Raw genomic sequence first — 288,271 nt, 5'->3', positions numbered from 1 at the left:
AGAATATCCTGATTCTCATTTGGGAAAGGTAGGAACTTAACTTATTTCACACTCCGGCAGTATCCCTCAGTGTAGCTGTTCTAATTCAAAACTCCAAACTTTTCTTTGTTAACAAAAATAATAAGATATTTAAGCTTAGGAGACTGGAGGTTCATTATTGTTACATTATTATTTTCCTCATGGCTTTGCTTGTTTTTCTGTTGTCCAGCTGTGTTTCTGACAGTCTCCCGAGTCCTCCCTTACCAATTTCTTCTTTGCAAGGACAGAGGTAGATGCGCATTACTTTCTATCTCTGTCTCTATCTCTCCCCTCACTCTTTCCGTCTCTCCCTCCCTCTCTCTCCCGCTTGTCTCTCAGGACGGGAGGAGGATATGTCTCTTTTTCTCCATATTGACTTTCCCAGGTCAGGCTCCTCTTCTCCTATTAGGCCAAGCTAACTGATCAATACGCGGGCCTGGTGGGCTGCTGCGTGGACATGCAGACAGGCACACACAGCGGCCCGTGCCCCGGCCAAGTGCCACGCTCATTAACACACACACACACACACATAGAGCAGGACATGTGCAGCACGGACATGTACACACGCTCATAAATATATATATATAAAATTCACAATTATAAAACTGACTGTGGAAACACTTTCTAACATCCCTGCAATCTGCAATAAAAATCTTAACACAACTAATCTAAAGACTTAATCAAGCGATCATGTATGAATCTATAAATCTTCACCCAGCTGGTTGCTTCTCCGTCAAATATGGAGATGCAACAAACTCCTCCTCGCCTCTCAAAATTGTCTCCTCTCTTCTCCTCCCCTGCCGTTTTCCCAGCTGGTGAGTTGTGACATCTGCAGCGCTGCGACATGGATAAGCAGCTGCCAGAGATGGAGGCAGGGCGGGAGGGAAGAGGGGAAGGATGGAGAGCCATAGAGAGACAATGCAGGGGAGAAGTGAAGAGGGAGGGGTGAGGGGCGCTGACAACCAGCAACAGTTAGGTGTACAGCAGGGGGAGACGGGGTTTTGTGTATGTGTGCATGTGCATGTCTGTGTGTGTGCGCGTGTGTGTGTGCATGGCAGCATGCCAGGCGGTGCCATCTGGCTGCTTGACAGCTCTTCTCATTAACAGGGAGGTTAATTGCTGTGGCAGCACCCAGGCTGTATCAAACATCACCCTGGGGACACGCAGGCAACAGACGATCTACATGTTTGTGTACGCACACGCACAGATGTGTGTGTGTGTGTTTAAGCATAAAATGTGGCACTGGAAACCCTACAAGGCTTTCCTCAGCATAAAAATGGTTCACAACCACCTGCAGTATATAAGCCCTGGCATGTGAAGAGGACAGTGTGAGGGACCTGTGTCCTGTGTGTGTGTGTGTGTGTGTGTTTGTGTGTGTGTGTGTGTGTTTGTGTGTGTGTGTTTATGCATGCCAGCCTACATGCATGTTTATATTTGTCTTATGAATTATGTCTCGTTGCTGTAATGATGTAGAAAGAATTGGGTTTACAGAGCCAATGTCTATAGCCCTGAGGGCAAACACACATGCATGCTCACACACACACACACACACACACACACAAAGCAGGGGGAAGGGGTGGCAATTTGCATGTTATTACTGCATATTCATGACTAATTTTGTTAGCCTTGCCTAATAGGCCTGAGTGACAGCTTGAGATATTGAGAGCCTGCTTTAATATCACACACATTTATAGCGATGCACACACACACACACACACACACACACACACACACACACACACACACAAACTCAGTCATATTCACTCTCCCTGCTCTCTCTGTCCACGCAGTAATCATAACAACACTTATGGCTCTAAATAGGGATTCCCTGTTCATCTGTTGGTTCAACATAGTGCCATTAGTTTGGCACAACTACGACATCGTACGTAACAATATAGTAAATCATATAGGCTCATTTGTTCCGTGCATAATCACGACCTAATATGCACACACATGCATGCACAAACCTTGAATGGCATGAATATATTTGCATTCTGACTTGTTGCTCTGAATGTATTTGTATTTATTTTCCCAAAAGAAGCAAAAAGCTATAAAATTCTCTATGTACTGAATTCAGTTTCATCCATTAATGTGGCAGATAATACAACCTTATGTGCCATTAAGTAATAAAAACTATACTTTTTCTTCTTCTATTGTCTAATCTTTGTTGACTGCATATTAACTTGGTGTGTGTGCATTTGTGCGTTTTTAAAAAAGAATGCTTGGCCAAGACAAAATGATGTCCCTTATCTCGCCGAGTGTGCTTTTCTGTAGTCCACATGTGCATGCACATTCACACACACACACACACACACAGCACACTAAGCCCACCACCCCACTGCGCAGGTGAAAATAGGGATGAAATTGGCTGCAGTTACTTTTCATTCAAAACCCTCTTTCGATTTTCAACTTGTTCCCATTTCAGACCATTCGTCGCCAAAGAATCTTTCTGAAATTTGGGGTGATTTAAGTACATTTTTTTTCCCCCACCAAACTGACAGGGAAATAAGTTTTGAAAATGCTTATAATACCAAGCTTTTCCCCCTCCATCTAAAAGGCCCTAAATAATAAGAGAAATTACATTATAATGCAGCTTTGAGGTTGAGGGAAGGATTGTCAACAAGTTTCTATACATATCAAGGCTTGTGTTGATGCTTAGGAGTACTCACTGTTTGTGTACATTCTTTTTTAAAAACATTTTCTGAGTGAAATGTTCTGCAAAGTGATAATTCATAGCAAGGGAACGCTGTAGTTAGAGTGGAATAGGAAGTGAATTAGTAGCACAGCAGCGCACACACACTTTCCCATTCTCTTCTAGAGACACAAACCAACTATAATATATAAGTCAGTTTTTTTTCACACTCTCCTCTGTGGCTTTTACTCCATTTGACTGAGAAGTTGTTTTTTTTTTTTCCTGAAGTGAAAGATTTAACTCTCAGCGCTCTCTATCCACTCACATGTCACTTTTGTCAAATCTTGCCTTTCCTTCCCTGCTTGGTGCGAACGTGTAGACACGCTTGATCAAATGTGAGTTTAACATTTTTAATCTGCGCAAAGTTTCATCAGAATAACTCATCTCATGAGGCTGCTGGTAAATATGAAATTGTGTGTGTGTGTGTGTTTGTGCATGCCTGTGTGTTTGTGAAGAGTACCGCACAGTACTGTGTGATCTGTTTTTTTCTCTTTTTCTCCTTCCATCTCGGGTGTGTGACAGCTGTCACTGGTGACTCAGAAAGGTGTCTGGGCAGAGTTAACGTATTTTCACCGCTGGGAAACGCGCGCACACACACACACACACACACACACACACACAGGCATGCATATCAGCTCCAGTTGCTGTCACCTAGCACAAATTTCACCAGGCTCAGCATCTCTTTGCTGCTTTGAATTAGATTTTTTTGTGAATCACATATTAAATAGTATGCACACAGCATCCTGTTCACATAGTGGAAGCCTCATTTATTTCTTTATTTCTTATTTTATGTTAGAAATCATTGCATTCATTAATTAAACATCTTAATTAAGGTTCATTCAGGATTCAGTTTGTGACAGGTTCCTCATGTGTACCATTTTTAATACAGTCAACATTACCATATGCTGTGTTTATCTTTCATGTTATTTGCACATAAACATTTTATTGCATTTAGATCAGATGGTGATAATTAGGCTTTCATCTCTGTAATTAAGATCAGATTTGGAACACATTCAATACACATGCTGGAAACTGTACCAGTGAATATATCAACATCTTACATAGAATATTACAGGACATGAAACAGCAATAACCTGTTAGTTTAGCTTTTCCTGTAGCTCTTTGTCATCTGTCATCCTCTCCCTCCTTTTCTGCCATAGTGCTGGATCCCAGGTCCACATTGCATCTGAGTTAGAAGACCTGAAAATCCAGTTGCAAACCAGGAACATGGTCATCTCTGATCTGGAGAAGGAGCTCAGAGAGAATTTCCAGCAAAAACAAAAGGTAATCAGCAGTTTAACTTGTTACAAAGGATAAGGATCACACCTCAAAATCATCATCTATATGTTATGTCCAGTCTTTTTTTCTTTTATGCACACATCTGCCTGCTAGTTAAGATAATTAAATGTTTTGATCCAATTGATATGACTACAGTATGTTACACACAGCCACCTACATGTATTTGCACTGACTTCCCTTATTTCAAGGTGTTCAAGGTTTTAAGGTATTCCCAAAAATAAGTAAGCCTGATATACAAGCAAAGACACTGAATCTTATCATTTTAACAGATTTTTTTTCACCACAGCAGACTGCCTACACAATTAAATGACTTGTTAAGGTGATTTTTTTAGAGAGTGCTTACTATTGTTTGGATGTCTGTCTGTCTGTCTTTTTTTTTTTTTTACAATATTGGTTTGGCAGCTGTGCTAGAAGCGCTCCATGTGCAGCCAGGTTTAACAGGAAGCTGAGGCGTGTGTGATGAATTACCAGCATATCTCAGAGCCCTGGGTAACAAACATGGCGTCGCCGGCCCGGATTAAAAGGGAGAGTTTTTTATGGCCTTCCCACACCTCCTTACAGGGTGTCACTAAATTATACCCACTGCTGTTTTACTGTCTTCTGTGGCTTACGGTTAAGACACACGTAAACACACACAGGCTTGCAAAAATGCACACACATTGCACACACACACACACATAGATTTGTGCTTGTGGTAAACCCGGGCTTGTTGGTTGTTTATGTGTGTGTTGGCTGGTTACTGTTTGTTTATGCTGCCTGTGAGTTGACTCATTTGCACTGCTGCTAATTAGTGGTTTGTGTGATTACAGAGCCTTAGAGAAACAAGTGGAGTAACTGGAGCTTGTTTTGTTAATCATATTTTCAACAAATGTTGATATATTTTCTCGTTCTGCTCGTGTTTCTGTTTAACTGGTACGTCTGCAATGCAGATGCACGGAGAGATCTGCTGGCACAGACCCACACACACACACACACACACAGACTTGATAAAGATGATTGCCACAGAATTTCATCTGTGTTTGTTAGCAATAAGCGAGTTGTACGAATTGAATAAGTTCCCTGAATCTGACGCCTATGAGGCTTAATTAAAACAACTGTATATCCTTAACAATGAAAACAATGCGGCATATATTACATTCCTTTGTATTTGTTAGCGCAGAGGGGTTTAATCTGTAATGGAATGTGAATTGCTAACATGGTTGTGGTGTTTCCTTTATGTAAACCATACCATTATCATTCTTTTACAGTGGTTTTTGTTTTGCATCACTCAGTGTCTCGTCTGTACAGCCTGACATCGCCATAAAAAAAAAAAAATTAAGACATAAACTGCTGTTTTACTTGAAGAGGACTAAATATAAACATTTTAATAAATCATACTTATGGCAGATGACAGTCTTCCATAATTAAAAAGAGTTCTATTTTAAAATGGGATATTAACAATTAATATAAACATGTACATGTAATCTACTGATGTTTTGTTAGATAGCTTAAGATTATTGTATGACATTTGTGAAGAAGTAATCAAGGAGATCACACTCACTGAGAATTGATTCCTTTGAAAGAATCTTTCACATTTGAACTCTGTCATCGCCCAGGCCGCGACACAGGTGCCGGAAAGCAGTGAGAGGCTGGCGCACCTGCAGAGCGGGCTCTCTTGTCTGCGGCGGATCCAGAGAGACAACATGAAGGAGATCGCTGAGAAAGACATCTGCATCACCAGACTGCAAGCTAACGCTCAGCTGCTGCAGCAAGAGGGGGCCGAGACACGCGCTCAGGTGGGCAGAGGCTCACGTGTAAACAGATAAACATATGTATACAATGTAAACACGATCCATCAAAAGTAAAACACTTACTTAAAGCGCCAATTAGCCTCAAAGTACCGTAGTGCTGTTTGTCCATCTAGATTGTTTTGGTGCGAGTTGCTGAGTTCTGGAGGCCTTCTCTCAAATATAATAGAACTAGATGTCAATCAGATTGTGTTGCACCATTTCTTTTGCGAAATATTGGATAATTTGAAGGTATTGAATTGAAATGATGTTAGATGTTCCTGAAACCATCGACATCTGGAGCCCCAGAGTCAAAAAGTTTGGAAACTACTGGTTTAATATTTAAAAACGTATGTAAAATCTCGACCTGAAGAGCAATTAGTGACTACACCTGTCAAATAAATGCAGTGCAGTAAAAAGTTCATATTTTACTCTGAAATGTGGTGGAGAAGTGTAAAGTAAGTACTTAAAAGTAAAAGCACTTTCCACCACTGATGAGGGATCCCTGTGTGTACACATATACTTTCACATGCGCAGTAGATACTGTACATGAAAAAATAGCTGATAATGTGCTCAAAAGCTGCCAATCAGGCACTTCAGACGTCTTTTTTTAACCTCCTCTCCCCTCAGCTGTCTTCCAGGATGCTGCCTTGCAACGGGCCTCTTGATGTTTCGGATTAGTTTTTAGATTAAGTGACTGGTGCCTCATTTGTTTTACAGAGTGCAGAGATGTGACTCCCTGCACATTTCTCCCTTTTCTTTTTTTTTTTTCCTCCTGTCTGACAGCTCTCCAAGCTGAGCGCGAGAGCGAGGGAGCTTCAGGAGGAGCTGAAGAGAAAAGAGGAGGTGTGGAGGCAAAGGGAAGACGAGCGGGGACTGAACTACGAAAGGGAGCATCAAAGAGCAGAGGAGAGGAGGAGGAATGAGCAACAGAAGAGAGGGGAGGAGGAGAGGAGGAGGGAGGAGGAGTGGAAGAGGGGGATAGAGGAGGAGAGAAAGGCCCATGCTGAAGCTGTTAAAAAGTGGGCTGAGAAGGCAGCTATTTTGAATACTGAGGTGAGTATATTAATGTACTAAGTGGATCTATTGTATCTAACCAGACTACTCAACAATGGGTGATAATGTGTAAACTCTGCTGCAAAGAAAAGAGTTGCGAAACCAAGGAAAGCTTCAAAATAACGCACCCAGGAACACACCTTCATCCACAATTAATCCAAGACCAGAACCCTTCAATCCGCAGTATGATTTACATGTTCGATGTGACTTTCGGACATATTTGGCATGTCAGATTTACACGCATGCGTGTGCAAAAAAAAACAACAACAACAAAACACTTCACCTTAATTCAGACCTCAGACACTCTCTCCTCTCCTCCACCCCCACACCCCTCCACCCCCACCTCCTTCCATCCTGCCATCTCGCCACAACCGCTCCAAATTAATCTGCAAAATATTGATTTGAGGAGCAAGGGGGTGGGGGGTGTTGGGGAGGGGGGCGCACGATTGCGGCCGCATATTAATACGAACGGGCCGCTCTTCGTCTCTCCTCTATACTTTAAGATCCTCATATCTTCATAATTGATTAATGTTCCTTTGTGAAGTGGGGATGAATAATACATTAGTGGGCCTGCTGCACCCTCAGGCTGATGAGAAAATGTTTAATTTCAGTAAATGTAGCTCTCCCGCTCTCTTTCTCTCTCTTTCATTTTCCCTCTCTGCTTATTTGTGAGTGTTGGAGTGTGTTTGTGAGTTTTCACTTGTGAGCTGAAGACTAGAGGAGTGTTGTTGATTTGCTTTTTTCGTGTTTACTGTCGGCTTGAAGCGCATGTTAAGCATCGCAAACAAAAGGCACCATCTGCATTTGCAAACATGAATGAATAAATTGGCGAAATGAGCTCAGTATTGTTCCATTAACTGATATAGCTGCAAGAGCTGTGTCACTTTACAAGCTGTTTGCCTTCATAAAAAAAAAAGAAATCACCCTTTTGGACTTTTTCTTTTTTTTGCACTCGTTGCGTCAGCGAGCATCAGCTGCCACATTATCCATCAGCAATCAGTGAAAACATGCAAATGTGCCATAAACCCACCTGATGGAGACAAGTATCCTCTTCAGCAGCCTGGAAAGGTGCTGGAAAGGTGACATATGTCAGTTGCTGTGACTGGCACGGCCTGGCTCGGCTCAGCTCATCTGCTTAACAATGCTAATTATGCTAAACAGAAGCCTAATGATGATGATTAGGGATTTAAGAGCTGCAGCATGGCAAGCTTGGCACGCTTGTGTGTGTGTGTGTGGCGGGGGCTGTCTGGCACCTGATGGTGAGCATCTGTGTGTGCTGAATAGATAAATGATGAAGTGAACACACACACCCACAGGTCTCACTTCATGCCTACTTAGCTTTGCTTTGGTTTCATTTGAACTTGTGCCAGTGATGAAGGGGATCTATACACATGCACAGCTTCATGCATACACCCAGAGCGCTAATTGAATAAATAATACTTATCTGTTAACAAGCATCCTAATTAGTTATGCTAATCAGCCTCGATAACCCAATTAACCTCATAGAGTGTGGCAGGGAGGGCTCCTCTTTGTGTTTATATGTGGGTGTGGATTTATATGCCTGAGAGCATATCAGAGACACTTAAGAAAACACATTTGCCTAATTAGTTTTCAATGACATAGACAAGCATTTATGTGTTTTTCACATCCTTATTGTTCTGCTTTTGAATGCGAGGTAATAGGCTTTTCACACCAAGGAAATAAGTGGCATTGAATTCATGTAAGCAGTGTTTGTGTTTTTTCTCCCTGCCTATGTGAGGATATATGCATTTATACTGCCTTCTGCCAGCCTGTCTCTCAGTTAGATCCACATGGACATGTATATTTTTACAACTATTATGGTAGTTTAAACAGAGTGTGTATTTGTTCAGAGAATGTCTGCCTGTTCCATTAGTTTATGTCCTTGGAAATACAATTTGGCCTCAAGTTCTCTCCGTTTATTTAAAACCTTCAGTCAGCGTTCCCATCCTAATAGTGAGCCGTGTTTCCTCTCGTTTAGCTTCACCACTCATTATCCGGGCCATGTGGAAGACAGGGTGTTTAGAGAGGAGTGGGGGAGAGCCTGGGAGAGAGGGCGGCCGGAGATAGAGAGAGGGAGAAAATGGGTCTGAGCGAGAGCAAACCAGAAAGCGAACGACGGAGGGAATGAATGAGCGAGTGAAAGGGAGAGAATGTAGATTTTCTTTGAACCTGACCACGGCTTCTTGTGCTGCTAATGAATGGTGAGGAGAGAGAAGGGAGGGAGACACCCAGACAAGACTGTCTTTGTTGTGCCTCGGCAAGAGGAAGAGAGAGAGAACACAACAGATTTATGTCTTACAGGAAGTCTCTCAGATTTGTGGTGTCGCAACCCCCACCCCTCCTCAACTGCATGCTCTGGCTTTTAATTAATAGTCAGTTTAAGTTTCAGTGTGCACACTTGTGTATGTTTGTGTGCATCAAGTATTCATGCATCTGTTTGCCTCTGTGGCATGTGCGCCCGTGTTTGCGACACTTCGGCCTGAAGTTTCTCATGAGGAGTTCGTAGATGAGAATTAGTCTTGACAGGGCAGCACTCGTCTGCTCCTCTGGCAGAGCTTCAATTAAAACACAGCATCAGAATTATGTGGTGTGATGATAGGAGTTGCATTGTGCGTTGGAGCCCAATGTCTTTAAAGAGTGTCAACTGAGGTTCTTTCTCATCTCAACCACCTGTGAGCTGTCTGTCTACCTGTCTGTCTGTCTTCGTGTTTTTCTGTCTTTTTTCATTCATGTGGCTCGCCCGTGCTTCTCTTTTTCAGAGCAGTTTAAGGGCTACCCTCAAAATTGGCTCAAGGTGTTTTTGAAAAAAAAAAAAGAAAAGAAAAAAGAATCCGGAATGAAATGCTGCACCCGACATTAGCATTGGGTCGTGGCACCTTTGCTAATGCGCTAATGTAATTCACTGAGGTGAGCTAAACTGCAGTGCTTAACGTCCAAAGCCTGCACTTCCGTAATGGGAAGACCAAACACTGGATGCTACTCCGTGCGGTGCAGGTCTTGAATGGGGGTGCTAATATTAGCTCATGCTCACATCAGCTGAGTCATCTCCTTCGTGTCCTTGGCTTATTAACTGATTTAAGACTGATTAGATCAGTCTTGCACGAACATGCACTGTCACGCATACGCACCGAATTTGAATATCAAAATGGGATTGCTTGACCAGTGGAAACTAGATTAATTCAAACAGTTTGCATCAAGGTGTAGGCAAAACAGATGACTGTGCATATTCTTAATGCACCTTGCAGCATTTAAAGCCATTTATGACATTATCTAAAGCTCATGTTATGCAAACACATATTGCAAGTCAAAGCCACTTATGCTGAGAATACCTGATGCTCCTTTTTTCCCCTTTGCCTTGATTTGACTTCATGAGATCATCAGCTTAGGTATTGATTTTGCACTCTATTTGATTTTTAGTGGGCTAAAATGTGTATACATCTTACATAATGTCACGCCACAGTAAGAAAATAATGAGGCTCTGTTACTACACTACTGTAACATGCACGCCATGTGCTTTTCATCCGAAGCTACAGATGATATGTTGACAGGACTTAGGTAGGAGATTAAAAGGATATATGAACATTTTTTCACAAGGGCACACTGTTCACCTATTTTACCACAGCACTGTTATTTCAACCCCCGACCTGTTAAAGTGTCTCTTCATCTAGCTTCGTCAAGGTTATGTAAAGAGATTGGCCATTGCTCCGCTCCCAACGAATGCCACAAATAGCTTTTTCTCTAGTCTCCAGGAACTGTCAAGCGATTGCACTGTTGCTACCAGGTCAAATCTCCTGACAACCTAACAGCGTGGTGGGTGATGTAAGTTTGGCCTAGAAACCTCCCACATCCCTATTCTTCCTTTGAAAAATCATTTCTATTGTGTCGTTGTTGTGGCTGATGTGAGAACCCATTGCACTCTTCCTATCTGAATGTGTTGCTCAGTTCTACTGTCAGCTATTTGATCAGCTCAGAACACGATGTTACACTTTCAGATAGTTGTTCTGGTAAACAAGAGAAAGTTGTTTTGCTGTCTGATAGAGTTTGAAAGTAGAGTGTCAATTTCACTTAGCACTTTTCATGTCAGATGTGAGGTAGTGAGGAGCACTCAGCCGACGTGAGACGTGCATGTTTGCGTGTGCTCATGGACAGGATCGAGTGTTTCTACCTCTGTGTGTGTGTGCGTCTGTGACAGTTTCCTCTCAAGATGTTAATTCCTCTCCTCCCTGTTGTTGTCATGCTTGCACCAGCAGCGTCTGCACCGGGGAGACGAAGACATATTGGTGTTAATGAAAAGCCCTCCTAAACTCTCCTCCCCGCATGAATGTTTAAACATGCTTGTCATAACATTCATTCGCTCACACATGACAGCTAGCATCTGCAGCTGCCTTGCTCGCCCTCAATATTTTATCATACCATCTCCCTTAACCCCACTCTAGCACAATGGCTGTGTGTTAGCAAACTGAATTATAATGACTCAAAACAGGCTGTGTTCAGACTCACTGCCAGCACAGGCCATACATAATGGATTCAGCAACACCACAGGTCTCATAATGGTACAATTAGGCTATCTTAAATATGAAAGAAAGAGAAAAAAGGCCAAATGAAGGAAATGCAGTTATACATAGGGGGAAAGATGATTAGAGACAGAAAGAAAAATAATGTAGAAAAGCTTAACAGAGAGCAAGAAGGGCATGTGGAAAGAAAGAAAGAAAGAAAGAACAAAGAAGCAAAGAAAGAAAGAAAGGAGGGAAGAAAGAGTGAAATCCTCATGACCATATACAGTATGCTATTCAGAAGTCCCATAACACTGCAGGTCAGCAGTTGTGACCTTGTGGTTTTGACAGAAGTGGTTCACCATGGTAACGGTTGGTCTGCAACCCTCAGAACACCCCCGCACCCCTCATCACTCCCCAGCCTTGCTCACTGCCTCTCCGCCAATTTGATTGGACGCACAATTGAAATGTCATGCCTCAGCAACACACATGCACACGCACCAGATCAACCAGGCTGAAACAGGGGAATGAAAGAACGCGGCGCGTTGTGCAAGTCAGAATGAGATAAACCAGAGACAAAAGTAACACACTTAGAGGCGAGAAAGGTTTTCGTTGAGATTTCTATGGCTGCGGTGGCTCAGACAGCAGGAGAAAGTGGGGTTGGTTAACATTGTGAGGTGGGCGAGGAGACCTAGGCACAGAGCATCAAAGCAGAGAAGCTTGTCATAGCTGCTGAATGCAGAATCAAATGAATATTAATGCGGAACCAATTACCTCAGGGAAATGTTGTCTGTAGGTTAGCTTTGCTAACGCATGTGTCTCACCTTTAGCAAAGTGGAAGCAGTGGGGGGGCGCCTGGAGGGTGGACAGCACTGATGTATTCGTTTTCCTCCTAACAAGCTTGTCTAACCCTGCTAAAATAGAATTGTCCACCACGCAGCTCCTCCCCTCCCCTCTTCTTATTTCACCTAGATGCAAACTGTCATTTTTTTTTTATGAATTATGGAGAGAATATATGATACAATTCTTCAGCGACGCCTCTGGCTAAGAGGGAGTTAATATTGGCGCCATTCCTGATGCTGTTTGTTTGCAAAGATTTGATAAGCAACAAAACTATCATTTATTAATGTTGTGCTACAATATTGGCCAAAATTCTTTTTTTCTAAATGAAGCTCAGTTAAATAATAGAACTTTTGAACATAACAAATAAACAAAAATGGGCTTTTAAAGTCCTTTAGAAGCACATTTTCATTTCACTTGTCCTCAGCACTGCCAACAATTACAAAAGTCCCCCATCTTTCCCTGTATGCAGCAGTTTTGAGGCTCTGTGCTGGTGACATGTAGCCTATCTTGTTGTGTGAGCAGCTTAGCACTGTGCACCACTGATCTGTGCAGGTCTCTAGCTGCTGTTGATCTGCATAAGTGACTGTGCCACACTTAAAGCCGCTGGCTCCTTAAAGCCCCTTCTAAATCAGTGTTAAAGCCTTGATAATAGACCTCACTGACCAATTGATTGGCCTTCATATGTTTACAGCTCACTTTAATTGCCTCAAAAATACCATTTGTCAGCCATGTGTGTCCATGTATGCATGCATGTGTGTGTGCAAGCATGCCTGTCCATCGACAAAAAGGCCTATTGATTTATCAGCATCGGGATTTGTCCCGTTCACCGTACATAAAACCCCCGCGTATGTGCTGTTCAAAATGGGAAATGGCCCCATCGATTCCCTTAAGTTGGAGCCCAAATGCTAAAGATTTTTGGATAAGCTTTCTCATTATTTAAGCTGAAATCAATAGGGGAGAGCATGGGTCTAATGAATGAACGGGCCACAGATCAGATGGGGTGTGCTCATCCCTGGCCTGTCCTGGTCGATCTGTGTGTGTATGTGTGTGTGTGTGTGCGTGTGTAGATGTGTGAGAGTGAGAGAGAAAGAACCTGACTATTCCTACATCACAGACCTCTTTCCTTGGCTCAAATTACGCCGTACGTCCATCTGCGTCTCTATTTATTTCTGTTTCGTTAACTGCAAATGTTCTTGTTCCGCATTGTCCCTTTTTGAACTTCAAGTGCCGTCAACTTGAGAGAAACATACAGCGTAACTCACCCTGCATCTAATCAAGCTTCAAAGTAGGCTCTCTAGGGATTATTGCATTATCATTACAATTAATATAATCATTTGGCTGTTTCCTGTCACTCTTTGTCTCTCTGTAGCTGAAGGTCAGCAGGAAGCAGGTGGAGCGACAGAACCGGGAGCTGTCAGAGTGTCACCAGAAGGAGGAGTTGCTTCGCTCTGAGGTACGGAAAAGAAAGAAAAAAACATTGACTTGATTCATTTGTGTCACTGCTGTCCTTACGTTCATTTAGCCGTGGCTCTCCTCTCACCCTTAGCTTCAAAATCGACTCTACAGCCAAAATTATGAATGCGATGAAAATTCATCATGTGGTCTCATCTGGCCTCATAAGGACCAGTTTCCCCATGGGGGTGCAGTGTAGTTTGATCGCATCTCCTTGCATAAACCACATCCAAGGGGGAAATAAATGACAAAATAAAACATATACAGCGGCAATACCTGCTGAAAGTGATCATGGGAGTGGCCCACGGGTGAAGATTTCAAAAACGAAATTACTCCTAATACTCAGCACCTACGAATAAAATCTGGATCAAGCATAAATCTGCCTGGGAATATAATATGCAGTGCATGCGGCCATGTGTCAGCCGGTGAAAGCAAAAATTCAGCCGGAGACAAATACACACACACTCACACACAGACCCAACTACCCCTCCCAACCGCAACCCCTTTGGCTGACTTTTTGGTTTTTCCACTTTCCATTCTTTCCACACTTCTGAAGTATGAAAATGATACAGAGTGGTGTATCTCTAGGAAATTGTCTTTGGCCGAGCGTGCAGACACTGCCTTTCAGAGTACATTTACCAGACAACTGTTAAGAGTTTCACTCTGTGGTTTGGCCAACTCATGGAATTAACTACGTTAATTAGCTACAGCTGATATTTCAGGCAGTTGTCATTTCAGCTGCTGAGACCGACACAGCTGACAATGAGAAGCCTGCAGACGTTTAAAGATGATAACAAATTGATAATGTCATAATCATTAAATACCACATACATGTGAAGCGGGCTACTTAGCAACTGTTTAGTGGATTTCTGCCATGTCGCTTCGAATAAGAAGAACAACGAGCAATTTGTGCATCAACAATATCAACAAAGAAGGAGACTCCGGAGTACAAATATCACTAACCAGCCCAATTTTCAAATAGTAAACTCCCTGTCCCTTCCCCTCACTCCCCTCTAAGGTGTCCCGCCTTTTCAACTCATAAATATGGAAGGCGAAAGATGATGAGATTCACGGACAGGAAAGGAATCAAAATCTATTGTTGCGTGTCCTTTTCCCCGTGTAAAGTTTGGATTAAATGTCACACATTAGCATGTGAACTTTTAAATGAGCTTGTTTGCTCTCCGCGGTGTGGGCCATGTAAATACCCATCTTGAGTATGGAATGGGGATTGCTTAGTGGTGGGTGGGGGTTCACAAGAATTGGGGAGTGTGGGACATATTTGAGTGTGGCACCGGCAATTAGGCCGCAGCGAGGGACTGGAGTACCAAACACCTCTATTGACTGGTTGCGTCTGGCTGGTGTTCCACACCTGAAGTGGCAGATGGTGGCAGATGGGAAAGCTCCCTGATGGCTATGGCTTCTGGTGATTTGAGGGAAGGAGATGACTGACAGGCAATCCCAAAATGAGATGATTGACATGCACTGTCAAAATGAATCTACTCGTGGGCAAATTCAGGTGTGAGCGGAAAGAAGTGTGTGTGCACAAATAGGCATGGATATGGGCACACTGTAACCTTGGTGGAGTGTAGCTCTGAGATACTGTCCATCAAAGATTTCACATATGAGCTTCCTGATGTATTATGTACTAACCGTTTTTGTACTAATATTTAAAATATAAGTATATAGTTCTGTTTAAAATGCTTGACAAAACCTTATGGTTTTAAGCCCTGATTCTTTGCACGTGTGTGTGCACGCGTGGCTGCCTATGATATTTGATAGTAACCAAACACCATTCTACATTTGCACGTTTTTGTTCATCGACTGTGGTTCCCTTTGTTTTAAAACGTAGGCCTGCTTATTTATTGACATCATTTCCTCTCAGTGAAGGGCCCCTGTCTGTAAAACACATTAAAATCATAATGCAATCTTTGCTAACCCAGGAGCAACGTTATTGTTCTATTATACTCACCGAACAACAGCATCCCAGCCTGTTTATCAATCCAATATCTCATAATGTGCTCTCTGCCTGGTCATTTTGAATATAAAAAGATCTCACACTGTTATTGTACCATATTTCCTATATTTAGTATTAATCTCTTGTTCTGACATGAATCTGACACATCCAATATGATATTTGATTAGTTGTTTTTTTTGTTGTTGTTGTTTGTTTTTTTCATAGTCTCCAGGTGATATTGGATACATGTGCAGAGCTGGTATTATGTGGGCTATTTCATCTGGGTATAAAAATGATTTAGTGTGTACTCAGCACGCAGTGTCATTGACTAGCTTTAATTTCACTGCAAGGGTGGGCTTTATTACTCTGCTACTCTCCAAATGTGTGTGTGTGTGTGTGTGTGTGTTTGAGAGAGAGAGAGAGAGAAAGGGGGGAGAGAGAATAAATGTTTCTGTGCATATATATGTCTGTGTTTTCCTGCATCGCTGGGGTAGCAACATGCCACACCTGTGCACACACGTGCACTTGTGCATATCCCGCCGTGCCCGCTGTACGTCCTGCATCTTCAGCACATAATTTCCATTCAGTGGAAGAATCAGGTGAACCAACATGTGGAACAGCTCTCACATCACACTCGGGCCGAACCGGTGGTCCCAGCGAAAGAAACAGAGGGGCTCCACTTTGCCGTGACAAACCTTACTTCTGATCAAATGCTACAGAGCCATAATCATGTTTGTGCCACTGAATTCTTTAACCTTTCCATGACCCCGCTGAATGCCAGCGGCCCAATCATAGAACCTAATTGAATCTGCTCGGCGGCGCCCCCCCCGACTGATGAAAAAATAAAATTGGAGGTGAAAAATGAATACAGCGGCAGGGTGAGAGAGGGAGAGAATGAGGGAGGTGATGCTGGGGGTGGGTGTGGCGGGGTCACGCTGCAGCTTTATAAATACACAGATGTGCTCACAAACACACACCCAGACACGTACACACAGTCACACCTTTTTAAATCCAGCAGGAGAGTGGGGAGAGGGAGAGAGAGAGGGAGGGAGAGGGAGAGAGAGAGGCCCAGGTTTCTCATTACCCCCTCGGCCCATTCGGAGGATATTCCTATAAGATAATCTGATTTATTTGCAATTTTCCTTTAAGCGGCTTAGTGTTTACCTCCAAGATTAATATTTTTCTCTGTTATTAATATCAGACTGTAATTAGGAGTGATGTGTTTCGCCCTGTGTAGCTCTGTCGCCGCCAGGCAGCTGTGATCCTGTTTCACAAGACAGAAAAAAAAAGAGAGAAAGAGAAAAGAGAAGGAAGTTTTAAAAGGAGGAAAGAGGCTGCAGGGTAGGGATGTAGAATTACAATTGCGGCATACCTGTCTTTGTGTCTGCGGGTGCGGGTGCAGGACCGCACCAATATGTGAGTGTGTATTTCTTTTTCGTTTATGTGCGGGCGTGTGACAGTGTGATGGTGCCCTCTGATTGATAAGGTGTCTGTGGCGGCTGCAGATTGCTCTTGCTGATTGCTTCTGAGAGCTCCAGCTGATTTATAATCAGAGCAGGATGAAGGATTGAGCTGTGGATTGCTTATCTGTTTAGCCCCCTCACAACATAAACTGACAAATTATCATGTTGAACACACACACACACAGGCACACACAAGCACATGTGGAAAAAAAATGTAATAATGTGGACCTCTTTATTAAAAACACACAGACACACTATCATATAAATGTTATTTTGCAGACACACACACACACTCCAGCCACACAGATCATAAACGGGTTTATTTATCAGCAGCATCAGTCACATTTTCATGATTGCCCAAAAGAGTGCAATCAGTCTCATTTGTTTACATGCCAGCATCAGATATATGTAAGTCAAGTTTAGTTGCAGTTAACTTGTTTTATGCACAGAGTTTTGATTTGCTCCTTCCTGAAGAATCACCTGAAGATTCTGTACTAATGATCAAGGATGTGGATTTTTTTTTTTTTTTTTTTTTTGCTTTTTCAACACACACCTGCTCATTTTAGCTGATTTTTTAACTGCGTTTCTGTATCCGCACAATCGCATCCCCAATGCATGTGCCGTGGGACGAGTGGCTAAAACGCCTTAGACAAAATAACAAGTACACGTATTTTTAGTGTACCAGGTGAAGAGATTATGATTGTGTTTAAAGTAATATATTTATATAGGATGACTGGAGTAGCTGTTTGTTGTTTTCGATAAAGAGGCTGGCATATTATGTGAGACTAATTCCACTTGGCAAGCCGGAGTACAAGCCAGCAGGTTTAAATGCTGACAGGTTTAGTATGCCCTATGGCACTGTGACAGTTCTGTGAGTGAGTGTGTGTGTGTGTGTGTGTGTGTGTGTGTGTGTTTCTCTACATCTTCCTGTCTTTCTCTCCCTACCCATTCCTACCTGTCTGTCTGATTATCTGTTACTTTCTCTCTTTTCACCACAGTTGTTTGTAAATGCGCAGTGACAGAATCACGAAAGAAGCACAAAAACACAAAGTACAGGAGCACTTGTTATACACACACACACACACACACACTGACGAATGGCAGCAATTAGATGGGGAAACCAAGCATGTGAGGACAGAGGAGCGCTGAGGGGCTGCAACCGCTGTATGGAACGTGTGTGTGCGCGCTCTGGATGTGTTTGTGTGTATTTGGAAGGTTTTTATCCTTCTAATGCACCATCCATCTGTCCAAATATCAACACTGTCTCATATGTCACCGGACAGTGGCTCTGGTGGGGCGGCGTTTGTTGTGGGGCGTTAACATCTGCAATCAAGGACCAAATAAGACAAGGACTGGACTACAACATTATCACTTTGCAAAAAGTAATTGCTCATGGGACTAAAGCTGGAACAGAAAAAAGCTTTTCTATTTGGCAGCAGCCACACTAGGACATGCTACAGACATGAAGAGAGCAGAAATGCTTAGAATTTCTGTTTCCTCCTGCTCTGGTTGCATCTCAGCCTACTGAGTTGTTTAAAACATTGACACTGAGACCTTGAGTTTTCTCAGCCCTTCTACTCACTTCCCATTGGAGGAATAACCTTCTTTCTCCGGTCAGAGCGGCAGTCGCTTCTCATCTTCCCTTTTAATGTGAGAATTTATCTTTTCAAGAAAGTCCTCACAGCAGCCTCTCCTCTCTAAATCAATGATATCTCTATCTACTCCTAATTGCTATGCAGTAAACAAATCTCTAGCCTTTCCTAGTTGTGTGTCTTCGCCTTGATTTCCCTGCTTTTATTGAACAGGCATAATGCACAGATGATATGGTCTTGACATATTTTCAGGAACAGGAAGCCTTTTTTTTTTTTATCTCAGCAATGCCGGATCGCATATTTGAAAGCCACTATTCATAATATACAGTAGTCAGGTAATAAAACAAAGTCTATCCAGATTTATTTATATCAAAAAGATTTAAGAAATATTGTAAAAACTGTGTGAATAACAAACATTTTTAAAGACTTATACTGACAACACCAGTGACTTCTTTCCCAGGCTTTACAGATGCAGAAGAGGGCTACACAAAATCCAACTTTCCTGAAACATATCATGTCTGTCAGGTTTTTTTTTTCATTCCAGGTATTTGTGGAGGGAGTGATATGTGTGAGAGCACATTTGTGTGGGTTTGTGTTATTAACGGTTTTGCCTCCATGCCAACTTTTTGCTCGCCTGATTTATTCTCTCCTCTGTGGGATTGTGCAGATTTTACAAGCAGGTGTACGCGTGTGCGTGTGTGTAGATTTGTATTTATGACCGGCGGAGATGTGTGTTAGACACAGCTACTGATGAATTACCTCACTTCTGATTGCTTACATCACAAATCATCCCCGTATTATAACCCTTCTCATGCAAATAAGTGGCACCGTGTGTGTGTGTATGTGTGTGTTTGCTTGTGCGTGCTAGAAAGAGTGAACGAGAGGGCATGAATGCATGTGTCTACCAAATAATGCAAGCTGTTATTTACATATAAACTAAATGTACACTGTGAGTTCATATATGTAGCCCATGTAGCAGTAGTATCTATGTGTGTGTGTTATGAATGAGTGCGTAAGTGTGTGTGTGCATGTGTGTGGTAACCCTGTATCGCTGGCGAGCTCATTTCTCTCAGAAATCAAAGTTAAATGGGTCATCTATCATGAGAATATGTGACTGGGACACTTGTCTCTGCCACGTGTGTGTGTGCATGTGTGCAAATATGCACACAAATGCAAGGTGTGTGGTGCAAGTGCAGCGTATGTGTGCTTCTGCAGCTGTGTGCACCCTTCTGCGTGTGTGCGTGTGTGTATGTGGCGGCCACTTGTCTTTGCCTGCGCTATGATTAATGGTTTACATTGGGCTGTTCAGCCATGCATGTTTCTTGGTTTATCGTTTTATGCTGTCTCCAATTAAAGCTCCATAACGTGAGTGATGGCTTCACGCCAGTGTCCATCAATAGAGGCCATCAGCGACCTTATGCATTCAGGATATGGAAGCCACACACTAACTAATATCCTCTTGTGTCAGAGCCAGTGGGCAGTCTGTGTGTGTGTATGCAGATGCCTGTGTGGTTTTGTGCATGCACGTAAAGTGAGAAATATCGATTTTAGCTGATCTAACCAATAACCCTCTCAAGTAAATCTAGTTTTACTTCTTAAAATCTTATTTTAAAACAAATGAAATGAATTGTCAGAGGGATAGAATAATGCCACTTTTTTTTTCATCTAATCAATATCAATCATACAGTCAATTAATCGTCCTGAACAAGTGGAATCTTATCATCTTAATGGAAGTTTCTTTCTTTGTTTCTTTTGCATCATAAGAAAAGCAAAACTGAAAGTCTTTGTACAGCATTTTTTTTTTTTTGCATTGTGTGCATGCATGCAGATATTTGCATCTCTCTGTCACCCTGTTTGCCAGGAAGGTGGTTGGTGATACATACATACATCTGGACGCGTGAGCTCGCTCATGTGTGCTCCACTCAGGCACGCACGCGCCGCGCAATATCATTTCACGCAATATTATTTCTCATATAGCCGTAATGACATTAGGCCGATATGTTGATTACACTGTCGGCAAACAGCAGCCTGCTGATTGGGTTAGCACATTACCTTATATCACATCTCCCCATTCATCCCTGTGCTTTTTTTTATTGCCCTCATTTTTCCAAATCACTTCCCACTTCCTCAGTTTCCTGGGCGAGGTTCCAGGCTACGCAAGCAGGTGATGTGGAGTAATATGATGCTGGGAAGGCACAACAATGCAAGAGAGGAAACGCGAAAACCTGAGAGCAGCTGTTGTCGTCTGGATGCGAGGCGAAGCCTACAGGACAGCAAAGTGTTAACTTGCATGCAAATGCAAGGGTTAATGAATATTTAACCACGCTGACAAAAACACAAATGAGCGCACGCAGGGTGCGTGTGTGGCGATTTCTGGTCAGCATGTGTTTTGAATGAAAGGGAAAGTAAAGGGTGTGGGGACTGGTGGGGAAAAACAGGGTGTGATTTAGTGAAGACCCAGAATAAGTAGGGGGGTGGGGAGGCAGGAGGCAGAGAGATATTTCAGCGCGGGATGCTAAAATTGTTGGAGAGAATTTCATTTGCAGCTGGGACACTGAGTGATGACGCATGTGGCGTGTGTCTGTCTTTGTGTGTGTTTGTGTCCACATGTGTTCACTCGGGAGTGTGTGAGTGCACATAGGATACACACAATGTTATATATATGTCTATATATATTTATAGGTATATATGTTTTGTACAAACAGCAGGATTGCTTGCACATTTCTTCTCTGTGTGTCAGCTGCCTCTTTAGCATCAGCCTCTAAGTGGTAGAGCTCAGTGGCAAAAATCAAAATCACCATAAAACACACTGCAGCCGTATAGATTCACCACTCTTCTCTTTCTCCCTGGCCAACTTGCACACACACACACACACTCGGACATCATTATTAACGAGCAGGAAACAAACACTACACAAAACTCCTCAGGCAATATTTATGGTGCGGTCAAATAGAGACTTTTGGTGCTGTTTGGCTCTTAACACAGCAACATGAGCATGTCTAACTGTCAAGATAGGAAATTTCACTGTAAATTACTAATGGTGTTATTCGATATTTGCACCACATGCGCAGGTAATGATTTAGCCATGCATAGTACAGTAGGACACACAGGCAGTAAATGGAAAAAAGATAACAATAACAATAACTCACATCAGCCATCGCTAATATATAGGCTGCTACACCATGTCATGGCTATATGACACTTGGAGAAAAATGAACTGTGGTTATCTGGAAATTAAAAAAGGGGCTGATTTAATATTCAGCAGTGGCTGAAGGGGTTGGGGGAAGGGAAAGAAGGCGGACCTGTGGATGGGGGAGGGTGTGGAGGCGATGAAGATGGAGGAAATTAATCAGTGGTATCATCTCCATGGGAGTTTAGCTAACCACCGACCTCAGCGCTTTATCAGCCTGTGAGGGAGCTTCTGCTGCCACAACAAAACAAACCCACCGAATCACATCACACAGACACACACAGGCATCGCACATCTGACTTACAAGCCCGTCACCTTCAGACGAGCCCTGTGTCATCAAAAGTCCCACTCTGCTGTGTTTGTGTGTGTAGAATCAAGCATAATTTGTGCTATGTACAGTAGGTGTAATCTCACTGCGTGCTGTCCATCTGTATTTATAGGAGCAACAGCTGTATTTCTTTTGTGTGTGCAAAGTGACATAATCAAATCATGGTAACAATCTCAGTGTGATGCCATTTCATTGAGTATTCATATGAGGTAAATTCCAGGTAATAGCGCTCATAACTGACTCTGACTGAGTTTTTCAATCGAGGATCTTTGCATGAAGACAAGCTCGTCCACAGCTTGTGACAGCAACTGAATTTTAACCTCTGGCTGCGTTCCAGGCCGAGGCCAGGACGGCGTCTCTGAGCGCCGAGCTCAGTGCCTTGTTCAATCGAAGGATGGAGGAGAAGGAGGTGAGGATTAACCAACTAACTGAAGAGCTGAATGGAGTGAGACAAAAGGTGAGCATGCAAGTGGACACAAACAGTGCTTCTGTGTTACATGTTAGAAATGAACAGTGGTCCAAACATGCATGTATAGTATTGAAGATCCTTGGAGAAAATAAAAAATGCATTGCACTGCGAAGATTTTGCTTTTTGGTTGACCTCTTGTGTTCTGCTAATTTAACTCTACTATTATAGCGCTTCAATCAGTTTTCCACCCACTCATTTTGTACCCTTTCAATTATGTAGATTACAAATGCTACTAGAGCTTATTGAGCTGTACTTTTGATTCAAAAGCACACCGGCCCATTGAGGCACGAGCACTGACAGAAACGCACACACACACACACACACACAAACACACAGCACTTGATCTGCATATCATTATGCTTTTGATCGAATGCCAAGGTTTCGCTGAGAAAGACATCAGAGTCAAATGGAGCGAACATGTACACAACACCTGTAGGATTTGTGTGTGTGTGTGTGTGTGCGCGCTTGTGTGTGTGCCCATGAGAGAGGCAGCTGTGAAATCTGCACCTGTTTAATTGAATTAGCCCCGTTAATGTATTCACACTGGCTGCCAAAAAAGCGTGGCTTTAACGAGCTCGTTAGACCAATTAGTTAATTAATTGTCTGTATAGCAGCGGCTTCCCAAAGAGCTGCGTCTTCATTATCTGATGTCTGCCGCCTGTTGGATCGTTGAATGAGAGCTGATAATGCATTGCTGTCACACGCACCCATGACTGCTTGTGTGTGCGTGTCTGTGTGTGCTTGGTTGTCTCCTCAAATGTCACATATTTCCGCATATATGCATATATGTATAAAGTATATATACTGTGTGTGTGGCTCGTTTGGGTGCAAGAGACACGGCTACGCGAACGAATGCTCGCGCATATGCATTTGTCTGTCTGTATGTGTTGTATACTCAGAATATGGCGGCCAATATCAGTGTGCATATTGCAGTGAAAGGTTATGTGGGGGCCGTCACTCCCACAGGTAAAGACAGAGCAGTCCTTCTAGCCACTTTCTAATCTCTCTTTTATTAGAAGTTAATATCTCGCCTGCTCTTTCTCACTCCACACTCCCACCTGCTTAGAAATGGCCCCGCTCCATCTTTTTAATTCAATTATATTAGCCACCCTCTCTCTCTCTCTTCCTCTCTCTCTCTGTGCCCATAACTCTGCAACTCACACTCAATTTCTCTCTCTTTTTTTCTTTCTGTCTCTTCCCATCTCACCCCTCCTTCCTTTGTCCTCAAATGTTCCATTTCTATTCGTAATCCTAGATGGTGGATAGACTTTGGTCAATCAAGGATTTGCGCGAGCCGCCCTCCCTTTCTCCTCTCCTCCACCTTGGTGGCAAAAACATATAATGGCTAGGAGGAGAGAGGAAAAAAGGAGAGGAGACAGGAGGAGGAGAAGGAGGCGGGGGGCAAGGAGTTAAGGGGAAGACCCCAGGGGTGAAACTTTAATTGCTAAAGTAATGAGACTTGATCAGATTGAGGTTTCTCTCTCAATAGGGACTCTACTAATATGAAAGTCCAAGGCTTAAGCTCTAATTTGAAATAAAATCACAAATCTGATATTCTTTCTTCAGGACTTCCAGCCAAAGTCCTATACTCCTCCACTGGAGAATTAAGACTTTACACAGACCACATGGGACTCTTTAATCACCTCTGATGGTGGCAGATTTGGAGATGAGAAAACTCACCGTGATGTATTAATTATGTAACAACATTATGGAGTTCTGAAAGTCAGCGCCGCGAAGACCTTGGGCTATAGGAGGGATTTTGACAGACACTGTGATCTTTAAGTAGCTGCCTCATGAATAGATAGCTGTGGCCATACCATGGGTGGGATTCTGCAAAATTCAATGTGCTGTTTGATTTCTTCAGTAGAACACAAAGTTCATAATAAATTTGAATCAATGCTATAAACACACAAAATATGATTTTTTTTTTTGGTTTAGTTCCATAAGTAACAGAACTGCTTATGTTTTTCTATGTTTTTTATGATTGCGATTGCGTAAACGTCTGCATATTACTGATTATTTTGCTGTCTGTTTGTTGTTCTGCAGGTGCTCTGCCATGGACAATACTGCATCGGCCATTAAATCATTAACTTTCTCATGCACTTGCATGAGAGACTTACCAACCTCATTAATTTACCGATCCTGAATTGACACCTTAATTTAGATGCAGCTACATCAATTTTTTTTTTGTAGCTGAGCTATCAAAGCTCTGATGCTCTCAGTTCTAAAAATACTTTACTTGGACCCTGCTCTCTACAAGTTGGTTTTCAGTTTGGCCAAATTACTGTAAACAATTCTGTCACACTGGCACCTTTACAGAAACAACTTCTGGGCAAAGGCGATGGCTGGGGAGCGCTGTGCATATTGACACATAGACCTCAAAATGACTTCTCATGTTCAGCGTTACAGGCCAATTGGCAAGAAGATGCCCAAAGTAGTTTTGTCATCCAAAGTGAAAGAAATGCATGCTGTGTTGCAGTGGACGTTAATATCTGAACAGGGAAATGATGGGTGGGCTTTTAATGACTGAAAAAGTTGCCCTGCTTTCTTATTAAGTGTCCTCACTGAGCTCAGAACTGGCAGTTCCACAGAATATTTAACTTTATTATTTATTTTGTAGTGCACATCCTCAACTTTTGCATGCATGTTCAAAACACAATGATATGGATTAATGATGGCAATTGGATGATCTGGAAAAAAGTAATTTGGATATACTGTATAAAATATCTATTGCATATGAGATATCCTTAGTGTCTAATAGCATGAATTGACCTCATAAGTAAGTACAGTAAAACAGATACAGTAGCTGAATTTTAGGAGACATCATTGCTCTAACTTTGATGGTAATAATATTTAAAATGCGTGGAAAATGTGCTCCTTTGCTTCATAATCATTTCTCATCTGAAATCCCTCTTGTGCTCCAGATGGGTTAACACAAAAAGACGAACTTTTGCCCACTTATGCAATACGTTGAACTTGGCTGAAGTGCCTGAAATTCACACATTATTGTCTCAGTTTTGTAAAACTTATTTTATTTCCCAATAGTAACACTAAACTTGGTGGAATATCCAGATAAAAGAGTCATTTTAATTCAGTGTCGCAATACTGGCTGCCCCATTGCTTATAATTGTTACCATCCATTAGCCATGCTGGAGACGAGTTAACTGCACAAAAGACCACCTTTAGCTCACTGTTTCAGTAGGTGGGATGGTATACAATGCAGACTGGGTAGTCTGGAGAACTCACTGAGGGAGGCTAAGGGTTGGTGCCGAGACCACGTCCATAACCGCAGTCTGCTGTTAGAGGAGGTCATGAGAGAGCTGGAGAGAGATCAGGATGCTGCACTGTCGGTACCCACTATGTGGGTGCGAGCCTATATTGTGTGTAGCTACATCTGCATGTGCTCTTCCTCTCTCACAAATCCTTAAATCATCCAGTCTGATAGGCAGCACTGTGTACATATGGTGAGCGTATGTAAAAGTGTGTGTTTTGTATGTGCGCTGACTGTCTGCCGAGCCTCCTTCCTAATCTAACTCAGGCTCATTTAACACAGTGCTAATGAATAGGGGCTTTGATTTGGCAAGGGGTTCTGAACCGCAGGGCCACACACACTCACATTCATGCACGGGGTGAGGAGTTCAACCACTGTCTGCTTCCTTAGGAATAATCTCCTTCGCCCAATGATTACTCAAGCGCTAATTTATGTACAGTAATGCACAGCAACAGTTAATTGGCTTTAATTTGCTTCTTTTTTTCAATTACATTTATGTGTTTTGTTCTGCATTACTGAAAATAACAGTGCTGTATGTTTTAGAGGTTGATGGTAAGAATGATGGCGCGTCAGTTTTGCTGTAAATTTCAAACAGCAGTAGCTTGACAAGAGGTAGAACGTGTGTCAGACAAAATATCATACGCCACTGGACCTCACAAGGAACACGACAAAGCTGATGTTTTCCTGTTAAATTATCTCCAGTACATCTGGCAACAACATTGGTGGCCGGGCTTCCCGCAGTGACCAGTTAGAGCTGCTGCTCGAGAGATCTGGTGCACACAAGAGAGACTCTCACAAGGAAATGTGTGGGGTTCTGTAGGGGGCTACCACAATGCTATCAGCTTAAATTTGTATATGTAAGCTCTTACCTTTGGCTTGAAACAATCATTTAACTGGCATATCTTGACATTTTTTTAGACTTGGAGAAAGTTGCAGCTCTACTTTGTGCAATCTGAGATAGAAAGCTAACAGTGAGGTGAAAGGGTGCCTCCAAATGCTACTTTTGTTTGACCTTTTTGGTGTTTGCATAAATACAAGGCAAGTAAATCCTCAAGCCTCCAGTCGTACTATATCTGTGCATGTGTTCATATGGCACAGACTGTTCTTTTGCTTTTGCGTGTGTGCGTGTGTGTGTGTTAGATGAACGAGAGGGAGGAGCACGTGAGCCACCTGGACCGGGATGTTGTCGGCTTGCGAGCCACGCAGGACTCTCTGCAGAGAACCTTGGCTACGAAGGAGAAACACGCACAACAGCTGGTCAAAGACAACGCGCAGCTCAAAGACAGCCTGGCCTCACTGCAGAGCAACGTAGGTAACACACACTAACCCTAACCCACACACATACACACACACACACACACACACACACACACACACACACACACGGAAGGGGCGCTCTCCTTAAATAAGGCACAGAATTGGGCAACCTTCCTTAAATCAAATCCAGTCAGGTTCATCTGGGAATTCTCCTCATTTTTTACTTCCTTCACAGTTAATCATCCGTCCTTCTTCCCCTCCTCCTCTGCCTTCCCTCTCTCGCCCTCTCTCCATATTTAATAACTCATCGCCACCATCTTAGCTCCGCAGAGGGTTCTCTCGTTGTACAATAAAGAACCATGTTCGTATGAATATCACTTAGCCAGGAGAGGGACCAGGAGTGGGGGAGGGGTTAAATGTTATTTTGTTTCCTTCTTTTGTCCATTCATTACTTTTCCTCAGATTATTCTTTCTTTCTTGTCTTTCTTTTTCTCTCTCATCGCCCCTGTCCAGTCTCACCCTCACCCCAATGAGAACTAGTGGTAATGTATGGGAACATTAAAGAGTCATGTGCATGATGAATGGAATGGCCTTTAGGTTCCTCTCGTTGTCCTTTCCCTCCCTTTCTTGTAATTCTCTCCCTCTCTCTGTCTCCCTCTCACTGTATTTCTTTCTCTCTCCTTCTTTTTCCTCCCTCCTCTCACCCCCTCTAGGTGTACCAGAGTGTCTGTGATGTGTTCTAGGCTTAAATTAACCCATTTACTGCGTCCTTGATCAAACCAAGTCATTCATTACTACTGTTTTAGCAGTGCGGCTGCCAACTAAAGCAAGTGTATTCAACATAAAAGCATCTTAGTCACTTGACTTCAGGAACGCTCGAAACACTCTCTTAAATGGCGACTTTATGCCCTCACTTTTCCAACACAAACTTCCTTTCGCTGTTACCTTATTGACATAATTGGTGTATTCTGGAGGTGGCAGCATTTTAAATGTGATAATTTTACCAGTTTCATCTTCAAGTGCTAGGGTTCACTTTGCATATCTTTAGTGTCACGGGTCTGATTCAAAGTAGTCTGTTCTTTCTTTTCTTTGGCTGATCTAAAGGCTGTCTATGCAGAATCAAAACTGTTTAGCCAGCACAAGGAGTTACGCAGTACAGTTAATACAACCAAACAGGAGCTTGCATGTGAGACTAAATTCAAGGAATGATAATAGACGTGATGCTTCTTTTCATACTTTTAAGCATCCTTAGTAACTGAATAGCTTATACCAGTCCCCGTTCCAAACAGCCATTGCAGGTGTGTGCACCATTGTTTGTGTGTGTGTGTGTGTGTGTGTATACCTGTTGAATAGTGTAGTGGCCCAGCTAAACCTCCACAGTGAGGAAGCTGCAATGAAGGGGGGAAAAAAAGAGAAGAGGGATAATAATTTGGTGGAAAAGGGGTGTCTGTGAGTCCTGTCCCAAAGTTCAAGATGCTCTGTTCTACAGTTAGTGTCACCTACGACTTTATGATGGGTAGTCAAGCAGTTTTAATGGTCCTGAGACAAAGCAATAACTGTAGGGTTCCCCAGTTTGGCACAAAGAATTTATGATGTTCCCTTTCACTGCTATGGAGACAGAGCGGAGGCAAACACCCCTAAATTACACTTTCATCTCCTTCCTCTCCTGCTTGTATCTTGATGGTGAAGCATTTCCTCCTCAGCTCTCGCTGCAGCTGCCCGCGACCGTCCCTCTATCAGCCTTTGGAGGAGCTTCAAACGACAAATCCTCTACTTACTCTTCGTCTCTCTCGCCATTCTTTCTGTCTCTGCTCACCCCCTCAGTTACAAACAAGCGAGCGCATGTTGAGTGACATCAGCGAATCCCTGGATCAGACCAAAACCGGCCTGAACACGGAAATACGGCAGAGGCAGCAGATCCAGGACCAGCTGCACCATGCCAACGAAGAGATGGAGCGTCTGCAGCAGGAACTGAGGCACGTGCGGCGCACCACTGAAAAGAAGGTGATTGGGCTCCTCTTCAAGGTCTTTATTCAGATAATTCAAACCTCGCTTGTCCAACTTTGCCATGTTGCTGTAAACACTTAAACTGTTGACACCTTATCAGCGTGTTCGCTTGGTCACAAGGTCAAGAAACATTTTCTGTCTAAAGTGGAGAATGTGAGAAAAAAAGGTTCATCTTAAAATATGCAATTTCTACAGGATGGAGATGAAATATAATATTCACTTTAATGTAATGCATTGTCTTTTCCCACAATGGGGCTGATAAGAAGGGTCGCACAGGTGAGGGATTCATTTAAATATTCAATTTTCAAATGTAATATTCGCTGTGACAGGCATTGTCTATTTCCACAATGGGGCTGATAATAAGGTTTTAGATAATGGGTAATGGGATGTTCTGATATTTAGAGCCTTATTAAAAACACACACTATTGACGATGACAGACTCGGCAAAAATTTGGATTATTCTGCTCAAATGTGATTTTTTTTATTTCACCCAGCTAAGACTACAGCAAAACTCAAGAATCGCGTGTGCTCAAAGTTCATATACTGTATCGCATTTTAGACCTTTTTATCCTCTGCCCTCTCTGTGATTTACCAGAAGCATGTGTTAGCGCTTAGTGGTTTGTATTCATCCTTCAATTAACCAGGCTGGAAAGATACTTTTCACTAAGGCATTCCTGAATTTCAAGAGCTCGGATTTGTTAAAAAAAAAAAAAAAAAAAAAAAAAAAAAAAGGTAGCAGCACACGAGTTTCAGTCCTTTTCACTGGCAAGGCTCTTCACTGACAATTCTCATTTCAGAATGTTTTTAAGGTTAGGGTTAAGGTCACGATTTTGTTGGCTAGTCAGTGAGGCTATTGTTGAAACAGTCTCCCAGTTTATAGTCCACATTTTAAAGGACTACAAGCTCTATAGCTCATATAATATGACAGCAAATGGGCTTTGGTAAAATAACGCATTTTGATTAAAACCTTTTAGAGCATATTTTTGACCTCTTGTAATTCACTCTGGTGGGGTGAGCATTAATTCAGTCGTCATGCTGCACAACGGGAGCGAACTGTTGCGTCTGGATTTCACAAGTCTCGCAGGATAAGTCATCAAACGCTGCGCAACCCGTGCGGGATCGGTCGAATGTTTGTTTGCACAATTAGCTGGACTTTTATGTGCACATGTGTATATGTGTGTGTGAGGTTGCGTCTTTCATGTTTGGATTGGTTAAGTCAACTGATGGACCATTACGTTCTGTCCAGGGATCTGGTTTCTGCTCCACATCTGGCCCTGCTTTATGCACCGAAACTGTTCCTCCTCTGATCTATTACAGGCTCTCTCTCTCTCTCTCTCACACACACACACACACACAGAACAGCTTTGCATTCACTCATGCACACTTCAGTCCATCATTGTATGGACAGTGGTAGTAGTAGGTGTGTGTAAAAGAGAGCGAGTGTGCCTTCTCCCACTTGAATGTAAGTGAAACTGAGAGAACTCTGTGTTAAGTATTTTCCTCTGCAGCTCTAAATGTCCTAACATTAGCACAGCTGAACAAATACTGTCAACACTTCATCTGAAATGTACTCTGCTGATTCACACTCCCTCTTACTCTCTCCCCCTCTCACTCAGACTTTGTTGCTTAGAAGAATAGGAAAGCAGTTAGCCTTTTCTGCAAAAGAGGGGGTAGTCCACTCACTTTTTTTTCAATCTACCTGGGAAGTAGGAAGCACTGGTCTGACTTGAATCCTGAGGGTTACAGAACCCAAACGCTTTGAAAAAAAGGTGTCTTTGTATATTTTTTCCTTACATTGACGGTTGAAATAATACTTGACCAAACCCTGCTTTTGATATTCACAAGGCCTGCTCAGCTGTTGGTTGTTTTAGTAGAACACAAAAAACACAGGAAATTCACTAAATAAAAGCAGATGTTTGTGTTTTTTTTTAGCATATAGCATTTTTAAGCACAAAATCCTCCATAATGTCTTTTTAATCCCTTATCCTTTATTTATCCGTATCCCCTTTTTACTTATTCTCTACTAGTAGTTCTCTCCATCTCGCCAACACACACATCATCATCACGCAAATGGCCAGATGTTGCTATAGCTTCAACATGTGGTTAAAGTGTTATACTGCCCCAAGTGTAACCCCATTGAGGAACTTGAAAGTAGTGAAGCCGTTAACATGAGCTTTGTCTCAGAGCTTCATCCTCTCAGAACCAAAAGTCACAGCACGGCTGTCTGGAGGCTCCTCTTTTAATGTTCAGATGTAGATGTGCACAGGACGGAGGAAAGGAGGCAATGAGTTAGACAGATGGATGGATTTAGTGTGAGAAGCAGGGGAAAGGAGGGAGAGGTTGTAGGATGTCGGAGAATTTGAGATAAGGAGAGGTACCTTGTGATGGGTAAAGGTTTCACAACAGACTGGGCGGCGGCCATGAGTTTTGGGACCGTTACCGCCACGTAATTGAGCGTAATTGGGAGCTTCTTCACACCAAAAACGGCATCGCCTTGTGAAGGTTGAAGGCCGTTATATCTCCTGGGTCTCTGAATGCACCGGTGGCAGCTGATCAAGCAAATGAAAAAAAATACTTGAAATGATGCGTTTTTTTCCCTCCATTTTGTCAGAGCCAGAAAGCTCATTGTTCCACTCATTTTCAATTCCGCTTGCTTAAGATGCAGCATGGAAATAAAAGCCAGCAAATGGCTGTTTAATATGAGATGTCCAATCGTTTTCCTCCACCGTTAACACTCCTCCGCCGGGACTTCAGTTTAAAAAGTATGCATTCAGAGTTCTTCTATAAAGCACAGTGGATAAAAGAATCCTAGGTGCATGTTATTAGAAATGGACAAGGGAGGCTGAAGGGAGCGCGGAAACAAACAAGGCTGAAAGGATGACAGAAAGAGCGCCACAGTGGAAGGGAAACAGTATTGTGGAAGGTTGTTGAAGCCTTCAAGGTTGGACTTGGACAAACACTGGTCCTGCTCACAATGCTTTACAACCATGTGAAAAGCTTACTGATATTTCTCTCTCCCTGCTTTCTCTCTTGATCTCGCTTATTGCTCATTTCTTTTCTTGCCTTGCCACTTCTCCCTTTCATCCCCACACCAGCCGCTCGTCGCCACCCTCCACCCCCAACTGTTCAAATATTATTTCTCCCCCTCCTGTCGTCCTCTCCCCCTTTTTTTTCCTCCCTCTCTTTATCTTGTCATTGCCTGTCAGTAGGGATTCTGTATCTGCGCTGAGTGTTGTGTGCGCGCGTATCTGTGAACACATTGAGACTGAGATACACTTAAGAGCTCATTGATTTAAAAATACCTTCGATATTGGAGGTCCCCTCCTGCAGATTCGTTCAGAAGCTTATCACACGCACGTAGACATCCACGTGGAGATATGCATAAACCAAAGCTCCACTCCAAAGTTTCTCCTTAAACTTTGTGATTGACCTAGTTAGTGTGTCGTTTTGACAAGTTGTCTGTTTTGACACGACATCCTCCGGTGTTTATCAACATCCATTCTGCCTATCACACTCGCACATTGGGAATTGACGCACACACACACACACACACACATGCAAGCACACTCAAAGATAAATCAAGCTAAGATTTAGAAATTGGCAGGAAGTAAGTGTTTGCTATAGGTAAGTGGAGTGACTTGCGTTTGTAGCAATGGTAAACGGCGTGGTCACTTTTTGTGTGTGTGTGTGTGTGTTTCTGTGTGTGTCTGTGTTTGCGCATGCAGGTGTGTTCTTTCTGTTTTATCTGATGTCCATGGGATGCACAGCACCACCTGTATTATTCCTGTCCCGGGCGGCGCCTCTTTGTATGTGACTGTGTGTGTGTGTGTGTGTGTGTGTGTGTGTGTGTGTATGTGTGTGTGTGTGTTGTTTTTTTTTTCCCCCTCCCCTTGCCGTAGCTCAGGTTTAGTGTGTTTAGCGAGCCTGGCCACTGACAGCCAGAGGTGAGAGGTCAAAGAGCCAAGTTAACTCCATCAATCCCCCCGGACAGTTACAAACGAGCCCTCAACTCCGGTCAAAACAATCCCTGGATCATGCAGGTTGGGCTGGAGGTGGGGAGAAAGCAAGGGATTGACTCAGTTTGGCATGAAGGACTGTCATGTGTTGGTGTAAATCGAAAGATCATTATCTTTTTTTTTACATTGTGGAGTGAGACAAGGCTCTGGTCTTATCCCTGAGTTAATATGCAGAAAATTAACTCACCTACATACAGTAACAGTCAGTGCCTGTGGAGGTTCTCCTTCCATCTCCTTAAAGCTTAAAGGAAAGCTTGAGCCTTTGTTGGACAAAAATAAAAAAAATAAACCAAAATATCCCAAAATGCACCAAAAACCTGTTCAGCTCAAACAGCACATAACAGCAGATACGGTATGGCTAACCTCAAAAAGAGAAAAACCAAGTTATAGAGTTTGAGATATTAAAGTCCAAAAACATTTCCCAAACAAACTTGTGAGCAGTCACACCCACATAAAGGCATTAGACACACACACAAACACACACACACACACACTTGGCATAGAACTGAAGGGGGTAATTAGGGAAGGTCACCAAGGAAACAGACAAACACAAGCAATTGTCAGACTGACTGTATACTCACGAGAGGCATAAACAACCGTTTCTCTGTATGTACCGTCATCCGCCCACCACCACCACCACCACCACCACCGTTACCTTAAACACAAATATGAAAACAGGACCAGAATATTTTATCTCAAGTTTTGTAAACAGTGCCCCTGCTTCCTGAGATGCAGTTTGATGATTCAAGGAGAAACGCTCCTCAACGTAATGTTACTGCCAAAATATCATCAAAACGAGCATCCGTGTTTTGCAATTAAAAAAAAGAAAAAAAAAAAAGCCACCGTCCAGCATCCTAAGACACGTTGGGGGGGGGGGTATGTTTTTGTTTTCCAGATTCAGAAGAGGGAGATTAAGATGTGCGCGCTGGCGAGGGAGCTCACAGAGAGTCAGAAGCAGCACTCTGAATGTCAGAACGAGGTGAAAACAACAGCTTCATTATTCACTAAACTGATTTTTTTCTAATCCACATGATTCCTATTAATGTTAACTGCATTAAAAGATTGATTGCGGATTCAAATAAATGTAGCTGCTGTTATATTTATGAAAATGGAAATCGAATCAGAATCAATTTAATTGTACTTTCGTGTGCCGTGTGCTAAATAATGCTGAGTGGTTTATGTGTTGTGAGAATTAATATCCCCTTATTACTTTAGTGTTATTTAAAGTTCATTTAATTATTTTTTTCCCCCTCTTTGTCCTAATGTGACTGTTGCACTGATTGCGTGGCTTCAATTTACTGCATATTTCCCAGTTGCTCCGAAGAGAGAAGGCTTTGGAGAAACTGCGCGAGGAGAGGGATGAGCTGAGAGCCAAGATGGAGGACCGGGGCAGAGAGTGTGTCCACCTCAACCAGACCAAAGAGAGACTGGAGGCTGATTTGGCTCTGAGCCACGAGGAAGTCCACACCTCGCACCTGGAGGTCCGTCTCTCTGCGTCTCTGTGTGCATGTGCTCGTGTGTGCGTAGGTCAGAGCCAGGCAGCAAAATCCTGTGTTACTAACCAAGTATTTAACTGTAGAAACATGCAGCTTATTGGACTTTGAAGCGCATTCTCTGTGCTCAGGTTCGAAGCAGAGGCGAGCTGATTCTGCAGCTAAGAGCTGAAATGAAGACAGCAGAAGAAAAGCATCAAAAGACGCAGGAACAGGTGTGGTGGCTTGTTTGTGTCGGCACTTTCCTGTCTGCATTTCTGATTATGTTTTTTATGATCCTCATCATATTTTCAGGCTATAGCGCTGCAATTTTAACAGATTTTGCTGAACAAAGTACAATAAAATGAAATCATAAAAATAACATAAGTAAAGCTAGAAAAAAAAAAGAATATAAAAGATGATACTTGTTCCTTTTAATGTTGCAAATTCGGCATCTCCCAGCTGTGTTCTATAAGAAATAGTTTGTTTTTCAGATTCGTTTCTGCGTTTTGGGTTAAAAATTTGTCTCAGGGCTTAGATTCAATTCTAGGTAGCACTACAAGGGTTTCAAACCTGTCTTGCTATTTTTTGTTTTTTCCTTTCATATGCCGAGGCTAGGTTGAGTGAGCACCCTCGTGTCTTTTTTTTTTCCAACAATGACCTGTTTCACACCCACAGAGTTGCACACATCCACTCGAGGGAAGTGCCCAATCCAGCAACAGTCTTCTACTGTTGGCTACTGAGCAGCTCCATTAGAGCAGTGGGAGGCGTTGCACCTTGCTCAAAGGCTCCTCGAAAGTTGGAGCTAAGGAAAGGGGAATCGTTACTCATTCATGTCTGCTGTGCCCACATTTCCCCAGCTGGTCCTGAGACTAAACTGGGAAACTCTCTGACTCAAGCCTGATTCCCTCACTTTTAGGCTGCTGCCGCCCCCTCGCTGTCTTTTCTTTGTATTTCTTATGCTTTGTATTCCCACATAAAGTTATTACGTTTCCGTCCCTTTCAGTTTTCCTCTCTTTTTCTTTCTTCTTGCTCAGGTGGCAGCACTGGAGGGTGAGGTAAGACACTTGAAAAATGAGGTCAGAGGACACCAGGAAGAGGCCTGTCAGTTAAGCGAAAAGGTCAGAGATATCGAGCGCCTTAAAGACCAGAAGGAGAAAGAACAACAGCGGCTACACAGTCAGCTCTGCATTAGTCAGCAACAGGTAAGGAGGAATTTTCACCTCTCCTCTTCACCTGTGCTCATCTCCAGCTCCCCTACAGGTTGAATCTCTGGTGAGATCTATAGATCAGTTGATCTCTGACCCGGAAGCTGTGAAGCAGGCTCACAAGATTGATGCGGAACGCCGGAGCGTCCTGCTTCACAGCCGATTGAAGCAGAGCAATTCTGAGCTCGGCCAAATACAGAGCAGGCTGAAGGATCCAGAGCCAGAGGTCACGGAGCTCAAGGACAGTTTAAGTCTGCAGCACAAAGTCTTTCGCTTGTTCAGTTGTCAATCAGTCGAGCCTCGCTCCTGCAGCGAGACAACCTACGGTGCTAATCCAGTGAAACGGCAGAGAAAGAAAAATCAGATACATTTATCCGTCTGAGTGCGAGCGATCTAAGCAGACAATCAAGCAGTCAGTCCTCAACCAACTGACCCGTTTGCGGCAGACAAGCTTTATTTTGCAGCCAACTTACGTACGTTCCCCTCTAGATCATCCGAATTAACAAACAAGACAAGATGACCCTTCTGTTTGTCAACCTCTCACATCCAATCGGACCCAAACATGAATACAGAGAGGGAAAGATGGAGCGAAAAAAAAACAGCAAAAAGAAAGGAGAATAAAGTTATTTTCAACTGCGGGTCAGCTTGGGTAGTCATGTGACAGCCTTGAATACGCAAATGGCAGGCCAAATGAGGGTCAAAGCGATGTGTTTTCCATCATATTTAATGAGGGTTGTTTGTTTCCCCCGGAGCACAAGCTCCTGATTATGGTCACAAGAAAGCCATGGTGTTCGCATTAAGCCTTGTTATAAAGCCTTTCATCCAGCGACAGAAAGAAATGCTAAATCCACCATTAGCGTTTGGACTGTAGGGTAGTGAATACATTAAAGGGAAATACTGTGACAGAGAGCAAGTAACACACACGGCCATAATAGGTAAAGTTGGCATATGACACCTTCCTGTATGTCGTGTGTGTGTTTTTCATAGTGTGACTTTAAAACTGTTACCTCGGGTAACCTCGGGTAAAACATTCGCCATCACACTTGAGTAAAATTGAGTGTACATGGGCTGAGTCAGTAGTTTTAAACAGTCCACACATACACCTACACAGGTTGTTCAGTTTCTGACTCTAAAGTAGAGAATGAAAGTTGCTGGTGCTCCTCCATCCTCTCCACTCCTCTGGTTTGTGTCTCTTTCTTTGCATGAGCAAGTTTTCGACTCAGTCATGCTGCCTCCTACCCAGCGTTAGTCCTAGATGGGCCCGGCTAATCCCTGGTTAAACCGAGCTGCGGTGAACCACTGAAATCTAACTAGTTGGCTGTCATTAGTTGTAAACCCTCGTGTTCTGATCCAGATTACAGCGGGATTAACGTGGATGAACTCAAGATGAGTGTTAGAGCGGGTTTAACTTTCTCAACCTCTCTGCTTGAAAGGTGAGCTACGGTAGGATTCCTTGTGTAACACCGGGATTAAGCTTGGTTTCACTTCCTGGGTTCCCCTTTCATTATGAGCAAGGTTACTGTAGAGCAGCACAATATATTGCACCATTAAACCAAACTACCAAATGTCTATTTTTCTGTTTTTTCAGGCACATTTATGTAGCATTATGATAATGACAATGCTGTAAGAGTTACAGCAGTTTATTTATTCTTCTTTATGCGTGCATGCATTAAGTTACATCAGTTACCTGAAACATATTCAGTCAGTAACACTCTACACTTTCATACTCTGCAGCTGTTCAGCAAATTTTCTCTACCTAAACATGAGGGGCATCCAAATGCTACTCTCCTTTAACAGGTCACTCTACCAAACCTTCAAGCTACAGCCGTTCCACTTAAATAAAAAGCAATGGTTTATTTTCATCAGCATGTGCGCTCCATTTGACTCCGTTTGCTTTCAGGTCGAGACATTCGAAGGGGAGCTAAAGAAGCAGGAGGTTGAGATGGAACTTCTTCATCAGAGGCTTAAAGGAGCCAAGGAGGAGCTGAAAGATGCCAGTTTGGAAGCCCAGGGGCAGAAAGAAACTGCAGCCATTTTTAAACAAAAGTACACAGCAGCAATGGAGAAGGTGCATAAGGTGCAAGGGCAGGTGGAACTTTTGGAAGAGGAACTACAGTATTCACAGCAACAGGTCGAGTACAATATATTGCCATTATTGCAGGTTGCTTGCTTAGAGATTTCATCAGCTCTATACTTATTCTACATACATATTCTGTCAAATTGCCTTATTCAGCTAAGCGAGTCCAAATTAGCAACTCATTCTGTGAAGGACGAGCTAGCGCAGATGGTGCGGCGGTACCAGGAAAAGGTCGGCCAATGGGAGCAATCGCAGGAGGCTCTCGACCAGCTAGCGGATGAACTCCAGGCCAATCAGAGCCTACTGAGCGAGAGTCAGCGAGAAGTGGACCATCTGAAAGGCCTGGCGGGATCCCTGCAGGAGCAGGTGGACACACTCAAACAGCAGGTCGGGACGAGCATGTGCACAGTAGCATATGTAGACCCGACAATAACGCAGGCTCACATCCAGACGCAAACACACACACAGCACTCAGGCGGTCCTTTATCCCTCTGTGATTTTGGGATATTGCTTTAACAAGATCAATTATAACACCTGAAAACTGCGTGTTTCATTTTTCCTTGAAATATTTCTATTCAACAATGCGAGATAATCATGGGGACGGTCTTTCAAAATAAGAAACAAATATTGTTTCAATCTCTATAGTGGTTGGATGCGTTTTTTAAGGATTTCATATGGCCTCACCTGAGCTCTCATTGATTTTGAGTACATGCATCAGTGTTTAGGTGAAGCCAGATGGGGTGTCTGTCTCCGTTCATGTTGTGTGAGCACACGTGCGGTGTGTGTGCCCGAGTGCGCGTCTGTGCATGTGTGCACTGGCGTGTGTCACTTAATCTTTTCTCCTTTTTCTTTCTGTTTTATATTTACTACGTCAGGCAACAAATGAATCATCTTTATTACGGAGAAATTTAATTTGGATGAACTTAACTGCTGCCGCCAAGGTCAGACGGGCAGAATGTCATTTTAATCCAATCAACTTTAATCTGTTGGTTATAAAAGAGTTAGGCTGTTGAAGAATGGCTGTATCTCAGGCCCTTTATTACACTGGCTAATGACTTTGATTGTGAGGCGCCTATCAAGAGGTTAGGAGTTCTTATGGAGCTTCACGTCCTGCTAATTCTCTACCTCATGCCACTGTTGGGCTCAGCTAACCCGCAAATCATGTCTTCGTTCCATGTTTACAAGACGATCTAAATTGAAAAAAAAAAAAGTGAAATACCTTTCGAATCTTTAAGGATGAATGTCAAATGAATGTACAAGTTAGCGTAAGCAAACAAGCAGAATCTTACACATTGCTTGAGTATAGTATCTTAATGTCATCTCTATTCCAGCCCATTTGTATTCTAACTAGGGAATATTTCACTACAACGTAAAGTAGAGGAAGAAGTCAAATTTCTCACTTTTCCTACAAAGATGTCTACTTTTGAATTAGTTATACCATTTGCCTACATGAAGGACATCAGCTAATAGACTGAGATTGAGGGTAGTGATACATTCAGCAATACATTCAGGAAACACAATGAGCTACATGGTCTTCTAATTAAGAGAGCAATGCTAAGATCTTTAGGCGCTATTACCTATTGCAGTTTCCGACTCAAGATTCACTTGTTAATGTCAAGCCAGCTGTGTTGGAGTTTGTCAACTGTGCTCGGAACATCAAGGCCAAGTGTCTTTGTGCTCTGCGAGGCAACAAATCAAATCACAAATGAGTGCGATACATAATGAGTGTTTCCTTAATGGCACCTCAGCGTCATTGTCATTTATAAGTAAAGTAAAGCGTTGATAATCTGTTGAATACAATTCATTTAAAGTGCTCCCTTTTGCGGCTCTGCCAAGTTAAAGATCACTCGTTTTCAGTTTGCTGGTTACATTTTCAGCACGTAATTGAATGAAATCAGCCCACCAAAAAACTAGAAATATGATCTGTTTTTCTTCTTTCCCTCTGCCTGTTTCGCCTGGTCTCGCCGCTCATAGAAAGCGGTGTTGGAGTGTGACCTCCGGCTGTACGGACAGAGTCATTCTCATTCTGACGAGGAGTACCTCAGCCTGTTGAGACACAGGCAGCAGCTGCAGGAGGTGAGGTGTTTACGTTCTAGTTGTATGTGAAGAGAACATAGAGCTGTTTGCTGGTTTCAGATTTACACTGACAAACTGACTGTGTGTGTGTGTGTGTGTGTGTGTGCATGTATCTGCATATGTGTGTGTTTCAGCGCTGCACTGAGCAGGTTGAGCGCCTTGCGGAGTGTGAAAAGGCTATTCTTCAGATGAAGTCAGAGCTGGAGAGACAGTAATAACTGAGTCTATAAAACTCTCATTCTCCTCTGCTGATCCTGGTTCCTGTCCTTGTCTCTCCACTCATGCCCTTCCCATCTGCCCCCCCCCCCCCCCCCCCCCCCCCCTTTACTTTGCTCTCATTCTTTTAGCAGTCTACTTGCCAAATGGCACACAGTAGCACACTACATGTGACATGGAAAATTTAACACAACCTTTTTTTTTTTTTTTTTTTAGCTGATCTGCCAAATAAAAAGCTTTTTTTTTCTTTCTTTGGTCTCATGCATTCCTGACATAGCAGTCTGGACGGGCCAGTCACTCTTTGCTCTCCTCTCCACAGAACTCAGGAAAAAGTGGGTCTGAAGCAAAGTCTCGTCGCGTCCCAGCGCACGCACATGAGCGATCGCGGCCAGCTGGAACAGGAAGTGCTACGTCTGAAAAAGGAAGTAACACGCTTTCAGCTTGAGCTGGCGGACACCCAAAAGGTATTAAAGTAATGCGTATCTGCTGACCTGTCCTCTAATTTAGAGACAGCCATATTATTTCGACCTTTTTTTCCCCTCTGCTTCTGAATTCAGAGCCCTCACCCGTTGTCCTAAAATGTTGCCTATGTGTGCAGGCTAAGAACGCGAGTTTCACAAGATTCAGTTCCCAAAGAGGAGTGCTCGCCGCACACCCACCACTCATGTGATTGTCCCGTGATTGCCTGGCAGAAACAAATTGCCTCGCCATTAATTAAAGCACCAAACGTGCCAAGGCTGGTGAAATTGACTCCAATTAAGAGCTCAATGGGACACTAAATATTCAAATTACTCAAAGTGGTGACTGTAGCCTGGCAGAGTGCCAACATTGCTGGCAGTCACAGACACATCGTTTGTGTGTGTGTGTGTGTGTGTGTGTGCGTGTGTGCGTGCGTGCTTGTGTGTGTGTGTAGTCTTGTATGCGTCGATTGAACTGGGAACGTTTGATTTTACACATTAATTTGTGCGTCCTCTGGCACATACAAGTGATAGACATGCCATGCTTACAAAGATCATATGCGAGCACACACATCATTTTATTCCGACAAACACACACACACACACACACACACACATACAGGAAAACTATGCTCATCTTGATGTCAGGTCTCGCCCATTAATCCAGTTTCCTGTGGAATATCTCATAATGAGGCTGTGTCATGTAAGGACACTTGTATTGAAGGTTACATCTATCTATCTATCTATCTATCTATCTATCTATCTATCTATATTAGAGAGACTAATAATAATAAAGGTATCTGGGTTTTTTTTGCAAATGAGCTCTTTAGATGTTTTTACACACACAGACTTGGGCACTGTCCAGAATTCGCACTGAAAAGCATCTTAATATATCAGTAAACTCACCCAGAATGTACAGTATGTGGTACACAAATCCATCCATGACTGCTGTGAAGGACGTTCTAATAATCTGCAGTATGCAGAGTTGACTACTGTATGCCTTCCAAATCCCCTAACACAATTGATTTATACCGAGCAGCTCGGACAAGATTTGAAGTTTGAGTCCACCACCTTTATTTCTCGCGCTGTATGACAAAGACAAGTATGTTTTTTTTATTTCTATTTTGAAAGTTTCAGTCAAGGTTTTTTCATGGATAAAAGCAAACTTAAGCAGGGAGGTAAAATCAAGTAGTAAGTGGTCACTCAATACACATTTTAGGCTCCTTTTGATAACAAGTGTGAAGTGCCTTCCAGACACAATCTAGCAAGATACTTGATCTGAATGGCGCCACAAACACCACCTGTGTGCTCGCATGAAAACGCAGTCACTTATTCACAGTTCCTCTCGGCCCCTCACTTATGCCGCAGGTACACGCGGCACTTCTCAGACAGTCAGAGGGGGAGCTGAAGGAGGCCAGACAAGAGGCGACGAGAAGGAGCAGCGAGGCGGTTGCGCAGAGAGGAGAGTTGCAGAGACTTCGAGAGGAGCTGCAGAAGGAGGAGGAGGAGACGAGGAGTGCCATCAGACAGAAACAGAGTCTGAGCAGCCACATCAGACAGTTGAGCCAAGAGCTGGAGGAGCTATGCAGCGAGCACCAAGTGACAGGTAGCAGTCAGTCCATCAGTAATCCATCCATCAATCTGTCCATTCATTGAGTAACTTTTAAGTCAACCACATACACATACAGTGTGTGAATGTGCAGTTTCTTGTTTACCAGTCAAATAAATCAATTTTAAATTAACCTGCATTTGACTGATGGCCGCAGCAACTCTCACACCTGCAGAGCTGAGCAAAAGGTGCACAAGCAAATAGTTGACATGAGCATTTTTTCCATAAAGACAGGAGATTTTGTCTGACTTTGCTTTTTGATTCACCAGTTGCCCTGCATTTCCTGTTTGAACTTTGGGGCAACGTTGTCCATCAGAAGCATATAGCATGCAGGAGGAGTTATACAGCGCGCCCTGTCTTTCGTTGCAGAACTCGCCACACTGCTGTTAGCTCAATCAGTTAGCTCAAATTAGCCAGCAGTGGTACAGAAACATGGTGATTCTGTTGCTCGCTGTCTGCACGCAATGTTAACTCAGCTCAGCCACACACACACACACATTGCAGATAGAGGTTTGATTTAATGGCGCACTGCTTTAGCTGTATGGTAATGATCTGGTTTATGTGTGAGTGCGCGTGTGTGTGTGCGTGCGCATGCACGACGGTGGCCTTTGTAGTAGTGTGTCAGTGCAGGAATGGTGATGGCTGGGTCTCTCTGGGCACAGAAATGTCTCATTAAGAATTAACGTACACATCTACGGTCACGCCAGGCAAACACCTCGCAGACACACACGCACACAGCCATTTCTCCCAACTCCCACTGCTTTAATTAGCACATACACACTTGCTCTCCGAGGTACAAATACACACACAGTCACCTATTGTCCGCAGAGAGATGAATCTGAGGTCTCTCTCTGTGGCAGACAGTGGTTGGCTTGCTCGGTGAACACTGCTCATTAACAAGATAGAGACAGAAGGACAACACTGTGTAGCTTGGCCTTTGTCTGTGATCAAAACGCATTCCCTCAACTGTACGCCGCGCACAAAACCACATATTATTCAGCTTTTACCTTCAGCGAGCACAATCCAGCGACGTAGAGCCTATTGTAATGACTTAAGAAGAATAAAGATGCATTATTATAACAAAGGGGGCATTGTTTACCTGGATATAGCAGTGGCCTGAATAGAGTGGGTGAGGAGTTAGCTTGAGAAATTACTGTCATGAACAAAAGGCCTTTTTATAAACATGAAGCCCTTGCCGGGGTCCTTTCTGCATTATGAAAACATCGCCTTGAGTGGTGATGATTCTTTTTGTTGCTTGATAACAGGAGATCTGGACTAGGATGGAGTGGCTGGTGAAAATAAACAGGTTATAATGCAGATTTCTGCAACAATATGGACCCACACAAGAAGGTATAGAGAAAAATAATGAGGAAGAGAAACAGGAGTAGACCAAAGTACATTTCCATCAAAACAACATATATTGAGACTATTATTTTATTTTATAACTTTATGCACTGTTTGTGAGAATGGACCTCCAGTAATTTGTCCCTCTTTTGGCACTTATGTAAGAGTATAGAATATATTTTTCACTGCTGATGTTTTGATTGTAACAGAATTTGCATTATTCTGGTCTTTATCAGAGCAAATTTACTTACTAAAGTTGCTAGGCGATGTGAGATAGGTATAATGCTACCTTAGGCCAACAGTTAGCTGGTCGTGTACACAACTGTAGTCAGGATGTGATGCTATTATATTAAAAGGTCTCTGCGGCCAGATAGAGGGAGTGTCAAAGGAGGAAAGAAACAGAGAACAGGAGGATGAGTTGGGAACCAGAGAGATGTCGTACGGATGAGAATGCGGCATCTGGAGGCAGCTGGATTCAATCAGATTGTGGCAGGAGAGGATGAAGAGACGGGAAAGACGGAGGTGATTAAAAAGGGGAGAAAAAAAAGTGCTTATACTTGGCTTATAACTGTATGTGTCAGATTAACTGTCACACTTTGACAGCATGCATTTTCACTGTGATTCTCAGTTGAGTGGATATTCTGTTTCTGGTAAAATAGTGAGCCCAGAAAGTAAATCACACCACACTTAATAAGCTACATGTGGTGCTAAGAGAATGCCAGTGTGTGTACACTACATATATTGATGTAGACGATGCAGTACATACAGTATATATGGGTAATTTGAGCTGAATTGAGAACATGATTTTTGAAACTCTAAGGCACTTACTTTCATAGAGTTGTGTGTGTTAGAGAGAGAGTTTCTATAATAAATACATGAATGTAACAGAATAATGTCAAATAGAAAGGTGTGGATGAAAAATGATTGTGCTGCTAATCAGTTTCATAGCAAACTGTATGTGGTATACTCTAAATGGCTGGCTAATTGATTTGTTAAAAAAAATGTTTTTATGGCACCCACCTGTAAAATTCAAGCGGGGATTTAGTCTTTGTTTAATCAGGCAGTCTCGTTAAGACTAAGATCTGTTTTCCACGAGAGACCTGAGAGGGGGAAACATTCACCAGAACACAATCAGCAAACAGAAACTACACAATAAACAAGGAATTAATAAAAAACAGTTACCAGAATCATAAAAAACATCAGATAATAAGGCTTTAAAAACTCCAAGGGGACTCTACTTTTAGGGCAGTTTGCAGTTCATTCCATTTAAAACGGGGCGTAGCACCCTGAAGCCAGCTCTGCCAACACTATGCGTGCACGAGGGATGTCTGAGGTTGAGCAGTTACTGGATCGCGCTCTGTAGTTGCAGTATCTGAGGGAGAGAGGAGATGTGAGGTAGTTTGGAAGCTTCAGCAGCAGAGCAAGTCCATCCAGCCGTGCGATACAGAGAACGATGATGAGTACGAAATTTGTCATTTGTGATAAAGTGTAATGCACTATGAAGCACTGGGTTCAACTGCTCGAGTGTAGGTGGGGCAGCATGGTAATACGGAATATCTCCAAAGACAAGGACAGACATGAAGGTTGACTACACAATAGTTTTACGGTTGGAAGAAGACAGACGTCTTTTTGTTTGATTTTTAATTTTTGAGTCAAACGTTGAACGAGTCCAGCCAAATTCCTCAGTATTTGTATGACTCAGCAAGACGGGTATGGGTGCCATTTACAGTTTTAATGGGCAAGTCACTAGTGGGGGTGGAGAACATCATGTACTTGCTCTTCTTCTTCTTCTGCATTTAAAACTAGTGATTAAGGAGTGATAATTGGAAAGCATCAAAGGCAGACTGAGGATGGGCTAGGGCCTGGCCTGCGGTGGGGCCCACACAGATGCGTGTTTGAAATATTCAAACAGCGTCATCCTACATCTTAAATAAGATGTGTTGCGGGGTGGGCCGTAATGCGAAATAGATGTGATGCTGTGTGACAACAAATGAAATAAGAGCATAAACAAAAAACACAATATCCATATTTCCACACTTCCACAAAAACAGAAATGCGATATTACCTCCCCTCTGTGCTGCTGATGAGCATCTGCCTAAAGATGATGAAATCATTATTATGTGCACATGTGTGTGCGCCAAGTGTGTGTGTGTGTGCGTGCGCGTGTGCTGCTATCCAATCTGGATCCCTGGACGCACACGTGCACAGGCCTCTCTCCTCCAATTCACCTCTATTACTAGCTATAATCCCATTTCACACTCTATCGATCCTCAAAACTGTTGTTCACCGGAACCAGCAGCAAACACTGGCATTTCTCCCCATCATTTCACCACCATTGTTCTTTATTACACAAAGAAGCCCCCCTTTGTCTCAGAGCAAACTCAGCCCTGCTGAAATATGAATTATAAATGTATGGCTAATAAAAGAGAAAGGGGGGAAAAGAGAGAGAGAGAGGGAGAAGGGGAGAGAGTTAGAGATAGAGAGAAGTGGTTGGTAGAAACATCAGAGAAAATGACTCCTTTACAAGAGTCTATTGATCAGTTTCTATCAAAGGGGGATGTCAGACATGAGATTACCTGGCAGTTTGAGCATTAGGTGCCGTGTGTTATAGCCCCGGGCCCTTGTACCGCTGCCAGAGGATTGTAAATAAAGCGGAGAGGAGAGAGCAAGAGGGGAGTGTGTTGGGGTGTATATGTGTGTGTTTGAGTTTTGGATTGTGTGTGTGTGTGTGTGTGTGTTAATCTTTGTCTTTGAGAGTATTCGCTGTTGTGTGCATACCATTTTTTTTTTTTTTTCTCGTGGTGTATTTGTGTGCATGACGGTGTGCGGCTGTGCGCCTGCACCTTTTGGCTTATACCCAAAAGCAGTGTTGCAAGCCCATGAAACTTCAGAAAGCGAGGGAAAGAGTCTTGGGAGGCTTTGGGACGTCTCGCGGGAGCACCTTAGCCCGCTACGAATCCCCCAACAAAGCCAAAGGAAGCCCCTATGAAGCCGTATGAAGCTTTTATGAGGGCCAGGCAGGGCCCAGCCTACCCCCAACCACTGATTCAGGGTTAGCCGGGTTTTCGTCCGTCTCATGTTAAAGGTTAGCTGCGAGAGCGGGGTAATCTGACCACAGATCTGCGATTATAGGCCCAATGCTATATGATGGGCTTTGAAGCTGGTATGAAAGTGTCGAGAGGGAGAGATCGAGAGAGGGACTTAGATTACGGACTAATGTCACACCTTAAGTTGTGAAGCCGGTATAAAAGGGTCAAGAAAGTGACACAGTGAGGGACCCAAGATCTTAGATTGATGTCATAACTTGACTCATGAAGCCACTAAAAACTGGTTGTAAGAGACCCCAGACCTCAGAATATGCACCACTGTTCTACCATGAGCCATTAAGAAGAATTGATTGTCGAGAAATCCACAATCCTCTGCGGATCCACGTTTAATGTGGAACATTTTGGCAGCACTTGTTCATCTGTACTTGCTCAGATAAATACCACACATCTTATGTATTTGTCTAAAGTAAACACCTGGTGTATGTCTGCATGTGTGCTGCTGTTTGCTCTCTGCTTGCTGTTTTGATATTTCTGGAAATTTGAAGTTATAGAGAAGGCTGTGTGTCCTTCCACTTCTTTTCTGTGTGTGTGTTTGAGCTCTCTGTGTGTGTGTGTGCGCGTGTTTGGGTGCAAATAGGAGTATTTGTGTAAACGGTCAGTCTCTGCAGCTAATTGCTCTCTCTGTGGCCTCCCCCTGGTGAGAGGTGTCACTGAGGTCACCTCAAAACTAATGACTTTAATGCGAATTTGATTCCCATCTCAAGTTTTCACATCTCTGCTTTATTGATTATTGAGATTCATAGCAAACTTTAACCTTGAGGTGCAGTAAAATAGCCAAGGTAGGGTGCACGCACACAGACACACACAAATAAAAGTGTTTGTGCATTGTTAAATATTTAGCAATTCCAGTTGCCGCTTCAGTTTTCCTAGGGCTTCAGTTTAAACAGTTTGATGCCGCAAAACCATAAATTAATCATAGTTTTATTAAATGTAGATTTTCTTTTCTCTATTTCTTCCTTTCTGGTATTGGTTTTAGAGTCCCCCTGTTCAGTCTGTCCCATCACTACCAACATGGCGTGCTGTGTGGCCCTTCAAAGCATTACAGCAATACGCACACAACATTTCTCTATTTCTATTTCACACACTCAAATACGCACGCACACCCACCAAGTCAAGGTCCGTCCTGTAAATATTCAACACGCACACACGCTCAGGAGCGCACACACCTCTACATATTCAGCACACACACCTTCTCAATATTCACTAGCCTTGGCCACCGATGGCTGACAGTTTATGTTATATTCAATGAATACGGAATTTAGTGAAAAGGTTTTAAGAGCTATGAAGGAACATTGACTCACAAAACAGCATACAGAACAAAAAAAAAAAAAAAACAGGGTGGAAGGAAGCGAATCCCAAATTTTAAATTCAAACTAAAATGGGCCTGCGAAAGCTAACCAAGGAACCTGACTAGCGGTTTATTATGCATCCGCTCAATGTGCTAAACTACTAAGTGTAGGACAATGGGGTTTTATTGCATGTAGACGGAGGAGACGGCTGAAAAGGGAATGTGATTGAAGGGATGCAGTCAGGACTATGAGCTCAAGTGGCCTGCTTTAAGGTAAAGAGTGCCATCTATTGACGATGCCGGGGAGCGCTTCTTTTGTCTCTCAACAAAAGGGCCGCTGCCCCGTCTCAGTGTAAGCAGAGCAATACTTTCACTCCCTTCTCCTCTGCCTCTGAAAGGCATTCAGTGCCTCTTCTGTGGCGGAGTTCTCCGCTTGGCTTTGAAGACGGCTCGCAGTTCATATTTTCCCACTCGTGCTGAACTGGAATCAATAATCACCTCTGCGCACGCATGTTTTGTGAATCATTCTATTAACCTTGGTCTGCTGGAAGATATGAAGTATTGTGTTAATCTTTGCTCATGTTATATAGTCCTCTCTTTAAATACATTAAAACTCAGCCTCAAGAGCTTTCTGACACAATTTTATTAATATCTCAATTGGAAAATCCGATACTTCATGTGGCCATTTATATTAGGCCTACTCTCTTAATGAATCTCAAGCAACAGCAGTGTCTGAAGTGAACTGTTGCTCTTTATCTCACACTTTTCTCCCTCTGTCTCTCGTCTCTCTCTCTCTCTCCCACTCCTGCTCAGTGGAGGAGTTGGCAGCCCATGCGGAGGAGGCGAGGCGGATGGAGGGCTGCCTGAATGAGGGAAAGCTAGCAGAGGGGAAAATAAGGTAAGAAGGGAGAGAGGGAAAGAAGCTTCCTCTCTTATCCCATTTCCCATCGTCCCCTGTGTAAGCCCCGTAATCAAAAACATTTCGCTTTTTTTTATGCGCGGCATACAGTAGGCTGTTTAACCGAACATGTGTTGAACAGAACAGCCCTAAGCTCTAAATACGTACATTGTTTAAGAGAGTCTACAGAGCAGGATTCCTAACCTCTAGATCTATCAGACATTATATTATCATTCCTGCAACATCAACTGAAAGTGACGGTTCTGTTCTGCATATTCCTGCTCCGGAGCGAATCCGACAGAAATATCCAAACGTGTGCGGATGGGACGCGGTGGGCAAGCAGATGTTAGGTCATGGAGTTCAGGGTTCAGAGGTGAGACCCCTGGTTGACCCCTGTGTGCCACCAGGGCTGCGGTGATGACATCAGCAAGCATGTATCACCCAGTGGAGTGTGTGTTTGTGTGTGTCTGTTTGTGCGCGCATAGCTGTGGTTGCGGCTTTGGCTTCGACATGACCTCACTGCAACGGTCTCCGTCTTAGGGAGTTTCTCGGTTAAGTCGAGCCATGGAACATTTTCATCGTCAACCGACAATTTAAAGCGCGGCATGGAGACTTTATAGGTTACATTCTGAATTATTGCATTTTATTGCATTTAAACCAATTTTAGGTACCGAATGCTAAAACAATCGCTGTGTCTGCATATTATATCCATTTGCAGAATCATGCTGTTTACTGTTAACCCAGTATTATCTAATAACTGCAAAGACATGAAAGGTTTTTAAGCAACAACACCATACTAATGGCTTCCATGTGTTCTGTGGGAAATCCCCTCCTTTCTCCACAGGATGCCTCCTCTCTTTCTTTCCTTTCTCTCTCCCGCTCTGTTCATCCTATCATGTGTTCTCTCCATGGACCAATCTATCAGGCGTTTTCTTTCCTTTTTGTTTTGGCTGTTCTGCTCCTGGATCAGCTTTTACTACCGCCGAGTTACTCTAGTAGCGTCGGTTCTAAGTTCAGTGCTGGAACATTTAATTAAGCTGCATGTTTACAAAGTCAACTACAATTTAGCTGGATTATGTAGTTTAGAGTTTGTGTATCAAATCTCTTGTTTATGATCAAAAGATCATCAGTTTTGTATCTTTTTATGATGAATACTGCACTTGCTGAATATTGAGTTGTTTTTATTACAACCAATAATGTAGCATCTTGGGTTCTTGGGTTACTGGTGGTCTGGAGGGGTTTGAAGTTCCAGTCCAGCTGGGGATCTCTGTTGCATGTCAGCATCCATGTTTCACGCTTTCTACTGTCCACTGTCTAATAAAGATAGGAACTTGTAAAAAGGTTAAATAATACCTTCCATTTGTGCTGAAAAAATGTGTTAGTTAGTAGATCAACAGAAAATTCAATGGCTACAATGTTAATTATCATTAAAGTTATTTTTAAATGTAAAAATGGCAAAAAAAAAAAAAAATCTGCATATATTTCTAAGTATTTGGTGGTTTTCTGCATCTTCTTTTTGAAAACATGCTTTTTCTCACATATTACAGATGAAGTGGTTAATCAATTAACCCAGAAAACAGCAAATTTACTGATAATAAAAACAACTGATAGTTGCAGCTTTAAAAAAGTAGGATCTGATAGTTAATAGACTGAATGATTAAATGGAAATAATAATAAATTATTTATAGAGTAACAGGAGGAAATATTGAACTGTGCATTAATTTTTTTTTTATTATTGGGATGTGTCAATTTAACACAAATGCCAATAAAAACTAATGGCCGAATGCTGATTTTGTGGTCTTTCCACACAAATTCATTCTTGCTTAAACTGTAAAATACATAATGTGCTAACTTCAGTTCACTGTCCCAAAACTTTTGCCTGTGCAAGGCCCAAATACTTCTCCTATTAATAAACTTGTAATTTTTCATTTTTAGATTTGCTTTTTGAGGTGTGGGTCAAGAGTGGGGGTGGTTTGTTTTGGTCTGCGTGCCTATGTGTGTGTATATGTGTGCACGTGTAGGAGGGGTTGGTGGGTCGGTGGGGGTGTTGAGGCTCACTGAGCGGCCGAAGCGAGGCTGTGGAGGGAGGTTTGTGGAAATGGTAATCATTTGTCGTATTGATCTCGCTGTAGCCAGGGCAGCTGGCACGCACAAACTCACTCGCGCACATGTACACACACACTTGCAGACACTAACTGACTCACATACACACAGACGCGCAGTTGCGTGGCAGGAATAGACCCCTTCATATTGATCCCCCTTCACATTCCCTTAGCTCGGCTGCCACACACACACGCACTCACACATGCGCGTGCACGCACTCACACTTTCTGTGCCTACGTTAAACACCCCCGCGGATCAGGATTTTCAAAAAATATAGGAATGAAGTACTTCAAATGTGTTTGTTTTTAGAAGCGCTTATGGTAATAATGAATGCGAAAAAAATCGAAATGAGTTTTAACAAAAGCATCTAAGATATTGACTGATTTTTATTAATTAACCTCATTCTAGCATTGTGACAAGCACAATTGTTTTTGTTTGCGCGCGCAGGTCAAAGGCTGTGAGGCTGCAGGCGGAGGTGGCGGAGCTCAGGAGGAATCTTCAGCAGGCTGTCGATCACAGACTCAAGGCAGAGCGAGAGAAACGGGATGCACAGGACCAGGTAAATAAACACACACCAGACCTGAGTGACACAGCCCTGGCAAATAACATATTTGTGTTTGTCTAAACCGGCCCGGAGCGCAGCGCAGGTGAGGTGTTTGCCATCGGAACCACTGACAAACTGTCTGTACTCGGAGGGAGATACCAAATTTCCCACTCACTATCATTTAAATGTAATCATCTAATCCTTCTGCCAGTTAGCGCATTGATTTCTGTTCCTGATCCCACCTTTTTTAATGCTTTAAGTGGGCTGAAGAAAATGTTGAGCCAGGTCTACTGTACTACATAAGCATGCATACGAACACACACATGTTAAGGTCTCCTCCTCCTCTCCTCTCCTGCCCTCCAAGGTCTTCCTCCCCTCCTCTCCTCTCTCCCTGCACCCCCTCTTACCTTTTTGATGATTAGTGGCATATATCCGGTGCTAGAGCCCGGATTATCTTGTCCAAGACAGGGAGGGGTGTATGCGGGACCTAAACCTGGCAAGGTGATTTGGAGCGTTAATTCCTGGGTGTAATATTCCCTGATATTCCCTAATGTTCTGCCTGCGAGCGGGGGGTTGGGGGGGTCTCAGGGGAGAGCGGTTGTCAGAGCTGAGCCGCCGCTGTACAAAGGCAGAATGGATAATTAAGGGTAAAGCCAGGACTGGGAAGTGATGTTCATTTAGATTCAACAAACTTTGAATTCGTCTTAAGCCGCCGTGCAAGTGGTGCTCTCTCGGATCTTGATTTTGCATTTTGTTCAGATTCAAGTTCTTTCTCCCTTTTCTGCTCCTCTGTCTCTCTCTGTTCTCTAACAATCTCTTTTCTCGTTCTTTCTTCCACACGTGTTTCCTCTCTCTCTCCATTCCTTTCTCCTTCGCTCGCACTTCCTCACCTTACTCTCCTTTTTTTTTTCACCCTGTCCTTGTGAATAATGCAGCCCACATAGCGTGGTTCTCCTTTTTTCTTGACAATAGTGATTGCCCAGGGCCAGTAAGACACTGACTTAGGCCAGCTGATTGGTCAGTGAGTAGCCAGGCCAGGACTCGCGAAGGGTTCTTCATCTATTTCTCAGCTGCTGAAAATCCTTTCATCTCTTTTCTCTGTTGTACTATTTCTGATCAAACATATTGCAGGACATGTCAGAGTTAGTCACAGGTCTGTCAAGTCAGACTCATGCATGAAGACATGGCAATGGCTGGTAGTGTATGAATATAAGCATAAAGTGAAGCTCGACTTCTTTTCTATTGGAAATAACTGTTTTCTCTGGCTGAATGGGGTTTGTTAAACTGTTGGATTGCAAAGTATGTCACAGTATTAATGAGCATATTTTCATATTACAATATGCCAATGGTCTGAGTTCCACCAGTGTGCATTGCATCAGTCCAAACTCTTCAGGCACATAACTTCTATAACTCTCTTGCTTTGAATGATTAATTTAGAGATCAGACTTTTTTAAAATGGTAACATGATGTGATCATATCATCACAACACAATTTCACTGAAGGTCAATAATGTTGAGATATCGCCCTGCCCAACCCTAAAGCTTATCAATCACTTCTGATTCTTGTACCATTTTCAGGCAATTTCCAGATCAAGTTTTCATTCATTCATTCTCAAAGGAATAATTTCATGTTTCGGGAAATACTCATATTCTCTTTCTTGCCAAGAGTTAGATGAGAAGATCGATACCACTCTCATAGCAGCTGGACAAATTATTTCAGCCTAGCACAAAGACTGGGAACAGGTTTCCACGTTGAGCGGAGCAGTAGGGATAGACACACATGCAGATGACAGAGGTAGAGCAGATGCAGTTCAGTGATAAATTAAAAAAAAGAAAGAGAAACAAAAGCTCATGGGATGGTGAGACAGGCAAGGGTCAAAACCAGAGAATTACTCCAACATGTAGAAGGTCAACAACAGGCAGGTTTCAGGTTTTCAGATCAACAGCCTACAGATACAGACACAAGACTTGAAAGAAAACACATGATGACTTTACCGTCTGCCAGGGAACAAAAGACACGAATCGCTATATGTAGGCTGATTGGGTGGGGGAGCTCAGATGACTGCAGGTAGGATGAGAGGTGGCAACAGGTGCGTGGATGGGTGGAGCAGTCAGGTGATGAGGAAGGGAGGGAGTCCGGGGACATCTGGTGGACAGCCAGAGGATAGCAGGTGTAGGGAGTTGCAGGGAAGTACGAAGCCTGAGAGGAGCGAGCGGGGGCTGGAGACAGGGACCGGGAGACAGACTGGGCTTCTTCCACTGGCGAGTGACGTTAGATGAACCAATATCTGGGGAAGCCTCGGCAGGCCGGATGTGCCGCCAGTTGACAGTCACTGCTCTAGAAACTCAACCTGCTCCAACCTGAATTAGTCCTGTTAACTCCAGGCAGAGCCAGGCTAGCTGTTTCCCTCTGCTTCCAGTCTTTATGCAAAGCTAAGCTAACCGACTGCAGCCTCACATTTAATCAATCTTCTCATCTGACTCTCGGCAAGAAAGGGGATAAGATTATTTCCCAAATGTCAAACTGTTCCTTGAAGGCAGTGATACCATTAACAGATGCTGCGGCTGCCTGTAACAACAGCCAGCAGCGTCCCGTCACTGCTAAAGCAGACTCCCTATCAGCTGGCACTAATGGATTGACAAACGAGATGAATGCAGAAACTCATCAGTGTCAGCCATGGACTTCCACTCTGGTTTGTGTTTGGCTGATTATTATGGATGCATGTATGCACCATGAACACAGCTTTCAAAGTAGTAAAGCAACATCCATTTGATACTTGATCTTTTTAAAGCTGTAAAAATCATTACATAAATCACTGTATTTAAATTATTGGATGAATTCATCTTAAATAAAACAGTGTTTGGGAGTGTGTGTGTGTGTACGTATGTCTATGTACTGTGTGCATATTCTCCGGCTGCTCTGCTGCGCTCATACACGATCCCTTACATTTCCCCTTCGCATTCTTGCCTTCCATCATCTCAACAACAGATGAGCTTTTCAATGAATTTGACTCCAAACAGTGTTTAAACACCAGTGTGATGGCCGCTCTGACTATGACTCCTTCATTAGGTCCCAATCTGTTATTGACCAGCAGAAGATGAATTATCCGCTGGTGAAAAAAATCAAAGGGTTTGAAATGGTAAATGGTACACTACAGTGGCCTATAGAGGAAATCTATATTACAAATTGCCTCGGTGCACAGTAGCTGAACCTCAGATAGCTCTGTCTTTCTCTGTGTGTATGTCTTTTTATGCCACAGTGAGTGTGTGTTTGTGTGTGTGTATGTGTGTGATATGTGCATTACATGCAGAGTCTTGTTTGCGTTTTCTGGATTTGTTTAGTGTTTCTTTTCTGATATGGAGAAAAGGATTTGCATGCTATCTACCAGTTGGTTCTGTGCTACTTGCCTGCATGTATGCTGCTCAGCACGCACACACACACACACACACACACTTTACTCACTCCCGTCCCTCTGCATGAGTCCAGTTCAAATACTAGTTGTGGTAAACATGGAGCATGTTTGTGACTGATCAGATCGTCCCTCGTTCCTTTTCCCTCTTCCTCACTCTCTCTCACTCTCTCTGCCACACACACACACACACACACACACACACACACACAGGCACACACACACACACACAGGCACAACATCACAGTCATTAGTATGTTTACCTCAACTTCTTTTAGCATGGAGTAAAAGATTTCTAACAGCTTTAATGAGAATTTACAGAGAAGTTTTCACCAAGCTAAAGTTTATAAGCATGTTTTCACTCCCTTAAACTTTGCTCAGTTGCCCAAAAATCTTTCCAACTATTGATGTCATTCTATAGAAATCCAATTAGACAGTAGCTTTTAATCACTTTGCGTCAGCGGGGGATCTGCCTAGTGATTAGAGACACAAGCCTGGTCCCTGCTTAAGTATCCTTAAGCAAGACACTGTATCACAAAAAGCCACTGTTTTACTGTGCACAGTATTTGGAAATGCAGGGGCCAAAGTCAAATATAATGTGCTCCAGCTTCCTCCATTGTCTTCGTCAATCCAGCAGTGATAGACGATGATTTAGCTGCCTAACGTTGCTGCCATCTAATCATTTTTTGGGGGGGGGTGCACAGATCTTCACCTGCGAGTGTCTGTGTTTGTTCTGATTGGAACTGCGTGGATGAACTTTGCAAACACTCATAGTGTTTTCATGAGAGGGGGTCTCTGGAACTCGGTCTTGTGTTCATTGATCTCACTCATTATACCTGATAGAAGCCCTCAGCCTGGCTTAATTAGCTTAGAATGACCCACGCTAGATCACCATTTTTACACATGCACACACACACACACACAGGTTCAATGGTAGAGAAATGAGGACAGACAAATGAAGCTCATTTGTTCAGTTGATGAATAAAGAGAAGTGGACCAATTGTCTAACTGTTTAACCATGGAATGGACTTTCATATTTGTTCAGCGCGTGTGTGCACGTGTGTCCTTGTGTCCCATCACGCTCAAACACAGCTCATTAAGCTACAGTCCTGTAATTCATTTGTGTGAGGGGACAGACAGACGAGCAGACGGACTATTTTCCACGATTTTCCTCGCGTTGTCTCCGCGCCTTTCAGCTCTCGTGCTGCCTTGGAAGGCTGTTTGTCCGTGCTTTGGACGGGGAGGAACCATGGGGCGCTGCAGCATGCAATGGCTCCCAGGAGGAGCATATGAGGCATGATGATTTTAATTTAGAGCAAGAAAGATATTTAGAGGTTGTTTCTCCCTTAGTTTAACAGATATAGTTTTTAGAAAGTGTTGAATTACGAAAACCTTTTGTTCGCTAAACTTGTTAGTTTTAGCGAGATACCAAGGTAGAATCATCAGCTAGTCAAAGTTCAGACTCTTCACTTTTATATAGCTGCGTGTTTGTGGCCTTGGCCAACACTTGATACATGAGTGCAAATGAGTCTTTACAAATCATACCTGCCACTCATTTAACAGTGTCTAATTTATGAAAGTAAGTAAGACTGCTATCGTTGTAATTATTCAAGGCTGACCTTTAATCGTCTCACCTTAGCTGCAAGTTTTACTCTGCTAAAAACCCATTCACAAATTCCAAAAGAGCCGTGTAATATGGCCCTATTCTCAGTCTCAGAACTAACGATAAAGACTGGTTAGCTTAAATTTCTATGATTAATAACATCAAAATGGGAAAACATGCTTCTTTTTCATTTCACCATTTTGCAACAGCAGCTTACTTTTTTTGTGCTTTTCCTATGTCCTGAGATTTTATTTATTTTTTTAAATTTCACGTATTTTGCTCACATAAAGGCTTCTGTCCGAGAGAACATGCAGCATTACACCAGAAGTGTATTCACTTCTGGTGTAATGCTGAACTAAGGGCCTCTAAAAAGAGATTGGTGCATTTTGTTTTTCTGTGCAGAAATTGTTCCCTACAAAGAGTTGTAAAAAAAATGCCTCCCACTGCTATGTGTTATTCCTTTTCCAAAATTTTAGCAAGGTGCTGAACAAATAAACAATTTCAGAAAAACAATATGCATACTGGATATTACAGGTATTTGCAACGGGGCTGGCGGTGTTTTTCCTTGCAGTCTGGTGCAGTCTTGCTGCATCAGCTTATCACTAGACAATACGGCAACAATAAAAACCCAAAATTGCTCTTTTGTGTTGCTGCTGTCAGCTGAGCGCTGTTGCGGGCAGGTCACCTGGACAACTAAACATCAGCCCGTCTGCCAAATGAGAATCCCTCACATCCAGGACACATTTATGGCTTTCTATTGTTGGAGGTTACCAACAAATTTGGCAGTTTGAGAGGCTGCACAACACTATTTGCATCTCCTCTCCAGTAATCCTGCTGCACTGCCAACCAACACTAACTAACGCACAATCTGTGGACTAACACTATTAAATCAAGTTAGCAACTAATTTAGCACAATAGCAAAATAACGTCTGTTTAGTATTTTGTCACTTTAAACTTATTTTTCAAACTTTTCGGAAATAAAATGCAGTCTAACATTTATGATTTCATTCGCTGGGAAGTGTCTAATGAAAGGCTGCTCCGATGCCAGCTTTGTGTGTTTGGCAGTTCCTGACATTTACTGACACATCTGTGCCCAAAATTCAAGCCTTAAAAGGACGCCTACTAGATGAGGGGACTTCATCTGGCTGGGAAGTGGTTGAGAAATGTTGACCGAGGCTGGAAATGCAGTTGTGCTCATGCAGGCGAGATGCGAGATAGGGGACTTAAATAATGGCAGGCGCTGATAAACAACCCAGCAGCATGCGTAGGAGAGAGTGAGATGAAAGGACTCGGGGAGAGTAGTCAGGCCATGCAGCAGCAGATGAAGGTAATTAAAGAAGCCATCATCAGCATCATTAATATGCTAGATCTGCCGTGGCCCGCTGACTAGTCTAATGGAGAACATGTCATCATCGTCACCATTAGGGAGAGTGGGACACACACAAACACATGCACACACTGTCTTAATGTTGGGTCACGCCATGATTATCACCATTAAGCCCAGAGTGAGAAGACCTGCTTAGGAAACCTCATTCTCTCCTGCTGTCGAACACTCACATGCACACGTACAGTACACACACACACACACACACACACACACACACACACACACACACGCTTGTAGATCTTTAATTCAGACCCTGTGAGTGATAAGTATGCATATTTAAGTGATGTCAGGCCTGTTGGGTCTTTTAATTAGACAGAATGAATGAATGTTTTATAAAAACGTGTTTAACAATAAATGTGTTCATTAATTTGATGAGAGGATGTGCTCTGATGAGCTGAGTGGAACAGAGTAATGGCTCGTATTCAGCTCTGGCGGTTTGATGGCGATGGTAGCAACAACCAGGCGATCTGTTTCTGATTTTCTCCTCATCGTCATGCTCCTCTCTTCACCCTGAAAAGTTAACTTTGAATTATGTGTATTCCACAACCTTGGACAGTTTGGTCCGTTGTAGTGAAAATGCACTTTTTGTCCCGCACAGCTAATGTGTAATGTGATACCAGAGCACAGCTCCATGGAGAGTAGAAAAGATGGAAAATCCATTAACTGCTGAAGTCCCCACAATCTTTTTTTTTTTTTATTCCTGTCTGCAGGTATGCTTTGTGGTTTGCCATGAAAGTTCATTCAGATGTTTTAAGTTCAGAAAAAGATTGTGTGAGTCCACAAAGTCCATCTTTTATCTTTTGTCAATGAAGTGTGGGCTGTGGACTGGACAGCTCTGCCTTATTTTGATCGCATAAACTATCGAAATGATAAACACTGTTGCAGCAGCTGTTAAAACTCCAAATCCTTCACCAGCACTAAAGTAGTCAAGTCATATTCTCCAGCTTAGACCTGAAAGGACCAGTGGTATCACCAAATTTGGTTATAAGTGTGTCCCAAATGAATTTTGTTGCCCCTTTTAGCCCCCATCATCAACTAAAATATTTGTGCAACAAAACCAATCTAAATGTTAAGCAGGTATGCTACTTTACTCCTCCCCCCGCTTGCAATCACACCTCCTTTGTCCCTTTTTCTCTAAATATCCCTCTCTCTCTCTCTCTCACACACACACACTCTCCCCCTCTTTCTCACACACCCTTTCACTGCCTCCCCTGACACTGGTGGAAACAGAGTGATGGTGTGTAATTTAGTCCTAATCACAACATCAGACTTGCGCTGCGATTTACATCCCTGCACCAGCCGAGCCAGTCAGACAGTCAGGAGGGAGATGTTAATGTGAGACCACAGGTAATTACTGTCATTACAGCACGCCACAGATCCCGCCAGTGTGTGTGCACGCGTGTGTGTGTGTGTGTGCCAGCGCATATGGAGGTGTGTGCAGATGCATTGCAAGTGCGGGTGTGTTTTGAGCTTTTGGACAGTACGGTTTGATATTTTTGTGTATATAATTAATATCGGAGTATTAACACGTGGTTTGGGGCAATAATTCCACAACAGAACCTCCTGCACAGGAAGATGTGTCGATGCATGAGACAAAACACGAATGAAATCACAAGCAACAGGGGATACGCAATATTTACGCCATTGCTGACAAATGTAATTACAATTGATGGCCTGGCTCAGTTCGCTCTTCAGAATTGAACGATTTGCTTGATGTAATTTCATTGTTCCCCCAGTTTTTCTTCATTGCTTTATTTGTCGAGATGCAGCGCTTCCTTTAATCCAAATGTAATTAAAAGTGTAATTCTTCATCATGTTATGAAATTTGAATTATTGATTATGCGTCACTGCCTTCTTCTCCACTTCCTGTCACATCTAAGGCAGCCTATTCATTTGTGTCGTTGAGGGATCATTGTGGGACCTGAACTGCGCCTTTATTGTCTCACATTATTGTGACAAATGGCAGATTGGCCAAATCAGTGTCTCGCACACTTCCATGCCGGCATGCTGGCTTGCGCTGGAACTTTTGTCGTTGTTTTGCAGTATGCTTTAGGTGAAGCATGCAACGGATCTGCAACACCTGCGTCAGGTGTTAGAAAACTGGCACAGAATTGGCTCATTTTTCATTTAGTGTCCAATCCCGTAGCATTTTCTGTTGCAGCAGATTTGAATATTAGATTGCACATCTTGCTGCAAAAGACGATGTAATGAAGGATAATTGTTTGTCATCATCGCTTTTCTGATTACTGCAGCATTTTCCTTTCACGCAACTCTGCATCAACAGGCTTATCATCTCTGTGTAACATTTAACTCTGTGCTGTTTCCCAGATAAACATCAACAGGAAAATATTTTTGCCGAACGTATGGCATTCACACATATGGGCGCACACGCACATGCACACAGCGCGCTGCTCGAGCCACACAGCGGTTGATATTTTGACATTTTGGGTTAATCATTTGACATTTTTGGATACTTAAATCATGGACCACATATTGGAAACTTTTTTTCATGTTTGCCCAAGTCTTTGTGGGAGGATGGGATGGTATATCAAGGTGTTTCCATGGCGATAAGGGTAATGTGTCAAGGTCCCTAGAGTTTAGGCCTGGAAAGGTCCTGACTGATAAGCAGAATGAAAAAGTCAGCAGTTTGGCCAGTGCCATCCCATCCCTGTTTTCACCCCTCACCCGTCTTCTCCTCTCTCCAATCTCACCTTCCGTCTGCTCTCCCCCATCCTCCCTCTTTCCTCCTTTGCGCCTGCTTAATACCTCACCCTGCTATTTATACCTGCGTCTGCAAATGCCATCTCTTTCATCCTCCATTATTCTCCATTTACTTAATTTTTCTCTTGTGTTGCTATTATGCTGTGTTTTTGACATTTCTTTTCGCTCTGCCCTCCACCCTGGCTGACATGTACAAGAGCCTCAATATTCCCATTGTTTTTTTTTTTTTACCTTTCTTTTTTTTCCACACCTTTGGCTCCCTCCACTCCACATTTGCCAGTGTTAGATGTTTATACTTTCCTTGACATAAAGTAATATTATTTTAAGCTGCAAACATCTGTTTTAACTAAAGCACATAATCCAGAGAATAGATGAGGGGTGTTCAAAGTTAGGAAAGTAAATAATTAGAGGGGGAATGTGGAAAAAAAACAACTACTGTATGCACGCCATTTTACATCATTGCTGTTTAAATTGCTGTATGATGGCTTGAGTCATGATAGATAATAATTTGACTGTATTGTAGGTGGACACACTCCGGTTGGAGCTGGAGGGAACGCGGTCTGACAATGCACACCTTCGCCATGAGAGCCAGCTGGTCATGACGAATGTCAACCGTTGGATTACTGAACAAAAGTATGGCAGCGCTATTGTCATTACGTTTGCATCTGGAAAACTTACCAGTATTTCCTGCATGTTAATGCTCATTAACAGCTTAGGAAACACTTCAGCATTGCACCTTGTACCCTCTTACTAGTGCTACAAAATATCCAGTTTAAATGGCAGGTGTTTATACTCTAAGTCTTACGTAGTGCACTTTTAAAGTTCATTGTTAGATTTCCATCTTCTCCTCTCAGGGCTTCCAACGAGAGCCTCGCTGCCCAGATGAAGGCCCAAAACAAGTTGCTGCTCGTCATCACTGAAGAGAAAGAGTAAGTATTTATTCAAGAGGGAGATTTTAAAGTATGCTAGTTTATTAATGAGTGACTGTCTGTGTGTGGGCGTCAGTGTGTGTGTGTGTCTTCAATCCTGCGCAGTGTATTTGTTTATCAAAGATGATTCAAGAGGTAAATAAAACAGCTCAGTCTTGCTACACCTGGAAACTGGGTCACCTTTCCAGCCAGTGGAGTTTGGGATTGTAGTGCATGTGCATCTGTGTGCGTGTGCATGTGTGTGCGTTTAAGTGCAGTATGTGTTTCTGTGCGTTTGTTGCAGTAATTCAGGCGGACTCTCTGACATACTCACAGTCATTCTGCATGTCTACATCATCATGACTCACACACACACACACAAGTACACGCAGACATGGGCGTGACATATTCCTCTTTCCAGAGATCAAAGTGGTCTAGCCGTCTTCTGTCATCCCACCCCCCTGCAGTGCCATGCCTCCCTCAGCCCCGCCCAGCAGCACCACAACTGTCTGTGTGTCTGCCTTTTCCTCTCTGTCTCTTAACTTCCACTGAGTGTGTGTGTGTGTGTGTGTTTTGTTCTTATGTTTTTGTTATGGCAACCTGTAGCAATGGTAACAGTCTTTATACACCTGGAGCGCACAGGCTGCATGAACTTGTGTTTCATAGAACGTTGGAGCTCACCACCTTCCCTGAATATACAGAAACGATATATTTCTACCCCCCCGTTAAATACAAGTCATGCGTCTGCTGCGTAGTACAGTGGTACAACAAACATCCAAATAAGAACTTGTTTTAATGGTTCCTGATACTGAGGATTGGTGGCATGACAAAATACTGGAATAAATAGCCAAAAGGGTAAGTGATAAATGACTGTGAAAATATAGCTTTTCGTTGTAATGGATCTGTGTGTGCGCGCGTGTTTGTGTGTCAGAGATAATGTCTGAACTGCTAGTTAAAGGCTGTTCTGGAAGCACAGAAACACAGACACCATTTCTGTTGTGTGGCAGAATATTTTGTCTGCCATGTTAACAAGAGTCTCTTGATGATAATAGGTGTCTGTCTCTCTCCGTGTCTGCCTCTCTATGTATATTTCTCTGTTTAACTCTCTGCATCTCCTTGGCTTTGTCAGACATCTTCGGGAGGCTAATGACACATTGAAGGCGGAGGTAAAGAGACTGAAAGAAGTGGCGGATGAGAGGGAGAGAGACACGGAGCGCTTCAAGGTGAACAAGTGCAGAGTGGAAAAGCAATGAAGTACAAATAGGGAGCGACGAAAGGGAGACGATCACAAATAGCTTTGTTTTTTCATTTTATAATTGTTTGCAGGCCCAGATCCGAGACCAGGGCATCCGGCAAGACAAGAGAACGTGAGTCATCTGTGTGCGTCTGTGTGTGTGTGAGCGTGCATGCGTGACCGTACATGTAAGTGCATACGTTTGCGAGCGTCCACCAGCTGATCAGAGTTTAGCATTCACGTCCGACAAAAGCGTTGCCCACCATGCTTCGCTCTTTCACACACAATCTAGCCTGAACAAAGCTGATGATGATAATAACAGCTGGAGTGCCAAGTTGTGAATGAAACACCCCGTGGGCCCAGCCACCTGTGTGTGCGTGCCTGTGTGTGTGTGTGTGTGTGTGTGTGTGTGTGTGTGTGTGTGTGTGTACACGTGTGATGCCTCTTCTTCAATCTGAATACGTTATTCATGCTGGGTCTTTAACAATGATTACACTCCAATCAAGGGCCCATCCTCTACCGCTTGCCACCCCCATGGCTGTCAAATAGCATTCATCAATAGAGAGGAGATATATTTATTATGTTCATTAAGGCAATTAAAATGAATGTGGCACAGATGGGATTGGGTGTAGGATGGAAGTGAGAACGGAGGGTGTGTGCATGTGGGAGAGGGCGTTTGTGGGGGCACCTGCCTGCAGCAGTATTCCCAATACCCCCCATGTGACCCCCTAAGGTCTCCCTCATTAACAACCCCCCCCCCCCCCCATCCACGTACCCACCTCGCCCCGTTTTACACACATGCACACGCTCATGTTGCACCCCTCCCCTAACGAACCACCAGGCTCTGTTTCCAAAACGGATCAGATTTGTTTTGACTGGGGTAGGTTTCCAGTGCTATTCAAAGCTGTCAGTCATTTTAATGATATCATTAAGGGGCCGCGACAGAAAGATGAATCGCGTTTCTTTGTCTTTCCCTCATAATTGCGAATGAGCGAGAGAGAGGGACAGAGCGAGAGAGGCAGTTCATATAGATGTATGCATAAGAGGGGTTTTGATTGAGCGAATATAATAACATGGAACGAGATAAAAACAGTGAATGAAAGCCTCTTCCATAGCGTCTCCTCATCCATTCTCTTTTTTTCCTCTCTCCTCTTTTCTTTATTATGAGGATTCCTAATTTATTTCATTTCATTATTGCATCCCCCCCCCCACCAACACACACACACATGCACCTACCCAAAATGCCATATGTATGAAAATCATGCATCTATAAGGCAACAGATATGTCATGATTTTTGCACGGCAGCCACATACATTCAGCGTATAAATCTCATTACTGGTGGCAAAGGGGATATCTTCACAGTGTCTCCCACCTGTCACTATCGCTGACAGCAATCAACACGGTGTGAAGTTTCTGTCATTAGATATGCCTTTATTAAAGAAATTTATTATGATTACATGGCCTGCTGTTCCGAAGCAGCTGGAGTGTCACGGCTTCATGTTGTGGATGGGAATTTGTAGCAGCAAGGCCCAGCGAACAGTGAGGAAAAGAGGAACGGAAATGATAGAAATTTAGAGTGATAAAAGAAAACACGTCTCCCTTTAAGTTAAAAGAAGGCACAAACCAAATTCAAGGATCAAGTTTTATTGATTATTTTCAGTTTCTGTGACATTAAAATGCAAATCTAAGTCAGTTTCGGGGCAGTGTATAGCCTTGTTGACCAAATGAGAAAACAATGGCACCACAGGGTCCATTTTCTAGCTTAAAGATGAAGAAATCTCAAGCTCAAAGCTCAAACTGGTGCATCAACAGGCTTGACAACCTGGGCCGGAAAGCTGAGATCTGGAGCTTTTTAATGAGGTGCAGCAGCTAACGTCTCAACACATGCTTTGCGTCCGTCAGGGTGAAACTTTGACGATAACCGTTTGCTCCAGATCTCAGCGTTCCAGACACATTTAGTAGCTGTTCTGGAGCTTTCAGTCGGAGCACATAATTCTCCTCTGCAGCATGGGGTTGCCCAGTTCTCATGGAACTGTTCTCATATAGAATTGTTCTGAGCACTTTAAAGACTTCCAGCTCATTCATCTACCTTGGAAACAGTTTTAAAGAACCACTTTAGTAGGGATGACAGCTAAAACTACTAAACTAATGTGTTGGATTAGGAATGCAAAAGAGGAAAGAGAAAGCTAAAAGAGTGGGTTTTTGGACTTGAGAACAATGCTCTTTAGCTAAAATCTGTTGCAATCCTAATTGCATAATAACTGCACCTACCTGAAGTAACCGTCCATCAATCATCAACCCCATCAAAAGCCCACAGATCATGGTCATGTTGTTCAGTGTGTCTGGAAATGTCTTCGATACACAGCGCCATGTGTAGCATGTTGTGTTTTCCAACCCCTTTCTGTTGCATAGGAAGGGAAGGAGGATGCCACTGCTCCCAGGAAGTGTTTAATATCAAAATAAAGAAGAAGAATGAGCTCTGACAACCGCCCTAACAATGCAAGAGTGGCTCCATGTTTGTGCCGTGGAGCAGTGTTTGTGCAACAGTGTGCATGCAATTCAAAGCAGAGAAAATGCTAATTTCTTAGCGCGTCTCTGAACAGCAATTATACTCCAGCCTCAAATTTAATTAAATGATACGTCATCAAAATCTCTCCCATTTCACCTCAGATTATCTCAGTGCACGTCTGAAAAAGTGAGCGTCCCGGTGCACACCGAGCTGCACAACGTGGCGGAAGCCGGGATTGATGCAGTTTGCTGTGACTGTGTGACACAGCCTCATGTGGGGGAAGCGCTCATAAAGCATCAGGCATCATCAGTCGCACCGCTAACAATGTGCTTCCAATTAAGAGCAGCCAGTGATCACAGCGGAGGATTTGTACAAACACAGAGAACTAAAGTGACAGAGAAACAGAGAGAGGAGATAAGAAGGCGACTGTGTGAGAAGACAGTCAAGTCATGCATAAAATTTGAGATGAGAGCAGTAAATAAGAAAGATGAGAGCGAGATTGGAGCAAGAGAGGAACCATGTAGTTTATTGCCGGGTTTAGAGAGCACGGCAGCTTGGCTTTGACACTAATGACTGTAATTATACACATGCTGATTGGGTTAGGCCGCTAATTACACACATCCATGTTTGCGTGTAAACACAGGAACACATGTTTACACAGGCGCCACGCCAAGCGCATCGCTGCCTTCTCACATCGGGCGCATAAATCTCACACAGTTGTCTCAGCGGCGGTGGCGTTTCATGATCTGCTGAAGACCACATTAGCATCGAGGAAAGAGTTTAAATCATGTGAAGAATCTGCGGAGATGCGGCGCTTCAGATTTTATGGAGCTGGAGTTAATGCCTCCTGTTTTTCCCCTCGCCGTAGCAGCGGAAGCTGGCGGAAGTCGTCTTTTAAAAGGCATTTACAGTTTGAGAGATCAAAGGAAAAGCCAGCATTTCTTCTTATTAATATTCTTTGTATCATCATTATGGTGTGAAATTAAAAGATTTGGAGGGGTCAGTTGCAATTATGTTCAGTTTATGAATGTCATTTTCAGGAAATGAGGTTTCTTTAAAAAAATGCTTACATTGGCCAAGCTTAATTAGCTAGTCGGTTAATAGGCAGGGATCCAGATTATGCTCTGTCAGCTGGTGCATGTATGGAATTCTTTCCAAATGAATTCTCGTGGTTCAATTCCTGTTTTTGTGCTTATTTGGGCAAGTTAATAAAGAAAAATACACCTGTATGCATTTAAATATAGATTTTTTATTTTATTTTTTTTGTATTTTGTCTTCATCAGTAATTTATGACAAAAGCAGTGATTGATTAGTGGAAGATTTGCGTCAGTCACTGGATCGCATCCCTTCCGCGAGTGAACAAATATTGCACATCAGTGCGTCACTGTAGCCGGTTTTGTTTTGCCTCTTTTATTGTTTAGACAGTGGTTTTATTCAGTGTTTTAGCTGTTTGCTGTAACCCGAGGTTGCATCATTTTCCATAGAAAAACCAAAAGAGAAATCTCTAAGTCAAGGCATCATGGGGATAGCACTGTTTTTATGCAGTGGAGTTAATGCCACTATTGTTGATGTTGCTGTTTATTGTCTCTTGGTTGAGGTTTACCATAAATGGTTGCAAATACATGGGAGCTGAATGGTTTCACTAATGAGTCTCATAAACTTTTCAGACAAAAACGTCAGTTCACATATTAGCATCTCCCTCAAGTGTCTCCTCAGATCTTAAATGTTTTAAGTTATGGCTAATAGGGCCAAAAGTTTGTGTATGTGTGTGTGTGTGTGTGTCAGCTCAACCCACATCTACAGAAACAATAATGTCATTTATTAGCGTTTGGAGCAGCGTGCGCGTCTTCTCAACTGAAGCAAAACGGGACCGTCTTTCCATCCGCTGCTCTGATAGAAAATCCCAGCTTGCTCTTTCACAAGAAAATTAACATTGGGGAGGTACAGTGGTGCTTTAATGGGCTAAGAAGTCTTCAATAAAGTATTTAGAACGTTTTTTCCGAATGCTAACTGGACAGGTTCACTGGGGCATGAAAGAAAGAGCGTAAAGCGGGGGCAGCAAGCTCTTCAGCCCGTACAGAGCACCATTATCCACCGTCGTTAATTTAATAGACATTCCTTAAGTCAGCCCTGGGTCTGAAGATAGCAGACCCTAACATTTGTTTGTCATTTCCCAAAACGTTTTTAATAAACAGTTAAAATCTTAAATGGCTTCTTGTACTCTTAATGTTCCCTGGCTGCGGTTGCGTTTGTTTTGTTTTTGTTTCTTTGTTTTTTTTTCCAGTTTTATATGCGCTTTCATATATAATTTAATGATTTCTGGAACCCATTTGCTTATAAGTTATAATGAAGGTGGTTATAATGAAGATGATGTGCGCCAACTTCTTCGTGCCCCAGATTTGAAGGACGTTTGATTGGAACTGTTTTGTCTTGCAAATGCGTATCATTGTGCAAAAATAGTAGGGTTTAAAATTCAGCATGACGGGAGCAAGTGTATACTTTATATGCTTTTTATGGTAAACTCTACATTAGCCAGTGTCAAGCAGCAGCTGGAAAGTAAAGTTTTTATTATCTTGTTTTCTTAAACTACTACAGGTGCTCAGATTTACTGTAAAGACGTTCAAGTTAATTTCTCTTGTGTTTGTTTGTGTGTGCTCGCGTTACAGCGCGGTACAGCAGGGTTGTGTGGCTCTGAACCTCAGCAAGATCGAGGACATGCAGACCAGACTCCGACGCAACCTGGAGGCCATCGGAATGCTAAATCAACAAGTAAGAGTGCACGTACACATGCACATGTATACACACACACAGACACACACCAGGTCCTGGCAGTCCTTTTAGCCGACAGATACAAACACACACCCACACACCGGCCCACCTGCTGTTGCGCTCACACAGAAGAGGAAGCTTTCATGCGTCCAACTTCAAACGCACACGCGCACTTACACACAGGCGCACGCAGACATCCATTTCCTCTTCCTACGATAAAAGTGAAAAGTCGGGTCGGGGGTGGGGTGGGGTGTGTGTGTGCGCGCAGCGTGGGGAAGGGGGGACAAATCGTATCGGGAAAAAGCAGTGACGTTTCTTTCCACCGGTAAATGATTTCCCTTTCATGAAACTGAGAGAGGGATGTATATCAATACAGCCGCGCTGATCTCTCCATGACAGCGTAGGGAAATGGCCCGCTGTGATAAAACAATGTGGGGGGAAAAACACAGAGGAATATTCTGAGGGAAAGCTGACATTTTTTACTGTGTTGAACTTCACAAGAGTCAACAAATCACCAAAGGAGAGACGAATCAAAAGTACTCCTCAGCCCCCTCAGTTCTCCAAAACTCCAGGGCCTGGGGAACGGCTCACCCGACTTTTGTTAGTTTGTGGAATGGCTCGCTGATTGACGGGGGTGCGACGAAAGCTGGAGCTTGTTGAAGTTTTTTTAATGCGAGAAGCAAATGGCATTAGCTGCAGCTGTGTGAGGCGGAGGAAGGTGGAGCGCGAGGAAGAGACAGACGGAGAGGAAGGGAGATGTGTTGTTTAACAGGTCAGGTGTGTAATAGCACCTCTTAATCTCTAGTGTGAATCATTACACATATCGATCCAACATGGACAGTCTGCACACACACAAACATACAAGCACAGTTGGAAGGGATAGGGTGTAGACAGTTCATTTACACAAGGCTATTCCCTCCACTGGACACACACACACACACACACACACACTTGCACACACAAACATATGAGTAAAGAAGCTGAATGGGATGTCTCAGTTTATCTATGCAAACGTGTTATAAATCAGGTCTGTGCCTCTGCTTTGGATTAGCCTCATTTGCTTATAGTCACAAGGTGCACGGCAACACTGATACACAGCACACGCATGCATGATTTCCATCCCACTGTCAAGCAAATTTCATGCAAACTTTTGCAATGTCACACAAATTTCGATGCAAATCAAGTGATTTCCCGTCATCAGGGATGAAGATGAACACCAGCGGAAAAAGCCGAGATCCTCTCAAGACTTGATTAGCATCAGGCAAGCAGTTATTGTGCTTTAGCGCCAGCTAATGTCCAGGTCGTTTCACGCTTTCATGCAGGGATGAAAAGGAGACGCATGAGGCAATATTCCAGCCACACCCTCCGCTACAAGCAGCTGCTGGGAGTGATGGATTGACAAGCGTTGCACAGTATTTCAAAATTTCAGAAACTTGTTTTGCGCCATTGTTTTCAGTGGGCAGATCGTCCTACACCAAAGCTCCATTCACAAATGACTGAATTTAAAAACCTTTTTCCAACGAGAAGAGGTTTGCTCTAAGTTTGCAGTCCCTGTTCAGTTTTTCTAACTCAGTCATTTTCAGAATTGTTCTAAGAATACGACATTGTATGGAAGGCCAGAGCGGCCATGTTGTATTCCAGAATGTCCAGAAAATGAACTTCGTTATCTCGAGATAATGAAAAAGAGATCATGAGAGCCATGCCAGCATGCATAGATGGCATCCTGACTACTGTAGCAACTGATTTAAGTATCCATTATTGATAAACTCATCAGACCGCACGAGAAATGGCGTTGTGTCTTTCTGTTCGAGCTAATATTCATGTCAGTCCTCATCATTTCAGGAGTAGACTAGCGTGGCTGCAGCGTCACAGGCGAGCGCATTTTGGCGATCCTGCTAAAAGTCGTTTCCTCGCGATGAATGATCTTTTGTTTACTCAAGATAACGAGATAGTTTAACCCGCTATCAAGAGAAAATGAGTGTGTACATTTTTTTTGTTTAAATCACGGGATAGCAAAGCTCGTTTTCTCTTGATAACAGGTTAATTTAGCTCGTTAGTTCCAGAAAACAAAAGGCAGAGTTAACAAGATAATTTTTCAGAAGAAAATGACTTTTGTTTTCTCAGGATCGAAAATGAGCACGTGGTTCATCTGATCACACCTGATTTCAGCCTGACAGATCACTGTCATGACTGACATGACTGTGACAGACCCTGAAGTACGATCTGATGCGTTGATCAATAATGGGTACTCCTTGATCTGACATCTTCAGCTTAAATCAGTCGCTACAGTTGTCAGGACACCAACTGTGCATGCGGGTGCGGCACTCCCGGTCCCTGATAAACAATACACGTAACAACGTTTTGTTTTCCTGCCCTATCAGGTTGACTATCTGGTTATCTCGAAATAACAAAGCTCATCTACTCCAAGATAACTAGATAATTAACTCGTGATAGAAAGAAAAACCCAGTTTTACAAACGAAAAAGTGCAAACACACTCGTGCGCCAGCAACAAAACACCCCCCACCGTGTCTTTCTGTCTGTCGCTCTCTTTCTTTCTCCCCCACTTAAACACATCATATGCACACCAGTTCACCCGCCGCATGTGAAGGTTGAGGAGACAAGCTGTGATTTTTAATTTCACCCCCCCTCCCTTGCAATTAGGAAAGCATCCAAAGCATCCAAAGACGGGGAAAATTAAGCAGGTCCTCTTGAATATACGGTTAATTATAAATGTCAGCCTCAGTGTTTTTCATCTAGAAATTCTATTGCTCTTGGCATAACACAAAATGAACACATTGTCAGATGTTCGCCTGTTGCAAACACTCTTTAAGTGTCTAAAGATGGCTTTGACATATCGACATGTCGTTGGTTCTTCGAGGGTTAAGCCTAAGACCTCGCTATTCCGAGTCATCAGATGTAATACATTTGCTCAGATTTATTGGACGTGTGTGTGTGTGTGTGTGCGTGTGTGTGTGTCTGGAAGGGTAATGTTAGCAGAACCGTCCGGAAATGTGTCTGTCTCATCTCCGTTTGTGTTTTTCTCTCTTCCCAACACACACACACGCATGCACACACATGGCCAGACATGTCGATGTGACATCATTCTTTAACCGCAGCTTTCACACAGACGCACACGCACACTAAAAAACAGATGTGGAGGAGTGCAACTGTCATTACCCGATGTGTCTCTTTGTCTCTCCATCCTTTAATTTCTTATTTTACCCTTCCTCACAGCTAAAAATACATAATTTCAAATCTTTCATTCTCTTTTATCTGCCTTATTACAATTTTAGACTGGCACATTTTGCATCTAATTACCACGCTGTACAACAAATGTAAATGCATTTTTTTTTTTTTTTTTTTTTTTTTTTTGCATTTAAAGCAACGTTTTAACTCGCTCTCCTGGCTGCCTTTACCCAAATTTCCTTGTCAAAAAAATAAAAAAATAAAATAAAACACCCTCAATTTAGCTAGTCTGTAATTGTGTTTCAGGGAGCCCAATCATGTTCTGACGACGCGCGATTTGTTTTGTGTCACGGATGATTTTGTGTCAAATCGACCTCTAATGATCGCTCAAATTGGTTGTTTTCATGTAGAAATTTACACCGTCGCATGACTCCCACTTGCAACCATTTAAAACTGTGAACACAATACTCTCCCAAAACCCCGTCCCAATTTTTCCATTTGCATTTCTGTTTCAGCAGGCATGAAAGTAGCTGTGAAAGATGAATTTAACACATGATGGGATGTCAGCTACCTCATCAGCTCCATAGCTGTTGACTTTTAATGGTTGATGTTTATTGGGAACTTCAAATGATTATTGTTGTTTGTTTGTTTTTTGATTTGTCTAAATGAGTGTGATGTTAAAACTTCCTTGAAACTTAACAGAAATTGCTCTTCCTCCCTTTGTTTCACGGTCACGCGTGAAGGTTTTCTCTCAGAAATGTTCTTCTTCTCTTTGTCTTCCTCTGTGCATGTGTCTCTTCCTCTCTCCAGTTAAACGCCCTCAGTGGGGAGAATAAGCGATTGCGTAGGCAGCTGGAGGAGGAGAGGTCCATGCGACTGCTCCCTCCTCCTCCTCCCACCGCCCAGCAGCGCTCCTCCGTCCACCTCCCCTTCTCCCAGAGTGCCCGCCCACCTCCTCCCTCCGCCTCCCTGCCCTCATCCCTCCGCCCCCCTCGTCCGCCGAGCCTGGACGCAGCAACAGGGGACACTGATGTGATTCTAACCCAAACCAAGCTGAGCGGAGCCTGGCTACAGAGGCCAGGTGAGTCCCAGGCTTTGGGTGAAGCCCTCTGGATTGGGCCGACCGCCTGCGTCTCCCTGGATGATGCTGCTCTGTCTGGGAGGACAAGCAGGGATCAGACCAAATGAAGCCCCCTGAAGACGTTGACCCGTCATGACTTCTTGACCTCCAGCTCCTCACCAGGGAGTGTGCTCAGTATGAGGTTAATGTCCTGCAGGTCAAAGTCAAGTCCCAGGGCGGTTTTTGCCTGAGGGGGCCTCCAGAACCAGCGAATGATGGAATTTCATCAAATCGTCAAAAAGTCGACTCTGAAATGTCTCTGCTGCTACCGTGCCATGAAGACATTTACTCCAAGAACATATTCACATTTTTAAGGAATTAAATCTGACACTTTTCACTTAAAAAAAAAACAATTGATTGCATCCTCAAAATGTTGCAATGCTCCAAGCAGCAGTAGCTTATAACATTAGCAATTACTTCGACAAATAATGATCTTGTTTTGCAACCAGACTGTAGCACTAAGCACTAAAATATGTTTTTGTGTCCGGGCTTATTTGAAAATTCCAACGGATCTGAGGACCCGTAATCAATTTCATTCCACTTAAACGGAACTGAACAGAACAAGTGACTAACTGCAAATTCTTCAGTGTTGATGAATGTGTCTTCCACTGGAGGAGCTTTGGATAAATGAGGGACGGCACTTCATCAGTATCCTCAGACATACCTCAGATGTCGATGTGAACGGCTGTAACACAGTGTCTGATTACGCCGCAGCTGTGCGCCATGTGTCCTGCGTCTGCTGCGGCGAATGTGGCCGCGTGCCTTCATGTGCGAGCGCATTACGTGTCTGCGTGCTTCTGTCTCTCTGCAAACGCCAGTGGGCGAGTGTGCGAGTGTGCGCTTGTGCGTGATTGAATGTTTATTATCATAGATGTTTCATATTTTTGTTTCATACTCTAAAAGGTATTTATTGATTTTCCTCGGCTGCTGTGTTTAAGCCCCCGTGTTGTAAAGGCGGAAAAATAGAAAACAGATACATTTGTTAGCGGTCGTACATTTCTCCCCATTTTTATTTCATCTGTCAATATGACAGCAATATCTTATTCTACCACTTGTGTGTGTGTGAGTGTAGCAGCGGGTTAGCAATGCTACCTGTTAACATGGCATAATTAGGCGATCTTACAGTTTTACACGACTGCTGAGACACACAAAGATGTTGACACGGGTAACAATGTTTCTAAGCAGCGAAAACCTTTTTACAAATGATCTGAAACGTGGTTTTGAAGCTGGGACGATGGCGCCCTCACGCCTTATTGACATGCTGTCTTCCCATGTGCATCTACAGGTGACTCTTTTGGCTCTTTTTACACGTTCGTTGCGGTTGAACGAGAGCACTGCTTGTTCACAAAAGCCGAGACAAGGAAAAGAAGCATGCAGATATCTGAACTTCAACAGAAGGAGCACTATTACGCCGTGATAATGAGAATTCTGGTGTAAGCGCAGGTCTCAGGCCACAATTGGCTCCCTCATCTTGCCATTCTCTCACACTGTCTGCCCCCCCCACCTGTCCCCCACACTCCCCCACCTGTCTTCCAAACCCCTTTTTTATCCTTCATTGCTTCTGTACATACATGGCTGTTGTATAGCCGGTCAGGATGTCGTACATTTTAATGATTTCTAGCAGAACTGCATGTCCTTGTTAGCTTGGTTTTTCTCATTTGCCATGTCACACTCAAAAATACCCTTCTTTTATGTGCAAACACACATGCGTGCACCCACTCACACATCTACAAGCATTTATATTCTTTCACAAACACACACACACACACACACTTGCACAAACGGCACAGTCATTAAAAATGAAACCACAGGGTTTTTGAAAACTCCCAGGACTGAGGGAAAAGTCAGCGGCGCAGCGGTGAAAAGAGTCCCCCTGGAAACAATGAGGAGAATGATCATTTGTTGTTCTTGAAAACCCGGTGAGGTTTCACAGAGGTTAAGCTTCCCTTTGATGTGTTTTTAACTCGTTTCAGCTCTGCGGAGGGATTAGTCAGCCTCTCACACACACAAACACAAATGCGCACATGCACACACACAAGCGCATACAGGCTCTTAATTTCCACACCATGAGCTCCTCTCTCACAAAGGCGGAAAGCACAGAACAGGCTCCTTCCTAACCTAATTTCATCAAATGAGAGTGGGTGGTACTTCACTGCTGTATGTGTGGTCCCTTGGAAATCTGTGGTAAACCAGCAAAATATTGCAAGTCAGTATTTTCTTTTTATTCCAAATTAGCGTCAGGCTGTTTGTGAACAGTGTGGGCCCTCAACCACGAGAGAGACGGAGAACGAGAGACAGAGTAGCTGTTGATCATCACAGCACTCATTACAGTGTTTACGAGGCATTATTTGATCCCTGTTTCAAGATACAAATGATTGGGATGCTCGTGCCTCTCATGTATGTGTTTGTGCATGTGCGTGTGTGTGTGTGTGTGTGTGTGTGTGTGTGTGTGTGTGTGTTATCAGCTCCAGTCTGGGCTTCCCTGTAGGTCTCTGTGTGGTTGCCCATGCTAATAATCACACAAAAAAGCTTGCGTTCGTAGCCCATGTCTTCAGCAGCTCTGCAACAAACAGGGTTTGCAAATGATTATCGGTGTTTGTTTTACCCAACTTGGAGTGCCAGATGGGTGGAGACTGCACCAAGACAATTCGCAATCCCATTAGGAAAAGTAATTTTCTATTCATGTTTGCTTGTTATATCACATTTCTATCATTTGCTAGGCTCACTATTAGCTGGAGTCTTGCAAAAGAGCGATCATTCCAAGGAAACAGGGACCTTTCCACAAAGACTTTCACTTAAGGAACTTATTAAATATTTTATATATAGACTGTAACATATAAAGCAACATTTTTTAAATTGTCATATCATGACAGCCTATATATCCAACACCTGGAACAGCCCTTTTGTCATGTGAAAAATGCTTTGGCTGGGACCTGCCCAGTCTTCTGCCACCGTTAAGATGACTTTTAGTGGGAGAGGCGGCTCTGTCACGCCGCAAACAGAAAATGACAGAACAGCAACAGAGGGTGAGAAAGAAATAAAAGTGACAGGAGTGCTGGCAACGTGTCTCCTCTAAAAGTTAGGTCACTCAAAAAAAAAAAAAGGAAAGCAAGAAGAGGGAGACAGCTACTCACACAATGTTTCACTTTTAAAAAGGTGGGTTTTTGTTATGTGGTTACTTTTTATAGACTTTACAGCCACATTATAGCAAAATGCTGACATCCTGTTGGTGCAGGTGAATTTAGGCTTTAGGCAGAGATTCATTTTCACACTGACAAAATGTCCCAGCAGGAGCCCTCAATCCTCCACCTCCACCTCCAACCCACACACACACACACACACACACACACACACACACACACACTTACTATCTACATTTTGGATTTAATTTTGTAAATCAGAGCCAAATTACATTTTTCATCTGTACATATTGACAGTACATGGCATGTAAAGCTGGCAATGAATAGCATTAATCTTATGCTTAATTTCAGCATTTTCTAAATGAAATCCTGCACTGAAAGGATCGGAAAATCAGCTTTGCACTGCTCTCCATGGACTGACACTTCCAACTATTTTTCACTGTTGGCTCCGTTTCAGTCATTCATTCAGGCATTTTGCGTTGCTTTGCCTTGCCTGCAGCTTCAGGTGTTGGGCAGAAAACTGTACATAGTATCCACCTATTGTAGCCTATAAAGATACCAACAGGCAGTAAGGTAAAGTAGGATGCAGTTGAGTTAGAAAGAAACAATATCCAGATAAATAAAGCTATTCAACAGCTACAGTAATGCCATTAGAATAATACCCGCCTTAGTAGAAATAAGTGTATAGTTCATTAAATATAGTTTACAGTGTTGCATAATAATTTCATTGGTAGCATGTGTGGCCTTACTGGGAACTGCATTGCCAAAATCATGCTTATGTATATTCCATTAAACAACACAAGACCACAAACACAAACCCCACAACCAACTGTAAACTGAACTATCCCAGGGGAGCTCATTGCTGAATTATAAGAACAATAAAATAAACGTGCAGGGATATTTTCTCATTGGTGGTAGTACAACTCTTTTTTTACAGTAGGTATTAGTCAGTCTTGAGAGTTACTGTGGAGTAATTGTCAGTGCATTTGTTGTATAATGGGGTGAGGGTACACTGCGTTCTGGAGACCAAGTACAGCTCTGATTGGCTGCAAAATGAGAACACAATGCTTCTGCGTTAAGTTGTCTGGCTGTTCAGCTGGCTGACTGATCTGATCTGTCCTCCGAAATGGCAGGATCGTTATTTTCTCTGTATTTTAGTGACTTTTTATATGGTTCCAACAGTGTAGAAACAGTGCATCTTTATGTCATTTTGCTGAGCTGAGTGGAGGTGGCTGTGTTTGGGGGGAGGGGGGTCATGGAGGGAAAGAGGGAGGATAGCAAAAGTACACCTAGGATGGAGTTAAAGATAAAAAGCAGGGACTACAATACCCAGAAGCGTTGGATGAACGGTGCGATCAGCGAGTCTGAAGATGGTAATGTGCGAGACTCTGATCCCTGGAGGCAGCAAGGTGGGACTGCAGGGCCGAATAGCACTCAATGAAATAAATAAAGGAGCATGAACCCAGATTCTCCCTCTGACATTTTAAGCAAGGCTAAAAGTTTTGGAGGAGACTGTCCAGCTGGTCTCAGCTAAAGTAACAGGATACGTCCATGTGTCTTTTTCGCATTTGTGTTTGTGGGCAACATAACTTTATCATATCGGAGAACTGGCAGTACCAAATCTGAGGTAAATAGGAAGCAATTTAAGTAATAACCACATAAAATGCATGTAAAAGAGATGATGCAAACATTGATCCAACTACCAAAAACTGCCTCTCTGAATGCAAAGTTAAACTTTGAGCTGCACAGTTTATTGAGCAGAATGTAAATAATGTTGATTAGTAAAGCAAGCAACGCTGTTCCTTAACAAGAAAAATCCCCAAAACATTCCTCTCCTAATGTGAGTGTGTTTGGTGATCACTTTTAGATGTTCCTGTGCTCTGTGAGTGGAAATTGAAAATTGTCTTCTCTCTCTCTCTCTCTATTCCCTTTCATTGCCTGGAGAAATGGGTCTGAAAGTCATACATTGAGCTCATAAATGGACAGGATCAGAAATGTATTGCTATGTAATCAAAGTGAAAGGAGAGAGGAAAAAGCCCATTCCAGAGCACATAAGAGAATGATAAAGATGATCAACAATATCTTGAGTAAAATATAGCTGGATGCTGTGATAGCTATTTAAATAATTTTCAAAATAAAGCATGAATAGCAATCAGTTTTTTTATAGTAAATGTTGTCTTGCACAGGATAAAGGTACCACCTCCCACCATGAATATAGTCTATTTTAATGCTTTAACATGGCAGCACACAGGGGACATGCGACAGATTTTTGTGCCTATGTTGCCATCTCTTAATGGGTAAGTTGACCACGAGGCTGATTTCTCAAATAAGTTGGCGCGCTCCCTCAAGGAGTAAAGGTGGAGGTAGGAGGAAATGGTACAGTTTAAGACAGTAGGAAACCCAGAGGGGAAAAAGAGATTACGAGACAATTTGAGGGAGAGGAAAAGAGTTGAGGACTTCAGGGAAAGGGGGAAAGGAAGCAGCGAAAGAGGGATGCATGGAGGAAGAGGCTGAAAGAACGTTGCTGGGGATTTAGGGAATAAGTTTGGGAATGAAGGGGAAGAAAGCGAGAGCGAGAGATGGATGCAGAGGGAGGCCGACAAAGGAACGAGGCGAAGGAGGCGCGGCGTGTGATTTAGAGAGTAGAGAGGTTGAGGTGGGAAAAGAAGACTGAAAAGAGGAGGAAGAGAGCAATGGGACATTTAGGGAAAGGTGGTGAGATGGAAAGAAGAGTGAAAGGTGAGAGAAGCATGTGACGGGCGGAATGAAAGATGGAGGAATGAGGGAGACACTGGAGATTTAGCGAGGGGAAAGATGGGGAAAGAGCGGAATGAGAGAAAGAAAGAATGAGAGGGTAGTGGGAGATTTAGGGTATATATGGAAGAGAGAGTGCCAAAGAAGAGCATATTGTCCTTATCGGCCTGCTCCAGAAAGCCTGCTCCCTAATGGGGCCGGTGTGAAGGGGAAATGAGGACTAGGCCTGATGCTACCTGATTAGCCATCGACTCAAACACACATCAAAGGCTGGGAGGGAGGGGAAGGAGTGCAAGGTGTGTGTGTATGTGTGTGTGTGTAGTTGTGGGCTGAAGGTGAGTCACCATCACCTCATTCAGCGAGACCACGAATGAAAATCACTCACCCCCCCATCCCCGCCCCCCGCACACGCATACACAGACACACGGCCATTTTCTTCAACCTTGAAAGGGAAAGCTCCTCTGAATAAGGAGATCCTCTGAATGGGGCTACGGAGGGGAAGAAGGGGGGAGGAGAGGGGAAGGAGGGGGTAAATAGACAAAAAGGCGGCGGGAGGGCGTGGATACGGTGGAAAGGGGAGGGAGGCGAGAAGGGGAGGGAGGCATCAAAAAGAGTCATCATGCTCCATATTAGCGAAATAATGAAATTTGCCTTTTAGCTAATGACATCTTGGGACAGCTCTGTTGGTTTTCACATAAATTACAGCAGGCCGGACCGCATCTCTCACTCGCTACCTCGGCACAAAGCCATCACACACACACATATACAGTAAGCGCGGACACAAGGAAAACACACACACATTCAGAGCGATCAGTGGCGCAGCGGCGACCGGTCGGTGTCCCTGTTTGAAATTCAGACACCTATATCCCTTTTCTGTTCCACACCCTGAATTCATTAGTGTCACCCACGCTCACACACCTATAATCATATTCATCATACTCGCCACAGCCTCCCCTACCTCACTACCTAAATTTCTGTCCAAGGGAGCCCCAATATGGCTGCTGATGACCTTCATTAGTCTCCCCCTTTCTTTCTCTTCCACATTCTGCCCACTGTGTTCGCTCTTCATCTCTCCCACACTGTGTATGTTCACAGGCGTGCCCTCGCTTTGTTTTTCGTTCCCTTTCTCTTATTTTCCTCTCTGCCACACTCGTTCAAACGCTTTGTTTCATGTCTCCCTCTTCATATCCTTTCATGCACTGTTTCCCGTGCCTTTCCTCCTGTTTCTCTTTTCTCCCTCTTTTTTTTTTTTATCTGTCACTCTTTTCTCATTACTCCCTGTCTCGGTTTCATTAGCATACAGAGTAAGAAGATGGCGCTGGGGGTAATCTGCGCTAGTCGGCGGTGACAAAATGGAGGGCGTCATCAGAGGTCGCGGCGCTGTCATCAGCCGCCAAACCTCCGCTGATGTCTGCCTGTCACGCACTCACGCTCACGCGTGCATCACACATATTTGCAGTGCACTGGGGAGAAGGGAGGAAACATGTATCCATAATCAGGTGTGACACATCACAGCGTAAACGCTGCAATCTCACCTGACAGCCACGCACACACGTACGCACGCTATGTTTGCGTTGTGGACCGCCGCGACGGAAACAGACATTGACAGGTATCTGAGTATATTCTGAGATGCACATAACAGCGGCTTTAATGAATACAGCCGGTTTGTTTTGTTTTGACTTTTTTCTAGTTGTTGAATTTATCAGGGTTTTAAGGGATGGAGATGTGGGAGCTGTGCAGAGGGAGACGGACTGTGATTCCTTTTGAGCCTCAGGAAGCCCCCTTTTTCCATCCTCAGGTATCACTGATAATCAGTTCAATAAGCCGGCGATCAAAAAATGCCTCTAATCAGTTCAGTTTACATCATTTAGACAGAGATTTTTATGGTTAGGACATCTTACGTAATCCAGAAGCTGTACATCCCTCATGCACACATGCACATATTGAATGCTTCCAGGCGCATAGTTGCTTTCCCTGCAGGTAAAAGGAGTGTGTTTACAAGACAAAGACAAGGGTCATCATACTATCATGAAATTTTATCAAATGGCAACAAAAAGCATCACTTTCCTCTTCAGTCTGGTGACTTTTGCTGCTTCAGCCTAGATCACAGCTAACTTTCACTGAATAACAGTAGCCACAAGTGACAGTTGCTGTATAGTGGTGCTAAATGGTTAGATGTTGCGTAAGAGCAGTGCAGAAGAGTCAGGAAGTCAGCAAACTGTGATGTAGGTTACACAGAAGGATTTGTCTAAAGTTTGCTACCCTTAGCCGACGTCAGCTGCGGGGGCCCATTGTTCCCATATACCAGAGCAAGTAAGGCTGCAGCAGCAGAGGCCCTGGGTGTGTTATAATGAGAAAAGATTTTTATTGCTTATGAATTCAACTTTAAATCTGGAATCTTTCCACCGTTCTGTAGCCTCGGTCAAGCGTCAAGATTCTCAAAAGCATTTAACAGGCTTAACGTTACTGACTTGGCATGAGGACAGTGGAACCTGGCATAGTAACCTAATGTTTGGTCAAAAAAATATCATCATGCTGTTTTTTGGTTTTGTTTTTGTCGTGTCATGTTAGCCCTGCACATTTATCCAAACAGCTACCAAACAACGGCACAGGGAACGAGTGAAAAGGGGGAATTTGTGGGTGACCAAGCTCTAGAAGCGCTGATCGACGCGTCACATTTTGCTGCAGCACGTCTGACCGACACAAGATTTTAAGCAGAATGATTCACAGTTGACGCATATAGCCACTTTTACTGCACAAGGATGTCTATGCGTACTTTACTTTTTAACTCATCAAAGCCATTGAAACCTTAGAATAAGAAGAGGAATAGCTAAATTCACCCTGTAAACACCGCAAGAAGCATGATTTTAATTTCCAAATCCTCCCATGTTTTCACCAAGGGAGAAACTGCAATGTAGCATGACAGTGTAACAGAGCTCAAATTGTGTGTGTGTGTGAGTGTGTTGATCACTTGGTGGCCTCCTCCTCTGTCCTTGAATAGAAATTGTTCACTTATTAATATCGGGGCTTGCTTGACAAGCCAACTGTGTCTCAACAAAGCAAACCGTGTTGGGTTTAGAGTATAAAGAGGATGGGAGAGAAGGGAGGAAAGAGACACTGCGAGAGGGGGAGAAAAAAATGGTTATAAGGAGTGGTAGCCAAGGAAAGAGAGGGAAATAGGAAATGAGAGGCCAAACAGAGAGTGAAGGATGAATTCCCAGGAGGCAGTGTTAAGTTGTATTGGTGTGTGAGCTTGTCACTAATAGTGTCCCTGCCATGGTTATGAGAGCTAGAAATACTTTGGTGCTAATAGACAGATTATGGAAAGAAACGAAGCATGTCCTGAAATCCTCTTAGCAAGACTTCACCTTTTTATTTATTTATTTCCTGCCATATTCTTTCTTTCTTCCTCTCTTCCTCTCTCTACCTTGGTGGCCTTGGCATTGTCTTGTAGGAACGTTGTTTCATGTGTTGTCTGACGCCTGGTGGGTAGCGTCTCTCTCTCTCTCTCTCTCTCTCCCCCTCTCCCTCTCTTTTTCTGTCTCACACGTTTTCAAAAGGCACTTTATTTATTGTCCCGGGGGAGCACTACATTATGCATTAACCTGTTCAATTATGCATTCATTTATGCAGCCGTTGCCTTATGTAAATGCACTTTATGATTAAACAAATTGTTTCGCTGTTTGGCCGTGTGTTCCCCACACTGAGTGTTTGCCAGTGACATCATGCGGCGGCGGCGAGAGACTCCATGCCTGTAGTGTGTATGTGAGTGTGAGTCCTATTTGTGCCCCATTAAAGTGGTGAAGAGGCCTTGGAGACTGCAAGAACGCTCTGTGGGCTTCACGAACTGAACAGGGAAAGGCGAGGGTTTCCTCTGCCGCTGTGTTTATTTGGTGCCTCCTGATCCAGAAGGCCACTTAAGAGGCCAGATTTGGTTATTCTTGGATGCTGCCCAATCATAGGGTGTGAGGTGACTTTTTTCCACAGTATTTCATCTCTTTGTGTTATAACCAAAGAGATGAAATACTGTACAATAAAGAGGTTATACGCACAAACAAAACTATTACAAGACCATGGTTAATAAACACTGTGAAGTACTTTACATGAAACTGCATTTAAGTTACAGTATTTAAAGATCCTCTCCAATGAAAATCAAGCATTTAACCTTGTTAATATGTCCATATGGTGTTTTTTATTTGCTACAAGATATATCATGAGCAAAATGATCAATCAACCTGGGAAACCAGGGTTTCATATGTCACATATACATATATAAGTACTCTTTGATGAAAGATGTAGCTACGGATCGCTTTGTCACTATTTTCTAAAGGATGGCAGAGGAGTTTCTGTTTTTGAAAGAGAAAAGGTGAGCCTTCATGTGTTACCAAAAGATTTAAAGTAAAAGTAGCCATTTTGCAGACCACTTGGGTTTTGCCACAAAACTTGCATTGAAGGCCGACGCTGTTCCGTCCTTTCGTCCCGGGGACCCGGCAAGTAGGAGCCAACACGTCGGTCAACCGGTAAGTTTGTTTTTCTCATGTTTTATTCGTTGACTGTGTCCAAACAAAACCTGCTGTGTGCTAGATAAGATTAAAGCCAGCCTGCCGAGTTACATGGCCATTCATGTCAAATGCTGCCAGCACAATTTATATGGCTTGAGAGCGCGGATGAAGAAAGTTAGAGCAAACAATAGCTAAGCTGCTGAATTATGATGATGATGGCTTTATTCATTGTGATAACCTCACCTTAAACTGCACAGTTTTGGGGTCTTTTTTTCTTTATTGAACAGCTGACAGTACAGAGACAAACAGGAAATCAGGGAGAGAGAGGGGCATGACATGCCACAAAGGTATCTGGAGGAATCCAATTATTGGGGTTATATGGGAGGGGTCTTAACCACTCATCTTCGTGAATGATCGTTTCCGACCTTTGCTCTCTGTAATTGCAAGCACGCCTTAACCAACTTCTCCAACACAAAACCCACATACTGTAACACATAAAAACAAATCCGCCTTGCTTCGGAGTGCTTTGCAAAAGTGTCAGAGGTTTTACTTTTCTTGGCTGCGTTTTTTGTCCAAAAGCAAACAGTGAAATGGCTATGGGTGCCCCAGCCAGCCAATACTTGTACTTTCATGAGATCAGATAAGTGGATGCATGCCAGACAATGAAGTTGTTATACCACAGTGATATCACTTTGTCAAAAACATGCACTCTTATAAGCAGAACTCTGAAACAACCGCTAATTTAAAACAAACACCCTTAATAGGCAGTGTTAGGATGTCAGCGGAGGCCTTGGAAGTCTCTATTGACTAAAGACTAAAAGAGTTGCTCCAGACATCTTAATCACAGCTATATATAGCCTTTCTCCTATCTGACAAGAGAAATGAGCAGCCATTTAAGACAGATGAACTGTGTCTGGATGGTGGGTAGACTTATCTAAACCGCAAGCCACACCTTTGATCTACTCCAGAATCTCCCATTGGTTTCCATCTGATACAGGCTATCTGATTTACCCACGCCACTGAGGAATGAGAAATTTTAGAGGAGAAGAGATGAATGGAATATGCATTAAGACACCTTGACTATACAGTCAGTCTATTTTTCCGCTTTGCTTTCCCCTTTTTTCCTCCTCATACGCAGCCATTCCTCAATCATGCGGTTATAGCACTGTGACTGTAACCCCTCCCCACCACCACCACCACCATCTTCCTCTTTCTCTCCCTTCACCTCTATCTCTCTCCCTCCCTGCCTCCTCCCTCGGTGCGCCACGCTCTCGCTCCATCTCCCCGTCTCTGCCGGGGTGTGAGTGAGTGATGGAGTTTTAGTGGACCCTGCGAGCGGTCCTGTGGTTTTTCAGTGCCACACATCAGAGGCGGAGTATTAGCCCGCTGCATGCTTCAGGAGTTTGGCTTGGCAGAGCACCAGGCCCTAACTACCTCCTCTCCAGCACTCGCTGCTGCCAGCGCGGGTCAGACAAACTACCTGAGCCCCATTTGCAATACACATGAAATTATTCCGATGTCCCACTGTTTATATTTATATTCATTAACCTTTATAAGGACGTATGTGTGTTTTTATTGCATTAATTTTCTGAGTGTACCCTGACACAGAATGAGTAAAAGCAAGTTTATATTGGCTGTTTTGAAGGAAAGTGGGTCCCTATCTGCATAATATACAGTAAATCTTCATTATCCAGACCTCAGAAAGACTGCACGGACTGAATGGTTGAAAGAACAAACGTAATGAAGAGAATATGCACAGCAATGCAAAGTTATCGTCTGATAATTCTGTACATTAATAATAAAGCTACCTGGGACTTGCATCTGAGGGCTATAAAATGATGTGAGCTTCATAAGGAACTTGGTCCTGGCGGAGACACTGGGCCGAAGGAAGCATGAAGTATAAAGGAAGGATGACGCCCATGTTGGTGTGTGATTCATGTAGTGTTACATATGTATACACTGCTGCATGCCGCACTGTGTATTATGTATGTATGCGTGTGTGTGTTGTGTGTAAGAGAAAACCTTTTCCAACCACCTGCAGCCCCTCGTGCAGTACTTGCAGTTTCATGTACAGTAACTGTAATTAAAGACAGATGAACATGGATTTGAAAACACTGCAGGGTCATGATAGCACACGAGTGTTGGATGGAATCAAACACAAACATCCATTTATTATTTACCACATATTAGAAAGTATGTTGTATGTGGTCAAAACTGCAGCACTGACAGTTCTGACACTCCCTCTGATTGCAGATATTTCTAAAGCTGCTCTTATCATATGGATTTTTTTTTCTAGAGCAGGGCTTTCTGGCCGCGTATTTATTCTCACCCTCAGACCCTGGGTCATTAAAACACACGAGAAGTCCTCTCATTTGGGGACCCACACGAAGCGAGTCCCTGACATTTTTTTTTTTTTTGACCCGAGACATATGTTAAAAGACAGCTTCATTGTGAGTGGCGGTCTGATGGAAGTGGGAGGGTGTCAAGAGCCACTATGGTAGACAGATAGCCTCAGGCTGTGCCACACACCGCCTGCACTGTCTCTGTGTGTGTGTGTGTGTCCGTGTGTGTGTGTGATTCTGCAGATGTACATCATATAAGCATGTCAATACAAAACACATCTTTAAAGCCTGCATTTTAATTATGCTGCTTTATTAAATAGTAATCATTGAAATGCTACATTGGCATAATTTATTACATTTCTAATGAAGGACAGGGAACTGTGAACACTCCACACATCATGTTCCAGCTAGTTCCTGGACATTACATTTGGCTAATACGCATCCGAAACAGCTCTCTGGTGGTGTTGCAACAGAATAATTTATCAAAACAAATGCTCCATTTTATGCTGTCCCTCAACTGAATGTGACTAGCACTAAAAGATGCAATACTCGGGTATGCAATATGCATGAAATTATGCTAATGCACAATCACTTGCATTCATTTATATCTACATATGGACATGTGTAATTTCATGACTTAAATCTGTTAAGTGCAGACTAATGTTGAATGATTCACAATATATAGATATATAAAAGCAGACTAACCACCAGCCTTTTCCTGATTACACTTCACTGGCAAGACTAAAAACATATTAAAATGAAAGACTAATATAAAAGTAACACATGGAGTAGAAGTTCATCAATCCAAATTTGCTGAAATATCCACATGAGTTGCATGGTAGCAATGCAAAAACACTCCCCGGACTGATGTGGATGTACTGGCTGCTGCGCGATACTGTAACCCCATAAAGTTGAAATTTCACAGTGCGATTTTGAACGTTTCTGCCTGATTGCTTTGTAGTTTGAATCAATTAAGCACTTCAATGTGCGCTTTTTTTTCCTGTACGGCGTTCTCAATATTTTATGGTCTCAGTCACCTCCAGCAACATTTTTGGCAATGAACCACAAGGTGATTTAAATATTTATAAGCATGCATATGAATCAATCATTTAAACTGATGCATCGCACTTGTTTTATAATAACAGAAATCTGTATCTGAACAGCAGCGCTGACTGTTTCCTGAGGAGAGGATCAGTTTATCGGTACTAAGTCAGAAGCTATAGCTATATGCTATTAAATGCTGCTTAAATGGATGTTTAGGGGTACACCCTCCCCATACACACTATGCATATTACAAACATTCAGTATGCCGGTGACACCCCAGTAGTCACATGCTTGGCTATATATCTATGATAATGGTTACTATGCTGATGATCAGAGCTATTTACTTTAAATTGGTCATTATCAGTGGAAGACTCTACCTTGTGATGGTGATGAGGGCTTTGACAGATATATTGTCAAGCCGGAATAGGTGGTGATGATGAGCCACAGAAGTGTGCTACTATTCCGTGCTTTCATTCTCTCCTTGTGTCTCCTCTCCTCATCGTCGCCTCACCTCTTTGTCCTTTTGGTTCAATTTACGAATCACAAGTCAGGAGCAGTCAAGTGCTGCCATTCCGCCGCACAAAGGCGTGTCTTGGAATACTAAAAGAAGACAGTGGGAATGTATTAGTTGCACAAAGTCTGTGCTGTGTTTTTATTGAATTATGAAGAATTTATGATAGCAATTTGATCTGGTGTATCACTTTCAGCGAGGCTCTTGTTCTGCATGTTTAAGATATAGTGCAGCACTTGAGTATCTGTCTCTTTGGGGAGTTGGCAGGGAGCAAAGCATGCTGTGTGATGCTCCGCTCATCCTAATCACAGCTTTGACTCTTCAAAGAAAATGCGATGACTCAAATTCATATTTGACACGGTAATAATAAAACTACTTAAAACTATAAAGTCTCTCCCAATTCCCCCATTTTTATAAGCCTGTGTTTATCTCCCCATTTTAATTAGTAAGTGGCATTAATTTCTGCTGTTGCTTTTATCACCAATCATTTACAAGCACAAGGATGATCATGTTAATATTACCGAATTATGGAATACATTCCCTAGGTTAATTAGGTTGTTCTTTTTAATTAGAATGTAATTGTGAGAACTGGTGTCTTTTCAAGGGGAAATGCAGGCCATCAGACAGCCCAGGCAATGTAGTTCCAGTCAGGCTGAGACTGTAGGCAACAGTGCCCTCTAGATGTCAAAGAGGAAGCTGCACTATTATTTCTGTGTGCTGAAACTGGCCTTTTTTGGTCATGGTGGGTATTTGTGTGTTCATGCATGTGTTGGTTTTAATAAAATGTAATAAGCCTATATGAAAAAGAATCTTCTTATCGAATGATTCCTCACTGAGTCACAAGTTTACACTGCTACTCATACAGCAATGTCCATTTTGAGGCCTTCACCTGGACTAACTCTTGATGTGAGATGTACCAGAGTTTTGTTTAGGAAGGACAGTCGTCTTTGAGCGAAGCAGAAATGTGTGTGCAAGGAATAGCAAGATGGTCTCTGAGCCTCACAGGGGCAAAGGGATACTTCATGGTTTAGGCTGGGGTTATGTGTTACTGTAGGTTTTGACAGTGTTATGGTCAGTTGCACATCCAAGCTTAGTTTAAGGGTTAAAGTTTATTTTAGATTAACTTTAGGTTAAGCGCAGGCAAGGCTGCAGCTACCGTTATGAACGGTCATGTCATCAGTAATATTTCTTGGAATTTGCTGCGTTTAATGACAAAAGGAGGAGTTTACAATTTATGATTACACACATATGACACATACTCTTTTTTAAGGCTGATTCTAATATTGTTAAAGTACATTTCTTAAAATTTGACCCTTTGGAGGCAAAAATCCCAAAAGGCTAGATTTCTTAGAGAACTTGAAAATGGAGCCAGAGCAGTTCAGGCAAGCACAAAAGTCCCTTCATAGTCTGCAGCATTGTGCATGTCCACAACTCTCACAAGAGGTGGTCCATATAAGCATTTGGTGCTCATTCAGTCTGCATACAACAAGGCTGATGTCTGCGTCCTCGCTGCTACACCGCTGCCTTCTCTCAAAACTGCAAACCTCCCCAGCCTCCTCGTGTATTAGCATTTAGCTGCATGTGAATTTCACGTGTTTCTGTAATAAGTCTTGATGTTCATTAAACGCTGTGCATCTCAGCCTCTGCCAGGGAGCTTTGTGAGCATCAAGCTTGCTCAGGCATCACATGAGCAGAGCCACACCGGCATATTAAAATGCATATTGTTGCAATGAATGGAAATTAAAACACTGAATAAATACAAGTGAAATTGTAGGATTTTTTTGTTAATATATTGAAAACTCGACAGGGTGGCTAGTATAAAGTGTTTTGTGTGGGTGGGACTGTGTTGGTTAACATTGCACTCACAATCGCAGTATATGTAAAACACAGCCCTGAGTTTAGGTAAGTTAAAGGAAAAGGATTGGCGATTAAGAGTCATAAATGTCCTCAACTCGAGCACCCCATGAGCATTCTGTACCTTTGTCTGCCTGTCTATTGTACCTGTGTGTGTTTGCCTGCAACTTACACACATTAGTCTACAACTTAATCATTCAGTGCAGTCCCTCTCCCACCATCACACCCACAAACAGCAAACATAGCAGGCCACAGGTAAACAGCACTATCTCTAGGCCAATCCTTCACATGGGGTAAGGCAATTACAAACTCTGCATGTCACCCCGCCATGCCACCTACATTACACACACACACACACATCTCAGAGACACACCCCTCAGGTCTCGAACCACCCTACACACTTTCTCACTATTTCATCTCTCTCCTTCTCTCTCCCTCCCTCTCTGCATGTCATTCTCTGTCACTCGCCTTGTGCAAAATTGCACTGAGGCGAGCTGCCACAGTATTGAGGAATAGTGTCATATACTGGCAATTTCCTCCCTAGGTGTCAGGCATACTTTACCTTAATATGTCTGCAGCGACTCTTAATAAAACAGTCTTGTCTATATACATATCTCTACCGCAGCCCGGCCTGTGCCACACTGCACACGGCACTCAATAGCATGCTGTTAAATATTTACCTCCGCTGAATGTCAATGGAGGAGGAGTAGGTGGAGAGGAGGAGAGGAGACAGAGGAGAGAAATGGAAAAATGTGTCCCCGGTTGGTGTTTTAGCTGTCTGGATCTGTTGCAAGGCAGTCTGGGAGAAATTCCATATCAGCCAGCGGAATGTTTTAGGATATCGTGACGCCATTATCAATGTAGTCTGCTTGCTTCAGTGGAAAAAAAAAATAAAAAATATGGCGAGAATTGGAAATTGAAAAATAGTTGGGTATTTGTGACTCAGGCAGGGAAAAGGAAGTATTTGAATGCACAGAAATTTCCTGCGCCCGTCTGCCTTGTGTTCATGATCTTCAAGCCTTGCGCGCTGTCAGGCCTCAATGTACTGACAAGCCTTTGACTCAGAAAATGAACAGCAGGTCCCCTGCAGAGAGTCTGGGCAAAACTTATCAACACTAACCAAGAGAGACTACTGTGGGTTGGGATGCAGCCATGTGTTGCACGATTTCACTGCAAACCATGCTTCTCCTGGCAGACTCTTTGTTTTTATTTTTTGCCACATATGCAGATCCATTGTGTCGGGTGGTGTGGTGAGGAAATTTGCAGGACTGTTGGGAGGAGGAACCAGAATAGACATTTGACACTTGACCTTAACTTCCAAGGCTCTGGCAGGCGTGTTGTATGTCGCCAATCTCAGAAAGGTTTATGGCTTGTTTTAGCTTGACTCTGGCTTTCTTCAGTGCTGTCACATGTAGAGACCAGATAAAAACGCAATATGAGGCATGCATGTTATATCCGCTGAGATAACACAGGGAGTTGCAGGGTATGAATCTTAGCTTTCAGAGCCACTGGTAAGATGAAATAATCCTGCTGTACATAAAGTTGTTACCCCGGATAATAGCTAATGCTGTGAATTATCGACCCATTCTGAGTATTTACCCTGGCTAGCTGCATGTGCAAACTGAAAATCCGCTGTCCAACCATGCGAACTTCATCACTCAGCGGCAGTGTTCGTCTGAGCAAAAGTTAGAAAAGTATCTCCTGGATGTTAACGATGTGGCAGGTGATCCTGATAATAATCATGAGCTTGAAGGAAGGAAAGCTAACATCTCCTTTAAGTGCAGATTCTGCAGCTCAGACTTAGAGGCAGAAATATTCTCAGCGAGGGGAAACAGAAAAAAAAAGGGAAGAAAAACGGCGGCTGGGTTTTTAATGACTTTCTGCACATTAGAATAATCTGTCATTTCAATTAGCGGGATTGTCATCTATGAGATGTCTCCTGCTGCACCCACACATAGACACACCCACGCGTGCGCATATACACACACACACATACCACACATACCTATACCTTGAGGTTGTCATCTGTACCCCTCATGGGAGAGAAGCAGGGATGTCAAAGCAACCACCCCCCTCCTCCTCCTCCGCCTCCACCACCACTACCACCACGACACACACACACACACACACACACACACCACCAACGCCACCACCACAACTACACACACACGCGCCATCCCTAAAAAACAAAGCGAGGTTTCAAGGGAAATTGCTTGACAGCAGCTTAAAAGCCAGTCAGGAATAACTTATCAGGCGAGGGCTGCCATCGTGCCTCGCGGGGTCATTTCATTACGATTACCTTACCCTCCTTAACTCAAAGAGAGTGAAGAGAGAGAATGAGTAAGAGAGAGAGAGAGAGGAGGTGGGTGGGGGGCTGCAGGTGGCAGTGGTGGTGGTGGTGGTGTTGGCAGGGAGGGGGTAAACTCTTCAAGAAAGATAGAAAGGAAGCCAAAGTTTCAGAAAGTGCTTAACTTTTACTTTTCTTCTTTCTCACTCTCTGGTTTTTAAACTTGTCTCAGTAATGAGCTTACATCTTTTTTTCTTTTTTTTTTGCTGCCACCATATACAGTATGTCATCTACTGTTTCCTCTCTTCTGCAGCTATTATGGGATGTTTCGAGTGATGTAGAAAAAAAAAAGTGAACCGTTTATTTGTTTCCTCATATTGTCTCTGGTTTTTAAGGTCGACATTTATATACAGTGGAACGTATTTGACCCAAGACCTTATTTCCCTGAGGAGCTTTTGCTTCCTTCTGTAAAGTGTGTGCAACAACAGGGACTTCAACCAGAGAGAGGGGACTTGTCCTCATGTCCAGTGCAGTAACTTCATTAAACTTTTTTTTTTTTGTTTATTGAGGATTACTTGACCCACTTTCAAGCTGTTATTACTTCTATCTAATTATGTTTTCTAGGGTAGGGGAAGCATGTATTTCTTCTTTTTTTTTTTTTTCTTTTGTACCTCAAGGCAATTAAGTGGCTTCCAGAAAATAAGGCAGTATGGCATGTAGGGATGATGTTATGATTGCTAATTATGCTCTGATGCAGCCCTGAGAAATGCTCTGCGCTCTGGCTTTTGTCCGGCCGGCTTTGCCAGGCCCAGATAATATTTATGAAATGTAGACATTCTTGGGGCTAAGGCAGAGTCTTTATAATGGGAGACAGATGGGGTCTGCTTCGGATTAAGAACATCGACTCCACTATCTGTGGGAACACCTTCTCTCCACGTGTGTGTGGACTTAAATGTGTGCGCACGTTCGCCTGGGCGCGTTTGCGTCCGTGTGCGCCCGGGTGCTCGCTCATGTGTGAACGTGTGCGTGCGTGTCTGTGTGTGTGAACGCAATTGTCTTTGACAGCCGCAGTGTAGTTATTTTTTAATGCATTGCGGAGTTATGATAACCATCGTACAGCCTGCCCCTTCCAGTGGCTTATATATCTGACAGTGGAAATGGGAATAATTGTACAAAAACGCTTCTCAATAACAAAAAAAAAATAAAAAAAATCCCTTGGAGTTCATTTGGGCCAAAACTTTGTTATTGCCAACGACCAAAGATATGTTTCCGAGTAAATGTTTCTCCAGTCCTGATTCATCAGAACCAATGATTCTCCAGTACCTCATTGAGAAGAAGAGATATGCAATACGAAGGCAAATTACAGATAATATCCCCCTGACAAACAACACAATGCACTGTGTTGTATTGTTTACACTGCTAACATGCCATCCTAATGACATCAAGCTAACTCACTAATGGTAGCAAGATAATTCCAAAGGCACAAACAAGCTTCAGACCGGTTCAGCAGGCAAAATGTTGCTCTGTCTGTCCGTCGTTTGCGGTTATTGAGGTGCGATTATGTCGGGGTGACTCCCAGAAAGGCTGGGAACAAGTAAAGGCATCGCGTTGTGTTCAGTGCCGTGGCAGAAGTGTATTATGTTCATTAGATTTTAGAGCTACCATAAAATCAGATGAAGTCTCCCGATTCATATTGGTGGTTTCTCCTGGCACTGATGATAATGACACTGGGATATCAGCAGCATGGCTGCCTATCGCTCGTTCTCCTTCTTTATCTCTGCGCTTTCTCTGTCCTCTCTCTTTTCACCCCCTGAGCCTGCATGTTCCCCTCTTCCTCACCTCTCTCCTTTTTCCCTTCTCTCCCTTTGCCTCTTCCTCCACCCCTCTTTCTTCTTCTTCTTCCTCTGTTCCCTCTCTCTATCTCTCCTTACAAACGCCTCCCCTCCCTCCGGTGCAGAGGTTGACAGGATAAGAAACATGTTTCAATAAGACAGTCCAGGAAAGGAAGGATTGATAGTGAGACAAAGGAAGGCTTTACCGCAGTATATGATTGCATGTGTGTATGTGTGCACGTATATGTGTGTGTCCAAGTATTCTTACATGCGTGCGCTCCCGTTTGAGCTGTACACCCGGGTCTTTCAGCTGGAAGAGACAGAAAATGGAGTAAAACTTGGATGATTTCATTACCATTGAACGAGGCTCAGATTCAACCAGCAAAACACTGCTTCCATGAAATACGCTGGCTGAAATTCATAAAGACACTAACACTCCAGACCCGAGCAAAGGAAATCAATATTTTTGAAAATATTTTCTCTTGTTTGAACTACTTTAGGAGTGCTGGACTTCACTTTTCTTACACTCTGAGATCCTAAAAACTCCAAACCCGCTCAGTAAATTTCCGCAGAATTGTTTGAAGTTAGTGTCTTTGACGTCGCTGCTGCAAAGTGAGCGCCATAATATGCATATGCATGTCAGACACAAATCTCCAGCTGGCAATTTCAAAGACAAGAGAAACAAGGTTGAATCAAGTCTATTTTGCCCCATATTAATACTCATCCTCCGCCAAATTGAGCAGATGGAAATTAAGTGAATCTATTGAGGCCATATTAGTCCCATTTGGGTAAGTGTCATTGAAAAGATAGTGAACAGAGCTAAGTCGAATGACACTTTCAGCTCAATGAATTAGGCACAGTTAAGGATTAGCCCACAATGGAGGTCAATTGATTAACAGTGTTAAATACAGTATTAAATGTTGAAGTTTGAATAAAGGGACCACGGAGGGGAAGAAAAGGGGGGGTGGTGCACATGAAACTTGGAAGCAACCCTCCTTTGCTTCTGTTCTTTCTCATCTATCACAGGTCAGGTTTGCATAATCTCATTTTACCAACTGGTATGTTTTCTCCCCTGTTGAGATTCTGTTTCTGGAGTATCAAAGACTTGGATCTCCCTTCTGTCATCCTTCCTTCCCTCTCTCCTTCCAGCCTTTTATTTCTCTCCCCCTCCGCCGCATCTTTCCTGTCATATCCCATCTTTTGTCGTTTGCCTTGGTTTCATCCCCCAACAATGGGGGTGAAAATTACATTTTAGCTGGAACGTTTCATGTTGCAAAGCGCCAGCCGGTGTAATCTTTTTTTTTTTTTTTGCAAAGGTAAAAAACATCAGGCTGCATTTGCTGCACTTCATGTATGTAAATCAGAACAGTGATGCACACCTTCCAAGGCCAGCTAGACGATGTGTTTAGACTGCTTAGAGAGACTGATACAATGTAAGCTCTCGTGTGCACGTGTGTGTGACTGTGTGGTTTTGACTGCGCATGAGTGTGTGTGTGTATGTGTGTGTGCAGTCCTATGTTTATACCCTTTAGTGACAGCCTCAACATAATCTGGGCTTGCTCTACAGGCATGGTGGGTTGATACTTCAAAGTAAGTACCTGCTAACAGACATTAGTCCATGTAAACAGGGCATACTCTACCTAAGCTCGATGTGTAGCAGTATGTGTGTGTTTGTATGTGTGTGTGTGTGCACATTTATCTTGTTTGTGTGTGCTCGTGTGGGTGCCATGGAATATTAATGCAATTATTGTGTGGTGTGGCTTTCTGTCTGTGTGTGCATTTGTAATGTTATGTCATGCTGTGCTGGACAATTCAGCATGCATGCACGAGTGTGTGTCTGAGTGCATGTAGGAGCGCGCACCGTGTGTTTGCATGTCATATTGTCTCTGCGGTGGCAGGTGAGAGAGTCAAATGTAATGAGGCTGTCTCCCTTATGGTTTAAACATGAGCGCGGAAAGATGGAGACAGAGAGAGAGAATCAGTTCAGTTTCTGGAGGCAGGGAAATAAAGAGGGACTGAGCCTTCAGCTGCGGAACAGTTTGCCACATTTTACTGCAAGCAAAACCCTGTGATAAAAAAAGATGCATTTTTACATCTTTGCATGGATTCATTTTGCAGACTTTTATATAGCCCGTGTTGGAGGCTATATAAAAAACATCATAAAAAACAGCATTTCTGCATATTGCAAGCATGCTGTTAGGATTTGGGGGCTCTTGCCAAGGATTGAGACCATTCTGAGACCACACATGACCTTGATGATCACACCATATGTCACCGAATCCAGCTGTCTGCCTTTCGCCCTATCTCCAAAATACATTTTATATCCTATTCATTTTCTTTGCCAGATGCAGCTTGGAGGAAATTTAATTGCTGCCTGGATTAGGATCACTGGCAGCATCCAGGAAATGTGGCATTCTGATACGCACACAAGTCAAACAAAGGAAGCTGGTGTGACAGGAGCGACTGTACTTTGCGTCCTGTGTCCGCAGTGGTGTTATAGCTATATTATGTAGGACACTCCTAAAAAACAGTGTATGGACTCAAACAAACGTAATCCCTTTCAGTCATCATATATGAATAACAAGAGGTGTGTGGCAGTATCTTTAACTGTATTTACCTTTAATTTCTTTGTTTTTGTTGTTTCTGGGCTGCAAGCTTTTGACCAGTGGGGTTTGTAAGCACCAGCCAATGAGAGCACGCAGGTGAGACTGTGTCTTTATGCAAAGGTGGCGACCAGTTGCTTGGCCATAAGCAGCACGCACCCAAAGAGCAAGCTCTTTGTTTACGAACACGTACTGCCACTTCCTGCATTGCACACCTTTAGGTTTAGGCTGCTAAAGCACTTGGTGTGGTTTAGGGAATGATTGTGGTTTTGGCTGAATGCTTAAAAAGTCACAATGATCCCTCCCAAACCTGAAATCGTGCTTTCAGATGCTTATGCAAGTTAATCAGATTTCAAATTCAAATAAGCTTTATTGGCACCAACATTCAAGTTACATTATTGCCAAAGCTAAATGACGTATTATTGAATAATTAGGAAAACTAGATAGATAATAAGAAATATGATTAAAACACACACACACACAGATTTAATCCCTCAGAAACATTCACTGCAGAGCTTGTTTCTCTTAGTGTAAGACAGTGTTCAACAAATACTGCACGCTGACTTTTCTCCCCGCGTCTCTTCATAGGGGGAACGTATTGCAGTTTCTGAGGATCAGGGAGATGTATTTATTTAGGATACATGTCGTTCATCATTCAACGTATAGTGCAACTAAGAGGTGAGATTTGGTGTCGACCTGTCTTCCATGACAAGGTGAACGCAGCCTGGCCTCCCTGTTCTGCCTGTGACGGCCTGTTTCTCTGGCCAGGCTTGCTTTTTATGTCAGTTGCAGGTACTCTGCCACCATGCACTCTCTGTGTCAGGTCAAATAGAAGTCGAATTTACTTTCTGGTTTGATGTTTTCGTTTCATTATTTGATATAATGCTCTTTTTCTTTGAGACGATTTGGTAGCGCCGGATTGTTTGGCGTCTGTCCTGGTGTGTGTGGTCAGCTGGCAGAGAGGAATCTCATCTTTGTTCAGCTATTAGCGCTGAAAGGCCTTGTATTTGGAGTGGTAGGGGTTGCTAGATGGAAGGTGTTGGACCAGATGAAATATTACTGATGTGCGTTTATAGATATATTGTTAAAGCATTTATAAAAAACATAATCCAGCTGGCATTGTCTTTCTTAAAAAATTCATTTCTTAATGCAATTTGATGGTAAATAAACGTAACTTTTAGGAGTCAGGGTCTACAAATGTGAGGAGATAAATTCATTTGTCCAGCGGAGGGCCCATTTCTTTGAAGAATCGAGTGAAACAAGAAACTCAACCCTGAAACAAGAGAAGTCATCAAGTGAAACCAGATCAGAGACAAATCAAGTGATGTCATCCCTCTCTCATTTATTTTCACGTTTTGTAAGAGAAAATTTGATTTACCGGCTCAATATGATTCACTGACCGCGATTATCTGTTAAGGCAGATAACCTCCAAGTCCAACACCTTTACCCTGTGCTCCCCAGTGCTGCTGACAGGATATATATATCAAGTGCACTTATCAAACACCATTATCACACCTTTGGATGCATTGATGGTCACCCAACCTGTCCAAACCGGCCAGTTCATCACGACACCACACCACCGCACTGCTTTTCTTTTCCCACCGCTAGAAATGAGAGAGCTGATGAGAGGAAGGTGTAAAAAGAAAATTCTTTCCAACACTGAGGCCTTCTTTAATGCTCTGCCTGTCTGTGTGTCTTCCATCCGGCATACTTTCGCACTCTCCTCCTTTGAATCCCTCCTCCGCTCCTCTCTTTTCCGTCACTTGCGTCGCCTCCCTCCGTGTCCGGGCTCGTCCCTTATCGCTTCATGTTCAACACAGGCTGAGGGACTCCTCTCCCTCTCCCTGTCCTCCCTCTCTCTCTCCCCTCCTCTTTCCCGCCAAGACAATAGGCGGGCAGGATAACCCCTTACTCTAGAATTAATTATCTGCCCCTTTAATTCTGGGCCACGCTGATTAGCTCTGTATGTAAAATGGAGTCCATATTACCATAATATTTGGCTATCTCCTCTAAGCTGAGGTCCCTTGACCTTTCCAGCCTCCTAAGTCTCTCTCCCTCTCTCTGTCTTTCTCTCTCTCTCTCTGTCATCTTTTACTCTCAGGAGGTACCTGACAGTCCCAGCCTATGAATGTGATTTGAAGGGGCAAATTAGATTTTGCTTCTCCCTCTCTTTCCCTCACGTTTTCCCGTCCCTCCCCTCCTCTGTATGTGTATGAAACTAACGACAGTTCATTTCGAGGCCTGGGTATAATTATGTGTGCTTTTTTTTCTCTCTATCATTGACTGCTCTGATGGCAAGGCTGATATGCTGTGTTAATATAAACGTTTAGTTGGGTTATTATGAGCCCTGAGAGTCGTAAAGGACAGCCAACCTGCGCGCTGATTGTCTCCCATACAGGACGTCCACCGTCCCTGTCTGCCGCTATTCTTCCCTTTATCGCTGTCCCCCCGTCTCTCTGTTCCTCTAGTTATCGCTATCTTGTTGCTTTTACTATCTTTGTCTATGCCCGACGTAATGCTCCCCGGCAGGGTTAGAGAGACCGGAGAGTGCTTTCAAATCTGCTTTCTTGAATGCTCATGAATGGTTGGTACACTTAAGTCGGCTGCTGTAGGACTTGCGATAATGTCATTGGGGGAAATGAAGGTTGGTGTTTTGCCCGAGATCAGGAGAGCTGACGCGCCAGCGCCGTCGTGGCAGGCTTGGATGAGCAATGCAGCAGGGGTTGCTTCAAAGTAAAATCCAACTTTAGACTCAATTTCTCACAGCAAGATGTTGATCTGTTGAAATTGTCAGTGGAGAAATTGGTATGTTTCTCTTCTTTTGCTGTTCGGCATTTGTGCAAAATGCTCAGACTGGAAACACTGCATAGCTGAAGTTGTTATGCAGTGGTGCGTTATTGCATCCTCCTCAGTCTTCAACAGCCTCTTATTAATTAGGAGAGCCTCTAATTTTACAGTATGTTTTTACAGAAGTTTGTGCTTACCTATTCTTTCTTTTTCCATTTTCAATTTTAAAAAAGTTGTTTGCAAATGCAGTGTTTCTTTCGGAAGTCTGCAAATTTCTGACCTTGACATCAGTATTTGAACATGTCACATGCTGCACATAGTCACAAGTACAGGGGTTGTATTGCAGTGTGGTGTATCAGTATGTCCCTATGTTTGCTATGTTTGATTTTATTGAAATTACTTCCTTTACATGTTGCTTATTTCAGTCAGGAACAGGAGAACTTGTTTCCCTTCAGCCTTGATATGGTTTTCCTCACTTTCTGGACCTGACAGTCCCAAAATATTGGACAATGGTTGATCATTCCAGTTTCAAATGGTTAGTCCTTCTGGCATCAAACAATGTGTGTGTGCGCACACACAAACACATTCCAGGCTTTTCCACCATCACTCTGTCACTTGCTCACACAGAATTAGCAAGCTGTTACGATATCCACAATATAAGCTAAGGAAATGGGCCTTTAATTGCCCAGCGTGTGGGAGATTGGCTGTGTGTGTGTGTGTGTGTGTGTGTGTGTGTGTGCATGTGCATGTGTGCGTAAGTAGGGCTGCACTCTCTTCCTCCTCCTCCTCAGGCCATTAGATATGGTGTGTGTTGTTTCAGCTCTGGGCAGGTAAACAGAAAGACATTAGCCTCCAATCAGCCTCCACTATATCACCTAGAAGTTTAATTAATTTCAATCCATAGGGCACGGAGTGTATAGAAAGTGTGTGTGTGTGTTTGTTTGTGTGTGTCTGCTTCCATTTAGGCTCCCTTATAACCCTTTCACGGTCAGGGTGTCTAACACTGCTGGAAAGGTCAGCACTCTCTTTAGCCTGCCTTACATTTTAATTGACTATCTCCCACACACTCCACCCACACACACACACACACACACACACACATGCACTGTACCTACACACACACACACACACTCCCCCATTATTACGGTGGGTATGGATCCCAGTATGAATTGATGATCTCCTATCTAAAGCCTAATCACTCTGCAGGACCTGAGGGAGGCTCAGTGATCCGTTTCCCTCCACTACTCTGCGGGAAACTCACACTCACAAGCTGAGCCTGTTGATGAGTAGAAAATAAGCATTCTACCAGGTTTAATGTTGTAGTTCATCACAAAGTCCTGTGAAAAATTGAAACGGACATAAAATGGCACTGGGAGACAGGCGTCAAGATTGGTGAGATTGGTGGAAGTGGAGGGATTAATAGTAGCATGCAGAGGCGGATTTAGATCAAAAATTTCATGATGATTTGCCTTTTATTGGCAAGTAATCACGTGTAATGGCTGCATATAGATATCTTTTAAATAAGGTCAGAGAAAGACAGACGGAAGCACAGATATGCGGATTGTGGCTTGGCTTTGATCACGAGCTTCCTTGTTAAAGCAACAGCAACATTTTAGGGCGAACAAAGGACGGATTTATTCTTAAAAACGTCTCAAATATGTAGCAAGTACATTCATGGTTGAGTGAGAATGGACATGTTCAGCTAGTTGGTTGAGAGGAATCTATAGTATTCAACACATTGCAGGTCCTCCTGTGATGAAGACCCTCTGTTCTCCACCAGACCACTTAACTTGCCCCCGAGAGAAGAGAAGCTTTGTCCTCAGAGGCTAATGCTGCTGTTTACAATAGTCCCTTGTGTGTTCAGTGCATTGTTGGCTGGCTAGGGAGTTAAATATGGACCATCATCATTATACTTTTACTGGCAGACGCAACGGGAGGAACAATTAGGCCCGAAAAAAAGAGAGGAAAAAAAAAAGAGACAAAAGACACAACAGCAAAGACAGAAAAGAGAGTGAGCGGGTGCCTGTGTGGGCTTTTCGGGTTTGAAAGCTCTGTGGTCGGACAAAGCACTTTTGGATGGCGCTGAACTTGCTTGCTTTATCTCAATAAAGAAATTATTCTTCGACTAGTAAATTCGCTTCATTACATAATCATGACGCTGATGAGAGTCAGTACGGTCCAAGAGCAGCGTTGTAACAGAGCCAAGAAAAAGAGCTATTGGGGAAAATTCATTTGACAATCATGTAGTGTTCCTTTAAACCAGGCAACAACAACAACAACAACAATATAAAGATGCTTCAGTTCTGATCATTGGTAGTTTGTTTGTTAAAATCCTCAGTTCTTAAGAGACAGACGCAGACAGAATTATAGAGACCCAGATATACAGACAGACCCTGGGTGGCGGCTATTCAAACATCTACATAATGCCCATTGATGCACCATTTCCTGAAGGAGCAAGACAGGACGTCTACATATACACACATACATACACATGCACACACACACACACACACAGACACACACAAACAAAATGGCAATAACACAGGCCTGCTTTTGTCTCAGCCTTTTGGAAGTGGAGAAAAGGGGAGTGTGAAAATGAGCGAGCGAGAGAAAAGAAGCCCAGGATGAGGTGTGTTATTCAGCCTCGCCACGGGGGGTTAGGACAACTAGGAGACCAGGAGAGTCTGCCCATTGTCCACACATGCCACACACAAACCCGCACGCACGCACGTCGGACAGAAAGCAGACTCTTCCGCGGCAAAACCCAATATGTTGCAACATTTGCCAAAGAAAAGTGAAAATGAGTGTAAATTGAGGTTATTTTCTTCACCTCTCCCTCACTGCCTCACACTTGTTATCCAGTCACCCTCGGCTGTGACGGGGGCTCATTCCACACCCCTTTCTGTGTCTGAGGTTCAGCACAGCCGCCGTGCGCAGGTGCCGCCAGAAATGTAAGTAAGGAAGAGGGAGCTGGAATTACTTTTTGCTTGGCTTACTTCTTTTTTTCTGACACAGATTTCTCCTCCAAAGCGGGGATGAAACAGCCGAGCGACAGCTTTTGATCAGCCGTATTTGCATTAGTAGGAATTTGAATGTAGGCATGCACTCTGACCATCGATCAATGAGCCTTTTTTAAACCACGTTACACTGTTTAACAGCAATGACAACGGCACTTAATAGGGAACTGCTAATCATAGACTGTCTGTCTTTCAGTCGTCAAGATGCAACTTGAGAAATAATATTAACATAGAACAGTTATTTAGCTTTTTAAAATGTATTTTCTAGTTGTAATAAGTATTTATTGTATAGAATACACAAACCTCCTGCAGCGTCCTTGTCTCAGCTGCTTAGGGACAACACAGTCTCTTACCAAAGGGTTTGTGACAGCCTTTATTCCACCGTTAAGTCCACTGCAAAAGGAAATGATGAGTTTAAAGTTTTGGATTTGGCTGTCCACACATCGAGGTTTCCATTGCTTTCAGTTGTACTCCTTCACCACACCTTCCGATGTATTAAAGGTTTATATTTTGAGTGAAGTTCAGGTGGGGTTTGGTTCATAACGGACACATTTTTACATCACCACAATTAAATTAAATCTTTCAAGAGATTGCCATTTTGTCATACGACCCTAAACATGATCAAATGTAATAAGCACGAGCAATCGAGCCTTCCAAATGTTCTGACTCAAAGCATCTAGGTACAGTCACAATTTCGCACTTTGAACAGCTCCTCGTCTCACATGTCTCACTATTCCCCCCACAACATTCATCACAACAACTCATTACAACATTGATCAGTTCTCATGGCCGTGGTTTATATCCGTCTCTCACATTCTGTGGTGGCACCGCGATGAAGAAGCAGCAAGATGTTGAACGAGGCTCCTCAAAGATGAGGATGAGAGCATCAAACTAGAAGACGATGCTAAATGGTAATCCAGCGGAGAAGTTAGAGAGATTGCCTTCCTGAACTTGCGTGTTACACTTCTCAAGCCGCTGCATGTCTTCATTGACCAGAAAACCACGTGAACCCTGAGTGGAACGAACCTCCAGAATGGTCAACAAAAAGCCATCATTACAGTATGAGAAGCTGATGTCTGAGAGTAATGAAAATCAACAAATTCCACTTAATACAACAACATTTACTCTACAGGCTAATCTGGCTTTACCAGTAGAAGTTAAATCACTTTGTGCTCCATTGCCACTTGAAATCCTGTTTTGCACCTCCGAATAACATTTCTTATTTTACATTTTGTTTTTTCTGTCGAGGTCAAAAGGAATCCACAAGCAGCTGATGCATAGTTGTTTATGATACATGAATATCACATACAGTCCATCCAGGCCCGAGCACATTCAATAATGTATTAGACGTACTGATTTTTGTGTCATTGATAGACATCTTTCAAGACGGTCTTTAAAACACACTCTGCCCTGTCAGAAATCAGTCGAAACCAAGTGTGCAAAATATTGAGAATGTGTGCTTTTCCCCAGAAACGGCCTGATCAAGGGATTCCACATGAAAGCTTCGATCCTTTATTGATTTCACCTTTTTAAACCGCGTCTCTCCTGAGGATGAGATTGAGATTATGAGAAAGACGCAGGTTAAAAAAGGATTTGCAAATTGACACGTGGATTGTGAAGAGCTGGATGGAACTCATTATTAAAATGCCATTCCTAATGTTTTGTACACTCTGTGTTTATTAGTGAAGCCAAGGCCCTAATTTGAACTGTCTCCACGCATACATCATATTACAAGACACGAGCTCTCTTCTTCTTTTGGTGTATGATACCCAGTACAAAGTGGGGACATGTAACACATGTGGTTGCTTTGAAAAAAAAGTTGATAAGGGTTGATAATGATATAGAGAACTACAGTAGCAACTGTCATCATTTGTTCTTTGTGTAGCACCTTCCAGTCTCACAAATCAAAACTCCAAACCAGAGGCTCTCCATTTGTCTCCAAGCATTTTGATCATTCTGCTTTATCAGTTTCAAAGACAATGTCGCAAAAAAAAGAAAAAAAAGAACGTGTCACAGGAGCTAGGCAATTGTGACACTTGGGAGAGAAAAGATAGAGCTTCGATGAAGGCGTTCATTGTTGTTAAGCACCAAACACGTCTGTTTGTGTTCTCATTCTGTACTTTGCTGATGGCTCATTCCAGCTGGGTCCACTGCTTTCAGCAGGTGAATGCAATTTGTAAACGTTGACTCCTGTCAGGTAAGTTTTTGTGCGCTCTCCCGAAGTAAATGAAAGAAATATCTCTGAGTCGCAGCTACGCAAATTCACACCACACAATTCATGAATTTTGCCATAAATTATTCAAGTGCAGCGCAATAAATGTTGAGGTTATTGACTCTTTACGTGACAAATTCAGTTTGATTTTACAGTGCACATAATAGCTACGTTTGCTCTCTTGTCCAATGAATTAATGGCCTATTTTTATCTATCATTGGATTCAAACAAACAGTTTGTAGAAAGGACACAAATTAGCTCCTGAAGAGTATTCTGACTGGTGAGCTGTGACGCTATAGGAGGAAAAAAATTGACCGCCGCAGCCCAAGTTCTCATCATTTCACATTATGACCGTCACTTAAAGTGATGCGCAGCCATTGGCTTGGCAAATGTTCCGTAATGTGCTAAACTGTAATGTGGATTTGCATTACAGGTGGATTTGCGAGAGATGGAAATGAGGAGAGGACATAAGAGAGACCAAGCTGAGATGCTCAAGAGGAGAGAAATGGTGATGTCAATCTTTTCTTTAATTGCCAGGAATCAAGAGGTGTGTGTGTGTGTGTGTGTGTGTGTGTGCGCGCACTCTGTTCCTATACACTCCACCACACATTTTGTGAGCTGTATGTTTATGAGCGCGGCGTAATGATAGATTCACAAGCTGCTCCCCTTGGACCGCGGTGCCTCTGACCTTTGACCTTGAAATCTCCAGTCAGGTTTAATGATCCAATCCTCTCACACCCTGGAATATGTTACCATGGAAACATAGCCCCCCCCCCCTCGCTCATAATGCAGGAGAGTTCTCCATCCATGTCTAATTCAGTCTCAAGCCAAGTCGGTGACCTCTGAAGAGATGTTTGCAGTCTGATCAGTATATCCACAGACGTACTGTTTGCCTCCCTGAAGCTGATGTGATGATTTCTTCAGGTTAAATACTACAGTTAATATAATTGCCAATGACCTCTGCAAAGACTCCATGCTAAACAACTTTCCCCATGAAAGATGCTGGAAACATTTGCATTACATGATCAAAAAGAAAAAAAACCCAATAGGAGTCTGTTGAATGGATGCACAGTTCTTTCACTCTATAAAAGGTGGTTTTACCTTATGGTATATTTAAGATTAGATTATTTTAGCGCATGTACTGTTGGGACAAGATGCAATTTTGTATGAGCATGTAGGCAGATTGTACATTAGTTGTTAAAAAATGTACCTATAGTCATGTTTTACGCATTTGTTCTCAAGTTTGATTAAATATTTGAGACCATTGCCTATTTTATCATGAATGCTAATGTCCAGTTGCACATGGCTGCATGACTTTAAATCTGCATATTACAGATTCATTTTCCATTAAAACAGAAGCAGTAAAAGTCACGGCAAGCTACATGTTAGCTGGATAGCAGCAGTGCACGGATTCTGCATGTCCAGCTATTGGGAAGGAGGAAGGAATGTTCCCTTTTAATCAATGTGAGTAATATTTGTGTCTGTGAGCTGGGGACCAGCCACATTATCATGTCAAGTTACAAATTAAAATGCCTGGCCGCTAACAGACTGGGGATATAAATGGGCCATCATGGCCATCTAAGTGTTCTAATGACATTTTTCGGCTGCCAGACAATTAATTCTATCAATCTGCATAACCTTTCCCAAAGCTCAGAAAACAATGGCATTTTTATGGGTCCAAATGAATGGAGTCCAACTGAAAAGTATGCCTAGGCAATCATTACATTATTTAACAAATGTATTTAATTGGATTTTGATGCCTGGATGTCTGTTTCTGGAGCGCCGGGGCCAGAGCGCTGACTCCAGCTCTGGCTAATTCAATAGGCTAAATGGAATCACTGGAAACACTCTGCAATCATCACTGCATTAGGACACTCGTTCCCATCATGTAAACATTGCTTTGAGCGCTTGCCATTTATCCTCCGGTCTCTCTGTCTCTGTTTCCCCTTTATTTCCACCACTTCTCAAGACATTCTTTCATCCCCCGTTTAATGAAAGTTGAGTTTGAGTTCCGTTTTGGACTCAAGTGAATTCACAAAAAGCAATTTACCAAAAAGCTAGCACTTCTAGACGCATGAACTGCTTAGCTCCTCACTTTTCATAAATTAGGGGTGGAAGGCTTCCATCAGACAGGGCCTCAAAGGGATTGGGAAGGTGCTAAGCACGTCTGCCTTTAACGGAGGTGAAAAACAGACTAATTCATTAAGCATTGATCACCCCAAATGACAGCAAAGTGCTTCGACATTTAGCGGGCAAATAACTGACAAATTGGCACACAATTTTTGTACATTTCCAACTCTTTAATGGGTAAAGTATGGAGCAAAAAGGCAATAAAAATGTTAGCAGACAACCCGATGAACCCACACCCAGCCCATTATGCTCACCACTCCTTATGTCTAAACGCCCTTAATGTCTTAAACTGTGGGCAAGGGCTGCCCTAATGATGCATTTTGGTGAGTGTTTCTTACTTTTTGATCAAAATTACATGTTTTATTTGATTCTTTTAAATGCAGTTTGTAATAGGAGCCCCATTATGCAGTGGACGAATGGACCCATTATGAACAGTTAGAGTGAAAGTACCTGAGTATGTATTTGAGTAAATGTGCTTAATCTCGGATGGCCTAATATCATTTCTATCAACACTCCACCCTGTTCCGGCCTGTGAGATGAATACCGATATGACCTCATTATTGTATTATCATTGCTTGGGTTGCAGGGCCAGCAGACGCACACGTGCACACGCGCCTCTGTGGGCACACTTGCACAGAAAAATGCAAAGCGCAAGCATATCAAAGGTATGAAGTTTGACAGAGCAGATGCTGTCTGCAGACACAAACAGTCGCAGGCTGATTCTGTACTTTTAACAGATTCAGCCTTTGGCACTGCTTCTGCTCAAGGACAATTAAAAGGGGTTAGGCCATGTCAGTCAATACAGAAACGCTGGCAGACAGTGGCGGGCGTGCGCGAGTGTGTGTTTGCGAGAGTGCGCGAGGCTTCGGCGGCGCTAGATGAGCAGCGAGCTGACCTGAGCCCCAGCCAGACTTTATTAATCAAGGCAGGAAACGTGTGCAACCTCTCAAGCTTGGCCTAAAGACTTTGCTCGCTGTCCTCCTGTGATGTCTGTTTCTCCGTCTCAGTGCTCTTTCTCTGCTTGTGTTGTCGGCCCTATTTTCCTCATTTCTCTCCCCACGCTGCCTGCCTTACTGTCTCTGTCTCTCCCTCTCGCATGCTCTGCTGATAAATTTTGTCTCCGAGAGGATCAGATAGCAGCGCAGGGATTTCAAAACAATACCTCTTCAAGCAGGGGCTCTGAAAGGTGGTAATGATTTACAGCATTATACCTGCAGAGACCCAAGAACTCCTGCGTCTCCATGATTCATCCATTTCATCTTCTCATTACATGGCCACAGATGGATTGATGTCTGGTACTGCTTCCCTTAAAACCTTGTTGTTGTTGAGCTAAGTTGTGCTCATTTGCAGTATTTTGTGGTTGGCTGTGATTAAGTGTTTGTGGCCTCCCGTTGCTATTTTGCTATTCGGTGCTTATCAGGCTTTCTTTGTGGTATTTTACAATCGGTTGTGGTTGTTTGTCTAATGCTGGCTGTATGTGGTAAAGGCCATGTTTTCCATTAAACCCTTGCTTCCTGTAACAATGAACTACTTTAACAACTCCCTCACGCCGACATTGCCTTGTGTCTGTTTGTATTTATTTACTTAAAAGGATGTGATCAGCACCAGCATTGATCACGTTAAAAGGACGTTCCTAGTTGATTTTCAAAGTACAGCTAGTTGCAAACAGACTCAGACTAAAGGCGACCAGAAACTGTTGTCATTCCTTTCAGCATTTGTCTCATTTTAATACCCTTGTCTTAAAATAAATGTAGTTAGGATTTATTCATATTAAAGTACGTCAATTAAGCCTTAACCCTGCTGCTATAGTGCTGGATCCTCAACGACTTTTAACTCCTTTTATTCACAAAGAAGCCTGATTGTTAGCCTCAGTAAAGTAGAATAAAGAGAAAAATAGTCTTGAGAAGTTACTTTGTCTGAAACTTTGAGAAATCTAATAGCAGTTATCAGTGACTATTGCGCCTACTGAATATTGCTGACATGATTTGAGGAGTACGCTGTCAAAAGACTATGCAGCGCCAGATGTGGCTGTGAAGTACATTTCGCTCGGGGTCTCAACATTCTTATACCAAATGACGCAAATAAGGCCGAGGAGAATGATTAATGTGATTGCATGAGTGATTGCAGGGTTGATTGATGGTTGGCCTCTTTTAATAAAAAGTTTGTGACAAATAATGTATTTTTTCGTCACAAGAAAAGGAGCAGAAGTACGGCAGAGTTGGGAGGAAAGCACCCAGACAAGTTGGTGCAATATTGACTGTGCCATCTGTGATGTGTGTGACTTCAAAGCTACAATTACTTTGAGCGGTTTTAAGACTGATACCTGCTCATGTTAAGAGGCAGCCTCTCACCTCCGGAGAGCTGCCTGCCAGACGAGAAATAATTCATTTTTAAGAAACTGAGGCAAGGGCAAATTCTGCCGTGCAGCTCTCTTCACATCCATCTTCAAAGAGAACCAAGTTCCTATATGAAACAATGGAATATTTGGCTCCTTATTCATGTCATGGGGCTTTTTTGCCAGTGCAGGGTCCTTTAATTCCTCTATTGTTACTGACAGGCCCTACTGGGAAGGCCTAAGAGGCTTTTTGGACCCCACTGGACACTCTTAGACATAGACCAATCAGAATGCACAATAACAAGTTGAACATTCATTCCAGAACTGCGGGGATTTTGGTATCAGGATGATCTCCATCTTTAGAGAGACAATAAAAAGTCCCAAAGACATCCTGGGTGTTTCCACGAGAGGCCATTTTGTTCGCTGCAGCTGTTTCCTCGTGTCTCTTAAATGACAGCTTTGCTGCAGCCATTAACATGCATGCCACTGAAACAAGTATTATAGTTTAATTCCTACCATGAAAAGCTTCCAGAGGCATAAAAACGGAGCCACGGTATGGAGGGGGGGTGGGGGTGCAAAGACAGACAAGCTCCAGAGGCCTCATTGCTTGTGTGTTGCGTTGACTTAATGGCAAATGGATGTCATTGGAATTTTGAGCGAGGCAGCAAGATCTTATCGCGCAGATAAATGAATTAATATTTTACACTTCAGCTGGATTTTTTTCCTGCTACAAGAAGGCTAGAGTTGAGGGGGGAGTCAAGTAAATTAAGAAAAAAGAAAAGAGAATGGGAAAGAATAGGAGAGAAATAAGAGCTTGGGATGTGAACTCTTCTAATGTTATTCAGAGGCAGTGAGTCATGTAAGAGAAAAGGATCTTTTCTTGTACCAGTCAAGGACATTATCTGCTCCTGCTAGCAGTTATTAGCATTAGCATTTATATATTCAATGCAATTTTGAGGTCTGGTGATACTCTGAGGGGTCAGGAGAGAAAAAGCGAAATGAGGGAGGAAGGATAAAAAAGGTCTTTTCTCTGTGTGCAATTGGCGCTAACCAGGACAGAATAACCAATGAGGTAAGACACAAGGACATTTCATGCTGGAATTCAATCTGTGATCAGAGCTCAAATTCTCTCCATCAACAGGAGGAGGCCACACGGCGGAACAAAGCAGGAATAATGTGGACAATTTTAGTGCGATCAAGGAGCGAATGTTTTGCTTAAGATTTCTGAGCTGGCGCTTGAATCGCAGACGATCATGTCTAAATGTTGATTTAGATAACACTTTGTGCACTTATTTAGTGAGATCTATTAATATTGTAGCAAAACCATCCAGGAAGCCGCGCTCCAGAGATGTGTGATAGCGTTTGTGGGTCAGATTGTGTTCGAAGCAAATGGTTTGAATAATTTAAAATTGGGTGTTAAATTGTGTTTTCCGTGAAAGAAAAGTGGGGGAGGTGGTCCACTTGATGGACACACACACACACACACACAAAGTGGCTGAAACACAGTCGGCTAATGGTTTGCCCACCCCCCCCTCCTGCAGCAGGAGAGGGTCAGAGATCATAAGCTCAAGCACTCAGACGGTTTGACGCAGTTAAAAGCATCATCTGTTCAATTTAAAGACAATAAAAGGCAATCAAACCGGCCCGTACCTCGCTGCATAATTTGGGAAATTTGGGCCATAATGACGCAGATGATTTGAAGATTCTTCTTTTGAGGGAAAGCCTTCTTTTGAACTGCCTCACCCCCCCTTTAGCAGGATATGCAGGTGGATTTAAACGTCACTCCCAAAAAAAAAAAAAAAAATGCACATTGCAGTTAGCAATTCAATTATCATACTTGCAGAAATACCCTCAAAAATTACTTGTGCTGTCGTATTTATCCTCCACCGACCTCTTGGTTTTGTGTGTTTAAATCATGCTTCAAAAGTACACCTGCAACCACGTGATCTGCATTATTTGATTCGATTCGATCAGCCTACAAACGGTAAAAACGTTGCGCGCTTCAGCACGCCATTTCGAATGTCTTCGACTTGAAAGACATGGTTCTCCCACTTCAGTGGTGGCTCTGTATTTCATGCACCTACATCATTCGGAAGGCAGATGGGTTGTAATGCCCGTCATTTCTGCTCGCGATGTGCATTAAGGCAGCTCTGAAAACAAAATGGGCTTTTTCTGTAGAGACAACAGAGCTTAAAAAAAAAAAAAAAAAAGCTTTGGGACTAAAACAGCTTCAGTTCTTCATTTTAATATAGAGCAGTTGCAGTGAGAAAGAGAATGAGAAGCTGCAATCCATGAATCTTTTATCGACATTCATATTTCAATATCGCTCTCTATACTACCTATGTGAAAGATCATCTTTACATAAATTCATCCCTTAGTGTGTCCACAAAAGTCATCTAATCTCAGATATAATGAGTCTCTTTATTCTCATCATCTTTGTGTTTGTTCCATCAGTAATTTGGGTGCGTGTGTGGGGGGGTCTAAGTGTCACAATTTGCCCCCTCCTCTTCACACACACACACACACACACACACACACACACACACACACACACACACACACACAGCCCACCTTGTCCCAGACAGTCATTGTGCAGTTGTATTAAGTGGTAGGGGGCAGAAGAGGAGGGGATGGGGCACAGTGAGGGGAGCACATTCTCTTCTGAGGCTGACTTTGAGATTGTTATTATCATTTTCAAAGCATCAAAGCTTTCTCTCTCGCTTTTTCTCACTCTCTCTCCATCCAAGCTTAAAGAGATGAAAGTTTGCCTTTGTTCCATCCCCTGCTACATTACCTCTATGCATTAGGCCTCCTCTTTATCCGTGAAATTACCTTTTAGCTTTCTCATTCAGCGCAGGCAGTCTGCATGCGACGAGATGGCTCGCACTTTTTCACCACATCATATCCCCCCTGCACACCTCTCTCTCTCCCTCTCTTCTAAAAAGATTGTTGCATTTGCAGTTTGATTTTGTCTACACCTCTCTCCCTCTCTCAATTTCACTGCATCTCTCTCTCCCCACGTCATATAAGGTCCATCTGTCCCTTCATTATATGGTTAGTGTTGTTCTTTGATCGTTCTATCTCCAAAGCAAACACGGGGGTCTGTGTTGTTCCCCCCATCACGCAGATGGCTCGGAGATGATGGCTGAGATGCTTCTGTTCTCGCTGCTGTTCAGAGAGCCACTTTCCCAGCCTCTTAAAGCGCTCTTTGAAGCTGACAGGAAGCACTCTAAGAGAGAAAAGTTGCTTGATCGTCATGCAAAAACACTTCCCCCCCCCCCCTTTTGGTTATGAATGTTTTTTTTTCTTCCCTCTTTGATTGGGCTGATCTCTCTGTCTTCCTGCATCTATCTATCTATCTATCTATCTATCTACTCCCGCGACAGCATCTAAGCTGGAATCATGGGACCAGGTGAAATGACTTTATATAGCGATTATATTTTACAAGCCACAGTAAAATATTCTCTTAACTAACATCATTACAAGCAGTGAATGGGAAGTAGTGTAAGGGTCAGCGCCTCTGCCGCCACTGCCAAGTCAATAGATTTAATAAATGTTCCCCTGTCCATAAAATGCTCATGTAGGAGTAGCCGCTTGTGTTTGCTTTGCAAAGCAATACAGGCTGAGTAAAAGTCCTTCCCACACTCCTAAACTCATCTCCAGAGAAGCACTTGCTGGGCACTGTTTGGCCGCGAGACTTAATATACAAATGAGCAAAAGTGCATATGTGGACGGGAGGGTGGGGGAGGCAGAGAGACGCGCACGTATTCTACACAGCTGGAATGACTCTTCGCAGACTAATGTAATTAATAGCTTTTTATCCATGTAGAATTTGAAATGAAGATGTAAATTGTTCGTTTAACATAGCCATAGGACATGGAGGCTTCTGCTGTCAAAGTCAATTACAGACTCAGCATAGTCCCAGACTTTATGAAAACCTAATCAAGATGTGGTCTGTGTGTGTGTGTGTCTGTCTGTGTGTGTGTGTGTGTGTGCGTCTGGACACTAGATGAGAGTACAAGTGTGTATGCACGCATCTGTATGCGTGCGTGTGTGCGTGTGTGTGTGCAGCGTTTGTCTTAGTGTAAGCAGAATGTTTTACGCAGATTCTGGGCAGTTACGCCAATATGAATTTATCTACAACCCAAATCTTATCAACAGCGATACGAGCTTGCTCTGCGGTGGTGGAGGAGGGTTAGACTCTTAGAAAACGTTGTGACTGTCACTCCCGCCGGAGCTGCTTTCTGGTCAAGCTGCTTTTGTCCGTCGATTTTAGCTTTCAGATTGAACTCATATGGCAGTATTTAAGTATGACAATCCATTTACTAGCGTTACAATTTTCCATAACATAAGCATAAACAAATGCTGCAACCATTGGTAAAAACGTATTTACAAGGGATTCAGTTCTCTCTAATGGATGATTTATGCTCTAGTCAACAACTAGTCAATGAACTGATCGATTTCTGTTGATAGACTGAACATGAATTGGCAACAAGTCTTTCTTTAAGCAACATTGCCGAAAAGTCGCTGGTTGCAGCTTCTTAAATGTGCACAGGGATAGTAAACTGTTCTTCTTTTCTCTGGGTTTTGGACTATTGGTTAATCTTAACATGCATTTTGAATATATAACCTCAGGCTTTGGGAGACTGTGATTGGTATTTTTCATTATTTTCAAACTGCTCATTGACTAAGCTGCTGATTGGTTCTTCAAGATTGATAATGAAAATAACTAACTGTCCTTTGCACAGTTTAACTAAATGACCACACAATGATATCGTATACCATCGCATCTATAGTAGAAACCAGTAAACAACAACAAGGCCGTTGTATTATGATTATCTGAAACACATAGACCCCATTCAGCGTTTTGTCTGCTAATCATCAACAGGAGCCCATTTTTTACCCATTTCTCGACTTACTAATACAACGCTGTTTATCACTCAAAAAGTCGACAACAGTAGTGAAAAATCTTGTCAAACTTTCTAATGCAACTTGTCATGCCAGTGGACAACTGACACAAATTCTGTTGACAGAACTCAAATACCCAAATGAGCTCAGTGGAGTAAGCCATGCAGGCGGAGGTTTGCTTGTGTGGAAAAGTCATTTATAAACGCCAAGGGTAGCCATTCATGCTCAATGATTTAGGACTTTCAAAACACATTTCTAGCTCATTTGAATAATAATGGTCATAAAAAACATTGCCTGAGGTGCAGCAAGCATACATCAAGCAACAACAAATGCCTTCTGAAGTTGTCGAAAGGCCCACAAACACGAAAACAATTAGGACACACAACTTAATTTGCAAAGGGTATGTTTCTCTGTTATGCCATGCTCATTTTAATGAGTTTGAAGGCAGTGGTGTCCTGTAGTTTGTGCTGCTGATTGATTGACTGTTAAAGCCATATAGCGCGGACTTCTATTAAACCTCACTACGTGTATGTATAGGCGTACACATGTGTGTTTACACATGCACACACACAAAACACATTTTGCTTTCCCTTATGCCTGACTAAATCGCACCAGGTAGCTGATGATAAGACATTCAAACACCCACATGCGCGCGCTCACACAAAGATGGATCAAACAAACCTATCCACTTCAAACGGACGACCTCATGATTGCCTTACATCAAAACTAGCATGCAATTAAGGCTGAGTAGTGTTCATCAGCCGAGCCTCGCTTTGTCCAGAGGCTTTTCATTGTCCAGCACACTTAGCAGCAAACATCAGTCAAGGGAATCAAAAGATGAATGCAATTATACATCGCCAGTCTGTAAAAAAATAAAAAAAAGTCAACCCTTAAGTTCAGAATAAAAAGAAAATTTGATTCTAACATGTATTGCTGCCATGCAGTTGGATTGACCCCAAGGACATGAAACATGGGGAAAAGTGTCAGCACAAGCTGCAACAAAAGATAAACTAAGCATGCAGGGTGACAAAACAAAACTATTCATAATATGACTGAATGTGATTGAACAGTTACGCATTGGAAATGTATGAAAAGAGCCTTTTTCTCACAATCCTTACAACAGTATATTATATAAAAGCATATCTGAATCATCACTTACTAACTTTCTCCAGTGCAACTGTATCAAAACATCCCTCCTGTCGCTCTCCAAGACTGCCGTGAGTCACAAACGGCCAACGTGACTGCATCCAAAAACATTCAAACGCGGCAATGCACAGAATCTGACTAAGAGGGGTTTTTTTTAAGGATTTCTGAAAATGAGTCACACGCTCGCTCATTTCACTGTATCCCCATTCTGCTGCTATTGCGCCGGGAAAGTGTGACTACTGTCGGTCTGGTTAAATATTTTGCACGATTTTAAATGACAGACGTTAGTTGAACAGCTCCTTAGACGATCAGCACAAGTAGATGGATCCGGACGGTTTGAATGGTGTTAGGTTACTTTTGAATTTTTGATAAACAACGCCCATCTGTTCCTGCAAGTGGTTAAAAGTAAGTTTGAAAAACTGGTTGCAACTATGTTTGGGTTTGTTTTTTTTTTTCAGAAAAAGTAAAATTAAGCTAAAATGGATGCTCCAGTTATTTTGTAAGTATAAGTAAGTATAAGATCGTTTTTTTGTCATTTCAACTGCAGCAAATGTAATACAAGAGTGTTGCATTTATGAAGTTGTTTGCTTTGTACTTTGGTGATATCCAGTGGAAATATCGCAATCACTAGATACTGTGAGTGTGACAATAACACTGTCATTGTCAACAAACAGACAGCCCTGATCGACATTGCTGAATAGCCGTTTATGGAGAGCAGCGCTAAGTATGTTAAATGTGTTGAAGGTTTTCTAGGGGAATGTTTATTTCATTATTACAACTTGCCAGAGATGTACAGTTTCATTTGTGGAATAACAAGGAATTTAGAAAAGAAAGAAAGAGAGAGGGAAGACTGGGTAACGAGACCACATTTCATAATTATGACAATGAACTGACAAAAACATGGCAACTTGTTTGCAAGGTGGATGCCGCACGATGTTCGAGCTCGAGTCACAAGATGTTTCTTTTCCTGTTCCGCAGCTTCCTTCCTCGTGCACACTGGCCTCACTGATTGGCTTTTATTGTCTGTGTAACAATGTGAATCACACGTTGTCTGTCTCCACTGGAGACCATGTAGACGCATCCAGACGGTACATGCATCCACACATGAAACGACATGCAGAGACGCACGCACAGTCTTTGCGCGCAGAGGACAATACCCACCGCAACCTAGATGGAAGTGACACAAACAAACACGCACCGCTCGCTGACTAAAAAAGCTCCCAGCAAACAATGCAAAGCGAAAAGATATTAATATTTAAATAGATCATTTGCAAGATTGGTATAATTAGTGGCTCATATTCATGTATTCACTTCAGGGATATCACATTGAGACATGTCTACTTATTCAAATACGATGCAACATGTCACAGGGTGCATATATGCAAATGCACATATGCCGCTAATTACACATTGCCTGTCACAAAGAGAGAGAGGCTTTCAGCAAAAATGTTCAAAGTTTTCTATGAACTGCTCAACCAGGCTGCTCAGGCTGCTCAGGTCTAATTAAAACATGCATGTCCCCAAGGCCTTATCAAAGCACTGTAGAAATATGTACATCTCAAATAGAGGAGAATTAGCTAAATAAAGGACCTCCCTGGTGCTTTTGTCCTGCTCAGATTCCAGGCTCTGCACGAACAAACTTTATTTCTGATTGATACTGATAGTCCACCGCAGGGATTTGAGAATATTTTGACCTGAGGCGGGGGACTTTTATTTTGACATCTCCTCCCCTGGCACAATCCCAGATTTAATACTGTACTTGACACCGGCTGCACTGAAGGCTGTTGTGATGGAGATTGTAATTTTAATGAGGTGGAAATGAGAGGTAAACCTTCTAGGAAGTGTTTTCTAATTAACCAAATGATTTGGCCTGTAGGGTTGGCGACTGACAAATTCCACATCCTGTACCACACAAGACTGATAACAGTGTTTATTTTAAGGCATCAAAGGAAATCAAAAAGTGTTGGACTTTTTACAAGGATGCGGCAACTTTTTCACTAATTTCATCTTGGTTGGACTTGATGTAAAAACACTGAGGAATCATTTATTCCAATATATTTGCAACTCTAACTTTCCTGAAGCTGAGCCATGTTCATGGTGTATATTTCCACGAAGCAGAGGCAATGTTGAAGTCCATTTACTTGTCAAAACAGCTGCTTGTGTCATTTCATGCTACACAGTATGTGCTTACAGTAATAACATGGTTGACATATTTATTGCTGAACCAACTGTGGTGAAAACATCCATAAAGCTCTCACTGTTTCCCTTTCCTTACTGTCCATCCTGTTTGACCAGCGTGCCAGAGAGGCTTGTCTTCAAATTAAAGAAATAAAACCTTCGAATTTGAGAAAATGCTCTAAAAAAAAAAAAAAAAAACTCACAGGTGTACCGTGCACCTGTCAGACATGATCGCTGGAAAGGACGTTTGTGTCTCACTCTCTTGCTGTCAGGATTTGCGTTTGCACACGCAAACACAAAGGCTGCAGCTTCGACTCTGGAGAGCTCAGAGTGCAGAGCTGTCCGGAAGCCTGTCTGCATGAGGGAAATGTATGCAGCTCAAATCAAAGTGATGTTGCGCGCAGTAATCTTTCTCCATTAAGGATGTCACTTTTTGCAATCTTTTCGCAATTGCGCCCTAATATCCTTTACCACTCCGCTGCTGGGTTGGCGAGCTCCTGCAAGCGCGCATACACACACACACACACACACACACGCTCACGGCCTCATCGCACACATCCACGGTGTGTAGGTATCCGCTGAAGGAGTCAGCCATGTGTGTCTTTCAGATAGGAGTTGAGAAAGCCCTTGATTAGGACAGGAAGTCATGTGTGTAAAATTCACACTTCTTACCACGACTGTCTCTGTACATCGTGAAGGTGGTGCATGTCTGGCGTGTGTGCGCGTGTGTGCGTGTAGCCCACACATCTATAGAGATCATAATTAACTAACGTAAAGGTAAATAGTAATATAAAATTAATTACACGCTGACAGTGAATTCCTTTGTAACGTTTAGAGTGAGCTCAGTTCTAATTTCGGGGTAAAATAATTATATCCGGAGCTGTTTTGGAAATGAAACGCCTTGCCTCTGCTATGAAAGGCAAATTATTTACACTTGGTTTGTTTCTGATGATAAAATTCAAAATGGAGACCCAACAGTCTCCTGAACTGGAGATAAAAGGCGCTATTGTCTAATTCCACTGATCTTCCTCGGCTACATTTTGATCTTTTTTTCTCTGTTTCGTGATTAAACCTCATTTACTCAGCAATGCCCTGATTCACGCTGATAGATGCGATGATTTCCTTCAGCATGCTAATGTTGACCAGTTCCCACCTCCACTGAAGCAAGTCCACCCCAAATGCATAATCCTGTGCTATTTTTATATGAATCAGTCTGCGGTGGTGCTTGGGAATTTGGTGCACCCACTCTTCTTCAGTTTGCTTCATTTAAGTTTCATTCTGCAACAGCCTACATTTCCCAAAACGCCTCTTGAACCCCCCCAGAGAATGTTCTTAAACTTATTGCATCCATCTGTTGCGTTATACGAGTGGGTGGAGGAAGCGATGAAGATAGAAGGAGCGGGGAAGCAAGCTTTTCCACTTGAGAAAAAGTGAGGGTCACCAATTACTCAAGACACAACATGCCTTGTGACTGCATTATCACATTATGGACTATTGATGTGACTGTCACCAGAGAAGTTGCATCTCTGCCTCTTCCGTGATGGATTTCTCCCTGATTGCCGAACATGAAGATGGTCAACGGCCCTTCCTCCTTGATTCTCAGGGGAGGAAAACAAACATTTAAGTTTTGACTATGATGCCGACAAACAGACAGCCATATTTTGCCGTGCCAGCTGCATGGCCGTATGAATGGCAATGTCAGTTGTGTCACCACATTGGCCCAGAATGAAATAGCCTAACTATTGGGTGAATTGGTCTGAAATTTTGTACAGACATTCATGTTTGTCATCTCTTGCAACCATTAAAATGTCTTTTGGTTTTTAGTAACACTTGATAAAAGTTGGACAGATTGCTAATAAGCAAATGTTCTCAAGCTATCACGCTAAAATAAGGGGGAGCACAAGGTAAACACCGTACCTGCTTAACATCAACATGTCTTTAGCATGTGTGGCGTGCCAGTGGCGGCCTCACAGAGCTGCTAACGTGACTCTAGACTTGTTTATTTACTGAAAACAAATGTGACATAAACTGAAAGCCATGGGTCGGACCCATGCAGTAGCCAGGGTAACCAATCCTATTGGCTGTGCTACTCAATGCTCTTAAGCAGGGAGTCCCTTTGAGCATTGAGGCTATCATTTGAACACTAAAGTATCTAATTTAACCGAAAAAAAAAGCACTTTTAACCATAAAGTGGGAGTGAGAAGCAAAATCAGCTGCTTCCCGTGTTATAATGAAGACCTGCTTTGCCTGAATGTGTCGTGGTTAAGAGCAACTTTAGTGAAGAGAGGTATCCATCCATACTAAACTTTGACTCCATGCTGCTTAGCGCATAGGTAAGGGCAGTATTCATGCACCTTTATTACTGTTTGATATCACCTCTTATTGTGCAAAACATGGCCCACCTACATGCTACAATTTACAATACATTTAGTGTTATTGACCAAGGTCCATAGGCGCCCTGTAATTTCAGGTACCGAACACAGACTTTGACTGCACTTCACTGCAGGGTTCCTAATATCCTTTGGATTGAAGGTGCTTTTGTTTACACTGCAAACCCGTGACAACATTAGAGAGGTAAAAAGGTAAGCATTTCCTCAATGCAGATGGAGTTATCTGAAATCGTGCCTCTAGTATTTAGTCCTCTCCCTTCCTCCTCTCCCCACTCTCTTCTTCTCCTCCTTCCCTCTCTCGCCCCTTCTTTCTCAATTGTGTCCCTCGCCTCTGGCAAATGGGAGTCATTTGTTTGTGTGAACTTCCCATAACCCGCAGCGCGTGAGACACTTATCATTCAGAGTGGGGCTGCTTCGTCCTGAGCTGTAATACCTCTTCTCTTCTCTTCTTCTTCTTCTCCTCTTCTTCTCCTCCTCCTCCTTTTTTTTTCCTTTCACACCAGTACCAAGTCTGTTCCGGCTGACTCTCACCATGGTTCATCATAAATGAGTCCCCATCTTTCTCCATTCTTTGACTCACAGCTCGCCCATTTCCCCCTCTACAGCATGCCCCCTTCACTCTCTCTCTGTCTCTCCCTCTCTCTCTCTCTCTCTCTCTCTCTCTCCAATCTCATTCCCCATGTAATCTCGGGGTACAGAGGACCGTTTTCATTACTGCACTACTCATCTTATCATCCACCCTGTCATCTCCTCTGTCTCCTGTCTTTTTTTATATTCCTTTATTCTAACAAGTCTGCATCTGAGAAGCCATCAGTGGTCCACCCCTTTTCATTTCCCTAATGTACCCCAAACACACACACACACACACACATCAACACACACACACAAGCACACCCTACCCTGGCCCTAACCCCTAGTTTCATTGCCCTAACCTGGTTCCCATCATCATGATGTAGAGCGCACCCCGGCAATCTCTGCAATTGTGTAAATCACTGTGTGTGTTTGTGTACTGTGTGTGTGTGTGTAGCCAACAGTACAGGATGCGTTTTTGTTTTTTTTTTTTTACAGATTTATCTGTACGTGTGTATTATCTCTGCAGGCAAAAATGAGCAGTAGCAAGACAATCCAAATAGCCTAAAGAGGGAATGAGAGAATAAAAGAAGAAGCAAAAGTGAGACAAAAAAATGGAGGACGGAGACAGAAAGAAGGGTGAGACAAACAGAGAGAGGGAGAGAGTGATTTTAAGGAGGGAAAGCTGTCATTGAGGGCCGAGGTGAGCCTTAACCCTCTTGCTTGCCTGCTTTAATCCCTCATTTATGTGAACTCAGCTTTGGAAATGAAGCTGTCACTGTATTTTCCTTCCCTTCACCCATGCTGTGGTATAATCAGAAACTACACATGCATGCCACGCACACACGCGCACACACACACTGTAGCAGGACGGAGACACAGAAAATCACTCAGGAGAGGTTTTAAATTCATTCCAGAGTCGGAGGCAGAGATTCGTACTGCCTCACCTTGTCTCCTAGAGGAGGAATCATCGGATATGTTGGAGACAGAGGGGAATTATGGGTAAATGCACTGGTGAGGAATGATAGTCTGCAATCTCCGGCTCTAATCTGGGATCGCTGACACATGCCATTCATTTCGGACTGTACCAGTGCTCCCCGGCATGACTTTGCAATCTTTTATAGCTGTTTTTTGGATAGAATTCTATTCGAACAGTTTGGGAAAGCAATGTAAAGCTATATTTTAAAAAAATGCTGAAACACACTATTTTTAAAATCGTCTTTGTTAAATAATCTTAATTCAGTGCTGTTAATTGGTATGTTCAACTGCACATGCAAATAGCCCTATTAGAAATCTAGCATATTAGAAAACACATGAAACATGCATGTTTTTCATTTTTGTTGACAAGATTGGAAATTAAGTGATTGACATGCAATTTAGTAAGTAGGTGATGCTTGTGACATTAAAATGTGATTAAAAAGTTTTTAATTGGCATTTTTTTTCATTTCTTTACTTATTTTGACGTAGAATGATAGTGGAAGGGCAAAGTACATTGATAACAACCATTAAAGGGCAATTTGTCTAATGTGAAACCACAGCCTTGTACTGCCATCTAGTGGTTAACATAGAAAAAGGATGGCTGGAGTGATGGGTGGATGGACGCATGGATGGATTAGTAATTTGGTGGACAGACGACCAGAAAAGGTGGAAGAACTTCCTTCAAACCAGGTCTGAAATTTCAAACAGTTTGTGCAATGATAAAACAAATATTTGCAAAAAGGAAGATGTTAGTGATTAACTTCCTTTTTGCAAATATTAGTGCACTTACTTCAGGAAGCAAATGCATTGTATCATCAGTGTGCCTTCATTGAGCAAGTGAGTTGACAGTACATTGTTGTTTAGAAGTGCTCTGTAACAAATAAAAGCCTCTAGGTGTGCATTTAATTTAGTATTTGTATACCTCTCTTTCAATTTTACAATAAAATAAAGTGTGTGAGGAAAGAATACAATGGCCTCAGTAGACAATGGGATCATTTTGAAAATTACCTTTAATTAACAAGTTAAACTAAGATGCAATGAAATAGTAAAAGACAAAAAAAAAAAATCATATTCCTGTCCATCCTTTGCTCCTCCATGCCTCTATCTCTTCATCCCTCTATTCCTCCACCTCGTCCTCCTCAGGTGGAGCGAGCGTCATACTGGTGTGTAATAGGGTGCTGTCAGTGTGGGCAGCGGCGAGGTGTGGGGAAGAGAGCGGTGCGTCTCAGATGAGATATGTGACTGGCATGCTAACACACAGTTTTATCTGAGGAAAAAGAAAGAGACAGGGCCCCCACATCTCCTCACTATGGGCCTTTGATTAAAGCTCCCTGGGTACACACACACATGCACACACTTCCAAAAAAAAAAAAAAGAAACACATACAGAAGTGTACACACATGCGCCTGCACAGATTATAAATAAATTGCAGGTAGGAGCATACACACACATACAGTATATATGCATACACACATCTTCCCATTGTGGGTGGTGTTGTTTTGACCTAAGCCAGGTAGCTTGTCCATTATGGAGTTGATAGGAGGATTTGGCCATGTTGATTCTAGACAGCATCATCTCCTCTACCATAAATAACCTGAGTGTTTTCTCTGAGTCACACAACAATATACAGAGAATAAGAGCTCTCAGCTTTATCCCCCGGCCTCATCCACTGCACACAAATGCCCGCACATACACATAAACCCCAGGAAAATGAGCGTGTGTGGACGGACATGGACAAAATAACAGACTTAAAAGTACAGCTGGCCCCGGCACAGTTCAGTTTCATCTCAAATTATCGTTTTACGTTCTAGTTTGGCTTCGGGGTTTGTCTCAACGTGTGATTTCTCAGACGGACGGTGAGGAAACTGGTTAGATTTTAGATGAGCAGCATCATCCGGCAGTGCAGACTCAATAGCCTGCCAATAAAGCTTTGGATACAAACTCTATACCCTGACCAGTGGAACTGTGGGGGAGCATGATTACTTCCATGAAGGAAGTAATGGACAAACCACACTGAGTATTCCTGCATGTGGGGAACCATATTGAAATACATTCTGTCAATTTATCATCATCTGTCTGTTTATATTGTTTTCTTTTAGGATCAAATGTGAAAAAAAATATCTATTTCCATTTGTATCCACTGAAATTATTTGCTGTGGCTACAGATACATGTTTGATTGGAAAGAAATTTCCCTTTTTCCATCTCACAATATGAACGAATAAATGAATGAATGCATACTTATTTCGCATGCTGTAATAGACATGCAGTATACAACGTGTACAATAAGTGGTCCATTTACATTCATTACTTTGCTGCATTTTCTCTCTTAACCGCAAGAGGGTGCTGTTGCACCATATCGTACTGTGACTCCTGTGAGAGTCTCACTGTATGTCTGTTAATGCATTTTCAGTTAATCCACACTCAATCAATTCAGTTCAAATAATATGCTCATTTTATTCAGAATTGCATTTTAATCAAAACACTGTGAAACTGTGAGAAACGTACACATTATCACCACAACCCAAAATAAAAATATGTACAGATGATTCTAGAAATTGAGTTTAACAATTTAAAATACATGAAAATATTTGCCATCATCCATTTAACTATATACAGTAACTTATTAGAATATTACAGTCCACATTCCTTTATGCATTTAACACGAGGTCTTTACAAACTGCTCCTAAATTATTATTATTATTATTATTATTATTATTATTATTGTTGTTGTTGTTGTTATTATTATTATTATTATTATTATGTTGTAGCTGTTGAATACATCTATATTAAGGACATGTATGTGCTGTTGTCTAAGGTATGTAATGTATTCAAGGCCCAATATCAAAAATACAAAGTACTGAATCTCCTTTATTTTCACAAATCCAATTGCTAGAACAGTTACCTCCACAATGTGAAAAAAAATCCTGATAATCAGCAACAACAGCTGATCTTAGACCAGTGTAATAGGTCCTACTGATGCACATTGTGTATGCCACACAGAGCATTTAATTTCTGTTTGATGGCCAGCATTTTTGTGTGGACTTTCTGGGTTTCTCCATTGCTGTTGCCTGTGCAGTTTATAATTAGATGATATTTCATGTACTTGCACATTATCATAACTTGACATTTGATGTGCCTAACTGATAGACTGTACATAAAGAGCCATAAGGAAGGCGGCTGTTCTCCACACATCAAGAAAGACATTAGTCAATAAAATCTATAATTCAAACAATGCAAAGGTTTGAGATGACATCATTTTTTAAACAAAAACACGTCTTGTTTTACATTCGAACTACCATCATGTCTATGAGCTTGTGCCTCTCTGGCATGAAGTTAAAAAATAACTTACAAAGCCAAGATATTGAGTCCAAAAAAACAGTATTTTAGTTTTAGGTGACCACAAAAATGCTCAGCATGTTTTGTTAAACCCAAGTTTGGCATTTCATTAGTTCGCTGAATTTAAAAGTGACATATTAATGTTTGAAATTGCTGCACATAGCAGCTTTAATTATGTCTTAGTTATTGCAGCCCCACCAGGAGTCACAGGGGAAAGAGGAAGGGTCTAAGTCTAACCACGGACACTGAACAGAGATCGCTTTCATAATTTTTATACCATGACTGGGTTGATGAATGGGGGACAAGGAAACTGATCCCGCGTCAGCCGCTTTGACAGAGTGCAGGGAGAAGTCAGGGATCTGTCTGTGTGGACGCCGAGGGGCTGGCCGGAGGACAAAGAGGCTGGGGAAAGAGTTTGTACTTCTCTGGGGTTGGACCCTGAGGGGGCGACGGGATGGGAGTGTCTGGAGAGGCTGCAGGAGGAGAGGCAGGAGCAGAGAGACATTTTTTATTTTATCGTCTTGCAAATTAAAATGTTTTGTGTGAAAAAAAGTGTACATATGGTCTGGAAAATGTATCCACAGTGGCCCACGGGAAATGTTACATCTGCAGCTGCTGCTTTATAGATACAGTTCCCATCAATCTTGTGTGGCCATTAGGTGGTGTAATATTGCCAAATGCATTTTTTATTTTTTAAATGAAACATACAATATGGCCAGTGCTCATCAGTTCTTGTAAATGTTACATTTTTATGGATTCTTTTCATATTCAGGATGCCTGTTTATTAGTTTCAACTAAGTTAATGGAAACACATCTGGCACACAGTTTTGTGACAGGAGATAAATTGTGCATTTACTCCACTTTGATATTTTCTGTGAGTGCGTCAGGCGCTTTCTGCTCGAGTGATTTCGGCTTGTGTGATTGGATGCACGTCTCACAGCTGTCGATGTACGTGGCTCTTACCTATCAGCGGGGTGTGAGTGACGGGCATGCTGCTGATGACCAGTGTGTGTCCAGTCAGAGGGTCCTGGGCCAGCTGGGTGTGCGCTGGGTGGTGCAGGTGTGTGGGCTCTGAAGTAAGACCTGAACACAGCAAGTCATTGATCAGATGCAGTGCTGGAGTTTATCTGACGGCAGAAGTTTTCCCTGCATCTCATCTAGAAATATGTTATTTAATCAGGTGACATTTAAGGGCTCACACACTTAATGAAATGCTCCAAAACACGGATTTCTTCTTGCACATGGTGGCACTTCACCTAACAAGCCCTCATTAGACCAAAAAGAACAACGGGTAGTCCGTTTTGCACAGTTTTTTGAACAGTGCTAGAATAAATCTCCATTTTGGACCTTTAAATTAACTGAGTGAATCAAGTTTTCCAAATGCACACGTATTTTTTTTTCAGTCTGTGCTGACAAAAGTGCATTTACGTGTGTGCATGTTTTATATGTTGAGTCAAGCCTCCATAACTTGGCTCCAAATCTAATATGTCAAAAATGCAAATAACCTTCAATTTTTATATCTTAACAAGTTGAGAAACATCATGTAATTTCATTTTCATAATTTTTTTGGTCAGCTCGGCTTCAAACTTTCGGCATCACTACATACACTTTATCAGTCGCACATTCACATTGCTAGACATAATATCATCTCAGCAATATTTAAATAGCAGGTTTTTTGTTATGATAGCTCCACATTCCTACAGGATGGTGAAAAATAAAACACACACACAGCTCTTTCTGCACACGGGCTTCTGAGTCAGGGTGTCATATTCTGGAGTTGTTTTTAGCATGTAAGGCGGAAAATGGGAGACATTTTTGGAGATGACTTATTACTTTATCTCCACGCCTCATTTTGTGTTTGAGTCGCCTGTCATGGCCCTGCTTAGAATACGTTTGATGCATTCCACCTTTAACTACAGACGTCCTTATTTATACACATTTAGATATGTTTGCACCTAGCGGCATCTCATGCAGCAAGTTGTCTATTTTGGCGTTGCCTAATATTCATGTGGAGTTATACCATCTTTCTGCAAAAATCCCTAACTTTTTACCCATTGTATATATCGAGGAAAACTTTGCTGAATATGTATGCTTTTATTTATTTATTTTTAACTTGCTTCATACTTGTACAGGAGCGCCACTAGAGCATTTGGTAGCCTTGCTGAAGGTCACCCTATTTTTCTTTCTGCAGGTTTACAAGCGCGGACGTGGACCCAGTCTCACCTCCCAGCAGCATCTCTTGCAGCAGGTTGTCTATCTTGGCCAGGCCGCACAGCTTAATGAACTGGAGCTGTTCGATCATCTGCCAGGTGATGCTCTGCAGGGTGGGCAGCAGGAGTAACAGCTCTCCAAAACGACCCCTGGAGTCATACTGACGGTCATTGATGTAGTCCTCCAGACTCATCTGGACCTGCACACACACGTCTCCTTCAGTGCAAGCAAACGGCTCTTGTCCTTGTAAGTTAAAATATGTGTTATGCGAATGTGTAATGCACATTTCGCTCCTCCTTAACGCTGTTTATTGGACATTATAACAGAACACGAGAGAGAAGAGCTTCAAATGCTGGACCTACCTGCAGACGCATGGCCTTGATCTTTGATGGATCCCGTAAAGACTTTGCATCTGCAGATTGGGAGGCAAAGCGTGGAAGGTAGGGGATGGATTAAGGAGAGGAGGGGCGGAGGAAGGGATTGAAGGGCAGGAGGGTGACAGGGGGAAAAAACAGAAAGATCAGGAATGGGATGGAGGATATGAGTGGAATTGATGGAATGATTATGGTCAAACTGGGGCATGAAGGCAAAATGAGGGGATTTAGTGAAGGGGAGAGAAAAGGGGGACAGGCAACAAAAGATGGGGCCAGGGATTGTGGTCACACTGGGCCAAGGAGACTTTAAAAAAAAAAGCAATGGAGGGATTGGGATCTAACTTTAAGGGAAAATGTAACCAGATGGATGGGATTGCTTGGGAAAAGAGGGATCTGGACAGAAATGGCAATGGGAATAGGACATGGTGTCATTTAATTTTATTTATTTATTTTTTTTGGCTTTGATGATGAAATATGATTTCCCTACCTACCTGGAAACAAGCCATTTATGTTATTTATTTAGCTTTTAATATTTATTTCTAATACATTTTTGAAATAATGATAAAACCTAATGCTTTTGCAGGCCATTAAACAACACCAGCACATCAGAAGACACGCCAAGGGTATTCGGTGCAAATATCCAAAATCTTTTCCTAAGCACAGGTAGTTTCCATAACCTAACGCAGTTTTGGTCTAGCTCTTGATCTAGAGGAGCAGTGGCGAGCTAGAAAAACTCATTCCCAGGAAGAGTGGAGAGATGGCAATTTATTACCTGGGTCAAAGAAGACAATGGCCTTGAGCGCTGCATACTCGTTTTCATCTATTTGAATATCCTGGAAGGGCTGAACTAGCTCGTCCAGCACTCGGTTGGCTACCCGACAGATCTCTGGTTCCGGACTGTTCCTGTGGATCACACAGCCATTACCTGCAGACACAGAAAGGATCAGTCAGCGGCCGTGTTGAGGGGAATTGACAGGGAGTGAAAGCTGTGCTGTATGTGTGGGGGTGTGGAAGCGTGAAGGGAATAGCTTTGTACTTTTAACCTTGAGAGAAAGATAAGTTGGATCTTGGAGAGTTTTGTCAGGCCTATTTAAGGGTTGCGTGGGTGTGTGTGTGTGTGTGGCGTGCATGGGTGTGTGTGTAGTTGACCGATCTGTCTGCAGTATGATGTTAGTACATGTCCCAGTAATGAGCAATGTCGTTTACAAGACACTCTTGAAGTCACAAAGAAACTGAGACTTTTAGTTAATCATTCTCAGCTAACACAACATTTGATCAGTCTTCACACTTCAGTGCAGAGCCACAGGATTGCACCACATGTAAGTAACATGCCATTCTATTGGTCAGTTTGTACCTAAGAGCAGGAAGTCCTTGAATGGCATTGACCTTTTGGCGACTCCGAGCAAGAGGTGTTCACCTGCGTGAGCCCTGAGCAAGCTCACCTGGAGACATACAGACACACACACACACATACACACACAGTTAAACAAAGAACACAAACAATGCACCCCTTTTACTCTTACACACATCACACAGGGGCCATACAGTACTTGAAGAGTTGTATACTACACTCAGCAATCTCTGTGCACAAATTTCAAGTTACACTGTAATCATCACTCCAAATATTCACCTCCGAGTGCATTTGGTTGATCAAAGAGGATCTTTATCTAAACAGAAAGTGCTTTGACAGAATAAGCCCTTTGTTTGAGCTGCAGGCACACTCACACCCACACAAGCTAAACACAACCAATATGCAACGACTGCATTTCAAAATCATTTCAAACAAAAGGACTCAAGTCTGAAAGGTATTGGATTTAACTTCCAAAAACAAACATTATGCAGACATTATGCAAGCAACAGCATAGTCACTGAGCCCTGTTACCTGGTCGTCCAGCGGCAGCTCTCCAAAGGCAGGAATATATTTGGCCCATTCCACCAACACCAATAACTGCTGTCTCATGGAGTCACAAATATCCCCAATGGTGGCTGACTTCTGCTCTGATATGTCTGCAACTCCAACCGGAGTAGTGATCTGGAGGGAGACAGAATGTAAGAGTTTCCTGGGTCACGATTCGTCGATTTCCTCGTGCGGCTGCAATTTTTGCATGCGTCATGCAAATGATATTTGCATCATGCACATGATACGCTGATGCTGACTGATGATGCTAACATCAGCTGACATACAAGCATACGTCAGTGGGAAAGTATTGAAAATTGTCACCTGTTGGGAAAGTGATTCTGCTTGGGCCAGAATAGTGATGGGTGGCAAGTCTTGTGCGTCAGCGATATTTCTTCGGGAGCTGATCCGATCTCTCTCGTTCTGTACAGCTAAAATATAACAGACAGCTAAAGTTACTGTGTATGAAAGAGAAAGCAACAGGAATATGTTCAGCAATCCTGCTAATATTCAAATCACTGTGCTGGTTTTCAAGAATTTGTTCAAGTTGGTAGTCATGAGCGTTGAGAGTTGAGAAAAAAAACGTAATATCTAAAATCCTGAATGCAAAACAACGGCGCTAGGGCAGTTAATATTTATAAAAATAGCCATACAGGCTGGCATCAGCAAGTGGAGTCAAACGTTAACCAGCTGCAATCCAGAACAACATGTTTGAGTGACACACGATTAGGTGTCATAAAACTCTGTGCCAAGGTTATACCCCTCATAAATACACACACACACACACACACACACAGAGAGAGAGAGAGAGAGAGAGAGAGAGAGAGAGAGAGAGAGACTTTCTGAGTCTCTGATGACAGCATTTCCTTCGATGCCACTAGTTCTAGGTCTATACCTTGTCTTGGTGGGAAAAACAAAGGATATCCCTACACAAGGTCTGTTTTGTACATCTACACGTAAACTATTAATAGACTTTCAAAGGAAGAAAACATTCCTGGTAGGGAGCAGTTCAGTGCCCTCTACTTTCTCTCTTGTCCAAGGGGCAGGAAGGAGTTCCCCTACCTTCTTTTTTCATGCCAACTCTGAAGCATTTGTTGAGTCTGCAGAAACGACACTGGTTCCTCTTATCTTTGTCCACTACGCACTGCCTGCTGAATCTGCACATGACAAACATACAGTGACAAGTAGCTTCACAGAGCAAAAACATGACGACACAGTGAGCTCCAACATAATGTAACTTAATGTGATATGCCACGACATGATGACTGGGCTGAAAAATCAGTCATCAATGGCTTAAGAGTTCTATTTAGCTGCACAAGAGCATGTTTATGTGCACACTCGTGCACGTTCATAGTGTGTGTCTTATAATTTGCATGCATCACATACATATGTTGCAGTTTTAAGCTTTTTTGCTGTCTGTACCTGCAGGTGTAGACATGGCTCTTGCGTATGGAGCGTCTGAAGAAGCCTTTACAGCCGTCACAGCTGAAGGCTCCGTAGTGTTTCCCTGTGGCTTTGTCTCCACAGATGGCGCAGTTACTACTCACCCCGTCTGGACCGGGCAGGCTCGGCTCTGTCGGCATGCTGTCTGAAACACAGAGACACTGACACAGGTAAATACGCCTGCACACACACATAAAAGCACAGAGCTAATGCTTCAAAGACACAAATATAAAGAGAATCAGGGTTTTGCCAAGCACATCCAGTGTGAGAGGTGAGTTATTCCCATGTGATTACAGCATCTTACTAATGTGGAAAATGTATTCTGTGTATATTCCACAGTAAATGCAGTTGTTTGCTGGTGTTTGTATAACTGCAAAGTCATTTGTGCTGTGTTTGATTTAGACATTATCGTAGACATCTGTGTCTGCAAAACATAAATCAGGAAAGAGAATAGATGGCGTTTCATTTGCAGCCATTCAAAACATTACTGTTGATGTCTTTATTTTTACTCTCATCTCCTCATTGTCATCAACATCATCGTGATCATTATCATTATCAGCAGCAGCAGCATCGTCCACATAATCAAGACCATAATCATCATCATTGTCCGCATATTTATCGTTCAGTCAAAGTCTAGCAAATAGAGCGCGACATGATCATAGCATGTGCATGTAAAAACTCATCAGCACAGACACACACACACACACTTCTCCACAGTCCCTAAGCATTGCCAAGGTGAGATGAGTCAATGTTGGACTAACTTTCTGTCCACGCGCTGCAGTGACATCAGTGTGTCACTGAGATGCACGCTTGCAATAAAATGCCTTTTATGGCACATACCTGCAATTCCTGCCTAAACAGTTTTATTAACACGATTTCATGCTTTTACAACTATGATCCAGCCCTTTCTTTTCCTTCACAACCACTCTACATGACTCCACGTACATATCCATATGCAAGCAAGCAATAGACAAATCAATTTCCTACAACCAGGGACAACTGGATACATGCACTACTGGCCAACATTAAAATGTCGCGAGTTTCCCCATCACTTAATTTAGACATATGGAAAAAAGTAACCCTTCTGTAAATAGCAACTCATTTGCCTTCATCTGGTCTCACTTCACTTCATCAGTATATTTCTAGCCTTTCGCACCTCCTCACCCACTTCTGAGGCGCATGTTCCATCCCAAAGCCTCTTTAACAGATGCCTTATGTTAATCAAGAGGCCACAGATTCAGCAGATACACAAGAAAATGGTCCTCTCATGTCTTTCTCCAGGTTAAGCCTTTTTCTGGTGCCAGCTTTCACAGTTTTTCCATCCCTGTATCAGTGCTCATAAAGATGGAGTGTGTGCAACTGTGCATCTGTTTTATCTGTCTTCTGTATGTGAGCACATCCATCTGAACATGCAGAAAAACACATTTTGTGGCTTGATAATTGTTTGTATGCGCATCCCTTGTTTGTTTATACCTGGGTTTCTGTATGTGTGTGTGTGTGTGTATAGATACACATGCACTTACCTCCTCCTCCATAGAGCACCTCTGCATTCTCAAAGCCCAGTGTGCTGTATGAGGGATCCAGGCCTTCACAATAGTTGGCTACATCCATATCTAACAGAGATTTACTCTGAGGAGCGGGAGGATACTTCATTCCTGTTCGGGCTTGGTCTATCTCACACCTTCTTCTCGTCTCTTCTCCTCCCAGGTCACTCCAAAGTCTCTCTTTCTCTTTTTCCCTTTCTGCTTCATCTAATTCTTACAGACATGGCAAGGGAGATCCCTGGCATGAAAGATCTATCATCCCATCTGATTGGGCTGGGAACAAGGAGAGGGGAGGAGCCGTGGCTAAGACTTCTCACCTTATTGCACATTACTTATCTGTCCTTCTCCCTCGCACTTATCACACGGATGGATAGATAGCGGTGAAGGAGATATTTCCCTTCTCCCCCCTCTGCCTCTTCTTTTTTCTCTCCCACCTCTTCTTTTTAACCGTGGAATTTGGGAGACAGCTCACACTTTATGTTCATCACCTTCTGTTTGTGTGTATCTGCACACACGACCCGGGGGTTTCTTCTCACAGGCACATGTATTTATGAATGTATGTGTGAGTGTGCGCATGAGTGCGTGTGTTTATGTCCTTCCCAGGCTTCCTAATCTAATCAATAGTGGAGTAATAGCACCACCACCTCAGCAGATATAATCTATAAAGACACAAAGTGAAGTGGAAAACACTGATAAGTTCCACAAACACCCTTACATCCAACCCTCTCTTGATACAGCTTAATTTACGTATTTCTAAATTAACAGGCCATATACAGTAAATTATATTAACCTCACTGGCTAAACCTCTGAAACCTGATTTTACTTATGGCATGGTTAACAGAATATTTAAATTGCCCAGTGCAAGAATGATGAGCCAGTCTGCATTGTAAAAGCAAGGGAGACTCAAGCTGTCTAAGGAGCAGCATGTAACATTAACATAAATGTAAGGTTCTCACACTTAACATGCTTAGCTCACTTATTGTGAAACCAGATCAAACTTCCAGAGACGTGCATGTTGAAGAGAGGCAGGGGACCTCAAAAGTGAAAATCAAAAGCGCAAGTTAAACAGTTATCCAGTTATCGGCGAGCTGCCTCCTCTGTCGATGCAGGAATGCTGTAAACACACTTTAATTTACTGCCATAAACCAGTTAAAATGTCCCAACCCACCCATTTCACATCAGGAATTTCATTGTACTAAATCTTATTGCGTGGCGTAAAGGTAATCAGTTTCAGGCATTGTGTTAGAGAGGACTGTAAATGATAAGAGGCAGGATTATCTGAAATTTGATTCCCTACATCAGTAATGAGTGGGTCAGTCAGAAAAGCACCTATGAGCAGGCATGGGGGTAATATATTGCCACTGTGGGCACAGCAAATCAGAATGCACATCATCACAGATTGCTTACTGGCATGAAGGGAAAGAGCAATAAGTATCCAGTCACAGGGTAATAACAGATATATTAGTTAATGAGGGAGGCTGAAATAAAGAGGCTGAGGGACAGAGACGAGAGAGAGACAGAAGGAAACAGAGAGAGAAGGAAACAGAGAGAGAGAGGTGATAGAGAGATTACATTTTAACCAGGCAGTGAGGTCAGGCCTCCTGACTCATCAGGTTTGTGATGAGCGACGAAGAATTTACTCTTCACAGTCACGTTCACAGTCACCTAACACACAAAAGGACTGACACAGAGCGCTGTAGCACGAGTGTACTTCGCTGCATTAAACAGGGAATAGAAAGTGTAAACTCGCATTGAATGTATGAAGACAGACGGGCTAAAGTGTGGCTATTTATGCTGCGTGTCAGTGGGTAGCTTCTTAGAGGCTATCCTGTGATAGCCACAAAGATAGCAAGACTTGTGCTTTGAGGCTTGTTCGTGAATCCAGCGTTCTTTGAAGCTTGAAATCATTTTTACTCAGTAAGTATTGGTGAAAATGTTCTTTTTTTATTCTCACCCTCCACTGTAAAGCACAACATTTTGAATACTTGACAAGTCCTGCCTTTATCTGTTTGGATGTTCCACACACTGAAGCTAGTCAGCTGTTTATTTTAACTTTGTTCAGCACACTAATATTTTGCAATCCTATTCAGCCATGCTTTGGTGCAAACGTGCATCCCAGTAAGTTCAACAACATCTAGGCACTGAAAGCATCTCCAGCTGCCCCTACTTTACCAAAACTACTGACAAACACATTTTTTTAATTTAATCATTCATTTTAAGCAGGTAGTCTCATTGAGATTGTAATCTCTTTTTCAAAAAATACAGTTTAAGCACAGACAGACGCAAACAAACATGTTTGAAGAGGGAGATCTGAACTGTATCAAAAGCAGACTGTAGATTTGTAAGAGCCAGATTAAGAAAAGGGACAGTGCCATATGAAATTGTGTCATCTGGATAAAAAAGGAACATTACAATTTGGGTGGCAGAGGTGGTACTGTTAAATGTATGGAGAATAAAAGAGGATCAAAAATGGACCCTTGTGGTACACCGATACTAACATTAAGGGACTTGACTTTTAACTGTTAGAGACTACTGCCCAGAGGAGTCACAAAACCATTTAATGCATAGTATTTTGTTCCAATAAAGTACCATGATCAAGTGAATCAAATGCTTCAGACAGGTTTCTGAAAAGTGCAATACAGTGTTGGAAGGCTTCAGTGATATCAAGTTCACCTAATGCAGCCATAGTTGTGCTGTGACTTCTCGAACATGTTTGATTTAAATCCTGATTCCTCTGGCTGTTATATGATTTTTGACTCAAGTCAAGGTCTCCAAGTTTTTTTCCTAAGCAGGACAATTCTTTAAGTCGGTAGGATCACCTCCTTAACATATTATACAGATTTTCAGAAATTTACCTCATGCAAATGATCAGTAAAAAACTGTGATCTTGAGGTGCTGCAATTAATAAATCAGCACTGAGGTGAAGGAGGGGAGGATAGAAATTATCTTAGATTTGTTTGGGTTTGAAGTGACCTGCTTACTGAAAACTTCACCTTGGCTTACAAATGTAAAAGAGCATATTTGGTGACTAGCCTGCAGATAAAGAGAGCCAGCTCTTATGCTAGCAGTAGTAGTGAACTGCTTGTTGTCCATATTACCAGGTGAAATGAAATGACGATTAAAGTGATTTCACTATTAGTGCGGAAGCTTACTGATTTTTCAATTTTATATGCTAAAAACTAGGTAAAAACATGAATTACCCATTCATAGCAATACCAAAAATAATAAAGCCATTACAACTTCTTCAGCTGAGAACCAAGCAGGACGTGATTCAGAAACCTCGTGTCCGCCCAGCAACCAAAAGCTATTTGAAGCCATAAAACCCAGTGCTAAGAGCCTATCTCTGTGTGAACTGGCCATAATGCTGTCGCTTCTATTTAGCTTGGAGGTTTTAATGCCGATCATCCAGCCAACTGACTCTAGTAAACCACTACTTCCTGATACCAGAGCAACAGTAAAAAAGGATACATGGTTCAGTTAAATATGATTCATGCTGAAAACTCTACAGAAAAATCTCCTTATTTTGAGATCATTAGCTGCATGTTTGTTTGTTTTTTATTGCCATGTTGTTCAGTTCTTAAATTGCTGCTGGGATGTAAGGCTCGTGCAAATTAAAAGAAATATGTGAATTAAAGAATCAGCCTAACTTGCCGGTGACGCTTCTAAACACTAAACAGAGGACAGTTTCCTCAAATTTAAGAGGTAGTTGCAGGCTTGACTCAGACTCAGACAAGAGTCTGAAGGCTAGTTTAGTCAATCACGTTCACCCTTAAAATAGAAAAAAAAACTTCACAAAGTTTGCTAAAGGCTAGTTCTTAAGCTCTTTTAGATTGAATTATATTGTGCAGGCGCTTGTGTCCACCTCATGCATATCCAAGTTCTTACTTTTAGCAGTAGTATCATAATGATGCTGATGGTGCACCAGAGGAGAAAAAAACACAGTGCAACTTAATTACTGTCTTCCTGCTGAGCAATACGTTGCTCTCCAACACTGATCTTCTTACAGATCACATCCTCGCACAGATGATACGGGTTATCACATGATCTTTACAGCGCAGCATGCGTGACAAAGTGAGTCTATCTTATCTGTTTTCACAAAATGCTGTCTGCGGGCAGAGAGGCGAGAAAGCTGTCGTTAAGAAGTGGACAAAATGCAGAAGAAATTCTGGCACACTCACACAACCACATACTGCATACATTACTATTCAAAATGACACCAGCTCTGGTTAGAGGACATACAGCAGCAACTGAAGTGTGTGTGAACTACAGAAACACATGATTTAGTACAACATGTTACCAAACTTCCTTGAGAAACTGCTAAAGATAAGCTTCATTTCCTCCACAAAAGGAACAACTGTGCTTATAATTCTCGCAGCCAATGTGGATATTTTGCATATCAGTGACAATATACTTCACAGGAGGAGTTTGACTTACCTGTGTTTCTATTTCCGTCTGGGATGTGCATTTATCCAGCTGTACCGTTGTACTCCGGTAGTGAGCAGCCCCTCAATGCAGCATTAGTCTAAGTGACACTAAGAATGCCTAAATGGTAAAGGTGTTCGACGACATTAAAAGGAAAGGTTGGAGAGCTGAGCAGCCTATAATTCATGGAGCGACACATTGGATGGCGCCACCATTGCCCTGTCATTAGATCGATTTACTAAACAAACTCAAAGTAGGGTGGGGATGTTAAACAGTAACCCAGCGCCATAAAAACGAAAAGGAAAAGGATCACCAGGTGTGTGTGTGTTTGTGTGCTTGCGTGTATGTCAGCCAGGGCCTCTAACACCACCTCCGAGGGCAGAATGTAAGAGATCCAAGAGGGCCGAGGTAATGTTTCACAAAATAATGGTGAAAAAGTAACAATTTTAGACATTTATTTCTCTTCTCAGCTGCGGAGCTGAACACTACAGCTATGTACACAGGGGTTAAGTGTTCGCAAATACAATGAAATACATTTACTTTTTCATTTCCATTCACATGTCTTTCACATTAAGTCACATTTTGGATAAATAATGTGGGAACTGTAAGACCGATGGCACAATCCAGCATTACACATTTCAGGTTTGAAGCCTGTGTAGTATATATAAAGACCAGCAGATGGCAAGAGTTCATTCATTCCGAGTAAAAAGCAAAGGACAGAGTTGACAGTACTTTAATTCGTTCAACATTTTGATCAGTAGGAACACTGTGTAAGTGGTGTCCCGGTAGCCTGTTGGTTAAGATACATCTCACATAACATTAACATCCAATGTTCAGTTCTGGCCTCAGGTGTTTCTTTTATGTCACACTTTTAATGAGTCGCATAGCAAAAAACAAACAAAACAAAAAGAATGCAGCACATAGATAAAGTAAAGCATGTTACAGCTGACAGAGCTTAGATTGGAGATTTGGTCTACCTGGTTTTGTACTTTAGGTCGACCACCCCTGCACTTCAAAGTTTCCTTGCACCCCCATTTAAAATGAAATACAATAATAATAATAATAACAAAAACACATCAGATGCTTTCTTTTGTGTCCCACCTGAAAAGATTGATTCACGTTGCAACCTTCCTTCTGTGTCCCCCCTACATGCATCAAACACAAGGCAAAGAAAAATGTCTTTTTAACTTCCTCACCTTTTGTAGGAGACTGCCATACAGGAGACCTCACCTCAGAAAGTATCCTGATGGTATTAAGCTCTTGCACTCAGATGCACAGTCAGCACTGGAGGTAGTTCTTCAGGCTCCTCTGTGCACTTCGCAACTTATATGCTTCTACAATTGTCTTTTTAAATCATATTTTATCTATATTAATTCAAAGCTAATCTGTTTCGATAATTGTTCTTATGCCCTTGTGAATAATTGTTATATCCAATTGTCTGCCTCTGTGGAGATGGACATGGGTAATATTCCTATTAAAAACTTTGACAAGGCAACAGCGAAGTAAAACGAAAACGCAAAGGAAGTCTGTTGACCCCCTCACACGCATCCTATCGGCAGTTTTTTAACTAGCCTTTCCTGGGAAGCACATGTAGCAGGTTCTCCTCCCCAAGAAGGTGAGCATGTCCAAACAGTTGAAAGTGGTCAGACTCAAAAACACCTCGTTGACATTCTGCAGTTCAATGTTCTCCAGGTAATTCAGCCTGAACAGGTGGTAGGGGATGAAGCACACCACCATGATGAGGGCAAAGAACAGACTCTTCAGCTGAGCCCCGAAGTCTTGCTGAGAGGTGCATCCCCGGCGATCCTTCCTGTATAAAACCCTCAGGACATTGGCTTGGAGGGCTGTCAGCCCCGTGGCCACCACTATGATCAGCGTGCTTATGATGTAGTTGAACACCTTGGCAGTAGACTCTATATTTTTGCCAAACTTGAAGCAACGTGTGGTATTATTGTTGCTGTCCAAGCGCTTTTCAGCAGAGTCTTTGCCATAGGTGAAATAGATAATGCAGGGGACCACAACAAGCACCACCATCCACACCACGGCGCTGAGCAGGAGAGCATGAATCCTCTGGAAAGAGGCCACCCACGCAGTTTTGTGGTAGAACGTCATCAGGCGAGTGATGAGGATGATCACATAGAAGATGAAAGACATGTACATGTGGATGTGTATCATGCCGCTGACCACTTTACACCACCCAAGGCCCAGGCTCCAGTGGTTGGTTGCGTAATAGTAAATCCTGAAGGGGACAGTGAGGAGGAAGGTGAAGTGGGCGAAGATGAGGTTGAGCACAGCGATGGAGGTGATGGATGTCGTGCTGGACTTCATGATGTGCATCATCAGGCTAAGGCTGATTGTACCACTGAGCAGAACCACAGAGTAGATGGCCAGAAGGACTGTGTGGTATTCATCTGTATTTTTATTCTCATCTGGTGGCTTCGAGGTTCTGAGAAAGGAACTTGTGGCCGTCATGGAGCTTATGGCTGTGGACTGTGCGCTTTGGGTTACCATGGAAGTCATCTTAAATAAAGAAAGATCACATAGATATTAGATGCACATCAGGTACAAGATAGAGAGAAAAGGGAATAAGTTATAGAGTTAGCTGAAGAATTGGAGCTACAGATGGAGGAATAGATCAGGAAAGGGTCAAGGGTCTAATGATCGAGGCTGGCATATGTCGTACAGATTGCAATACCCCATGAGATGAAATTGTGAAATAAGTCTAATTGCCTTGACTATTAAAAACATGAGTTACAAATTAAAAAGACAGAGAAATAAAAAATACATGTAAGTAAAAATTGCCTGATTGATCGTATTTTTGACTCGTCAAATTATATTTTACATACTTTTACTGATTCAATACAGATCATATTTGTTCACATAATCCAGATCAAGGCGTTAACCAGAGTTTAATTCTAATCCGACATGCTGTCTTGCAAACCTAACATGCAGTCTAACAGGAAACAGAACCGTTAAAAAACAAACTTAAGTGAAAGCACTTAAACATCATAAAGTTTAAAAATAGAGATACTGTTGACAGTGGAAGTATTAACAAAAGAGCAGTGCCTCAATGGAAAATTGCATTATGAATGATGATAAAGTCCAAACCAGAAAGTTTATCAGTAGATTTACATACCTTTTGGTGCAGAAGAAGAAGAAGAAGTGGCTGCCGAGTGCTCTTGTGCGTGACAATAAGGCATTAAATTATGTGTCTGTCCTCTACACTACATCACATCATCACCAGCAAGCAGTTGTTCAGTTTTCACACTGTGCAGGCACGGATGGGAAAAGCTCTAAGCCCAAGAAAATGATGTCTGCGTGTGTGTGTGTGTGTGTGCTGTATATGTATGCGACTGAGTGGCAACTTCGTGTGGAAGTTAAGGTCCGGACAGTGAACTGTGTCCGCGTGTGTCTTGTCAGAAACCAGCATCCAGTTTTGCATATCGTGTGAGTTGTGTGTGTGTGTGTGTTTGTCAGAAACAGGAGGTGGGTGCACACAAACATTCGCACAACCACAGAGCTGGTCGCTTCCTCCTTCTGGTCCCTCCTCTTTATATGCCTGTAATATCATATGTGCAATATACACTTAAATGCAAACCATTACAATATGATGGACTGTACATAGAGAGACTGCCTTACTGGCGATTAGGGAAATGGAGGAAAGTAAAGCGAAAGAAAAGGTGCATGAGTGCACATAAACACATAGTATGTCTTTTGCTCACCATTACAGATGACATTTTACATCTATCCCATTATATTACAAGAGGACTAAACAGCACAATAAAGCAAAATCAGCCTTTGGTTTTGAAACAAATGCTTAACCGTGAAGAGCCTTTACTGTTGGGGCGCCTAACACTGTCATCACATGCTAAAAACTGAGATTTGGTAGCAGCTTCTGCAAGAGAGTTGGTCGGATATCATTCAACTAACCTGAGTTACTTGTATGTGCATACAAGCATACACTTTAATCAATTTTATATCATATAGCTAAAAATCAATTCTGCAGAAGTCGTGTTCTCCTTGTGTTGAGTCACTTAGGAACAGCTCACATCTCAGATCCCGATGCAGTCTCGGTTAAATACTGCTCTCAAAACACTGCATCAAGATCAGTGATGAAAGTGGACGGCCTGTAGTCGGTACTCTGAGTTGTACTATCTGGCCACAGCATTAGCTAATTCAAAAGAGAAGAAGTGAAAGAGGATGTGGTAATGCAAGCTGTGATGTTGACACATGTTGCTCTCCCGTGAATATCTCAGCAGGCACTATGTTTGATCTGAGGCACATACTGCACCTCCAGCTAGCAAGAGAAGGGATGACGTTGCAGGCCTTTGGGTCCGCAACGGAGCTGAAAATTTATGGACATATTATTTATTCACTGCATTTCCCGACACGGTGAAGAAGAGGAAAACCCCTTGTAATCACCCTGACCACAAAGCAAGGTGACACCATTTTCTTAAGCTATTGGTAATAGTTTGAGAATGCATATATGTGAGCTTAGTCAGTACAGGCAGCAAAAATTACCCATAGAAATGCCCTACGGGTTGATCTGTTGGGAAGACAATGTCACACATCAGAAGTTTTTTTTATTTTTTATTTTGTTCTCTCTGCTCAGAAAATACTAACCACAGCAGCACATGGCAACATTCTTAGTTACAGACATTTACCAAGGACTTTCCAAATGCAGCCACAATCCTTGTGCCGGCCACTAGTGGCGGCTGATGAACTTTGATGAACTGGTTTAATTCTGTTAATGGTTGCTGCGGTGCAACACACTGTTGCAATCCACTCCCTCAGTTTTATTGGTACATACATACCAACAATAAATTAAAATAACATCCCTTTTCCTTCTAAACAATGTTTGGTTTGAAGCAGCTTGACAGGAAATAGTGTTACATACTCATGAGTCATTGAGTTACCATTCTTTGGTGGGTCATAAATCAGCGCCCTCGGCAAAGGCATAATTCACAGTCAAATAGTCAATTCATCAATGATTAATGCAAACACAATGCCATTGAAACAGAGACGTGGTGTACAAAAGAATACAGTGCAAACAGTACTCTGCAAAAGTCTGGGGCCACTCTGGCAAAGTGTCCTATTAAAAATCATTATTCCACACACTAAGTGTTTATCACGGTGGGACGTCTTGATTAATTTAAAAATGCATTACTATAACAACAGCAGCTGACAGCCGGCGAGAAGATGAACACTGCATTTTCTACTGTGAAACCTGAAGTAGCTCTCTATGGTAACCTGTAAACATTTTCACAGATACTCATGCTGTAAATGCTTCAAGCAGTTCTGTGATGACGAGGTTCGGGGGTTTCCAGAACTCAATTTAGCCAAGTGGTGTGAGAGTTTTGCATCGTGCCATACAGTAAACTGAGTCCTAAATATCCTATATCCCATATCAAACTCTTGTTAAATAAGGCAAATGCCATGTAAAAAGTCTAAAAAAAGAAAGTCAAATAAATATATATTTGATTTAACCAGTATGCGTGCCTGCACACACAGACATATGTTCATTTAGGGGAAGTGCATCTTGGGTCTCCTCCACAGGATGAGTCTTTGTGAGGTGAAGATGTGTGTGACCACACTGAGCAACATCAAGAAGATGGTCATCGACATCACTATCACATAATGGCTAATGCTGCAGGAGACAAAAAAACATATTTATGTGTAAGTGCGTGCATCACAGATAGAAGGAGGGGTGAGAGTGGGTGTGTGAGTCAGGTTATTAATTAGTAATGTGTCTCCCAGTTAACCTACCTGGTGCCAATGTCCAACCAGCTGCCGTAGTCCTGCACGAGGAAGAAAAAGTGCTGAGGGGAAAAAGAGCGGGTTAAAAATTTGTCATGCGAGGTTCGCACCCAGTCTGCTCAGCGGGAAAACTAAGGAGAGAAAGAACATCTCGAATGAACAGGAAACGTCTTACCAGAGCCATCAGGTCGGAGATGACCAGGACAATGAGGAACAAGCTGGGGAAAAAAGAATAAGAGTCAAAAGAAGTGAGGAAGGAAAGTCTTCCAAGCAAGGTTTTTCATATTAAAACAGCCACAACGGCACATTTGCCTCATGCACAGGCAGTAGAGTTACATCGTCTTTATGCACAATGAACCACTGGAAGGAAAAACACATTATTCAGTCATTTGAGTCAGTTATTTTGAGCTTAAAAAGCATATGGCTCTGTCAAACTTAAAGCTGTGTATAGTTTGAGATCAAATGCATCCTTCAGTTAGCGCGGCTATGTGAGACAATCACAGACCTCAGTGCCACAACCATCACATAAGTCAATGATAAACACTTGTGACTGAGCTGATGCATTTGACCTAGTGTCTTATTTTAATGGCAGCAGCGGGGAGTTACCTTCTTGACGAGAGCTGTGTTGCAACTTGGATGGTCTCAAATGCACACATTACGATTATGAATGGAATGATAACCTAGAAGAACAGAGGACCAGACAGCCAAGATTGAATCAAGACGTCCAGGGAAACACAATTCATTGAGAATGTCTAGCATGAATGAGCAATGTGGAGAATTTGTGCTAAACGGGTCGCTAAAAGGGCCAGCAGGCTGAGAGATCATGCCTGCTGAGAGTCAATACAAGACAAGAAAAGCTGGTTAAAGCACATTTAAATGTTGTTTCCCAGACAAATGCCTCAATAGGCTAGTCACAATCTCCAAGACTACCTCACTACGACCTCCACAGATGCACAAAAAGGCACGGTTAAAATATGGTACCTTCCACATCATCAGCCCTCCCATGATGAAGGGGTTGAAGACAGTGAGGAAGCAGTACACAGACGCTGGGTCAAAACTGGACGAGAAAAGAGGAACAAGTGGAGACACTGTGAACAACCTCGCAGAAAGAGACAAAGGCATGCGCTACAGCCTGTATTACTGTACACAGCTTCACAGATCACTTATTTCTGCTCTGTATTCAAATGACACCTTGTGGCACACATCAGTGAGACTCATACCAGACATTCACGTCACCTTGTCTGGACCAGAAACAGCCACATGCACGCCCACGCTGCGAGCCCCCCCAAACCCTAACCCACACCCCACACCACAAACTCAACTTCCTTCCACTTACACACAAGCACACACACACACACACACACACACACACACACAAAGATGTGCATACCTGTTGATGGAAGCTATGTTGCCTGTGCCGAAGAAGGCTGTTATTATAAAAAATACCTGGAGGAAACGTACAGTCAAGGGAAGACTTGAGACAATGTTAAAGTAATCAGTTTGTTATTTGTAATTATACACATACATCAACTTTAAGAGTGTTTAATTAGATGGAGTTTGATCTGAACAACAGCTTCAGACTCCCTGGAGGCGGAAGCACTGCTTCTCTGCTTGTATTTGTGTGTGTGTGTGTGTGTGTGTGTGTGTGTGTGTGTGCGCTTCAGCTAATGTCACTGTTGTAAGGATACAAAAAAGTAAGATCTTCTGATGTCATCCAGCTTCAGCTGTCGGATCTTGGTGATGTCGATGTTTGCAGAGAAATCAATAGTGGAGAGCTGGAAGAAAGCACACACACACACACACACACACACACACACACACCCAAACAGATGATAATGATCAGTAAGTACTGAGATCTTGTGTACATTATGTAGCACTTTATGTAAACCAGCTTCACAGATTACAGTGTGTTATCATGCGGAAGGATTTCCTTGTTTGTTTGCTTAAAATAATGGCATTTCTAAGAAGTGCATATTAGGTTCATTTTATCACTACAACACTTCAGACCAGATAAGACGAGGCTCCACAATCTATATTTACATAAAATCTACACGACACATGAAAATATAGATGTAAATTAAATTTGATGCAAGTTTCCAGCGCAATAAGTAGACACACACTTGTTAGACTTTTAAAATTTTCACCTCAATTTGCTGCTTCAACAAATCTAAGTTTGGAAACACATAGCGGTCCCACCTCTTGTCTGCCAGAGACGCCCTGAGCAAGCATAGCTTCCTGTTCAATGTTGATCCACACAAACATCAACCAAGATAACACAGGGGGGAACAGGGCCTCCGACCTGGGTGGGGAAAACACACACATTAGAGATCTGATCATTTGATGAAACTATGCGGGACATGTAAGTGCAGCCATCCTACCCGGTGCTGAGCAGTAGGTATGTGGCGCTGAGAGAAAGGAATATGCTGAGGAGTCGGTGGAAAAGTCGTGTAGAGCTCAGCAATGGAACCAGCATAGAAGATGCTGAGAAAGGAGAAGAGAGAAGGGTGTGTTTAGCAATAGAAGGGCTATGTGACATTTTAACCACAGCTTCCTACTTTTATAAGCAAGTTAATGAGGTGGGATTTGGACAGGACTGAAATGATTGGACTTTTATCTTAAATATCTGATCAATAGTTAAACTAGAAGGGCACTCAACGAGTGCAGACCTCCACCAAGGCCAATAGTCCACTCTTCTATGATATGCAAATGTACCTTTCCTCAGTCACACCATAGCTTGAGAAAAAGGCGTTACTACAATGCCGATGTTACAATTGCTCTGGTCCTCCCATGAAACCACCGTCCCAGAGTGCTCCATCACAACTGCTCTCTGTGTGGAGTTTGAGTAACCACATGTGTCGGCTATCCCAGAGGATTACTGGTGCCAGTGAATGTGGATTGTGATGTTTTGACTATGTTTTGTCACTACTGAACTTCATCAACTGGATCTTATGGTTCCGCTGAGGCCAAATGTCCTGAATTTGCAAGGTTCATGAATGTGGTTAACACTGACACTAATTCATGTATCTGCCCTTTGATTCCGACCTGCTACAAAATGCTACACCCTTCCGCCAAGTTTCATGAACATCGGCCCACAAACATCCACTGAGCTGAAAACACAACCTCCTTGGAGGAGGTACAAATACATAAGTGGTGCATTAATGTGATTAGAATCTCCCCAGGAAATTCAAAGGTATTGAACATGGACATCCCCAAGCATCTTGTGCTCCCCCACACCCACCTACCTAACGTGGCCCAGCTGATGATCTGATTAAGAAGTGGGAGGCCCTGTTTCTGCTGCAGGCTGGAGTGTGTGAGGGATGGCACGTACGCACACACTGCCACATGGAGCATCTGTTGAGTTTGAGAGATCCGGATGTATTTTTAGAAAATGCAGAGGCGCCGACCCAATCCCACACACAAACACGCACACACACACACGCACACACACACGCACACGCACAACTTGACATGTGCTGTAGTTACCTGGGTGATAAACTGCTGTCTGTCGCTAAGGTGCAGCGGTGCTCTCTGTCGTGATGACCACAGGTAGCAGGCTGAAGTGAAGAGAGTGAGGAGACCGGCGCAGGTGCTGAGCAAACAAACATCATATGTTACCTTATTAGAATAACATGTTCAAGGCATACAGCTTCAACTGCACATGTGTGTTGTAGTAAAACATACTGCTGTTAATTAGCAGTTTATGAAACCACTTGCATGTCTTTTTCTATGGAATAGCTGAGACTCTGTTGAGTCTGAGAAAATAACCCCAGTGATGTCACCAGGGGTTACCTCGGCTTGGTCATGAAGACTACAAATCTTAAACGGCAAGCCTGTGTCACGACTGAGGCTGTGGAGTTTCAATTCATCGAGATGACTTGGTCATTTTCTTTCATCATTTCACAAAATGCACAGTGGTTCAAAATAGTGATTCAAAGCTGACATAATAAGTTATTGAGGTTTGTTGTTGTTGAATTGCAAAACAGTTCAGTCTAATTTTATTCTATGTACATGTGATCTTGCATAAATTTGCCTTATTTTGATATACCTACATATGCTATATTGATTCCGACCATCCTTAAATAATTTCCAGAAAAGCAATTTCCTCACTCAGTGATGATGCTGAAGATTTCCAAAGTATAGAGAAATAAAACATGTTTGTAACTGACTTGCATGAATGTGGCTTTTGATTTTTTACATAGCATGACACTGTGGTTAACTGTCTGATAAATGTAAGCAAATAGAGGAAACACTCACACCAGATGTATGTTAGGCTCTCTACCCACAACAGGCATCAGGGGGAAAGCAGCCAAACACAGACAGCCAAGACACCAGCTGACTGAACGGAACTACAGAGACAGAGTCAATTGGTTCATATAGTTAGAGGCAGTATGTGAGCTGATAATCAAACAAACTAACTAAAGCTGCGGTCAGGTTTAAAAAAAATATGTATGTCTAACACAACAATCCACCAATATTTAGTCTAATAATTTTCTTTACATTATTGTGGTAATTGTAGACTTAATATTATCAGGACAGATTACTCTAAATATGTCAGATCAAATAGTAACATTTGGTACTGGAAATCTAAGAAGAATTAAACAGGTTGAATAATTGATTTTACCGATCAGAACAGTGCCTAAATAAAAAAAAAGCTTAAAAGACAGAAAAGTTAGTGGATAAGTAGAAAAGGTTTCTCTCTTATCTATTTGATTATTCATATTTCATCATCTATTCATTGAGGTAATGACACATGTGTGCCAGTTGGACTCAAATTGTCCATTTGATACTAAAAATCCATCAGTTAAGACCTCTGTGAGCAGGAAAGTTTGCTACTGTGTTTACTCCACCTTGTATTCTCAAACCTCCACATCATTTTCTATAAAAATATTCACACTTTTCCCAGTGTCCTGTGACTGCAGGAGCCATAATCGGTGGCGCTGTTACCTTGGCCTTGCCCGAAAGTCCCGTCAGGAAGGGCCAGAGCGAGAGGACAGCCAGGCCCACAGTCAGCATGGCGCGATGGAAGAAACTCACCACCTGGGGGCAGCAAAGGTAAATGGTCAGGCCTATACATTGTGAACAATTGGTAATATGTTCTGTATGTGGAGGCCAGCTACAGAAATGCTGTATTGGTGCACTGAAGCAGAAATATACATACACATTTAAGACACCTACCAAAAGCTCGATCCCAAACGCCACCAGCACAAAATAGCCAAAACATTTCCACAGTGGCAGAGAGGGAGCTGAGCGAATCAAATCTGTTAGGGTCCCAGACCTAAAATTGATCATGAAAGAGTTTATTCTTCCTGGGATAAAAGAGGAAAAAAGAATGAAAACTGCAAAGGCCGTCCTTTTATCCATTTACAGAGGAGAAACGTGAATATATGAATACAACGCCACATCAAAGGATCTAATTAACACCTCACTGCAGCTGATCTTCACATGCGTGAACAAGTATGGCGGGGTAAATTACATCCAATTAAAAACTGCTACATCCATTGATTGTGGGGATCTCCATTGATGTGTTTTGATATTTGCTGACACCCTTTGTCTGTGTGTGGTGTTTGCTCCACCGCTCTCTGAGGACAGCATGCAGGGAACGATACACATTTCTTTAACTAGACTGTAATGAATGTGTGCAGACGTGTTTCATGTTGCTATCCACTTCACATTTCCTCAAATGCGTGTGTTACTCACTCTTTAAGGACAGAGTACCATACAGGCACAGGCAACAGGCAGTAAATATAGTAGGTAATGGGGCTCCTTTGGATAAGCAGGAACACCGTGATCACCGCTGTCACACACATGCACAGCCTTGCCAGGGTATGGCTGGGAATCTGCACACACACACACACGCACACGCACACAGGAGCAGTACCAAAAATGTAACTTAACGAGAAATTCCAGTTTCATTCACTTATTGCAGCGGCAAGAGTCTTTAGAGGGATGCTTGTGTATGCTCTGACCTGTTTGAGGAGACTGGGACGTCTGTTAAGGCTGGCGTGAGTCTTCAGTATGACTAGGATGACATATGAGGTCCAGCCTACGAATCCCAGCACCACGCTGCAACCCAGGAAGAACCGGTCGTATGTGTGGTAGTAGACCAGACCCTCCAGAGCATGGGATATGAGCGACTGGCACAGAGAGATCTGACAAGAGGGGAAATGAAAGGGAGTGCTTTAGCAAAGGGAAACATGTCAAGGAGAAAGCGGAAGTGGGATTGATCAGCAATGAAAACAAACAAAGAAATTTGGAAGGAAAATGATACATAGATTTGTTGATATAGGAAACATTTACAACATTTTAGATCCACTGGAGTCAGGCATAACAGTGATTAACTTTCAACTAGTCTATTACACAAGATTTGCATAGTTCACTATATACATCATGTATCAACACCATCTTGATCTATTTAAGTACCCAGAATAAATCTAAAACTGATAAATCTTATTTCGAGTACTCACAGCGTCCTCATACTTCTCCAGCTGAATCAGTATTCTGGCCCTGCGGATGAATTCTGCCTGTTTTGACTCCGTCAGTAGTCTGGGGAAACAGGGAGACAGAGCAATAAAGACAGAGTGCGTGAAATTGCATTTAAATGTGGTCTTTGGGCAAATAAAGTGTGCCTCATTTGTTTGCTTACTGACACAACCACCATAGTATAAACAATGCGTTGCCCTGCTTCATTGTTGTGCAGGCCAGCAATAGAATACATCAGCAGTTGTCACCTGGGTATTGTTCTGATTGCGAATATCTCAAACATGTAAATTCGGCACAATAAAAACGCTGTTTTATTGTGTGAAGAAAAGTCCCGTTATTGAGCCATTAATTCACTAATTGTACTTACTGGTATGGGGTGAAGAGAAAAGACAAGGTCGTCTCCTTTTTCTGCATCATTTTCACCTATGAAAACATAGATCACTCAGTCACCATAGATTTACATAATTGAGTTACAAGATTGGGTGATAACATGGTGGTTAAAGCTTTCATTTTCAAGACTGCTATAAATCAACTAAATACAGTTGAAGATGTCTATTAATGGTAACATATTAGTATAATTTCAACTGATAATACTGTTACTAATTTATTACAAACAATAACTGCATATTTACCAAGTTTAACAATTCAGTAATGTCCGTTGCAACATACTAATGATCAGCATGTCAGTAATGGCAGAGCTGAATGCTTTCATACCTTGAACTGCTCCAATACTTGAATAGCATTAGTGTACATGCTCTCTGCCTTGAACTGGTCACTGTTGTTAAGGTAGAGAAGAGGTAACACACCCTGAAGAGGCACAAATACACAAAAAGGTTAACGTAAAGTTCTAAAAACTGTATGGTGATTTACATATTTACAGAAAACACTGTATAATGAGCATGTGTGAACACAGAGTTTCTATTAAATAACTGACCGTCTTTCAAAATTCATGAAAGACATTCAGTCCTCTGTCTGGACTTACAACAGAGTTGACGGGAATGGGCACGCCGATGAGAGAAGCCATGAGGGTAGCGATGTCTGCCTGCAGAAAACAATTAAAAATAGTATAATTAATAATAAGTAATAAATGAATAAATGATGACAGTGATGTCATAAACAGCGCCATGGCCATGAGCCTTGCCTGATTGACGTCAACTCTGCGAAGGTGCTCCAGTTTCCACCCTGAGAGAAACCATAAGGATGAAAATCAGCACAATGTAGAGCCAATAGAACATACAGTATATTGTAAAAATGGAAGAAAGAGAACACTCATGCTTTCTTTTTTGAAGCTAAAAAACCTGCTTGTGAGACATTTAAGCAAGCAGCTGAGCACAGATCTTGAGTTTAGCACCTTGGAGGTAGCCATCATTGTATGGTTGGGGTTCAGTCACCCTGTGGGCTCTTTGAACTCCGGCTCCCCACACCACTAAAGGGGTGAGCGTCTCAGAGGGATGGCCTGCACCGTGCGAACCTGGAGACGTGAACACGAACGCGCAAACAATGCAGACAAACACAAACATCAACGGATGGTAGAGAAGACTCCAGTGAATTCACATACCGAAGAGCGGACGTTTTTTAGGCTTACCCCAGTTTGTCATGCCATGATCAGAGGTGAACACATAGGCCGTTCTGCCGTCATAACCAAAGAATTCCTCTACTGTCGACACCAGCTCAGCTACACCAGAGTCTACTAGACCAATATTGTCCAGGTACTCCCTACAAATAACACAAATGCGAGATGATGATACCACTAGTATATGTCAAAAACGAATGATCACATTCTGCTATATTTACGTTTCACACAGCGCCCCAACATTTTGGGAATCGTGGCTGGAATATAAATGGCAAAACAAAAAGAAACCACGATGTCTTACTGTGACATTGGTCTGTGAGCATGTCCGTTTGTGTCGATGCCAAGCAGGTGCAGGAAGAAGACAATCTTATCCTCGAGCAGGCTGGCCCTCAGAGTGGAGTTAGACCTCGCTGACTGAAAGAATGACTGGCGCAGAGAGAAAAATAAAGAGAGTTGGATTTATTTAAGGCAGCAATGTGCAAATCCTCACTGAAAGTACCGAAGGAGTCGGATACTGTCCTTAAACCTCTGTTTTCACATAAAGCTTGTAGGAGCCGTGGTAACATCCGTTATAATGACCCCAAGTGGCTTCACATTTTGCCATATAAAAATGCTTTATTTGTCCACCAACATTATAAACACGACCCTGTAAAAAACCCAACCTGCTTCATTAAGTGACACTGAACATGAAAGTGGAAAATATGAGTTTTACACAAGCAAATATTTGCTTTCGCTTTATCGGAGGTTAGTATTCATCAGAACTAACTACTCATCATCATCATTAGGAATTCCACTACCATACTTTGACTTGAGTGAACACCCAGCTGTCCAGCCTGGAGGCGTCTGTGGAGGCAAAGTCCTCCTCTTCTGCTGGGTACGTGTGAGTATGCACGTGGTCTCCACTGGCACCTGGAAGAACCACAGCATGAAATGAACTTGTATGATAAAAAAGTGATGTCGTTAAGCTTGTGTTATTTAAGCACAAAGCTTAAATTTGGGATTTTTGATACAGTTTTTATTTGTGTCCTTTTGCTTTCATGTTGAGTAGGTTAGTGCTCTTCTGAGTGTGTTGTTTGCGTGGGTGTGTGTGCATGCATGTGCTTGTGTACCTTTGGCAAACATGGGCAGAATATCAGGGCTGCCCCAGCACCAGGTGTGCCTGCTCTCATTAAACACGGAGTCAAACTCTACTGGATTCTCCTTCCACCCTGAACGCACGCATACACAAAATAAAAGTCAATGCACTTGCAGTCAAGAACAGCAGCCGCCCGACATGCACAGATGCACAACTACCTTTTGCAACAGCGCTGACATCCTCATAGAAGCCAGCGATGAGAGCGACATGACCGGGACGAGACTCTGTGGGCACACGTGTGTGTGACACACCCCAGGTGCCCCTCTCCTCTATCACACTCCTGATGTTGGGAAACACACAGACATGCATACATTAACACCAGTTACTCTGGAGTTATGAGCAAAGCATGGGAAGACCTAGTACAAAACACACACACACACACACACACACACACACACACACACACACACACACAAATAGAATAAAACTCATTGCAACTATGCATATAGTGCTTCCTTTACTGGGTTAAGCTGGTTAATACATGCATAAACACAACACACTGAAGCTCACTATTCTGCCTGTTTCCCAACCTCAAGTATGGGGCCCTGGATGAGCCATTCTGCAGTGTGAAGAGGCTGTCTGCTCTGAGGCCATCGCCCACCACTAACACCAGTCTGGAGGCAGGGGGTGCCAGTGGTGTCACCTGGGGTGTCATGCCATGGACCAGGGGAGACGTGAAGTAGATGTCAAAGATAGAGAGGAAGAAGACCACGTGGACTGTCAGTCCGACCACGAAGAAGGTGATCACCCTCATCTTGAGTGTCAACCCTGAGCTCTGCAGCACAGCCAGGGGAGGATTGAGGAAGGAAGATTTAATGTGTGTGCAAGGAGAACACAGAAATGAAGACAGAATAAAACTGATTTGAGGCAAATATGGAGCAACATAAAGTTTCTCAGTCTTACAATCTGACTTTACATTCAGGGTTAAGAGGTTAGCTCAAATAGGAAGGGGTCGTTAGAAAGGTTTAGTATAAAATAGACAGGTTAAGCCAAAGTATTTGCCATGTAAAAAGTGCTTAAGGGCAGGGTTAGTCCTTCTGCCACCATATGCCATTAACCAATGTGCAGAAATAATGATATTAATAGTTAGTTCAGTACATTTCAGTGGTAAAAAGTTCCTCATTGCGCCGCCAGACTAGCAGACAGTGAGGGTTGTTGACAAGAGAGTGACATATAAATCCCCCGCACCTTTAGGCCATGCAAAAAGTCTTACCTGTACGCAACGTCAGTGGAAATAAAAACGGGGTCTCATTGACGAATGAATGGGAGTGCAGCACTATCTACTTCCATTTCGCCCATTAACTGATTTAGCTTCTGTTTTACCTTCGTAGATGACCAATTATATATCCAGAGACCACGACAGATGACGGCTTTGTTGTTCGAAACAAGATCAACGTAATCTTTACGTGCTTCCTTTTACAAAACCAACTGCTCCCCTGTCTAAGAAGATTAGTTCAAGAAATTCAGGTACTATGAGCGTCCATTTCCTTGTTGTGACTTTGACGTTTTACGTTGACGTTGACGTGTGTACGGCTGAATTGTGGGTACTGTAGTTAGAACATGTAGTCCTCGCCGAGCTTTTCTTTAAAAATGTACCCCTTTTAAAACGCTTTTAAATCAAAATAAATTGCTTCGCATTTTATGTTAAATAGTAGGTGTAACAGTGTGGTTTTACTGGAAATTATTTTCACAACTTGTTGTTCTTTGAATACACTAGCTAGTGTAGGCTATCAGCTGTCATATGTGCTCTGCCCAGTTTTCCATTCTGTCTCGTCAGTATCCAATTATATTCCATTATCCCATAAAAGAGGCGGGGTTTAAGATAACGTCTCTCAGGCTGGACCAATCACAGCTCCGTATTCTTTCCCCCTTGTCAAAGCCACCTACCAAACCTTAGCTAGCTTAATATCTATTCAGGAAGAAGAGAGTCTGATTATCTTAGCTAGCTTAGATTGCTAAAAAATCTTTATAGTGCAAAAATGGCGTCGGTCAACCCGTTTAATCTCAGTGATTCTGAGGAAGAGGCTGAACGGCGCCCTAACGAGACTGTTGACACAGAGAGAAGCCCGAGTGATGGGGCGCCAGGGCCGCCGCCAGGCAATCCTTTCTCTCCGCCTGCGGACGCCGAACCTCCGTCGCTCCTGCTGTCTAGCAACCGGACGAGCCCCAGCGGTGAGGGCATCTCGGTCTCGGTGGCAGCCACCTCCGCTATGGCAGGGAGCGCCGATGCACGGGTATCTGTGGATGTTATTGCTGCTCAGCTTTTACGGGACCAGTACATTCTCACGGCCCTGGAGTTTCACACCGAACTGCTGGAAGCAGGCAGAGAGCTTCCAAGGCTGAGGGATTATTTCTCCAACCCTGGCAACTTCGAGCGACAGAGCGGCACTCCGCCTGCCAAGGACCAGGTACTCGGACCTGGAGGACCACTGAGTAAGTATGCGCCCAGTGTTAGTCTCTTAGCGGTCAGCTAGCATTACACAAAGTTAGCCCAGTTGCTAGCTAGCGTTAGCGCAAAGCCTGGGATATGGAAGCCAATTGATCAGGAGATATCCGCTTGCAGCACCTGCCACCCTGATCTAAGGCCCGCAGCCAACAAGCGGGTTTTGTGGGTCAGCTGTGTTTGCTGACTTACACACTAGAGCACTGCAGAAATGTGATTTATCTACACCAGACTATCTAGCAGGGTGAGAAGAATGCGTGATATTATGACATACCTATCTTACGTATAAGGATCATTCGAGTGTTATTGAGCCCTGTACGAAAATACACGTTCCTCTTTCCTGTTGGCCTGAGGGAGGTCAGAGGTCAGATAAGCGCAGAAAAGGAAAAGGAGACGAGAAGAAGATGAGAAGGGTCGTACATCCTCCTGTTGCAATATTTTATTTCACTTTGGCCATGTCAATAAAGCAATTTTGAGATTGAAGAGAAATCTACAATTGGTAGGAACATAGCGCTTTGCTAAAGCATTATTTTCAGCAGGGCACTGTATATCCTGAATGGGGTTTGAACCTACATCACCTTGCTTAGGAGGCTTGTAAGTGGATTTGTTGCTCTGTACCTGGAAGTTTCCACCAGACCAGGGAGATAAATATTGCTTTGTTTCACTGCTCCAGGTTGTGCTGTATATCTTCATCACCCTCGTCCACTTACAGGACTTATTTGATGGAATAACCTGCAGCATTATATGGCAGCTGAAAAGTCTGACCATGAATAAACATGCAACGCAAATTGTAACCATGGTGTCAGTCCACGCCACAAGTAAATAAAGCCTGGCATAGAGCAGCAGGAGTAGCATTACCATAAACTTTACCTCAACTGTGGGAAAGCATGAGCCATTTGCATTAAATGGAATACAAGTGGCAAAACCTTTTCTTGTGGCCTTATGTCACGGAGGTGAGTGGAGCAAATCTATTTACACTTAAAACGGACCTGCATGTAAAGCTGAAGTCACCATAAAGCTCAATAAGGCTTCCTCTGCTTTAAAAGTAGCACATTAGCAACATAGCAACAACAGAGAGCTACAAAGGGGGGGGGGGGGGGGGGGGGATGCACCATTGAGCTTCTCAAAGTCTTGCACAAGTATATGAACTGTTAGGGGATTGTATGTGACTTGAAAGTGATGATGTGTATTATAAAATGCCCTTGTCTGCACATTTTTCTAAATTGGATCCTCTTAACGACTCTTAGGTTTTAATGGACATGATTCAGCTTGGTATTCCCCACTGCAGTGATTGGATCTCTCTCGTCAAAGTATCATTGTCTGAGCTCCAGGAGAGAAAGGATAGGAACAGTGTCAGTGACTGACCCAAATGGGTGGTTACACACTTACCATATCTTTTAAATAATCAGAAACGGACGGGCAGCAGTAGATATACAAACAGCCCTGAAAAATTAGGCATTTGCTATTTATTTATGTTATCAGTCTCTGTGAAAGCACATGCTCTTGGCATCTTGTCGATAAAGTGCCATATCACACCACTGGATGTGATTTGCCACTTGTGCTGTAGTTTGAAATGAACAAAATAAATATTGCTATCAGTATCTGCCAGAATTGGCTATGGTACATGCTGTCAGGATCGAGGGAGAGTGAACTGGGCCTGTTGTGTTTCCTGTCACAGTTTTTAGTAGGTGTGCAGCAGTAATACTGGCCATTCATTCAGGCTTTGCTCCTCATCAATTCCAGGATTCAAATCAGTGTTTAGTTTCCAAATGGTTCAGAGTATTTACATTACAGCACCGCACTGACTGCAATTGCAATTTTTTTCTTTTTTGTTGCAGGCTGAGCTGCCAGGCCAGATTATGAATTTTCATTGTATAAACATTTGGCAGTTTTCCAGCTGAGGCAGCCACAGCATATAAATAAAAGCTGAGGAAAGAGGGGATGTGGTTTTACAATCAGAAGATTTCTTTTCCCTCATTTGGATACAGTAGCAACGGACAACGACCTGATGTCTCAGGAGACTGAGTGTGGGTCCGAGGCTAGGGGCCAGAGGCTGTAGCAGATAGCAGATGGCAGCCGATGTCAAATTCACTGCAACCCTTGCCTGTCAGTATGAAACCGCACCCTGTAGAATTAAAAACATTTGAGGTAGACTGGCTCTATATACATATCAGAGACCACAGCAGCAAAGACAGACAACCGTGAGCTGTGTGTGTCAGTTGCAAAGGTCTGGTGGTTGCATTACCACACGAACCCCCAAAAGGTTTGGAGCATGGTAACAGAATAAATGTTTTATGATGATGCCTTCGAAAGGCGTGACAGGACTTGACAGCTCCCCTGTTGTGAAACTGACAGGAAGGTCATGGAGAAAGAGTAATCTCAGTCTCATTAGCTATTGATGAAAGTACAGGTTAATACAAATATGAAACCGAAACTCACTATAAGTCAAATCCACTGTATGCACATAGAGTAAAATATGAAGCAGCTGATGGGAGTCGATGAGAGAGAAAGCGAGGGACTCAGCCCAAGGCAATGTCACTTCTCTTTCCAGCACAATCTGATAGCCAAGACCTCATGTGATCACAGGACTGATCTTTGTCCTCGTGTTTGAAGGACAAAAGAAAGTAGTTGTTGAGGAGGGAGGGATACCGATCGAATGTCTTCTACCCGATTCGTTGACAGAAAAGCTTGCTGTTTAGACAGACAGTTTGCAGTATGATTTTTCAAACAGTAAGGATGCATTCACTAACTTGCTTGTGACTATCTGATTCTTGAGGACTGTAATCTGTTCAATGCCTAAACATCCTATGACTGGTCTACAGCTGTTTTAATAGCATTGTTCAGATATTTGGTGAGGGTTCTGATTCTTCTGATAATCTAAATGTATCTGTGTATCATCGTATTCTCTGCAGAAGGAAAATACAAGCACACACAATAGATCTTACCAACTAGAAGTGTCATTGATGCAATCGTTATGAATGCACAATCGGTGACTGTTAGCTGGAAGCTGATGATTGCAGTGAGCATGTGTATGGATAATGACTGTGTTACGAGCAGCATCATATGTGCAGCTGTTGCTCTAAGCCACATGACTCAGCAAGGCATCTCTCACCGCCTTGCTAATTTGCAGCAAAGAGGCATGAATGAGCCTCTCTACGCCCATCATTGGCTGCTCAGGTAGTTTCTTGCTCATATGACGGCAGGAGCTTTTAAGGTAGCATGCGAGTCAGTTAATTTGCCAAGTGGAAGGTTGACAGTAAGCTGCCACATGTAAGGAGTTTTCGTGGTTTGACACAGAAGAGATAGCGTGGGATACCAGGAAGTAAATCTGAAAGTTAATTTGTAGTTGCAGGCACCTACCTCCTGCACCCGCAAATAGGTCACATAGTAGTTTCCCATCATAAGATCGGTTAGTTTATTTGTTACTACTATTTTTGTGCCCTTCCTGTTGCATGTCTGTAAATCTAGCTCAGTGGCAATCCAGATCAACCACACACCACTTCCATCACAGCGAAAGTTTGTGAGGTAGTCATTGCCGACTTGTTGAAACGACCCTAGCAGGTGTCCCTCTTCCTCCTTTGGCCTAACCACACATGCGCTCTCTTTTTCCCCAATTCTTCCTCACTTTCTAATGTCTCTCCGCTCGCTCCTATGTCTGGTCCAGGGAGCTGGTATTGTGCGTGAGAGGGCGATATATGTAATAATGTTATTGAAGTGCTGGCCAGGCTCCATAGTTCTGGACCAGCTCCAACTGGCTGGCTGTTCATAACAGTCTGCCTTTCATTAACCTCTGTGTGTGTGTGTCTGCGGATGGATGCAGGTGGTTCTATGCATGCACATGTAAGTGTTGTGCATCCAAGTGCATATTTCTTATTTATTTGCTGTTACCTACATGTGTGAAATTCATATTTGCTCATATAAAGCCTAGTTCACCATGTTGCAGATATTAATCATATGCTGAGTTTAAATACACAGGGCTATTCAGTGTTGAATTTCATATTTTTAGAATCCTGGTATTGCGAGACAAATGGATGCGTGCAGGTTTGTCTGTGCATCATTTGTAATGTGTGCCCCTTTCTTCCATCCTATTTATGTTCTCTAAATAGCTGACAGGCTTGCCAAAACATCCCTCCCATTAAAAACGAGCTTGTTGGCTACCTCCTGACCATTCATCCTCTCTTGTCTCCTCGTCTGAATTTGTATCAGCTCTTTTTAAATCCATCTCTTTGTTGTCGGATAAAACTCTCGCTCCTCTACCTGCTTTGTTTTTCCACTTGCCAAAGCAGAAAAAAACTATCCTTAATAATGTTTGTCCTCCTTCTCCCGTTTCCCTGAAAAGCTCTTGTTGGCTTCCAAATTGTTTCTGTGAAATTAGTATTTTCATTACAACGTCCAGAGAGACAAAGTGGTTGATTAATTCAGTGTACAAAGAAAGGCCCACTTAGCTCATTTGTAGCGTGTCTTTTGAATGTGAAATGGTGACACTCATGTACTCAAGAGCATAGAGAGACACTGTGCATGGATTTGTGTGTGTGTGTGTGTGCGTGTGCAGCACAACCTGCCCTGCAGGGGAGCAGTGAAGCGGTGACAGTCTGAAGTGTCAGATCTATCACAGTCCAGACAATACACGCCACAGGCACAGATCTGAAAGGTCAGCCAGGAAGAAATACTTTCTTTTTTGCAACACACACAAAAGACATCTGTGCCTCTACTGCACATGGATATGGAATTACAGGTTTTTTGCCTCATACGCACATGCATACAAACATACTTACCCCCAAATAGCTGGCTTTTGTGGTAAGCCCTGTTGATTCACCAAATAGGTAGCAACATTTAGAGCAAACGTCCTGACACATTTTTGGAAGTAAGGACAGTTGGAAGCATTTTCTACAGGAAAAGGGGCCCGCCTGATTTCAGCATGACAGAACAATGACACACACACAGACACTCACAGCCAATGCAGAGACACTCTTACTCTGCAGTCACAGAACTGAGAGCGTGTGCGCTTTGTGGAGATGCATGGTCATGCATTTCAACATGTGACACACACACTACGTGTACTACGACGCCTGCAACTAACGATTATTTTCATCGTCACTTCATCTGGAGATTATTTTCCTGATTAATCACTTAAGGTTGAAGAATATTCTTACATTTTGAATAAATCAAGCAAACTAATAAGCATCTACTTTATATGCTTTTCTCCCCAAATTTAAGGTTTTTAACATCTGCTGTGGTATCTAAAGCATTATAAGTAAATCAAAATATCCACTTGTGCACCAACAGTTACTCTCAGCTTCATTTCATCCATATTTACTGCTCCTTAGCTTAGCAAAGCTAAGCACGCCATGGTCTGAGCTAGTCTACACGCTACATTTGACTTGACCTTCTACTGTATCTGGATATCAGAGAACAAACAGGCCAATCTTGCACTTGTATTGCAGCGGAGGGAAACTAACACCTCTGGCTAAGCTACGAGGCCAGCCTAGCTCAGTGAAATAGGAGCACAAAGTTTGCTTATGTGTCAGCTTCATCTGTTGTTTGAGTGAACAATAGTTTTGGCTTCCCTGCACTCAGATGTGAGGTGGTTGTTTGGAGGTGTCAGTTTGGAAATAGGTGTTTTCATTAAGTGAAGTTCTCAGCAAAGTTAACATGTTACCATTGATTTGTTTTCCCCCCATGCTCAGTGACTCATATGTTTCTTGGCTGAAGTATAACCTTCCAACATAGACCTTTAAAGGTTTCTGCTTTTCGCTGAATTCAATGAAGTTTCCATCTGTTTGGTAGAACAGTGGCCTAGTGGTTAGTCACCATGCTTTAAATCAAGCCAGGTGTCAGCGTGCTTCCAACCTGGTGGAAATACCTACCGCAGCGGGGCTGCTGTTGTGTAGCTGGCCTTGTCCCTATAAAGCAACATTTCTCCAGGGTCAGTGCACGGTCACATTTTTTGAGCTCTATGATCTGCAGGAGACTTGTCTAGCTGTGTGGGCATGTGATTGCATACTCGTCTCACTGCTGTCTCCGTCTCTGTTTAGATCGAGCGGGCAGCATCAGCACCTTGGACTCTCTGGACTTCGCCCGTTACTCGGATGACGGCAACCGGGAGTCAGACGAGCGGGTGGCAGGTAAGATGAACCGTACCGTCAGGGCCGAAAGCGAGGGGAGATAAAAAAAGATGCACAAACGATCCAGAGAATAGACAGTGGCAGAATGGGAGGGTGGCATGGAAACAAAGAGAATAACACCAGACAGCTGCGTCAAAGACTGTGTAATAGTGATGTCAGTGCAATCCAAGCCATCACAAAATTGGAAAATGTGTTTGTTCTGGTGTTGTCACAGTGGCACCGCTGTGCAAGAGCTGCTTTAGTAGTGACGACAAAATAATAAGAATATTTTTGATCACATTCTATCCACACGTTTTCACACTATCGTACTGTTCTGTTTCTATACAGTTTTAAAACTAGCCAGGTAGAAATGAAGTTAATTAACAGAATATGTATTTGAAAAATTCCCGGCTCATGTTCCCCTTCCAACACGCAGTATGTTCCTGTCTTGAACTTGGTGGAGGTGTCCGTGCCTCCTCCCATCCACTGCCACACTGTTGAGTCAGTCTGTGTTATTTTTGGTACAGGACCTGTCTCAGCATTGTTCCGTGGCTCTGTCGTGACACACCGGTAGATGCAGTAGTTTTCGCCAAAGACATTAACACAGACGGCACCTTATCACAAAGCGCTGGTTTTAAGAACAGCTTTTAAGAGCATTTGCTGCGTTGCGACTGTCTCGTCGGTTTGCAGGTGTTGTGGGATGAGTGTTGTTTTTCTTTTTACATCGTTGACGAAATGAAAACAGCCCGATGAATAAACCTGTTACTTAAATGTTCATACACAGGGACAGTGCTGTCATGCAGGGACAATTCATTTTATGTTAACTTAATCCTGAAGTGAGTCCTGAAAAGCCCCTATCCACAACTGACGGACATATTTGTGCTTTGTGTTTTTTCTTCCTTTGACATTACGTTGTTTTTTCTCCCCTCTGTACTGTTCATGACTGCTACGCATGAGAATTAGAGTCTCTTCTGAAATTGCTAAAGGATTCTTTACATGTCTATGAATTGTAAATGTCAATAAATTTAATGTGTATATTACATTATGAAAGTAGAAAAATGATTTCTATTTTGTTAAATGAGAGGGCTTAAGTGAAGTAGGTGGGTGCGCCTGAAAAAGTGAACTAACTTGCTCATGGTTTAGGGCCTTAATCAGTTTATGAGAAACAGACACATTGTATGTTAATGTATGATAAAACCATGCAGCAGAGATGTTGGTTCCATGCTCCCAACTACAAATTATGCATCTTTTTTAAAATGACACTGCCCACTCTGCCAATTTGGCATCTTTCCCCTCCTCTCTTTCCTCTTTACCCACCCATACTCTGTCCACCCCCCCCCAACAACCTGTCCCTCTCGCCAAGACGCCTGCCCCCAGCTGTCTGACTCTGGGTTTTCTGGCTTTCTCCTGACGTTGATCAAACCCCAGTGAACAATACTGGACAAGTCACTCCATCCAGACTAGCTTTTTGCTATTTTTATTTATTTTTTTTTTTAAATCTTCTCCCCGTTATTCAGTTCTTGGTTTTCCATTTTGTTGCGCTTGCATCCTGTGCACTCTCAATCTGCTGGAAAGGTTAGGGATGATGGAGTCAGAGTGGGTGGACTTTGTCAGAAAAGTCCAACTAATGTGTTGATGACATTTCCTTTTTGCAGAAATATAGTATTCTTCATTCATGGAAACTGCTAATTGACAAGGACCTTCCAGGAAATTGTAGAATGTAGCCTGCAATTATGATTAAATTATTAATAAAGTTTTGTATCTGCCTTTCGCACTTCCCATACTGCTATGTTAAGTCCTTAAATAAAGAAGTATGGTGAACCTGAATCCTTAACACCAGGTAACAGCGTTGCGGACATCAGATAAGGTCAGATCAGATCAGAGGGCAGATTTTCAGTGCACAGCCATGCAACACAGTTTTCCTGCTCCATCGCTTCTTACTTATTGCGTGTGGTTTTATTTTGAAATCTTACCGTGTCTAAGAATCTTGTGTGTTCTTTTTCTTTATTCAGTGTTAGTTTAGCCTTTTTTGAATGTCAGTGCGCAGATCAACATTTTACCCAAGTGTCTGCTGCTTCTGATTGTACAAGAGGTCAGAGACAGCTTACGAATTGAAGTTTTTTTTTTATGAAAAAACAAGGAAAACAATAATTTATCATGTTCTAAATTACATTTTGACTCTTGAGTTTCATAGCGTAGAGTGTGTTGTTCATAGTATAGTGGCCTAGCCTGTTAAGTAATAGTGGCTGTCCTTTGAGTGGCTTGAAACCAGATGATTTAATTACTTGTTACCGTAGTAAGGCATTTGCCTGGAAAAATCCTTTGTCAGACAGCTCCTAGATAATCAAGGCTACATTTCAGTAGCTGGAATAGATTTGCTCACCTCGGCTACAATTGAAGTAACTTTGGACTCCCAATTTTTAGGCCAGTCACATCAGTGCTATTAATGGGAGGAAAACGAGGGCAGGAAATCCTACCATTGAGAAGTGTGTCTCTGCATTACACACACTTGTCAAACAGACTGTCATCCAGCCGGCTTTACCATGATCCTCTGCTGCATGCGTTCCTTAGACCCATGATTTGCATGCAACCTTTTTTTTTTTTTCTGTTGTTTTGTTTTATGACTCTTAGGATCTTTTGTGTGGTTGTTTTGTTTTTCATGCCCATCTTTGTTTTGTTTGTTTGTTCCCTGTCTTTGGTTGGATGCACTTCCTGTGTGTGTATGTGTGTGTGTGTGTTCACTTCCTGTCCAGTGCTGGAGTTTGAGCTACGGAAAGCAAAGGAGACCATTCAGGCTCTGCGCGCCAACTTGACTCAGGCAGCAGGTGTGGCGTACTTTTAACTTCTTCTCCACCTGAACCCTCTTTTGTTAAAGCTTTCTGTCTTTTTTTTTTTTTTTCCAAGAGAATTCCACTAGATGAATAACGCTCAGCGTCCTTTCAAACTCATCTAATATCTTCTCAATTTCTCAGAGAGCGAAGTGCCCTCTCAGGAGAGAAAAAACTTCAAGTCAAGTCCTGAAATTCAGGTGGGGAATCTTTAAGTGTTGAAAATGAAAAGATTGTGAATTTCTTCCCTCTTGTCAAATGGATCGAGAGATTAGATGTGTTCCTTTAAACCCCTTGTAGTGGTGTCACTGCTTGGTCTTGAGAGAATCATTTCACAGCTTCTGTTTCCTCTCAACCTCAGGAGCCGATACGCCCACTGGAGAAAAGAGCCTTAAACTTCCTCGTGAATGAATATTTGTTGAAAAATGAGTACAAACTCTCATCCATCACGTTCTCTGATGAAAATGACGATCAGGTAAAGATTTTTCTGTGCTGTCGCATGCTTTAAAGACAGATAACAATTGTCTGAATGGAGTTCATCTTTTTTTTTATCATTTACTTCTGCCTGCCTCTTAATGCAGAGTCGTTTTATTCCAAAGGCTAATTAGGGAGGTATCAGACTTGCAAGCATGAGGCCACTGGTCTAAGAGAAGTGGTGGGGTCATGTGACCATAAATAAATTCAACAACTCAGATCAGCTGTCTTGTCCTGAGCTTGCATCATGTCCTGCTTTGTCTATGTAGAGGACACCCCCACCCCCCCACCCCTCTTCTGCCACAAGCTAATATTATTTCATTGTTTGGTTTCCAGGACTTTGAGTTGTGGGATGACGTCGGCCTCAACATCCCAAAACCACCTGACCTGTTGCAGCTCTACAGGAACTGTGGTACCCCCCTCCCTTCTCCTCGGGACATGGTTGACGCGTCAGTCGGGGTGGATTTTGGCGATCTCCCAGGAAACTGCATCGCCCAAGATCCCCCGAAGAAACCTGACCTCTCACAACAGGTTTGTGTGTGGCTGTGTATGTACACGTGTGGGTTTAATTCATCTGTGTGCAGTTCTTCACGAGTCCTACCTTGCGTCCAGGTGTGATTTCCGGCTTTACCTTAATGAGTGAGTCAGTGTGATATTTGAATTTGGCTTCATCAAAAGTTTTGTCAGCAGAAAATTATTGATATCCCAAAGATAGAGATTGATATTCCATTATCAGAGACACACAGTCCTTTTTGCTCACGCTCTTTTGTGCATGCACACACTCTTTGAATTGAAGGTCAATTGCTTTGACTCATCACAGCAGAGTAGTGGAGGCCGTCCACAGAATTGCAATGATAATGATGATGATGATGATGATGAAAAAGTTAATTACCGCCTCTACAATCACATTGTTTCAGTAAAAGGCTACGGTTCCTCTTTTCAGTAAAGTCAGAAATATCACCAGCTCACAAACAGTTTTGACCTATCGTTGGAGCACCTACTTTTGAGCTGCGGTAATAAAGTGTCTGCAATCTTTTTGTCTCTCTTTAGCAACAGACAGAAGTCGTCCAGGAGTTGGAGTACCAGATAAGCCTCCTCAACAATGAGAAGCAGAGCCTAGCTGAGCAGCTCAAGAAGCTGCAGAGGTGTGTGCCTGAGTGCATGTTTGTGCTAATTTACAAGTGAATCAGTATGTACGGCTGGCTGAGATGGCTTTATACGCTATTAATCATATTACCACTGTTGGTATGCTATGATGCTGAAACGTTCCTCTCTATTCATAGCAGCTAAATGCCATTACAACAAGAGCATTTTCCATGGGGGAATGAGAGGCATCCATTAAAATCTAAAACTGTTTTCAGCACTTCAGTCCACATGACTACCGTAACTGTGACCAAAACAGGCCATGAGGTGGAACCAGCATGGGAAACCACTGTTGCATGAAATTACAGAGGAAACCCTTCTCCGATGCATTAGTGGAACTTATTTTCCTTCCATGTGCAGTCTTTAATTGCTACCATCAGGATTCATACAAATTTGCTGTACCACAATCCAGATTTGTTGAGCCATTTTGCCAGAGTGTTCTGCCACAACTTAACAGTGTCCTCTCTCGTCTCCTTTCCCCTACCTCACAGTGAGATTCAGACACTGAAGAGGACTGTCTCCTCCCCACCTCCAACCACTCTGGACCTGGGCTCCCAGAATACGCCCAACCCCTGCTCCTCCTCCACCACCAACGCTTCTTCCACTGACCCTCTCTCTGTGGTATGTGGTCACTTTGAATATCTAATGCGCAGACTAGTGTTCTGTAATAAGAATAAAAAAAGACCCTTAAAACTCACTTAAGTGCTTCCAGCGAACTTGCAGGTTTCTTGATGTCATTTGGCAAAAGGCCTTAAACCCCTAGACCTAATCTAGTTTTACCCTCAGCCTCCTACAGATAACGGCCAGTATCTGGACATCCGGGGGGTTTCGGAGCCTGAAACTGTCCTGGACCCCCCCTCTACTCAGAACACATCACATGCCCACCCACAGTCCCACAACAAGCTTAAAAGCCGGCCTCCCGTCCAGTTTGATCAACCTAACAGGTGGGTGGAAATTCAACCGTTCAGAAAACTTAAAAAATGTAAACAAATATCTGCAGCTTTCAAGTATCCAAACTATCCAAAGTATTCTTTATTCATCCTGCATAGAAAGATAGAAACACAATCCTTGTGTTAATAGTGCAGTTTGTCAGGAAAGCACAAAATAACCATCAGAATACTTAGTACCTACTTCTTGCAGCCAAACTGCTCTTCTCAGTGTAGTTACTAAACGTAGCCACTAGATGGAGGTAGTTATCAGTCAATGTAGCCACAATGGACAGCACAGCAGAACTTCTTATGTGAAAGGCTGCCCTCTTGTGTGAAAATGCAACTCACTTCATTTCCTGAGAACACATAGCAGTCCTTGTAGGAAGTGAACATTTGGCTTTTGGTCATTTATAAACATTTCATTATGTTTGCTGCACCAACAGCTAATTTATCATCCAGTCAATGGAAAGCTGTGTTTCCAACATATACCACTCATATATTTCCCTTTTGAAACCTTTAGATTCTTGTGCCGTTCCATCAGGAGCAAAATCCAGTTAAAACCATTTGCAATTGAACAGGGGCCAGTGTTGCTGCAACGTAGCCAAACTCCATCTATCTATAGATATATGTATTTTCTCATTGCACTGAAATACACAGCATTGACATGGGAGAGTGACAGCACAAAGCTCTCTGGCAGGGTGGCCCCGTCCAATCCTCAGTCATTCAGTGGTCAGGGCGATCTCTACTCGTGGAGTACAGATTAAGCGGTCCAGACTGTAGTGACTGTTTTTGGTATCTTGTTGTTTGTGGTATTGCAGGAAGTTATCCCCGGCCTTCCTGCAAGCCCTGCTGTCCTTCTGCAGAATGTGCTCCGACAGCCGCCTCGGAGCAGAGGTCAGCTCACACGCTCTTTCATGAAGACTTTGTAAAACCTGTCCTGTTGTGGCATATACAATAATGTAGTAATGTCTCTCATTTCCAGGTGTCTCGTATAGCAGACAGCGAGGAGAGTGTGATGCTGATGCTGGGCCGCTGTCTCCCTCACATTGTCCCTAATGTGCTTCTTGCTAAACGAGAGGTAACCCTGCTTCTGCCGCTCCTCCTGCTCATCTTCCTCCTCTCCCTGTATCCCGCTCATTATTGTCACCATCACAGGCTTCTTTCATGTCCAATAGATACACACACAGCAGCAAGGCGAAGCAGGGGGGAAATTTAGGGAGAGCTGCAGGGAGCGCAGTCATCTTCAGCTTGCAACTTCCCATCCAAACAGTGTCTTTGTGGATGGGCAGTGAACCGATTCTAAACAGCCTTTAAGTGTCATGGTGCTATGTGTAGCATAATCATTCGTTGGTGTGATACCTTTGTAAATGAATGTCAAGATAACACCAATATAACACATATTATCTTATCCCATTCGATTTATGTAGTCAGTTCAGTGCCAGATACCACGTTCTTCACGAACCTCATGAAAACGTGGATGTTGCATCTCTAGTCAGAATCTTTCTTTGTAGCTTTGCTGAAGGGTAAAAACATGCTGAAAGTGATTTTTTTAAAAGTGCTGTTGGTTCACCCATTTCACCACCTGCCATTGTGTGAAATATTTAGGTCTGTTTGCTTTGAAAGAGCACCACCCTCTTCTTGGTTTGTGCCGCAAGGCGAGGCTGCCAGTCGTCTTGGCATTGCTCTAATTGGCGCAATAGCTGCTTTGTTTTTGATCATCACACTAATGTCTTGAATGTAATGTACTAAAGCTGCACTTAGCACCTTTATCCTTGTTGTCCTTTGCAGATTGTGCTTCACCAGCAAGCTGAATAAAGAGCTCATTTAGAATTTTGCAGTGCTAAACAGACATTTTTAAACCTGCTAATACCCAGCTGACCTGTGTCTATCTATTGTTTGGGAATTTCACCCTATTTGTCTGACGCCGTTATGTTTTCACCAGTGTTATCATCCGTTCTCCTCTGCTGTTTTTGCCCCCCCCCACTCGCGTTTTGGTGTCCTGTTTGCCTTCACTGGTTTTATTTTTATTCTTCTCTTTTCGTCTCACTCATTCTCTCACTCTCATGCATGCCTCTCTTCTAGAGAATGGTTGCACATCTTTGCCAGGTGAGTCTTTCACGCACTCATCTGCATGACGTTCAGCTCCTGTTGGCTACAACTGCTGTCGCACAGGGTCTGACTTGCCAGAATTATTCTTTTTTTAATAAGCAGTAGCTCTGACATGAAGTGCTCATGACTGTCGTCATAAAAGTAAATTTGAATAATTGATTTATTGCTAAAATATGAACCAACATGAAAGGATGGCCTGGGGTAAGCAGTTTTAGCCTAAGGTGGGTCTTGTACTGTATGTCACTTAAACCCAGTGTACCTTTACTCTATCCTTTTCTGATGTGTTCCCTGTCTGTTTTTATTTGCTGCAACTCTAATCAATTTAAGCAGCTTTTGATATTCTTAAGTGATTGCAATAACTAATCTCATAACATTTTCTAGCAGCCTATTTAAAAGAAGCTTTATGCTATATTTTTATGACTAAATAAATCCAAAGATAAGTGGGTTTCCTTGATATAAGGTGTGCTGTAAACCAGCTTTTCTTCTAGAACTGTTAAGGGAACATTATCCCAAGTTGAATGTTAGCGTCCTCTGAGAAAACGAGGGAAGGAGATTTTTTGTTTAAGCATTAACAAGCTATTACTTCTTGCAAGCTGTAATGCAGACACCTGCACAGGTGTCCTGCCTACGTGTAACTGCTTGCATGCAACTTGTGTTTGTGTGTGCCCTCGTGTGTACAAACACCATGCGCCCGAATTTTGCGCATGGATTGTTGTAACTTGATAGGACACAAAATGGAGAGCTGGAAAGAGGTAAGTCTGGTCGGAGTAGTTCTCAGTCGGGCTGCTTTGCATATCATTATGGTCATGTTATTTTAATCAGACACTACAGTTATGGAGAACTTAATCTCTTTGCAAAATCAAAAAGCACACTGAGCTGAGTGCACGAATGAGTGACTTCTTGAGAGGTGTGGACTTTGCTCCGTGTCCGTTAGATACACCAGCTATGACAGTGGGTACACACACAGCTGCTTCCATCTTGAAACCTGAAGCTCTCGAACCACCACGAGCCTGGGGACACACCTTGTTGTTGTTTGAATGTGACACCCACTTAAGAGCAAGAGGTGTTTGACTTGAAACGGTGGAATGATGCATTGAAACTCTGCCTGCCACCTGGCTGTAATATCAGACTTTGTAAATCATTAAACATAATGTTTTTCTTCAATATAGCTTGCTGCACTGTAGCTCAGTGTGATGTACATTCTCTTTAGCTCTGTATTCCCTGTGTTTTCCTTTGTCTTTTGGGGATAAAGGCTTAATCTGTGGTCATTTGCTACTTAATTCCATGTAATATAAACAAAAGGGTTTGTCTTGTTTTTCCAAAGGAGTAGTATAGCTATAAAGAGAGTAAATATAAGATGGAATGATCGACTTCCTTTTTCTGCCGCCCGGATTGACTGTGATCTTTAACGAACTACTGGCAAGACAAAGACCATTGACAGTTTTATCAGCACTGGTCCAAGACAAGAGATTAGAAGTTAAGGTATAACTCAGGTGACAGACATCAGACAAAGAGAAAAGTCACTGAAAACAACAGACATCTGGAGGAGGGAAGCCTGCGTGGCAAGTCAGATCATAGATCAGATATATAATACATAAAACATTGTAAGGGTTGTGTTATCGTGTAGTATGAATATTTAATTAAGCTTCACTGTATCAGAGAGTTTCCTGTATTTTCATTTGATTGACGTTAACACCAGCACTTATTCACTTCATTTGATTCTTTTAAATGTGAGACAGTAATCTGTAAATTTGATAATAATTAAAGATTTGGTAAGAGCTGTTAAGGTGGAATGTGGGTGTTGGGCATCAGAATCCAAAAGTGCCACCTTTGGATGCCCATAGTGGGCCTTTTGCAGTAGCTCTGCTCTTTGAAGTAAAGCATCAGGCCCCCTTCGCCTCTGGGTGCTGGCGTCGCGCTGTCCACTCCACCTGCCCACAATGTTTATCCAGGGCTGGTCAGATGTTTAACCTCCTGAAGGAGTCTTCACATCAGAAACACAGGCGTTCACACAGAAATAGAACAAGGTTAGCGTGGGTTCTGGCTTTTCAGATGTGTGCTGTTTATGAATTCCTTTATTTGTTTTATCAGGCCAGTGCTGGTACTGTAAGTCTCCAGAAATGCCTCTTGTATGGTATTTTTTTGAGGCCAGGTCAGAGGATAATTGAATTTGACAGTTAAATTGGACTGAATTCAGTTCATTTGAAGGCTTTTGCTGCTTTTTGACGCCTGAGCTAAATTTCACCCCTATTGAACTTGTCATGCAACCACTTAAAACGACCCTCTGATTCTTAAATGCCATATTTTTACTCCTGAAAATATAGCCAACATGGCACCAACTTCAGAGGGTTTGTCCAGGGTTGAGCGAGTGACTCATCACAGCCTATCTTTACGCGTCTCTGTCAGGTCCATATGTCCATCCAGCGTTGGGGTTTTGCTTGTTCTTCCAGCGCTTGGCAAGAACATATGATATCTTCCTGGAAAAAAACAGATTTTTTTTTCTTTTTTGAAAAAAAAAAAACATATTTTTAACTCTGTGTGCACTCTCTAATTTGGGTGTGTGTGGCGGGAATTTAGGGCTGACCACAATTTGGCCATGGAGGCCCTGTATCAAGGGCGGCTGAGCTCTCTCCCCTCTGGCTGGAAGGTCCATAAACTCTGTGTGAACTCTGGGATAAAGCTTTGTTGTAGTAGGGGAGCTAGTGTAATATGTATATGTGTGTCTGTCTATATGCAGCTGTGTCAGTATGTAAGTTTCTGCAGGACGTGGCTCTAATTGTACTGTGTATGTGTGACTCCAAAGCTAAATGAGTCCAAGGTTTTGAAGGTAAGCATGTTTTCTGACGGACTCCTGTTGGTTTCAAAGGTGACCCCCTGTGTTACTTTCTCCCTGTGACTTTCCCACTTTCTCTCCTCTTTTTAACAAACCCCTTCTCCCCCTTTCCTATCCCCCGTCCTCCATAGACCTTGGGCCTGCTTGACCGCTACCGACCGTCCTCTCCCTGCGTGTTTCGACCTCACTCTCCTTAATGCAAAGTAAACTGATGCCACTTCTCTCTCTGTTTCTCTGTCCTCATTTCTCCTTCAGGAGTTGATCCCACTCATCCTGTGCACCGCCTGCCTTCACCCAGAGCCTAAAGAAAGAGACCAGCTCCTCCACATCCTCTTTAACCTCATCAAGAGACCAGACGATGAGCAGAGGTGTGTATGTTTGTGTGTGTAGACAGAACTAACATGCATGCAGTTTATCGTGCTGGTGGATCTTACTGTTTAGCATTAAGAGAAGGCAAAACAATCAATCTTTCCGGCCGTGTCTTCTCATGTGTTTCTGTGTTTCCAAAGACAAATGATCTTGACGGGGTGCGTTGCGTTTGCGAGGCACGTGGGTCCCACACGAGTCGAGGCCGAACTACTTCCTCAGTGCTGGGAACAGGTACAGCACATACACTGCAGGTGGCCTTTGTTATTGAATGTGCTGCCACTGATTCTCCATGGTAATACAGAGGGGGCTTTGCCTACACCTGTTAAAAAAATGCAATGCCGGTGCTTTTCTATGTTCTATTTCAGTACAAAGACTAGAGCATTAATGTTAACCATGCCTATTTTAATTGTTTTTACTTTGCTCTGCAAAAATATTCCATCCTACAATATATTAGAATAAAGATCTCAGTTGTGTCTTGCATTGAGCATACCGTTCATTGTTGCTGTAATTGCATAAGCTAATTCAGAACTATCACTATCATTACCTCCATGGTGTCCCTGACTTCAATGTGATATCAGTTTTGTTTTCATCGCCACCTGTGTCACCTCATGCGGCACATGCATGGCAACAACAGCTGCCAGCAGTTTGGAGGCTGAGAATCAGACTAGAAAGACCAGTAGCGGTTTCCACAGGGTCAGCGTGTTGATGATACAGGAGTTGTTTCCATTCCACGGTGGCTGCCCTCCAGTCTGCTTCTCTACTCCTTTCAACTTCTGTTGCCGTGTTTCTCTCAGCACTTTTCCCTCTAAACGCTCTCTTCTTCTGCAGATAAACCACAAATATCCAGAGAGGAGATTGTTGGTGGCAGAATCCTGTGGAGCCTTAGCACCATACCTGCCTGTAAGAACATGTTGTGCTCACAGCAGTAAAAAAAAGAGATTTTGCATGCACGTATATTACAAAAATCAAAATCTAATCCTGCTTTCTGCCCCTGCAGAAGGAGATCCGTAGCTCCTTGGTGTTGTCCATGTTGCAGCAGATGCTGGCTGAGGACAAGGCTGACATGGTCAGGGAGGCTGTGGTCAAGAGTCTGGGGATTATCATGGGTTACATTGATGACCCTGACAAGTACTCCCAGGTATGCTTTGAGAGAGGAAATGTGTCAGAATGTTCTATTTTCTGTTTCTTAAAATTGTTTTTAGACAGTGTTGCAGCAACAATGTAAAAAACAGTAATTCTTTGTGCTTGTCTTCCAGGGTTTTGAGCTGATGCTGCTTTCACTTGGGGACCCATCGGAGCGGGTGGTCAGCGCAGTCCACCAGGTCTTCATTCCCGCCTTTGCTGCCTGGACCACAGAGCTGGGCACCCTGCAGTCTGCGCTCATCCCTTCTCTGTTGGCACGTATAGAGAAGCTCCTTACGGTAAGTGTCTGTGCGCTTCTAACTTCTTTGCTGGACCTAAAACCTGAGAATCTTTCCCATCCCTTCTTGATGATAAAAATTGAGTTTGCTGTTTGCACCAGAAAAGCCTTGTTAAGATAGATAAATGTAAATTGTAAGGAGAACTTTCCTCTCTCTTTCTGCAGCAAGGAGAACACGGTCTGGATGAACACAAGCTACACGTGTTCCTGTCGGCCCTGCAGTCTCTCATCCCTCCTCTGTTTGCTGTGGTGCTGCAGAACGCACCCTTCACCAGCAGAGCCAAACTCCACGGAGACATACCTGCAATAGAGGGTAGGACAACCACACACACACACACACACAAGGAGAAGTCAAATAGAAGTAGTAATTCTTAAAGCAGTGCATTCCCTGAGTTTCCGTTCTGCCCCTGCGTCTTTGGTCCTGCAGTGACCCGCTTCCCCCGGCCAGCTTCTCCCCTCCAGGACGTGGCAACCATCATCGGCAGCAGAGAGATGCTGAGTGCCCTGCTGCTACTCTACGACCACCAGCTAGAGCATGAAGGAACCACCGGCTGGGACAGCCTGCTATGGGTGGTCAACCAACTGTGAGAAATGCTTTCCCACACACACACACACACACACACACACACACAGGAAAGTGTGAAGACATGTCTGTATACAGGCAGCTTTGTACACAAAGGCATATGCAAACAGTCACATGCATGCTGATTATCTGTCCGCTTTGTCTCCAGCCTTCCTCAGCTCATTGAGATCGTGGGTCGCATCAATGTGACGTCGTCGACCTGCGTTCACGAGTTCTCTCGCTTCTTCTGGAGGTTCTGCCGCACCTTCGGCAAGATTTTTACCAACGCTAAGGTAAAATCATACGACTCGTCGCCCGAGAATACGAAAACTGGTACCGCAGCACTCTGGTCTCAACAGGCGCTGTCTCTCACAGTTCAACTTATCTCAACCCCCCTCCTTGTACTTAAAAATCCAAAAAGATCCCACAGATTTTCTAATTGCTGAATGATGTAATCCATTTTCAAAATGCATGCACTATTTTTTGTTTGCCTTTCTTCACTTTCGCTCCTGAGTTGACTGATGTGTACAGTAGTCTTATACAACACAGTCACCTGTCAGCAATGATGCAAAAGGCTGATTGTTTGTCGATGTCAGAGGTATTTATTTGCAAGCTATAGAGTAAACTTTTAAGTGTGAGTAATGTAGGGAGTTACGAATGTGCAAAGGGTCTGCAGTTGACATTATTCTTAACAGTAGCGTTCAAGAGCAGACAGTGGATTGTGTATTTCTCAGGAGTTCACTATAAGTCCAGGAGCAGTGGTTGTAACCACTGTCCCTCTCTCTGACCTCGTAAAGATATTCATCAGAAATCTATTCCAGGTATTGAGCACTGTGCTTAAAATAGTGCTTCGCAGTAAATGTCAATGGTATCTAGAAGTGTAGTGATGACATTATGTTTATCCTCACGACCTTTTCAGGTCAAACCGCAGTTCCAAGAGATCCTGCGACTCTCTGAAGAGAATGTTGGTGAGTGCAGATTGAACCTACACATATACACAGATGGCCATTTGTTGTCAGATTTTCTCAGCTCCCTCCAGAGAATTTTGGTAGGTGGAGTTCAGACGCAGACACTGTTGATGTAAACAAGTTATTTGGAGTCAGTTATGGGTGTTTCCCTTCCTTTTTTTTTTTTTTTTTTTTTTTTTTTTTTTCCGGACATGTTTCTGTAGTTATAAGAGGTGCTTGGTCTCAGCTGGCTGCCAAGTGATTTAGCTTTGGTATTGTGGCCATTTATGAAATGTGTTTTGTATCCTGTCTGTGTTTAAGTCATTGTGACCTTACATTGCGGTCCTTTCCAGTAGATTTTTGCAAAACCACAATAATATAATGTATGCTGTAGACACATTGTCACAGACACAGTCACGTTACCGAATGCCTATCGCAAAATATAAAAGGCCCAGCGTGTTGCACGTTGGTGTATTTCCAGGATTAATTGGGCAAAAACAGATGATGGTAATTCACGTGACATGTCCAGCACAGCTGTAATGGTGTTTGATAGCAGCTCTGGCTTGATGGAGAAAAATGCAACAACTACTTTTTAAAATTTTATTAGCTGCAGTTAGATTTGTATTCTCGTTTTACCTGTTCTGTTTCATTCCCCTCTCAGATGCCTCAGCAGGGAATGATATTCTCACCAAAGCAACAGTCCCCATCTATGCCACTGGAGTGCTCACTTGTTACAACCAGGTAAATGAATCGAGGGCCACAGCTGAACAGTAGCTGACCTAAAATCAGCTGAAGAGAGCACTTCAAGCTGATTTATCGTCAGAGTCATACCTTGTGGTACATTTTGGTGTCTTGCACAATAAATCTACAGTATGTCAGTAAGTGTGTGATTTCCTCTACATAGCGAGGGGCTGCAAAATCGTGAATTGTAGTGAATCGTCTGTAATAAGTTGGTCTTAAAGATCTACACAGCCACCACTGGAATCAGATTCTAGAAATAGTGTAATACTAATATATTAGTGTAGCCTTCATTTGAAACTGTGCAAAAACCAAGTTCAAACAGAATGAATAGACATGCAAAAAAAAGAAAAAAAAAAGCTGCCCAGCATTTGTATGTTGATTTAGAGGTGGAATGAAACCTCAGACTATTTGGTACGGCCCTAATATAGCTGGTTGACATCTTGAATATTCTCTCATCTGTCTTACAGTATGTAGAGTGTGAACCACATTACACTCTGGGTTATTGTTCTCTGTCACGAGGGAAAATCCACGCCAAACACATCAAGCTGCCTCTTGTTGTTGTTTTGACTTTAGGGTCACAAAATGACGCAGCACTTCTGAAACATGCCAATAAAACATGTTCACTATGTGTTCAGTATGCGTGATGTCTGCTGTTCCAAAGCTCCCCAAGTGAGACGTAGAAATTTTCACACACTTGTACGATGTAGACGTTTATGTAATTGCATTACCACGGACGTGATTCTATGATTTCTGCACAGGAGGAGGATCGCAAGTTGTTGGTGGGTTTCCTGGAGGATGTTATGACAACCCTGTCTCTGTCCCACGCACCTCTCGACAGCCTGAAGGCCTCGTTTGTAGAGCTGGGGTGAGACACGCATACATTCCTATATAACCAACAGTGGCCTGTTATTCTGCCCTGTGTGGACCATAGTCATTTATGAAAATACTAAAAATGGACAATTGAACTATATTGTTTTTAACATTGAGACGCACGTGTTTTGAAAATAATCAGAGCCAATTGATGCTTTACCTGTAAATCAACTTGACTACAGGCACAAATACCATACACATATCTAGAACTTCAGTATCAGACAACATATGTACTTTTTTTTTTACACATGTCTGGGTTTTAATCACATAAAGAATATTTTTTTTTAAACTAAATTCTCAAATTCCATCACAGCAGTGAACTTTTTTTTTTTTCATTTCTATGTGGGGTATTCACGTTTTGCTGTGTTATTACTTGTCATTATTATGGCCTGTTTGCAGTGAAGGAGTATGCATTTTAAATAGGGCTACCTTTATCTTGTGGCTTATCCTGTATTTGCTCATAATAACTTAATTCAGTGAGTCAGGAGACAAACATTTCCCTGGTCTTAGGGTGTGTTTTGAGTCATGCTTGGACTGGAGCTTGTTGTTGTTTTTTAAGTTTCTTTGGAGCACTCATTTTAAAGTAATGTGTCACGATAGCAATGTCAGATAAAAGATGCTGAATTTTCCTTTCACTAATAAGGACTTCTGACGCAGATTTGATCTCCTCTCTTTAAGCATCCAGAGGGAACGTGGTTAATGTCTCATAGCTTGCACGTCAACTATGTCAAAAACAACACATATTTAATGAAAACTATTACAGGTGATCAAGTTCAACAGGGATGTGCTTGATTAACTTCTCTGACAATCTTAATTGTTGTAACGCGATGGCGATATTATAAACCTCAGTACAATCAGACACCTCTGATAATCTGACAACAGTGGACTCCTGTCGTTCTGTACAGTAGAAGGCTGAACCCTTTCTGATGCTGTGTACATGAACTTTATCACGCTGCCACAGCGCTGCCCAGTAGTCATGCTGCGCTCTGTTTTCAGTGCCAACCCAGTGTACCATGAGTTGTTACTGACTGTTCTGTGGTACGGGGTCGTCCATACCTCTGCACTGGTCCGGTGCACTGCGGCACGGATGTTTGAGGTACAAAACACACACAGACGCACACAGACGGTGTATTGGACTGATCACGGATGTTTGGAGTTTCAATCAGATATTATTTACATAAATACCAGCTAAAATGTGTCATTGTTGATACAGTTTTTCCATTTTTAGCAAGCCATAAGAATAATGACTGTTACTGATACTACAAACTGTATACTAGTAGAATCTAACATGGCTGCACAATTATGGATAAATATAGTAGTATAAATACTAATCCAGATTAATTTGGGATTATTTATTTTTATGTAATTATCCTGTCCATCTTATTTTTGCAATAGACAATACATGCTAAATGAAATTATGCATACTGTGTTGTTGATCATACAGTTATACACAATTGTGCAGTCCTACATCATAGAAACTGTTCACATGTTTCCGTATTTGCTGTACATGTGCTAGCTCTGCTTGCTATTGCTGCTGTTTAACATGCATTTTAATATTTAGCTACTCTGTTTTATGAGTGTGGGTAAAGACTCCTGTAGCTTACCATCGCGCTGGTTGCAACTGTGCGGCGAGACCTGCCTGCAGCTAACGTCAGACCTTTCACTGTGCACCGGTCTCAGGACTGACTACATAAATATCTGCTGCATGTCAGAGAAAGGCTACAGTCAGCGACCTGAAAGTGTAGTGAAAGGAGCTTAAGGCCTGTTCCTTTTCAGTGCCGCTGGACAGCGTAATTCAAACAGAAATGTTTTCTCATGAATTTTTTTTTTTTTTTTTTTTTTACTTTTTCAGTATTTCAGGTCTTGTGGAAACACAATACTGCTGTTATTTTTTAAGGGAGATGATTGCTTCCCGTTTTTCTTTCATGCAGTTTGATTCCACTGATTGTATTCATTTTTGAGCCAGGTTCCCAAGGCAAAGGTCTTGGCCCAAGCCATGAGAAATAACAAGTCACATCTCCCTGTCCTTTGAGATTTGTGCACACTTAAAGGTCAAATGTTGGCACGAGGATGTAGGTATAGCAGTAGAACCGAGCCTATGCTGATCTAAATACGGGGGGAGGAGGAGTGGTGAAAGTCCCCCTGTTCTGTGAAATACTTGCCCTTTCCCTTTCCCACACACCCCACTGTCACCATTCCATAGTGATTAGCTGTCCACCATTGTCAAAACTGTGGGTTGAAATGTGGTCCTCTACCACAGATCTCAGATCAGATCAATTTACTGTCAGCAATTTAATCCATTTAAATGAGTGCAATGCTAATCTGACCTGGAGTCTGTGGAAGAGCCCACAGCTTTATGCTCACCATAATGTTAAAGTATTTGTGCAGTTTAGCTATGTTGGCTTTGCCATTTCTTCTGCATACCTGCGTGTGCATGTGTGTGTGTGTGTTTGTTTGCGCGTGTGTGATTGTGTGTGTGTGTGTGTGTGTGTGTGTGTGTGTACTTACACTTGCTTGACACATGCAGTGCCGTTCCGTGCCTTGCAGCTATGGTTCTTGTCATTGTATATCACTTTCTTCCTATCTTTTTTTGTGTTTGTTTTTTTTTTCTTTTTCCCTCCCCCTTTTCTGTTTTTGCTTCGTTTTGTTTGTTTGTTTTTTTTCTTTTCTATTCTCTCTATCTATTGGCGGTGTTGCTCGCTCTTGTCCCAATGCCCCGCCCACCTCTGTGACATCACGGCTGGCTCTGTCCAATCCGATCAGCTGCTGGTGAAGGGGGTGAATGAGACGCTGGTAGCTCAGAGAGTGGTGCCGGCTCTCATCACACTGTCCTCCGACCCTGAAATGTAAGTGGAACAACAACAACGACAACAATAAACCGCGCCGCGTCTCTCTCCCCCCTTCTCTCTGCCGCCTGAGAACTATCACAATGAAACAAGGCCGCACCTGCCAGGAGCTAATCCAGCACCAACCTATTCCTCAAGCCTCCACTGATCAATCCTTTATTTCATTTGATATCGACTTCATTCTTCAATGCCAGATTCCCTGTGTTCCCTTTTTAATTCTCCTGGCGTAATTTCAGTGGCTGTACGGAGTTGCTCCTGTTAAGGTTTAGGCCTGGCCCATTGGGGTAGTTCATCAGCGTAACCACTGTTAACACTAACACTCTGCATGTCCGCGTCATCAATCTGCAACACTAACCCACGCCAGCTCTCGTCACCTCATCAGCCTGCAACTCTATCCGGCCCAGATTTGTGCTCGCACAATCCCAGCATGCTCATCTGTAAGCCGTCCCCTCCTCCTCCTCCTCCTCCTCTTCCCCCAACCCCACTCAGTTTAAGCAGGGCCCCTCCTCCCGACCAAGCCGTCAGCTCGCGGTTGGTTGTCTTCACCCCGTCTTTCTCAGTTTTATCCTTTCTCTCTCTCCCTCTTCCATGTCATCCCGTCTATCTGGTATCCTCTTCTCTCACCTCTCTCCTCCCACCCTCTATCCTTCCCTACCTCCTCCTGTCTCCTCCCACCCTGCCCCTCCCTCTCTCTCTCATCCCGCTGTGTGGTGGGTTTGCAGTTGGTTCTCCGAGGCATGAGCGAAGCATTAGTAGATCGCCGGGCGGCTCCGGCCCTTATAACTCTGTGCAGTGGGCCTGAATTGTGAGTCAATCGACACAAGACAACCTCTCTGTAAACATTCTCATTTTGTGGGCTGCATCCTTTCAGTGTAAAGCAGTGTCTTCTTGAACGGGCGCTAGAAAAAGAAAGCAACCTGCGCCCGTCCACTGATCTGAAACATTTTAAATTGAATAAAAAATTCAGTCTCCTTTAGATCCAACTTGTTGCTCACATTTGACATTTTCATTGCGGTATAAACAGGAGACAATCCTCTTAGCTATACTGTTCAAAGATCACGTCTCCTATGAGTAAAAGATTTTTTGGGGGGGCTGCCAGTGTACATCCAGCCTCTATGTTTGTGATCAGACAAGATGATGAAATTAGTGGCAACACTGTTGGAATGCAGCCCTTTTCATTTCATCCCTCTCTGTATTGAAATGCCATGCTAATGGGAACGCTCTTGTCCCCAACTTGTAGATTGAACATAAAAATCATGAGACACGTTCTTTATTTTGGGTGAAATTTATTGATTTTTCGGCATGATATCTTGCTGTTTCCACCTGATTAGCAGACTGTTGAGTAAAAAGAAAGAAACTGTCCTTTGGTCTTTCCCGCTCCTACTGACAGTGGAATGATTATCTAACACCAACCCTAACAGCAACCATTAATCTTGCTCGTCACAATTCATTCTAATCATTGATCACTGTCAGAATTTTTTTATCATGAATTACAACTTTCTTGTATTTTGTATGACGGATTTGGGAATTAAATGGTCCCTGTTAAATGTAGCAGGGACCCCTTTATCTTCAGGATTGTTATCTTTTAGCTTTGATTTAGATAAGCTGTTGGCTCAAGAATGATATGGTGAGTATAGTCAGTTATGAAATAGTTAGGAGTTGACAAATGGAAATGACACTGATCGTAGATCGTTCAGTATAGACCTGGGTCAAATATTATTTGTAGAATTTAGCTAGTTTCATACTTGTGAGGTTTTGAAACAGATAATTTTGTATTCTGCCAGATTTTAAGTAATCTGAACAGGTCATTGTTAATCAGATGTGTCATCATTGCAATTGTCGGGTCAGATGTAAACTTACTAGATCAGTAACACAGTTAGAAATATGGTGTTTAAAGTGAAGCCCAACTTGCAGTTGGCAGTCAGTTAAATATTAATATGGCACTGAGAGGTCATCTGGTTTAAATTTCACAGCCTCTGGTCATGTAATAATTTGCATGGCTTACGCAGCAGTCCACTACATGAGCAACCGCCTCACTCATTACTGTAGTTGCTTACTTTATTTTGATTAAACTTTCTTCTTTGTGGTTTGAGCATTGATGCTCACTTGGTATTAAACGTGCCATTTTAAGAAATGCATAAAATGCATCATTTCAGTCAATATTTGAATTAGTTAGTAGCATTGTTTGAAAAATCTGATTAAGCCCCAGGACACCTGATATTAGCCTCTTAACTAATAACATAACCTGAGGCCGTGGATAACGAGGTTACAACCCAACAATCTTGTGATTTTTCAAATAAATCTGAAAATAATTTGCAGATATTTGACTCCTTCTGATTCCGGCTTAAAGACATGCTAATCAAGAGATTGGAGAACACTTACTATAGTGACACAGTGACTATGAATGAAAAAAAAACATTGTCTTGCTCTCCTGCTGCTTTTAGCTCAGTGAGGATATCCACTATCCCTGCCTTTGGTACCATCATGGAGACTGTCACACAAAAAGAGGTAGGAAACTAACTGCCAAACTGCACACGTGCCTAATATGCACACGTTGAATTGGATGAGATGGATTGTTTTTGTAACGATCATTGTAAAACATGTATAAATGTGCTTTGTGTGTGTGTGTGTGTGTGTGTGTGTAGCTGCTGGAGCGTGTTAAAATGCAGTTGGCATCGTTCCTGGAAGACCCTCAGTACCAAGATCAGCACTCTTTGCACATGGAGATCATCAGGACATTTGGAAGAGTCGGACCCAACGCAGAGCCCCGCTTTAGAGATGAGTGTAAGTAAAGGATGCAAAATACATAAAAACGTATAAAAAAATTGTCTAAATGTTTTGCCCTGCCTCTCATGAATTTGATATAGCCTCTTGAGATCTGGCATCTCATTTTCAAGAGTGTACAAAATGTAACACGGTTACAGACAATGAGTCGTGCATCAGCGTGAACAGCAGCTGAAGCAGTTGGTCTTCAGTTTGTGTATCATGTGCTCTTCCTGCGCGCTAACGTTTTCTCTGTGTTCTCAAAATTTTTCGCAACTCTAGTTGTGTTGCCACACCTTCACAAGCTGGCGCTGGCTAACAACAGCCAGGCGGTGGAGAGCAAGAGGATTGACATCGCCACCCAGCTGTTCGAGGCCTACAGCGCCCTCTCCTGCTGCTGTATCCTTCTATAGGTCGGACTTAACCGTCTGCGCAAGCCGGGTCATAAGCTGGTCAGTTTGGATCGAATCTCCTCAGGGTTTTTATTTATAGCCCCAGCACTGGCTGTGTTCTTACATGTGCAACAGTTAGATAACTTTGTGAGACCCAGAGGAAATAATGGTCCACGGTTTCCGAGAGGTCAGCTCACTAGTGCTTTTTTAACTACTGTACTGTATGTATTTCCAAAGGATTTACTAGAAATCTGTGTCAAGGTTGGCTCGGGTTCAGGGTTAGCTGTCGTAACAGTGAGTCACCGGGAAGGCTGTCAGAATAACTGGTCAAACGCTCGCTGCGCTGGTTAGATGTGCTCCGGTATAACTGCGTGGTGCGTATCAGCGTGGCCTCGGTGCCTGAGTGTGTGGTTCGGTGTGTGTGTGTTGGCAGAGTTTGCCTGTCATTTGGCAGGAGGAGAAAGGGAAAATAAGCTGCCTCCATTTTGGGGCTAGAGGTAATTACAGGGTTGGTTAAGCAGAGGAAAGGATGAGAGAGGGAGAAGGAGCGTGAGAGAAGGAATGGACTGAACAGCGGCGTCAGTCCTCAGCAGCAGTTCCCAGCATAGCGCTGACGGTTACGTTACCTCTCCGCCGCCGCTGTCATCCTCCTCCTCTGCTGTTCTTTCACTCTGTGCTGTTTCTCCTGTCTCACATTGTTTTGCCCTCTCTCTTCTTTGTCTTTCTCTTCTGTCAACCCCACCCCACCCAGGTCCAAAACACACACACACACACACACACACACGCAGGACAGCTGGTCTGAGGTTCATTCCTGTGGATCTTTGTCAGGCTGTGATTTCACAGTGCAGTGGTGTCCAGGAGGTATAGCCCTAACCTCAGAGGCTCTACCTCCCACTGCACTTCTTTCTCTTGTAATCAGTGCGACAAGCTTTGAAATTGTACATTCCCATCTCCAAAAATACGGACCCGTTCACTCTGTGCTCCGTGTAGCTCCAGCGGCTGTGACAGGTGGCAGAACGCAGACACAGCTGGACAGAGTTCGGCGAAAACTTTAACTTTGTGTCAGACGCTTTGGTGCCATATAGCAACAGTTATTTTAAGAATGTTTGTGCGATGAAGGGAAAATATTATGTTACTGATAGATTTTTTTTGAACATTTTGAACAATCCTGAAGTAAACTCCACCCATCTGGTAATGCCTGGAAGCCCTATCCAAATAGCAGATGTAAGTGCTTGGCCTTAAAGACACCAGCTTTTTAGTTTCTATGTCTGTACATGTGGTGAGAAAAACACATTTTTTCAGTGCACATAAGCAGTTTGGCTTTGTTAAGCTATATATATTCACCTTACTTATGCTCACTTAAAAACAGGTTGGCTTTACTGTATTTTTTCATTATTTTCATGGCGTTTTTTCTTACATTTTCAAATAAACACCCACATCTGATTGCATTGTAACTTCCATTCTATTAACAGGAAAACACTCGTTCATCAGTTTTTCAATCCAGTCCTTAACTCCCCGTGTATCTCAGTCATTTCTGAGGAGGTGATGGTCAACCACTTCCTGCCTGGCCTCAGGTGTCTCCGCGCCGACATGGAGCAACTCTCCCCCGAGCACGAGGTCAGGAGACGCACCGACATGGCTTTCATTCGCGCACTCAGACAATCACTCTGACACGCATGCATTTAGTATGTCGACTGCATCCTGACACACTGATTGGCCAGGCTTGTCTCCCACTTCCAGGGGATCTCGCACAGGATTGGTAAAGACAGACGGTCTGACTCCTCACCTCTTTTCTCAGACATACTCATACACACACCTCTAGCATATTTATTTGCGTCTCAGAGTCTCACGCGATCCCATTTCATGTTTCCCAGAGTGACTAACGATCAGCTGACTGTTTTCCTCTCCACACATTCACTCCGTCTGCAAAGCCTGCATACCGGAAGAACTATTTTCCAAACTGGAACATTCGTGCATTACAACATAAAAATGCATACACGGTCTTTATTTTGTCATGCTTGGACATAATTAGAGCCACACCATGTGTCTGGTACCACTCCGGTAGTTAAAAGCATGCTGTTTACAAGTGCTGGATAGGTGGTATTTCATTCTTAAAAGAGATCTTTTACTGAATCATGAGATCCAGTTTCTGTTTTTGTGAAGGTGACATTTCAGCTCAGTCTGTCTGTTTGATCTCCTCCACAGGTCATTCTGAGTTCTATGATCAAGGAGTGCGAAATCAAGGTGGAAAACAGAGGAATGGCAGACGCACAGGGGTGAGAACAAACAAACGGCCCCATTCACACCATCACTTCTTCTCTAATTTTCGACATGCTGGTTTTTATTACACGGCTCGCTGCGATGGCTTCAAAGTGGAGTTTGAGGAGAATTTGGAGGGACAAGAAGTAGTCCTGCTGCGAGGAGAGTGGTCACTTCACAGCGCTGGGACTGGGCCCGCATTGTGGGCTCAGTCCCCGTGGGTAGAGGAGAACATGTAAGAGTGTTGGAACCACACTCATTATGTGGGTATCTTCACAGGGAGAGAGCAGAAAAATGAGAGGAGTTGTTTTGGTAACGCTCAGAGAGCTGGGACAGCGGCCATACTGTGGGTGTCTTTTGAAACATGCTTCTCCCATCTTGTTAACATGTGTTTGGGGCTCATTAAAAAGAGAAGCGTGTTTATATGGATGTAAGAAGTGTGTATACGTCGGCTTCTCTCCGTGCACATATGCTCAGTTTTGGGTGTGTTGAACTCTGAGGTTAAAGCCTCTGTGTTTGTGCCCAGAGATTTCTGTTTCCTTGTCATCAAGGTCTGTCGAGTCTCCCTTCGACCTCTCGTGCTGCAATTGATAACTCAGATCTTTATTTTCACGGCATGTATCTTTTGAGGAATTTCGACCATGCAGAATGTAGGTTTTCTTTTTTTTCTTTTTTTTTTTATCCCGTTTGATTCATCATTTACTTCCTGGTATGAAATATTCTGGAAACCTTGATATTCTGTGGCTGTCACGGCTCAGTGAGCAGCCTCTCACAACAACTTCTTGAAGTGGCGCCACATAACACTGGTGTAATTATTTGTAGTTATGCATCGTTGAGTCTGAATGTCTACGTTAAAGTTTCCACACTCCAGCGGCTAATTTCACCAGTGTTGCTAAAGTTACTTATGAAACGTAATAAGTTACAGATTACTAGAAACGTAAAAAGTAATGTGACTCTTTTAATTGCTTCATCAAGGCAATTTAACGTATGAAGCTTGATTATTTTTTGATTACTTTTCTAACAGAGGTTTTGAAGCTGAAAAACTACACGGTGGGGCAGGAGGGCCTTCATTTTATGCATTCATGTTAACTTACCTGTAGATGCGTCCTCGGGTTTTACATCAAGCATTTCCATACAAGCTTCACAGTATACAGTGACGTCAGAGCCCTTCTCTGACTTCATGAAGAAAACGTTGTTGAATTTCCAGCGCTGAAAGGCGTTCTTGTCCGTCCACACGGCCACCTGCCTCGTCTCGGTCAAAGGCAGGCTCAGGTCGCCTAGAGCAACGCGCCCGCATGAGAGGCGGTGTAAATTCAAACAGAAGGACCAATCAAAAACATGACTGTAAGCCAACCTACCGCTGATGGTGTTGCACCTAAATTATGCTTTTCTGACCGGTGTTTTGTAGAAATGTGCGAAAAGAAGTCAGTCATGCGCAGTGAAAAGACGCAGATTCAATGTCACATTCTACATATAAGCTATAAGCAAAGTTATTCAGGTGCAATCCCACCAATCACCAACATTTTGATCTGTAACTGTACTCGAATTCTATTTTTTCTCAGTAAATGTAACAGATTGCAGTTACATTTAGTTTGTGGTTAACTTGCATGTAACCAGTTATTCCACTGCACTGCACTTCACATGCTTACGCCCACGTCTTCAGGCTGCATGTACGTACAACAGGTGAAGCGCTCCACACAACTGTGAATGAAAACCGTTTGCAGAGAAGTCAAGGCCTTCATGCCGCAAGACATGAGGCATCCGTCAACGGTGTCTGAGCTCCCTGATATCCGTTGATGTTAGCTTGGGGTTGGTGTTGAGATATGATATTTGTCCTTCTATTGAGCAATGCGGCAGCTTGGCAGCGTGTTGAAACTGTTTCTCTGAATCAGTCTGAATCCCAGCTAACTCAAAAGAGGAACTTGGTGAGCCGTTAGACTGTAAAAATCAGGAGGGGCCGTGGTGACAAACAGCGTTTCCCCTCTAGTAAAGGCTGATATGAGCTCGTCGACAGATAGCGGAGGATGTTTTTCTGTACTGTTCTGCTTTTGTTTTGGTCTGTTTCAGTTCACACATAGGCTAATAAATCAGAGCTAAACCTTGTTGCCTCATCATGGCCAACTCCAACCTTTACGTCCTGTCTTGTTTTTTTTGTTGTTTTTTTCACAGCTCCATGTCCATCGCCTCCAGTTTAGTGGGCGAGGATGCCAAGACCAAGTTCCTGAGCAAGATGGGTCAGCTAACCACCTCCGGCGCCATGCTGGCCAACGTCTTCCAGAGAAAGAAGTGATCACAAAACACTGACTGGCCGACCGCTGCAGCTAACTGACGATCCCCCTGCTGTCTTTGGGAGCATTTCATTTCACTGGAAAAAGCATCGGTTCAGCTTAAAGTAGAGGAAAACCAAGTGTATCGTTTATCCAATTTCAAGAAGCGGAGGTTTGCTAAAGGTTGTGTTGGTTTCAAATATGCAGTGCAGCAGGACTCCGTGCACTTTCAAGGTGAACAGCAATGTTTTGTGCATTGAAAGCTGAGGTCTTCCCCTCTGCTCGTGTCTCCTCTCCTCAACCATGACGAAAGCGTTACCGAGGACGAGGGATTTGCTTTTGTGAATCAGCGTTGTTAACATTGTCATTTCAGAAAGTGGGGAGAGAGGGAGAAACTGAACAGTATTGAGATTCACCCAAAGCGGTAACAGGGCACTCACGTCCCGGACGTCTCTGGACTTGAAAGTGTCACAGAATTTAATGTCATTTCAGCGCAGTACCTCTCGTGTCAGAAGAGCGTCACACATCTCTAAGGAAGAGAACTCTGAGCGCGGCCTGCTGGATTTTATTTCGAATTTTAAACATCATCTTGGGGGAAGAGAGCTGCGCGACGGACAGATGCGTTAACTCGCATTTCAATAATGAATAATAGTCCTGAAGACAACAGAATGGTTCTGAGTCCGTTAAGAATGCCTTGTACAGTTTATCTGTACGGCTCAGAAGTTTTGCCTACTTGAAGCTATGAAAAAGAATTGTCTTGCCTTTATTTCTGTCTCTGGTTTTTGTTTTGATAGCTTCTATTTTATAACTTATTTATGTCTTAATGAAGAAAAAACACCTTATTCCAACTTCCAAAGAAATTTGCACTTCACTTTACTATTTTGTTCTTTATTATATATATATATATATATATATATGTTTTAATTCAAAGTCTTATACACAATGGACATTATCACTACTGTTAATGGATCAGTTTTTTTGTTTATCTGTTTTGGCAATGTGTAGTTGAAGAGAACACTGGTCATAATTATTCCTCTGTCCGTTGCCTCTTGTCTGTGTGTTGCAGTGTCTCTGATAATTGTCCTGTTTTGTTTTGTTTTTTCTAAAGTGGGTATTTGGTTCTATTTTTTTGTTGTTGTTCTTTTTCAATATGCTCTAAGAAACAGTAAATAACTGTATCATACACTGAACCGAAGAGATGGTACTCATTATGTATATTTGAAATTGGTGTCATGGTGTAATAAAAGATGGAGATCAGTTGTGTACTTAAACGTGCTTCTGGGGGCCTCGCTGAAAGCCTGCATGCTTATAGAGGTTTTGATTGCGGCTCAAAAGTGCGGACAGGTGTTGAAGGCTGTAAAACGAAGTCATTTCGAGGACAAACACACACTCCCGCTATCCCTGCCGCTCTCATTCAAGCCTTTGATGTCGTCTGGCTAGTACAGCAAACCAAAGTCCATCTGAAGGGGCATTCCTAACAACTTACCCCAAATAAATACACAAGGAGAAGCTCAGATGTGCCGTCTAGATTGCGCTATCTCTCGATCCAGGCTATCTATCCTTTAACAGGGCAGGAATTTAACAAGGCTATTAAAGCGCAATCCGTCATAGTGACAAGAAACGTAGCAGGGAAAAAAAAAACTGCAGTTGCAATTTCAATCTTATCAATAGCAGGCAGTTTTGCACAGTTGCACGGTTGATTGGCCTGTCGTGGAATCCGGTACACTTATTTGTGCTGAAAGCAGAAATGGGTCAGGCTGGCCCGTGGAGCTGCACTCATTTAGTGGTTGAACATTGCGTGAGTGAACACCCCTTGATTTGCATATTCAGGCTAATATTCAACCTTCATCGCTGATAACTCGACAGGTGGACAAATATAATTGATACAAGACAGGTTTAGGGCTGGGGTTGTGTGTGTGTGTGTGTGTGTGTGTGTGTGTTTTCTCCCTCCTGTGTGGGTGTGCCTGTGTGTCTCTATCTGCGTCTGTAGATATGTGTGTGCAGACAGATGCCTGATATGTGATTTGCATTCATAGTGAATATTCTTTGTTCTTTGTGTGTCAGGACAACCTTTTGCTGGTTTTCGTATCCTCGTGCCAACGTGCGTAGCTGCCTGCGCATCTGGATGTGAACCTGCATTTCTGTATGTGTGTACGCACTCATGAAAATCCTCCTGGCATTTCGTCTTTGTGCAGAAATGGCGTCAGCCTGCAGCTCAAACTTTGGTGGCTGGGGTGACTCACAGATCACATCTGTTTCCAAAGCAAGCGGGAGCAATGCATATCCAACCCGAAAACCACCGGAACATGGTGGCTAAGCCTTAATGTTGTTATTCCGCTCTGTGTCTATGTGACTGCCATGTGCATGTTTTTCAGCCCTGCAGTGCGATCAAGGGAGACCATGCTGAACCCTTGAATCTTCCTCCAAAATCATGGCACCAAAACAGGCTGTGGCTGCCTCCTTTCTGTGTTGCGTTAATGGAAACCGCGCAGCAGCTTATGGCCTGCGTGTGCATTTTTGTGTGTATGAGCTGTCTGGAATAAGCCTACTTCACGAACTCTGACTTGTTTTAAGTGATGCTAAGCAACACAACCCACATGCTCACAGAGCTACACAGTCTACGCTCTGACCCAGGTCCCCTGAGGTGTGATGCTTGTAAAACAGCGTGGCGTCTGCCTGCAGTGCATCTGCATTTTCATACATCAAAACAAGCTACGGTGAAACTTCTGTGTTTGAAGTGGGGCCTAACGGGGACTTCTCTGTGTTTGCAGTTCAGTTTTGTTGTGAGGTTTAGCTTGGTGGGAATATCTGGAGTGCATTCAGGTTCCTGATTGGACTCTTTTAGCAATCTGGCTCTTAATTGCTACTGTGTACGCTGCAGAGGCCCCACCACAAAACAGCTTTTCTCAGCATGTTTTTACGGGAAGAGGGGCAGAGGGAGGACAGGGCCCATTACCTCCTTTTGGCTTAGCTTAAAACTCTCATTATTCTTCCTCTTTCTCCCTCTATTGAACTCCTTATGAGTGCAAAAGTTCTTTATCTATCCAAAAGCCTCGACTGAACGTCAATCACTGTTGATTTTTAGGCATAACTTATTGATATTCAGGATAATCTGTTCTTATTTTTTATGAAAACAGCTTAAATATCGGTATGTGCAACTTTTCTCTCGGTCCACTTTCATGACTCTTGCTCTTATCAAGGAATGAAGATTCTGTTGTTGATTCTCCTTGCTCGCCTCATCGCTCCACTTTCGTGCCAATCAGCCCCCTATTCAATCCACTCAGGGCCCACACATGCAATTTGATATTTGCATAACTGTCACCTTGAAGAGAACATATAATCTACTCTCTCAAACCTTCCTTCTCATGACTTGCCAAGGTAGGCTGGGTTTGGACTTCCATGCAAATTCAGAGGGAAATACACCCAGTGCTTTTTCTCCATCTTCCCTGGGAGCATAGGAGGGCTATTTCCTGGAGGCAGGATACACTTCAACGCCTTTTGTTTACTGTATAAATGGTCGCGGCTGTTCCACGACACGGGCTCCAGGAACCACGCTGGGCCAGGCCACTCTCCTCCATGATGCAGGAGGAGAGATCTATCGAAGTGACCACATGCTTTGCCTCTGGGTGTGGGGGTCATAGCTGGATCCACCTCTGGCACGAGGCCCTGACTCAGCTCGTTTGACTAATCACATGGAACGTGTCATTTTGACAAACTGTCAAAATAAACTGCAGGCTGTTGGGCAGCAAAGCGTCATAAAGTTGGTAATCACAGAAGGAGAGAAACATGTTGTGGCAGTACACTTGTAATTCCAGTGTATAAAGGTTCATGTTACCATAATAAACTTCCATCACTGACAGGCACACTTAGTCTAAGTGTCTCATACACACTCACTCATTCAGTCAGAGAGAGAGATCAGTGCATGAAGGCAGGAGGGAAGAGAGAGAGAGAGAGAGAGAGGGGGGATGAACTTTTTTCCTTACCCATGACAACGTGGAGGAGTTCCCTCCCTCAGTCAGTCAGTCAGTTTTTACAAGCTGTTGCACGAAGCTTCCTCCACAACGCGTGGGTGAAAGCAGAAGGCAGATGAGAGGAGAAGAGAAGAGGGAACCGCAGCTGCCCTGCCGGGAATGAAGGCGCAAGAATGCCCTGTGAGACGGTGTGGAGGACCCGCCACACTTACGCACGCGAGAAGAAGTGATTTCGGTTCGGATCTCGGCGTGGAGAGTCATCTTCTTGGCTGAGGGAGAGAAGAGTTTGCATCAGAGCTAGTCTCCGTTAAGCCGCAGAGATGAGACGGAACTTTTCTTCAAGTTGGATAGCCCGAGGCTGGATAACATGCGTCCTCGTCACCTTTTACGCACAGGTAAAAACACACTTGCTGCTGCTAAAACTCGGGTTTCCTCTGATAACAAGATTAAGGGATGCATTTAAAAGAGCCGATAATGACCTTTTTTTTCCTCTATGTCCTGTCTCCCACGCGCTATGTTTGCGGAGCTGTCCGGTTTTATTCACATGAGTTGCAACTCCACGAGAGTCGAGATGGTTTATTTTTCTCGAGTGGATGGACGACACGACGTGTAACAGTAAACCAGAGTACGTGTCATCACATCAGATGTTTTGTATGAACGGGTCAGAGAAGGAGCGAGGAGGAGGGAGGGGTGTTGGAGTTTTACGCCCGGACACTGACTGGAAACAGTTGTGTTTGGGTCGGGTCCACCTCCCCTGTTCTGACCGCAAGAACGCCGCTGGCAGCTGGATGCTCTTCTCCCCTCACCAGGAATTCTCTGCCGGTCCAGAGGGGACCGGCGCGGGCCAAATGGCTCATCAGGAGCCTCGTTAGCCGCGCCAGAGGAGAGGTTTCCAAAGAGGACCCAGAGGGTTAGACGCTAAAACAAAATATGTCAGTGCGCCGTGTTTCACTGTCACTTTTGTGCCATTCCTCAAAGGCTCAAATAAAATCATCCCCGTTCTAGAAACTGATCCCGTGCCACAGTTTGATTGAACGGGAAAAAAAAGTGAATGGCCCATGACATGTTGTCCATGTTGTTGTTTCGTCCAAGGAGCTAACTCCGTCCAGGTGGAGTAGTTTATAAGCTGTGGTTGCAGTGGTGGGACTGCTGGGCACCAGTGATCTATCACTGCCTGTTGGCCCCTGTGTTACCGTAAGCCCGCATCGTTATGACTTTGACTGGAACAGACGCGCTTTCTTCCCCGTTTTTCTTCTAAGCCTCTCCAACGTGTGTTGCAAGAGATCGCGCTTAAAGGAACTGCACCGCGTCCAGCGGCGCGGGAGAGACAGGAGAGTACAGGTCTGACGCCTGGAAAACGAGTCGCTGTGCGGAGGGGGGAGGAACTATTTTTCATGTACGTTTTTAAGGTGACACTGCAAACCTTTGGCTTTGCTCCGCTCTCACCGAGGTCTTGCCATCACTGACTCACAGTATCCCGAAAGAATTCCCCTTCGTTTTCTCGGTTTTCAACCACTTCATCCAATCCATTCCAAATCCATTTCAAACTGTCTGTGCGACATTGTGCAATAGAAGATTACTTCAAGATGTCGAGAGCTGAAAAGTCAGTATATCAGAAGTAAACTGAGCTTTGGCGGATTAATCTACTGGCCTCCCCAAGTGGCTCCTGTGCTCCTAACAGGTCAGCTTCTCCAGCCATCCGTGCGTTCATGCGTCCGATCATCTGTCCGTCGTTCAACCATCAGCAGCCTCTCACCACCGCCTTCGCTTCAACCATTCCATCCATCAGTCCACTGTCTCGTCAGTAATCAGTGTTGTGTCTACCTTGGTTCGAGCAGCAACTCTGCTGCAGGCCTGCAGATCCAAACTTGATTTAACTACCCAGACAACAGAGACATTCAACTGGTAGATAATGGAGCTTTGTGTGGGGAAGGAATTATAATTGTTTTAAGACCTTCGGAGTGTCTCTAACACACCTAGATCAAGCTGTGTGGTTAAATTAAAACAGTTGGCACAGATTTCAAGTGCCGTGGGACAACCTCCCCAGCTTTTTCACAGCGTCTGTTTTTGCTGAGGTTCTGTCGTTCGCGCTTTTCCAGTTTTTCGCCAACAGATTGTTGGGTTCCGCTGCTTCTCCTTCGGGTGAAGCCAGCGTCCTGCTGCAGATCTAAAAGATGTCAGCTCACGTGAGCCGTGGCTAGTTTTTCAGATAAGCAAAAGTGTGCTTTCTCATTACTCGAGCAACAATCCGCTCAAATCTGAACATGTTTAGGTGCTCGCACGGTTGAGGTGTTGAAAGCATTTATCAGGGCTATGAGATTTCAAAACTAGCAAATACCCTGATTTGTGCAGGTGGCACTTCAAAGGATTTGTTTTTATAGCTTTGAAAGAATTAATCACAGGCGCAAACATTGCACAAAGATTCAATTGTTTTGCATTATGCTTTTACAGCACCTTATCGTGGCTCGCTGAAACCTGCGGAGGCCTAAAAGTCAGGCTGTGCTTCTCTTGGCCGGGCGCCAGCGGCCGCTGCGGCCGTTATGCAAATTCTCCAGTTTTCTGACAGCAAATGGAATGCGCTCTGCGTCACGCTCCCGTTTGATAGGATCACACAACTGGTGAAGGATTTAGATACACAAAACCTCTTGGAAAAGGTGATAAAAAAAGGGGGCAGTTACTGAATATCACTAGAGCAATCAGACAATAAAAGCCCTGTTTGTCTCTTTTCTCTGTTCCATGCAGCCCGACATCCATCCATCCATGCCCCCTCTCTGTGTCCTATCTTTTTCCTTTCACAGTTTCCCTGAGACTCACACACACACACACACACACACACACACACAAACCTAAGTGTATATTTGAATCCATACAGTAGATAAAGTTAGTACTGAGGTTGGATGTTCTAGCTTGACGCTTATGATAACCTATAATCATATAGGGTGGATCAGCTCTTTTTCCTCTTACATATATATTTAGTGAGTCCAAACATACTGCCTCGCATAGCTGAGGCCCAATGTTTAGATGTGGCCGCAACAAAAATACAATTCCCAGCATTCTTTTGGCTTCCTGTGCAGTTGTTGGCTTCACAGATGTGTCTCTGCATCCATCTCTGACTCTCCGCACAAAGACGTGAACTCCTCTCGCATGGGAACCCTTCCTGCTCCTGCCACTTCTGCGCGCTGCAGCACATGGTCCTCATTAGCTCTGCGGTCCGAGCTATGAGAGCTGTGCATCATTATCCCCCCGGTTAGATTATAAAACAAAGACCGGCTGATGTGTGAGAGGCTGAGTGGAGGTAATTAAACGTTTGGCAGTTTTCATGTTGCGAGCTGCGGCGGCCTGAGGCCGGATAGACAGACACTGAGAGTTAACAGAGTTTAACGCGGAGGTGTGGGATGGAAATAACAAAGGGGGAGGGGAAATGTCTGAGTTATATCCCATTAGTTTTATCTAAACTGACATTATTGTGCATATTTTTACATGCACGCCAAGAACAGCACGAATCCAGTGGTTTGTGCAGAGTTGCATTTCGTTAGAATCAGTATAAACTGCAGGAAATTAAAACATTCAGATTTCTGTTGTGAGTTAGAGAGAAAAGACGACTATTGCTGATGAGTGCGGTGACAGACAGAGAAATGTATGAGCAGAGCAGGAGGCTGGATCTGTCACATTTCACATGGGGGACTGCAGTCTCAGCGTTTCTTCACTGTACAAATTACAGTATGAATGACTGAATCAGTGGATAATTTCAGGGGTGGAAAGGAGCTTTCAGAAGGGCTGAAAGAGAAAAAGCAGGAGGTTGGTCCGAGGTCAGAGTGCAGTCAGGCCTATAGGTTGTATTTTTTCTGCATTTATATTTAGACGCTGTGGCTTTGGCACAGTTTCTGTCATAACAGCCAGATTCTCTAATTCAGCAATGTGGCGAGGAGAACACCAGGCCCTAATTTAGGGTGGCTGGAGGGTGTGTACAGCATGTGTGTGTGTGTGTGTTAGTGTGTGTATGTGTGTGTTTGTGTGTGTGTGAGAGAGAGAGAGAGAGAGAGCCTGCACGGTTTACCTTTGTGGTCTTTATACTAGAGTTCCCAATTATTGTTTAAATCACACATGGATGTTTCACCGCTCATCTCCACGCTCCTCGCAACAAGAGCTCTGGTAATCCATGCTAATGCTATAGTTGACACTAATGAATAACAGCAGGAGACTTGGCATTATAGCAAGTCACAACAGAAGACTTTTAGGGATGAGCTCACCTGTTAGCTTAACAGCTACCTCGAGATCTCACCTTTTATTCTCACCATTTACTCAATAGGTGTTGCTGACAAATAGGCCATCCTGCCTAAATCATGGTGATTTCCTTTTAACAGCTCGCCAGCGGGGATCAGAATCTCTGCGGCCAAGTGTTTATTAATTCCAAGCCAACTGGAGCTGATCATCTACTTCCACTTGGTTCTCCTCTCGTAACTGGGTCCTATGGGGGTTTAGTGTGCTGGTTCGGAGGATGCACAGTGCTGTGGTCAGGTGCTTCTGAGAGTGTGGAAAGAATTCCTGGGCATGTCTTGGAAATGTTTTATCCATCCTCTTCGTCTCGTTGCTCACCGCCATCTCAAAATATCACGTGTGGATGTGAAAGATGAGCTGAGGAAGGAGCGTCCAAGAAAAGCGGCGCATTCATGAAGAAGATTGTATAGAGCCGATGGAAAGTTTTTTGATCAAGGGAGTCATGATGGAATTTGGTCTAACTAACCTGTTTTCTGTGGTAAAAGGATGCAAGACTGCTTTTTGCAGAAGCTGTCCGGTCACGTAAAAAAGCTGAATTCACACAAAATAACAAAACTAATGTTATGTCTTGCTGCTTTTCAGCACGTGGTCTCCAAATCTCTCCAGTGTGACGAAAAACATTACTTAAGAAACTCCAGATGCTGCAAGAAGTGTGGACCAGGTAATAACACACACACACACACACACACAAAAACACATGCACGCACGCACACATAGGGTCGAAGGTGGCGTGAGAATATTGCATATTTGCTTTGCTCAATGGAAGCAGCATGAAGTATAAATAGGTTTCCATTCACAAAGATCCTGAATCAAAAGAGGAAGGACGTTTCAAAACGGAACGTTTACACACAGTTTAGTTAGTTTTGACGTCTGATCCGCTGGAAGTACCCGCTTCTTTAAAAGAGGAAAAGGGCTCTAATTTTTTCAATTTCCTCCTCCTTTTCTCCTCTTCCATTAGGTTTTTAGTGGTTAGTGTGATTATGCATGGGTTGTTAAATCCATCTGTCTTTCTTCTCCCCCCTCTCTCTCCCTTTTTCTCCATTAGGCTTCCGTGTGTTCTCCGACTGCACCGATTCAGACGAGACTAAGTGTTTAAAATGTAACCGTGGTGAATACCAGCCCGGCTGGACTGACAAGATGCGCTGTCTTCAGCAGAAGTTCTGTGACCCAGGTCAGTACCTGCAGCCTGGAAGATTAAGGCACCACCTCTGAAGCAGTCTCAGCAGAAGCTCAGTAGTTATTATAGCAGTTTCGTAGTGATTTTGAGGTTCTCAGAAAATGCTCCAATCGTGACAGAAAACGTTCTTGTGTACAGTTTTTGATGATGTGAGCTCAAAGCTACAGCGTTCTTCAGGAAAGTGTCTCATAGAATAATCCCGAATTCTTTGCAATGAAGCCAGTTCCAAACTCCACACAAGCCGCAGCGCAACTGCAGATTCAGCCTGTGGAGTGAGGTTTTAGATGCAACACACATTATCATTCCTCTCAAGGATTTGGACCTACCTCTGCACTAAAATACTCCCCGCTTTGACCCCCAGTGAAGGGTTTCATGGAGAGGCCTGAGAACCCTGTGGCGGAGGAGCCGTGTCGCTGCGTTCCCGGCCTCCAGTGCTACCCCATCAACTGTGAGTACTGTGAGAGGATTCCCGCCTGCAGTGCTGGATATGGGCTGGAGGTGGACCCTGGTGAGACGCGCTCACACAAAATCAAAATCAAACCATTAACACCGGGGTGTCACTTAGAGATAAACCACAATGCATGTTGCTAATTCCAGAGTCGACTAACGGAAGGAAGATCTGTGTTGCATGCAAGAAAGGCTTCTTCTCTGCTGACAACAGCGCCGAACCATGCAAACAATGGACTAAGTAAGTGCATATATGCGCGCACGCATCCACACACGCCCAACCACACACGCGCACACACACAGTTTTTAGCCTGGGTCCTTTTAATTTTGTGAAAGGAGAATGGGTAGTTTGGGTAGCTCTCCTCTGGCTCACCACCAGCCAGCTGCCATGAGTAATGCTCACACCACTTCCTCTGGAACCCGAGACCAGACACCAGCTTCCACTGCTGGCCAGATCAGTGACGATGACGATGACGATGGCGATGACGATGGAGAGACATAGAGGGAATTTTGTTTTTCTCCCCGTCTGCCTGTCCCTCGTCATCGCAGATGCATCCGTAAAGGTTAGCAGGTTGGCCGGCGGAGAGGCGGAAAGAAGAAAACATGTCATGCGTCCGCTCCTGTTCACTCAGTGTTTCTGCCATTTCGTCCTCTCTTCTAGCTGTAAGGCTGAGGGCCGGAGTGAAACGAAGCCGGGCAGCGCTCGGGCTGACGCAGCGTGCGGACCGCCTGTCTCTGGTAAGACGCCGACACTTTCCCCGCAGACCTTTTGTGTTGAGCCAATTCCATGCACATTTAACTGCTCAAAATAAAGATGCACTTACGTAAAGCATGTGTGGCAGATAACTCCTGCTACTGGAACAATTAGAAAAAAGTCTGATTCATCGTATTCATATTCATCACTGACGGTAGACATGCTCTGAACCTCTCTCTCTCTCTCTTGCAGGTGCAGCACCCTCCTGGGTCGTCGTGTCAGTGCTGTCAGTCATCACCGTTCTGTGTCTCCTCATCCTGCTCCTCTTCTGCTACAAGGACAAGCTGAAATTACTCTCTGGTAGGTTGCAGCCATATCGATCCTGAAGCTCTCCTGTGGCTAGATGCTTCATTTTTATTGTTATGACTGATTTCAAGGTATCATACCGTGTAGACGCTGGTTCACGACAGACATGCATTGACATATGCAGGTGGTGCACATTGCACATTAACTATGCATTAAGAATACGTTGTATTTGTAAAAAAAAAAAAAAAAAATGCTCAAATAGTTTGTGTGTAGAAGAGAACCAGAGGGGTTACAATACAACTGACGCTCTTTTATTTGAAATCTGTTCTACACGGCTTGTTAAACTCAGTACATCCTTTCCAGCATTTATCAAATATGTCTGCCTTGGGTCTCAAAGCAAATGTTCCTTATTCTATTACAGAAATCTCATGCATCACATTAAACCATTTTTCATTATGGCTTTTTTTACTGGCGAGCAGCATTATTCTAAACATGTGTGCTCCCGAAAAGCCAAGAAGCTGTGGCGGCGTCTAACCCAAATATGAGACCCGGAAACAAAAGTCAACCTTGATTTTTCAAACCTTTTTCCGTCCAATCTCTAAGTGTCTTCCAGAACACATCTGCTCCTGCGTTTTGCTCAGCATTGAGTTGTTGTTTTCTTTTTCTAGTAAATCTGCGATCCTGTGTTCAGAATCTGAAGAGGACCAGGATACAACAGGTAAAGTGGAATTCCAGTTAAAAGCAATGGAAGTACACAAAGAATCCCATCTACTTATTAGAGTGTTTGTGAAATTTATGATCAAATGAAACACTTAGGAACAAATACAGCATTTATTTCTTTATGACCTAGTCTATGGTTTGGGAAGTCAAATATTTCTTTCTATTCATGCACAAAATAACAGTTATTTACAATTTTCCTTTCGCTCTAGGAGACCTTGGCCCCTCTCTACCACAGTGGAGCAGGAGGAGGAATAGGAGGAGGCCCTGGAGGCCCCAAATGTACACCATGTGAGACCACCAAACTCATCTGCCAAGCGCCCCACAGCCCCGCTGATGAGCCCCCATGCACGTTCCCCACCTCTGTTCCCGGTGTCAAGGTCTCGCTGCCCCTAACAGGGGAGATGACAGAGGAACAGGAGACCAAGGGGAAGACAGTGATGGAGGATCAGAGCGAGGGGTCTGGAGAACCTGAGGAGGTGTCGGAAGAAGAGGAGATCGTGAGCGCGTCTCCTCTTTTGGCAGGTTCTTGTGTGTGTGTCATCCCCGTCCGAGAGCCACTGGAAGTAGGGGAGAATGAGGACTGCAGCCAGGCCGTCAGCCCTGGGACTCCAGGAACCTGCTCATGTGGCGGGCTTGATGGAGATGAAAGCGGGAAGGTGGAGAAAAGTGAGAGCGTAAGGGCGGACAATGGAGAAAAGGGGGACAGACATCAAGAAAAAATGGTTTTGGCCAAGAGTGAGACAGGCCTCGCGTCCCTTGTCTCTCTTTCACCGCCACTCCTCCACTCCTCCTCTGATATCCCCCCATCCAGTCCACTTCCTGAACTCTGCCTGCCGTTGTCCCAGGCCCAGGTGAGACCAGAGTTCAAGCCTCACCTGGCTGACAGGTCATTTGTAAAGCAGGAGGGATTATACAGACTGGCGAGCACAGACTCCACCTCAAAAGAGAACAGCACAACCTCTGCGATGACCTCGGTCAGCCCCTTGATGACTTCCTCCTCTGTTGGAGATCTCTACCTGGACAAGGCCCCTGAGGCCTCGAGCCCGGAGCAAGGCCAGGCACTTTCCTGGGGGGATAGCAGGGGAAACAAGCTCTCTTCTGTGGAGTCAGAACTGGAGTGCACGCCCGAGAGCCTCCATAGTCAGCTGGCTGAACCAACTCTTACCTCAGGTTGGTGAAAATGTAAAACCTTTACAGTTTTAAGCCCAATTATGTAGAAATGTGTTTAAAAAAACACTATGGAAGCCTTTTGCTGGCAAAATTGAAATGAGAAAAATGAGAATATTAAAAACAAAATTATGAGATAATAACTCAAGTCAAAATTCTGACATGCTACCTCAGAGTTTTTTAACTGAGAAGCTAGATACTAGTTTGACTTGCTAAAAGTCAAAATTATAAGTTCATTAACTCATGATTTTGTCTTAATTCATCATGTGAAGTAGTCATACTGTTACATTTTTAAATCTGACTTATTTCCTCAAAATTATGAGTTTTTAATAAAGTTGGCTTTTCACCTTCACTCAAATCAACAGTCTGATTTATTATTGGATAGCAAGAACAGTGACCTGGGAAGTCAGTCTCATAATTCTGATCCAGCATCTCATTATTTTCACTCAGTATTACCATTAGTGTTTTTATTTGTATTATTACACAAGTTTACTTTCCATGGCGCAAATGGGCTTCCATACATCTGTGTGTAGATTCCCAGAAAGCCGAGCTGTTTGTGGCTCTCTCGGGGCAATACAAAGATGCTATGGAGATGAATATTTGCTGGATAATTTTGCTATGACCACTCGACAATGTCAGTGAAGACTGAATGCGCAGTGGTTGTGTGCTATGGGGATAATGGCTCATTACAAAGACTGTGGGACCACAGTTGTGTTTGCCAGGTGGATTCTGTGCTCTTTGTTTGTGTAGGCAGCCACCACCGTGTTGCCACAGGGTCGTAGCCATACATGATTTGATGCACTGCATAGCAGCGTTCCCTCGCCGCAGAATAGGTGGGACCGGCCGCGAAGAATAACAGAATGAAATATATGTCGGTTTTAATGGAAAGTTTTACTGTCACACGGTTGAACTTGCATTGTTCTCGCTGAGACCTTTGCACACTGCCAAAGAGAAAAATCTCCGGGAATCGCATTTATTGTGCCTCAAACACTGAGCGGTTACGGTTAGTTATAAAAGCAGTATTATCAGAACCGTCTGCTCAGGACAGTGGTCTGCTCAAATTGGGGTGTTATTAGGTGAACAAAACTTATGGCAGAGGATTGGAATAAGAAGTTTGCATGATCGTGTCCAAGAAATATGTTTTTATTAAAGCCAGTACTGATAGTTGGATCCTGGATTTTTTTTTTTTGGGGGGGGGGGGACCACACAGGGAGCAGGAATAAGATATGTGAGTGTTTGATGAGCTAGCGAACCACCAGAACCACACTCCAACGTAGTGTTGTGCTTGTGTGTCAGTGCGAACTATGCCATCTACAAAGCTCCTGTTTACCCAGAGTTCCATAGGGTTGCGCAAAGTTACCACAGCTTTAATTGAAGCAAGATGTGCGCAGCTTGAGTAATACTTTTATAACCCTGCCCACCTAACAAACACACACACACACACACAAACTTGTGAAGACTTTTTTTTTTTTTTTTTTTTACTCTCACTGATGACTGGGTACTTTAATTACACGCTTGCCGGCCCGACATGAACACCATTTCCCATCATGCAGTAATGACAGAAGATTAAATGGACTTCCCGCACACGCTATTTTAAGGTCAAGCGAGGGTGAGAGGTCTCACCTGTCCCCCTCTGCCTCATGCAGATCACACACACAGCATCAGTCTAATCTGGTGGCCACTGGGACAGTTGGTCCTAGGGCACCTCAACAGTAGTGATGACCCTGATATATTTTACTGTTGGATGGGGCAAAACTGGCAGCTGTCCACATGAGAACCAGTGAGACGTTGGTGTGGACAGTTGTGGTTTTCTTTGAGCCTGAACAGGAGAGGGGTCCTGTAAGAGTTCAACTTTAGTCTTTGGTTTAAAAGCCTTGTCAGTAGACTGTATTGCTACAGTTGTTGGGCATCCAGAAAAATCAGCTTGGTATTAAGAAAGGATAAACAGAGGAACCCAAGCAGATTCCACAGAGCTTTGTTTTCAGAGTTGCGGTGAAATGACATACTTTCAAGCTAGACCTCTCAGACTGGTATTCCGGGAAAGGCTCTCAGATGGGGAACACAGAGACGCACTTTCTGTGAGTGTGGGACTGTGTTAGTGCGTCCTCGCAGCTTTACAGGGCTGCGTGTGTGTGTGTGGGTTTGTGTGTGTGTGTAGGGGTAAAAGTGTCTGCTGGAGCCTCTTTGCTTACATTCGCTGTGAAATTCTGCGCGTGCGCGTATGTGTGACTAGATGAGGCATGAGCTGTGAGTCACGGAGGGTCGGCCGGTGCTGTCTGCTGGAAACTCAGACGGGAGGCTGGATAAAATAGGAACCAGAGGCTTAATGTGGTGAAAGATGGCTTTCAAAACAAAAACAACACAGTTTATTTCCTAATTCACCTGGCTGGCTGAGATCCATACGCGAACACCACATGGACGCCGGTAGATCCGTACAAGTTTGCACAAATGAGAGCACATTGTGGATTTACGAATAAAGTCGAATAAAACAATGGAAAGTTCTCTTGTGGAGAACCATGCAACTGGACGGAAGAAAGGTTAGAAAGAGGTGAACAACACGTTTATTCAGCCACGTCTGTAAAACCCTAAACCCTTGACAAACGGCTTGTTTTCACAGGTCTTCAGTTTCTCACGCTAAAGAGCGCTGGAAGCAAATAGGGCAGAAAGGATATGATATGGTGGTCTATGTAGCTGCGGCCTTTCTGTGGTCACCCTGCATGGTCATTACACCCACTGTCCGTTTGTCATCTGAGGTTAGCCAAGATACAGTGCCCTCTTCAATTACATCATGGAGAGGGGAAGCTCTATCTGCCTGTGTGTAGGTGGGAGCTTTAAAGGCAGTGTCTTACACAACAACACCATATATATACATATTTCTACACATTTTCCAATAGGGTGTCATGGCACTTTAGACCAGTTACGTCAGAAATTATTCATCAGTCATTAAAACCAAGGCTTTTGTCACACTAATCCACTTATTATGTACGTATGTACAGAGTATGTACCGGGCAAATATTATCCATAAATAGTGTCCCCTTCTTCCCCTTTCACCACTCTTGTGCCCTCTCACAATATCCTCTTTTCTTCATTTTGTTCAGGTCAGGTGTCTGGGAGCCACAACACCACCTTCATCTCTAGCGGCCAGGTGATGAACTTCAGCGGCGACGTCATCGTCGTCTACGTCAGCCAGACGTCCGTGGGCAGCGACGGGGCGGGGCAGGACGACGCCTTCGGGAGCCCTGTCCAGGAAGAGGCCAACGAGACGGCCCCGTTCTTCCAGAGCTGCCTGAGGTCACGAGGGGACTCCATTTCCCAGGACTACTTGCAGGACGAGACACTGCCGGTGCAGGAAGCGATGGAGGAGCGGCCAGCGGGAAAATGAGATGTGACCAGCGGCTGCTTCGTCGTCAGTGCAGAGATCATCTCTGTAACCACCCGTGATCATTCCTGGTGGTTACTTCATCTTCAATTAAATTACAAATAACAGGAAAAAAAACACAATCTGATAACCACATCAGCTTTCTGTACAAGAACAAGGAAGGCTTTTAATTTAATGATGGACTGCAATCTTTCCATTTTACACATTAGTGACTGAATCTTGTCTCCTGCATCTCCAAAGTGCCTTTTTTCATTTTCCGGTGGAAAGCTGCAGGCCTTTTCAAATGGAAACTCCCTCCATTCCAGACACTGATGGGGAATTTTGTTGGGAATTGGATGTGGAACTAGAGTTCAGACTGGAAGAACGTCATGTTTTTATTCCTGTATGGAAATTGCAGCTGGGTCTTGATACAAAGGAGTTACTATCTTTTTTATTTCCCACCGTTCATCATTGAATGGCGCAGGTTAAAGTCTGCCGAATCCGAGCTTTTAACTGTTCTAAATTTGACATTTGGAGGGCTTCCTTACACAACGAAATGTGCCCCATGTGGAAATAATTGTGTTTGCCCGAAAAATCAAGCCGTGAAAGTAAATATTTTTATGGTAGAAAATTCAATCGATTTGCTGCATTAAAATCTGGCAGGGTAGAATCAGAGTTTGTAGAAAAAGATATATATATAGTCATGAATTGAAGGCATTTCACTGAGTGAATTTTCCTTTTTTTCTGGTTTGCAGGGTTTAACAAAAGCTATTTTAGAGACGCACTCAGTTTTGGTACAATGCTTGTTTATCCTGTATGTAGACTTTTTTTATTCTCTTCTTATTGCACCACAAGTGCAGTTTGTGTCTATAAGAAAAAAAATGCTATGCATTTGATAAGCTATTTTATTACTGGTTTGTTTTGTTTCATTATGTATTAATGTGCAAGCCTTAATGAAGAAAAGTAAAATGTCAACCTGTTTATATTTAGTTTTAATTAATTTTACAAAGTAGATGTCTATGTGTCCTCTCAGAGGACGCACATGTGATCAACGCTTGTATATATTTCAAACGAAGCTTGATGTATTGGCGACGACCAGAATGAATATTCTCTTTTTGCTTTCTCTCATTTGATTTGAGGTGTGGAAGTGTTAAGTGGAGCCGTCGACAGCAGGCAAAACACAGACTATAGCTGGAGTTAAAAGGGACTGTTCAATATATTATGTATGCACCCTTTCAATAATTTTTGTACATATCAATCAAACAATTGCAATGAATGACTAAAAGAATATTTTGATTGAAATTAAATATGTTTTGCATCTAATCCTTTCAGGGATGGCTGCCATCCTGCATTCTGTGGTTTCTCTCTGTCAACTTTCCTATTCTGGGATTGACAAATTACAATGAGCGAGTCATTTCTCTCCTCAAGATGATCTATAATCTTTGTGAAGCAATTCTAATTACACATGTGGCAAGGCCTCTCTGTCTTTGTCCCCGTGTTGACAGACGGACAGACAGGCAGCCTTTCATCAGGCCCGGGGATGGCGAGCAGCTGTGAGGAGAAACTAATCTAGCAGTCAGACCAGCTAGCGTCACAGAGAGACCACATGAGAGGAGCTGGCAGCACTCATTTAGGCCTGGTTTGGGTCAGCAGGAGTATGTTTATGTACGTGTGTGCGCGTGTGTGTGCCCGTCTGAGTGTGTGTGTAAGTGTGCATCTTGTCCCCGCTTATTTTATGGTTGTTTGTGAAAACAGGAAGTTATGACTAGCTTTCACATGGTTTACATGAGACCTGGCTGGCCGGCCAACACAGAACCGTACTGTAGATTTAAATGATTTCAGCTTTTTTGTTTTTTCAGCCTTCCCCCGTGTGAGAAAACAGCCTCTCATTTAACTGAGGATATGCAGGAAGTTGCTGCAGTCCGCCCCCTAGTGGTAACTGTATGGTAGGATGACAAACAGACAAGAAATCTCAAGTAAATATGAAAGTTTTGACTTTAAAAAGGAGTGCAAGACAAGGCATGTCACGTTTTTTATAAACAGGTCCTACATTGACTAGATAAAGCCTGTGGTGTCATTTTAACATACTAATCCAACGGTTTTTTAAATGATAATGAAATAAAAGGAAGGAAGGTGAGGGGAGACCCCCCTCAGCATTCATACCCCTTACTGCATGCTCACTGTCACCCCAATTAACAGTTAGGATAACAGCTTTACTGCACATAGAGTACAGCTCAGTGATAACTGAGACCTTCCTGTGGAAAGCACCAGAAAACCCACAATGGCGAAACGCTGAAATTACAGTCGGCTCACCTGTGGATCCAGTTTCTCGATTTCACCGGCAGTGGCTCTGCCGCACAGACACTTGCATGAGATTAGTCAGTTTTCCCCTGTGGTGATTTTACACGCGGCAGATGCAGTTTCTAGTTGCTTCGTGCGGAATGATTTTGCAGGACACACGAGGAGCTTCCAAACATGATGAATTGCTTTAAAGCCTTAAATGACACTAGCAAAGAGTGGAAAAGGTCAATTCACTCGGCGACACCCCACTAGCAGACCTTCAAATGCTGTTTACAGGTTAATGTCTCGATACAGAAAAGATTTGAGTGCTTTTCTTGTGGTATAGTTACTTTTACCAGAAACTTGATTTTTGGGCAAATTGCATAGAAGAGAAAAAGAAAAGATGCATGATGTTACAACACTTTGTTGTGTAAGTCTGCTGAGTCAGTAGTCAGGGTCAGTTTGTACAAATACACAAATAGCTCTCTGTTACTTGGGTTATACATCAGTACTTGTGATTGCTTGAAATTCTATCTGATCGATTAGTCACAATCAGATTCAGACTCAACAAGGGGGGGTTTGTCTTAAGTTACGACTTCTGAACGCTCTCTAAATCACGTTAAGGCCAAATACGTCCTTCTTCCTCCGCCTGTGCCATTTCTCTGCTGCCTCCCCGTTCGCGCAAGGCCAGAGCCTTGAGACGTCGGCGGTGAAATAAGGAGCCACTCAAACTTTAGGAGGGATATTACAAGTTTAGATCACAAACTGCAGGAATGCAAGCAATCAGGTAAGAAGCCCCTGAAGCGGGATTTGATCACCAGATAAAAAGAGAAGATAAAAGTAGATCAATTACTTTTAAGAACTGCTTTTAGTGACGTAATGGAATTTTATATGCAAACCAAATTTCTATTCACAAATTGCTTCGGTTTTACCGGATATGGGTGTAAGATGGATGCAGATTGTCGCTTCAGCTCAGCTCAGACAGACGCTGAAATATCAGTTCAAGGCCTTGTGACTTTCAGCTTCATTTCATACGATGACTGTGGTTCCTGGCATTCGCTGTTTTGCCTTAGGTGGTGAACCTCACCCACCTTGTAATTTAGCTGCAGTAAGGTTAAACAAACATGTCGCATAAACAGTCATTTATTCCCTTCATTTCTCTTACAAAGCTCTTACTCTGTTGACAGTAATTAATCGAATCTCACCATCATGTTTGGTGTCAAGATCCCCCTTAATATTTCTCTGATGGCTCACACCTTCCTACTTCACTCCTCAGGTCTCTGTTTATCCCCAAGTGGTCTTCAGATGTGCGCCTAGATGGGAAGACAGCTATAGTAACGGGGGCCAACGTTGGAATAGGCAAAGAGACGGCCAAAGACCTGGCCGGCAGAGGCAAGCAAACACAGCTAAAGACAAATGAGCACCACGATGACTTATAGGATCTTTGTGCTGCTGTGCTATTCTTTCTTGCTGTGTGACTCAGAGTGCTTGTGTGGAAAATCTTTTCAGCTTAACAAGCTTGCGCAAGAATAGCAAATATAATGAGGTGGCTCAAGTATTAAACTGCTAAAAGAATTGAGATAAATAATGCTCATAAGCATGTGAGCCAATAAAATACAGCTAAAACATGCTAGACCAGAGCTGATGCCCGCCACGCTGTATGTATGGACACATAAACGCTGACAGGGAGAGAGATGTTTAAAAGGAAGCTCAGCGTCACTTGGCCCCGTTCACATTTCGACATGAATGCACATGCAAAGGCACAGTCACCATTAAGAGGCATTAATCTCCGTAGGTGCTCGGGTGATTCTGGCGTGCAGAGACATGGCGAAGGGAGAGCAGGCTGCTCGCGACATCATGAGGGAGGTGAAGGCAGCCAAGGTAGTCGCCAGGCAACTGGATCTGGCCGACACCAAATCGATCTGCCAGTTCGCTGAGAATATCTACAACAGTGGGTGGCACACACACACACACACACACACACAGAAAGAGAAAGAGTCGTGCTCCCTTCACATTTGGGCACATTACATAGACTTCCATTCATTTCCCAGAGACTTACCCTAACCAGAACCACTACTTGCCCTTACCCCTAACCTTAACCCAAGTCTGCACCTTAAATTTGATGATTTACATTATGGGGACTTGCGTTTTGTCCCTATCAGGAAGGCGACATGACTGCGTAAACAGATTTATGTCCCCACAACATGAGTAGCAACAGACTTCAGATGCATTTTGTTTTCCAGCTGAGAAGGCTCTTCACTACCTGATCAACAATGCAGGTGTAGCGATTTGCCCTCACGGCCTCACAGCGGATGGATACGAGATGCAGTTTGGAGTCAATCACTTGGGTACGAGATCAAACGTTTCAGGCAATAAACCAGTATTAGGGAGATTGAAAATGATTTTTTAAGTGTATAAAATGAATACAAGCATTAGCATGCAGCAATAAAACAAATTGTCAACCACCTCTTTTTGGTGGCCTTTTAAATTTGCTTATGAATGTATTTCCCCTCAGTTTTCACTGTGCTCCTTCTGTGCCTTCTTTTCTCTCGCTCCAAACTACTCTCGCCCACCTTCCCCCTCCTCAGGTCATTTCTTCCTGACCTTTCTGTTACTGGACTTGCTGAAGCACTCTGCACCGTCGCGGGTCATCAACGTGTCATCGGCAACGCAAGCCATGGGCAAGATCCAGTTTGATGACCTGAGCGGTGAGAAGGACTACCACCCTTTCAGGGCCTACGCACAGAGCAAGCTGGCCAACGTCCTGTTTACCAGAGAGTTGGCCAAAAGGACTGAGGGTAGGGTGTGTGTGTGACACATATTAAGCATCATGTACTGTTTATTTCTGTTTCTGAGCCTTTTTGTCTCTTTCCCTGCGCATGAAAAATCAATCTGTGTCTCTGGTGAGTGTGAGAGTCTCATGCCTCAACCACCAAGGCTCTGGGCAAGAAGCAGAGCAAGGAGCAACATGTTCGTAGAAAACACAGATGTTTTAAAGAATTAATGGTTGCCACACTGATCACACCTTGTTTGCCATTCCTGCTGGTAATCTAATAATTTCTATAGAGATTATCGAGAGTAAAGAAAGGCTTTTTGTGCTCAAGTATTATCATGCAAACGATGCATGCCAGTGTTTCGATGATATGTAAAACTTCAGGACGATTTTGCCATGGTTTGTGAAAGTGATCTCATGGATTTACTCTTTTACTTTCCTGCATGAACTAAACATCCACATCAACGCGTCTGAGAGAGATGTCTGGACCTAAATGCATCCCTTTGCCTTCAGCTCTAGGTGTGATGGCATACTGTGTGGACCCCGGCGCGGTGAACACTGAAATCACAAGGCACTTCATGCGCCCTCTTGTGGACTTCATCAAGACCTTCAGTTTCCTGATCAAGACCCCGGCAGAGGGAGCTTACACCACCGTCTACTGCACAGTCACCCCTGAGAGCCAGCTGCTCACCGGAGGATACTACAAGTCAGTTTGAACTGCTGCTGCGGTGGCAGCGACACTCAGGTTCAGTTCAAATTAGCCACTCAGCGCCACCTGCGGAGTGAGGGCAGGCATCACACCACACACGTTTAAGCAGCCAGATGTCAGTGTTTCTTTGATGGTGCAGGGTGCTGACAGGAACTGTGGCTGTCATTAACATATTCATCAAAGCCACAACATCAGTAGCATCTCCTACTGGCTTGTGGGTAATGCAGGTCACCTAAGATTCCTCAGCAGGACACCATGAAACATCTTAAAAGGGACCAGATGCAAAAAAAAATCAGCTACATCTGAATCAATCTCAGCTACTGATTGGCCGTGCACTCTTCTCATGATATTATATGTAGAAGGCATCATTCGCAACTGATTTCCCTACTTAATTCTGCACCAGTGCCAAAAGAGGTTTGCAAAATAGAGAGAAACAAAAGGCATTTTAAAACTTGAAGATGATGACAATTTTGCATGTGCAAAAAGTGGTAATTACTCTTTCTTTCCCTTTCCCCCCCTATTCTTACAGGGACTGCGCCAGCGCTATGAGCTCCAGGGCGGGTCAGGATGATGGCACCGCCTTAAAGCTGTGGGCCGTGAGCTGCCACATGCTAGGCATCCGCTGGAGATAGACTTTAACAGACTCAAATAAGCCACCACCCCACCCCCCACGCATGCTTGGAAGCAACGCTCATGAGCCACCATGAGCACTACTTATGATGATGCTGGGTTTGCTGAATGCTGAAAATGTGACACAGGCTGCATGCGATGCATGACAGATAGTTTGAGCATATGAAACAAATGTGATGTGGTTACTGTAGTTTGACTGGAGGTTTAAGGCTGACATGCAAACTTGTCAGGGTAGGAAAAGACAACAGCTGCAGCGAATAAAAATACCCCTGATATCCCAAACTGATATTGTTCTCATGTGTCTTATTTAATTTTTTTATCTTAACAGTTGTGTGAAGGACTCCTGCTCTGACTTTCAATATTTTCCAAGATTGATTATGGTTTTTTTTAATTATTTTTTTACTTTTTTGGAGCTCCTCACTGACGGGGTTTGGTATTGTGCTGAAATTTGACTTTCGAGGACCTCAAGTGGCAGGAAGCAGTGTGGGAAGATTATCACAATAAAAGCACGGTGATTAGATATGACAGCATAATCAACCATTGCTGTTAATTTTCTAGTAGGATTTTTTTTTTTTTTAGTTTATTTATAGGGACAGTTTCATTCAACGCTTTGGATCCCAGTCCACTCTCTTGAGTCCCCTCCGTCCAGAACTTGAGCCCCTCCGACAGCAGGAGGCAGCGGGAGAACAGGCTGCTCCCCATCCTGCTCCCCATCCTGCTCAATTTGGGAATCAATTATGCGTCAGGCTCGCTCCTGATTGGCCCGGCCGCGGTACTGCGATAGCAGACGCGGCGGGGTGGGGGAAACAGATGACGGGCACGAAATCAATTGATCAGCTGTTTGGGAGGCTCGGTGGGGGTGAACTCGTCGTTCGCTGAAAAGTCGCTCACCGGCTGCTGAGGTGGACATTTGTTGCTCCTGAGGAACAATGTACTGCAGGTAAGGCGGAGGATAGTGAACCTGTCAGGCGCGGGGGAGGCGGTGAGGCTGGCGGTGTGAATGACGGGGGGTGTTAGAAATGTTTGGGAGGCTACAGCACATCGTGTCACCAGATTTGCCAGATGAGATCTGTGTAAAAATGTGCAAACCGCGTCGATTCGGACCGTTTTTCATTGCTTGCAAATGATTTGCTTTGAGGAATTATTTAAAAAACAGCTGAATTAATCAATCTGATGATTTTAAGTGAGTTTGAGCTGAAGATTTTCTTTCATTCTTGCAGGAAATTAGACTATTTTCATGTAATCAGGGAATATGAAGGCAGATCACAGAGTCTGGTGTGTGCCTAAATGTGACAAACATGTCTAAATGTTTTTATTTGTGTGAAACTGATGCAATCATCAACCAGCATGTTTACCACCTTTGATTTTTCTGTTTGCATATTTCCAAACGTCCTCACTTTAGTGGAAAATTCCACAAAGGATCAGGTCTCTGTATAAACAAAGTAGATTACTGCCAGCAGAAGCAGTGGAAACTTGTCCCTTCACCTATTGTGGAAGTGCTGTTCATGGCTTTTCTCCCCTGATGCTTCACTTGTGTGTGTGTGTGCCATGCAGGAGCGTGTGCTGCAACCGCTGGTCGTCCGAGGAGAGGTTGGATGGGAAAACAGTCATCATCACCGGAGCCAACACCGGGATTGGCAAAGAAACAGCCAGGGACCTGGCGAGAAGAGGTGCTGCTCGGGCTCGTCTGTCCAGCTTTGTGTCTGTCTGTCTCCACTTGCCTCTGTTGTCCTTTTGCGTCCACAGTGTGTCCCTGCATTTTCCCTTTTTTCTTTTATTTTCACCAACTTTAAAAGTGCACACATTCCACTCTTTTCCCCGGACTTAAGCTGGGTTTAAATCTATAAAGCGTGATCTACAGACCTCCACCATAGAATCAGGTTTAATCCTACTTGCTTGCATTTTTCAAGGTGCTTATATGTTTTGGTGGGAATATCAGGCTGGATCAAGTGATTTTATAACCTCGGCACAGCTTAACCTCTGGCATGTTCCAAGACCAGACCAACAAATGGCAGACAGATGAGGGGTTTGAGTCTGAATGAACTAAAATGAGCATCTTGCTTAACATTTTTTCAGCAGTCCAAGTGAAAGACAAATGGCACAGATGAAAGGCGACCGAAGCATCAAGGGGACAGAGGGAGCATTGTCAGGGTCTGCTCCCCTCCCATGGGCAGGCAACAAAGAGCGATGAGAGGGTGCACCCAGCAGTGCACGCGCACACACACACACACACACACGTAGTTGGAGTAATATGAAAGCTGGTTTTTGCAACGTGATTCAGTTTGTTCATTCGTCTGCAGCTTAAATGCCCTGCATGGCATCTGCTTTCTAAAAAGAGTGCATTTGTGTTTGATTTCAGACACAATTGCTTTGCAGGGCAACCAGGGATCATAATTTGTCCAATAATGTATGTCAACAGTTGTTTTTTTACCTGTTTTGTAGTGAAATTAATATAAATACTGAACATCGTGAGAAATGAGTGACAAAAAGAAAAAAAAGAGGTGACATGAAGAGTAATCACTGCCGGAGGAGCATAATAATAGTTGCTTCTGGAGACTTCCCTGACAAATGACTGTATCACCTTTCAGTTAATGGGATTATGTAATAACGTGACGACGACGTGATTAGATTTGGAGGGATTGATAACGGGAGGTGGCTCCTTGGGGCAAAACCAAACAGAATCTCAGCCCTTTTTAATCATTTCGCTTGTAGATGTGAAATGTGCGCATCGCTCACCCACGTCAAGTGGCAACAGTTAATGTGTGAAAAATGAAATGAGGGAGCTGTCATGATTGCATATTATTGAATCTGAATATGCAGAATATTATATAGATTTATGCATGCACAGCGCTGTGTAATCATCTGCTGGATGATCTGTAGCTTGACACAGTGTAACCTCCCATTCTCACTGTTTGTTTACTATTTTATTCAATGGAGTGAACTTGGCAGCCAGTGAAATGCAGGAACAATTGGGTTTTCCCACATGGCAACAGCAGGGGAGAGACAAAGACACTGTGATGGGATGCAGACGCTACGCTCCAACTGATTAATGGCTCTCCTCTTCCATAATTGCTGGGAACTGCAGCTATTTTGTATGTATGTGTGCGAGTGTGTGCGTGGTGGTGGGGGTTGTCTGTCTGTTGTTTGGCGTGGGCGTGCGTGTGTGTGTGTGTTTGCGTCCTCGAAGCAAATGAGAATGACACAGCTGAGAGGGTCTTGTGTTCATGTGAGCGGAGCAGTTGGCTAAATGAGATGCTGAATGAGAGTTTGGAGAACATTACCGGAGGATGATCAAAAGCACACAGAGGCGTTCACGTCCTTCCTCCTTAATTGACGTAGGTTGCTTTGCATGCCTGCGAATGAGCATTGCTTTTGTAGTTGTGAAACTTTGAAGGTTTAAACCTCACGTGTGAAGAATATTTGCCTGTCAGCTTTATATTCAGCGTGGTGTGATGGCTGCTTATTGTCTTTGTCCTGGTGTGTGTGTGTGTGTGTGTGTGTGTGTGTGTGTGTGTGTGTGTGTGTGTGTGTGTGTGTGTGTGTGTGTGTGTGTGTGTGTGGGATGAGCAGCTCAATTTAACGCCACCGCCAAAACAAAAAGGGAGTTCATTGCTGCATTTTTTTTGTTCTTACTTATTCTCGCTCAGGAACAGATCGGGAGGAGAGCATTGGGAACGGGGAGAACGTGACATCATGACTCGTGACCTTTGGCCCTTGTTTTTCAGGCGCACGCATCGTCATGGCGTGCAGGGACCTGGAGAGGGCGGAGGAGGCACGGACGGAGATTCTGGAAGACACGGGAAATGAGGACGTGGTCATCAGGAAACTGGATCTGTCTGACACCAAGTCCATCAGAGCGTTTGCTGAACTCATCAACAAGGGCATGTAGCTGACGTATTGTACACGCAGTTCCTTTCGATGTGCTCTTGCTGAACAGGACACAAAGGCAGTTGCCCATTAATGGCACGGCTAGTGGTTCGATCTTGGGCTCCACCTGTCCACACGTCTGTGAGCAAGAGCTGGAGTCACGCTGGACTCCAAATTTTCTTTTTAATCACTAACTCTTCCCTCTGTTTTTGTGTGTGTGTGTGTGTGTGTGGGATGTTCTTTTCAGAGGAGAAGCAAGTGAATATCCTGATAAACAATGCAGGCATCATGATGTGTCCCTTCTCCAAGACCGCTGACGGGTTTGAAATGCAGTTAGGGGTCAATCATTTGGGTGAGTCATACTGGAGGCTGGAGCCTCTGCCTTGATTTGAAATTTCACGTTCTCGTACACTTTTGGAGAATCAGTCGAGCATCATAAAATGCAGCGAGGTGGTTAAATAATTGAGGGACCACAGAGTGTTATTTTGGACTGCTCAGTCTTGGTAATTGATGTACCGTAAACAGTTGGCAGACATGTCTGTAAGGGATTTAATGATACAATTATGTAGTGATAAATTGGCATTTCTGGCTCAAAAAAGTAAAAAAAAAAATGCTGTTTTTCCATATTATTTGCTATTCACACGCCGTGCAACACATGTACATCCAAGCTGGCCAATATATCAGCCAAGAAAATGAACCAGACTTACTGTTTTCTTCAAGCTGCCAGTGCTTTCCCCGCGTTGGACCTTGGCTTCCCTCCAAATGATTTGTTCCTCGGCGGTATTTTTGTCACAGGCTGACGGGGAAGAAGAACACTCTGTGCTCGAACTTGGTCGCCCACGCACATATGCACACGCGTACGCACGCACCCATACATGAGCACAAACATGCACACCCGTCCTTTACGTGCATGCATGTGCTGTAAACAATGCTAAACTCTGATTAGGTCAACAGTAAAACAGAAAGTGGAAGTAGTCTAGATAGCGTGTTGGCACGGTGGTTCTCTTACCTCCACTGCAGCGCCAGCTGTCACAAGGCTCTGTGCAAAGACCTTTTGGATGAAAACGTACGTTATTTTGGGTGCTTTGTGAGTTGTTTGTGTTTTTTGGCTGGCAGCATGACACACGTTCCCTCAAATTTGAGTGGAGAAAATGACAAGAGTAAGAACTTGGCTGTGAAAGCATCAACATTGCTCTGGACATAACTGCTTTTTGGCACTTCTGGTGAGATGCTAGACTGCATTTTGTTTCCTCAGTGCTGCGTGCAAAGTTGGATCTAATCTAGTTTTTCAGACCCCTGAGGTGTAAAAATCCATCACAGTGGGATAACAACACTGGACATGTGCATCACATGGCTTTCCTCAGGTCACTTCTTGTTGACTTACCTGCTGCTGGACCTCATCCGACGTTCGGCCCCTGCCCGTATCGTCGTCGTGGCGTCGGTGGCCCACACCTGGACCGGGCTTCGACTGGATGACATCAACAGCGAGAGGAGTTACGATACCATGAAGGCCTACGGACAGAGCAAGCTGGCTAACGTCCTCTTTGCACGCTCGCTTGCCAAACGGTTACAAGGTGATGAAAGGAAAACCAACTTAATCACAGATTTTGAATTTGATTTGGTCACGAAAGTCTGGGCTTGGAGGCTTGATGGCTAACTTCTAAAGGGAGAATTTATTTATAGAAGCTGGAGAGACATAGAACCTTTGTGGCTCTTGCTAAGAAAGGTGAATCAAAAGCAGCTCTGTATTCAATTTTATGTAAAAACAGACTGATGTAAGCAAGTCCATACTAATTGCAAACTGGACTACTTGCATAAGAGTTTGTCCTTATTCAGCTCTCTTTTCACTCTGAAGAAGTACACACTTATTGTACTTATGAATCAGATTTTCACTGGAAATAATCCATTTTGTAATTGCAATCCATTGATATTTTTGTTGTCTTGCTTAATGGCCAATACTAAGACATGAATTTAATATGACAACCATACAGTGAAATGGATGATTCTTTAGATCTGGAGTATAGCTATCAGAACTCAGTCTCAGGATTTTAACTCAGATACAAACTGCAAATGCAAAATGCAACTACTTTAGTTAATATGACTGTTCTGTCTCTTTGAAAAAGAAGCATATTTTGCACAGAAATGTGTGTAAATTGCTTGCAAAATTATAGCAGAGCATGTGTTCCCGTGAATATACAGTATGTGTGTAGGTGACTGTTTTGGTGGCTGTATGCGTGTTGCAGGTACAGGGGTGAGCGTGTTCTCTCTGCACCCAGGGGTGGTGCAGTCAGACCTGTGGAGGCACCAGCACCAGTGTATCCAGGTAGCAGTGAAGATCTTCAGGATTTTCACCAAGACAACAGTGGAGGGGGCACAGACCACCATCTACTGCGCTGTGGAGCCTCGCCTGGACAGCCAGAGTGGAGGGTACTTCAGGTACACACAGTATTTCAGCCAACCTACAATTGGTTACGCAAGAGCTTTTAGAGTGCTGGCTTCATGCTGCTCAGTAACTACCTGCACTCTAACAAAAGGGTGAACTGTATGTAGCCGAGGGGTAACTATTTTCATTCCTTTTGAACACTTGTTCACATGCACCACACAGTGCGTTAATGGCTGTTCTTTCTCCACATGTATGCTCAGCGACTGCGCTCCTGCAAGGTGCTCGAGGATCGCTTCTGATGACGACTTGGCCCAAAAGCTGTGGGAGGTCAGCTGCAACATGCTTGGCCTCACCTGGCAGTGAATAGCAGCAATTTAGCTGCAGTGAAGGACGTAAATTCAAGGAGGTATTAATGTTGCAGTTACTGTTGTGAAAAGTGTGTATTCTGTGACACAAATTACAGTACAGGGCAGTCCAAAAGAGTGGATCACTACCAAGAGCTCCTTTATTTTATAAGATATCTAAACGAATCCTATGTTTCAGTCAGATTGTATTTATCAAACATGAATGTGTGATGTTTTATCCTTATGTCACTGGCAGTCAAATTATGTTCAATGTGTTTTGTAGATTGTTGAAGAAACTGAACTGGCATTCGTCGTTTAGTCAAGTTTTTATTTTTGTATCTTGAATGCAGATGCTGTTCTACCTTCTTAGCTTCATTTAGCTAGCATGGTCTTGCTTTGGACGGAAATGGTCTGGTTTGTGAAATTCGCTCTCACATGCTCCTTAAAATCTCTGAGTTCATACGCCTCCAGGGTGGCAGCGGGGTGGTTTTCAGCACTGGTGAGAACATTTCGGCCCTAGACAGCCTCCAACGACACCTTTTTCAAAGTGACATTTAAATGAAATACTGCACACCAGAGCACACATAAAGCACTGTGGCTGACAGTTAAAGCACTTAGATGACAGTTAATATGAAGTGGGTCCTGTCCTCCTTCTCTAGCACTTAAAGTATGGGAATTTATTGATCAGTAAAACATCAGCTTTTTTATTTCATAGAACTCTTTCGCTGCACAGTCTTGTATCATGCAATCTTCAGTTTCGGATGCTTCCTGTCAGCTGAGGAACAAAAAATGTAATATTCTCTGTGATGTGTCTGTACTGAGGTAATATGGTCACTTCAATACACTGAAATCATGATTACATTATGATTGTATTGGTTACATGTGTCAGCATGTTGCAGCTTCAGCCTTTGAAATTGGGAAATGTTAATGTGACAACATGTGCATAATGTAAAAATTAAACATCTTGCAAAGTTCTGCTTGTTTGTGACTTTTACTTACTGATGTAAAAGATGTTAGATACTTTTTTTGATGTTTGATGTTGGCTTGACCTTTTCAGATGCCATGTGACACTGGGATGAATTTCACCTTTGGGGGTTGAAACAAATTAGGTAAGTTTAGTGTGTTAATAATTTGAGAATTAAGGAGCTTAAAGTCTTAGCCACTGCCACCCAAACAGATGACTGAATTTCAGTGTAACTTACCCCATGGTCGATTCATTAAAGTGACAAATATCAAAAGTAATGTTGGAATCCTGCTACTTATAGTGGAGTACTGTTCATAATTTCATAACTGATTAAGGCCATTGCTGTGGACTGCAGCGCATGTACTTGTCTTTTGCTGGACATGAGTATTACTGTGAGTGTGGCACCTTTTCACATCACAGAACCAGTGTATCGGAGAGGGAGGAAACTATGTCCTAATCTAAATCACATGAGGGAGTATTTAGGACGAAAGGAATGTGGAATGAGCAAGAGGAATGGCTACGACAAGTCCATGACCAATGCGCCCCCAAAGCACGGTGTGTATCATGATTTATACTGTATTTATTCTTGCACAAACCAAATAATAGCTAATCAGCAGTCCCGTTTCTAGAAATGTCTGCTAGTTTAAAAAAAGTCTGTTTTTACTTTATTTTAGTAAACTGACCATAAAATATTCCTTCTTGCATAGTAGTGCACTGGAACATGTAAGAACAAGAGGAAACATAGTGCCATATATTCAGTTATTACAAGTAATATTATATTATTTCATTGCAAAGATAATAGACAAAGGCATAGTAAATAAGATAGTAAACACTATCCTATTTACTATGGGGGGGATATAATTAAGAAAGTGTGTGAAATTTGGTTAATCCGTGGTACTGTTGGTGTAATGAAAACTGGCCGCCGGTCACTGTATTACGAACTCCTAGCCTGTAGGTGGCAGTGCGGAAAGAATTCGTGCTCAAATAGAGAGCAAATCAAGATCGTGCGCATGCGCGTCTTAAGTCAACGTCAGCTCTTCCTCACTAAGAAGCTGCCTGGAAGCTACGTGGCCTTCACTCCTCTGACTGTCTTCTCATCAGACACGACAGAAACAGGTAAGCTAAGTGTTATTTCATTAAACATTACTGTATTTTTAAAATGTTTTTTTTACATGTAAGTAACCACTAACTCGTATGAGGCTTTTTAGAGTTCTATTTGTTTTGATTGTATTTACGGCTTACCTAACGTTGCGTCGACCTCAGATTTTCTTACGATGATGTTAGCTTGCAAGAGTTTGCTAACAAAACTAAGCAAAAAACGTTTTCCAGTAACGAGAACACATATATTTCGACGCACAGGGTAATATTTGATGGAAAAAGATTATGTACGGTATGTTAAGGATTATAACGTTGTGGGAGTCATGATAGTCTCAGGCTGCTGAAGTCAACGTCAGCACTGAAAGCAGTCCAAGCTTTAACACTGATACTGGTTTTGATTCTGTCCGCAGCATAAACACCATGGATCAGGTAATGCAGTTTGTTGAGCCTAGCCGGCAGTTCGTCAAAGACTCCATAAGGCTCGTAAAAAGATGTACAAAACCCGACAGAAAAGGTAGGTTCATTTTGTTTCTTTTAGCCCAGTCTTTGTTGTGCTGGCAGCAGCGTCTAACCTCCATTTCAACCAAGCAACCCAATTTCAAGCCTGAGCTGCTCGGCTAACACATTTGGGATCCATAGAACAGTAGCAATTGTCTTTAGTGGGGTTATTTTGAGTTTTTTTGTATTGTGACATTTATGTTTACCCTCTTACAGAATTCCAGAAGATTGCCATGGCCACAGCGATTGGGTTTGCCATCATGGGTTTCATTGGTTTCTTTGTCAAACTCATTCACATCCCCATCAACAACATCATTGTGTAAGTAGGACTAACACAACTTATTTAGACGGTAAACTGCATCATGCAATTGATGTGTGATTGTTATTTCTACTGATTTTACTGGGTTGGGAAAATGCTGTAAGTGTTGTTAATGACAAGTTATTTATGAGGAACAGTGACGGGATGGCCCAACAGAAGGCGGTTTGTCTTGATGAGATACTGTTTGTCCCTGATCTGTCCAGGAAAGCACTGTTATCAGTGATGAGTCCTCACAGAGAGAGTTTCTACCCACTCCCCTCTCTTGATCAGCTGCTGCATTGCCCCTATCCACTAACTGCAAAGATGTGTAAATAACAGTTCACTGTAAGCTGTTAAAATGTCTGTTCATCTGTGGGGTGCAGCATGCCAAGTATATTCACTTTCCTTCTCTCAGTAGAAAGATCACATTCTTTGTATTCTGATGCGTGTGTAGTCCAATACTGGTCTGAAAAAATAATCTTTTATTTTCAGTACAACTTGTTTACCAGTGCTAGAAGAAGCCCTCATATCATTTAGATCCTGTTTCAGTGCCTTTTAGTTTTAGAAATAACTTTCCAACACCATGATCCCAAAATGGAAACTTTAATTGACCCTTGAATTGTAGGCATTGTTAAACCCCTGCACTGATCCTTCACAGACCAAACTACTGTAAATCTTAGTTGTCTGTTATAGTTGTCACCCAACATTAGATAGTGTCAACAAATTTAAGACCAAATTCTTTTTGGCAAGAATATAATAAACACGATCACTATTAAAAAAAAAAACAAAAAAACAACAACCCCTGATTAGGATTATCTTGCGTAAGACTGTTCATTTTATTACATTAATGATACAATGGAGTTGGTCCTTGAATAGCTAATGTAAGGACCAAAAGTTCTTACATTTACCATGTTATTAAATGGGCATTACTTACATTTGTTTATTAATTGCATAGTTAGGTTTTATTACACAAAAGATGAGGGTTAAAAAAAGGGCAGTCACACTGGTAGCACTTGTTTTATTTTTTGTGCGCAGTAGGATGGGACATTCAAACACCATTCATTTAGGATGTTGTCATAGTAGTCAGAATACACAGTATCCCAATGTACAGAGGTTGGATTGTCTGTTTTTTGGAAGAAAATGCTGGTACAATGGAAAAACTTTGCAAGTGGTACTGATATAAAATATCTTCTTTTGGGAAGTGTCTTTCTTGAGCAGTGATTAATTTGTTTGTCGGGTCATTTGAACTGAATATTAGTCAAATATGTCTGTTCATGTACCATTTGGATTGCTCCAATCACTAACACCGCGTTTCTTGCTTTTGTTTCTCTAGTGGTGGTTAAATCCTGGTCAAGCAAAAACACAAACTTCAATACCCGGGGACAGGAGACGGTGAAGAGATGCGGATTATTGGGCTGGTGTGATTGGGGACTGAAGGGGTGGCATTTTTACATTCTGTGCACAACATTTCTATTTTCGCTGTGTAAATAAAACAAATGGAAACCCAGACTGATTTGTCCTCACATAGCCTTGCTATCACTACAGCATGTTAACAGTTTGGTTTTTACCTTTTAAACTTTCAGAAGTACAGTATTAAACGGTCATGAAAAGGCACAAATACTTGGAAGTTGGGTGAACAGGGTTTTTGATTGTGTACTTAACAGATCCGGTTAGTATGGCAGCTACAAGAGGACAGTGGAAAAGGAACGCTGATGTCAAAGGCACATACTGTAGGCTGTGATATAAAGCAGATACCTGCACACATTTAAGGAAGGTGTGTACTATACATGTGGTTATGTCTCTTGTCTGTAATTCTGTGCAGTATGATCTCAGTCCTTACCTGAGAGCTGCCTCCTAGCACAATGTGTTTTCATGTAGGGGACCACATATTGGCATGGAATAAGGCGTGGATTCTGGTTGTATAAGATACATATATATATAAGCAGGTATTCATTTCTTTATGGTTCATTTTGACTAACCCAGTATAGTGAAGAAGCACATCCAAGTGTTGCTGTTAAAAGTCTTAAAAAATGCAGTAGATGAACAAGTCCAGTTCAACAAGTCCATCCTTGTCCAGGATGGCCACTAAGGGATAAACCCAAATAGTAATCAGCTCTTTTGGCCAATTTTGAATTTTCCTATGTTTCAACAAAGCTGCCAAAGTCTCCATCATTATCACTCATAGAAACACTTAAGTGAGATTTTTGGCCACGTGTAATAGTGCTTTCAACATTTTCATTTTTTTTCTACTTCATACTGTCCAAAACATAAAACTATGAAGTTTGTTATGGTGCAGCTCTAAAAAAAAAAAAAGAAGTTGCATCTGATTTTCTTGGTCATTCTCCGTCCTTACGGATCCCCATGCTCCAGAGCAGAGGCTGGTCTGTTGTCACGGTTACAGGCTTCCTGGGACTTCCGGGGCCAACGGGTTCATAGGTGTTGGAGGTGCTCACCAGCTTCCCAAACTGCAGGAGCTGGTTATCTGGACAGAGGAGACAAGACGTATAATTAAGTGCAGCTGTAATGAGGGCCTACTGAGTGATATCACACTTAATGGCTACTTTAAATAGTCTAGTTCAATTATTCAATGAGTAAAAGTTGGTAATTAGTTTTCAGTTTGACTAGCTGCCTTATAATCATGCACACTGCTATCTGTAATTTCCACTGTTTGACTTTTAATAATGCAGCTGTGTGTCAAGGCCTTGTTAGAAAGGATGTGGTCTGGAGCAGTTTGTGTCCTTGTGTAACTGAGGCGAGGTGGTCCACATGACTTCGCTTCATGTCTGACCAAAGAAATTTAGACCTAGCGAAGCGGTCTGAGGCCAAGCAGGGTTCACAGCCAAAACCATGCACATTCACAAAGGCTATTATGCTAAAGCCACTGAGCATACGCCCACTTTGAGGTTACTGAAGTGCTAACAAATCCCCTCAAAGAGAACCCTTCAGCTGCCACTAACAGGAAAGGTGACCACTGAGGTGTGTGGGCCACATAAGGCTTTTTGTTTAGCATCCTTTATAATGACAAGCAAAGGAGTGAAGGATAATGAACTCCACAAGGAGACCTGGTTTGTTTTCAACCACTTAATGATCACAGATGTGCATTTTAAAAGGTTAAACCATACAGGCAGTTGGTGAAATATTTGCTTTAACTCCTTCAAAAATTTTCTTTGTTCTCTGTTGTTGCAGTCTGCAGTTTAAGGGACATAATCAGTTCACTCTCAGTTGAACACATTCAAAATGCAAAGAGTTCTGAATATAAGTCCCAAACTTCAACATGAAGTGACTTTACTGTGGTGAACCATTTAGACATGAAAGAGCACCTGGCCAACACTGACATCGAGTGGTCAAACCAGGAAGCTCAGCAGTATCTGGACCGAAGGGGCATCAAATTCTACCAGTTCATGTCCGTGTGAGTGGAAAGACGCAAGTCAGTAGTCAATTTATCACCAGTTGCCTGAAATAAATAAGTAATTGCACCCAGACTGTGCTCTATGATATACAAACTGGCATCATAAACCTCTAAACAACTTCACAAATAAATAAATCTAGTACATGAAAGTTTGAACTTAGTCATGCAAAATAACAACTCTTTCAGGAACACAGCAAACCACTGACCGTGCTCCAACAGGCCCAAATGGCAGAAATAGGAATTTGCGTGTCACTTTTCCCATTAACAGTTACATTTATTCACGCGGCATTTGCTCTGAATAAGCTGAGCTGACAAACGTCCTGAGAGTGGAGCTGTTGAATCGTGTCTAATGTGAAAAGGGCAAACTCACCTCAGGAGCTGTACACCTGGGGCTTTGTCTTATTCATTCGCTGTTATCTGTGCCTGTGTTCTTCCAATCTGCGGCGAGTGAAATCACAAAATATTCCTGGCTGAATTTATGACCCTACAGGTCAGCGAGAATCTAGTTCTGCTACTTTTGGCCCTAATTCAAACAGATATTTTTTTTCTGTTTATGTCTCTTTAGTCTCTAAGGCTCTCTATAGAAAGCTCACTGTGAGCATTGACTTGACTTTTTTAGCCATCTTGATCTAATTATCTGGTCTGTCTGCATGGTGTCAGCGGGCCATGTGCAGTGTTTGAAAGCGAGTTTGAAGATTAGTGCTTTGTGTGGCACAAACCACAGCAGCACCCAGGTGGGCCAGATGAGGTTTTGTTTCTACCTGTCAATCATTTCCACCCCATTAATAACTCTATTTTACGTTCATTTGTGGGAATAACGTTGCCATCTGCTCCGCTGAACACATTGTGCCTGAAGGAATCACCATTAAAAAGCACCAATTTGTAACTTTTCACACATTCAAACAACAACACAGAAGACCGAGCATGCATTTTATCGTCAAGTTTAACTCATGCTATCTGGCTGTCTGCTGTGCTGCAACACATTACATGTTATTTAGTAAAGTCACAAGTTATCAAAAGGACAGGTGGAACCCTAGAATCAATACGACTCAGTAGCACAATATGTCTACATTCACCACAATAAATGCATTCATTTTAGTTTTGCACCACATTCTATCATGCAGATGAATAATAATACCAAAAAAATATTGATTTCAAGTAACAACACAAAAGAGTTGCTTTACACAGATGAATACAATACAGTACTACATTCTTTCAGTATGCTGCTGTGTATAGGGCATTTCTATATACAAAACGTGCATAATTTAAATGTGTAATAATATTAACAATAAACACAAATGAGTAAGAAGAAGAGCGTATATAGGCTTGAGCAATACAGTCCAACCAAAATTAGGGAGGAATCTTGATTGATGTTCAGTACAATGAACCGGTTCCAGCTGCTATGTATCAGTCTTTACATGTGTGAAATGAAAACAAACTGACATCCTGTTGTTTTCTTTGTAGGGGATAATGTAAAGTGAGCAGGCTCCTATGGAGAAATAAACCCCGAAGTGTGAATGCATCAGAAATATGATACATACGATCAATATGCGTTTAATATCGCTTCCAAAGCACACATTCCATTCTGGTTCCTTTGCTCACGTCACATTCCAGGAGTTTACCTTACCTCTTGTACAACTACCACACTCTCAGTCAGAGCAGTCACAACTGTTTTTACAGAGTGAACAGCTAACGACAAATTGTCCAAATGGAGCAAACCAGTGAGAGACAGCGAGAGAAAGGCAAGAACAAGGAGAAGATCAACTTTATCCCTATCCTCTCAGATTCCTGGGATAAAAGGGTTGCCCAGATCCGCAGACAGAACAACGCTGCTATATCTAGACAATATTATTCACAGACTGTGAAACAGTCTGTGAAACAGTCTGTCAAGACCACGACCGGTGAAGCACAGAGAGGGTAGATAAAACCCACCTCACCAAAACGGGCCAGGCAGGGAGGGGGAACTTTAACAGGGAGCAGTCTGGCACAGGGCCCAGGTATGGCAATCATCAAAAGCAAACTGAGGATGTTCCACAGAAGTGTGCTCCAACCTCAGGTTCTCCAAAGATGAGTGCTACACCCTCAAGGGCTTCACAGCAGGCTGCTAGACATGATCGTGTACCACAGCAAGTGGGCACATATTCAGGTGCTACATAGCGGGCTTGTGAGGCCACTGAATTCACAAGGGGCCCAGTCCAGAGGAAAACGCTTTGGACACTGCGTGGAATCATGCTCCTCATTTTAAAAGCGGCCCTGTCCAACACAAAAAGGTTTGGACAGCACCAGGCCAACACCCCCCAGCGTGCACCTGCCAAACCACAGCATGTTGACATGGTCAAGAGCTGTGACTTGGTTGAGGATTCCTGCCAGCAGGCCACAATTCAGGTCCCTGAGCCCCAGCATCAGCAGCTCAACATCAGAGAGACGGAGCAGACCACCAAGCTTATGAGGGAGAATGAGGCTTTGGCAGCTGAGGTGGAGCAGCTAAAGAAGATGCTCCAAACAGACAAGGCTCTCCAGGATGAGGCTGAGTGGAACATGGTCAAGAATATCAAGGACCTGGAGTTTCAGCTTTAGGAGAAGAAGGCCACTGAAGCTGAGGCTGTCTGTAAAGTACAGCAGCTGGAGGAAGCTCTTCAGAGGCAAAAAGAGAGCCAGAAGAACAATACATGCGTCTGGCCCGGCTGATAGAGGAGAACAACAGGCTGATGGCTAAATTGACCCAGACACAGAGTGAGCTGGAGAGCCGACAGCTGCAGTGTCCGGAGATGTCCCGTTTCCTGGAGGCCATGAGGCCATCCAACACACCACAGAGGAGGAGGCGACCACCCGAGAGGCAGCATTGGATGCTGTGATGGACAGGATTGGCAACCTAGAGGAGCAAATGAAAAAGGCGGACAAAAAGCTCTCTCTGAGAAAAAGATTCCTCCGGTTCTTCAAATGAACTGGGGGACCATTTGCCAGCCCACTCATCCTCCAAGCTGACCTTCCAACCAAATTTCAAATCCCTACCCACAACTTTTAGCCACCAACTCCTTCCAGTTACCATCATTCTCAAATTTGCCCCCACCCCTACCACTAGCACTACCACCCGCCCACCCCTGCCCCCCCCCAAAAAAAACATTCCCCAAGAAATCCCCCCCCCAAAATTTCCCCAAATTACAAAAAATAAAATAAAATGATTACAAAAAATTACAAAAAAAGTCAAAATTGCAAATCAATTACAAAGATTATAAAAATTACAAAATATTATTTTTTGTAATCTTCTGGAATGCACTTTTTCAGTTTGTTGTCCTGATGCATGTATTTGCATCAGTTCGAGGGGCCTTTATTTTTCATATCAGTAAGTAATGCACCTTATTTAAATTGATATGAGATATCAAATAGGTTTGTTTGATAGCTTTAAGAAAATGTTTGAAAGGCCTGCCAATAGTTTTTCATTGGAAAAAATAAATATCTCTTCATTTAAAGGGTCAAAACAGTTTTTGGTTTTGTTCATAGTATTGATGTCATGATCTTAGGTATATGTGTGTGGCATCGGTTATAGGTATCTGCCTTTAGGAGCTGAAAGTTATTGGTTATCAGTATCAGTTTTAAAATATATATCCCTAGTTGTAGATTTTACAATATGAATATGTCATGTTTCCTACATACAGTAGAGCTTTTACAAACTTGAATCAGATCTCAAAAGTCAAAAATTGCTTTGGCAAAAGTCTAAATTAATCATTAACCTGCAAGTCCAGCAACATTTTAAGGGACAATTTTCTTCCAGTCTTATAAAATTGAGTGCTACAGCAACTGTGGATCATCACTAGTGCAAAATATCTTAGTCCTCACAAAAGTAAGTTTTTGTGGCCTTTGTAAATGTTGGTAAAATAAAATTAAATAGCACTCAGACAGTGTGGGTCTTACAAATGCATCTTTTCTGTATATAGGTAACTTCAAAATAGTACAAATTCTATTCTCCTGTGAAGAATAAGGAGACTAATTAATCATACAGCCTGACTCCGCCTCAAACACCATACAGTATATTGCACGCAATTAACCCAAAGCAACACCTGATAACTGCACTATTTCAACACCCTCTGGATGAGACAAAACATGAAGAGCATTAAAAAAAACAAGGATTTTATGAATATGCAAAAATAAATGTGGGGCAATCACTTCATACAAAGGAAAAAATGAACACAAAGGAACAAAGACAGGAGAGAATGAAGCAAATCATTTGTCCACAGGCGCCTGCACGCACATCAAAAAACCAAAAAAAAAAAAAAAACCTATTCTGCTTCAAAGACTGCCACACAAGCCTGGTATTAGACCAGTGTGACTCAAAACAGGGAGGAAAATAAGCTGTGTGTGAAGTCAGGTACTTAATAATTGAGTGAGTACAGAGCCCCAGTCACTATGCTATGGGTGTATGAGAATAATGTCCGACTGTGTTAAAGTGCTGGCCTGAAGTTTTCACTCTGCAGGGTAATGTGTTTCCGCCAGCTTTATACCAGCAGAGCCACGAGGGTTACCCAAGAGCTGGAAAAGTAGACAGAAGTCAGGGCAGTTACTGGACTGTTTTGTGTCATGTGTGAGTGAGCATGTATGCTTTTACAGCTCTCTTTGGGAGGATCAAAAAGTCAGAAAGATAAACAAGGATTTCTGTGTGGACTCTCATAAAAAAAACTGTAAAATAATTTCCTCCATCAGCTTCTTATCATGGGCAACATGGGCCTATGTGAACATGCAATTTTCTGCCAAAGTCGGGACAGATTTCTGAATTTGTGCTTTTCTCTGTGCTCTTCTCGCAGGTTCAGAATGGGCTTGACTCAGTTGGAAAGAGGTAATGTCACATATATATCTGTACATCCATCAGAACTTAGAAATATTTTCAGGATAATGTGATAACAGTTGTTGGGTAGTTTGCTTGTGCTGCAAGGCCACAATCAATCAAATCTCATCAAACCTTATTTAGCCATGAATATTTCATGTTATATGAGAGATTTGAGGTTGCTTGAAGGTCTTTGTTAGGTTTGGAATTGGGCTACAACAGATCTACAGTGAATCAATGGAATTTAGTAATGATAATAATATAAAAGTCATTGACAAAAGCATATAGCTACAACTAGCTTCATCAAATTCAGAATAAGCAGATATTTACACAAATCAAGTTGATAAGGTCAAACATTAAATATTTTGTCTTTGTACTGTTTTCAGTTTAGTATATGTCAAAACGGATTAGCAAGTGGTTGCATTCATTTTTACACAGCATCCCCACTTTCTGGGAATTGGCATTACATTACCAAAAACAATTGTTGTGTTTTCAGGGGTAAAAAGCGATGGCTGGTGTAATTACCAAAACTGCCACCAGAGGCGGCAGAGCACTACAACAGGAAGCATTAGTCATGCTGAACAGGATGTCATAGTGGCACCTACATTTCCGAACACACATTATTTCTGTCTGCCTCTCACACACACATCTTTTAACAAACATGCAAACACACACACACTTGCAGACACACACACACACACGCACACGTGCGTGCGAGCTCTTTAGCAAGTACAAAAGGCTTTCAGATGGCTTCATTAGTAATCCCCTCCTCAAAGCTGATACTGATCAATAACGGCCCCCATTGCAGAGGGGACCGAAATGAGCGTCGCACCCTCCAGTGATAACAATGGAGATGTTTGCTGCCTGTAATTGCATTTCCAGCGCCACAGCCGAAAGGGCCCGTCAGCTGTAAGTAGACCGTATTTACACAACAAATTACCCAGGAGAGAGGGTGGGCGAGGAGAGAAGAGACTCACAGACACTCACACTGCAGTGGGCAGGTAGAGAGGGGAATTATGGGTTTTAGGGTCCGTTTTTGAAAGGGAGAGAGGACTGCTGCTGCTCTATTTTTGCCTCACAATGTTTTTTTTTGGGTGAAAAGGCTATAGAATGACATGTTAAAGGTGCAACATGAAGTATTTTATGTCAAATTATCTGTGTTATACTAATCATAGACGGGGCCACAGTCGAGGTTACTGATCTCTAAAGCTTCCATTGACATTCATATTTTACACTTCATTTATTTGCAAAGGTTATACTGATCAGTGAACTTTCACTTTGTTTTACTTTACATGTTGCACTTGTAATGAAAGATGAAGTTGTTCATTGACGGGGAAATCACACCTTTAAACGCTGAGCAGCACGAACACACAGATCATCTTCTTTTCCCACATTATCCCATATGGGTGTTTGGCGTCACACACGCGCGCTCCTTTTAACACGACTTGTTGTCGAGAGGCTAATTGGACTCATTCAGTCATATGGTAAATCCTCCACTGTTTCAGACCAGCGTGCTATCAAATTCCATCACGCTCCACAGTTCGAGAGAGAAAATCATTTTCTATAAACCATGTTTGTTAAATACCGAGCTGTCCAGCTACTAAAATGAGGTGAATGTATGACTTAATGTGTGTTGCGCAGTTTCTGCCATTCTCTGAACACCTTCAGAAATAAACTATACATTACTGAGATAAATATGTACAGAATGTACTCGTACAAGTTAAGACAAGCGAGTAATGAAAGAAAAAAGAGATATTTATTTATGTCCAAGGCTGATCCGAGGCCTGTTTCACCTTAGATCCAGCAAACAGTATTGGGGAATATACTGTTAAGCTTTCATAAACCTGAAATGAATGAGTTATAAGCTCACGTTTGTCTGCAGTTTGCAGATGGATGAAGCCGAGACTTCACTTAATGCACAATTTATATCTTACTTCAACAGAACACATGAAAGTCCTGATTTGTACTCTCTCTCTTTTTTTGGGGGGGACAACTTTTTCAGTTTCCTGCTTGAGCCATTCAGATGCAAAACTATATTAGAGCCTCTTACAGTTTTGCTTGTACGGTTGATTCAAATCCTTTGGGGCGTAAACAATGATCACACTCCATGAAAAACAAAAAACTCAACTGATATTATATAAAATGTACAAGTGCTTCCAATTTTAGTCGTGGTTATACAACAAACAGTAACATGAGATCCCGCCTATCAATGATCTGACAGATCTGCCTGAGAATTTCTGCACATCAGCCTGTAATTTCAATGCAGTGCAGTGTCCTTCATTTTCTCTACCTGACATTCTCCTTATATTTAAGGCTATTTATTGGCCATGACATGAGCCAAGGTGTGCACTAGCACTGTTAGCACCATCTGCTGTGCAATGATAGCCGCTTCCATTAAATGTTTATGATGGCACTGCTGGGTTTGTCTAAGAGTGTGAGGTGACAAACACCGCTCTGGCTTAAGTTGACCTTCAGATAAGAAAGCTCGTCTCTGCTGGGAATGTGGTATCAGTCAGCTGAGAGACGAAAGTGCAAACAGACAGGAGAGCAAATTATATATTTTGATATTAGAGGGCGATTGCGGGGATGTGTCATTGTTCATGTGTTTTGCTTGATGGAAGAGTGGAGTAGATAAATTGATAGGGCTGATGTGTTTGTGCAAATTAATATCCTGTCATGAATACTTGAGTTCGCTACGTGTGTATGTGTGTGTTAGAGATTGTATTTCCACACATAAGGTTAGAACTAATGCATATTTGGTCCAGAATACGTGATTGTGCCCGTGCATGAGTGCACTTCTCCTCTGCCTCCTTGCTAGTCTGCAGCTCCACTGGGGGTACTAGCAGCAGTTCACATCAGCCTGCTCTTCATTCCCCCTCTGCCCCCCGTGTGTGATGTGCACAGCGTCAGAAATCTACAGATCCATAAATAAAACCATAAAACAGCAGTTTTCCCTCCCGCTGCCACACTGCACCGCTACAGAATACATACACTTTTCATTTCCCCTCTCTAGGACCTTGGTGAGTGGGAGCGAATGAGAGAGGGAGGAAATGAGATGGAAGAGAGAGGAGTTAGGAGAGGGAAAGGGGGGGAGAAGGGCAGAGAGTGGCGGCATCACAATGTGGAAAGGTGTGGGAGAGGAAGAGAATGAGAGAGAACATGTGTAGAAAGGGATATGAAAGGAAGAGAAAGACAGAGAAATAAAGGCAGAAGAGACTCATTTGGTTAGACTGAATCTTTGAAAGAATGAGACAAAAACACAAGGCGAGAGTACGGACAGATAAACACAGGCAGGGACAGAAGAAAAGCGATATGAAAAGAAAAGGAGAAGGTCAGGGTGCGTGTTTGCATCTTGAGAAACAGAAGGAAAAGGAGAGATCTTACAGTAAAGATGTCTGCCTCTGGCAGGGACACTGGGTAAGACCTCACTGAACCAAGTTTGTCAGACACATCTATCTGTGCGACTACAAGATAAAGTACATTTCTTTACCCTCCTTTGAAAACAATCCTTCCAGTATTCAGAACGCCGCCTGCATACTGAAATCTCAGGCTGCACACACTGCTAACGGCTTGAGCTGCAGTGCTTCATCTCACCAGCTAAAGCAAAACTTTAAAGGCAGTCCTGTCAACATATTCTCGGATTTATCGTTTCTGAATTCATATCAAAATGTTTTTTCCCCCGCTGTTTCACAGCTACAGAATGCAATCCAAATGCCCTGTCTATTTTTCTAATGAGGCTGTTGTGTCTTCTTGGTGAGTTTGAACCAGACATCACAGCAAAAAACCTCACTTAAAACGTCAACACAAAGACAATCCCTGCTGCTTTCCTCAATAGAGTATCTATTAAGCAGTTTTTCCTCTTCAAGCAAAGAGGCCAGTAGAAGGGTTGACTATGAACTATTTTCATCACTGCCTTCACAGGCAGGTCAAAGATCAGGAGCAGGTATAGAAAAGTGACCACGAAGCACTAAAGCCGCTTTAAGATGTTCCCAAGTGCACTTAATTGGACTGCATCTGTTCCACTAATGAGTATTGGCTAATTAGGCTACATGCTACTCATACTGCATGTCTAAATCGTCAAAGTTTTGTGCATCTGTAATCTTCATGTTCAGAGTGTAACTGAAAATATGGAACATGTAGTGAAGTCCTTATTAAAACACAATCTCATTTGCATGCAGATGTGTTTGTGAAGGCTTACATTTCATAAACAGCATGCTCTCATTAACAGTGAGGGCAAGCTTTCTAATCTTGCCCAAAGTTTACTTTTAATTAAGATTTCTCAATTGCTGCAGCTCTCTGAGAGACTTTGCTGCCGAAACCCATCTGTGTTCACGTGTTTGTTTTTTATCAAACTCTGCACCTGTGCTGGATTTGTGCGCGTGTGTCTACGGGTCTTATGACGCGCCACACAACTATGGGTTGATGTTTGTGTTCACCGGCGCTGTTGCCTTGAAATGTTGCACATGTCCCTGTGTCTTTGTGCAGCAATGGGAGAATGCGTTAAGAACCCCCCATCTGTTGTGTCATTTGAAGGCGCTATACCTTTCTGATAACACACTGTTTGGAATAGTGTGTGAGCGTATATTAAATGTGCGTTAAGTGTGATATTTGGGAGGGCTGGAGAAGGAGAGAGGGAGAGAAAATGCATGCGAGTATATAAATGTATGAATGGAAAACAGAATGTGATCATTTGCTAACGCTTTTTTACTTATACTGAAAGCAGTACAAAGACAATATATTTAATGTTTGACCTCATGAGCTTCATTGATTTTTGTAAATAGATGTTTATTCTGAATTGATGCAGCAACGTGTTTCAAACAAGTTGGGACAGGAACAACAAAAGACAGGGAAAGTCATGGAATTTTCAAGAAACACCTGTTTGGATCATTCCACAGGTAAACAGGTTGATTGGTAACAGGTGACAGTACGATGATTTGTTACGAATGGGGCATCCTCGAAAGGTTCAGGATGTTATGACTTGGGCTTGGGAACAGTTAAAAAAGACGCAGTTTGCTTGCAAATGATTACAAAGACTGGAATCAGGGTGATATGTCACAATATTGACATTATATTGACTAAATTTCCGACTCTAGTGTGCATGTGTGTATGTTTCTTTTAGGGCTTCTGTGTGTGTATGAATGTCTGATGCTTGTTAGTGTGTAGATGTATGAGCCTGATGATACTGAACCGGTGGTGTGGAGTACTAGCAGCTTATTTGCATATGAAGCCGAATGGAAAACTTATAGAGGAAACCTCCTCAGCCATTCTGTCACCAGTGGGCTGACAGCCATTGTTCATGGTCCACAGAAGTTTCCCTCGCTCTTTGTCATATGCATAACACACACACACACACACAGTCTCTCTCTCACGCACACATATATATTCATATAATTATCTGCATGCCCATACATAACAAGAAACACGCAGTGAAACACAAAGAGGAGCACAATGAAACAAATGCGTGCACACATGCACGCCCACTAGTACAAAACACAAGTATATAAAAGAAAAGATACATTCACATCTACCCACCCGCCCGCCCACACACGCCATGCAGGCAAGAGTTGGTTTGTGGATAACAGCTATTCAAATTTGTTGTTCATTATGATCCACGCTAAGCCGAAAACATCATGACGAAGCAGGTTTTAACACACACAATCACACACGCGGTGCCAGAAGCCATAACTCAGACTGTGTTGCTGCAGGATGAAGGCTTTTTAATATTAAGCTGTCAGATGGAAGAGGGCTGAGTCACAAAGAAATGACTCAGGAGGTTTTCTGCATGCCAGCACATGACACACACACGCACACACACACACACACACACACACACACACACACACACACACACACAGACACAGACACAGACACAGACACACACATATAGGACAGTAGTTCTGTCAGTCACAGATGGAGACCTATTGTCTCACTGACCTTCATAACCATAATCATCCGTAACGGCTTTGCTTTTTAGTTGCTGGAATAAAGTTTTGTGGTGATTTAAAAGCCCTTAAAATGCACACTCGGAAGGGATTTCATCCGCTGTTTTTAGCTCTTGACCCCCGTTTACTTCTTAAGGAACATAATAGATGGCAGCCAAAGAGAGGGATAATGGGAAATGACTGTTTAAAGACAAAGCATAAAGCCTGCGGCATGTGTTGGTCATTTAAACTGCGGCTGCCATGGTTTTGACTGAGCTCCATTGTATTTCAAAACCACTGGGGAGACGTTTCTGTGTGTGAGAGTTTAGATGAAGTGTTTGTTTATTTCACCAGGGACAATGTCATATGCAACCAGCAGCCTCAGACCTCCACTCAGGACAAATGTCCACCATTGTCCCATATTAAATAGCTCCAAGTGTGGGTCATAATCAAAATTATAACATCATGTATGTTATTCCTTAAATATTAGCAAGTCTTAACAACAAATGTTGGCACGGAGTCTCAATAATAGCTGATTCTGGACTTGATCAACTTTGGGGACACACTTATTACTGTGGGGGTTGACTTGGACTACATTTTGCCACATCTTTAAGTTGCACAGTAATAAAGCATGACTTGCATATAATATCCAAGGTGTCAAGCCCTCTGAGACAGCAGTAATAATGATTGGACTGTCAGAGATCATAAGACTGTGTAATTTACACTTCAAACATACAGAGGCCATGAAAGCTGCGGAACATAGCTGTCCTCAAAGACACGCCTGAGTTACTTTGTCAGCAATATGTTTGATTTAAAACATCCTGTTGTTTTCTCAAAAACCAGACGGTCTTTTCGTAACTTCAGTGTCTGTTTAACTTGACTGCTGAGGAAAGTTTTATCTCCCAAAAGTCGCCTCCATATCACTATAAAAGTAAAGGGGAGAAAATGTAATGTTAAAGCTAAGACGGAACTCTCGAGCAGGTTCTGGTTTGAACAATAACAAGCTATAAAATGTATCAAAATGACACAGCACGCTTAAAGGTATAATATGTAATATCCCTGCATTAAAATGTCTAAAAATGACTCGACCTATGTTATAGAATGTATATCCTTAAATACACCACCTCCAAACCCCTTCCTGAAATAAAACTACGGTAATAGTAGTGCAACAAGCCATATCCATGGATACATTACACAAGTACTGGATATTATTCTCATGTGGGGCAATTGCACAAACATGGTGAGGAAGTTAAATATGGTGTATTATAAATAACAGTGGCCTTTAGTGGGTTAAATATATAGCTTCTTACTGGCATGCTTTGAATGAGCTGCTCATTATGCTTTATCTTTAATCTGTGTGTAGATATGTGTTTGGCATAAGGATAAGGTGCCAATAATTGTTTGCTGAGAGTAATAGAGAACCTTTGGTGCATGATCATAGCACCTGTGAATGCTTGCGTCTGGTCCTTCTGATGCTTCAAGGGAAAACAGATATGGCATTGATGTGTAGGTGTGTGCTGAGGAGAGGAATAATGACCTTGGCTTCATGAGTTCGCCACAGTTATTTCTTATGGTAACTTAACAGAGGTGAAAAATACATAAAATAATTCAGGTCATTAACACCCCAACTGCTGCTTAGTGACTTCAGTATGCAATAACAGTGTGAGTATGAGGCCTGCTGAAATGAATATATCTCTGGCTCTGCAAGATTAAATGCCAAACACAGCTAAACATCATAATCATTGTAAATAAATCTAGAATGTAGAGTGTACCCCTTCTTCTGAATAACTGTAGGCCTTAATGTGGTTGAACAGTCACACATAAACACAGCTTGATCTGTGCTAGAGCTGATCATGTCAGTGGACTCCAGCGGGCAACTCCTCTCCTGCTTTCATGGCTGCGGAGACTCAATGGCATCCCTTTATGTCAGAGGAATGCTGCAGTAGTTTATTTGCTGTGGGCGATCCACTGCCACTCATTTTCTGCAGGGTAGAGCAAGGGCAATGGAAAGCACAACAGCAAAGAAAAATGAGCAAGGAAAAGTAGAGGTTAGGGCTTCTTAATGCAAATAAACTGGTAGGGGTCTCAAAGTGTCACTGCAGGCAACACCGATCAAGAGTCAGAGCCTGGCCAACAAGAGCTCGGTGCAGGTTTATGTGCGAAGTACTCACCCTTAATTTGCATGATTATTGGTATTATCAGCTCAGTTTGAGCTTTTACGGTAAAAGATATGAGCATAAGTCTGACATTGCTTCTGGTACAAATATTCAAGCTTGCAAGAAAGTGCAACATGTTGCAGGACTTTTCAATATATTGTATTTTGGAACTAAATATGCACAATTTCAATATGAGATACAAAACTATGCTCACCCTTGCTGACCCTGCTTACCTTGTCATTACCGTTACCCCTTCTTAAACTATAGACTAAAGCAGTAATGGACTGCACCTCCTCTTCTTTGATTATTCCTTCTAAAAAAAACACACATAAGTTCAATCTATTTCAATATCTACTTTTGCATATTATGCCCATTAGAGGGCAAATGTGTCACTTGTATATTATGTCAACATAAACATGTCTTTTCAAAGATCTACATAAATAATGTGTTCCTGTGTTGCTGTATTATTTCTTTGTTTCAGCTTGACCCACATTTAACTTTATCAATGAAAGTGACGCTGTGTGCAAAGTTTCCGGTTGGTGCTGTTCCACGTTACCTGAGAGATTTCAATGTCCTAGACAAACGGAAAAAAAAACCTGATTATGGACCCTATTTTCCAATGTTTTTGTGACTAATGGAGACAATAGTTTTTGAAATTGGTCCAGTACTGAATGAGAGCACGGAGGAAAACAGCATGCAGAGTCAGAATATTTTCACATCTATCTTGGGAATTACTTTCACTGGACATTATGACAGGAAAGATTTAAATATGTCAGATGTATATAGATTTTCTCGGTAAAAAGAAAATTACTGGGCAACAGAAACTCTGGTTTTGTGCCTCCTGTTTTTCATGCATTCAGTGCGGTCGCTGCATATTAGTTTTTAAATCAATATATATTCAAATGTAGAATATTCATTGACAGCCCTATTGCACATACAACTAACATCATTAAAAACAATCTGAGGGTGAGTGACAAAGACCTGAGGAGCCTTATCTTTTAAGGGTTTTCACACACTGTCGGTTTCAACCTCTCCAGAGAACTAAACAGTGCTGTGTGGGTAAACTGTATGATTGAGCTGAACAAAGTCGGCTCTCTCTGAAGCAAACTGAACTCACAGTGTGCGGTTCGCTTTAAAGTCTGAATTGAAATGTGTAATGTCAACCTCCAGCCAACACTTTAAGCATTTGAATTTACAGTTACAAATCTTACGGCTGAATTCTATGCAGGCGGAACAAGCAAATTAAGGTAAAAAGAAACATCAGGGAGGCTTCCACAGATGGTCGCTGTATTATTTGATCCGAGAAAGGAACAGATGCACTGCTTGACAGTTAGAGTGAGGACAACTGGAACAAACAAAACCAGAGACCTGTGGTGAAAATCTGTAAATGAATATTGGTATCCAATAATGGCACATACTAACCAGTAGATGGGAATGTGGAAGGAGAAGAAGAACTGGCCTCTTCTAAGTAAAAGGCATGATTATAGAGGAGGCTGCTGGAGTACAAAAGTGACTGCTAAATTATCAAATTACATGATTGTTGGCTTACAGTTTTGAGAGTTAAATTCACAAGATATTACCACAATACACATTCCCAGGTCCAGTAGTTGCCAAGCCACCGAGCAGGCTGACCAGGAAGGAGGTCGAAACTAACCACTGTTATCATATTTACACTGTGCACTCGCAGTTAATTCTGTCCAGTCTGAGCTATGATTTCCTGTTTGGAAACATATTACAAAAAAGCTATTTTTCTGCAGAGAGGCAGCCATTAGTAGAACAGTGGAGAGCGCCTCACTGTCTGCCTCCAGGTTGACATTATTAGACAAGGGCTGGAGAGAGCTCTAAACCATAGCAGAGTTTGTGGAGGCAGAAACAGAAACCTTGCAAGCATGTCTTGCTCTCAGTCAGGTGTCAAAAGATGCTGCAAAAAAAAAAAAAAAAAAAAAAAAGCTGTCATGGTGAGACCAGGACAGGAGGAGCAGCATCAATGAGAGAGACTATTCTTGATTACAAGTAATCATCTCATTTGTCTCCGTTGTGACATTTGAAAGAAGGCTGATGCCTGGTTAGGGCGAGATTGCCAGAGACAGCGAATGATCAGCGTGATTGTGCAGGGAAAGTAGTGCATCTATATGCAATGATACCAATACTACCAAGACTTAGGATACCAATACTACCAAGACCAAGGCTAGCCAGGCTCACTGTTTCCTCTTGTTTCCGGTCTTTTAGCTAAGCAAAGATAACCAACTGCTTAACACATTTCCTTCCATTACCAAGTCCTTTTTCCCGTTGTGAGGTGGTGGTCTTTTAACATGTCATGTCTCTTCTTCTGCAATGATGGCACGTGAGTGGAGAAATAGCATGTGTTCATCAGCTGGTTCAGGCAAATAAACTGTGTACCTGAGCAAAAGGTTCTGATGTCAGGAAAAAAAGAGTTGGGCTGTCTAGACCTTACTGCTGTTGGAAAGGTTCTTTTGTTTTACCTCATATGAGATCAGATTTTTGATTTATAGTGGGATAAAGTGAACAATTACCTGTATGATTATCTGTATGCTGCTACTGCAGACTGTAGCTTCATATTTAAATACATGAGAGTTGTATCAGTCGTCTCATCTAACTCTCAGCAAGGGAGCAATTAAGTGCATTTCTTAAATGTCTATTACTTTAATAGAACAACTTATACTCTATAATCATTGTGAAATATCTCTGAGACTGAAAAGCAAATTACATGGTTGTGGGGGGCAGGAAGGCAACTCCTTTATCTAGGTAACAGTAATCCTGCAATACCCCTTCAATGACCACATATCTTTTCGTCTGAGAAACCTGTGTTGACCCTGTCCTGCCAAAGCTATGCAGTGGCACACTTTAAACCCTGGTCAAGAGTGTTTTTTGCAAATTCAAGTAGGACAGCATGAATTGATCTGTTCAATAAAACACTCAACAAATTTGCACTGCCTCTGTCTGAAGTATGAGATTCACAGACGTTTCAACAGAGATTGGGTAAAGAGTAAATAGTAGGAGGTTGGGGGAAAGTGAAACTAGAGGAAATAAATACACTGACTGGATGAAGCTGTTTTGTTGGCCAATAAACTGCCAAGCATCTGCAGTAGTGAAGTGTCCTGCAGACAGAAACTGCATCCCTTCTAGCCTGTCTGCTGTTCAAATTCACTCACTGGAAAAAAGCCCTCACCTATGCTACCTTCTGTAATCTGACATCAAATAATTGGAATATAAAAGAAGTGAGCACAGAAAAGACAGTTAGATGAGGGAACCAGAGAACTTCTCGTCCAACAAGGAAGGGCAGAAAATACTTTGCTAGAAATTAATATAACATTACAGCTGAGTTCATGACTGTGTGTGTGTGTGCACGTGCACACAAGCTCCTGCTAAAAGCTCCCAAACATTTCCAAAGGTTTTCCATAATCCTCCATTTCCTGCTGTGTGTCAGCATCCTCAAACATCAAATGAATGAGACGCCTGCCATGTCTCTTCCTCTCCCTCTCATATGTCATCTCAGCACAATCGTTTTTCATCCTGATCTCAGTTCTTCCCCAAGATCCATCTTTTCCTGCCTCGAATTGCTCTTTTTCTCAATCAGTCGCTCCCTTCCTTCCCCGTTTACCTCTCCCTTTGTCTCTGCAATGCTCCCTCTTCACTTATTACCTCACCCAACCTTTCTGCACAATGCACGTATATGAACAAAATTAGGTGGGGCACCGATGTGGTCACTGCATTCGGAGCTTTGCTGGAATATCAGAAATCGATCTGGCACCTTGCAAGTTTTATAAAGAAGTAGGCTGCTGGTAACTCAATGTCACCACATGTATACACAATGAGTATACATACAGCAAATTCTCAAATAGTTATGAGTTATTGACCTCAAAAGCACACAGAACCAGGCCTTTATTTGATACTCTCCTGGTGGGCTTTTAATTTGAAAAAAAAATTGAGGTTGAGTTTCATTGATAGTAATTTCAAATTATTTGTACTGATGGAATTGGTGTGAAAAAGGAAATTATGATGAGTTTACTATGTTTTGTTTGATAATTTGAGTACCAGCTTTCATTTGAGAATTTACACCATAAGGCTGTGTGAGTATTTCAACATGTTGACAGATAGTAAGACATATTTAACCTCAGGGCTTTTCCTGATTAAAGATGTTTATACCCAACAACTAGTCTGAGGCATGAATCTGTATAATTAGCAAAATCTAAATTGCCTTATTTCCTTGACCCACTTAATTTTCCTCATGCACTGACTGCAAATAAAATAGAGACACCTCCTTAAGAGATATGCTATGACCATATATCATATGCATGTAATTATGCATGTACTTTTTTGTACCTTGTGTTTTCATGTGTGTGCCTTTCCTTAGTTAAGATGACACAAATGTAGAGATACTCTGGAGACATCCCTGTCTACTTATCACATGTAAGTGGAAGGGTGGGGTGTACAATGGAGTGTGTGCATGTGACATAATAGCGTGAATATTAAAAAGCTTTTGTGGGAAATGATATCATTAAGGAATATTGCCCTCAGCTAATGTAATCCCACAAACCTTCTAAAATACACACGTATGCATGAATGCAAGTTCAGTCACATGCATGGACACACAGACACAAGCAATAGGATGACAGTATATGTGTGCACGGATACACACATGCACTCACACACACACACACAGACGGTATTTCCTGACAGTTCCCTCGGGGGATTTTACAACCGATGATTGAAAATTAATGTTACATACAGAAGGTGATAAGCAGCTCAGCTGTCACAGTATCTCATAATGAGAGGGAAGCGATAGCGGGAGTGTGAGAGAGGACGAGAATGAGAGCAAATTGGAAAGTAAAGGGGAAGAACAAAGTGAAAACGGACAGTGGGAATGACTACAGCTTACTCATGCCAGATTCATGCCAACTCAGACATGCACCCGTCTCTCCGGCCAGCACACTCATTACCACATTACATTAACGCCAGTATATGAGGCATACACAGCCCTCCTGCATAGCTATTAGCACATAGCCGCCACTTCATTATAGCATTGTACAATCCCCTCCTACATCGTTACCTTTACTACACTGCAGTCACTTCATTATTTAGTAGTACACTCCCCTCCTTTAGTATCATTACCGCAGTGCAGTCCTTTCATTAGACAGCAGCCTCAACAAAGACTCTCTAGAGCCACGGCCATCCAGCAGCTTTCTCCGCTGCCTCGGTGACGTTGCAGATTGCCTTGCCTGCTATTGTTCTCACTAGCCAACAGACTGAAAGGCTCTGAAGGGTCTGCCATTCAACCTCTACTGCAGGTGCTGGGCCATGGGACTAAGAATTAGTATCACAACAGTTTTATATATTTACCTTGACAATGATTTATTCAAAAGTTCAAAATTCCAGTTTTTCTTAAGCACAACTGTAGCTCCAGGGCAGCTACAGTACAAGTCTGCATCAAACATATGCTGAGAGAATCATGGTTTAAGTATGCTAAATCATTAAGGAATTAGCACTTCCCTGTTGCACGCTTTTTAAGATATAGAATTAACACGAAAATATGCAACGAATGAAGCTAAAGTGCGGTCGCGGTGTTGGAGTTTCTTCAAGGAGCAGCCCTTGAAAACATTCAGAAAACCATCACCTCTTGCTTACTTATCTTTCAAAGAAAATGCCATTATTTGCAAATTGCCTGCAGAAGTTTCTGAGCAGATTGTTCCTGCCATGACCTTCAGGAGTCGACTTTGCTGCCAGCAGTATCTCCTTTCCCCACGTACCGTGGGGCATCGACCCATGTGCTCCAAGGTTCCAGTAAAGTTCACGCTGGTGTCTCTGCCAGACCCTCATGTCTTAAAAGGCCAATTAAACAAAATGACAAAAGCTAATTTTACCTACTGGTATCTAGTCATGTACTTTCTTGAGGTTTCGAGATATCCATCCACTAATTCACTATAAGGGACATGAATGGAATTTTGCTTGTGTGTATATTTAGATATTTTTATGAATTTTCTGTAATTTGTTGAAACTTTAAAGCACAATTTTCTGTCTCCAAACCTCACAGCTTTGCCATTTTATTCCAAAACCAACCATTTCACACTGTTGCAGAGAAAATACAAATGACAAAAACTCAAGACTTGGATAAAGATTCGACAAAAACTGTATCTTCTGCAAGCTCGAGCTCAGCTCTGCGAGCACACGTGTAAACTGCATCTGATCTAATTTCACAACAATATAAATTATTGATCAGCTTACATTAAAAAAAATTAACCTGATATAATTAACTTGGGCAAAGGGTATTTCAGCTCATCCTGCACACTCCCCTGGAGTACAACAACCATAAAAAAAAAGTTTCACATTCCAAATGTGCATTCTGGATCAAAACATTATGAATCATTACACAATTTTATTCTTTAAAGCAAAAGCTCTAGATGCAAGCGCAAAGTCTCCTTTGGGGCAGAAAGGCTTTAATGGCTGACAGCCCAAAACTCTTTCTTTATGGAAAGATCATATATTTTTCATCACAGACAGGCTTTGAACCCAAGTGTGGGGGATCATTTCAATGGACTTCTAAAGAGTCTTCGTGTCACCCGAGAGTGATGCTCGCGCACGGAGCTGATTTGGACCCCTGAGGAAGTGGCAATGAAAACCCTGCACGGACACAGATCTGAACAGTAAAAATAAATGCACAAATAAATGAAAGACAGTATGATAAGATGCACTGTTGCTATATAAGCACTCATGCATGCAGGACTCAAACATATGTGGAAAAAAACAGATGCACTATTCCTAATTTTTGTTTCATATTCTGGTCCTTCCTCCCAGCCCCAACGGGAAATCATTACTTCCAGCCTTCTAAATATGCATGTGATTAATTAGGCATCTTGTTATCACTGGCTAATCTGCATAGGACTCTCATGTATAAAGTCCCTCTCATTACCATTCAGAAGGCCATCTCACAGGTGTGCTGAGTAAATATACGACACACAGTAGCTGATCAAAAAAAACACACATCTATAAAAAGCAAGTTAATAAACAGGGCTGGAGGTGCGCGCACACACACACACACACACACTTGCATATTCAAACGCGCATACAAACATGTGCAAACAAGCACGGACACACAGGCGTGCTCGCTCGAGTGTATAGACTCCCAGAAACCTATGCACGCACGCACAGATACCGAGAGTGGACACCCACCAAGAAGCAGACACATTATGCAACCCCGCTGACAGAAGGTCCGGGTCCCCCCCCCGACACCAGTGGCAGTTTGGTCTGTGCCAACTCATTAAGAACACAGCTGGCCATAAGGCTTAGAGTGGAGTAAGACTACAGGGGTCCTCAGATGGGTGTCTGATTGAAATTTCGCACAATTTTCAAGAATATGAAAAGCTCATTGTTGTGTATACTACATGCCATGAATATATGAAATTTGTGTAAACTTAAAGTGTAGATTCATTTGAGTGAAGCAAATTAAGCATCTGTACTTTACTGTACCTTATTATGCATGTTGAAAATTCAGTGGAACTTTTTTCCACTGTGAATTTAAATTCAAGCCTGTAGCTAACTGTTGTGTGCAGGGAAGGGAGCAGCTCTTTTCTCAGCACTTGATATTAAATTCCTCACGTGATATCAGCGGAGTGGTCTTCCAACCTGTGCCAGAATATCAAGAATGCACTAAAGACCTGAAACACATACTACATATCACCACTACGTATATTTTCACATAAGTTTAATCAAGACTCAAGGGTGTTCACACGGGTAATGTGCTTATAGTCTGCTTCTCTCCACAGGGAATCAAAAACACTTGACTCAGGAATCATAAAACCATAACCAATTAAATATGATACAGAAAATAGCAATTTAAAAAAAATAATTAAATCAAACAATTAAAAATGTAGATTCTGTCCACTGTAATCATCATCATGGTTTTCCACTTTACTTTTTTTTTTTTTTGATTTACTGATTTTAATAAGCATATTCAGCACAGCAACTTGTGCATTGCAGTTGTTGTTGTTGCGAAATTCTTCTTTTTATTCTTTGGTAACATTTTTGTGAATGAAACTTCCCCACAAATGGGGCAAAACATGTAACAATTTTAGGGGCATCAATTATTTAATGATCAAATCTCATCATTCATTGGGCTGAAATGAGCAATTTACATAAGGCTGGTGCAGTTAAGAGGGTTAGGTGAGTCTGACTTGGAACACTTGTACAATCACATCTGACGAACTTTTGAGAGAAGAATATGAAAATGCACAAGACCCATTGTTTTCTTCCTTTCTCTTCACCACATGTCTACTTTTTCTGGATATTTGCAGGGCAGTTGTATTAGTCTTTTAAAGGAGACACACAATTTCTAATTACATCTCATATATTTTTGACAAAATAGGTAATTCGCCATCTTGTTTCCAAGTTCAAAAATGAACTTTCACACTCAATTTATTATTATGTTGCTTTTATATGAGCAAAAATGTTTTTTTTAACTGAGCCTACAAATTAAGTTTAGTACCAGGCAAAGTTGGTGACTAATTACTGGCTGCTACAAATAATAAAACTGAACTCACTCAGGTTCCATTTGAGTCCAGTGGTGATTGTTTGGCAGGGTCCACCTACTGGAATGAGGCTGCACCAGTCCCCCTCCAGGCCTGTGTTCACCCCCAGTCTGTGGCTGCCCTGCTGACACACAGCGTGAGTGAGAAAATGAATGAGCATTTATCTGTGTGTGTGTGTGTGTGTGTGTGCGCGCACGGGCCGAAAAACAATGAGATAGAAAAAAAACTAAAAAAGAAAACAAATGCGGAGCAAGACTTCTTAAACTTTTCCAGACCCAAATGAGAAACTGAGCTTCTCCGCCCAGGGAACAAGGCTCATTAAATTAAATTATTGCTCTTGTCAAAGCTGCAACCCATTTTCAGTTCCTTCCCACACTTAAAAAGGATACCTTGCCATTTTGAATTATAGTCTTATTTTACTGTGTGTCATGGGGTGCCAAAAGATTTTAGCACTGACAGCCCATAACTGTACGAACAACCAGCTTTTCACTTGAAAAGTGCTGCAACTGGTTGTACTATTAGGAATACTTCATTTGAAGTCAACGGGCAGTGTGTACCATAGTATCTTGTTAGCCTAGAAAGAACAGTACCTATCTGTGATGAGAGAGGATAGCTGACAGTGGTAAGACATCTGACGATTAGTTGAAGAAACAGATTTGAGATGCAGTGACGTCTTTTTATAAAGTGCTCTACAAAGAAAATAAACATGAACAAAATTTCAAAATGTCATGGCACCCCTTTGAGAATTTGGGGCTTGGAGACAAAAAGAACGCATCACACACAGTAGGTGCAAGGTAGTGTCAGACCCTTCAGGCTGAATAATGACTTTGCTCTGAATGCACTAGTTATAATAAAGCCTGATCCTTGAATGTAAAAAGGTCAAAACAAAGTTTCTCTCATTCACAGTGTACAAAACAGATGTAACATAACACCACAATCTCACTTCTGCACAAACACTATGTCTATGTATTGAGGAAACATTGCTTCTGCAGGAAACCAAAAATAGCTGAAATTTGATAATTGTGTATCATAAACACTTTTAATATCGGCAGGCTACAAATGCCATGTACGCTCAAACTGCCATACACCCAAGCATAAATACAAAGACAAAAAGCGTTGACAGCTAGAGCTTAGATCAGTCATCTAAAAGGATCATACAGACGCAGACAAAGACAGCAAAGACAGGCACACTCAATTAAGAGTTTGAAATCTTGAAAATGTGACATGTTTAAAGCAGAGTTTCCTTTGCTTGGCTTCCTGGAGCTGCGGACCCAGAGGGAAAAAATGATGGGAAAATTCTAAGCTTTGGTGCATTTGGTGTTCAAGGAAACATCCCTGCGGTTGTTTTCTATACATAAACACAGTCTCTTTGTGTAAGTGTGTCAGAGAGACGGTGCATGAGGAAAAGAGAAAAGGGAAAACAAATGCATGTGCACCTGCATACGAACACACACACACACACACACACATGCAGAGACATGGACAAGAAGAGGGATGAAGATGGAACTACCAAAGAGAAAGTTTTCATGTTCCCTTTGTGTGATGACTACAGTGATTTGGTGGTGGATATTCCAATTTCTGTAAAATATCATCATTAAACACAATTAAACATATGTATATGCAAAAGTTGACATAATTAAAATCATTACCTAAATGTTATTATTATCTACTGGTGCTCTCTGTGGAGATACTTCTGCACATGTCTTTGGGATTCTATGTGGAACAGACCATCCTAGGTCAGCTCTTTACCTCATGTTTCTATTTATTTCATATTTTGAATGCCACATCGTTGCTAACTTGCTCCAGCAGAAGTTGGGATGTGCTCACATACCGCAGCTATCACACTTTATCATTTAAATCAGCACCTGTACTGACAAGTTTCACTCCTCAAAAGGGCATCAGGAAAACAAGCTTGTACATTTGACCTAGAGTCTGTGCACTTACAGAATGATTTATAGCACGGATCGGGCTGACACAGCGCTGTGCATTTCCTGTGCCACAACACACAGACAGGCTCTCTCAAGCATCTTCAGGTGCTGGGATGCTAACTTAAATGTGGCTCTGCTTGGCCCCCCGACCGAGACTCAATCCAGCAGACAGAGAGAGAAAAACAACAAAACAGATGAACTCAGCGCAACTTTTTTCTTTAGATCCAAATTGAGTAAATTTAGAATCACCTTGGGACCTCAACTGATTAAAACATCTCCTTGTCGTGTAGGGACTCAGAATAAACAAGCCCGCAGCCCTTGCAGTGTCCCTACCCATAATTTAATAAAAGACATGAGAATTATGCAATGCCCTGAGCCAGCTATAGAAAACACAAGAGTTCTGCATATTTCCCAAAGATAGCATAATAACATGTTGACACCTCCTCTGGGAAACAAAAGCTAAAACAAACAGGCACAATCCTGATTAAATCAGAGCATATCTGTTACTCAGACTTGCACTGATTTACTCTGCAATAAAGAAGCTAAATGTGCATGTTTACTGGAATATTACATTTCTAACTAGGTTTAAGGCAATATAAGATATGTTTTCAGATGACATAATCGTCACTTGTCAAATTTACAAAATGGAAATAACTGGTAATTTAACTCTGCTCTTAATTTGCTGTGTTTGTGTTGACTGTGTACGGGAAATGAACGACCCTCCATGTATTGATTGTACCGTCAAATCCCGAAGCCAAGCACGTAACAGAGCCGTGATTGCACGGAATACAGGCGGTAAGGATATTTGGTAAAAGTTGTAAACACTTCAATTACAGATGTAACTTGAACAAATAGCACTGGGTCTTTCGAAGGTTGCGTTCACCTTCATGTACAGGCGTCTGCGTTCATCAGTCGCTAGCGAATTGGAGCTGCGTTGACAAACGAGCTTAATTTACCCTCACTGAAGTAAGATTAATTGGAGGTGTCGAGGTATGAAGCAGCAAATGACAATGCGCCTTTGGAATAATGACAAGAAGTAGGGAGGGAGCGCATGAGAGAAGGGTTTACTTAACGTATTACAAGGTGTCATGAGGAAGTGTGACAGTTAGTTGTTTATCCTGAAGATCCTGCAAATAAACAACACAGGGAAAAAGAAGGGGGGGGGGGCAGTGTGTGTCCCAAATGGCGGCTTCTCGGCCCACTTGTAAACTCAATCAACTGAGGAGCATGAGAAAGTGGCTGGCATTGAGGAAAAACAATTTGGGAGCATCAAAAGAGACTCTCTCATGCACAACAGCAAATTGGGGCACCAAAAGAGCGGAGAAGTGAGTGAGCGTGTGTGTGTAAGTGTGTGTGGGGGTTCTTGAAGTGATCACTTAACAAAGAAACAAAGTGTTCAACACTCCAATCAAGGTGGAAGCAGAGCAAGGAAAAGAACATTTTTGAGAGAGAACAGAAAATGAAGTGACGGACTGGGAGAGGGGCGAATAGAGGGGCTCCGGGATGGTAAAGCAGGAGAGCGGCATGTTAGTGTAGGCTGGGGGAAAGGTGATGTGGGTCTGCTTGTGTATGTAGTGTTTATATGTGACTTGTAAATACAGATACATCCATAATAAGTCCACCTTTAGTTTCATGTATTTCATTATGCATGTGGAAATTAAATGGGAACCAATGGATAGGACACGGGGCATGTGAAGGCTTAGTACTGTGTGTTTATAATGCACTCACGGGTCTGAGTAGGTATGCCAGGCTAGTCCCCTGTATGATCAACAGGGGGAGTTGTGTCATGGACAGAGCATGGTGGAGGGTCTCAACAGATGCCATGGTCTGGTCAAATCTGCCAGCCAGACCACCCAATGTCACTATGGCATCCACCTGGAAAGACAAACGGAATTTAATAAGACACATGCACATGCACACACAAACACACAAAATCGCCATGGTTTGATGTGCTGACAGGTTCTCTGACAAGATCCTGTTGTTTGTTTCAATGAAGAAAATTGATAGAAGGGGCTGCAGAAACACAAAGACAAAAGAGACAAAAAAGGTGCATTGGATTCTGCATTTAGATCCAAATAATACATACTTATTTTAGGGGAAAACAAATCCTGTTAAAAAAAAGGGTTTAATAAATATTTGAACTGCACAAAACTCTGAGCGAGACTCATGATAATATGGTTATGGTTGTTTGCATTCAGTGTGTTTGTAAAGTCATGCATATGTGAAATGTTAGGTGTGTAAAATGGACTGCGACTGGAAGAACTGAATTTAGGAAAGGAGCATGATAAATAAGGACCAAAACTGATAATGAACTGATTTGAACAAGTACTGTTTGTGTAGTCAAAACCTGATATAGCTCATTCCTCTGTGCCATAGAGGTCCGTCGTGGTCTGGAAACTATTAAAAACAGTGAGCCACACAGTTTCACTGGGTGGCTGGTTCCTTCATTACCATACAATAAAGTCAGAATTTAATGAGAGACGGACTAATGCATTACTGTCTTTGGTCTTTTTATGGGATTTGTTGACAGTAACAAAAAATATGGAATATCACCAGCCTTATCATTTAATGAAGAAAGGAAATAAAAAACAAAGAAGCACAACAACAAATACCATCGGGACAAGCAGACATTAAAGGAAAGAAACAGCAAGGACACGGAGCTTTGAGAGGGAACTGAGATGGAGGAGAGATAAACAATCAGCGGTAGATCAAAGAAGGAATTGGGCCATTACAATGAGGGTAAACACCAGTCCCTTGATTTAAGAGGGGAACGTGTTAACAGCAAAGCAAGTAAGCTAAGTGGATTACTTAAACTACGACCATTTCCTGCAACCTCAGAGCTAAAATAAGGTCCTTCTTAACTTTGAGCCAGCAGTTCACTTAAGTACAATATTTACAGCTCTCAGCAGTTATATCCTTATACAAAGTCCCTGAGCAGTCAGGCACCAGTGCTGACAGCCTTAAAACCCAACAGAGTCTAGAGGGCAGAGGCGCTGTCAGAGGGTGACGACTGACAGTCACGCCAACACAGAAAATGAACCAAACACCATCAATCACACTTCACTTCAGTGTTTGCACTTCAGCCGTGTATACTGCAAAGAAATAAATAAACACACAGAATGGAAGAGGTTAAATTATTTTCTATTACCTTTGCTGATGTTGACTGTTATTGCTTGGGCTACATCTAAACTACTTTTTGCAGGAGTGACTAATCAGGCAGATCACACGGCCTACATTCATTTGCTACTGTAAAAGATGGTTTTTCTGCATGCAACTATATGTGCGTGTATTAACCCATTAAGTAAATTACAGCACAGGAAGCTCCAGCAGTGTTGCTCCACCACTCTGAAATGCATTTTCATTTCCCCTCTACCACTTCAACAGCCTACCATTACTTCAGCGTATTCAGCATTTGCCAAAAGGTAAAGAGCTCAGATGAAATTTGTGCTGTAGCTCCTTACTGTATGTCATGGGAAAAGACTATTTACTGAACTGAATGTATCGTAAGCAACTTCCTCAAGCAATGGAGTTGAAACAAAACCCAAGTGCTGAGATTGAGGGTTAACGCAACATCTGGCTGACGCCCCCACATGCAGAGGCATTGCCTAAACTGTAAACAACAACACTTGGTAAACAAACTCCCCTCTGTGAGAGAGAGAAGGAGAGAGGGAGAGAGGGGGGGAGAGAGAGAGAGAGAGAGAGAGAGAGAGAGAGAGAGAGAGATTATGAAAAAAATATAGTCTAATACTTTGATTTAATAAGGGTAACAAAATGATAAACAAATCTGAAATTCACTGCATTAACCTACACAGAGAACTCCATTCATGTGTTACTCCAAATAGATGGGAACAACAGAGTCTAGAAGGCCTCTGAGCCCGTGGCGGCATGTTATCAACATCTTATCCGGCATCTCTCGGCAACTACCTCTGACATGGATGATGTCATAACTGAACGTCAGGCGCTGCGAGCAGCCGGCCACAACACGGCTAACTCTGAGGCGGTTGGCTACGAATACGCAATAACGAACCATAGCTGTGCCAAACTACAGCTAAACTAGCTGACTGCCTGCTCAGAGGGGAATAGCACCAGCATATCATAACAGAATATTGGAATATGAACGAGTTTCGCCGCAGATTATGCGTTATATAGAGGCTGCGCGTGGACGCCCCGATTACTCGCATTATACGGATATACGCGCCGCTCCTCTGGGGCTCATTTCTTCAAAACGACTTCAAATGCCACCAAAGTAAATGGGTGTATTTAATGCTGGCATGACTAAACATAAATGTGTATATGTATGTATATCTGTTTGTGTGTGTGTGTGTGTGTATATATATATATATACACACACACACGTATATTTTTTGTTAAACAAATCCCATGGAAAGACCAAAACCATCGAGGCGTTAGTCTGTCCCTCAAAACCTTCAGACTTGCGTGCTGTCTGTGGCTCTCAGCCCGAAGGTCACTCATTCCTATAAAAGATGCAAGTCTTCAAAAATAGATCTAGTTCATTAAAAAAAAAAAAAAAAAAAGCTCAGTCATTTCCTACAACTGTAGCAAGCATTGCTCAAACAGGTGTAGAGGTGTTGTGCATTTTGTGCATAATGCACAACATCAGGGTTGTGTCACGCAGCGTGGCTACTCGGCTACTACATGTTTTTAAGAATGGCACAGAGAAATTGCTCATTTCATGTAACTTTAAAAGAGAATCTATTTTAAAAATGAAAATACAGAAAATTGTTAAATAACGTCTTATCAACATTAGGCTTGGCCCTTTCGCCCATCCATCAAACCATCCTCCAAATTCACCTCTGATGTCCCTCCCACCTTTGTTATTGCTTACTGAAGAACAAATGTTTCGTACACAAAGATGTCCTGACAGGACCAAAGCCGCTACCAGGAGGAGGAATAAGAAAGGCGTGGAGGGATCAAACCAACAGTGAACACTATCAGTGAAGAGTATCAGTCGGTGTCAGGCAACAGAAAAGCTCAAAGAAAGTTCAGAATGCTGAAGAGTACAAAAAGCAATGAGAACAAGTGGGAAAAAAAAGGTGCATTGTGTTTCAGCGTCCAATGACACACAAGCATGCTCAATCTTCCGCTTCCCATCACACTTGTGTTGTGTCCGCTACGCATATCAAACTCTCTATAAGAGTGTGAGTTTTTATTTGTTCCTATTTCATGTTTGTTTACCAAAAACAAAACAAAACAAGCAGGGCAAGGAAAATCTCACGACTGAGCGAATAAAACTCAACAAGCTGGCTCAACAGATCCGGCTGTGCTCGCTCCTGATTGGCCGGGGGAGCCAGAGCGAGCAACGCTGGCTCAGAGAGCAGCGCGAAAAAAAAAACAAAAACTCACATCCATTTATTAAGGATGATGAACAGATAACCAGAGAAAGAGAGGAGAAAATGAAAACAGTAGCGCTGCAACACTGAAGCAAGGAGGGAGAAGCTAACACGTGCACACATATCAGACATTGGGACACACACACACACACGCCACAAACTAACTACTTGATATCAATACACATATACAGTATCAACACACACAGCCAACCACCCACCATAATCCCCTGATAGCATTCTTTGGATTTTCACACAACATAATATCACATGAATTCTCAAAATCGAGCCCTAAGCTGTGTGGATGAAAACATTCTGGGGCTAATACTCTGAATCTTGAACAGCCTAGAACTGCAGCACAATGCACAGTAATCCACAAGTCGTCCTGTTGTTATTTCATCTGTGCATTTGGTTCATTTAAACGGTCTCAGTGGAGGGAAATTAGTGAAGGTGAGCAAAAGACAAAATGACAAGGCATGATATTAAATCATCAGGAAACTTCCGCTTTTATATAACCTACTCCTATTCACAAAGTGCTGAAGGGAACAAAAGTTCAAGTAAGAGTCATAGTTGGTAAAGAAAAGTGGAAAAATCCTGGTAAACAAACAAAAAAGTCATCATCAGCAACTCTTATAGAACGTCAAAAACTGATTGCCGGGCTCCTATCTCTCGCCGGCAGATAGACGGACAAACACTCAGCACCAGTTCAAAGGCAGAGTAAATATTAGCTAGGCCGAGGGGGGGAAAAAAGGCCCACGGAAGGGAAGGACAAAAGTATATCTCCTCTTAAAGCCAGACGCCAAAAAACAAAGTGAAAATGCACAGTGTGGCAACACGTGTGCATTCTGTGTGAGATGAAGTGCATTTTTGTGTGTCCGCAAGCGTCTTCTCCGCGGTGTTTCATCAGCTTAGAGATGTGAAGTGATTGGAGCACTCGGCGGTGATTGGAGCAACACTCAGCATGCTGCTAAAAACGCTATTATTGGATAGAATAAAGAGATAGAGAAAGAGCGAGAGGCGAAGGAGATAGACAGGAAGAGGACAGAAAGATCGATATATGGTATGCACACATATAGATAAACAGAACACTATTACTCATATTACTCATGTAAATACTGTTTGTTTTTATTCTTGAAATTAGAGATGTGCTGTTTGTTATATGCCATATTTCTCTCGTGGCGTACATTTTGTGCGATTCGGCTGACATGTTGTGAGTCAGAATGGAAATGGAGTCAATCTCTGGATCAGATCACTATATGTCTGGCTCTGCAGCAGCTGGCCGGGCACGGGGGCTTCGCCGTGGCTGGCAGCTCATTTCCGAGTTTTGGATATCAGGTCGTTCGGAAATGCGTCACACTTTGACAAAGATCACAACAAAAGTTAAGCATTTCATCTTAAATCAAGGCAAACCACATTTGCACTTCGCATTTTATGCGAGTGTGCAAATGTGGCTGATGTTATGTCTTCCGGGAATGTTGTGTGAGCATGTATGTTCTTCTCCAGCAGCACAGCGCTTCATATTCAAGCACCCACGCACACTCACACCTTGGATATGCCTGCAGTCAACCAGAGTCCAACACTATTGACCCCCGAACAGCTCATCTTAAGCTCCTGAGGACCGAATGCCTTGCTCAGGGGCACTAACCTCTCAGAGGCTGGAGAGGAGAGCTTTACTTATTCATCTTACCCAGCACTGTAACCACTGCTAGTCCTTCATAAAAGCTGCAACAATATCCTTTTAAAAATAATTTTTGATAGTGAGACATCTAGGAAGTCACTGCTCACTGCTGCTTTTCCAGGACATTTGCAGTGACGATCTGGCTAGTGTGACAGAGAGGGATCGCGCCATACGCCAATATGTTCCTCTGTGGAAAAGTAAGATTTAAAAGAGTGCACGCCCATTACCTTTAGATGTGTTAATGTCACTTCTTTTACTACTATCTGCTCTCACTGTTGATTTGTTTCTTGCCTTGTTTTAATATTGATATTACATTAAATTTATTTTTTACACTATTCCATCATTGTATTTTATTTGGAAAGCTCTTTGTGCTCTATGATCAGCAAGTGTTCTGTAAATACATAATAATAATAAAACTTATCATCACTTATCGCTTATCACACCATACTTTAGCCCCTTTACCAATAAAACTACGTGGAGACTTTAACGAGGCTAATCCACCCACTGTGAGCTACTGCTACAAAAGTTTAGCATTTACTGTCATGTAATGGTCCGTTTCACTTTTAACAATGCTGCATTGCATTTGAAGAGGCGGTGCCGGCGTTAGCCGGTGTTGGACTCGCATACAGTTGGGCTCCCATTCATTATTTTAACTCTGGCTTCCCATTCATTGTTGTCCAACTGTACCGGCCAGCAACGACGAATAATTAGGTTAGAAGAAGAAAGACACTTACATACATTACATATAATGCCATCCAACTTAGAGGAGCTACCACGTGATGTGACTTGGGGATGTGTTCACAGCATTTCCACAACATGAGAGCAGCCAATTCAAAATACTACATAAATATATAAAATACCATAAACTACCATTTGAACGTTAATATGATAGATAGCCTCGTAGTTCATTCTCAGACAACACAAGATTTTCTAAGACATTTTACTTTTTTTCTTGTTTTCCATGACTGTTTTCCAGGTTTTCCATGACACGTGGGAAACCTGAGCACATTTCACAAATAATACTCAGTATAATTTGTCGGTTAGTGAGGTGCTGGTAGGCTTCCTGTCTTTAGCTTACCGTTTCCTGGCTCTAGCTTCATATTCAACAGAACAGAGATGAGAGTGGTATTGATCTTCCCATCCAACTCTTGGCAAAGAGAGCAAACACCAAAATGCCAAACTATTCCTTTTAACAATAAAAATGTCAAGACTGTGTGGTGTGCAGTGGATGTTTACCTGTAACTGTCGGCTCTGAATTTCCTCCACCATGATTGCAAGACACTTGGTGAAGTCTGTTAGATCCTGGTCGGCTGTTTCTATCAGCTTGCACCCCTATGCACAAAGAAAAATGGAAACACACACACACACACACACACACAGGCAACAAAAGAGAGTCAGATGGATGTACACATGCGTAGATATCAAAACAAAAACCCAGGCAGAGATAAGGGATAGGGGGATAACAGAGCACAAAAAAACATAAAGAGACAGAGAGATGGAGAGAGGTATAAATCAGTGTTTTAGTCTTGTGTGGCTTTCTCTGGGCTGTGTTGCTGAATAATGTAGAGGCTCCAGTCAGTGGCCCTAAACTACAGCATCCAGGTAAACAACCATGCTCTGGCTTTCTCCCCCTCCATCTACACACCTTCACTTTCCCCCTAAAACACATCAACTTCCCTGTTACACACACACAGCGCAGTCAGTTCACACAAACTTGTTCGCTGTGCTCTGTTTGATCCCATCCATCCTCCCTCCCTCCCTCCCCTCCTCCCTCCATCCCCGCCTCCCCTTGTCTCTCTCCCTCCCTTGCGGATGCTTTTCTGTTCTCTCCCTTCCATTTATGCAGAATTATTCACCGTTTCCGACAAATCTCCGAGGGAACGCCTCAAACTTTCCCATTGTTCTGCTCCTAAAGCATTACCATAAAAGTCTGTTCTCTCTCATGGAAAAAAAGGCATTGCTCTTTTTTTCAGGCAACCTGTGTGATATTTGAGAAAAAAAGACTAATATTACAGACAGCTACAGAGAGAGGGGGGTAAGGGTGAGAGGCAAAAGCTGGGTGTCACAGCTGAAGGCAACACTCATCTCTGTCTGTGTGTGTATGCCTGTGATCATGTGTGTGTGGCTGTGTGTGTGCGTGCTGAAGTATTGGATCTGCATTTCAAACTGTGTGTTACTCTGATCACAGTAACACACAGCACGCAGATCACTCAGGCACTGCTCTTCCTTTCCTCTCAGGCGTGTGTGTTTATGAGACACCTTTCCTCGTATTTATTATGAATTGAATAACTCAAGTGTTCTGGTTAGACATTTTGTTTGTTATTAACAACGGAAAGTACATTTCATACACAAATTTGCAAATTTGACCCGTTAATATGAGGAAATATCTCCAGGCAACTGGGAGCAGATCAATCAAAGAGTGATTTTCCCCTCTCAGATAATCAGATTCACCTGAATAATTATAAGAGGCCTGAAAGGGTAAACGTATTTGTGATAAAGAAGCAAACAAATGGGAAAGGTTTTTCCTTTATTTGTTCATGGACATTCATCTTGTGACCAGTGATCTAACAGACAGAGATTTCCACTAGTACATCAAACACCCAACAAATGTATTGATCTGTAGCTGTGGTTAAGGGCAAATCACTGCCTGCAGGCTTTGTTAACTCTCTAAACCAGCTCCACCATTACATCTTTTAGGTGTAGGCTAGATGATAAATGTGAGATTCAGAGCCGGTAATGACATTTAGGCTATCAGCAGCCTACAAGGCTCAACTGAAGGAAACAAAGTTTAAGTTGTTTGTGAATGTTAACAGCAAAGTGGCCAAAGGTGGACCACATTTTTGTTGTTAAAAGGAAAAAAAATGCTTTAAAAAATGCTTCCGGTTTGCCTGATCCTGAAACAAACATGTTTACAGCCTGCGTTTCAGCAACTGGGCTTCTTTTGGCCCGCCTCAGCTCCACCCACGCTCCACCTCTTGGCCATTTTTGGATTAGCGGGGAGTTAGTCGGAATGGCGCACTGCCAAGATTGTCACCGTGTTTTACAATGGCTCTTCAGAAACCTACAGGTGACGTCATGGAGACTGTGTCCATGTTTTATACAGTCTATGGGAAAAACGTGAGCGTATATTCAGGATTACATGTACTTGCATGATTTTTTATTTTTTTCATAAATGGAAGACATAACTTGCGTGTACTTTATTCACAAGTCCCGTACACAATCAAGTGATATATTTTACTTCTTTGCTATGCTTACAGAATGTGCTGCTAAACTGAACCACTTGCAACTACTCATTTGAGCAGTAATTGTGATCTTTAAGATGATAGAATCCCAAAAACAAAATCATGCCTTGGTTAATTCAAACTGATGTCCAACACAGCTCTGTAAGGAAATACAGTCAGTGTCGCGTGAAGGCTCTGTTCAGTGGCACCAGATGTAACCTATATGTCAAGGTGGTTAAATAGTCCAGTTTCAGGCTAAGGATAGCATAGAGTTCCTTGGTCCAAACTTTCAAATTATGTCTGCCTGAAGTCCGATTGCTTTTTATTTGTGTCTCTGTGTGTGCACCTGTAGCTCTGAGCATGTGTGCAAGTTGTGTTCCACTCACCTTGTCTGAATAGAAAGCTTTGACCTCGGCTGTAATGGAATCAAAATCCCCACTGATATAGTCGGGGAGGAAGCTGGATGTAAGGATAGAAAGAGAGGATGAGTGACAGAGGGAGAGGGTTACGATTGCAAGAAAGACAGAGAGACAGAGAGTGTGAGGAAGAGATAAAAGAGAGAGGGGGAGAGAGGACATCGGGGCATGTGTCAGCTCTTTGATCTGTGCAGCGAGGGAGATGAGTGACGCCGCCGGGGGAAGACGAAGAGACTTGGAGACTGACAGCGTGATTCTCTGTGGCACTGACACTGCCCCTTTTGCTCTCACACACACATGCACGCACACACGCACACACAGACAGACACACACACACACACACACACAGCTGACTGCAGAGATACATAGACTGATGTGAAAACACACGCAACCGTACATGGCGGCAGACACAAGCAAGCAAATCTGAGAGTTTCATGCATACATCCAAGTAAACTCAAACATAAAAAAGCGATGAATAACGACAGGACAAATTTAATCCTATCAATCCTGTCTCTCTCTCTCTTCTCCTCACACACACACACACAAACAAACACAGCATGGTGTACCTGGTGTTCATCGGATATTGACCTGTTCCATTACAGTGAGCGACTACATTCTCCATTAGAGCTGAGCATTGGTTTGATTACTACAGGTCACAGTGCAAATTGATGTTTTGAAACATGCTCTCAATCCATGCAGTATACGGTAAGAGTAAATGGTGAAATAAGGAAGTACAAATAATACATGTGTCTGTTATAAGAGTGGGTCTTCGTCTGCGGACTACAGATATGGATGAGAGGACAAAGTGAAGCAAAAACGATTCATGTGCCCCACTACACAGGAAGTTTTGAAATAACGCGATACTGACTGAGTCAATGTCAACTAAACTATACGGACAACTAAATTTCAACCAAATGGGTTAAAAGCCGATCTTATAGATTTTATGTCCTGTGCATCCAAAAACATGCTTCGTTTTTTGCTGAAGGAAGACGCTGGTCACAACAGTTTATACAGGCAAAGCTCATTAAATGCTTTCAGTAATAGAAAGTGAAGAGGAAAATAGGGGAGAAAACATAAATTGTGCGCTGATTTTGAACCTTAGTTTCTCTATATAGCAAAAAAAGAAAAACCCAACGACAATAATTAAAACATTCTGCCATTGTAAAGGATTAAAATAGAAAATATTTTAATAAAACCTGAAAAGCAATAAATCTTGAGAATATAACGCATCAATGTCGGCTCCTTACAGTATCTTGCAGTTTGTATGTATGACATGATTGTACATTAACTGTTATATTATAGGAACAGGTGTGCTGGAGGATGCAGTTTAACCTGGACTGCTGGGTATCATTTGTATAACTGATTATGAAATAAGGGGGGGAAAATGAAAATGCATAGAAGTGAATTCACCCTGTCCTACTTTCCCTGTGGCTTTTGACTCTCGCAATTCAAAATTGAATAGGAACAATGATCACAAAATGAAATAACACAGAATGCTAGCTGCAAACTCCACAAACCTGGCAGAAATACCATGTTAATACAGGCAATTAAGAGGATTACAACTGAAAATTAAACTGAGCAGGAGGTTTGGGAATATATGTGCATCGAGGCTTTGCATTCTGAATGTAAATTTCCCTGTGTATTCCATTTATCCAAATGCGACTGTGTTTCGAGGCAACATGCTTTCCCAGAGTGCAGGAATTAACAAGGTCTGTTGCAGATATCAGCGAAAACAGCCAAAAATCTACCAGCCACTACTGAGTAGCACATTCCTGTCGGAGAGAGGCAGATAGCTCTCTGTTTATTCCGTCTGTGTGTTTCTGTGTAAGGAGCAGGACCATGCAGGGATGCGGTTGCCACTATCTAGAGACATTAACAGGTCTGACATTACGATTTCATGGTTGGTTGGCTGGTGTGTTTGTTTGTGTTTCTGTGTCTGTGTGTGTATGTGTGTGTGTGAGTTGTGTGTTTGTGTGTGTGTGTGTGTGTGTTCCCCAGCAAGAGGCTAGAGCGATGTTCCGGTCGGTTGAAGAAAGAGATACAGAAGGATTACCCCCCCCCCCTCCTCAGTGTTCCCATTTACACCAACAAGATACAGCAAGACAAACACAACAGCAATTGTATGCAATCTGCTGCCACACACACACACACACACACACAGCTGCCACAAGCATACATGAAGACAATCAAGCACAGCCATACCTCCGCCGGACAAAACTGTGATCCAGGTAAAAACTTTCCTCATCCACACAAACACATTCGCAGGCAATGAAATGCACACACACACACACACCCAGACAATACGCACACATATCTACAAATAAGCAGGCGCACAAGCACACGCACACTTTTCCCGTCCTTATAATACAGCGCGCCACAATTGCATCTCCATGCCGAAATAACCTTCAACTGACAGATGGGACGAGACGTGACACCAAGCCTGATCAGAGCTTTCCACACGTACGCGCACTTGCGCACACACATCCCATTGTGACCTGTGCGCATGACTCCATCGCCTGATAGTAATTGACCAGGCGAGGTTCTAAATTCTGTATTTGTGTCTGTGTGCGCCGGCGTAAATGCTGTTTGCGTGTGTGTTTGTGTGTCTGACAGTCTTCACTTCCACATTAATATTAACTGACACTTTAATTTGGAGGGGAAATAGAGCATTTTACCGCCAGTTTGTCTGAGTATCGGGTGGTGCGGATGGCTTTGTGACCTTTGCCTGTGTTTGTGTGTGCATGAGTGTGTGTTTGTCTAGCAGCCCGCTTGTGTCTCTGCATCCTCTTCGCCTGCTTTTTCCTCCTCTGCCTGCCAACCCACACCTCTCCTCTCGCATGCTGCCTGCTACTTTACGCCCTCTTCTCGTCTCATCTCACTTCTGCTCTGCAATACTTACTTTTCAATGTAATTAAGGCAACTCCCTTCCACCTAAGCACTCCTTCATTGAGACAAAAAAACACGTTCTCTTTCTTTACGCTTTTCTTCAAGTCTATTTCTGTCTTTGCTTCCATCAAACTAAGCCTGACACTGTAATTCCATATGACCACTTAATTACAAATAAATGTTGTTTTGTTTACATGATCTCCCTGTCTCACATCTTTCACCATCTCCTGGATCACAGCGTGACGAACACTCTTGTTTCTTCTCTCGTCCTCTCATCACTCGAGGAGATGCGGCTCTGATTACACCCTCTCATCCCTCCTGTCTCCCAATCAGAAGAGGAGAGCCAGTGAAGGGGTGGAGGAATTATTTTGGATGACATCATTAACGACCCATATACATAAACAAGCCAAAGCAAAGCACTTCGACACATTCAGCTGTCTGACTCATGAACACTGATATGAACTGTACGTGCAAGTTCTGGTCAAATGGCAAGTGATTTTTGAGTAATATCATTTGAACATGATCTTTTATGCATGTGGTAGAAAATATTGGTTAATTGCGTTTGCAGGAGACTGCCTGCATCAGAGAAAGGATATAATCGGTCATTTGTCCGAATGCAACCTCTTGTGGTTATGCCAATAGTGAGGCAGAAGTGCCAAAGTGCATCTTTTGATAAAAGCTGAAAAGGAAAACACCCTGAGAATATAGCCCACTATACACGCACATTATTTGTGTCACTGATTAATGGAGAAAAAAAAATCTAAATGCAGTTTGCTGGCATAAAGATTAATTCACCAAGCTCTACTTTCCCCCATGAGTTTTGACTCACACGAGCCAGAACTGAACAGGCACAATGATCACAAGTCATACAGAATACTGGTTGTTAACCATGTTAATATATATACAGTTAATTAAGGTTATAACTGAACATTATCAAGGCTTTCCATTCTAAATAGAAATTTCCGGATATATCCTATTAATCCAAATACCACAGTGTTTTGAAGCAAACTGCGTTCCCAGACTGTAGGAATTAACAATATCAGCAGCTTTGTAGATGTAAGCTGTTGAGTTTATAGATCTGACTCATATGCGACTCCTAAGTGTCTGGTTCCATAATAAAGCAGCACTTTGAAGGTCGGCGTGAAAAACAACCAATCGGTGCTAACAGAGATCTCATTATCCCACTGCAACAAAGATTCTAATTAGCAAGACCTCAAGGCACATGAGTGTGCATGTTTGCATGCTGATGTACATGTGTCTCTTACATGCTCACCTCTTTGCCCGTGGTTGACATATGATTGTAAAAGCATGTGTGTGTGTCTGCAGTGCCTGGATTGGTTCAACCAACAGTGATCCTGTGATTTGTGGTCCAACGGTGTTTACCAGCTCGATGCCTGTAGGCTGTCAGACTAATAACCAGACATAGTCATAATTCCACACACTCCTCATCCCCAAAACACACACACACACTTACTTTATTAACTCTCAGAGTTACTCTTAGGGCTAAAAGATGCACTGGGGGGGTAATTGCAATTTTAATTAACCTTAATTGTTAAAATTCTAATACGATAAACTTAACAAAAAGCACAACACACATAAAGATGTGCAAAGCTCTTGAGTTAAAAGGTAAGGCCCAGTTCCCCATGTTCATCAGCTCAACTCAGCATGTCAATTTCCAACACAGAGCAATAAACACAGAGGGGAATTTTCAATCAGTCTACCATAGACAAACTCTGCTTGGAGTGTGACAGCATAGCAAGTGCAGTGAGAGAAAAACTTGCTCTGAACAACAGAAGAAAACTAGTTTGGTTATGAGCTTGACTAAAGATGATCTTATAATATAGAAGAAAATAAAATCGTAATAGCAGCAAATTACTGAAGTTACTGCTGACAGAACAGACCAACTGCAGGTATAAAACAAATTATAAACACCGACAACAACAAGAAAACAAGGTATTATTGTAAAATGACTCATCAGCTGGTCCATGAGTCTCTGAAAGTCCCGTCCAGTTTAATTTGCGGTGTAATCCTCTTAATTGTCGGCCCGTGACCCTGTTTTCAGGTCACACAACTCTTGATACCCGAGCAGCGAGACAAGCTGTGCAACTTTGATTACAGCACGTCTGAAGGGCGTTTCAAATGGACCAAAAAAGATTATGACACATTTCACACCGATTTATGGTCAAAATATTTCTAACAAAAACACCAACATATCAGCCTTAGAAATCTTTGCTGCCCCCATTTGCAGATCAAGTCGACTCGCACAGGGTTCTAATTAAAACATCATAATCCTCACACATAGACGCTGGCCTGTCTGGTAAGCATAAAGAATACAGAGATGAATGAGAAAGCATTGGAATGACAGACAAATGGAAAGAGAGACTGTCAGAGATATCTCGTTGCCACTGAGTCTTATAAAATAAGTAGTCTCGCTCTTGACAACTTCATTTGCTGAGGCTGACAGCATTATCTCCTCCAAACCAAAATCCATACACAATGCTGACTACGACTACGCTCTGAAAATCTCTTCCACGCACACACATGCTTAGTCAAACACTGACACATTCAGAGTCTGCATCTTCCAACAGCTCCACACGCCCAGAGATCCACACACAGCTGCAAATTTTATAAACTCGGCTTGTGTACAATTACCTCCTCCCACATTCAGCCACGTTCCCCTCCCTGTTCATCCATCTCTTGACTTCTTATCCTCTCAGAGGATTTGATTAGATGCACAAATTACAGAAAATTGAATTTTCATTTAGAAATGGAGAAAATACAGGGTTACATTCGCAGGAGAGTCAGGGGGTCTCAGCTCTGACAAAAGAGCCAGGGCACCCATGAAAGCAATTTTAGCTCAGGTTTTGTGTATAATAATAATCTAGCAATTCATTTTATGAGGTGAAAGGCTTTACATTGCTGACGGCTGCTCATAGTACAAGCTAAAGGATGGAGCAGCTGCAGTCTAAAACTGTATGTAGCGAGGGCAGAGCTCTTGTGTGTGTCTGAGGAATAAACAAGTGGTGCAATGGGCCTACAAAGCCACATGCCATTAACTTCATTAACACAGCTAAACAAAACCTTATTCCAGATGAGTACACTTTTCAAATTCACAACAGCCTTGTTGAGACCCACACCCACCTGATCTCCTATTGGTACTGAGTCCAAGCACGAACTGGATTTGGCATTTTGTTAAGTTCCTGTGAGAAACTAGGCTCTCTGATGAGTCGTTACTGGTGGGTTGTGCTAGTTTACCAACCTCAAATCAGAGGCATGTGACTAAATGTGCAGTACAGGTATGTGTGCACATATGAATGCAGCTCAGTGGTTCCTGGCTGGTGGTAGCACAGTAAGAAGCAGACTCAGAACAATGAAGGTAATGGAGAAAAACAGATTAAATATAGAGAGAAAATGCATTTGTGGGTGAACACTTACACATGCATAATCATGGGTGAAATTGCACCCAAGTACATAATAGTAGTACTTGAGATTTAATACCAGGAAAATAACATTTATGCTACCCAGATTCCTAAGAACTTAGCAACTGCTTGAACTGAATGGTCATACACATCAGCCATATATATCATCAAAAAACAAAATACTCTGAACATATTACAGTTTAAAAAAAGAGACAACAGAAATAGTAACATAGAGGAAGAACTGCTGATGGAAAATCGATGAGTATGTTTCCACCCATCACTTTTACACAAGCCGGGAGAGATCACTCAAGAGACAAAAGGCATTTAAATGGACCCAAGTTCTATCTGGATCTTGTGCGAAAATAATAAATCTGAAATGTTTGTCTTCCACCACCCCACACAGTGAAGTCGAATCACTGTCACTTGACTCATCATGAGCAGCAGAAAGCCTTAGCCTGGCGCGCTCCCTCCTCTCTTCATCCCTAATGACTACCATTAAGGTTGTTTTGACAGAAAATTACGTGGCACCTTTCTTTTAACTGTGGGAGGCCGTCCGCCCACTCTGTTCTTGTGGCAGAGCAGGAGGCTGTAGAAGCTGACCGGAAACTTTATTGTCCTCATTATTTTCTGATGGAAATACACAGTCAAAGGCAGACATGCGGACAAACACACACGCGCATCACCTCACTTATTAAGGCTGTTGCTGTTTCAGGGGGGTTTGCCACCATTTACACGTTGAAGAAATCCTTCAAAAACTGTAACACTGCAAATTTGACTTTTGGTTCGCCCCTCTACACACCACCTCAGACACAGTTTCCCCGCAGGCAAATGAAATGCCTTGATTTTCTCAACAATGTGACATGACTTATATCTTCGCCAGCTCAACTGCAGTAAAATGTGGTCAAAGTGATGTCAGCGCACAGACTGTGGAGCACTTTAGCTGGCTTCCCTTTAAAAAAAATGGATCTTAAAAGCCGACGCTTTCCCCGCAGTGAGGCAGCACAATTTGTCAGCATTATTTGCAGGACTTTCGGGGTGGGGGGTGATCCTTTCATTAGTCAGTTGATGTATTAGCTGCAGTTTAGACGTGGGACCTCTCAGCGAGCTCTGCTCTGGGTGTAGCAGACAAACAAAATAGCCCAGTTTTGATATTTTGAACTTAAGTTTTTCACAGCGATATCGGGGGTGGGAAAAGAAAGCCCCAGTAATGGCCCTAAGATGTACGACCACATGCATACACTGAAATTGGCGAACGCACAACAACACACACACACAGGTCCACACACAGGCGCCACCCTGAGCCATCTAATGCGGCTTTAACTTGGTTTCAAAATAATGTTTATCAAGCAGTCTCTTTGTCATTTTTGCTCAGTTTTTTCTTTTCCTGCATCTCTCTTGTATCTCTCCCTACTTGATGGCATTCTGTCGTCTATGTTGCCAGCACTCAAACTTGGCTTTGATTGATCACCTGCGTCTCCCTCTCCATTCCCCCGCCCCTTCCCATCCTTCTCTGTCGTCCATTAGTTATGGTAATGTTAGGTTAAATACATCTCAACTTGCTTGTGATTGATTTACACATCCCCACCTGTAAACATCCCCCCTCCCTCCTCTCTATTTTTTCTTCTTGTCACCACCCTCCCTGTACAATGTCTAACTTTTCAGGACAGATGCTTTTTGACTTGGGAGCGGTCTGGCTAAAAGGGAGGTCTGGCTGTCAGCTCCACTGTGCACACTGTTGACAGAGCTTGGACTGGAGGGTCGGAAGATGAATCTGCTGTGTCCCACAAACAGACAGAAGTATGAGCAATGCCTCTGCCAGCAGGTCTAACATGTTCAAACTCACTCTCTGAGACAGAGATACGTGACTAGTTTTATTTTGAAAATCTGAGAACAAAAAAAATGTTTTTCCTTCTTGTGAGGGCCTCATTCATTCTCTCATCTCCAACAAAACTGTAACTCTCAGTACTTGCATACTCTTAACTTAAGCCTAATTCTGTTCCTATCTCCAGCCTCAACTGTGCAGCCTCATTCCTATCTAGAAACATAAATAACAATCACTGCAGAGTGCAATTCAATTGCTCTACCACTTGCTGTTTATAATATTGATCGGCTGAGATTGTCTATCCTACAAATAAATAGCTACGATACCGAACCAAAAGCTTTTGTTGTTTTGTAATTTCTTCATCATGTTACTTGGGAGATGGACAATAGAGCGCTGCATGAATGATGTATTTCTGCAGGCCAATCCGGACGTTATCTTAGCCCTGGTTCCCTTGACAAAAAGCCAACAGGATTTTTCCACTGGAATGTGGATTGTTGTTCAGGATAAGCTCTGTGGCAAACACAAGTTTAAGATACTTATATGTTTGGTTCAACAGGACATACTTCACAAATGAATACCAATTTTATGACTTTTGAAGCATAAATACAATCTGGAGTGAAAAGATTAGGTTAGACCATGAATGAAACACACCACGGTTGCATGACTTCAATGTCACCACCACCAAGCTTTCTACTACATTATAGTATACGCACTACTGTAAACTGATAAATGTACGTTGGAAAGTTTTAGTAACAATAGTTTGCAAGAGCATGAGTACAAACACAATGAGGCTATAAGGCGAACTAGCCAGCATATAAGTCTCCGCAGTGACACACTGTCCCTGACAGGCCACTTGTTAGTAAGCGCCTTTTTAAGACAAGTAAAAGCTTCAAAAGTCACAAGTGGGTTACTTGTTACTATATTTTATGTTGTAGAACTACTTTAAGTCAGTATTATTGGTTTGTAGTGAATGTTGAGCAGTTAGGTTACGTTTACAGCATTATGCGATTTCCTGGAGTGGTGGTGTTCAACTTGACATATTTGACCAAATATGATAAACATTAATGGCAAAGTATGCAGCTAGGGTCAGTAACCACAGTCAATGTGCTGTTTTAGTGTGTCAGCACAGTCAACCATAACCCATAATAACCTTATATTAGTTGTACAAACTTTGTGGATTTCAGATTTAAACGAAAGCTCTAACTTCAAGGACTTGAATAAGTTTGTGCAGTTAAAAAGCGTGAACGGGCCTAAATGACATCACTTTGCAAAAATGTCCTCACCTCAGACGCCTACAACTTCAAAATGCAGTTTTGACGAAAGAGCTGCAAGAAAATTCCACGTATACAGACAAACACAGACGCACATAACACCACATTCACACCTGCTCACACTATGGGTGTTAATGTGAAAGCCTCAACACTTCGGGGACACAGCGAACCCCAGATCCATCTCTGTCCTGACAGCAGTCCTCCATTAGCCACACACACACACACACATACATACACACACACACACACACACACACACACACACACACACACACACACTCATGCAACCATCCACAGAGCTGCTGAATGCACAGTACAAAATGCTATTGAATGCTGCTGAAACAGTGTACACTCCCATATTGTCATCTTTCTCTCAAACATAACTACATGCACAGGGGAAGACATGTAAGTGAAAGCTCAAATTAACTAACACAAATGTGAACACAAGATAGACTCACCTGTCTCTTCCTCCAGCCGCGATGTTATAAAGGTGATTGGCAGCTCCATCAGCACATGCCTTCAAGAGAGCTACAGAAAGACAGACAGAGAGATACTTCAGCCTGAGTAACTGCAGGCAATTAGTGTTAAATGAATGACACATTCACTGAACAGAGCACTCTGCCTTTCAAATAAAAAGGTTCCTTATATATGAACCAGTTCAAAAAGGTATAAACAACGTCTAGTGTCACGATAAATCTGTTTCTGCTTATGCAGAGGTAAGTTTAGGGTGGGCATGTCCACTTTACTACAGCATGCTTCGGTTCTTGAGTCAGTTTGTAGGTTCCTATCTACTGTGTGGGCGCCGCTTAAGTCCAGTCTAACTAGCAACATACCTGGTGTAATAAAAAAACATATCATATTCAGAAAGCCTTACCACAGACACAAAACACCACTTATCCTTAATTCCACAAGTACAAACAAGTATGGCACATACTTATAATACTTGGCACTGGATATGACATATTTGACGCACTGTTAAGTGAGGCATTAAGAAATGTGACCTGCCATCTATGAGTGCAAGTTGTAAGAAATTATTCTCAGATATGGCCTTGTACACAGAGGTGTGCCATTTGTAGGAGCTGTAGGGAAATCATCTCAGTTTGAGGAACGGTGGCATTAATCAAAATTATTTAAGTGGAACGATGTTAATTATTCGTCTAGAGATATAATTTTATAGTCAGCCTAATGATACCCGTATAACCGCCTGTGTCTTGGTGATCGGTCAAGAGGGTTTACAACACACAAATTAACTTTGGGGAAGATAATAACTAGAGGTCAGGTAGAAAGAAAGTGACTTAATGTAGGTGACAGAAAACAAGGCAGCTACTTAAAGGCCAAATATGTTTGGATTTTTTTTTTTTTAAGACAGTTTCTTAAGTAACCACACTTTGTTCTAAATAAGTACAAAGAATAAAGATCTGCTGTCTAGATTACAATGAAACTTTGGTTTATTATTATGTATTTAATGTATTTATCTACCTTTTAACATACATTTCCTTGGAGAATTTGGTTACAAATGATAGCAAACATTTAATATAGTTTAGAATACAAAGGTACACATTCAAACAGTAAGAAAAGCAATGATAGCACTGTAGCATTTTAGAAGCACACATGCTCCTTTGAAGAGAGTTTCTTTGTTTAAAGGGGTAAAAAGTTCAACTGAAGGAGGAGTGAGTTGCTGCTGTGTGGTTCAGGCATACATTTAGTTTTTTAGTTTCAGTTTTCTCAGCAGTAATGTTGGATTATTTTTCCTTTGATCCCCATATTAAGAAACCTTCCATTCTTCTTTATGAGGAATTCCATGTAGGTTCAAACAAGAGTTTCAGGGATGAAATACCAATCCCAGCAGGGGTGCAATACCAGTTTTTGTTTTGGTATGTGGTCAGAGCTGGTCAAATGGTACAGCTGTAGGACAGGACCAAGCATACTTGGTGTTTGGAGTGGGTAAACCTCTTTTTGGGTAGCCTGGAAAATATAGACCTTGAGCTGTCTTAAGAGTTCTGCATTATCTACACAGCCATCTTTCCAGTGCTGCTCCTGATAAATATGCTGCATGCTCCCTCTTTATCCTGAGGTGTTGTTTCTTTCAAAGGGTGTCCAGAGTTTTTTGTGAATACACCTACAACTTATGTAGCACGCTAGCTTTGGTCACATAAGACAAAGTAATTCACAAACTTATTTTATGAAACAGGACCGATTCTGCTGCTTTACTCATCTGACTGTCAGAGCATTGACTGCACCAGAATAAATTTATGGAAAAAGTCAAAACAATTACAGCAATGGGCGGTTTACGCACAGCACTAGTTGGGATACCAAAATGAGCAATGCAAAGGTCTCTGTTAAATAAATATTCTTACTCCAATTACAGCGAAAAACTTATAAGGTCCAAATCAGATAGAAAGAAACACCACGCTAGACAGACAAGTAAAGCATTCTGGCTAAAAAATTTGATTTGACCCTTTAATGGCAAAGTAAGTGAAAGAGCACTTATCTTTTCAGATTTTAAAAACAGACAAATGAGGCAGTTACTTGCTATTCTTAAAATGGCATTCAACTTGCACTAAATTAGATGCAAACTATTTGCAAATGTATGCTCTTTCGTGGTCTCTATTCTATTCAAATTGAACAGGCAGCCTATTTTTTAAGAGCCCCTTTCTGTTTGGGGCTGTTGTGGTGCACACGGGGGAAAACTTCAAAGAATCAGAGGTAGTTTTCTTCTTCCACCTTATTTAAAACTAAGTAGAGTTTGCACCAAAGAGACGGGCAACTGATGTACTGGTATTTTCTGTCTGGTCGGCTTTCTTCCTCTAACTATGTCCATTCCCAAACCCATCGCTGACTGTACACATGCCCAAGTGCATTTCATTTGTTTGATTGCAAAAACAACAGGATATGGTGGGAAGAATAATCTCTTGTCACACCTGTCTATTACACATCACCATCTGGTTTACTACATGTGGACATGTGCATTCATAAAAGCCCCCACATGCAATCTGGAAGAGTGCATTTCACGACAAAAATGAAAATGAAATTTCGCCCTGAAATGAACTATAATGAACTCATTCCCTACTTAATCGCATACACTTTGCTCGTACTGGTTTGGATCCTGTGTTGCCTTCAGAGCAGCCTGACCTCGTAGCATCATGCATTTCAGGCAGCAGCTATGTTATGAAAACTGTAAGAGTCCGAGAGGACAACTGACAGGACATGCCAAGGACTGGCAAACCTAAATCACATCAGGCCAGGTTCAGGCTGACATAAGCAATATGGCCAATATTACATGTACAAGCAAGCACAGAGCCTTGTAGGTCACTTTGTAACTTGAACATTGTGTTTCTACTGAACACCCCACAATCATTCGTATGCAGGAGAAAGTGTTTGCTGCTGTGATAACTGTCCAAACCTGCAAGATCCTGTCTCTGTTAATCGTTTATTGGTGAATAAAACCCTTAACATAAGGGATGGTTGGTTAAAGATCCGGTCACCTCATGTACAGCAGAGCATAGTTTTGCTCATCTTCAACCTGAGCAGAGGATTAATCAGACAAAATAATTCACTTCACCTATTTGGGTGTTACCTTCATCATAAAGGATTTGCAAAGTTGATTTTCTCAATACATCCATGTACATCTATGTGCTGCACGGTAGCTAGCAGTCTTCTTTTTCACTATCTATGTTTCTCTGCGTGTTACCACTGTCGAGCAGTGGGATAGTATGAAATTATGATAGCCAGTGAGACAACAAGATACTAACACAACAGGGACCCACTCATAAAAAACTGCTCCACAGTGCCACTAGTGGTCAAAAACTTCACAGGGCACTTGTAACTGGGGTGTCCACAGACACCAAACCACCAAAATGGTATTTATTTTAAGAATATTACATCCCAAGGTGTTTAATTAACAATTCTGACAGAGCGTTGCCGTGTGACTACCTACCTCATGCTTCAGGGGAAAATTAACACCAAGATTTTCTATTTGCAAACTGATCACAGACATTAAATATTCAGTTCTTCAACGTGTACATCGCGATAACAAATGTGGGTGCAGAGTTTAAACCGTCTCCACAACCATTATTTCAATACATCAAAACTGTTGACACAGTATCACCACAACCTCTAAGATATGTTTACCATGCAAAAGTGCATACTGTGTCACACCGATGCAGTGTTAAATAAAAAACACGTGCACACAGACACACAGACACACTAAAGTAGACTCGATTAGCAGAGTTAAATGGAGGGGAATGATTTTTCCGGCAGAGGGAGGTATTCTTCTCAATCTAGCAATCCTTGAAAGAATGCAGACGCATTTGCATTGATGTAAATAAGACACTTAAACTCAAGGCAGTGCTTTTATTCATAACCCCCACCACCTGCTGTCGATGTTTCACTTCAGGAAATGATTGGAATGTAAATGACTCATTATCTCTGCAGAGTGCAAAGGCTGGGAAACTTTTCAGATGACAACTTCTCGAAAAACAGAGAAACTCTTCTTTAAGCCTGGTGATGACAGACTGTAAAGCTATCAGTCATTATCTGTGTATGAGTATCTGCACTCACACACACAATGAATAATTTTCAGTCTTCGGGTTCTAGAACAGTTACTTCCGTCTGTCAATCATTTATTCAGCTCTGTTTGCGTGGCATGCCATTAAAACATACCACACAAACGCATGCACGCATGCACACGCGCAAACACACACCTTCCTCCAGTGAATCTGCAAGGTTTGATGTCATTCCCCTACATAGTGTGGCTGTCAAGCACCAATGTCATGACAATCTTTCAAAATCATCTATTTACATTTGCATCATTTCTCATTATATGCATTTCCTGACCATATTTTTGCCTTATATCCAGCCCGTAATCTTGCATTCACACTGTGGTGCAATAAATTGGCCATCAATCAACCATAAAGTGCAAAGTTTTATCATGGCAGACTTCTCCTTTGGCAAAAGGTCCCTTCCAGTGCTAAATGAAAGCCATCTCATAAATATCAATGAATGACAATTTTCAAACCTCTTTTTTACGTTATTTTACACTTTTAATTTATTATTACATTTCTGTATCTTTATGTCAGGTTCTCCCGGAGCGTTTTGAAGTGTGGCATCCTGCCTTGCCTGAAATAAAAAGTGCCTCCGCTAACATCAGAGGAAATTATGACAATTTTCTAAAATATATTAGTCTTATTAAGCGTCAGGGAAAATGAGCGGTGACACAACATCACACAGCAAAGGCCACGTATTTAATGAGCCAGGCAATTGTTTAAACTGTCGTCTAGTGAAGAGACGACATGTGTGAGGATCTGCCTGATTCAGCTCAGCAGGTGATTAATCGATTCATTACATCATGTGTGTGCTTTGAGGCAATTAAAAGGTGCCTGCAGAGTTTTCTTGCAAATGAACATGTCTTGCAAACGAACATTACTATCACTGTGGCTCACTAAAATGCACTGTGTGCATCCTTGTGGTCTGACAAACATGTTGAATGTATTTGTTCCCCATTTTAATATTTTAAATTCTACATCGTTTACGTCCATGTGTACTTGCTCAGTAACATACTTGACGCTGCACTGCAGGTCAGACACCAGGCTGACGTTAGTCTGACAATCAAAACCAAATTTTATCCAATACAGTCTGGTCAAGTTACTCAACATTCGCACTGATCAACCGGACCTGAATCATCAATGTCTGTGATCCACTAATCAATTCCATGGAGGAAACCCAGTGATTTTTTCTGCTTTGTATTTATCAGCAATTGATTTTATGTCCCTGTCAGTTATATTATTACATTAAAACCCTGTGTTAAAGTTGATGTCCTTAAGTGTTAGAACATAGGTTTAGTTGTCCTTATGTTTGTATGTGAAACAGTCAAGAGTTTGCTTCTTCTGTCATCTTCAAAACTTTGTTTTTACTGTGAAAGAAACTTTTGCTTTGTCCACACATGAACAGGTAATTTTAAAAAACTATATAAAATAATGCATTTTGGTCTTTCTCACACACAAATGACATTTTAGGTCGCTGAAAATGGACCTTTTGGAAAACTCCTTGCAGGATGAAGACTGTCAGAAGATTTAGCCTGTAGCTTTTTTTAGGCTTCTGATTGGCCAACATGACTTTAGGGTTAGGGTTATATTGCTGCCTGTTGGTTTGCCATGCTCTGGACATTTTTCACATTAATTTTTTTGAAAACAATGCTTGTGTGGACAGGATTTTTGTGAGAACAAGGAAGACAGAGCCATTTTTAATAATAACTGTGTATGTGTTTCTCAAATGCCCAGAGGCGTGTCTGCCTCTCTCTCATCAGTGGTTCCGAACCTTTTTCCTTAATGGCCCATAGAGTAAAATGATGGCCCCTGACTATGTGACATATTTTTTGAATTTTTCATATTATATTCTAAGCATAACAATAACAGTGAAGAACAATTATAAAACTGTACAATGATCCCAATACTTAAATGAGTAATTTGGATGAATTCTGAGCAGATTATTTCCTGTGAATATTGCATCAGAAATGAGCTTTTCCTGTTTATACAATTCTCCCTCTGTATTATGTATTTTTTCATTTTTAACAATCATACTTGATAGGCTTCTTTTTGACAAATTTGGTGGTTTCCTCTCCCTGACACTTGTCCACCGTGTTCTAATGCAGGACGAGGCTGTTTAGCAGGGACTGACAGCCCTGTGAGTGTAGCTTGTGTTCTACACCTTGAATTTATCCTGTGAGAGTTTTTCTTAAATAATAATCTGAGCTTCAAAAGTAACAATTACATTTAACCTGCCTGTTATAAATAAAGAAAGCCTTGAGTCCACCAGCGAAACTTTAGCAAACCCTACTGGGAGTTGGGACCCCAAGGTTGGGAACCAGTGTTCCAAATCTCTCAGCATTCAATTTGCCTTCATCACATCAAATGGCAAAAGTGGGTAAATTGAACTTGAGAAGTATTATCTCTGTCTGCACTCCATACACAAGCAGTGAAGATACAATCACTGTTATTTTCCCCACTGAAAACAATGAATTGCCGGCTGTTTGAAGCAGGTTACAATTTGTTGCTAATGCAACAGCCTAAACCCCCCCCCTTCTCTTCAGAGCATATGAGTTTAAGAGACAAGCTCAGCAGAAAATCACATACAGAGCCACAGACGCCTTATGAATCCTGACGATGATATGATGTGAGCTGAGTGGGGACAGCAGCAGCAGTCGGGGGAGATGACCTTGTAAATTAACTAGCCGTAATAATCCCTCCCTGCAGGCTCCAGTACCAACTCCTCCTGTCACTCACTCTGCTGTATGATAGATACATATGGTGGGCAGAAGATAATGCATTTCCACACACAGTACTAAACCTGTCTTTCACTGCTTTTTAATCATTATTTCTCTGTTGAGTTTGGTTTAGAAAAGGTGCATGTTCACCTTCATGCTGAAACACACACACACACACACATTGCTGTGGGGTATATTCCATAGCAGGCCAGTATTGATGAGGTTAGTGGTGAGGATTAATGCCTGTCAGGTTGGGGCTTTAGCGCAGTACAGGAGAGGGCAAACGGTCACGGAGAGTGGTGAAAAGATTATTATCCTTATTGTGATGCCTTGACGCCCTCCCTTCATCTATCAGTCCACCTCTTCCCCTCCATCTGTCACCCTGTCTCTAGACCCACCCTGCTCTCTACACCATGCCTCAAATTTGATTGATTTCCCGTACAAACATCTCATTTTCTTTCTCCCTAGCTCCACTCTTGTTACTCTTCATTCTTCTGCTCTATCCTTCTCTTTGTTATTCTAGGTTGCACAATTTCACCAGCACTTCCGCTCATTCTCCTTTCTTTCTCATTGACAGTCTTACAAGAATTTACTTTTTAGCTCCCTTTGATCTCTAGCAGCAATCCTTGCTAGTAGCTCCACGTACCTATTTCCTCCATCTGACACATGTGCTTAGATGCAGAAGTGCGGGAGGTGTGTATGTGCACGCCAATGCATTGCAGCCACATCCCCCAACCAGCCTTGATTGCAAGGCTGATACTCGACTGGCTGATGGGTGATGTTCGTAAACAGCAAGCTGCTCCACATCAACAAATGATGAAACGAAGCACTTGAAGTAAGCGCAGGCCTGCTTTTTGTCTTGTAGAGAGTTGCCTTCACTGATTACTTTATTGATTTGCTTGCTTGTGCTGTTACAGAGTGAGTTAGTGAGGAATCCGTAAGTAAGTAAATGAGTGACTGATTGAGTGAACGAGTGAGTGGGTGACTGACTAGAGGAGCAAGTGGGTGACTGATGGACTAGATGAGTGAGAGGGTGCGTGAGTGAGATAAGCAGCTTGATCCTACTTCACAACATCACACTCGGCACCTGTAAATGAGTTTCCCTTTGATCAGCGTTGCGCTCTTCCAGCCTCCATCGCTCCTTTGCTCCCTGCTGCTCTACCTCTCCCACAGGTGATGAGGGGGCCCAGGGGCAGCACATCAGAGGACCTGAGAGTGCAGCATATGTGTGTGTGTGTGAGTGAGCGAGTGTGCAGATGTATGTGTCTGTAAGGGTGGAGGCCTGGGCTATGATGCCTCCAGGTGAACAACCATCTGGAGAGTGACACGGACGTGCTCATGCGCGCACTGGCATCGGCTTATCCCATAAACAGCATTAAAAATACATGGCATATCAACTGAGGAGCGATAAACTTGCTACAAGCGTGTTTATCATCACACTGTGAGAGATCTGAGATCTGCCATTCATGCACCATCATCGTCCTGTCAAAACTTCTTCAAGTCCCATGTGCACCGCTGCCAAGAGCGAAACTGATCAAGAACGCTTCCCAGTTCCTGACATCCATACCACAGCATTGCCCGTGGCACTTAAGAAACCACCCAAATCACTTAAACCTTTTTTTTAATAGTAGGACTTACCTAAGAGGGATCAAATGCCCAAATCTGCCACATGACACAATCAAACTGCATCATACTGTCAAATCTGATATGTCCATCTGTCTCACAGAAGTTGCCAAAAGGTTGCAGTTGTTTGGTTTGAGTATTTGATGCAATGCTTGCCTCACGGTTCTTGTTTCTGTATGACTGGCAAAATTTCTGAAACTATCAGCAAAATGCAATAGCCCCACGGTGCATTTCCAATTTAATCCCTGGAGTATAACCACATCAGTTACACTCTGCTGGACTGGTCACAGTTTGGATTTGAAAATAGGTTATTAAACCAAGAATATCAAATACAATCTCCAAATACTGTTGAGGGTCAGTTGTAATCAACAGGGCATAAAGAATCTATTACAAGTCTAATATTTCTGCATGCTGGCAGCAAACAGACAATTTCAGCGGAATATTGGAACGGCCTTCAATTTAGACATTGTTTGCACTGAAAAATTGCAAATGGGTGTTCGAATACATTTCGAATCATATAACAACCCAATTTCCTGAAAAAAAAGCAAGTTATGTGATTTTTCACAGCATTCTACAGCAAACTTTCAGGCCGCTCCCTTTACTATGGGTGTACAGTGTAAGATTTTGATGAGATTCAGCATGAATTAACCCATTCCCTTTTTATCTAACAGGTATCAGAATCTTTTCGATTAATGTTTTAAGTGATTTGCTTTCTTTAAATTCTATATTTTACATTCTTCTCACTTAATAGACTACCCAAGGAATCTTTATCTTAGGGCAGCAGGCAACCTTTGGTGTAAAATCAGATGAGGAAATTGCTTTGTCTAATGCCATTGAGCGTTTTCTACAGGTCCTCTAGTATAAAAGTGAAAATCAAGAGCGTCTATCTAATCGTGTGACTGCTGTGCGATGGAAAGAGCTCAGGTGCCCCTTGGGTTTTTGCTAGGTTGATAAGAAAATCAAAGCCATGTTCATTAAAATTCAATTTGATGTGGTTTTAAGCACGAGTCTGCCTTCAAAGTTACTTTGTTTACTAACCTTCTTCCCTGATTAGACAAGTCTGTGCATTACATTTTTCATAAATTAGTCTGCCTACAGTTGTTTTTGTTGTTGTTTCATGGCCTCAGCTTGAAAACTGTTGAGAACCAGTGATCCAGGCCACTTCTCTCCACTCTGTCTTTGATAAAAAACAAGTTATTGTTGTTCACTTAGGCTCTGTTTCTGATCAGTTCACCAGATTTTAAAAGAAACACAAAGTTGTAGGACACAGGTTGAGATGACACTGTCTGGTTTAAAGGCTCAAAGTCGGCTTTGCATATTCAATACATCACGGCCAAGTAGCACAAGCGCTATGCATCAGTGCATCTCATAAGCGCCACCTCAGGGAGCCTGCAGCTCTACTTTCCTTCACAAACCTATTTTTCTTCTTTTAACAATGAGCCTTTTGTGCATGTTTTGGAATTTTCTGAAATTTTCTTAGTCTTTTACTCTGATAAAGGGTCTTGGAGAATTCATGAAGCAGAAGTAAAATCAAATCTATTTTATATCCTCTAGTTACCAACTACAAAAAAGCTGTTGGAATCTAGCTCCTTGGTTCATAAATTGCCAGGAAACATGTGACCAGCATTTTGCTGATGCGAAAGTGACTATGCACAGTTGTTCCTATCTTCAGTAATAATCACCAAATTGCCCCTGGGCATGACTGTTTTTCCAAAGTAGAGCCATTCAGAGCTTGTATTACGCGACAGGATCTGTATGTTTGAATATGAATGCACAACCTCATGTCCTGCTTGAAATGTTCTGCCCTTTTTCACCGATAATTGTGCTCTTCTCTGACTTTACATGTACAAGGAAGGGTTGTGCATCAATGTGAAAGAAATATGTAGTCGATATCAGGCACTAACCAGACCATTTTCCCTCATTGATGAAAGGCTGCAAGGGGTCTCACAGATGGGAGCAACAGCTTAGTTTGTAGTGAGGTGGGATTTGTTATGATTGAAATGCCCGCGTTCTGAATGTGGCGGTCTTAGGTCCAGTGAGTTTGTTTATATCGACCCTGTCGCTCCCCTGCTGAGTGAAATGGACACTTACTGCCATTGCCTGTGTTTACATGATTTACCAACCAATTATATATATTGAATGTAAACACACTTGAATGAGTCTGAATGGACGTGTCATCCTTGTTATCATGAGACCATACACTTTCAGTAAGAGTGCTTTCAATAGCACTGAAAGTGTATAAGAACAACAAATTGTACAGTTAAATGTATGGCTCATTGCTGTGAAGGCTAATGACCAATGAAAATAATGAATGAAAAGCATACAGACCTTCATAAGATAATTCTTATTTGATGACATCAATTAAATCAAGTTTATCTGAAGCTTGTAACAGTTGTTGATGATTGTGTCAGAAATTCAACTGAAATTTCTGACTCAAAACTCATTATACCATTTAATCGTGGTGCATAAATGACTATCTTAGGGGAGACAAAGCCATGCTGCATATTTTGGCTGAGAATGCAATGGAAGTAAAATATCATCTTCGTTTAAATTATAATCATTGTTGAGGTCATACAGCCACAGGAGTTATTAAAAAAAATAAAATAAAAAGTGACCATTGCAGGAAGGCAAATTGTTTTCTACCAGAAAATTATGTCATCTTTCACTTCATTAAAACCCAACTCACAGGAAATGTGGGCAGAGGGCAGGGAGGGGGCATTTTCAATGACATGGCAGCAATTAAGATTTTGCACTGTGAAGGCAACACAGGCTAGAGCACACAGTCAAAGAACAACAGGGGAATACATGCTCAGTGCAAACCAATGAAGACAGGATCTAAAGTGATATTAGGGTGGCTGGTTTGATCTGTGTTTGCGTTGTGTGAGATGCTGTATACCTTTACTCCAGAGGATGTCTAAGTAGTCCTTATCCAGAGGCTGGTTCAGAATGATCAGACAGATCCTCTGCGTGCCTGCAGAAGACAGTTGTAGGAAGGGGGAAAGGGAAAGGTGTCAATCATACACAATGGTGCATAATTACCGCAACACGAATCACTATTTGCAAGATGGAAAAAAAACTGTTAAGTGCAGATTGGAGGATGTTGTTCATGCCATGGATGTGAGAAATTTCAAAATGTTTTCCCATGTGATCTAATTAAGCTGTGAGTAGCAGCATCGAACACCAACAAAACCAATGTATATACAATGTGTATCCAAATCATGCAACAACGTCCCTAAACTACAATACCGCCCCTCTCCTCAAGCGGGGTCACAATCAATGTCAAAGTCCTTATTATTAGTTCCTGTTTTGTTTGTTTTTTTAAAGGGAAATCTGTGAAATCACTTCTGCTCACACAAATCTCACCGACGCTCATTTGAATGCTTTGACTTTTTTGCCATCTGTTACTACATGGTAACAAAGGAAAGCCCTCTCAAAAACAGCATAAATGAAACCTGCCAACCTATAGCTTCTCTCTTGCCTCTCAGTGTACCTTCATGCTTCTTTGTCAAAGTCTCTGTCCCAGGGTGCATCATTTCACAAATCTATTTCCTCCCTCAACCCCCCATCCATCTTGCTTTTAGCTTTTCTTTTGCTCTGCTGCTAATGCAAATCCCCTGACTAATACTTTAGAATTGTCATTTTTCTATCTGTAGGAGATGAAAAAAATAATGGAAAACTCTGCATTCACTGACAAAAGTAAAAACAGTGCAGCCCGAAAAGCCTTAATGGACCGAAGACTAAAGCACAACCTCTCTTCCCCTCCCCTTCACACTTATGCATTTCATTGCTTGCTCATTTATCTTTCACTTTTATGTCTGCCCTTATGAATGATTTCTCAGCCATTTTTAAAGTTGTTGCCTTTTGTAGCAAAGCCAAAATGTCATATGCAAACTTAAGCAACACTGTGTGATTACAATGTCCTCGTCCCTCCCTCCTAAATTGTATTTATGCAAATTCCACAAAACTGGATTCCAGTTTCAGAACGCCATGACACAGCGTATCTAACAAAGCTTGTATCTTTCCCACTACACCTTTCCTGATACATCGTGAATGCAGTGGGGCCAAAAAAAGCAATGATGAGGAGGAAAGAAAAAGAATATACTTTAGGTTTCATGAAATTCTCATTACAAAATGTGCATCACCTCCAGTCCCGGAAAAAAAAAAAAAAATCTTTTTTGGATTTATACCCTCAAGAGATTGCATTTTGGCTTGGCTAAGAAAGTGTGGAAAAAAACTGTCCTTTAGGTTTGTGACTTTGTTGCAGCAGCCGGCTTGATGTTGTTAAAAAGTTCACATCACTGGAAGGTCATTTCCAATACGAAAAGTCAACCCCAGCAGAGTATGGTAAAAGGAAGAGGAAAGGAAGAGAGGATAAAGAGGAGACACCAAAGAGGAGGAAAAGAAAGGAGGACACAAGAAGGGGTAGGTGAGGTAGGAGGAGGAGGAGGAGGCGGAAGAGGAGGAGCAGATTTGTCAGTCTTGTCTCTTAATTGGCTGGAGGTGTACAGAGAACAAAAGACAAACTCAACCAGCCGTGACTTCTCAGATAACCCCTGTTCGCACAAACACTCACCTCCCTGCACACACACACGTGGAGGTGCGCAGCCTTTTGTGCACTCAGTTCAAAGAAATGTCACCTTGGGATTCTTTTCAAAGTGCCAGACAGCATAAATACCACAGACACACATACACACACACACCCCACACACACACACACACACATTCCAGGCACATGGGCTAGTGCATAGACATGCCAGCAATAAGCACTTATAATTAAAATAGTGAAATTTACAAGGCTAACCATGCACACCGGGGATTTTAAAATGCAGACATCCAGGGGCTGTTTTTATATTCTCCAACGAGAGTTTCGATAAGCATTTCATGCAAGAGATTAAACTAAAGAAGCCACAGAAATATACTCTAAACTTTTCCAATGAGGGTAAAAGTGTTTCACTATGCTGTACAGTTTGGAGAAAGACTTTAAAAGTGTGAGATACAGGGAATCTCCAGTATGTATTTTACCTTTGGTAGCAGGTGACAGATTTATCAAAAAAATTATATCATCAGGATGTGCTGATTTGGTGTGCTCTGATCTGTTTGGTTTTGCAACCGTTTGAGGGATTACACACCCTGGGAAATCTTCAGAATAAATCTTGGATTTGTGCAGTAAGCAAACTCAAGAGTGCAGCCTGCAATGCTTAGCTAACATGTTTGAGTAAACATTTGTTTCAATGGATGCTTCAAAACTGCTGATAGCATCCTATCAGGAGTGAGTGTCTCTTGACTGATGTTGGCCTTTGTGTGCTATTGATTTTCCAACTGTATAAGCATAGAAAATCAACAGCGCTTCTTTTTTTTTTCTGCTCTACGCAAATCGCGCACATGTGCGAGAATGTCAAGTATACGAACATATGTGCACATACAGAAGCACAATTACAGTGGCAGTGTAACAAGAGGATTGATGGATCAGTGGAGACAGAGAGGGAGAGAGACACAAAGGCAGCAAGAGAGAAAAGAGCGGTGCAACATGATGCAAACTATACTACGAACCCGATTCCTAAAAAGTTGAGACGCTGTGTAAAGCATGTGTAAAACAGAATATGTGACCAAGGCCATGCAGAAATATCCTTTATACAACCAAGTCGTGAAACCGTTCGTAAAACCGTTGTTGATAAGTACAGCTCGTTTGCAAATGATTGCATTCTGTTTTGATTTATGTTTTACACAATGGTTCAAGTTTTTTGGAATTGAGGTTGTATTAGATTGGGAATCAAACGCAGTCTGAAACCAAATATGCAACTCAATTTGGTCAGCCAAAAATGAATAGTCAAAGAAGATCACTATAAGCATGCTGTTTGATTGAAACATTACCAGAGCCAACACAGGTTAATACAGTGTGAACAGGGGGATGATGATATGTTAAATTGTGCAATAGTGGTTTTGTTAGTCATTTAAATAACATCTTGATTTAAAAAAAAGTTACATTTAATCACTCAGTTATACTTTCAGCATCTTCATTTTTTTTATATTGAATCACCTCAGCACCCCTTAAGAACACTTCTTGGCATTGTATTTGGCCCATTTTCTTGTATTTTTTCACATTCCACTCTGTGAATGAGCAAACATGGACAACAAGAGGTCAAGATATTTCATGCTTTACTAGAGTACAGCTCGATGCAAGATTCTTCAGCAATCCGAACAATGGCATGTTGAAGGAAAGTGGTTGCACCAAATCACAATACTTCTTTGTAAAATAACTCCAGGAATGCAACAGCACAGAAGATTACTGAGATATATTAAGGAGCACTTTTTTCGAGGACTTCAATAGCTCAAATTGCTCTCTATCTTGTCAGTAAACTGCACACAGTATGGTTACCGTCTGTTTATGAACCAGGCTCATCTCTGACGGCTGTATGCTCAAGAATCCAAAACAGGTGAGAGAAGCAAAAGCTCTGACACTGCTGTGGTTTCTGGACACATTACTTTAGTTTTTTCCTCATATACATTTTTCCAAGGGATGGAATTTTTTGAAGCAGACCCTGTGTGAGCCAGACCTTCAAATAAAATATTTCATTTATATACGTCTCACTGGCCTATTGCTGTCTAGCATTCTAATGTTCTTTTAATTGGCCCATATCACTGTGAACAGACTGTTAAAAACATGGAAAATCCATAATGCTAACTAGAAAATGCGCTAAGATCTCCCCCAGAGGCAGTTAGGGCTAAATACAAAACCCACAGTTTAACTACCAGTGAACGAGTCAAGGGCTGAAACAACTGATCATTTAAATCGACTGAAACTGATAATAAAAATAGTTGGCAAAGAATTTCATATGTACGGCACGTGCTGTGGCAACGTCTCCGAAGGTGGGGACAGTAAGACAGCCAGTGCTGCACCTTGTGTGGGTCACGTACGTGATGAGTTACAGGAAATGACGCAGTCTGCTTTGTCTCTGGGGTAAGCTAGATAAAGCAAACTCCCTTGATACAATGTCAGCTATTTAAAGCTAAGGCTTTATAAAGCCAACTCCCTGGATACAGCTATCTTAAAGCTAATGACCCTGATAAAGCTAACTCTCTGCATACAGCCACCATGAAGCTAATGACCCTGATAAAGCTAACTCCCTGCATACAGCTATTTTAAAGCTAATGACCCTCATAAAGCTAACTCCCTGTATACAGCTATTTTAAAACCAATGACCCTGATAAAGCTAACTCCCAGGATACAGCTATTTTATAGCTAATGACCCTGATAAAGCTAACTCCCAGGATACAGCTATTCTAAAGCTAATGTTTGATAAAGCTTACTCCCAGGATAAAGCTATTTTAAAGCTAATGAGCCTAATAATGCTAACTCCTTGTATACAGATATTTTAAAGCTAATGACCCTGACAAAGCTAACTCCCTGGATACAGCTATTTAGAAGCTAATGACCCTCATAACTCTAACTCTGTTGATACAGCTATTTTAAAGCTAATGACCCTCATAATGCTAACTCCGCAGATACAGCTATTCAAAAGTTGGCAACCCTGATAAAACTCCAGAAATCACAAAATGAGATAAAACAGACGGAACGTATTTCTGCCTGTTAACATTTATTTCTAAATTAACCTGTAATTTTGTGTTTGTCTGTCAAAATGGACACAAAACTGCCGGAAACAGTAGATTTAGCTAACACTAATTGACAATCATATCCAGGACGGACTAGGCTTCTTCTACTGCTGATAACATTAGATGCGTGCATTTCCTGATTGCAATAATATTCTGCGGGCCTGGTGGGAAGCTTTGGCGGGAAGGATGTGGCCGGCGGTCTGCCAGTTGGCAATCACTGATTTATATCTTTCTGTGAGTGGACAATATTTCCAGCCAGTGAATCTATTTCCACAAAGTGAATCTGTTGCTACTCAACCAATGGATGCTCCCATTATTATGATGTACAAGCTTGTAAACCAGGAATATCTTTCATGTAAGCCCCAAAATTAGCTCTTTATAAAACAGGTCTTGAAAATTACATGGAAATAAAAAATGTCACTCCACGGAGATGTAATACAAGCCAGACATGAGAGAAGCAGGGAACTACATGTGCCTGCTGTCTCCTCTACAGGCCAGACTATTGTACGATCCCCTCGACCTTTACAGCTCTGTGTAAAATCTGGCCTCAGGCTCATATCAGCTTTCCATCCTCCACGCTCACGCACGTCACTAGGGAGCTCACATAAACGTTGACCTGAGAGTATTGGCTAAAGGCAGCCATAACCAGCTTCCTCCTTAGGTCTGTGGAGCAGTCAGTGTTGACCATCTGGACAGTTAATTTTTTGTTGTTGTTTTTTTTTCAAGAGCAGCAACAGATAGAGAACATCTCTGGGGAAATGAAACTTGCTAGAAAAATGTGCTTACATGCCACTGGAAAAGAGAGAATAAATGTACAACAACTGGATTTTTTTTTCTTTTTCAGTCAAATGTCAGATTGAATTTTGTCTTCCAGTGTTGTGTTTGAACAAAGTGAATTCATATGATAGGCATTTTATTCAGGAGCAAGAATATTTATTTTTAGAAATATTTCACTAATCAAAATGCCTCTTCAAAGTCTGTTTTTCTCCAACAGCTAACAGTATACGCAAACACATCAAGGCCTCTTTCAGTAAAGATTCATTATGTACGCAACCTAACACAAAAAGACGCAAGGAAAGCGCCTCTCATACATATACACATTGTTGTCATGAAAGTGCCAGTGATTTGTTTTTGGGTTTTAAGCCCCCCAAGACTGTTTGTGTTTGTCAGAGCGAGGGGTAGAAGCAGAGAGGGGAAGACAAGTGTGACAGAGATGTGAGTAAGCGAGTGTCTTGATCAGGCACACACAGATCGTCGATGTCTGGGTGTCCCACACACAGGTGGGTGAACATACCATATGAGTCCGTGCACGGACCCGCGTGTTTGATTGATTGCGTGCATGCATGTTCGCGTCAAGGGAATGCGTGTTTGAAAGACAGTACCTGAGGGCAGCAGGCAGTCCAAAGGTGTCAACTCTTCATCCATGGGCAAGATCCGCAGGAGCCTCGTCTTCAATCAGTCGACTCACCTGGAACTGAGCAGAGGAGGACAGACACTGTTGCTACTCTTCTTGCTTTTATCTTTTTTCTGCTTAATCCGTTTGTTCTGTTGTTTAAAACGAATCAAAGGAAGTCATTTCATTTTCCATCTTGTGTCTAATCCAAGTTTATCACCGGCCGTCCTCTGGGCTCGTTATTCCCCCTGAAACAAGCAGACTGAATACAAACTCAGACAGACACGCAAGCACAATGACACTAAGGCTGGATCACTGGGTGACTCAAGACACATTATTGACCCTAGGGCTGTAACTAAAATTATTTTGCAGATTATGTTCTTGATGAATCATTTGGTCTGCAAAATACATGGAAACAGAAATGAAAATAACAAAAATACCCATTACATCTGGTGAGTCCCAGGTGGCCTCATCAAATATTTCATTTTGTCAGACCAACAGCCTCAAGGTGTTCACTTTACAATATTACTCATTAAAAAGAGGTAAATGCTCACATTGAAGAAGCACAAACCACAAAATGTTTGGCATTTTTGCTTGAAAAGTGACTTGAATGATTAATCAGTTACTAAAATGGTAAGACTAAAACAATGTAGTCACACCGATCCCACCAGCTGAATACATAGGGGAGCTGCCACACACACACCTGAGTGCAATCACTGCTTGTTGGGATGACAGCAGCCAGTTGGAAAATTTTAACATATTACTCAACCCTATTAGTCAAATGACAGAAATGCAATATGCAAATATTAGTTTCATGAATCACTATTTCTTATTTATTTCTCAAGTAAAAATATCAAATATTAACTATGTGTAGTTCAGGCTTTTCTTTGCCACGTTTTTTAATTTATTTATTTGAAGAGGGAAGGACATTGAGAGCAAGCTCTTTTGCAATCACGTCCTGATAAACACATCTAAAATACATCTAAAAACCTTAATGCATAGAAAACAATAAAAACTAAATTACAATAGGGGTACAGGAGAGGCATATAAGCAAATTTCACAACAAACAAGGACAACAAGATTAGAGATAATGCCAATTCAAATAAAACACCTACGTACATTCACACTGCTCTGTGTCTATCAAAAGAGATTTTAATTGATTAACAGGATCAGCTGTTCTCGTTTTAGGAGTGTAGGTTGTTCCATTTGTGTGGTGCATAGTATTTCAGAGCTCAGGGCTGACATGGTGATCCTTAAGGACCAAATAGTCTTGGGACTTGTGCAGTGACTCTTCTGATTGCCACCCAACTTTTTCATACAGTAAACATCAATGCGTTCCATCCCCCGTTATGAACCGATGATGATGATGATAGACGGCATCTCAGATTATAAGAGTGGAGCTTTCTGCAGTTTTGACTGATAAAAGTCTTGTTTCCATTTTAAAAAAAAAGCCAGTTTTCCTTTAAAGGTCTAAGTTAGGACATTAATATGCTTTTTGAAGCACAGCTAGTCATTCAGCTAGAAACTAAGGTATTTATAATAGGATACTTTTTCAATTTGAGTCCTATCAAGAGTATTAGGTTTAACAGTAATTTAAGATCAATCAAAGTTTGCTATACAGTACAGAAACAAAAAAGGCTAATTTTGAACCACCTGGGTAGGGCCTGTTTTATCTAGAATGCCATCATCCATGTACAGATCAATTGTACTGTTTCTAACTTTTTCACCGAATTTGTTTCTACAAATTGCGACTAAACGTGGTTCTGCAGTAGAACCCTGTGACTCACCTTTGTTAACAACAGGGCTTTGAACCAAATTTTTCTTCCAATTGGTATGTTCCGAACAGAAACAGAATTTTAACCTTTCCAGTTTTGGGTTCCACTGTTAAATAGACGTTCCCGAACTGGATAGAACAAAAAAATTTCGTTCCCGGAACAGTTAATAACATTCCTGTCAGCTGTTTAACGAATGCTAGAAAATTATGTCTCTTTATCATCCAGTTTAAACCAAATGTAGTAATATTACAACCTTCATTAAATAATACAAGAATAATTCAAAACAATTATTTCAATTGTTTATAAGAAAGTATTTCCATACAAACGTCAACGACATTATAAAGTCACGAGGCTATGCCACTCAGTGGGCAACAACAAAATCCAACAGCCTTTCAGTCATCAGGTCATTTCTTACAGCATTTGCTACACCAACTTAAAAGAAGTCACCAAACCTGGTCGTGACCATTCACAGTAGGCAAGGAAAGGAAAGGGGGGCAAGGCCATCGTCCGTAACACAATGTTTTCTCCTTCTGTATATTGCACGTTAATGCCCAAAAAACAGAGCGATCCCTGCAAGTGGCGCTGAATTAATTGCGAAACCATTTCTAATTGCTTGTTGTAGTGGGTCGATTATTTTTCTAAAGCCAGTGTCCTCCATTAAGGAAAATGGTCTGCCGTTCACTGTGACAAGCTCCAAACACGCATCTACGAGGGCCTCCGATGTAATGGGTACATGGAGCAATTTTGGCTTCTTAACAGCGACCGCATCTAGAGTACTTTGCCTTGTGCCAGGTGTCTTTTGTGCGGTGTAAGTAGAAGACTTGTTGAACAGGTCCGGATGACGTCTTTGGATATGCCTCTGCAAATTCCCCCCATGGTTGCCCGCTATTTCAGCTCCACATCCCTCAACGTTGCACTTTGATTTGTTTGTTGCTGGGTCAAAGGAAAAATGTTGGCGATTTGGATTCTCAGTATGTCTTCCCATCTACACAAACAGAAAAAGTGCCATAAATGTTTAGTGTGTTACCAAGACTAGCTAGTCAGGCCATATGCATTAGGCAAACAGAGTTAATGTAATTTAGCCTAATGTTTGCGAGCCCATCATTAACATGGACAAATATATTGATATCGTGTTTGTAATGGACGTATTAAATAACGATAGACTGCAATATTTACCTCTTATTTAAGATGTGGAGACGTGATAGTAGTTCACCTTCCCGCTCTCTTTCCATTAGGTCAGCGAACGTCCAGTGAATGTCACACAGGAAGTGAACCCCAGCGGGTCATGGTAACGTGTGCAGGAGAAGAATTACTTTTTTTACTTGTAGGCTACGGAAATTTTGAGGAACTGAATAAAAATCGGTATTAACCGGTTACCATTATTTTTAATAAGCGTTTCTGTCCGGGAACATAAAAAATAATAATGTTTCCGGTTTTGTTTCAGGTCCATGTAAAATACAAAAAGTTTTCATTTCGTTTTCCTTCCTTGAACCGGTTGAAAGCCCTGGTTAACACTCATAAAACTAGACTAATAACCATGTGATCATGAATTGTGTTGCTGAGCACACAGCGGCAGGACCCACACCGTTAGAACTGGATGTAATGGATTGAGACACAGAGGTCTGTAGCGAGTCTTCCCGTGGTGCATATCAGAATGAGTTAAAAGCTATTAAGTGAATAAAATTAGTCATCAACTTCTTTGTTCCCTTTCTGCAAGGGTGCACACCATCTGCTCTGTACAAGCTCAAATTAATCCAAAAGCAATCAGACTTTGAGATAAAGTCATATACTGCTGCCAAACACTTTTCAACCAGTGGTGGAAACTGAAGAGTTGACTAAAAGTTCAGAGCTTTTGGAGAGAGCTGGAATGAGGCCAGACAAAACACAACATTTCCCAGACTTTTAATTGTGTAGCAGAGGTACACAAGGTCTGCTGTAATTTGCTAGAATGTCTAGTCATAATGTCATTCGTTCCCACATGTGTTTGAACCACTTTGACAGTGGAATGCAGGTCAGTGAGAGTTGGAATTAACTCAATTAGGTTGACTATCTTGCCACTGGAGGGACATAAGGTGACAGCACCTTGTAGAGTTAAATACCTAATGACAGAATCACCAACTGTCAAAATTTATGTATTGCAGCAGTGGCACTCCCGTGGCCAGAGGGACCAAGGTCAGCAGAGAGTAAAGATCAGTCAGAGAAGCAGGACCTCCACCGCAGCCCTCTGGTGATGAAGCACCCCCCCTTGCCCTTGCTGCACAAAGATCTGTGCCTTGATATTAAATTTAATATTTATGGGGTTTGGACTGTTGTTTGGACACAACATGCAATTTGAAATAACACTTTGGACTTTGGACTGGAAATTGGAAATGAATATTTTGTTATATTTTATTGAAAATAGTCATGATCCATTAATCAAGAAAATGACTGGCAGATTTTTGTCATGAAAATAATCAAATAGAGCTGCAGCCCTAAAAGTTCCTTTTAGTGAGCAGAAATCAATCATGTAATGATTCACTGTATTATGACATATTAGAAGTTTAACTTGGTTTTATGAATAACTTCAATCAGTAACAAAGTGCATTGAGTCTGAATGTTTTGTAACACACTAGAGATGCATCGCTATCAGTCCGATACTGACTTTTTATTCATAAGTTGCTGGTGCAAGATTATTTATCATTTTAATAATAAATAACAATTGACACACAATACACACACAAAAAATAATAATGTTCAAGTCAAGCCTGATGTTGCCTTATACATAATGCAATGATCCCCGTCTTTTCCACACAGTGAGACATACAGCTCATGAATCAAATATTAGTATTAGATTGGTACTTAGTAGATATCCCAATTTAGGTACTGGAATCCGAACTGAAAAAAGTGGATTGGTGCATCCCTATAACACACACTCAAAAACCAAAAAACCATTACCTGCCAGGAAGCTAAATGCCAGAATGTACTAGTTTCACTATTAAAATAAAGAATGCACAAAGTAACTTCTATCATTTTCTGAACACTAGTTTAACAGCAAACCTAAAATTCTAAATTACTTCATAAAATAATATCTGAAAGTCTTTAAAGAACCTTTTGCATTTAAGAAAAAGCTGTCTTGTAAATGTTTTTGTATGCAAATCTAACAGAACAAAACTCACAGCATATTCTTTCTGCCACTTTGAAATTTACATGAATAACAAATACTTAAAGCAAACATCATGCACCTTGCCAACACTCTCCTTGCTCACCTTTCAGCTTTACAATCCGGCTAGCAGAAAGCGCTGTGCAGACACCGGCTGGTCACAATAATACCTCAAACTCAGCTGAACTTCTAAGAGCCTCCTTATAGTGGGCCTCCCCCTCAATGATGATCCTCTCTCCCTCCCTACCCAAAAACACAGCCCAGCAAAGGCTGTTAAAAAGCAGGAATTTGTCAATTATCAACTTGAGTACAATGGACTATGTTCATTTGGCTGGCATAAGTGGAATCATGCCATCCTTATATTGCCCACACCTCTCCTCTGAAAGGCGCCTTTCCATAAGCCTGCTAAAAAATAATGGTAGAAACTCAAAGTAAAACCTCTAAGCTGGCTTTCTATATATCTTTAATTTTAAGCAAAAACTGTCCTCACAACCACACACTGTGAATCCAGTCCCACAATTCAAATACACGTGAATGTAAATACCTTTTATCACGTATTCAGAATTTATGATCATGCTTCTTCACATCTTAATCTTTAATGAAAGCAGTTAATAACTAACACTTCCTACCATTGGTATCAGTAGTGCTGCCACACCCTGCCTGTGCAAAGTATCCTAAAGTATAAAAAGTAAAATTGGCAGACTTTAAATCAGATTAACTGTATAGAAGTTCCTGTTTCACTGCAACAACAACAGCCCAAATCAATAAACCACTGGTGTTCTGCCTCTAGGGTTTATCCAGTTGCAGAAATAATCGACCACGCTTGGAGCAGTGTCAATGCACAAGTGAGCTGAAAGCAGCAGCTCGTGATGCTACAGCAACAACATCGCTTAACAATTGAACTATAAGCTTCTTTAACGGAAACCGACCCCGTTGAGCTTTTCGTGGTACATATTAGGCAACACTGCCTTTGGGAACTGGACTTTGACATCGTTACTAGCGGCTTTTCATTCAGCTTCTCAACACTTGAACGCAGCTAATGTACAGCGAGGAACTGAAGAAAATGAACTGCGCTGCTTTCCGTTCTTTTCAGGTAAAACCCAGAATATCGTGACGAAAACAACGTACACGCCGACACTCCGCTTCGCTACCAACAAACCGACTTCACACGTTAAAGCTGTCATTGCCACATTTGGTAAATATTCAATAAAAACTTACAGAATGAAGCCACTTCCGCCATTGAAACTATAAACAGTCAACGAGAGCGCAAGGCAGGATCGAAGAGTGGCGGGAAATTGTTATGGGGACACCTAGAGGTCAAAAGCAGGAAAGCAATTTCTTTGTACCTTGCTCTAAAGCAGGGATTCTCAAAGGCAGTCCCAGAGGTTTTTATTCAAAGGAGCCTCTAGGGTTCTCCAGCAAATTGAGAAATAGTTTAATTTTACTCCGAGGTTCATTCAGTTAAAATTATTCTAATAAGAGCATGACTATTCCAGTCACCGCTTTCACTCCTCACTATAACCGTCAGTATGTGCCCCATTACAACATGGTTACTGAACAGATGTTCAATTTAATATCCAATCAACAAAACAGCAACTAAATATCTCCCAATAAAGGGAGGGGAAACAATCTGGATAAATATAAGAGTCTGCTGGGTTGATGTGGTGATATTTGAGGGGCATATGTGAACCTTAATATCCTTAAAATATCAAGAAGAGATCTGCATTAACACTACTGACCCATACATGATGAGGATTTTATTGAAGGAGACTATTTGAATGTTGAATTCCAATTTGGCTTAATGGAGCATAAACAGTCGGACAATTAGATGCTTCATTGATCCCTCCGCCACATGGCGATCTACCAGGTCTTAGTGTCTGGCTTAAAGAACATACAGCAAGAAGGACCGACCAGGAGCTTTCCAACTATCTCTGCCACCCGATGTCTAAAACAGGGGATTCAAAACTGACACCTCAGGTCAGCCCTGCTGCAAACATCTGAATAGCAAGATTTCTGGGTTCCAGATTCTATCTGATCGAAATTATGAAACATTAACTTAAGGTGAAGTGATCACTTAATTGGAGTGATTCTTGTTATTTTTTCTAATCTCATCTGTTTCTTTACGTTTAATGACTACAGCGAAAGACTGTGACTGCTACTAATCATTCACACTCTGGAGCCATAATTGAATGAATAAATAAATTGATTAATTCATTCAAAGATGAATTAATATGATATTTAGG

The 288,271-nt window shown here is 42.5% G+C and overlaps 9 protein-coding genes across 12 annotated transcripts; 5 read left to right on the top strand and 4 right to left on the bottom strand.

Annotated features, from left to right (window-relative positions):
* Positions 1 to 123,643: 123,643 nt before the first annotated feature.
* On the bottom strand, positions 123,644 to 130,870 carry hnf4g (hepatocyte nuclear factor 4, gamma). Its single transcript, XM_041961483.1, has 11 exons — positions 130,741 to 130,870; positions 129,197 to 129,362; positions 128,837 to 128,931; positions 128,099 to 128,205; positions 127,760 to 127,909; positions 127,232 to 127,319; positions 126,650 to 126,802; positions 125,866 to 125,915; positions 125,516 to 125,702; positions 124,256 to 124,375; positions 123,644 to 123,765 (listed from the first exon to the last, which is right to left on the bottom strand). Exons 1-11 carry the CDS (start codon positions 130,868 to 130,870, stop codon positions 123,644 to 123,646), a joined length of 1,368 nt encoding a protein of 455 aa, XP_041817417.1.
* Positions 130,871 to 135,648: 4,778 nt separating this feature from the next.
* Positions 135,649 to 138,604, bottom strand: LOC121624118 (probable G-protein coupled receptor 141). Its single transcript, XM_041961733.1, has 2 exons — positions 138,320 to 138,604; positions 135,649 to 137,703 (listed from the first exon to the last, which is right to left on the bottom strand). The coding sequence occupies exon 2, from the start codon at positions 137,701 to 137,703 to the stop codon at positions 136,747 to 136,749; it is 957 nt and encodes a 318-aa protein (XP_041817667.1). The 5' UTR covers positions 138,320 to 138,604; the 3' UTR covers positions 135,649 to 136,746.
* Positions 138,605 to 139,782: 1,178 nt separating this feature from the next.
* On the bottom strand, positions 139,783 to 151,601 carry pign (phosphatidylinositol glycan anchor biosynthesis, class N). Its single transcript, XM_041961354.1, has 29 exons — positions 151,342 to 151,601; positions 150,659 to 150,903; positions 150,287 to 150,408; positions 150,103 to 150,201; positions 149,796 to 149,902; positions 149,295 to 149,419; positions 149,006 to 149,136; positions 148,772 to 148,891; positions 148,562 to 148,602; positions 148,403 to 148,462; positions 148,135 to 148,227; positions 147,788 to 147,843; positions 147,405 to 147,483; positions 146,907 to 147,089; positions 146,638 to 146,777; positions 146,116 to 146,215; positions 145,885 to 145,977; positions 145,195 to 145,286; positions 144,424 to 144,529; positions 144,183 to 144,291; positions 143,319 to 143,421; positions 143,137 to 143,239; positions 142,629 to 142,715; positions 142,331 to 142,386; positions 141,922 to 141,997; positions 141,547 to 141,620; positions 141,116 to 141,158; positions 140,950 to 141,002; positions 139,783 to 140,830 (listed from the first exon to the last, which is right to left on the bottom strand). Exons 2-29 carry the CDS (start codon positions 150,880 to 150,882, stop codon positions 140,707 to 140,709), a joined length of 2,799 nt encoding a protein of 932 aa, XP_041817288.1. The 5' UTR covers positions 150,883 to 150,903; positions 151,342 to 151,601; the 3' UTR covers positions 139,783 to 140,706.
* A 448-nt stretch (positions 151,602 to 152,049) lies between these two features.
* Positions 152,050 to 185,678, top strand: relch (RAB11 binding and LisH domain, coiled-coil and HEAT repeat containing). 4 transcript variants are annotated; one of them, XM_041961302.1, is made up of 31 exons: positions 152,050 to 152,561; positions 158,607 to 158,696; positions 161,429 to 161,500; positions 161,648 to 161,703; positions 161,865 to 161,978; positions 162,314 to 162,508; positions 163,028 to 163,122; positions 163,612 to 163,741; positions 163,907 to 164,064; positions 164,868 to 164,943; positions 165,032 to 165,127; positions 166,132 to 166,155; positions 169,247 to 169,359; positions 169,501 to 169,591; positions 170,189 to 170,260; positions 170,358 to 170,498; positions 170,617 to 170,781; positions 170,946 to 171,093; positions 171,208 to 171,364; positions 171,512 to 171,635; positions 172,262 to 172,310; positions 172,951 to 173,030; positions 173,789 to 173,895; positions 174,897 to 174,996; positions 177,469 to 177,551; positions 179,191 to 179,254; positions 179,392 to 179,530; positions 179,792 to 179,908; positions 181,430 to 181,518; positions 182,107 to 182,177; positions 184,330 to 185,678. In XM_041961302.1, exons 1-31 carry the CDS (start codon positions 152,108 to 152,110, stop codon positions 184,448 to 184,450), a joined length of 3,591 nt encoding a protein of 1,196 aa, XP_041817236.1. In that variant the 5' UTR covers positions 152,050 to 152,107; the 3' UTR covers positions 184,451 to 185,678. The 4 variants fall into 4 exon arrangements, with proteins under 4 accessions (XP_041817236.1, XP_041817235.1, XP_041817238.1 ...); XM_041961301.1 differs by lacking the exon at positions 177,469 to 177,551 and adding an exon at positions 176,664 to 176,746; XM_041961304.1 differs by lacking the exon at positions 166,132 to 166,155.
* Positions 185,679 to 188,479: 2,801 nt separating this feature from the next.
* Positions 188,480 to 201,819, top strand: tnfrsf11a (tumor necrosis factor receptor superfamily, member 11a, NFKB activator). The gene is made up of 10 exons (XM_041961602.1): positions 188,480 to 188,793; positions 193,259 to 193,337; positions 193,722 to 193,847; positions 194,215 to 194,361; positions 194,451 to 194,541; positions 194,962 to 195,038; positions 195,247 to 195,354; positions 195,969 to 196,018; positions 196,230 to 197,190; positions 200,286 to 201,819. The coding sequence occupies exons 1-10, from the start codon at positions 188,719 to 188,721 to the stop codon at positions 200,567 to 200,569; spliced, it is 1,998 nt and encodes a 665-aa protein (XP_041817536.1). The 5' UTR covers positions 188,480 to 188,718; the 3' UTR covers positions 200,570 to 201,819.
* Positions 201,820 to 203,545: 1,726 nt separating this feature from the next.
* LOC121623701 (retinol dehydrogenase 11-like) lies at positions 203,546 to 206,939 on the top strand. The gene is made up of 7 exons (XM_041961097.1): positions 203,546 to 203,612; positions 204,102 to 204,217; positions 204,621 to 204,776; positions 205,069 to 205,173; positions 205,414 to 205,623; positions 206,112 to 206,304; positions 206,837 to 206,939. Exons 1-7 carry the CDS (start codon positions 203,599 to 203,601, stop codon positions 206,937 to 206,939), a joined length of 897 nt encoding a protein of 298 aa, XP_041817031.1. The 5' UTR covers positions 203,546 to 203,598.
* A 1,579-nt stretch (positions 206,940 to 208,518) lies between these two features.
* On the top strand, positions 208,519 to 214,505 carry LOC121623703 (retinol dehydrogenase 12-like). Its single transcript, XM_041961099.1, has 6 exons — positions 208,519 to 208,607; positions 210,663 to 210,818; positions 211,052 to 211,156; positions 212,169 to 212,378; positions 213,048 to 213,240; positions 213,448 to 214,505. Exons 2-6 carry the CDS (start codon positions 210,677 to 210,679, stop codon positions 213,548 to 213,550), a joined length of 753 nt encoding a protein of 250 aa, XP_041817033.1. The 5' UTR covers positions 208,519 to 208,607; positions 210,663 to 210,676; the 3' UTR covers positions 213,551 to 214,505.
* Positions 214,506 to 215,507: 1,002 nt separating this feature from the next.
* On the top strand, positions 215,508 to 217,898 carry sec61g (SEC61 translocon subunit gamma). Its single transcript, XM_041961100.1, has 4 exons — positions 215,508 to 215,611; positions 216,004 to 216,107; positions 216,308 to 216,410; positions 217,723 to 217,898. Exons 2-4 carry the CDS (start codon positions 216,014 to 216,016, stop codon positions 217,730 to 217,732), a joined length of 207 nt encoding a protein of 68 aa, XP_041817034.1. The 5' UTR covers positions 215,508 to 215,611; positions 216,004 to 216,013; the 3' UTR covers positions 217,733 to 217,898.
* tpk1 (thiamin pyrophosphokinase 1) lies at positions 217,214 to 287,305 on the bottom strand. The gene is made up of 9 exons (XM_041961098.1): positions 287,247 to 287,305; positions 281,104 to 281,195; positions 275,007 to 275,081; positions 263,685 to 263,754; positions 253,799 to 253,871; positions 251,428 to 251,523; positions 244,894 to 245,040; positions 241,250 to 241,358; positions 217,214 to 218,871 (listed from the first exon to the last, which is right to left on the bottom strand). The coding sequence occupies exons 2-9, from the start codon at positions 281,144 to 281,146 to the stop codon at positions 218,726 to 218,728; spliced, it is 759 nt and encodes a 252-aa protein (XP_041817032.1). The 5' UTR covers positions 281,147 to 281,195; positions 287,247 to 287,305; the 3' UTR covers positions 217,214 to 218,725.
* Positions 287,306 to 288,271: the final 966 nt, after the last annotated feature.

The sequence above is a fragment of the Chelmon rostratus genome, chromosome 20 (assembly GCF_017976325.1).
Source record: "Chelmon rostratus isolate fCheRos1 chromosome 20, fCheRos1.pri, whole genome shotgun sequence".
Lineage (NCBI taxonomy): Eukaryota > Metazoa > Chordata > Actinopteri > Chaetodontiformes > Chaetodontidae > Chelmon > Chelmon rostratus.
The sequence above is the reverse complement of the archived record's forward strand: the minus strand, read 5'-3'. Positions and strand labels throughout refer to the sequence as shown.

Excerpts from the sequence above, each read along its gene's own strand:
- hnf4g (XM_041961483.1), bottom strand. The coding sequence starts at position 130,870 with ATGAAGTATCCTCCCGCTCCTCAGAGTAAATCTCTGTTAGATATGGAT. Across the intron at positions 127,320-127,759 it reads AGCTGCCGCTGGACGACCAG|GTGAGCTTGCTCAGGGCTCA; the intron begins GTAACAGGGCTC and ends GTATGTCTCCAG. Across the intron at positions 125,916-126,649 it reads CATTGTCTTCTTTGACCCAG|ATGCAAAGTCTTTACGGGAT; the intron begins GTAATAAATTGC and ends CCCAATCTGCAG.
- LOC121624118 (XM_041961733.1), bottom strand. The coding sequence starts at position 137,703 with ATGACTTCCATGGTAACCCAAAGCGCACAGTCCACAGCCATAAGCTCC.
- pign (XM_041961354.1), bottom strand. The coding sequence starts at position 150,882 with ATGAGGGTGATCACCTTCTTCGTGGTCGGACTGACAGTCCACGTGGTC. Across the intron at positions 150,409-150,658 it reads TCCAGGGCCCCATACTTGAG|GAGTGTGATAGAGGAGAGGG; the intron begins GTTGGGAAACAG and ends TCCCAACATCAG. Across the intron at positions 149,903-150,102 it reads TCTGCCCATGTTTGCCAAAG|GTGCCAGTGGAGACCACGTG; the intron begins GTACACAAGCAC and ends TGGTTCTTCCAG.
- relch (XM_041961302.1), top strand. The coding sequence starts at position 152,108 with ATGGCGTCGGTCAACCCGTTTAATCTCAGTGATTCTGAGGAAGAGGCT. Across the intron at positions 158,697-161,428 it reads GTCAGACGAGCGGGTGGCAG|TGCTGGAGTTTGAGCTACGG; the intron begins GTAAGATGAACC and ends CTTCCTGTCCAG. Across the intron at positions 179,255-179,391 it reads AGACTGTCACACAAAAAGAG|CTGCTGGAGCGTGTTAAAAT; the intron begins GTAGGAAACTAA and ends GTGTGTGTGTAG.
- tnfrsf11a (XM_041961602.1), top strand. The coding sequence starts at position 188,719 with ATGAGACGGAACTTTTCTTCAAGTTGGATAGCCCGAGGCTGGATAACA. Across the intron at positions 193,848-194,214 it reads GCAGAAGTTCTGTGACCCAG|TGAAGGGTTTCATGGAGAGG; the intron begins GTCAGTACCTGC and ends TTTGACCCCCAG. Across the intron at positions 194,362-194,450 it reads TGGGCTGGAGGTGGACCCTG|AGTCGACTAACGGAAGGAAG; the intron begins GTGAGACGCGCT and ends TGCTAATTCCAG.
- LOC121623701 (XM_041961097.1), top strand. Across the intron at positions 205,174-205,413 it reads GTTTGGAGTCAATCACTTGG|GTCATTTCTTCCTGACCTTT; the intron begins GTACGAGATCAA and ends CCCCCTCCTCAG. Across the intron at positions 206,305-206,836 it reads CTCACCGGAGGATACTACAA|GGACTGCGCCAGCGCTATGA; the intron begins GTCAGTTTGAAC and ends CTATTCTTACAG.
- LOC121623703 (XM_041961099.1), top strand. The coding sequence starts at position 210,677 with ATGGCGTGCAGGGACCTGGAGAGGGCGGAGGAGGCACGGACGGAGATT. Across the intron at positions 212,379-213,047 it reads GCTTGCCAAACGGTTACAAG|GTACAGGGGTGAGCGTGTTC; the intron begins GTGATGAAAGGA and ends TGCGTGTTGCAG. Across the intron at positions 213,241-213,447 it reads CAGAGTGGAGGGTACTTCAG|CGACTGCGCTCCTGCAAGGT; the intron begins GTACACACAGTA and ends ATGTATGCTCAG.
- sec61g (XM_041961100.1), top strand. The coding sequence starts at position 216,014 with ATGGATCAGGTAATGCAGTTTGTTGAGCCTAGCCGGCAGTTCGTCAAA. Across the intron at positions 216,108-216,307 it reads TACAAAACCCGACAGAAAAG|AATTCCAGAAGATTGCCATG; the intron begins GTAGGTTCATTT and ends ACCCTCTTACAG.
- tpk1 (XM_041961098.1), bottom strand. The coding sequence starts at position 281,146 with ATGGATGAAGAGTTGACACCTTTGGACTGCCTGCTGCCCTCAG. Across the intron at positions 251,524-253,798 it reads AAGCTTTCTATTCAGACAAG|GGGTGCAAGCTGATAGAAAC; the intron begins GTGAGTGGAACA and ends CTTTGTGCATAG. Across the intron at positions 218,872-241,249 it reads TGGACTCAAATGGAACCTGA|ATAACCAGCTCCTGCAGTTT; the intron begins GTGAGTTCAGTT and ends TCCTCTGTCCAG.